Consider the following 288,358-nt stretch of genomic DNA (forward strand, 5'->3'; position numbering starts at 1 on the left):
CATTAAGTAATCCCCTTCAAATTTGTTAATAGATTTGGGGTCTCAAATGCAATCTACATAGACATTTGCTACAATCTTGGAAATATATTCACTAATGTACACCATGGTCTGATATACCATATATCCCTCCACCATAGAACCCTCTGGACGTGCTTTTTGTCAAACCAAGCCCTTCATAAATTTCAAGTGCCTCTCAACCATCCACATTGACCTAGTTTGTATAGGTCCACACAATTCAATCTCCTCAACTTGATGTATGAGGTAGTGATCTTGAGCATTGAAAAAAGTTAAAGGTAAACACTTTTGCATTTCACACATAAGTTGAGAAATTTTTCTCTTCTAATATTTTATGTCTTTTTTTTATCAATTTCTTTAGATGATAACCACCTAAAAGAGATTGAACAGGATAGAACATATATATGAGATTTTAGAAAAAATGTATACAATAAGTTACATAAAAAGTAAAACAATTCTTAAATATAATATCTATACAACAAATCTAAGAAATAACACTTCTAACCTCATGTATTTTCTAAGATTATATATAACTTGTTTAACACTATTGTCAAATTGGTGTGGGACAGATAGAGGTGCAATGTACTACAATAATTAAAAAATAATATTTTAAATATATTATAAAATAATACAATTAAAAATACATGCAATTTTACAAATATATTGTAAATAAAGAAGAATGTGACTTACCTTGATGAAGGTATGCCAATCATGTGTTTTCAACCTTGGCCCAAAATCACCTTTCTTTGATATGAGACTACTTACATTTGTAACAAATCTTATGTCAAACTTTTTTTTAATGACTTCTTTTAATGCATCACTTTGTTGCTTCGTTAATAACCAAGGAAGGGCACTTGTATTTATGTGGTCTCCATTGCTATTTGATTCAATGCATGATTGGATTCATGAATGCCATTACAAATGTTGAAAAATTTTCTTTGTCACGCCTTCCATCCAATATTTTTCAGTATCTCTGTTACATTCTTTCCAATATGCATAGCATCAAATTAATGCATGATTGGGAGATCTTTGTAGTACAACAACCTACTCAATTGACTAGGATAACTTTTTATTTCTCTAAGAAGTTGGTCATTGATACCTTTATGACCTTCATGAGAATAAATTACATCATTAAAAAGGCAATATCAAAATATAAATTTTAAATAAAAATCATCAGATGGAATGACATTACCTCGATGATTTACTCTATTGTATTCCAACTTTCATAGACGAGGTATCATTCTTCATGGCCTTGATATTGTCTCTTCTTTCCCATTCAAAATATATTTTTTCAATAATTCCATGCTTATGATTATTGTGGAGAAAGTGCATAAACTTATTGAACATCTACTTTCCTAAACTTCTTGAATGACGAGATTTCATCTTTGAACCACAAACTGGACATGCAAATTTTTCCTTTGTCTAAAGACCTAAAAGATCGTGTATAATTGGGTTAAATATGTTAATTTTGATATTTACAATTATCATGCACAACTTAAACATACAACAATAATGTGTAAGCACTATAACATACCAAAAAATATGTGACCTTAACAACTTAACATACCGCAAAAATGAGTTAGCTCAGGGGCATCATGTATTGTCCATACAAGCATTACATAGAATTTAAATTTTTTTTGTCCTATTAGTTTAGAGATGTCACACATAGTTACCCCATTCCATAACTGCAACAACTCATCAATAAGGGGCTCAATACACACATTAATATCTTCAACTTGGTACTTACCTAGTTGAAAGAACATAAACATTATATAATTATTATGAGCATTTTGATGTGGTGTTTATAAATTATTTTAGATAACTATTAAATGAAAAAATACTTGGTACAATCATTGACAACATTATGTGCTCCCTCTTTATGGACATTGAAGGAGGAATGTTATTTTTAATAACAAAAACAAGCCATACGAAGTAAACATATCTCATATTTCGAAATTGATTAACACCATCTACTGCAAATGAAAGCTTGAGATTATGATGTTATTCTTTAAAGTGTGGCCAAATTTTTTTCTTTGTATTTAAATGCAAAATCATCCACAAACATTCACATAATGTCATCTTGACTTCTATTGTGTGCATGGTAATTCATAAATTGTGCCAAGCTAGTACACCTGAATAGTTGTTCAAAACATGGAATAATGAGAATATATCAAAGAACCTTGTGAGGCACCTTTTTTTTTATTTGATTTGACTGATATCTACTAATATGAAAATTAAGGCATCTTGTTGCAAATTTATGTTGTTTATGATATAAAATGTGATTATTGGGACATGCATGTATTGTCTGATACAAAAACTCACCTATCCACCTACAACAACAAATATGATTTGTTCATATAATGAATAGTAATGGTATGCTAACATTGAAGATGACAAAAATGACATACCTTAGCATACATGACATTATTGCATTGGATAAACCATTCATAACTTTCAAGTTCACTAATAACACTATAGCAGAGAGAAGAGTTGTTTGGGAGCCTTGGGATAGGGGCATGTATGCCTTCTCAAGTATAGGTATATCAAGACTATCTTCATCATCATTATCAAATGCACTAGTACCATCATCATGATCATCTTGATTAGTTACACCAACTTTGCATGCATAGATGGTTGACTCTTTCAACCTTAAAAGCTAATAGATTGTTATCTTTGTATGGATGCAAAAAATCAATTTGCTTTGTTGTCAAAGAACGCAGGGTGGGATAACATGCACATTAACCACCCGCAAAAACTATAGAGTTGACTCGCATGGAATAAATCTAATTTGCCCAAAAATTGGTGGACCGTCAATGTAGATCTTCCTTTTGAAATGAACAGCCTAGATGTTGCAAGAATCTCCCCAACAAAAGATTAAAACACAATCATTGATAAAGAACCCTATGAAATATGACAGTTGGCACAATCCCCAATGCATAAGGGAAGATGCAACATACAATTTCATGATGTTACGAGCTGCCAAAAATGACCCTTGTAAATGGAAAAAATGGGATAACATGCAATTTATCCACTGCCACATGACACAAACTCATTTTTCACAAACTGATTTTGCTATTTCACAAGGCAAGAAATGAAGCCTTCCAAAATAGTGAATTTTACTATTTCGGAAAGGGCATGAAAATCACTTTCCAAAATAGTGAAAATGGATAACAAGAAATGTTAACCACAACCAAAAGTGTGTGTTAACCCAAAACAAAGAATTCAACCCATTGAAGATCTCTCATATTGGTTATTGATGATGGGTTGAATGGGGGGTAAAAATGGCCAACAGTTGCTAAAAAGTTGCACGAGAAACTTGTTGGATACAATTGATTAGTTGTGTGTTGTCTTTGATGTTACACAAATGTCATATCAGTTGACAGTCAGTGCATGTCGAGCTCACTTGGTTAGTGAAGACAATTTTTCTAGTCTATTGAGTGTTCTTGAGTTTACTCTATACAGAAGGCAGTATCTACCGAGCTCACTTAGGTGACAAAGGAAGTTATGTAGAAAAGAGTGTTAACTGAGCTCACTCAGTTAACAAAGGGAAAGTTGAATAGATTTAGTGTTAACCGAGTTAATTCGGTTACCAAAAGAATTTTGTAAGTTCACAGTGTTAATCGAGCTTTTTTTGGTTAACACAAGAAATTGCTTCAGAATCAGTTTCTATCGAGCTAGGTCAACTACTAAAGGATTTTATTATTTTGGCATGTAAAGCTTAATTAATTAACCTATTGATTCTTGTTGACTGGGGTGATGAATATAGGTTATTCTAATTTTTATTTGAGCCAACTTGACAATCTGAAAGGTATAAGTAAAAGGGCAAGCTGTAATTTCAAAGTGTGTGAGATGCAAGTTGAATAAGTTGAAAGATATAAGAATAAGAAGCAAACTTGAAGGATAAGTAGATATCCTTGTGGAGAAAAAAAGTATTATTTGATCAGGAAGGATCATGTATGAACCGAAGTAGAGATATGTAATCAGCAATTCAATTGCATCACAATCAGGTCATTTCATTGTTACTCTCTAACCATTGTAGTAGTGAACTAAAATCTCTTAATAGAGTTGGTTTAACAACCAATTGTAAATCCTCTAATAAGGTGGCAATTCCATTGAATTGTTTCAAGACCTTTTGCAAGGCCACTCCTAATAGGGTGATTGAATCCTTTAACAGGGTCACACCTAACAATGTGTTTTGTAACCTTTAACAGGGTTGGCTCCTAATAGGGCTCACTTCAGAAGAGTGAAAAACAATAACTAGTTACATTGGTGGTTTCCACATTAAATCCTGGTGTCTCATGTGTTCATGTTATTTCTTTCATGCTTGCAAGTAATTACTGATAACATCTTAAGATCTGCTAAAGTAATTCACACTCTGCAGTAATCAGTTTTATTAGTCTGAATTTTATAGGTGACATCTAAGGGATCTAGGAAATATTTTAGTGGTAACTGATTCACCCCTCCTCTCAGTTACTCCTCTTATATTTCCAACAATTGGTATCAGAGCTTTTGGTTCTTGTAGAAAAGGTTTTAAGGACCTACGCTAAAGATCAAGATGTCTTACAAGAGAGAGATTCCAAAGTTGAACAGAGACAACTTTGTAGCATGGAAAGGACTTATGTGGCTTCACCTGGCTACCATTAGTGATTCAAGATGTAAATATATTGGTGAAGAATATAAAACTCCCACTGGAACATTATCAATTGAAGATATTGTTGAGAAAAAGAACCATAACATCATGATGATTGACATTGTATCTGCTCTTAGTTATGCTGAATTTAATGAGGTCAAAGACTGTAAAACTGATTTTGATATGTGGAAAAGAATGAAAGAAATCTATGGAGGAGATGGCAATGTAAGAAGATCCAAAGCAAAAATCCTTAGAGGATAATTTGATCAAATGAGGATGAGCGAAGATGAAAATGTTGCAAACTATGTGGAAAGGATCAAGGCTAGTGTTAGTGCAATCAGAGCATCTGGAGGAGAAATCAAAGAAGAAACTGTTGTAAGTAAAATTCTTAGAACTTTGCTTTCCATCTATGCAATTAGAGTATCTTCTATTCAAGAAAAGAGATGTCTCCAAATAACAAGATAGGCTTGGATACCCTAGTAGGAAGGTTGACAACTTTTAAACTAGACAACTTTGACAACTATGTTCCTGCTTTCGAGAATATTGAGTTTGCATTTGAAGCTAAACTCTCACTCAAAGAAAAAGACAAGAAAATAAAAGATAATCAATTAGAAAGTGAGGAAGAAACTGAAGAAAGTTTTGATAGTGATCTTGAAATTGTTGAAGCTCTACTGACAAAGAAATATTCCAGGAGCAAAGGAAAGTACAAAGGTAAAATCCCTCTAATCTATTTTTCTTGTGAAGAAATTGGTCATATTCTTGCTAGGTGTCCAAACAAAGAAGGCACAGAAGAAAAGAAAAGCCACAAGTACAAAGACAAGAAGGAATTCAAAGGTCACAAATCCTACAAAGACAAAGGTAAGAAAACTTGTTTTATGGCTAAAGATTCTAATAACGGTGAAGATGAAATAGTATATATTGTTGTAAAAGATGAATTTGATGATGAAGGAGATAAGATGACACTTGTCTCTCATGTTACTAAAAATGACACATGGATCATAGATAGTGGATGTTCTCGCTATATGACTAGAGACAAAACTAAGTTTGAACATTTTGAACACTATGATGGAGGTAGTGTAAGGTTTGGAAACAATGAAGCTTGTTGTATAAAAGGGAAAGGCTGAATCTCATTAACCAATGAACTTGCATGTAACAATGCCTATTGGGTTGAAGGACTAAAATATAATTTACTAAGTGTGGCACAACTGAACAACATTGGATTCAAGGTAGAATTCATGAATGGCAAGGTGAGATTGCTGGACAACCAAGTAAAAGAAAGTTGCCTATTGTTGATTGTTCATGATTTATTGCTCAAGTAGAAGAAAGTTGGCTATGGCACAAAAGACTATGTCTTGTAAACTTTGATAATATGGTCAAGATTAGAAAACTCAGAAGAGTAAGAGGTCTTCTAGTTTGAAGAAACCTGGTGTTGGATTATGCAAGAATTGTGAAATTGGTAAAATAGGAAAGGCTAGTTTTAAAAGAAAAAACTATCAGTCAAAAGATGTCCTGGAAATTGTGCATACTGATTTATGTGGACCCATTGGAATAGAAACTTATAGTGGAGAAAAGTTTTTCATTCTTTTTGTTGATGATTATTCTAGAATGATGACTGTTATGTATTTGAAAGAAAAATTAGAAGCTTTTGAAAAATTCAAATGGTATCTAGCTAGAGTGGAAAAAGAAACTGGAAAAAGATTGAAATGCTTAAGATTAGATAGAGTGGTGAATTCATCTCAAATGAATTCAACAATTTTTGCATTGAAAGAAGAATCAAAAGACAAGTATCAACCCCTGGTACTCCTGAGCAGAATGGAATAGCTGAAAGAAGAAATAGATCCATTATGGATTGTGCAAGGACACTAATGATTGAAAAGAATGTTGCTATCAAATACTGGAAGGAAGCTATCAGTACTATAGTTCATACTTTGAATTGAGTTCAGTTGAAGAAGGACTCAAACAAAACTCCCTATGAACTATGGTATGGCTACAAACCTAATGTAAGTTACTTGAAAGTATTTGTCAGCAAATCTTATATCTTGAAAGAATCTAGAAAAGGAAAATTTGATATAAAAGGTGATGAAGTAATATTTCTAGGATATTCCTGTAGAAGTAAAGTATACAAATGTCTGAATTTGTTCACTCACAAAATCATAGAAAGTGCACATGTAAGAATTGATGAATTTGCAGAAAAGATTGAAGAAGAAAGCAAAAAGGAGTCAGAAGATTACAAAAGATTTGTCTATTATGAACTTGATAAATAGCCAAACACATTTGACAAAAAAGAAACTTCATCTCCCAAGCTCTCCAAATCTCCATTAGTTATCGAGTTGCAGGAAGTGCAAACTAAGTCACAAGGACCTGAGTCACATTTAGAGGCTACCACGTTAGTGCATATCGAGTCTAAAAAACCCAAGCCATAGATAGAAGGACCCGAGCCAGAAGTTGAAATTCAAAATAAAGACAGTGCAATTCATTCAAAAGTCAAAGAGAAGGCATCATGCACCTGATCAGATCATTGGAGACAAATCAAATGGAACAATGACAAGAAGCAAACTAAAAGATACATGTTTACTTGCTGAATTTGATCCTAGAGGTGTTAAAGATGTATTAGAAAATGAAAGTTGGATTGAGGCTATGAATGAAGAAATATAACAAATAGAAAAAGAATAAAACTTGGACTCTTGTACCTAGGCCCAAAGATTAAAATGTGATTGGTACAAAATGGGTATTTAGAAATAAGCTGAATGAATGAAGATGGAAAAGTGTCAAGAAACAAAGAAAGATTGGTATATAAAGGCTATTCTCAAGAAGAAGGTATTGATTATGGTGAAACTTTTGCCCCTGTTGCAAGATTAGAAGGTGTTAGGACTTTACTAGCTTATGCAACTCATAGAGGATTCACAGTATATCAGATGGATGTTAAATCTACATTCTTGAATGAAATTCTTGATGAGGAAGTCTACATTAAACCATTTTGAAGGTTTTTTTGATCTAGACAAAAGGGACATGGTTTGCAAATTACACAAAGCCCTATATGGTCTTAAACAAGCTCCTAGAGCCTGGTATGAAAGACTGCATAACTATTTGATACATATTAGTTTTCAAATAACAAATGATAACAACAACCTTTATATCAAGGAGGGATCAGATAAGAAGATTGTATTGGCAGAAATATTTTTGGATGATACTCTATTCAAAGGAAATGATAACTTATGCAAAGCATTTTTAGAACAAATAAATAAAGAATTTGAAATGTCCATGTTTGGTGAAATAAAATTCTTTGTTGGGTTGCAGATACAGTAGAACAAAAATGGCATCTATATAACTCAATCTAAGTATGTCAAAGAGATACTCAAGAAATTTGAAATGGAGGATTCAAAACTAGTTGGAACCCCCATGTGTACCATGCTTAAGCTTACAAAAGATGATGACTCCAAAGAAGCAGATCAGACCTTATATAGATCAATGATTGGAAAATTACAGTATGTGGTACATACAAGGTCTAATATTGCCTTAGTAGTTGGGATAGTAGCAAGATTCTCAGCTAAACCCAGAGAAAACCACATGATGGCAATAAAAAGAATCTTAAGATATCTGAAATGTACTAAAGACTATGGCTTATGGTACAAACTTGGAGGCAACTTTCACCTAAAAGTATTTACTAATGCTTATTGGGCAGGAAATCTTGATGATAGAAAAAACACTAGTGGTGGAGCATTTTTTCTTGGTAAAAGGTTAGTATCTTGGACAAGCAAGAAGCAAAACTGCACATCTTAATCCACAACAGAAGCATAATATGTAGCAGTAGCAGTGAATTGTTCTAACATTGTTTGGTTCAAACAGTTGTTGGAAGGAATGAAGGTTGAAATCAAAGAGCCAATAGTGATGTATTATGATAACACCAATGCAATCAACATATCAAAGAATCTAGTGATGCACTCCAAAACAAAACATATTGCTATAAAATGTCACTTTGTAAGAGAATTAGTATAGGACAAAGAAATCAGATTGGAATATGTGCATACAAAAGAACAAATTGCAGATATATTCACCAAGCCATTACCTAAGGATGCATTTTTGTATCTAAGAGGTAAGCTAGGGGTAATTCCCCTATCTAAAGGTCACTACATAAAGTTTAGTGATGCATCAACAAGAACCAAGTTGAAGATCAATTAGTTGATGCAGTATTGACAAGGACATATTGTAGATGAATCTGTACTCAACGTACATTGGCACTATTCAAAATTGTCTTTGGCATGTGTTGTCAAAGAGGGAGAAGTTTACTGTCATATCTTTTTGAAATTTCGCAGAGGGAGAAATTAAGAAGTCCCTTTACAGAGGGAGAATACTATAAGAGAAGTTTTCTATATAAAATCAAAGAGGGAGAAACTTTTTGACACAAGAAGTCTTGTTCTCAAAATTTTATTATGCTATGACATGTTGTGTTGCCATTAATGCCAAAGAGGGAGATTGTTGGATACAATTGATTAGTTGTGTGTTGTCTTTAATGTTACACAAATGTCATATCAGTTGACAATTAGTTCATGCCGAGCTCACTTGGTCAGTGAAGACAGTTTTCCAAGTCTACCGAGCATTCCTAAGTTTACTCTGTACAGAAGACAGTATCTACCAAGCTCACTCGGGTGACGAAGAAAGTTATGCAGAAAAGAGTGTTAATCAAGCTCACTTGATTAACAAAAAGAAAGTTGAACAGAGTTAGTGTTAATCAAGTTAAATCAATTACCAAAGGAATTTCGTAAGTTTGCATTGTTAACTGAGCTTCTGTTGGTTAACATAGGAAATCGCTTCAGAATCAGTTTCTACCGAGCTGAGTCGGCTACCAAAGGATTTTCTTATTTTAGCATGTAAAGCTTAATTAATTTACCTATTGATTCTAGCCGACTGAGGTGATGAATATAGGTTATTCTAATTTGTATTCGAGTCAACTTGACAATCGGGAAGGTATAAGTAAAAGGTCAAGTTGTGATTTCAAAGTGTGTGAGATGCAAGTTGAATGAGTTGAAAGAGATAAGAAGAAGAAGCAAACTTGAAGGATAAGTAGATATCCTTGTGGAGCAGAAAAGTATTATTCGATCAGGAAGGATTAAGTATTAACCAAAGAAGAGATCTGTAATCAACAATTCAGTTGCATCACAATCAGGTCATTTCATTATTACTCTCTAACCATTGTAGCAGTGAACTAAAATCTCTTAATAGAGTTGGTTTAAAAGCCATTTGTAAATCCTCTAATAAGGTGGCAATTCCATTGAATTGTTTCAAGACCTTTTGCAAGGCCACTCCTAATAGGGTGATTAAATCCTTTAATAGGGTCACACCTAACAATGTGTTTTGTAACCTTTAATAGGGTTGGCTCCTAATAGGGCTCAACTCAGAAGAGTGAAAAATAGTAATTAGTTACATTGGTGGTTTTTTCCAAATTGGGTTTCCATGTTAAATCCTAGTGTCCCACATGTTTATGTTATTTCTTTCATACTTGCAAATAATTACTGATAACATCTTAAGATTTGCTAAAGTAATTTACACTCTACATTTACCGAGTTACAACAATTTCTGTATGCTTATCGAGTATCAACAATAATCAGTTTTATCAGTCTAAATTTTATAGTTGAAACCTAAGGGATCTAGGAAATATTTTACTGGTAACTGATTCACCCCCCCCCCCCGCCCACCTCACTTACTCCTCTTATATTTCCAACACAACTTTTGCAAGAAAAATTGCATATTTTGAAATTGGGGGCATAACCACCTCCCCAATGATTAAAACCACTTAAATTTTGGTTAAGAATGTTAGGATGGTGTTAAATATACATTTTTTACATCAACTCCTTGAAGTTGATGATTAAAGTGAAGATTTGGTAATGAACAGAGCAACTTTACTAATTTTTCCTACATTTTCATCACTTCTTTGTCTTGGTATGCACATATGGTTGTAGATACATTGAAATATTATTTAAATTTTTATAGAGCAGAGAATCCCCTTTTATTTGCTTTAGGTTGGAGGTCTTGAAGTGATATATTGAAGGAGAAAACTCAAACCCTCTCTGGACTGCCGAAAAATCAACAACTGTGAGGCTTTCAAGCAATTTTAGCCCTAACTCAAGATTCCACCAATGAATTAAGCACAAATTATGGGGAATGAGAGTTAGGGAAATGTATTTCGATATTTCAAAAAATGAGGCCAAGAAGATTATTTTTTCTAATTTTACCAGCGAGCCCCAGGCCAAGCATCTCTATGTGCTTGGTTCAACAAATGATCATTAATGTGCATAGTAGGACTTTGGGAGTGGAAACCCACAAACCCATTGTGGATTTGGTGTAAAGGAACCCAATGATTTTTTTTGGAAGTGTTGGCAAGGTAGGAGGAAATGAGTAGTGAAGACTTCCTTGGTTATAGAGATCTAATAAGGCCTAATTGGCTTAAGGAAGTAACAAGGGCAAGTTGACCCAACAATGGGCCTAGGATACCTAGAACTCATGTTTGATGGTGTGCAGGTCATTTATGACCTAAAATAAATTTAATAAGTCTTAGAAATTTATTAATGTTATTGTTGTGTCAATATTGTCATTTTATTGCAAAATTATCAATTTGACAAAATGTTGTCAAATTTGGTTTTTTGATTGGAACAAAATGATGTAATAATGTAGTGAATGACTCTAGGTGGATGTATTAGTTGTTTTATGTCATCATTGATTTAATGAACTAAATGTAAGGCCTTTTGTGCTAGTGGATTTTTTTAAAGGTCATTGTGTCAAAAGTTAAAAAATTGAAATTGAAATTCTAATGACTAGTTGGTTTTGGATGGTTTGGCCAGTTTGGGATGCCAAAGGAGTTTAAAAATACATCATCTACACTCACTTGGGGTTTTTGAAGGTGGGAAATGGTTGGAATGTAAGGAAGACCAGTTTCATGAATATAGATACATGGTTTTACAAATTTGTATGTAATATTGAGTAGTTTTGTTTCACCTTTCATTTGGAACTTTATATGTTTGATTAGAAAATGCACATTTGATGAAGCTTTAATGACTAAACAATTATTTTTAGATATTTTTAAGAGTGTTCAATTTTTTTTGGATCCATTTATTGTTACTATTCCTTGATAGTGTTGTAGGTGATTGTTTTACTTTCATTTTGTGAGCCAATGGATGCATAGGGATCATCACTATTTATGTATTTTTTGTTTCTTTAGGAATGAGGCTCGAACATGTAAAATGACATGACCTATTAACAAAAATGTAGAGAGACAATTGATAGGTTGGTGATCACCAAGTTTGAGGGCAAGAATGTTGATGAAAATACATGAAAGTTGAGGGATGGGTATTTGATATGAGGGTCTATCCAAATGAGGGCATGCTTTTATGATGGATTATGTTTGTATATGAACAATTCATGGTGAAAAAACTCTATTTCAAGTTTGGAAGTGTTTGAAGATTGTTTTGTGAATGTGTTGCTTTGACGGTTCATTGGTTGGACGACTACTAAGTATAGAGAGATGTTGCTAGTTATTGCATATCAATCAAATTTTACTAAGTGGGCACAAAATTTATATCTTTTAACTGATTGAAAAATTAAATCATCAACAACAGAAATAACAAATAATGTGAATTGAGAGGAATACTATTTGTATATCAACAACAATGATGGTCATGGAACCTTAATAGGCAACCAACATTGATGTTCACTATGAATAAATAGAAGCAACAATGATGGCTGTGGAACCTTAGTTGCGTGAATGGACAAGAACCAAATCGAGCTATGAAAGAACCTACAGGAAAATGATAAGGCAAATGATTGAATGTTCTCAATGCTCTCATGAAAATCAATGGACTTCGAAATTAGACTCACCTCAACTAGCTCCCATGTGTATAGAACTCCAAACCTCTCACCTAGAATTCCGAAATAGTGAAATGATATGCAACCTTTTTCTTTTTTGTTTATGAACCCGATTTGGTCACAATTTTGACCAAATCAGGCCCATAAACATAAAAAGCTAGATTTTGGTCAAAATTTTGACCAAATCGGGCTGATAAACAAAAAAATTGAATTTAACAAGCCAAAAAAGGCCTTGGTCAAAATTAAAGGTCGAAATTCAACCTCAAATGTACTAGTGAACATAAACCTATAAAATGAGATATAATAAATAAATGTCTTACTTGATTTTTACATTCTTGATTCAATTAGCTCATGTGTACTTAAGCACGGGTCGGGGGGGGGGGGGAAATAGAGATGAAAATGTTGCACTTCTCACAGTTTTCTCCCATTTAGCATTCATGTCTAGCATCTTTATTTCACTACCTTTAACATTATCACACTAGATGCAAACATCTAACCTATTCACTACCTTTGACATTATCACACTTTTAGTCCTCTCTTTATGACATGTTTGTGCATGATCACATTTGTAATGAATAAAAGCTATTTATTTAAATTCTACTGCTTTCTTTTTCAAATTAATTTGTAGGTATACCTTCTTTCATGTCTAGATGTCATAAATGTTCCCTTCTTCTTAGCAACTCTCTCTCTCTCGTACCATCTTATTGACCATTCAAGGGGGTTTGGAATAAACATACTAGTAATTATAATGAACATAAAGCAACAAATTACAATATCAAACAACACTTCAAAGAATCCATCAATACATAGAAAACTTAACATACAATCCTCATCACTTGTGTGAATTTTTCAATATATATATTTGTTAGTGACATATTGACTACTATTTATTTTACACATTTCAAAAGACATCTAATTTATCATCTTGTTTAATCATTTATGGATTTGACTACCAATGAAGAGGTTTTGTAATTTTTTTTTCCTAAACACATGTTCCCCAAGATGTGTGAAACAATCCATTTCCAAATATTTACTTTTTATTATTTATCATAAATATAAGTTATAATTTTATTGAAGATATTGTCGCACTTATACACAACATTAACATGATATAATGCTAGTTTAATGTCTATATGAACACAACTCTACTAATCATACCAAGAATACACATACATTAGTCCAATTAACATAGGACTTAACATTAGAAAAGTCAATAAACTAGTATAGATATCTTAAATGAATCTATCTAAAGAAATGTCCATAGATATCTATTATAAGCATGATTAAAATTTAATTTACTACATCTAAAAAATATTTTTATTTCCATTTTTTTTTGCACTTTCTTAATTTTTTAAATATTGTCTCTTTTTTGCACGTACTTAAGTTTTTTTTAAATGATTATTATATCTCTTAATTTATATTTTTTTCAAATATTTTATGAACCATTTATTAAAATTTTAAAAAATAATACCATATTTTTAATAAATATTAAGATCTTGACATATAGATGGTTGTCAAATTTAACCTAAAAAGTAAATGTTAACATTAACACACTCACAACTTCGCACTCCACCCATTCTGCCATTGTAAAATGTGTATCTACATTAATAAACAAAAATAAAGTCCCAACGACTCCTTTCTTCTAATCTATAATAAATATCACCACTATATTAAAAGCCAAACTTTTCCTCTAGTTTCTTTTAACTTCCATAAACATCTATTTTCGTCAAAATTTTGGGCTTGAACCGTACTTAGTGTACTTATAAATATTTCCATATATATTAGATAGATTTTGAAAAAGAATAGACACTTTAATTATAAATATATATAACAAATAACACACTGACTATTGCAACTTCCCACCCAAATTTTCATTGATAGGAGAGCTCCCAAAAAGATTCGTATCATTCCGAGATTTAAAAAAAAAAATCCGCTACCACACTCATTTTTAACTTTTTTGTATTCTCACAAAGCATTGCAAAAAATAATGTAAGAGTCTCAAAATAAATGAACGACTTGAATGTTATCTACAAATATTATATTACAGCTTTTGTGGGGTTCTCGCTTCGTTTTAGAGGAGGATTTAACTATGAGACAGCAAGTAGAAAGAAGGATGGAAATGGAAAAAATCAGAACAGCTAGAAATGAAGGCAAAAGAGCTTGGATGTTCAAGGGAAAAGCAGTTATTGCTCATTTTGGCCACCGCTACAATGAAGGGCAGCAAGAAGGCAACAAAGGTGCAACAACAAACACCTTAACAGGCAGCGATACAACAAGATCCATAATCACACCTAGCGATAATAACTCAACTTTGAGTCTTTCGCATCAAAATAAATAGCAATCAAGCTTAACCCAGGCGTCCTTAAGTTTAGTTTGTTGGAATTGCAGAGGTTATCCGTGGAGACGTGGGCCTGGGTTAGGGCCTATTGCGGAAGGCAAAGACATTATTTGTCTCATAGAGACACATGAGCATGAGGGATGTAAGACCCCATTGTTTGAAGGCTACTGGAAGATGGCAGTGTGGAATGAGGCAGCGGGAAATGGTAAAGGTTATGGAGGTATAATGGTTCTAGTAAAAGAAAAAGAAGGTCGTGTCATTCAGCTGGAAAAGACTGATTCTAATAAACAATTTATATGGCTCAAAATCGTGGAAAATAACACTCTTCTCAGGATTGCAGCTTGTTACTTTGCTCCACAAGTATCTAAAATTTATAAAAAGTGTGGTTTAGATCACAATGACCCTTATGCTACGTTAAAGAAAGATGTTGCTATTTTTTCACAACGTGGGGATGTCCTTCTCGTTGGAGATTTCAATGCTAGGACAGCAAATTGGCAAGCAAGTATTTTCAGCTCCGAAGTAAATGATAACCCTATTTGGCTCACAGAAGAGAGAAATCATCCATGGGATAGAATATCCGAAGATGCTAAAGGCTGCAATCATTTTGGGGAAGAATTGATCACTTTGTGTGGCACATTTGATCTAATAATCTGTAATGGTTTGGCTAGATGGGCTAAGTCGGGCAATTTCACTTGCAACACATACAACGGGGCAAGTGTGGTAGACTATGTAATTTGTTCGCAACATTTGTATAACAATATTGAAGAAGTTGAAATTGGAGAGCACATTTGGGATCTCAAATCAGATCATAGACCACTGTATGTAAATTTGTATTGGGCAAAGGATAGACGGATTGGGGCAAAAATCCAAGGCCCTCAACACCCACCTTCTCAGGGCAGAATTTTGTTAACTTCAGAAAATAGTAACACTTTCAGGGCTGCTCTTGAGGAACTTTGTTTGGGACACCCTATGTATAAGCATGGTGTTAATAGTCATGATTTATCAAATCTGATTCACAAGGCTCTTTCAAAATGCAAGAGAGCAAAAAATAGAAAATCTGAAACTAATTGTTTTCCAGCCAATGCATGGTTTGATAAGGAATGCAAGAGGGCTAGGAGAAATCTAAGGGAGTCAAATAAAACTAACCTTGACATTAAGATCTACAAACAGATCCTAAAGAAGAAAAAAATCGATTTTATGTCCACAAGGAGAGAGGAGCTAATTTTCTTGGGCAGAAATAACCCCAAATGTTTTTGGAAAGAACTCCAACCAAGGAGGAAGCAAACTGAAAATAATATTACTGCCACCCAATGGTTTGATTATGCTAAGAAACTTTATGAACAAGAGGGTGGAGTGGGACAGCCACCTTTGGTCAATGATACCACAAATATTTTTACTGTGCAAGAGATAGAGACAGGGATTAAGAAGTTGGGTGGAGGCAAAGCAAAAGACCTTGTTGCGCTTCAAGCTGAATATTTGAAGTGGGGTATGAAAACTCTTGCACCGCACATCACTGAAATCTTCAACAAAATCTGCCAGGAAGGGTTTCCGAAAGATTGGACAATCAGCCTTGCAATACCACTTTTTAAGAGTGGTGATGTTAACAATCCCTCCAACTACAGGACTATAATGATCAATCCCCTCTTTGCTAAACTTTTTGGCAGTATGATAGAAACTAGGATCAGCAAATGGGCAGAAGAAAATCATAAACGTGCTAAAGGGCAAGCTGATTTTAGGCCAAAGCACTCGACAGTGGATCACTGTGTCACTCTGAGACACATTATTGAAAAAGAGTGGGAGAAAAAAGAAGAGGTTTTTTGTTGCTTTGTTGACTTCAAAAAGGCTTTTGATACCGTTCCGAGAGACAAGCTTTGGTTGAGGATGGAAGAATTGGGGATTCCTAGGCATCTCAGAGCTGCTGCTCATAGAATGTACGAAGAGGTGAAAGTCAAAATCAGAACTTCAGATGGCATTTCAGAATGTTTTAGGAGCGATATCGGGGTCAAACAGGGCTGCCCTTTATCCCCTACTTTGTTTGGTTTATATATTGACAAACTGGAAGAGTGGTTAAACACGCAAGAGCGTGAAGGCATTCAGCTAGGGGAATTTTTTATAAAGCTACTCCTATATGCGGACGACCTCATTTTAATTGCCAAATCTGCTTGTGTTTTGCAAGACCATCTATCTTCACTTGAGCGCTTTTGTAGAATGGTGGGGATGCAAGTCAATATCAACAAAACCAAGGTTATGATTTTCTCTAATAATAAAAAACAGCATCAACATGAATTTTATTACAATGGAAGTGTTCTCGAAGAAGTTGCGGAATATAAATACCTTGGCATCGATTTCAACAAAAAACTAAGCTGGTCTAGCTGCAGGTATAAAAGGACATTAGGTGGATGGAAGGCTTTCTACGCTCTTCAGAATAGGTGCCGTGAAGCGGAGTTGTGGGATTGGAAAACTATTCAAACCTTGTTTGGTCTTCTTGTGCTGCCAGTTGTTCTTTATGGGTGTGAATTATGGGCCAGCAGCACTACTATAGCACAATGGAAACAAATCGAAGGAATCCAAAAGCGCTTGATTACAAGCAAGTTTAAAATTAAAAGCACTGTTCCATATGACATCATGCTAAGTGAAATGGGGGCTGCGCCTATTGAGGCACTTGCTATGGTTCGCCTTTTAAGCTATCTAAAAAGAATCGAAAAAATGGAAGAGGATAGATGGCCGAAAGTTGTCTTTAGTGACACACTATGTAAGCGAAAAAGGACATGGATGCAACAAAACATCAAGTGGATGAGTAAATGGAATATTCATTTCAATATGTGCCCCACAAGTAATAAAGAAATAAAGGTCTTTGTTATGGAGAAATTCTACAAGAGAAATTGGGGAAGCGAGATTGGGAGGAAGAAACTATATTATATAAATGAGTTCAACCCCACTTGTGATCAACTCGAAAAAGTGTACATAGGAGCCAACATTTCTTGGAGAGCTAAAATTCTTATTGCTCAGCTGAGAACCAACTCTCACCAACTTCGTTGTGAGACCGGGCGTTGGAAGAGGCCAAAGGAGGCTTGGGAAGAGAGAATTTGCAGATTTTGCAATTCTGGGAAAGTGGAAACTGAACAGCACTTTATTCTAGAATGTGAGGCCTACAAGGATAGCAGAGATAAGTTTGCGGATACTATATGTGACAGTTCTTGGCATAACCTGTTCAACGAAGAGTACATTGAGCAATTGGGGGGGCTCATCATTAGTCTACACAAGAGGCGAACAGCGCTACTTAAGTCTGCTTGAGTTGTCTTGCTGTCCCATAGGCTATTTTTGGCCTCGTGGACGTTAAAATTTTATCTTATCTATCTTATCTTATTATCGAAAATGAGAAAAATTCGTTTGCCTACAAATATCCTCCAATAAAAACTTTCCCAAATATACCTAAATAAAGAATATCTATTTTTTTTATATCATTTTCATTTATATTCAAAACGGCTGAAAATGATTTACAAAACCGACTTGATTCCTAAAATGCTTTGAAGCGCGCGTTTGACTGGAATAGCTTTACGATGCCTTTTTTCTCCTGAAAAGGGATTTTTCTCTGCCTGCCTTTTACAAAGTCGTTCTGCTGCTTTTATGAATGGTAAGAAGTAATGATAAATGTAGCACGTTTCTCCTCTTTAATTTTTAGTATCGTTTCTTTTTAGTTAGAATGCAATCTGATTGATACTTGTTTCTGATATCTCTTCTATTGTTGAATTTCCTAAGCTTTATAAATCCAGTGGCAGCATTAGAGTTTAAGCCAGAATCTATTCAAATTTCTTGACTCGATGATATTGGAAATTGAAACAAAGTGGAATCTGGGAAAACGCCACAAATCTGTACCAGACATATTTATTTAGAAATACTGAATATATATATTATACTGATGAAAGTTGAAGGGAAAACTGATTTCTAATGACAATCTCGCTATTCTCACTACCGAATCAAGACAAAAATATAAAATTTGATTCCGATTGATAAGTCTCTGGCATCTCTCACCGTTGAATACTGCTAAAATGTCGCAATTGTTTCTAATGAATTATTTACTCGCTCTGATTACCTCTGGTGATTAGAAGAGTGCAAACATTGCAAAAACTGCCAAATCTCAATCAATACTGGCTTCTTAAAATTATTTTATCTATTTGTGTTTATCCCCATTCTATTTGCTAGAGCAGATGAATGCTTAATTCTCATCCTATCGGCTGGTTTACACATTTTCCTATCCTTCTCACTAATACACAATTGGCCTCTTTATGGCTTGTCCTTCCTCAATTGCTTTGTTCCCGGCCAATTTAACTATTGAAGGATGCTAGATTATGGCAGGTATCTTGCAAGAGTCTGAACTGAAGATCTTACCTCATACCCAATATTCCACTTTAGGTTTTTATCCTATTTAGAAGCCATTTATTTTCACAACTCAACTAAATTAGCTTTCAGCTTATCAAATTGCGTAAAACAAAATGCTAGTAAGTCCTCACTCACCTATCATTACTATAAATTTCAATGTTTTAGTAGATCTGTTCCAACGATCACATGAACTCTTTGCACAATTTAACTGCTGATTTCATATGGATGTTCTTTGTTAAGTTGCTTACGTAAATTCTGAAATGCCTTCATTTGTTTACACTCACTAGTATAAGTACTTGATGATACAATCCTTAGTATCAAGTGCATAATGATTCTGGCGATCCCAACCCATAGATTCAATTCCCTAATAGATAGCCTAAGGTTCCTTCCCGATCTCCATTCTTTGATTTCCATTCCAACTTTGGTACCTTCATACCATTGATTCATTTACCTCTAATGCTGGTAGTCCAAGATCCCAGAGATTCCTACATCACAGCAGTCAACTCGCCAAGGTGACAATATTAGCGCGAAGGAAAACTTTGAAGATCGCATTCTGGGGGAGATCCCCTTTTATTCCGAGAATGAAGTGAGCCTCTTAGTCTGGTCTATTCTCAGAAGGTGATGGGTTCCCGTTCTTTGATATTTACAATGCAGGCTTAACTGTCGACCTATATTACAACAATCAAGCTTACCTTTTGGCAAATCAAGATTTGCAGCAACCTCGTTGTAATGTTGGGTTTCTAATTGCTGCAGAATTGGAAAAAGAATCACGCAATTTTCATTTGGAAATAAATAAACCAAAGGGACTCAAACCTTCATGGTCCACAAAACCAACAAACTATCTTTCCGAGCTTCAAATTGTATGCAGATGTGTCCCATGAAATATGATCACCCATAACACCTCTCCCACTTGATGTATACTTGATATACTTGATTTATTCTATTACATGAGATTTGGGCTACTTCGCTTCCTGGCGAGGGACAGCTAACTATAGTCATCTTTTCAAAACCAAAAAGAAAACACACTTGATTGCACATTTTCTGCAATTGCATTCATCCCAACCATTAGGGGATGCTTCAAATTCAGCATTTCACAGCTGCCATCTTCAGCATATGAGTTTCCCGCAAGACTGAATGTGCTCACACAAGGATCTTTGATCCTGTCTGTAAAATATACCCTTGTGTGTACTGTATATAGCTGCTACAATTGTTTGGGGTGATTTCGTTCAGTTCATCCAAATTAAAAGAATTCCAGAGAAAATCTGACCTGGACATAATATTCTTCATTCAAGGAGAATTATGTAGAATTGCTGCTGTTTTGTTGAAAAACTTTTTCATGGACAGTGGCTTCATTGTCTTGAATCAAGTGTGTTGGAGTAGGAGATTATAGCAAATTACAAAGTAAGGCCCTGTTTTGGATCTACTCTGTTTACTTGATAGCCTTTCAGTTCTATGTAGATTATGATGAGAAGCAACAGATCTTCTGTTCATGTTGAGCAGTAGTGCATGAGTTATGGTGCCCGCCTTAAATCCATTCCTGTACTGTCCATGCTCTGTGCCAGAGGTTCAAACCTTTCTTTAATAACTAATCATAGGGGGATTTAACATTTTTTCATGTTTCAAAAATTTCAAGTTGATTTTCTGTTTTCTTGAAAGATTTGGCCAAGATTCACACGTTTCAGCAGCTTTGTGAGTTCAGCTGTCAGATTTGGCCGAGTCTGTGAGTCTTGACTGTAGACTTCTTGAGGCTGGCAGGGCCTCAAAGTTTTGCTAACGAGTCTCAATTTGGTGAATGAAATGCTGCTCTGATTCTTGCTCGTACTCAGCATAGCTCAAGCTGTTAGGCAAGCCGCTTCCAGTTGTCAAGATAACCAATCTTCAGTTTATCAAGGGTTGGATGAAACAGATGACACAATATCAAAAAACAGTAACTCCTTGTTACATTAGTCATGCCATACTTAATAGACTAGGAACCTTTCACAAAAATAGAACAATATCATAAAACAGTAATCTCTTTGTTACATTAGTTATGCTTTACTTAATGGACTAGGAACCCTTTCCAAAAATAACTCTGTCCTTTCTTATCTCTCCAAAACAGACTTCATACTTTATTCTTCTGAAATAATCTCTCCTTTTCATGGCTTTTTTACTGTATCCTATATATCTAGATTAGAATTTTGCTTTATTCTCCTCCTACTTTTTCTCGAATGGCTTTATTCTTTATTTTCATCCTTGGAATATCTTTATCTTTATTGTCAGCCTATTCCCTAGAATCAACTCAGGTAGAGGTCTCATTGACGTCCCTACTGCTATTATTCTGCATTAGGTGGTACCATGCAGCTGCATAATTGTAAGAATTGCAAAAGAAAATATTCTTGCTCTAAAAATTGAATCATTAGTCTTTGAAGGGATTTTTTAAAGATGGCTGGTAGGGTTAGGGCACTAATACTCTGTGGCAGCTTCAGAGAATTTATTGTTAAACATGAGTATAAATGGCATAACTATTTTTCGTTTAATCTTTATTTTTAAAATAAATTTCTCACTGTTTAGTGCTAATTGTTTTAACAGTCACTGTTACTTCAAACTGTAGACTCACAGGGAACATTTAGTGCTTAATTATTTTTATCTCAATGGTACCTACAACTCAAAATTCAGGGCGACCCTACAATAGATTCATTATGTTATATGTTATCCTATTTCTGTATGGGAATAGGGCTCAGAGAGTCTCATACACTTGATTTGTCCCTCTTGTATAAGGATTTTAGGCTGAGACTCCTATATTGGTTTATTTCACTTTGATACTTATTATCAGAATAAAGAGTAAGAAGATGATGATTTCAAGTTGAAGCAAACTTGGCTATATTACGCTTATTTTTTTAAACACTTGAATTGCCTTGAAATAGGAGTGTAGTCCAGTACTAAGTTTATAGCATTATAGAGTCATGGACTGTTATGATGCATTTGGTTGACAAGGGGCCATATGGTACATTCATATTAGAGAATGTAGTAGATACAGATAGGGAAACTATTAAATGCTTAAACATGCTACTTTTATATCTTGCAGATGACTATTACAATTCTACAACCTGATAGATTTGTTATGAGTTCTATGCATAATGCGAAACTCCCCCACTTGAATGTCCCACGGAGATGTGACAATGCAAGGTTGAATGACTTAGGAAAGTATTTACCTGTATTGCCAATACACCAAAAGAAGATCTCTACCAAACAAAGGTGACAGCTAGCTTATCATCTTTTAGTCATTCTACAGTTTCTGCACCCTTCAGTGTAATCTTGAACAATTTGATGTGTATAGAAAATTGCTTGCAGGAAGCTCCATGGAACTTTTCCAGGTTCAAATAATTGTAGACTTATTGTATCAGCTAATGGGGTATGAAATGATATCTCACCTTTTCTCTGATTCTATTTTAGTTTAATACTTATGATAGATGGAATATATTTTCTGCTCTTTTGAATCTTTGATTGGTGATTTTTTACTAGGAACTACTAAAATTGTGCTACAGGGTGGTTCTAAAGAAGGTATTACAGAGAGTGAGACTATGAAAACTGCATTAGAAGAAGCCAATGCAAGAGCAGAAGCTGCAGAACGGGACAAGAAGAAAGCAATTGATGAATTAGGTCGAGCTGAAGCCAAACTCCAGGAATATGCTACTAATCTGATTCGCAATACTGAGTTAGCAGTATCTGAACTTAATGCTGCTAAGGGTGCTTTTCACCAGCAACTTCAGAATCTAGTTGATGAGAAACTCGCTTTAGAATCTGAGGTGGTACTTGCAAAGCAGGATGCAATTGATTTGGCCGTACAAGTTGAGAGGTTTGCAGATATTGCAATCGCGGAAGCCACTGCCCATATTGTTGACGAAGCCAAATTAAGGGTGTCTGCTGCAGAAACTTCTGTTGCAGAAGTAACTCAACAGGTTGAAGAAAAACTACGAAATGCTGCTGATGGAGTTGTTTCAACTGTGCTAACAGAATCAAAGGGTGCGATTGACAAGTCTTTAGCCATTGCTGAGGTGGCAAGGGAGAAGGCAAACCAAGCTCAGGCAGCCCTTGCCGAGAGGTCAAATGTGCTGGATAAACTATTTAACTCTGAATCTTCTAATATAAGTTTGCAAACTACTGTCTATGATCTGGGAAGGCAGTTGAAGCTATCCCAAACTAAAGCTGAAAAATTGGAGGCTGAGTTAAAGGTAGTTGAAGCTCATCTCAATGCTGCAGAAGCCAGGGCTGCTGCATCAGATAAGGCGTTATTGGAATTTCAAGAGTCTGTCAATAGGACATCCTCTGCACAGGAGGAGGCTGCAAAGAATGCATTATATGTATTTAAAAAAGCAGCAGCAGAAAGGGAAGAGGCACTCACGAGGACTTATAAGCTTGAAATGGCAAGTATGACAGCTGCACTTGATGCTGCAAAGAAAGCAGAAAGCATAAAAGAGACAGCATATCTCAGAAGGTTTCAAGCCCTTGAAAGAGCTCTAAATGTTGCCGAAGCTTCTGCAAAAGCTTGGAAAGAGAGATCACAGACGGCAGAGTTGCTTTTGCATAAGGTTAAGGAAGGTGAAGGTGAGAGCCAAGAAACAGAGTATGTGCTAAATGGAGGAAGAATGGAGTTCTTGATAAGAGATGATAAAAAAAGGTGGAACCTTTTGGCACATGGTCCTAGAAGAGAAACACCAGAATGGATGGCTCGGAGGATGGTTGGTGTTTGTCCGAACTTTCCTCCCATTAAGATTAATGTCCCCGAACATGTGATTGAGGCCGCCATACCTTTGGAACTGCCCAAAGTGGAAGAAGTATGGTCAATTGCTAAAGAAAGACCAAAAGAAGACGACACATTTACTAAACGAGCTGTTGAACAAGAGGTAATAAAAAAGAAACGCAAAACTCTGGAACGTGCATTGCAGCGAAAGACCATTCATAGACCAAAAATACCTGAAGAAACAAAATTAGGTTGGAATTTACTTTCCACTTTTCTATGTTTCAAATGTTATAGATGTTCTTGGAAGCTGGAGCCCATTGTCTTTCCATGTTATTTCATGAAACAAAGATCTATATGCTCTTTATAGTGATTACTTTTTGATTAACAATTTTAATTTTGTGGGTTGGTGGTTTCCTCTGCAGAACCTGGTACAGGAACTGGGCGAGAAATAGTGGTATGTGATCTAGATATGTTAGACTATTGTATGTAGTTTTCTGTAACATTCCTTTGGAATTCATTTAAGTTTCAAATGTTTTGGTATCTTTGTACCTTGTTATCATGTGCATGCCACTATAATTTCCTTTGCAATTTGAAGGGTAACTTGAAACCTATTGCAGTTGATCAGATTGAGATCACTCCTTCCTGTTACTTCTATCATCTATGTTATGAATTCAGAGACCTGGCAAGAATTTGCTCAGAATTCATTCCATAGTGAACTTCAATTCCGCAGAAGTCTTATTGGAATGCGTATTTTACAGTCAGGTCCAGCTCTCAAACTTAGCATCATTTTAATATGAAGAGAAGACCTAAAACCTGCCAAAAGTGAACAATATATTGGCATTAAACATTGACTTGGAACTCTATAACCTATCTAATTATGCATATCTCAATACTAACAGAAAATAAAATTTGGATCAAAGCTATCAAAGGTTTGCATAATTAGATTCTATTTGGATCATGTGGAGTCTATTTGTAGCCCACATCCCGCTCTTCTAGGATTCCCTTTAGCAGATCCATCAAAATTAGCTTTCAACCAACCCAAAGGAGGAGATTTCCATTTCACGTATTGTCTTTGGTCTTCCTTTTTAGTATCAGTTCCAATACCATTCATAGGATTTCTAATTTGGGCTTCATCACTATTTTTGTTCTGAGATCTAAAATTCTCTTTAATGGCTCTGATGATACTTTGGTCCACAACCCACTCAGGAGTTTCTTTATTTCTGAAAATTCTATGGTTCCTTTCTTTCCAAATACCCCAACAAAGATGGGTATGTAATATATATATATATATATATATATATATATATATATATAGAAAAGGAATATTTATCTAATGATGTGTTTACCATCAATAATGAAACTCATGATTATATCAATCTGACTGTAACTACAAACTTAACACTCCCTCTTACTTAGGAAGGATTGATATAGAACATTTATGTTCTTGAGTATAAGAAGAGATATTATCTCAGTATGATATTCCTAGAATGACATATTTAAGGATATCAACATAAATCTATCAACACACACCTATATAATAACATATATTACATATGGATTTTGCTTTGATTCACAATGAGGCTAAATTTCTCAACACTTCTTCTTTAGCAAAGAGGGAATTGAAGCAAATTCTATAACTTAAATATAAGTTTAAACACCACCTTAAGTGTGGTCTAAAATAAATTTATGTTATGGCGTTCGGCAAGATCTAGCCCGAAGAACCATAACAATTTAATCTCATGGTGTCTAACAAAATTTGGCTCAAAGAACCATGATAACACTCGCTCCAACACATTTTGGCGTTAGGAGATAGGTTTACTATTGATAAGATCGTCATCTTACAATAGTTACCTTCTATATGTTAGCATAACTTCTGGCACACCAGGACGACAACTTAATGTAGTTTGTTATTATAACAGGTCCAACTATTGATAAGATCATCACCTTTCAATAGCTCCCCTCTAAATATATACATCAATGAAAGATTGTCACCTTTCTTGACATAATCACAGCAACATTATGTACTAACTCACATGATATCCACCATGAACCAAGTCAAAGGGTGGGCCCACCATAACTGCTACTAGAGGGTGGAACAAAGGGTTTTCACCTCATACGTCTCTCTCATAGAGGACAGTGCATTACAAAGAATTTTTCTTAGAACTTCTCATAGAGAAGATATCATCCACTAAGGATTGCATCTCAAAATTTCTCCCTTTGAACATCGATCCTAGGAAGTCAAGTCCTCTAGTTACTTTCTTAGAAACTCTCTTCACCCAAGGATGCCTGTCGAACTCACTCTGAATCTGGTATTAATTTTTTGGTGATAAGTCATCATTTCCTCATGATATGCATAGGAGTAGGCCCATCAACATCATGTAGTCACCCACATGTATTTCTAGATTCCCTTTGAGTATCAATCTTCTAAGCTCCTGCGTTGCCTTCGAAGAAGTGTCATACTCCTTCTTAATGTAGAAGAATCTTATAATCTCAATCATCAAAGATGAGAGTCTCATTTTATCCATCTTGATCATTAAGGTCTTTGGAGCTACTATCGTTAGGTTGAGCCTGCACAATATCTGGTAGCATGTGTAAAATACCAACTTTCTTTCAGATTCAAGATGGTATTATTTTTTGCCGTACTTATCTCTATCAGCGCTGGAATCATGCCTTACGGTTTTGTTTAGGCTCTTTCAGAGTTGGCTCTCACTGCCTCAGCACTCGAACCGATCACCATATGGATCGGGTCGATCAGATATGTTAGCAATGTACTCTAGTAGAGGTTGAGACTAAGATCCACTTCATTTTTCAATGTCCTCTTTACTATTAGATCAGAGGGAGATTTTACTACTTTTTCAGGGACTGTTCTTCCTTGTTGGTGTTCTTTACCTATATTGATCAGTGGTGTCTTGCACTTTTTCTTCAGAAGGCCACCCACCTTCGGGAGATTACCTTGAAGTCTTTTATACCTTAGCGGCGTACTTCAAATCAGCTCATTACTGCCTTTTTCTCTCCCTTGTTTCCTTTACGGGGTTTGAAAAGGCCTTCCAGTATTTCTCATTCCAGATCGGTTATACATTGCACTAGTCTCTCTAGGCAGCGAGAGTCCTACAGTGGTTCTACATGGAATTCTAATACTTTGGATTGTTCACGGGTTTACCCCTCTATTACTGATTTCTTTGTGACAAGAAAGGACCCTTAGTCCTTATCTTGTCTTCTCTCTTATTTTGTTTCTTCTCAGTTATTGTTTGGTGCTTCTGCTTTGGCCAACTCTTCTGTTTGTATGCTCAGTCCCATAAACCTTTTTGATTTTTCATGGACATTAATTTTATTATCTTATCTTATCTTATCTTTCCTGTAAGAACATTCTCAAACATAAAGGAAAAGATCAAGGCAAATAACTCTTATAGTATTTGTAAAATTACAAATAAGAGAGAGACTTCAATAAGCGAGTAAATATAATACTCAAGGATAATAAATACTTATCTGCACATTAATGTTCTTGATATTAATTTCTCTAGTGAAGGTTCATAAGCATCACATCAAAAAGTATCTTTACTGGGAATGAAACATTGGTTAAGGTAATTATTCCCCCCACAATGTAAAATTCCCACATACTTCATTTTATAGAGTTTTCAATTTATTCAAGCCATCAACTGAAACATCACTTCCACTTCTAGAAGAATGTTCACAAATATATTCCTATTTAGTCCTCTTGAAACACTCATTGTGTTCCTGATTTGGTTCTATACCATAATCCATATCCTTGTCATCTGATAATTCTTCTCTATTTTCATAACTGTCTATAATACCAATCTTCCGTTCAAAGGTACATAGTTAACCATTGAAATTTGACCTTATAGTAGGCCCAATCTTGGACTTCCACCACCAACTCGCTATACTGAAAGGCTCTCATTCAACTCTTCCTTTGGCATCTCTCACTCTAAAAGGATTCTCATCATGTATCTCCACACCTTTATTCTCCTACTGCCACATTACTTTTGACTAGCTTGACCTTCCATAGTGAACAAGTAAAATCCTTGTAAAGCCTCTGCCACTTGCTTGTAACACCTATTGGAAAATCTTTGAATTATCTACAAGACTATCTCTAACAGAATAGCCAAACCTAGTGGATGTTGTTGAGGTTAAACAATTGTATCCTCCTCCTTGAGAATCCTTGTTCACCTCACTTAGACTCCTATTCGATCCTATTTGATAAATTATGCTTTTAACACATAGTTTGAAAGGTTCTTACGATTCATATTGAAGAAGGTGATTCTTTGCGTGTTCTCCTATCTCCATATTGTCATGAATTTTGCATGCATAAAGCAATGCTTTTTTCAATATGCATGTTGTTTACAATGTTTTCATTTTAGCATATTTGTCTAGAACGACATGTAAAGTTGATCATACAAGCAAATTGGTTAGCTTTACTAAATGAATAGGTTCTCTTATCATTAATTCATAATAAAGGAATCCATCATTCACTAGTCTTTCATGGTCCCATATTGATGAGATAACTTTCGAAACTTAAACCTTATTCAGTACATAATTTCCTAATTCAAAAAATGACGCCAAGAAATAAAGATTCTTGCAAAGATAAATTATGCATTAATGTATGGATGATTAGCTATCACAACAGTTTGACCTTAATTGAAATCTCTATTGACAAATGCTTCTTTCAAAGTGAAGTAATACTCATGTGTCTCCCAATAATTTTCACATAGATTTTCCTGATCATGTCACACTCTTCCACAACTCTTTTATTAGCATGCCTAGAGGACCCCAATCCACGCTACAAGTGCTCAGTTCCATCTCCCTATCTCTAGTTGTTACACACATAGAAAAATGTCCAGATTGATAGAAATGTTCCCCCACCTTTTCGATTTCAATCTTTTCTACAAACAATTTATGTGAGTGATGAGTATAATAATTCGTAGTCTAAAAATCTTGTAGACATTTTGCTCTATGTAGAAGATCTCCTTAATTAAGGAGCTTCACATTGCGTCTTTGGAAAATTGAGTGTAGAATCATTTCCAATATGCTCTATTTTGAGCCAATTGATGTCTTATTAGACAAAGAATTTGCCGCAACTTGTACTAGAGAACGGTCCAAGATGTGTTGTTGGATGTCTTCGGACAGTTGGTGACTATCCATGGTGTGCTGGTGGCAATCCACCGTATTTTGGTGACTACCAAATGTGGTACCCAAATCATCATTTGTAGCTGTTTAGGACCCAAAGAACATCGAGGACCAAAAGAACATCATTAGTTAGGACCCAAAATAATTATATTATTAATATTCTAACCAATGATGTTCTTTGGGTCCTAATATGGTGAAATGGGCAGGGTCCCCATTGTCAAAGAAAAGGGAAATACAGGGGGGGTAGGGGGAGGGTGTGAAGGAGGGCAAAGGGCGGGGGCAAGAGGAGTGAGAAGCTAAGGAGGGCATGGTCAACTAAGGGGAGATGCCAAGTCTACTTTTTTAAATGGAGAGTTTGAAGAGGAAGTTAATCTTGAGCAACTTGATGGCTTTCAATTATTAGATGATTTGGTTATGGTTAGTAGACTTTGAAAGGTAGTGAGGGGAGTTGTGGGAATGGTGTGATGGGGGAAGAGAGGAAAGAGGCCTCTTAAATTGGAGACGAGAGGTGACAAAACAAGTTTGAGGTGCACATGAGGATGAAGGAGTCTTCGGGGAGCAGATGTCTGAGGTGGTGGGTGAAAAGGTCAGGGTCCTCATCATCAAAGAAAAGGAAAATATAGGGGTGGTAGGGAGAGGGTGTGAAGGGGGAAAAGGGTGGGGGCAAGAGGAGTGAGAAGCTAAGGAGAGCATGGTCAACCAAGGGAAGCTGTCAAATCTACTTTTTTAAATGGAGAGTTTGAAGAGGAAGTTAATCTTGAGCAGCTTGATGGATTTCAATTATTAGATGATTTGGATATGGTTTGTAGACTTCTAAAGGTAGTTTATGGATTCACGTAAGCTCCTAGGGTATGGTATGCTAGGTTGGACAAGTAGCTACTACAACAAAAGCTCAAAAAAGGTATGGAAGATAGCAATCTATATTTTAAAGTTGAAGATGATAAAATAGTGATAGTGGTGATATATGTTGATGACATCAAATTTGGAGGTGATGATGATGTTAATAAGGAATTTGTTGAGAAAATGCAAGAGTTTGAAATATCTATGTTTGGTGAGTTAACTTTCTTTCTTGGTTTTTGAGTTTCTCAACTGAAAAATCTATTTTTATTTCTTAGTATATCAAGGAGATATTAAAAAAGTTTGGTATAGAGGACTATAAACTAGTTGGAACCCATTTGGCATTTGGCAGTTACTTAAATATTGATTAGTTCAAGGCTAGACATTTGCATACAATCTTCTTAGTTGCAAGATATCAAGCTAGTCCTATGCAATCATATGAGAAAGCAATAAAAATAAAGTTTAGGTATTTGAAAGGGACTCCAGACTATGCATTATGGTACACGAGAGATAATGACTTTGCTTTGAAAGATTTGACTAAATTTGATTGGGTAGGATGTGCAGTTAACAGAGCAAAAGAAGGGTTTAGTTCCATTTTCTACTGCAAAGACAAAGTATATTGTAGAAATATCTTTCTGCACACAAGTGTTATGGATGAAATAGACCAGCATGAGGTTGTACAAGATCAGGTAGTCTCAATTATGTGTGATAATACAAGTGCTATCAAGATTTTAAAGAATCCGAAAATGCATTCAAGGACAAAACACATTTTTTTCTGATATCACTTCTTAAGGGAGAAAGAGGTCGGGTTGGAGTATGTTGCTACACAAGATTAGATTTAAAATACCTTCACTAGGGCATGTCAAAGAATTCTTTTGAGTATCTTTGACATAAGTTAGCAGTTATTGCCCCTCATATTGGATGATACATAAGAGTGTCACATCTGCCCTAGGGAGACTCAATGTCTATCTTTTATCTCTTGAATTGGTGCAGTTGTTGCTCTGTGGGGGAGTAGTGAAGGATGCAACTCCTTGGTTGCAAGAAGATTTTTTTGAAATGAATTGTATGTGACAGGGGGAATGGAGTTGTTGACAAAGTTGTGCTTGAAAGATGGAGAGACGTAGTTAGAAGATCTTTTAGTATTGCTCCCTTTGCCATTGATGTTAAAGGGGGGAGAGGTACAAACAATGGGTCATTAGGTGGTTGTTTTTTTGTTGCCACCAATGACAAAGGGGGAGATTGTTGGCATCGTAAGCTCAATGTTGTCTTTGATGTTGAACTATTGTGTTCATTGATGTCAACCCGATGAAGAACTGCATGAATTTAATACTGTACCGGATATTGTGCATAGATGTTTGTAAAAGGGGGAGATACATAGTCAGAAGATCTTTTAGTGTTGATCCCTTTGTCATTAATATCGAAGGAGGAGGAAGTGAAAACAATGGGTCATTAGGTTGTTTTGTTGTTGATATTGCCTTTAATGACAAAGGGGGAGATTGTTAGCATTATGAGTTTAGTGTTGTCATAGATAATTATGTACTGTGTGAATTGATGTTAACCTGATGAAGAATTGTATGAGTTCAATATTGTGCCCTGATGATGTTTGTCTCTAATAGTGGAAGTGGTGTTGTTGATAGAGTTGTGTTCAAAAGGGGTGAGATATTTTGCAAAAAAAAAAATACAGTGCAAATATGTTTCTGAAAGGGAGAGAGACATTGTTGGAAGATCTTTTAGTATCGCTTCCTTCGTTATTGACATCGATGGAGGTGGAAGTACAGACAATAGACCATTAAGTTGTTTTCTCGTTATTGTTGTCATCAATGTTAAAGGGGCAGATTGTTAGCATTATGAGTTTAATATTGTCACTGATGTTAACCTATCACATGCATTGATGTCATCCTAATGAAGAAGTGTATGAGCTCAATACTGCACCCAATGTAGAGAAGTATGAGAGATGTTCAAAACTATTATGTGCTTGGTTATGGGAAGAAAATATATGCAGGAAAGAGTATTTGAAGTATGGTATTGGTTGTTTTGATGATGAGAAGTCAATATATGTATATTTGGAAAGTGAAAAGTATGGGAAGATGGTATATGTAGGAAAGAGTATCTGAAGTCCTAATGTGAGAATGCTTTACATTGCTTCGCATAAGAAATTGGTGACTTGCAGTTTCGATGATATCATGCATGGTTTATGGATGTTACACTATACTACTTTTAGGTCCATGGAAGTTCAGAAGTTGGAGTTTTGTTTTGTTGTTTGCTGATAATAAGGCTTGTTGTTGCGAATGCTCAAGATGGGTCCAGAGAATGCTTTGCATTTGACTAATGACTTATTTCTTTGGATATGCTTTGGAGAAGGAGTTAAAAGGTTAATATTTATCTTGTTTTGGTGTGTTGTTCTCCACATAAATTTATGTGTATAGGAGATTGTTTTTGGGCTGACTGGTTAATGTATTCCTATGCTTTCTACATGTTATTTTTGGTGCCGATTTTGGAGTGTTGCAGTGCTTGTTTTTTGATTAAATCATTTTTGGTAAGCATGTTGTGATGTATTTAAGTCCCCTTTATCTCTTGTGCTGGATCAAATTAAATATATGTGTTTGTGGTGGCCAACTCTATGTAAATAATGCCCACTTCTGCCCTTGATGACTTAGTTCCAATTTTGGTTGATCAATTTGATTTATAGATATGTGGATGGATGTGTTGAAGTGTAGATTGATTTGGATTGTTTTGGGATCGAATCTGAAGTTAGTTTGATGCAAATGTGAAAGAGCAAAGGTTTGAAAGTGCAAGCTTGATAGACTTGCTGCAGTGGTTGATCATGTGATCTTACATCTTTTTTAGTTCATCAATTTCTTTTGCCTATACACGATCGTATCTCAGACCTGATTTTCACTCATGAGATAGAGCCTGACAGTATGGGTATCCAACACCTCTCCAAGGATTGTCATGGTCCTCTTTTATGCTACAATCGCCACCTTCTTCAGTTTTGCAAGTCCTTCAACTTGACAATCCTGAACAATCTTGTTTCCTACCCTGACTCTGAGCGTTTTACTTGCTGGCCTCACCGTGGAGGGGCAAGTTTTGTGGATTATGTCTTGGTGTCCACCTCCTTTATCTCCTCCATTAGCCACTTCACCATCACTCGCCTCCTATTGGTCGATCATGCCCTCTACACCATCTCTATTTGCTTTTCCTCCTAGGCTACAACCCCTCCTCCTTAGCTTTCATCAGCAGTTCCTAGCCCCTGTACCTTTTTCCAGTATCCTGAGAGTGATCAGACCCTCTTTATCCTCCATCTTAGACATCTCTTGCGATGACCCTTATTAGGGTCTTACTTGATTTCTCATTAAATTCTTAGTTAGGGTTTATATTATATTTGTTTTGTACTTAGAGAACTTTAAGTCTCTATAATTTAATACTATTAGTAATTAAAGATATCATCCATAGTCCCCAATGAATCAAATCTTGTAATGGATGGTAGATTTACATCTACTCGAGTTTGGACACATTCTATGTGGGTTCCTATATTGGGATTCTCTTGCCCCAATCTGAACGATTTAGTCCTCCCCCTGTGCACGCTCCCTATCCACTACATATTGTTACCAGGGTTCTTAGAGATTTATCCAAAATTTATTAATAGCATTAGTTATGATTATACCAGAGTCAAAATAATGTTTTAGAAGGTAGACTCTATAATAAGAAAATCAATCCGATTCTTGAGATCAATTCTATATATGTTTGAACTCAACAATATTAGAGGTTATATCTCAAAATAACATTAGGAATTATTATTATAAATTCATGTATAATACTTGTTTATTATAAATTCATGTATAATACTTGTTTATTATAAATTCATGTATAATACTTGTTTATTAATTCAATCTATAAGTTACATATCTCATTAGCGACAATTCTAAAAGTTATTGTTAGTAATTGTTATATATATTTATAATATTAACTATCTATATTCTTACATCCCTAACATATGACATCACCATTTAATGTCAATATATAATATCATGTGGTAATGGACAACCACTTTACAGCATTATATGATATCCATCTGTGTGGAGGTACTCTCAGAGGTGGTTACCTTTATAATGTATTTGTTACTATGACCACGTAATTATAATGGCACCGTCACCACCTTCAAAGGCCACTTGTGACCATAAATCAGTAATTTCACATAGTAGTGGATTGAATGGTGGATAAGGTCGCGTGTAATCGGAAAACCTTAGTTCTACATGTAATTGTAATTCATTCCACATCATAATGGATTGAAATGGTTATTAATATTTGTTCCTTTTTGCTTGTTGATGGTTGGGATATAATATTTCAAATTGGTCTTTAATAATCGTGGAAAATGGCAATCAATCCCTTGTTAATAAATTTTTATTTTTACAAGCCATTCCTCAATGTATAATGGACTAACCAATGAGATGTAATTGTTTAAAAAAAAATTCTTTTCATGTATATTTTTTAGTGTTTTTGCCCCTCAGCCGAGTGGGGATCTTCTTTCTCTTGATTTTCATGTTATTTATAGTACCTATATCCTCTTAAATGGGTTACGTCCCTTGTCAAATGACGTGCTCGAGGTGACCATTTTACTGCTTGGTGATTTACCCATTTAATACTTTGTTTTTGTTATCTACTGAATGATTGGATTGAGATAAGAATGTATAGACGATGATTATGGAAGGGGTGAATCATAATTGTAATTTAAAAATTTGGTAATTTACTATTCATCTATAATTATTATTTATTATAAATGTATATTCGTCATGTATTTAATAATCTTTACTTATTACTTATCTATTTATACTTTATTATTGTTATTTTAATAATAGATAGTTATATTATATTTATAATAATGACAGTCTTTGTCTATCATTTAGTCTATTGCGTTGGGTGGATATTTTACAACCGATAGTTTGTTCAAATCCAATTGCTAAATAGATAGACCAGCCAAAACACATGCGACAAACTCTCTCCTACCTTAAAGGGAAGGCTCCCCTTTTTCATCATTCCTTGGATCAACTCAAAGTAATCAAGAAGTTGAGAGATTTTTGTAAGGGGTGTTAACAATATTCTTTCCTCTTAGCTTTCAGACAAGAATCCACTTACCCGTGGAGCGAGTAATGGGCAAAATTAAATCTCTCAACTACACTTCTATCTATTAGTTGGAAACGGTGATACTGATAAACCAACACCAACTCAAAGGCTGATTGAAAGTGTACTGATTTGGCTCTAAGTCTTGTTTGTCTAATTAATAGGAAAAATCACGACCATTAGGGCGCAAAGATGTCCATAAGTAGATGATGTCTATTCTATAACTTATTTTTTAGTTTTAATCTATTCTATAAGAAAAACCTCTATCATTGGGGCGCAAAGACTTCCAAAAGTAGGGAAATTCTAACTATTTTTTGTTAATTTGAGATGGTAATACAAGCTACAGTCAAAGCTTCTAGTCTATGTATTACCACAATCACTCCCAGTTAAAGCTTCGGCTCCGATTGCTTCTTAACTCACTATGCTCTATTATTGAATACACAATAATAACATAAATCAAAGACAATAGGCATAAATAATAATCAAAGCTTCTAATTTGTTCTATCACAATTTCTTCCAGTCAAAGCTTCGAATCCAGTTACTTCTTTTATTCACTTTTCTCCCAAATTCATGCTATAAAATCAAAGTTATGCTTGCACAAGTTTGGTAGAGCTTTCTTGCATACAACAAAATATGACTTTTATAATGAGGGGGGCACTTATAGGAAAAGAAGTGAGAAAAAAGAGGAAAAATATAAAAACCCCAACTTGGCTTCCAATTTGCACTACTTAATGTTTTTTGCAATTCTTTTAAAAGTTTCATAATTTTCTGTATTTTTCCCTTTGTAGATATAAATCAACAACTTCAAGAAATTTAAATTGAAAATATAGGAAATCAGACTGTGATGGAAAAGATATACTTGCATTTTATTTGAACAAACATCAATCAAAGAACAAATTATTTTTAATGGCACCTGAAAATGCAAGTGTTTTGGCTAGCTGTCCTATCAACTTGCGCTCTTTATTATCACACTGGTCTTTCATTACCAAATGGCAACCACAGATTATGGTTGCTCTCCAACAATGAATTTCACACCTTCCTTCAGACCCAATTCAGCACTCGTAATGGAATTTCAGGCCCGTCATGAATACTGGTGCTCTATGTGATTGCGTGGCCACTTGAAGTGCAGCCGTAGTTAACAAATCTACTTGTAGCAGCTAGAGGAATGGATGTAGGTCTGCAATTAAAATGTTTGTAGTTCCCAGTACGTAATGCTGCCCCCTAAACACAATACTGATTACACAAATCATTGACAAACCAATATGCCATCCTTAGAACAAATAGCTCACCACAAACAGAATTCATAAATACCAATCAACTCTAATTACCACAGCTGGAGACATCCTCAGCTATCTCTCCTTAGCCACAGGGGTATAGTAGGAGACTCAGCAAATTGTATACAACAACACCATTTGCCAATGAAATTACCAGAACAAATTCCAAGACTCGGAATTCTCACAATTATAAATCCAATCTCCTAGTCACAGAAATCATAGTTAGGAGATTTAACCAATGAAACCACTATATATCAGCAGTGACTTCAAACAATCTCCAGAACCTCAGAGACCCTTATACTTCAGCAAAGGCTCACAATTCAGAACTAAGAAAAAAAAAATATTCAAGCGTGCTTTTTCCAATGAAATGAGCTCTTATTTATAATCCTTCATTGGCCAAAGTTTCCTAAAAAACTCCACTTTAGAAATTGTGGAAGTTTCCCAAAAGAATTCAACACTAGAAATTTTCCAACACACTTTTTAGAAATGTCACTATTATAATAATATAAACATTATTATAATAATGCAACTTAATTAATGAATAAATAAGAGCTCATGCAATTATTAACTTTATTTATTGCAGGTGATGACCAACTGCTGAAGCCACCCACTGCATTGCCAAAAATAGCAACTGCCAAAATTAATCTACTAAAAAAAGTAGATCCACAGTTGGGACCCCCAAAACACTCTGTCAGCTCACGAGGGTCGTTATGATGAGCTAACTCCATTAATTGCACAGACTTGCCAAAAACAGGCATACTACAAAAAAGTGGGAGCAACTCAACCACTTTGACCCTGTCTAACTAAGAAAGAAGAATTAGTGGATTACATGAGATTGCATTATATGCATTTGAGTTACATGCGATTGGATTAGATGCAATCCATCTTTTGCATCTACAAAGCTAGAAAACACTTGAAGAAAATGTTGAAACTATTGATTCTGAATGAATCAATCTTGTAGACTATTGGCAAAAGCTTTGTACTTCATGATGATTGTGGGATAAGGGATTCCTGAATTCTACACCATTGCACTCTCTTTGAGGAGTTTCTAGTTGTCATTTGAAATCTTGATGTGATCAAGCTTTATCTCGTTCGAGTTGTCATGCATGCTCCTTTGTAGATTGGAAGATTTTGGAGTCTTTGACACTTTGAAAACCTTCTCGATGGTGTCTGGATGTAACCTTGAAACAACTTTCCATCAACACCTTTAACTCTTTTTTTTAAAGCTAAGTGCTTGGCGCATTCCCATATGAACTCAGGTTCTCGGACAACCATTGGGAAAATGGAGACCAAATGAACGACCGCTTCTTTTGATTTGATTGCACTCCTTTTTCACTAGATGTCTTCATTCTTTGAAGAAGTTCTGACATATCTTGAAAAGTGCGCCGTAACACGAAGATGAAAACATCTTTCAATAAGATTGGATTCATGAAAACTTTGGGACTTTGAGTGTGGATGATGGGTCTATGAATGAACAAGGTGTTCAAAGTATTGATTAGATACTCATGGAATACATGTGATGGCTAGAAATGAACTAGAAAGTATATGTGTTTGAATGGAAAGGGCCAAAGTCGGACTTAAAAGGATAAATTGCATGTGGACAATGATGGGTTTTCATTTGTATGAACAAGAATGCAAGCTAGGTGTATAGGGATGTGTGTAAATGATGAGTTTGTTATTTAAAAGAGTGACCTTTTACCAAAATTAGATTCCCTAGAGGTATGTAGTAATTACTTGAGGTACACATGTAATCGGGTTTGGGGGATGTAATTGCATGTGTAGGAAAATGGACATAATATGCATCGACATGGAAGGATGAAAGGTGAGAGGACGTAGATGCACTTGCATTCTCAGGTAGAACTTCACAACTTCTTCCAAAAAGGAACACAAAACAAGCAAACAAGAAAACAAAAACATACCTCTTGCCATTGACTCGGATATGACAAACTTCAAGATGTTTTTCTACATACAAACTCGTTTTTGGAGTGTACACGGATTGTAAAGCATTTGCTATGAGAACATTTCAATTTATTTAAAGAAAAATTGCAGAAGATATGGCATGCTTTTGAACAAATGGACAAAAAAAGCCAAAAAATGCAAAATAATAGCAAAGCAAACAAGAAATATAAGGAAAATTGAAATCTTCTATTTGGAGCTCAATGAGCCAAAAGTGGAGGAAAGAGAAGTTGAAATGAACAAGTCTTCTCCCAAATCGGGTTCTCCAAGTGCAAATACATGCAACAACTAAGAGCCTTTGAGAAGTTCAAACCTTCAATGCAAGACCAAGATGTTTGTTGCAGTCTTCTTTGTTCCCATGTTTTTGGTGCAAATTGGATTTAGGAAGCCCAATAATATGGGCGTTTTGACTCGCAATCTGCAAAATGTGGTCTCCAAAGTTACTTACATGCAAAATGTTTTTGCAAAATACATGTATGTGGGTGTTTTGATGCAAAAATGTGCCTTAGAAATGCAATAACTGGAGGCGGTTTTGCTTTCTTTGGTGAAAAAGTTGGATTGCAAATGCATTTACAGTCATTCAAACTCCAAAATGCCTCATCCAAATGCAAATGCATGGGCTAGAAATGCAATTTTCTGGGCGTTTTTGGTCAAAATGTGGCTTTGAAATGCATATTTATTGGTTGTTTTTCGACTTGTGAATGCAAAAACGTCTTCCCCAAAATCCTAAAACATGGATCCAAATGCAAAAATGTGGCTCTCTAATGCAAAAACGTGGCCAAAAAATGGAAGTATTTGAGCTGTTTTTGACTAAGGAAAGCAAAAATGGGTTCCTTAAATGTATTTGCATGAGTTGGAATGGTGAAATTGGACCCTATAGATACTTTTACATGTAAATAATGCATTCATATGATGGCTAGAAGTGCAAATCGCACTCTCATGCAAACATTGCATGTAATGTTTGGAAAGCAATGCATGTGCTAGGTGCAAATCACACTCTTCTATCCCTTTTACATATTTTAAATATGCATAAAATGATATGCCTTAGGCGTTTTTGGCTCTGGAGTGTAAAAACATGGTCTTGGAGAGTGATTACATGAGTTTTGAATGCAAAATTAGATTCTCCAAGACACATTACATATAAAATTCATTGGTTGGAAGTGCATTTACATGTATTAAAGTGCAACATCACACTTTCCATAAGGCATTACATGTAACATGTTTGGCTGGAAGTATATTTACATGCAAATCGTGGTCTTGAAAGCTCATTGCATATTTAAAAATACATTTTTTTATTTGCCCAAGTCCATAACTTGGCTTCCTAGAGAAAATCACACTCTCCAAGTGCTTTTACATGTGACATATTTTGCATGTACAGGGAAGTTTTCATGTAAATCAGACTCTTGGAAGTCTATTACATATTTAAAATGACTTGCCTTAGCATTCTTTTCCATTCAAGTGCAAAATCACAACCTATTGATGCAATTGCATAGATTTTGTTTTGCTTCAAGTGCAAATCGCACTGCTCAAGTGCATTTGCATGTGTTGAAAATATGCTTTGACTTTACATACATTTGGGTTGGACAAGGCAAATCTCATTCTCTAGATGCATTTGCATATTTTAGTCATTTGTATTTGCATGCAAGAGGTAAATCTCATTCTCTAGATGCAATTGCATGTGACACATTTAAAAAAAAACATGTTATTGAGTTGTAGAATTTAAGTGATCTATTTATCACATGTCTAATTGATTATTGAGCAAATATCACTTGAAGGGGTCAAATATAATACTTACATTATATATTTTAAATATCATGTGCAAATATTATCTAAAAAATAATATTTAACTTAGATGTTTTAAAATAAAACATAAAGTAAAACTCAACATTAAATTAGAACTACATAGTGATAAAATCACTTAAATGAAAACTTAAAAAGCAACTCAACATGAAAATATAACTAAAGCGCACTATAGTTTAGTGATAAAGTAACTTAAAAACATAACATAAAGTCATTTTAAGTTATATTTTTCAAAAAGTGATGTCGACGTTAAAATATAACATTGATATTTTAAATATGCGATTGTGCCTGGAGAGTCTACTTTTTAGGCGCTTAAATGGTCACATCTTTTGAGTACTAAGTCCGATTGTGCCCTAAGATATATTGAATCAAAGGGAAAATTGAAAGCAAGAGATTGGACAAAACAAAAAGACTAAAAGCAACTAAACACACAATCAAAAATGCAAGAAAGGACATTGAAGGCTTCAAAAATCAAGCCTTGGCATTAATAAAATAAAAAATGAAAAGGACTTGACGAAAGCCTTCTATAAAAGGATTCATTATACGAATTGGGGTAGATTGGTTGATCAATGTTGGTCAATTAAATAATAAATCATCTCAGAGAATTGCAAAACTAAGTTGAAAAAGTTTCATACTATTACAAATGTAGGACAAAATATTGATCAACTATTATATTATTTATTTATTTCTTGATTTGATAGAATTATTTATTATCAAACTCTAGGATGGGGATATTATAGTTCCCCCCCCCTTGATCACCGTCTCTGATACTAGCCCGGTTTCTTCTATATTTGAGTTATTAGCTTCTTCGATTTGGGAGTCCGCTCTCCTTTCCATCCTTCATTGCACCTCTCCTTCCCCTCTTAGCCCGATGCGCAGGAAGACCTGTCCTATGAACCAATGGTTTAACAATGACTGCAAGGGCTTCAACGGCTCCCTTCGTTCGGCTTTTGCTGCTTACTCTCCCTCATACTCCTAGTTGTGGCTTTTGTATCACTGCTTTCTTTGCCATAAGAAGCGGCTTTACATTGCTTCCTAGTACAGGTCCCTCCGTGACATACTTCTTTATTGGACGAAGTTGTCCTGGTGCACTCTGTTCCCTCGACACCCTATTCGTCCTCCACCCTTGACCTTCATGTTCGTGCCTGTCATTGTTCCACTCACTACAACATTCCTCAATAGCTCTCCTTTCATTCCACCCCCTTGCCCACTGCCACTTATTTACTCCCTCCAGCATTTATGAGGCCATCAGATCTTTGAGATGTAGTAGAGTGTGTAATATCCCTCTTTATAATCACTTAAGTTTTGAACAAATTTCTTAGTTCTGTATGAAAAAATGGAAAAAACTAATTCTCTCAATCAATAGCTTGCATATCAATGTTTAATATCCATTCAATGAACTAGACTCTCTATATATATTTTATAACTGATATGAGATCACAATGAATCTCTCCTTTGTAACTTCTTTTCTTTTCATTAATGATGAGTCAGAAAGCATCATGTTGTGTTATGCTGCTCCGTGTTGGCTTGTGTATATCTCTATTTTCTGACTGCTTGTTCCTAGCTGCTGATTGGATAAAACAATGATATATGGATCTTACCAACTTCTTAATCACTTCCCAAATACTTATGTGAATGCCTGTCAATGTTTTGCGATAACATGTCTTCTTGTATGAAGATAATAATTGATGAAGGTGCTATTCTGATAACTGGCTTTGAAGGACTGTGTGTTCATGTATGTCGATTGAGATTTCCTAAAATATGCAAATGCATTCCATTCTCTTCCTGCTGTGATTTGTTCTTCTAATATTATCTATTTGTCCTCTCCGATGATATTTCTCATTTGAAGATTCTCCAAAAAAAATATAATATATGAAATCACTTATATGTTTGTATAAATTACCATCTCCACTCGCTTCCTAATTGCTAGTGTATACTCTTCCGAGTCTAACGTTGATTTCAAATATTAAGCTTGTTGAGTTCTGATGTTTCCATTTCTTCACTTGGTTTCCATCCGTCTTCTATATAAAAAGTGATATTCTGAATTCTCAGAGTTCTTTCCATGACCCATTTCACTGTCAATATGTTCGTAAGCAATCTGATGGCTAAGGTAATGTTATGTCCTGATTTGATGATAATTTCTGCCCTCATGAATTTCCAACAAATATCATAATTTCTTTGCATATTGTTTTTTTGATATGATCTATCCTTATATCTGCTGGATTGGATGCTGACTCTGCTTCTATCTTTGAAATTACCAATTGTGTATTCTCCATTTTTGTATGCTCTCCCATCTTTTTTATATCTTTTCTCCTCCCCCTATTATTGTTGGATAGGATTCCCAATTCAATGATCCCTGGTCTATTCCGTCTTCTTCTGCATATGCTTCTCTGTATATAATTATTCAGTTCCAAAATATACCTCCTTCGTACTTGATAATAGCCTCCCCCCTATTTTGTGTAATCTTCCTCTCTAATATATAAGTCTGGGCTAAAAGTTGTGACTATTCATAAGTCTACATTTAGCATATTGGTTTTGTTTATATTAAAATGTTTGGTTAGTATATATTTATATTTTAGTTATAATATATATTTAAGATAGGCTAATAAGATTTATTACTAAATGTATATGTTATGCATTATATTACATACTAATATGTTTATAATAATCAGATTATAATAATAATAGATTTATTATTATGAAAAATATATTTATTTAGGAATTCTTCTATATTGTTTTGCTAATACAATTAGTTATGTTTTATTAGACTATTTTCATAGTACCATTATATATCAATTGATATAATATTATTTTATATCAATTTGATAAATATATTTAATAATAAATTACAATATTTGTGTATTTATTGATTATTATTTTAATTGGTATTATTTATTAAGTTCAACCTTAGAAATAGAGGACATTATAGAGTGGCTGACGAGGAAGGGTTCCGGGCAGAGCTCTTCAAGCTTGGTATTTTGGTTCTGGGATCTTATCTTCTTGTGTTCTTTTATAGAGTTGTGTGCACTAGTTTCACTACTCTTTGCTGAGACACATGATTTATCCCATTCATAAATTTGGGTCGGTTTCAGACCCTAGTAATTATAGGACCATCATGATCGGGCATACCTTTTCTAAAGTCTACATCACTAAGTTGAATGCCATTCTTATTGGTGTACTTGATAGAGGACATTGTAGAGTGAGAGGTCAGTAGGGTTTCATGCTTAGTTGCCAATTCATGAGATGAATCCGATATGGGCATGTGAATCAAATCCATGGATTCAGGATTTTTTTTTTCAATTATGATTTGTGGAGGATTCGTGTATATATATAAATATATATAAAATATATATGCATTTATATATACTAAAAATAAGAGAAATATACATAATTCTAAAACAAGATCATGCCATAGTATGAATCTATGAATCTAGTATACTTGATAATTGATCTATTTTCACAATTATAAAGAAAATCAATACATTCATTTTGAATTACTGAAAGTGAAAAAGTTTGTAACGTTTTAAATATGGATCATTAAACTTAAAGTCTGTAACATGATTCATTGATAAAAGAGTCAAGAGTCAAGACTAAAGTTTTTGATTTCAATTATCAAATGGATTTTCAAGAAAATCCACATTAGAGGGTTACAAATGAGCTGCAAGTGCCATATCTGCATCACTAGAGGAACCCAAACCAACTCCACTAGCAGTAGAGGGGATTGTGAACTCATAATCCCCCTCATCATCTGCATCATCCAAAGTGGATCTAGCAAGATCCCGGATGGTCATATCTAAATCAGGAGTCTTAGTGCTACATCCCAAAGCTTTTTGGGCCCCTTCTTGTACTTAAGATCCTTTTGTGACAACAGGCGCAAATTGTTGTGAATGAATACAAGGTTATCTTTTTTTGTAGCCAACCGGTTGCATTTGACTGAGTGGATAAAGGAGTAAGTACTCCAATTCCGCTTAGCTGTAGAAGACATGGGAACCTAAAGAGATATTAAAAGAATATCAATACAGCAATCAAGATAAATTCAAGGAATTGAGAATGTTAACTTTAAGCTTAAGAAATTAACTTTAGGTGTTAAATTTTACAAACTTACTTTGGATAGGATCTTTATGGCAAGAGGTTGGAGGTATGTGAAGTCTTGCCCATGAAGGTACCACCATTTAATGGCATCTACCCTGATTTGGTCAGCTATAGCAAGAGGGTGGAAATCTTTTCTTGAGATAAAGACAACAAATTCATTCCTCACAATTGCCCCGATTTCTGGATCTTGGACTATTTTGGTTAGAGCCCTCTTATACCCATTTGCAACCTCTGCATCTCTAAATGGTGGCACTCTACCTGGAAGGTGAAATATATCTCCACTATAGTACCTGGGCATAATGTAATACAATTGAACATTATCAAATATCAATAGCACAAACATTGGATAACATAAGCACAAGCATCTGATAAGCACTACAGTACCTCGAGATAGAGCATATGCAAGGAGGTGCAAAGGTGTGGTCATCTTGTTCCATCAATGATGAACAATTACTTCCACCTTTTGGTAAATGGTGTCTTGAGGATCATTCTCCCTCCTCTGTATGACCTTGGATATGAGATATGAATAATAATTATAATTAGTGATTATGTCATTTTAAACTTTAAAATCTAGATATCTCTCAAATAAACAATTGTAAAAGAATGTAGAACTTACCATTTTAATCTTTTCCAACATAGTGTCCATGGAATCATAAACATCCCCAAGGCATGACTCATCACTGTTTGCAAACCGAAGCATTGCCATAATTGGATTGGTGAATTCCAACATAGAAGTCACAAGACCCCAACAATCCTCATCTAGTATCATTCTTCTGACATTTAAGGCCCTTGCCGTATTGGAATTCTTCCAAATGCCCCATTGGGGACTAATAACCATTTGTTTCAATGCTTCCTTTACCTTCACAAATTGTCTCAAAACAATTGTGTGAGAGGCAAAGTGGGTTTCAGCAACCTAAGAATACGTTAAACTCAAGTTAGTAATACATTAAAAACATGTTAATGTAAGCAACAAAAAATTTATTATGGAATCTAATAATATATAATCAAATTTTAAATTTACAAATTTACCTTCAATAATTTCAAGTCCGAGAAACTCCTAAGATTTGCTTGTGACATGTGTGGTGATTTATCACAAACATTTGAATCTCTTCAACCTCCTTATATATCTTTTTCACCCAGTCTATTTGGGTGCCAATTGATTTCACCACCAAATTGAGAGAGTGGACGGTGCATGGTGTCCAAAAGATATGATCATATCTAGACTCTACAATTATCCTTGCAACCTTGCAAACTTTCACATTGTCATGATCGCTTCGACAACATTATCAGAACCCATTGACTCTATGACATCAATGAAAATGCTGGTAATAAATTATGTATCTTTCACCTACCCTTCACAATCAATTGCCTTCAAGAACATTGCCCCCTCAAGGCATACAATAATAACATTGATCAATGGATGGTTTGTACAATCTTTCCATCCATCCGAAATAATAGACACCCAATTGAACCCAAGAATCTCTTATTGATTGAAGTTTAACCTCTACATTTTTCCTCTCAACATGTAATATGGTAGTGCACAACTTTTCATAACCAGGTGCTTTGTAACCATAGGGTGCTTCATTTATTGTTTGCACCATCTCCCTAAAATATGGTGATCTCGCTGAATTGAATGAAACACCATTTGAAATTAAACAACGCCCAACCTTGTGATCAACAATGTCTCTCAATACATTTTGGAATGCCCTATCTAGTGGGCCTCTCCTGGGGGTGAGTGGAGATGAGTCTACAACTTCATCATTTGTAGATGGCATAGGCAAAAAATGATGTTTGTTGTGCTTGTTTGATTGGATGGTGGTGTTGGTGTATTTGTTCTTTTGGAAGCACTATGTTTTCCTTTTGCAATTGCTCTATCAACATCTTCTTGCTCTTCTACTAATCCTGCTATTTGTACAATTGGCAATCCCTTGTTATCTCCCTTAGTACTCTCACACATGTTAATTCCTTCACCCACAGGGCCCAAAAAATGTAATTTTACTCGAGAATAGGAGCTTCTATATTATACATTGCAAAAATTACATTTCCATATATATGACCCACCCCTAGGACATTGTGTTATTCTTGTTAGACCCCTTATCAATTTTGAATGTTGTGATCCAGACCCACCCACTAAGCCTTGACTACTCATTGTTCTATTCTTGCAATCTAGAAAAATAATGAAATAAAACCATGCTTCAACACTTATATAAAAACTTGAAAATTTGTAAAACTAGAAATAAATCAATAATCTATGAAAGAACTAAAGAAAATGATTGAAATGCATACCTTAAACGCTTCTTCCAAGGTATTTGCAGCTTCACAAGTGATCTCCTTCGAATCCAAGCACTTTACTTCAAACTAGCAACTATGAGAGAGCAAATGAACTTGCATAATGAATTAAAGAGGCATTTTCAGGGTTTAGACAAGAAAATGTAAAAAACTTAAGTTGGGCCCACTTTTTTAAATCTTTGTTGCTTAATTAGCTACGTATTCGTGCGGATCCGTCTTGGATCCTCACGTTCCAGCGTAGGTCCTCGAGGATCCAGGCAGAATCCTCGATCCTGCATGTGGATCCACAGGCCGTAGATATTGACAGATCCACAGGCATGATTGAGGGGCAAAATCCTCGATCCTGGCCGAATCCTCACGGATCTAGATCTGGATCGGATCTGAATCTAGATTTGACCCTTGAGCCACTAATCCGGCAACTAGGCTTTCAGGCGGATTTTTAGACCATGGACCATATCTTGACGTGGACTATTATTGAGAAGATTCATCACCGTTTGACATAAGTCTATGATTTCTTTGTGGACATTCGCAAGGTGTTTGATTTTGTCCTCCGGTGGTACTTTTTCAGAGACTCAGAGACATTGGGGTTTTAGAGACTCTTTTGATGGTGATCATGAGGGTCTATGAGACTGTTGTGGGTAGATTCAAGACTCCCAAGGGCTTTTTGAACTTGATCTAGAGCACTATTGGGTTAAGCAAGGATGCCCTCTCTCCCCCACTTTGTTTGGCATTTATATAGATGAGATTAAGACTTTCCTCCAGGATTTCTTGCTCCTTGGTGATGACTGCTATTTACACCAGATCATGATCTTTTTTCTCCTCTTTGCTGATGATGTGATTCTTCTAGCATTTTTTGTTGAGGGGCTTCAAAGGCTTCTTGATATGCTTGCCCCTCTTTGTGACCAATATTAGCTCATTGTAAACTTAAGTAAGACTCGAGTTATGGTCTTCAACTGTCTGAAGACTTCACACCTCCATTTTTTTTATAGGACCAAGAGATAGAGATTGTTTCTTCCTACACTTACCTCGGGGTGAAGTTCTCTGGCCCCCATTTCAGCTTGAGACCCATCGTTTAGCCTAGGATTAATAAAGGGATGGGCTCCCTTGCCATGTTAGAGAGATAGTGCTTTAGATAGCATTTGGGGACACTTCTTCCAAATTGCCCTTCCTGGACTCTTTGGTCAAACCCATAGTTTTGTATGATTTGGTGGTTTGGGGTCCCTCTCTCTTGGATTGTGACTAGTATTCGGTTGAGCAGGTTCAGACGCTTTTCCTTAGGCGTATCATCAGATGTCACTGTTCCACTCCTCATAATGTTATTTCTGGCAGAGTTTGGGGCTCACCCCTTTATACTTGCAGCCATCTTCTATTTGATTTGGTTTCTTCACCATCTCTAGGGCTTTGCGGATTCAACTGACAACTGACACAAATATTCCTACCTGGCTATTGCTCTTCAATCACTCTTGTTGGTTTTGATCCGCTCACTAGAGCTCGCTATTGGTATGCTCAGGTCAACACTCTATTGGGTTTGACCAGGATCGAGATTGATCATCTCCCTCCCTATTAGTTTTCTTTGGATGCTCTCGCTCATCTCCTCACCTCTCATTAGGAGCTGAATGGGCATGTGAGGCTTAACATTTATAGAGAGTACATTAGGATGACTTGGATCAACCCTCTAGGAGGGTTGCATTTGTAGATGGCCTTTTATGCCGAGCACTTCTTAGATATCCGTGATGGGATTATCATTCGTCTTGCATATTTGATTCGATGTTGGTGTCATGCCCTTTCTATCTCTTCATTCCTTTAGAGTTAGATCCCACCGGCTTAGATACTAGACTGACCATCACATTGATAGAGAGGACCGTATTTGCCATTTGTGTACCTTGCGGAAACAAAAACAAAGATTCACTTTATCTTTTGTTGCCTCATCTACTATGAGACCAGAGTAGGTTTCACTATCTTTTTTGAGCTTGCAGGTCCTTATCGCCTTTTTTTAGTTACATTGACCAGCATTGCCTGACGCTTTATCTTTAGGAGGCCAATTAGCTTCAAGATTGTACTTCACAGCTTCTTTTTCCTCAACACCAGGCTTTGGATCAACATATCACCGATTTTTATGCACCCATGTCGCCTGCTAGGGGCATGAAGCAGCAACTTTGCACTTCGGCTCCCAGCCACATCAGATCAGTGAGACCTTGTTCTGGACTCACTAGATAATGGCACTTATCATTTGACTGTACTCATAAATGTTTCGGGACCTTTGTTTGCCTTATCCTTCGGTGCTAGACTTTTCCTGCTAAGGAAGGACCCCTAGTCCTTTTCGTTGGAGTTTTCCTTTTCTTATTTGTTGCTTTGTTGTTTTGTTCTTTCATGAGCACCGTTTGGTGTCCATGCTGTGGGTGGTTTCTCTTGTTTGTAAACTTTCAGCCCCTTAGACCCTTGTTGGTCTCTTGTTGGACATTAATAAATTTATTTTATCTTATCTTATTTGTCTACTAGAAGATAGTGCCTCTTTTGGCAGCTTGTGCAAATCTATATCTTTTCTTCAAGGAATTGCTCCTTATGATATTTTTAAAGAGGGGTAAACGCTTTGACCTGGAGCTATGAACCAGTGAGGCCACAAACGGGGGACCTCATCCCCATGAGATTTGAACCTTGATGGCAAGGATAACAACACAACAATTGAACCATCACAACATGCCACTATTGGCAATAATATAATAAGAATTGCTCCTTATGATAATTTGCAAGTCCTTTTTGTATTAAATTTAAGGTTGGTGCCTCAACTTGGGGTTGGTTCCTCAACCTTTCAAGTGTGATGTACTCCTTGGCCTATGGCCCTAAAGCATTTGTAATCAGTGATATGTCGTGTGTGTCATGTCCCCTCTATAGCTTTGTCTAGCAGTGACATGAGAGTTAGCCTATTATGGGGTCTCGTAGGCTAGCAGTGGTGATCAGGGACTCAGTCAAGGTTTTTAGTGTCCAGATTGGGTATTTCAGGTAGTAGTAGATCAGTTGAGCAGTTCCTTGATTTTAAGAGGAGATTCCTACCTTTGAGGAGGTTGTGACATTTTCTAGAGTTGAGGTTCTATGAGATCACCCTTGATCTCAAAAACTGGAGATTTGGGTGTGTTTCCAATTTTTTAAGAGTATCCCTAGATTTGAGGGTGAGACTACCATTGGCCCAGGTTCTCTGGCATTAGTCGCAGGCAGGTGACAAACTCAATTTCATGTTTTGGAAGTGTTTGCGTTTTTCCTTGGCTACTTGGGAAATATTTTAATATATTTAAATATTCTCCTGAGTTAGCATTTTAATAATTTAAATAAGGCTAAGTGTTTAGCCATTTTGGGGTAATAAGGAGTTTTCAGGCTCCATTTGGATTGATGTGCCTATGTGTGATAGCTCGTTGGAAAGAGCTCAGTCTCTACTATTTGATTATCACTTGCTAGGACTTATCTAATGCTTGGAGCTATTTGTCATAAATAAAGTAATGATCTCTCTATTTGGATGCCTTATTTGGGAAATAACATTTATCCCGCCCCTACTAGACTATAGATGTGGGGGGTCGGCCGAGCGCTTAAAGGCCGAGGCTAAGGCGCCTCGCATATGGGAAGCAAGGGGGCTCTTATCCCGGGCCTAGCCCTGCGACCCCTATCAAAATAATGGCCATAGAAAATATTGGGGGGGGGGGGGGGGGGTCGGGGCATGAGCTTTCTGCACCGGCTGCATCTGAACCAGGCCTCCATGCGCAGCGAGTAGAAGTGGGCCCTATAGTTGATAGTAGGGCTCGCCATTTACTTGATTGATGATCTCATTCGGTATGTTCAAATAAAATCCACTTTAGGGTTCTTTTAGGGTTCAATTTTCCTTGGAGAGGGGATATAAGGAGATAGTAACCTAAAAGTTAGTATCTTTTATCATTTTATCATTCCATTTTGGACGCCATTGCTCTGGAAGAGCATTGCTCACCCGGGACGCAAACGCTAGTGCTGAGAGCAGATTTGTTGGGACGTAGCCCTCAACAAGATCAGATTTGAAGGCTTCTAAGCATACAATTTGATCAAGGTAGTGGATCGGTTTCTAGTATTGTAGTTACACTTTGTAGGTAGTGGATTCTTAGGGAAGGTGGCCACTTTGGTTCAGCCTTGCGTTTATTACAGTAGCTCACCTGGATCCCATTTTCAACTGGCATCCATCTTGTTTGAAGCACATTTGCATTTGTACTGTTCTGGAATAAATCAGACCCTATTGTTATGGTTTTAGAATCATTTCCTAATTAGTATGTATTGCTGCATATTATTTCTATCACTTCTATTTATCAGTTGTTATTTATTCATTGTAATACCTATATTTTTAAAATACAAAAAGAAACAACATTCTTCTACAACTTCTGTCTAGCTCTATAAGATTAAAGAAAAATCTACAGGAAAATATAATTTATATAATTAAATATTATAGCAGCAGCAGAGCAAATATCCATTTGGGATATTTCAGTTTGTGTATTTCTCACTGTGGTTTTTCCCACATTGGATTTCCACATAAAAATTGGGTGTTTATGTTTATCATTGTAATAACTATGAAGTTTTAGTTGGATAAAGATAGTTAATAAGTATGTGTGACAAAAAAAGATTTAAGATCTGGTCAAGACTGGTTCTAGCCATCACCCTCTACCCTCTCTTAGACTTGCTGTGTTAGCATCGTTATCTTTCTCTAATATTTTCCGTGACGAAACTTCAATATCAACTGTAGGATTTTGATGGGCAGCTAGAACTTCTGTAAAATTATCCTCTATTAGTGCTTTTGACAACTAATGTAGTCATTTTTGTTCTTTGTTACAGTATTGCCGTACTCTTTTACTAGCATTCATAGAGAAAAACCTACATGATACAGTTAAGTATATAGGCTAGCAAGATGACTAGCTCCAATACCACTGTAAGAAACACCCCGAATTGAATTGAATTTATTTTTGAAATCTTTTCCAACTAAAAATGATAGAAAATGCAATGTCCTTTCCACTTTCTCATCACTCAATTCCCAAGATGGGCAATGTGGGAGCATATGTTGTTTATGACCACATAAGTAACTAGAATGCAAGAACTTGAAAGTAAATGTACCCGACAAGAAGCCAACCAATCTCACTTTTTCAGTTGAGTGCTATGCAACTGAAAGTAAAGAATACTTCACGTTTATTCACTAAAATGCAATTACAAAGCTTCCACTTGTTCAGTGGCGGGAGCAATAAAAATCCTTTTCACTTATTGAGTGATTAAGAAAAATAAATGTCCAAGCCCATAGGCGGTACTACCATCCAGTGTTTTACAATCATATATCAAATGGAATAGAACTTACATAACTGCTGGAGCACTCCATGGTAAGTTGATTCAATATGGAAAATCAATATAACCAAGTTCTCACAAGTGGAATATCTCAAATAAATTTGAATATAGTATTATAGAGTGAGGTAGATCTATGGGTCTGATCATGTCTGAGTTAACTGCAATCATCAACTAACACACCAAAATGCTGATCGACTCCTTCCAAACAGAACACCCACTGAAATGATCATTTAACAGCAGTATTATGACAAATAATCACATCCAGCAACAATATCAATTACCAAAGTGTCTGGTGAGACCAGATCAGCACTGTATGACCTCTTGAGCATCACCAAACAGCTCAACATCATGAACCTAGAAATTCCAATGCCCAGGTGATAGCTAAGTGTTTTGGTCGTGAAGGCATCGGCCGACAGCCTGAAAAACATCAAAACTAGGCAACCCTTTAACAAGAAACCTGCATGCCAACCTTTTGCCAGGTATATGGCTTGCTTGAGAAATGGTAGGACACCTTTAGATAGAACTAATGTGCTAATTGAAACTGTAAGACTTGAAAAGTCATCTAGAGCTCATCTAAAAAGGAAACAATGAATATCTGTAATGTCCAGCCCTGTTGTGTTTTTTTTTCTTGTTGATAGAAAGAGATAGAGAAGAGAGAAGTAAAGAAATATATATTGCAAGAATGCAAATTTACAACAGCAGATAATAATGAAAATAACTTGCAGATTTCAAAGCTCAAGTCAACTATAATCTGAAAGTATAATGCAGATATGAAACTGGAGATATCTAGATGTTCAAAACTGATGACAAACTTTAATTGAACATTACCCACTTTTTGGAATGAGTAATAATATACTGCAGTAATATTGACCACCACATCCAATGCCTGGAAATCCTAGGCATCTCTCCAAAAATACATCCAAAGGGTATGCCTAGCTGTAGCAGATCTAAACAGCAAGGAAAGAGCTCGAAAATGCAGGTTTTAATTTTAATCCTTCAAACCCCAATTGTTTACCCTAGCAGCCTCATGCCAAGCCCAAGAAGAGGTATGGCTGGTAGAAAATGGTCTGGTTCAGCCAAGGAATTGTATGACCAGCTTCTACACACTCCCAATCAGAAAACTCACTCTGCAAACTTCCTTAATCAACCCTTCCTGACCAAAATAAACGATGCCAAATCCAACAAAGTCTGTAAACGAATTAACAAATAACAAATTGTTAATTGATGCTCGATGATATTTCATATTTGGAAGTTGTTAGATGAAAGGCTTGGTAATATAGATTGAGTTCTTTTTTGGTTAGTAAGAAAGACAACTAATAAGAGGAGAAAAATGTAGAAAATGGAGAAAGGGTTCCTATGTAATTCTTCATTCAGTCAGAAAATTAAATGGATAAATAGAGAAACTGAGAGAGATGACCAATTGAATGCTAATTAATCATTAAGTACAAGGTTGTCATATACAGCCTCCATTATTACTTTGTTTAAAAAGCACAATGTTGTGCTTTAATGTAGTAGATATTTCATTTGTCAAGGTAGTTTTAGAATATATGTAGTATGTACATATGCTTTGCATTAGGACCATTATATTAACCATTCTAAAGGTGACAATGAAAAAATGGATGATTTATAAATTAGATACATAGTTGATTGAATATTGAGGAATATAGATTTTAGTTTTGTTCTTGTTTGGAAAATATTCAAATTGGCTGCACATTTTGGGATTTACATTCTTATTCATCATTGTTTTTATCAAATGAAAAGTTTCAAGGCTTCAATTGGGAAAGCTATAGAAGGAAATGGTACCTGGACCTGGCTCCTAAAGCTGCAGATTTGTCTCAGAGTGGGATAACAGCTGTATGGCTTCCCCCACCAACAGAATCAGTTGCTCCCCAAGGTTTGTTTCACTTGTTAATTTTCTTCAATAAGAGCACTGTGGAAGAATAAATTAAATATTCTTCCATCTGCAAATGCCTTTTATATAGGTCTGGTAATGAAGTGTGGAAACTCTTCAATTGTGTAGGTTATATGCCTTTGGATTACTACAATCTAAATTCTGCCTATGGTACTCAAGAGGAGCTCAAGCACTGCATAGAGGAAATGCACAATCATGACCTGCTGGTTTGTGCTGAAGAGCAAACCATTTGTTCTGATTTGAATTTTTCAATTACACATTGACTCTGCCTTGGGAAATTCTTAAATTATATTTAGTTCATGATAGTGTCTGTATTCGTTGGTGGTCCTTAGGAATTTGAAATATGAAATAATAAACCAAGCTGTTATAATACAAAAATATAATGGTGTAGGTGTAGCAAAGAATATGTTTGACACGAAATCTGAGATGACTTCTTACTATGTTATTTTGTTGCCTTCCATGTTGTAATTCATTTGATTGATTGTTTCCCATATTGCTAATTGATTTGAGATAATTTATTGTAGTTATGCAGGTTCTTAATTTGAGTTCCTGTCACAGATCACAAGTTTTAAGTCCTGCATTGTGAATCTTCTTGTTTTTGGCTGTGGTCAAGTTCTTTGTTGTGCTTTCATGGTGTTCTAGCTCAATAAATTGGAGTGAAACCCAAAGAATTTTCACTTTGTTCTTACTTTATGTTCTCTTTGCAATTGATCATCTGTGACTTCTATGTGATTCATCCTATTTATTCAAAGACTTGGTAGTGGCCTATATACAAAAGTCCATTGACTTGGCAGGTTAAGTGTCCATATGCTGATCTACTGAATTCGTCCATGTAATTGGAAAATTGTGCTTCAAGCTTGATATTCTTGGTAGAGTTTGACGATGTGTCTATTTTTTATTGGGCCAGTGGAACAACCAGTTTGCATTAGGAATCATTTGGCAAATAATGATTGATTCTATTATATCAGTAGATTATAAGACCTAGTGTCTTGCTCGTTTGCAACAACTACTTATTTGGTGGGCATTTGCTGTGACAAGTTTAGGTCACTGATTTTGTAATGTCCCCTTTTTGGTGTGACAATGATAGAGGATGGATTTAGCCTATTACTGGGTCCTTGTAGGCTAATACTAGTGATTAGAGGATCTTGTTGAGGGTTATGGCTTTGTTTGGTGAAATTTACTCTTTATAGTAAGTCAATGGATGGTTCTAATGAGCTCAAATGAGTTAGAGGAGTTGAATGATGCTCTCAATTTTAATTTTTGGCTTTTGTTTGGGCTTCAAGAATCTTGGATGGAGCATCTATTTTTAGTAAGTCACCTCGTCAGGTTCATTCATCGTCTTTTGTCATCAGGGTCATTCATGATGCTTATGTTTTGCTTGTTTCTTCATAAAGTGGGAGAGCTCAAGGGTTTTTACATGGAGTTTGGAGAAATTGATGATTTCTCAAGTCTGTTTTGCTTGAGTTGCCCCACATTGCCAATGATTTGTGTGTATCTTGCTAATCTGTGTTTCTATTTGAAGATTGAGGGTTTTGTTGTGAATCAATTACTCATTACTCCTGCGATTTGAAGACAAGAGGAAGGGCTTCTTCGGTGTCTTGATTCTCTGTGAGCTTCCACAAGAATTATTGTTGTTTGGAGTCAATATATGGTCCTGCGATTTAGATTCTTGTAGCAGCATTTACAATCTTTACATCTGCAATTAGATTATAGAGGTGCTGCAAGACACTAGGTAATGAAAACATTCAATAATGGTTGGTTGCATTTCATATATAGCAACGTCTCATTCTAATCACAAGCAGCAATATCATACTAAGTGCTGCAATCTGTATAGAGTTGGGTGTGGATTACATACAAACTTCTGCAATTGAAATCCATTGTCATCCAACTTACTAGGTTCTTAAAATAAATTAAATTATTGCATATATGAATGTGCATTTGTGAGCACTCGTAATTTGATCAATAGCAAATAATTGGCACCCTTTCATGACTTCCTTGATAGCATCCCTTTCGGCTGAAAGGAGTGATTAAGGGATAGTTTGTGACTTACCTTGTGGATAGTGGTGCTATGCACAATTTCATAGACGAGGTATTAGTTTCTAGGCATGGGTTATAGGAAGAAGACTTCTTTGGTTTTAGTGTGATAGTTCTTGATGGTTTCACTATGTGGTGCACCAAGAGAGTCTTGCAACTTAGCATATAGAGGAGTGACTACACCTTGACCAATGACTCCTATGTTGTAGGTCTTGGTGAGATAGATACCGTATTGGGCTCCAGCGGTTACAACCACTTGGTAGGTACGTGCAAGATTTTAAGAGGATGGAGTTAGAGTTCATGGTTAGTAGGTTGTGCTAAAGGCTCTTTTTGATGGTGGGCCTATGATGGCTTTAACATGTAGGATGGAATCCATATACTAGCACAAAGATGTTTCTTGGACGGTGTTGACACAAAAGTTTGCACCCTTGCCTGAGGAACTACTTCTCAAGCAACTAGGCAACCTTGTGTAACATGGAAACGACCTCCAAGTGTGGGACTTGCGCTTTGAGGTCGAATCTTGGGAGAAGGTCGCCTTCCTTACTATCAGGGTGCACCTAAAGTACTTCTTGAGAGGAAAAGGGAGAAAGAGAACATAAATTAAAATGCTGAAAGGGAAAGGGGGGTGATGCACCAAGATAGAAATATGGTTACAACCTTGCCTGTAACTGCACTACACATCAATGAAAGCACCAGAATACACTAGTCTTGGCTCTACTCTATCTCCAAGAAACCACATGTAGGTTTGGAATTGGTTGAAGTGCTGAAAGGAAAGGAACTTCACTATACAACAACTGCTAACAGACTTAACACAACATATGAATCAAGAAAATGAAAGAGAAGCATTCACGACAAGGCAGATACATGCATTACTCAATAGAATGGCAAGAAAAGGTAAGGAACAAAGATTTCATTAATGGAAGGCAAAAGTTGCAGAGCATAATGTTGCTGCAAAAATACAAACAGAGAAGAACTTGGAAAAAGTATTTACAACTGCTTTTTAAAGAGTTTAGGCATAACTCAAATCTAACTTGAAGTTCAAACCCAACCAAAGGTGTCGTCAAGTTGTAGAGAGCAACAATAATGAATATTAGAACTAAATCTGATCATGAAATACAATTTGCTGTAGAAGTGCCAGGAAGGGCAAAACCAAATGCATCTAGCCGTGAGAAATCAAATTCCACGAGATTTGATCATTACAATCATTAATGAGGCATGGAGATGCATAGATTTCGTGCAAACAAGGCCAAAGAATGTCATTCAACATTAAAGAATAGTCCTTGTTATGTGCCATGGCCACAACAAATAAATCTGCACTGCCATAAAAAAATGCCAGATGGGATAACACGCAAGTTAACCCGCCGTGAAAATTCAGAGTTGACCTGTGTGGAATAAATCTAATTTGCCCCAACAAGATGGGCCGTTGATGTAGATCCTCATTTTGGAATGAATGGCTCAGATGCTGCAAAATATCACCAACCGATGAATAAAACACAATCGTAGATCCAAGATCTCCACCTAACCACATAGACAACTGAGATGCACTCAAAATATCCAAAGAAGCCCCAAAATCTAATGGCCATCATATCTTCGCAAAGGCCCAGGCAATGATGCGAAAATACGACCACCAACCGATTAGAAGCAGCCCAACAAAAGAAGGATCTGCCACTTGGAAGAAATCAGTTGTTCGGCACATTTTTCGAATGTTCGATTGAAGATACAACATCGATTTTGCGATTTCGAAAAGAGCAGAAAAGTCATTCTCCAAAATGGCAAAATTGGTTAATGCGAAATGTTAACCCCAGTAGAAAACGCATGTTAATCTGCAACTCGACACATGAAGGAAATTGAGCCAACTCGGTCAATGAACAAACTGAACTAGCTCGACACATGAAGAGACCGAGTTAACAAGAGATGTTAACCCAACCAAAAAGCGTGTTAACCCACAACAAAGAATCCAGCCCATTGAAGATCTCTCATATCGGTTATCAGTGATGGGCTGAATGGGGGGCAAAAATGGCCAACATTCTTGGTGACTCAAAGGGGATGCTTTCCTGCTAAGTATAGACTAGTGGCCTTAAGCAATTCATTGGGCATAGAGTCACTGCCAAGAATTGATGCGTTATCCCACCTGCAACTTCACAAAATTCTGCAACCAACAAAAAACAAAATCTCTAGGGAGCTTCGAAAAGCTTAGAACGACTCTAGAAAAAGGAGCAACTGTGCTCGTGCACTTCTTGGAAAGCAAAAGACACCACCTCTACTATGTACAAGTATTTACAATGCGAAAAATCAAATAAAGCCATTGATTGGCTTGTTGAAGTAGTTGCCCTTCCTTACAAGTTGATTTTTTTTTTTCCATGTGCGTGGGCAGCTGAAAAAACCAACAAGCATGACAAACATACTGCTACATGGAATACCTCCTTCCCAATGCTGAAAACAATGAAGCTTTCCAGCATTGGGACGCCTTGTTGAGCAAGACTTACTTGTTCCTCTTTGTGATCTTCACCCTCATGCTCAAGTGTAAGCATGACCAGGGGCAACTTGCTGATTTGTTGCAGAGCTAGATGTTTGATGGGGCATCCTCTAGATGCTTTCGGGTGTGGGCAATCAACCTTGACCATGTTGTGCTTTGTAATTGTAGCATCCAATTGGTTTGGAAGTGGCTCAACCTCCTATGAAGAAATAATCTCCACCTCTTTCTCATGATGCTCATGAGCCACCTCCTTTGGAGCTACTAATATGGTTTCAAGCCTTGAGCAAAAGTCTGTTATGATGCTGGAAAAATCATCCTCCAGATCCTAACCTGCATTTATCTTTTCTTCTTCCTCCTGCTCATGCTTGTCTTTTTGCTACAACTGATGATTTTTCCCTTTTCCTTGTAGCAGGTGTGATCTTTCTTCCCCAACTGAAGCTTGATCAGCTATCTTTGGCTCCTCAAGGGCAGGAACCACCTCATCCTTTTCTATCTTCTTCCTCTCCATAACCAACTGCTCAACATTAAGCTGAGGAAGTGCATGCTCTTGATGATTGCAGCAAGAAATGGAAATATGGGGAGGCTCACTCCTTTTGAAGCTAGCAAACTTGTGTTTGGGTGGCTCTTCTTCAGATGGATTTGGCAATGTTTCTTGTGAGTGGACCTTTGGCTTTTGTGTGTTGTTTTGCAGAATAGGAGGGCTGTTCTGCATGAAGTAAGCAAGTTTCCACCTCGGGGGCTCTTGTGCTTCAGTTGCTTGCACTTGAGCAAGCTTGAGCCTTGTCTCTTCTTTTGCAACAACCCTCAACCTGGGCTCTTCTCAACTCCCACTCTAGAGAGTGAAAAAGGGCTAGATTATCTGGTTCTTGTTGTTGAGGAGAGGCCTGACAAGAAATTTCTTGTTTATATTGCCCCTATTGGATCTCCATTCGCTATTGCAAATCAAACTCATGTTGTCGATTGAAATTCAACGCCCTATCCATTAGAGTCTGCGCGCTTGCCATCATTTCTCTAATTTCATTGCATGTTAACATTGGAATTAATGGACCAAGGGGAAGAGGAGGATAAGGATATTGAATTTGTTGGCCATATGTTGTTGAAAATGAGTTTTGGGCATAATCAGCTTGCGGCTAATATTGATAGAAAGAGGGTTGAGGAATAGCATTCTCATGGTATGGGGGAAAATAATAAGGATTTCCATGAAATGGGTCCATGTTTAGGCATTCAAATAAAAAATCTCATAGAAAACCTTGAAATCATAGAAGATCAGAGATGATCTTTGCATACCAGCACTGGGTCTGTATGAAACTAGTAGATTTGCACTTAGAGCCACCATGGTGTTTGATGAAATGCCTCCAAAGGCTGATTTAACTGAGAATAACACCCAAATTCTCAATTAATGGACTTCAAGATGGCTTCCAACGGACTTGTGCAGCTGAAAATGATTGTCCCACTGGGCATGCCAAAAAATGTTGATACAAAAGTCTGCACCCTTGCCTGAGGAACTATTTCTTAGGTGACCTTGTGTAACATGGAAACGACTTCCAAGTGTGGGACTTGTGCTCTGAGGTCGAATCTCTGGAGAAGGCCGGCTTCCTTACTATCAAGGTGCACCTAAACTACTTCTTGAGAGGAAAAGGGAGAAGGAGAACATAAATTAAAATGCTGAAAGGGAAAGTGGGATGATGCACCAAGATAGAAATATGGTTACAACCATGCGTGTAACTGCACTACACATCAATGAGAGCACCAGAATACACTAGTCTTGGCTCTATTCTATTTCCAAGAAACCACATGCAGTTTTGGAATTGGTTGAAGTGCTGAAAGGAAAGGAACTTCACTATACAACAACTGCTAATAGACTTAACACAACATATGAATCAAGAAAATGAAAAATACATGCACTAGTCAATAGAATGGCAAGAAAAGCTAAGGAACAAAAATTTCATTAATGGAAGGCAAAAGTTGCAGAGCATAATGCTGCTGCAAAAATACAAACAGAGAAGAACTTGGAAAAAGTATTTACAACTGCCCTTCAAAGAGCTCAGGCGTAACTCAAATCTAACTTGAAGTTTAAACCCAACCAAAGGTGGAGTCAAGTTGCAAAGAGCAGCAATAAACGAATATCATAACTAAATCTGATCATGAAATACAATCTGCTGTAGAAGTGACAGGAAGGGCAAAGACAATTGCATCTAGCCGTAAGAAATCAAATCCCATGAGATTTGATCATTATAATCATTAATGAGGCATGGAGGTGCATAGATGTCATGCAAACAAGGCCAAAGAATGTCATTCAACATTAAAGAATAGTCCTTGTAACATGCCATGGTCGCAACAAATAAATCTGTATCGTCGTCAAAAAACATAGGATGGGATAACATGCAAGTTAACCCGCCCCAAAAATTCAGAGTTGATTTGTGTGGAATAAATCTAATTTGCCCCAATAAGATGAGCCATTGATGTAGATCTTCATTTTGGAATGAATGGCTCAGATGCTGCAAAATATCCCCAACCGATGAATAAACCACAACCGTAGATCCAAGATCTCCACCTAACCACACAGACGACTGAGATGCACTCAAAATATCCAAAGAAGCCCCAAAATCTAATGGCCATCATATCTCGCAAGAGGCCCAAGCAATGATGCGAAAATACGACCACGATCCGATTAGAAGCAACCCAACAAATTAACGATTTGCTACATGGAAGAAATCGGTTGGTCAACACATTTCTCGAATGTTCGGTTGAAGAGACAGCAACGATTTCATGATTCCGGAAAGAGCATAAAAGTCATTCTCCAAAATGGCAAAAATGGTTAATGCAAAATGTTAACCCTGGCAGAAAATGCATGTTAACTTGCAACTCAGCACATGAAGGAAATTGAGCTAGCTCGGTCAATGAACAAACTGCACTAGCTCAACACATGAAGAGAATGAGTTAGCATGAGATGTTAAACCCAATCAAAAAGCATGATAACCCACATCAAAGAATCCTGCCCTTTGAAGATCTCTCAAATCGGTTATCAGTGATGGGCTGAATGGGGGGCAAAAATGGCCAAGAGGTGGCATAGTCTTTTGTATTGTCCAAGTCACCTTCTTCATAGGATGAGCACCATTCCTCATTGATGTCCAAAAAGTGTGTTGGGAAAGCATGGAGTTGCATTGGCAATGTTCCTCTCAGTAGACCTCTTGATCGTGGATTTAAGCATGTGATTGGTATTGATGGGGTCAAGGAGAAAAATAATGTTGTTGCTGGTGCACTTTCTTGGAGGCCTACAATTGCTACACTTTGTTCTCTTAGTGAGATTTCACCAAATTGGAAGTGTCAACTTTTAGTTGAGTATTCTTAGAATCATTTACCATGCAAGATTATGGATGGTCAGATTTACAATGATAGATACACGATACTTGATAATGTTATCTATATTAAGAACAAGATTTGTTAGTCCATGGATCGAAATTGAAGGATATGGTCTTATATGCCATCCATGACACAACTTTGGTAGGACATCCTAGGTATTTCAAGACATACATGCAGGTTAGATAGAGATTCACATGGAAGGGTCTCAAGGATGATGTCTTGTGCCATGTTTGTGTGTGACTTGTTAGCAAAGCAAGAGCATATTTTCTCAGTAGGTCATCTACAACCATTGCCTATTCTAGAGAAGAAGTGGGAGAGTATATCAATACTACTCTTTTGTGAGTTAGTGGGAAGGATTGCATCTGTGGTTATGGATAAGTTGCTGAAGTTTGCACACTTGTCTATTGTAGCTAACTTTACAACACCTCAAGTGGCAGAGTTATTCTTTCATGAGGTGTTTAGACTCCATGGACTCCCCATGACCATTATTAGTGACTGAGATTGTAGGTATATGAGCATCTTTTGGCATGAGATATTCTCGTCATCATGTATAGAGTTGACCCTAGCACCAATTACCACCCTCAGACGGATGGAGAAACGTAGAACGGGTTGAAGGTTATTTGCCCAACTATGTTTTGATTTTGTAGAAGGCATGATTGCAATGGGTATTTAGGGGGGTATTGTTATAAATTATAATACTATGTACCACGTTTATTGCTATGACTTCCTTTTGAGCTTTGTATGGATATGATGCTTTATCTTTTGTGGAGTTGGCATTAGGTGATATTAGAGTGCCAAGAGCTTGTTATTGATTACAAGACAGTCAAGTATCCTTGAGGAACTTAAGGACAATATTCAACATGCACAAAGTTTTTAGAAGATGTATGCAGATTGACATTGGGTTGGGAGGACATTTGAGGTAAAAGATATGGTTTTCTTGAATCTACAACCTTACAACAAACATATTACACTTAGGATGATTGGGGCGGGGAAACTCAAGCCTCAGTGTTATGGTCAATATTGAGAATTAAGGGGGATTGGGAAAGTAGTGTATGAGCGTGAGTTACCTTCTGAGAGTAAGATACAAAATGTCTTTCATGTTTGCTTCTTGAAGAAAGCTTTCAAACATGTGAATCACCTTATTTGCCTCATTGGATGGGGAGGGCTGATTGGTTTTTATAATGTCCCCAATTTTATGAGCGTTAACTTTTAGAGGATTAGCCTATTTCCCGACCCTCATAGGCTAATGGAGTTGTTTAGACGGTCCATTTACCAGAGCTAGAGGTCAATTTCCACTTGAATGGTTAAGGATGTTAAGGATTTCCCTTCATCTAAGTTAGGTCGACATGCTTACTAAGTTACCATTTCACAAAAGTCAGGGTTACTATTTTGAGTAGGGAACCTGAACATATGGTAGCAACATGGAGTTGTTGGAACATCGATAGAGCTTCTAGTTTGGGACTCACTATTTATCCTAAGTCAGTTTATGGTCAATACTATATCTAGCAAGGGCACCTAGACCTATGATATGCACAGTAATTGACTCATTCATTAGTTGACTTAGTTTTAGGGACTTACAACTTATAGTAAGTCAATGATGCCCATTTTGCTATTTTTAGCAGTGCACCTGAACTCGGTATTAGTAGAGTTCATCAGTTGATTAAGTGGAATAAGTTCATTGGATCAAGTTTAACGTGTTAATTAATAATATAAAGTATTCCTTAAAAGTGGCTAATTAATTTAAATGAGTGCATTGAATGAACATTATAGTAAATGGAGTGAATCTCTTTATTATTTCCCTAAGTCAACATGGGGTGTAAAAGTAAATATATCAAATGTTTTAAAAGCACAATAGAAAATGCATCAAAAGCAAATATATTTGAAAGTTACGTGAAATGTATTGGATAAGATAGTTGATTGTTTTCTCCTTGAAATTTTCTTTAAAAGCCAAAGAAGTGGAAATCGACTCATTCTATTGTGTATTTGATAGTTTGTGAAATTGAAGAAATGGAGACAATGGTTTGAGTTTCAGACATGGAGAATTTGTCAAATTCTTCTGATTTTTCAACACTTTGAGGTGGTTAAATGCCTATTGAATTTTTCCAAGCGTTAGCTTCATCCAGAGGCCAAGGTTGATATAACTGGTTGCAGAATTTAGTGGGAAGAAGCTTCATTTTATTCCAGACTTTAGAGCAAGATCAAGGGTTGATATTATTGGAAGATCGCAGCTCATACTTGCATGTGAAGTCTTGAGGTAGCTACACTTCTTTGTGTGGTCAAGTGACAGCTAAATGAAGTGATGTTAGGGTTTGAGAGGCATATTTGAATATTTGGTGCCTTAACTACATAATTCCAGCCTTGGCATCTAATGATATTGGCTTCCTCTTGAGCAGTGCCTAAATTCTAATGTTCACGATTAACCACAATCAGATTTCCAGTTTTCTTTCATTTCATTTGAGTAATACGAAATTGCATGTTATCATCATTGTAATTATTTCAATTTGGAGATTAGCATGTAATGAACCCTTTTTGGGGGTCATTAATTATTTACGACTTTTTCTTTTATTTGTAACTTTTTTGCCATATTTTCTCTGATAATTACTTTGACAGATGCTAAGCTTCAACACTCACACCATTGAAACTAAGAAACAAAGCTGCTCAATTTGCCATGGGCTGCTGTAATGACCCGTTTAGGGCATTTTCCAGTTATCAATCATAATTAAGGTTTAGTTAATATCATGCTTCCTCCAAACTCAAGTAGGATCACTGACCATCACATATAGTCTTCTACTGTACCTTACCTGTCACTTTAATCCTCATTATTAATTCTGAATATAGATTATGGTAAGGCAAGTGTTATTCTTCCTCGATGATGATATAGACAATGTGTTCACACCTCCTCGTGATCAGCGACATAAACATAATCGATAAAGCCTAATTACTGTCACAATAATACTTGTGATTAATACAATAGTCAAACCTTCGATATTCTTGATTATCACTTTAAGGGTAGTAATCTCTTAAGTTGATATTCATAGGATTGATCGATAACGATATTATTGATAATAATATTAATTTTGTTTGGATTAGCAAATCACTCCTTTCATGATTACTTGTTACTCCCATCATTGTCTATAGTCTCTGTTCTGAAGTAGAATTGTATTCACCCTCTAGCACGTCCTCATCCTTAATTGGTGTGTCAATTATATGTTCGACATATTACAGTGACTTACACTGTTTCATAATCAATAATCTGACTTGATACGTGTCTTCTACAACCTTTGTATGTATTATTTAGCATGTAACAATATCCCTTGATATGACAAAACAAAGATTGATATGTCCTTCTCTACTGTCACGAGTATGTGGTAGAGCATGTACAACACTTATAGCATTACCTCTGCAATACCCCATTAATAATTTGTATTCTACTTTCCTCAGGAAGTCTTAAGAATTGTTTGATTCGTGTATGAAAGTGCATATAAGAGTTATGACTGTTAGTATTTCTCTGTTTTATGATTGCTTCTGCTGTAGGTGTGATTGTTTCTGATGTATGGTTGCCTCTGCTATAGGGTTGATTGTCTCTGCTGTAGGATTAATTATCTCTGCTATCTGTGTATTTCCCTCTGCTTGTGTTTGATAGTCCAGACATTGTCTTAAGTCTGCCTCGAATCTGTATAAAGCAACCTTTTAGATTGCTCTCATTTTAGCTTATAGATCTGCTACAAATCACATTAAGTCTTCTCATACCCTTCCTTAAGATTTGGTCACGTGCCTTCTTAATCCCACAGAATCTGATTTTTCATAATCTCAGATTTTCTTTATAAGTCTGCTCCTGAAAAAGAGATATCGCAATAAAAAGATGCCCAAATGAGTCTCAACATACCTCTCTTTAGACCTTCCAAGAGGCAACTCTTCACCAAGCAATACAACTTATCCAATCAAGTTAGGCCGTACATATCATATTTAATTTTGCATTTAAATACGTCGCCAAGGGTCACAACCAGGTCAGTCAGCAATATGAACAAATGTTTATTGCATTTTATCCTCGAGATAGGGCACCCATCTCTAGCAAGGTTGGCCCTCTATAGAAAATGTAATTTTCTATCTATTTCAACTAATTGAATGCACCATCATATGGAGAGGGGTCACCTATCATGATAGGATTTATATTCTCCATAAGGTGCCAGCCAAAATAATAGCAATTAGCATTATTTAATTTTGTTTTACGGCTCTTTGAAGTTGCCCCCCATAACCATAGTCAGCCCTCCTTAGAAATAATAATTAATGCCGTTAAATGAGGATTGCAATTTGAGGGAGAGATTGACCCTAGTGATGGTCTCCTAATATGGTGGGGACATAACAATCACCTGTGTTCAAGCATGGGAATCCTAGTATGAAAACCCTAGTGATCTTAGAGGACAATATCATACAGAGATCATATTTGAGCTTCATTGAACACAGATTACAATCACATTGCATTAATCCATTTTATAACACGATATGATATTATTATATAATTAGAATGTAATATTACTTTATAAAAATATTATTATTTTAATATCATTATTAATGTTACTTTATATAAAATATTTATTTATTATTTAAATTATATACAAATATGGGGACATCAGATAGCAATAAAATGTGATGTTTGTGCATAGTTGCAAGATTTTTTTATTTTTTATTTTTTAACGTAAGTGCTATTGCTATGGGATAGTGCCCTTTATTTATATGTAATGTTCCTAAGTACGGAGAGCTGGATAATGGACAGAGATGAGCTTAGGAAACCCATACGGTGTGGAAAGATCAGCCATATAGTCCAATGAGGGGGTTCATACGGTGGAGAAAGGAAGGGAAGTACAGATTGCTGTCCAAGATGGTCGTACGGTGCTAGAGCAAGGGCACGGGAAAGGTCGTAAGGTGTCAACAGAAAGGCCGTATGGTAAAAGGGCAGTACACAAGAGTTGTACGGTGGGTGTGTCAGGGTGTCTCCCATATTGTGGAGACAAATGGAAGGATGATGGTATGGTAGGCCAGGTAGTTGTACAGCAAGGTATGTCATCAGGCCGTATGGTGGAGTTAGCAGGCCGTACAACACATGGAAGTGCAATATGGTATGTTTGAAAAGGAAATCATTAGTAAGCACTTGAGTCAGAAGTGTTACAACCACAACTATGAAGATAATCTCGCTCATACATAATCACAATAAGTTTGGATGAATTCTTGACACAATAATAGAGACTTGAATACGAATAATCCTTCAATTAATATATGCCGGAAGATGATGCTCCGATTTGCCAAATTCAAGTGAAGTGTTACAGACGATGGAATAGGGTGAGGGTTAAATCCCACCAAAATTGGATAAACCAAATAGGGAAGGTCTTTCACTTCCGAAATGGTCAATAACAGGGAACTCCAACAGGAATTCGTAGTATAGAGAAGATGATATAAATTGCATACCTAATGACTACCTACAAGCCATACTTAAATATCCGACGGGGAAATTGTTCGAGGGTGTACAAAGATAGCCAACAACAACGCAAACTACGGAAACAAAATAAAAATGGGTCTGGGATATATTAAATCAATCGGCCCAATTACAATAGCTTAATTAAAATCTATTTTATAATGAGAACATTACAGTCCTTCCGTCTCAAATTTTTCTTTTCCTCAAGTAAATGCAATGCCGAATGCTGTAGAATGTGTTCGCCCTTCCACGTTGTGTCATCCAACGTTAAGTGTTTCCAATGTGCCAAATATTCCTTCACCGTGCGGTTTCGTAGGGTCTTCTCACGTACTTCAATGATCTCGGTTGGTTCCAATATGAGCTCTCCTTCTTCATTGAGCGGTGGAAGGTCTGCCACTACCGTGATATTCTCTCCCACAACTTTCTTAAGGCAGGAGACATGAAAAACATTATGAATACAACTCCCCTCTGGAAGTTCCAACTCAGGCAACTTTATTGATGCAGCGAACTACTCGATAAGGACCATAAAATCGTGGCTTCAATTTTCTTTCCCCTTTTCCTTCAATGACGATTGCTGATATGGTTGAAGTCTGAGATAGACCAAGTCTCCCACTTTGAAAGTTCTCTCAGTTCGATGTATGTCAGCATAGGTTTTCTGTTGATTTTGTGCCTATTGTAAGTTTTCCTTCAAGCATCTCAGTATGTCTTGTCCCTCTTGAAGCCAGTCTCTCGCCCTTGGTGTGCGACTGTCACCCAGAACTGTGTCGATAAAGGAAAGGGGTTCATGCCCGTATAGTGCTTTGAACAGTGCCATCTCGATGGACATATAGTAAGTGGTATTGTAACAATATTCCTCTAGTTGCATCTATTTGATCCATGCTCATTGCTGTGCCTAAACATAATTTCGAAAGTAACCTTCTAGCCACTTGTTCACAATCTTTGTCTACCCGTTTGTCTAAGGGTGATAATTAGTACTTGGCGACAATTCTGTTCCTACCAGTCGAAACAATTCTGTCCAGAAGATACTAATAAATCGTTCATCCCAATCACTGACAATGTTTTGGGGTAACTCGTGCAGATGAAAGACTTCTTTAAAAAATAGATCGGCTACCTGTGTGGCCCAAAAGTTCGAAGAGATGGTGAAGAAATGTGCGTACTTTGTCAGTTTGTCAAGCACCATGTAAATACAATCCTTTCTATTCAGCTTGGGAAGTATAGTAATGAAATCCATCAAAATACTTTCCCACTTTTGTTCTGGAATTGGCAGAGGTTGTAGTAACCAGGCGGGTAGAGTATGTTCGGATTTGTTTTGTTGGCAGACTGCACACTCTCTTACATACTACAATACATCTCCTTTAAGACCCTTCCAGGAAAACCTCTCCCTAAGATGTCTGTAAGATTTGAGGAAGCCTGGGTGTCCTGCTAAGGTTGAGTTGTGGACTTCAAGATTTTAGGCTTTAATTTGGATTCCGGCACTAAAAATATCCAATTCTTATAGTAAATGATGTCATCCACTACTTTGTACTGATCATCCTGGGTGTTGCCATCTATTAGCTCACAGGCAAATGTGTTTTTCGAATATTTTGCCAACAAATGTGCTTTCCAGTCAGCTGAAATTTGGGTTAGTAAGCAAATAGCAGGTTTTCCGGACAAAACATCTGCAACCACATTGTTCTTTCCTTTCACATATTCAATGTGAAAATCAAAAGCCTTAACCTTGCTTACCCATTTTTGTTGTCTCTTGTTCGAGTCCTGTTGCTCTAGAAAAAATATCAGACTATTGTGATTCGTACGAACAACAAACTTGGCACCCACCAGATACTGCCGGAACTTGAAGTGCATGTACGATGGCCAACATCTCTTTGTCATAAATGGAATATAAGCGTTCTGTTTGGGTAAGCTTCCTACTCTCATAAGTGATGGGGTGTCTATCTTGAATCAGTATCGCGCCAATGCTTTCTCTAGATGTGTCGCACTCCGGAATGAAAGGTGAGGCAAAATTAGGCAATGCAAGTATAGGACAAGTGCTCATTGCTTCTTTCAGCGTATCAAAAGTGAGTTGTGCTTTTTCATTCCATTGGAAGGAACCCTTTCTTGTCAAATCTGTTAATGGGGCGCTGGGCTGAGAGAATCCTTTTACAAACCTCTGGTAATAACTGCACAGTCCAAAAAATCCTCACAACTCCGTGAGTGATTTCGGGGGAGGCCAATCAAGGATAACCTGAATCTTCTCCTGATGAACTTGAATGCCATATTTACTGACATGTCCCAGGTACAATATTTCTGTCATATCGAATTCACACTTGGATTGCTTGGTGAACAAAGACTGATTCTTCATGATCCTTACGACTTCATCCAAGTGCTTTAGGTGCTCTTCCCATGTCCTGCTATAAATAAGAATATCGTCAAAAAATATCAGTATCTACTTACGCAATTGTTTGTTGAAGATGCGATTCATACATGATTGGAATGTAGCAGGTGCATTTGTTAATCCAAATGACATGACCAAGAACTCATAATGCCCGTAGTGACAACGAAAGGCCGTCTTTTCGACATCTTCTTCCCTCATGTGGATCTGGTGGTATCTAGAACGAAGATCTATTTTTGAAAAATAGACTGCGCCATGTAATTCATCTCGCAACTCATCTATCCTTGGAATGGGATATCTATTCTTTATTGTTTGTTCAACGCATGGTAGTCCACACGTGTATCGTCCCGTCCTTTTTTTTTTTTGACCAATACCATTAATGATGCAAAGGGGCTAGAACTGAGACAGATCCATCCTTTCTCCAGCAATTCTCGAATAGTCTTTTTGATCTCATCTTTGAATTTCTTGGGATGGCGGTAGGGTGTGGTTATGATTGGCTTGGCTCCAGCTTTTAACTCGATGGTATGTTCAAACCCTCAATGAGGCGGTATGCTAGGAGGAATGTCAATAAAATATTAAAAACTTTATCATGTTCACTCAAAATATTCTGGAGATCATCAGCTTGGGGGTGTGTTTGTTGCCCTTTTATAGGTTCTGCCAAGACAAAATAGTGTGCAGCCCAAGCAACATCATTATGCCAAAAAATTGCCTCTATTTGATGTGCAGAAACTTCCTTCGGACCTTCATTTACTATTCTGCAGAGAACAACCTTCTTTCCATCGACAACAAAAGTGAAGTCCATCCATTTGAAGCTCTGAGTGTATTCATCAACTGTCTCCATCCACCGTATACCTAGAATAACCTCCATTATCATCAAGGTCCACTATGAAGAAATCCTCGTCACAGTGTGATTCGCCATTGTGATACTTAGCTGAGGAACAAGGTGTGTGCAGGGAGGAGGGTCCCTTCGGCAACCTTGACCTGAAATCCTACGTGCGTCTCCGTAGGTAGACCTCTTCGTTTCACCAGAGAGGAGTTTATGAAGTTTAGAGTAGCTCCGTTATTGAGCATCACCATAACCCTTTGTCCTTGAAGGGTTCCTCGTACAAGAAACACTGTGCGTTTTAGGCTACCAGCTAGGGCAATAGATCCTCTACGCCGTACCAATGCTGTAATTCTTCTGTACGGTTCAAACTAACTATTTTGGTGTCCTCGTGGGGTTGGCTATCTTCTGTGGGTATATCTTCCTATTTGTCCTCATCATCGGACATGACCTCAATGTAGTGGATCTTTCCTTTCCTGAGGCATCTGTGTCCAGGTTTCCATGGTCCTTTGCAGTTGAAACATAGTTTCTTCCTTTGGAGTTCTTGTCTAGTAGCTTTGTCCAATAACAACTTCCTCGGCGGAGGTTTATTATCTTTTTCCCTCAGAATCATCGACGGTTTGGAATGTAACCCCGAGAGGATGATGCGGATGATGATGCCATACCTTGTGCTCTCTTAATAGCCTCCGACAGGGTGGCAGGATTGGATCCCTTTACCTAACCCTTTAGTGTATCTGTTAGTCCGTCCATGAAGAGCGCTATCCGTCTTCTTTCAGAAATGTTTGTGACCAAAACAAAGAGTTTTTGAAATTCTGCAATGTGTTGGTTCTCAAAACCATAGATTAGAATCCTACGAGCCTTGCCTGCTCGATGCTGGAATATCTAATTGGTTGTGGCCAACTTGACAGTATCAATCAATTCGATCTGGATCCTCTTTGCTTTTGATTTTACAAAACCAAGGCCGGTGCACTTGATCCTGGACAACAAACTTGGATCCAAGACGTTTGCTGAAATAAGATTAAAAGTGAATTATTAAATCAAATAGATATCAAACCCTTAAAAGAAAAAGATTAGAATATTGCCAGCATACAGATTGAGAATTATGAGCGAGTTAATGATTAGTGCTGAAAATAAAAAGGGCGATAGAGTCAAAACTATATGTTTTCATGTAGAACTATGATATTATGTATATTAAATCTATAAACAATTCGATTATCAAGATGCGTCAAATTATTTTGTTCTTATGCGTATTTAAACTGGTCTATAATATTTTAACCCTTATAGAGACAAAATAGATACAAATAAAGAAACAATTATAATTTCACAATATTTGTATTTATCGGGTTTAAATAGGGACGAACGATTTGATCCACTTATCCTAATAACAAATTATTAATAGAAAATAAAGATTATCATAAAAGGACAAACTATACAGTAATTTAACTCTAAAGCAAATAAAAATCTTACTGATTGTATTGTAGGAAAAATCATATTGAAGACACTCAGATGCTGATGCTTCACTCAACACAATTTTATCTCACACAAAATTGAAATGTACGCCCAATAATTCAATATCCAATAGCTTGTTTCAAACTTCAATCTCTTCCAAGAAAGGAATTTTAATAACATATATGCTTTAGGAATGCAGAGAGTTTGTAAGAAATAATGAACGGTGGTTTGTTTGATTTTTTCATTACATATTTATAGAGGATCAAAAGGTATCAGTTACCTTTCCAAACCTTGCACCTCTTCATTAAAACTAACTAATATTTAATTTAATACAATTGTAATTATATTGAATTATAACCAGTGGTTTGATGAGCAAAGCGCCTTCTTCTCAATGATCATTATTGCAAGGCTCCTCCAAACGTATAAATGCCTCAAATCTCCATAACCTTAATTCACGCAAAATCCTTCTAACGCATTTATTCATAATTCCTGCAATGAAACAAAAAGGAAATGTTAGATATGAATCACTGGGCAATGATTGGTAAGAAACAACGTGTTAACGACTCTTCTCCAACAAAACCTGTCCATACTATATCGGGCTCTGAATATTTCTCAGAAATCCACGAATCTTGCTATTCGAGCGGTTGCTGTGCCTTCTTCAAACATCTCTGTTGCTGTCTTTACCAATGAATACTATGGGCGACTGTCCAACCTTTCTATTTCATTTTATGCATCATATCCCTACACGATACTTAGCAAGAAGATAATACTTCCAAGAAATGTTCGATTTTGTTCCTCCATCAAATATCACTGCATCAATCTTTAATCGCAACTATGCAAGGACTTGCAGAGATGGCACAAATTGTTTCGCTCTTTACTTTTAACTCCACAAATATTCATGTCAGGTGAGAAAATTGATATTCATATGTCTTTACTAACATTGGCATTGGGCTTCAATCATTCTCGATTGTATGCTCCCATAATATGGACCATGATTTTGTTTACCAGATTTTCCTCGTCTTGGCTCGTTATGTTCTATTCTCTTTTCCACGCAGCTGACCTCACTTTATGATTCTTCTGTCATATCGATCAAGTCTGAAGCTTCTTGCACTATGTCACCCAGTGAGCCTGGTTATTGCTTTGTACTCCATTTGTGACAGCACAGAACTTTATTTCTTACACGATGAACATTTGCCTCAGTTTAGTACACAGGTGCGTATATAAAAACATCTACTCTGTTTTGATTTTCAATCCCCTCAATCTCTACCTTAGATGATACCCACATTCAGTTTTAAAATTCTTATCTTGATGCTGGTAGAATTGAACTCGGTTTCATCTCTGTTACTTTACAACATTCTAATTGCAGATATTTCCATCAGACACAAATATTTGACTAGAATGTTGAGTAATCACATAGAATTCTGGAACTTTCAGTATGCTTGTTACTCCTTTATCAGATATGATCATCATAACAATCTTCTACAGGTAATTGCTCAATATCAGATATGTACAGGATGGTGCTGTATGATGCTTTGGCTTATTCATAGTTACAGTGATATTTTCTATTGTGACAAATCTGGAAATCAGAATCGTTTACATCCTCATAAATACGAATGATGAAATATTGAAGTATATACATGCTGCTCAAGTGTTTGCCTCCTTTGATATCACTGAATGTTATATTTCAACCTTTATACATCAATCCTTATCATAAAAGGATGTGGCAGAGATATTTGGTGTTCTTCATTTGCTTATTCTGATCATCAAACTTCTGTATATCTGCATAGGATGACTCACAGTAGTCACTTAGTTATACCTGTCAGTAGCAAGTGTATTGCAGATAGGAGTTTGTGATTTCCATTGGATTTTAAACATGGCCAACAGCAACGTGGTACATTGCTCTTGAAAAAGAGTACAGAATGCTTATACCCTGTCATGATCAGTTCAATGATTGCTAGCTTTTGTTTTCAAATAAACACCTTCAACATGCTGACATTTCATGTTCTCTATTTTATTTATGCCATTAATTTTGCCTTTAAATTTCAAATCTTACACAAATGGAACCTAGAATTTCGGGCTCCATCACAATGTATTGGTCAACTAATCCAGTTTGCCTTAGTTGTGCCAAATTTTTGAAATTGAGTTCCGGATCTTTACCATCAAATCAATCTATCAATCTCTCAGTGAATTCCGCATAGGTATTTATTTGATCATGCCTCAGTGTGATGGTGCCGTGATGCCACCATTCATGCGCAATTCTCTCCAAGTGTAAGGCCGCAAATTTAATTGCTTCTTCTAGAATGGGGTTAAGCTGGAAGTAAGTATCTTCATTATCCATGCTTGCGCAGATATTGATCTAGATCCGTCAAATGGTGACATTTACTTTACTCAACTTCCTCCTGAGATCATCATTAAAATATCCTTTGTTTCTACCTCCCAGACATCTCATTCTCAGATTTGCATAATCTTTGTAGGATATATCTGCCTCAAAATTCGCATTCTTCCAGTCTTCTCTCAACTGTTCTTGCATTTCTTCAAAGGTCGGCTACTTCCCTCCGAGCGATGTCTCTGTCCGTGGGGGAAAAGACGGCATGGAAGGTCGACAACATGCTGGATGAGGGCTTGCTTTACCCCACACTGTAATGTTCCCATTATAAAATAAATCATTCATCAAATTATTATAACAGGCCGATTGATTTTATGTATCTCAGATCCATTATTATTTTTGTTTCTGTAGTTTGTGTTGCCATCGGCTATCTTTGTACACCCTCGGAAAGTTTTCCCCGATGGGTATTTAAGCACGGCTTAGAGGTAGTCTTTAGGTATGCAATTTGGATTATTTTCTTTGTATTGCGAATTCCTGTTGGGATTCTCTGTTGTTTGCCATTTTGGAAGTGAAAGATCTTCCCTATTTGGTCATCTCGGTTTCGGTGGGATTCAACCCTCACTCTCTTCCATCGCTTGTAATACTTCGCTTGGATTTGGCAAATCAGAGCATCATCTTTCGGCACATATTTTCTCGAAGGAATTATCTGTATTCAAGTCTTTATTATCGCAATTGGCTTCCATAAAAATGTTTGTGTTTGGGTTCGAACAAGAGTGTTGTCACCGTGGGCTCAAATATCTGTCCGTATCACTTCCTTTCTCTCCCAAATTGCTTCTTCCTTGGCTATACGACCTTCTCCCTCCACCTACATTCCTGCACATCCATCTTGTCTTCCATCCTCACTTCGTATGGCCTACCGTATGGCCCTCACAACCTCATGCCATACACCCTCCTTTCCACCACATCGTACTCCACTCACCGTACAGCAAGCTACTTCACCGTACAACCACTGTACGGCCTGGAAACTAGGTCATCATATTGCCACATAACATCCCCACCATACGGTCTTTTTGGAGACATTGTACGACCCTCCCTGTGCATTGTCCTAGTATTGTACGAACATCTTGGACGCCTAAATCTGTACTTCCCCTCCACTATGCGGATCCTTCCATTTGCACTGTAAGAGTTTATCTATGCCATACTTTCAGCCCTTCCGTACTTGGGAACATTGCAATGGTGTTAGAGCGCTTCAATCCTGCTAGCCTGTGGACAGTGAATGAAAGTTTATAGCCGGAAGAGAAGGACACATTCCGTTGATCGAGTGGCTGTCGAATCGGAACTAGCAGCTGCCGAACTAGTGGCACTACTGAGGGAACTTGCCAAGAATAAGGCACAGATCACTGATACTCGGCGACTCATGGAAGAGACTGTGAAGAAGGTGGTGGACAATAAAATATCCGGAGAACAAAATGGTCACAGTGCGGACTCAGTGTCGGGTACATCAAACCGTCATCCAGCACGCTCTCGGCCTTCTATGCTATCTTTTCCCCCATGGACAGAGGCACCAGCTGGAGGGAAACAACCAACCTTTGAAGAGATGCAAGAACAATTGAGAGAAGACTCGAAGAATGCAAATCTTGAGGAAGATATATCCTATAAAGATTATGCAGATCTAGGAATGAGATATTCGAGAGGTGGGAACAGAGGATATTTTAGCGATGATCTTAGAAGAAAGTTGAGTAAAGTAAATCTGTCTCCATTTGACGGATCCGGTTCTATATCTGCGCAAGTGTGGGTAATGAAGGCCGATACTTTCAACTGAATCCTATGCTAGAAGAAGCAATCAAATTTGCGGTATTGCACTTGGAGGGAGTTGCGCATGAATGGTGGCATCACAACACCATCACTTTATGGCATTATCAAATAAAAACTTATGCGGAATCCATAGAGAGATTGATAGAGCGATTTGATGGTAAAGATCCAAAACTCAATTTCAAAGATTTGGCACAATTGAGACAAATTGGATCGATCGATTAGTTCATTGTAGAATTTTAGAAACTCTCTGTTTTGGTCACGGACATTTCCGAAAGAAGACGGGTAGTGCTCTTCATGGACGGACTGACAAAACCTCTGAAAGGTTGGGTAAAGGGGTTCAATCCTGCCACCCTGTTGGAGGCAATCAATAAAGCACAGAGTATGGCATCGTCATCGGCGTCATCCTCTCAAAGGTACTCACATTCCAAACTGCTGACATTTTCGAGGGACAAACCTCTACCCAGGAAGCCGTCGTTGGACAAAGCTACTAGACAGGAACTCCGGAGGAAGAAACTATGTTTTAATTGCAAGGGACCTTGGGAGCCTGGCCACAGGTGCCTCGGAAAAGGGAAGATCCATTACATCGAGGTACGAACAGGAAGAAATGCCGGTCAAAGACAACCAATCTCACAATGACACCAACATGGTCAGTTTCAACCATACAGAGAGAATTGTAGCTTTGGTATGATGCAGAAGAACTATTGCCTTAGCCGAAAGCCCGAGGTGCACATTTTTTCGTGTTCGGAGAACCCTTCAAGGACAAAGGGTTATGGTGATGCTGGATAGCGGAGCCACTCTAAACTTCATTAACTCATCTTTGGTGAAGCGAAGAGGTCTACCTACGAAGACGCACGCAGGCTTTCAGGTCAAGGTTGTCAGAGGGACTCTTCTGCCCTGCACGCACCTTGTTTCTCAGCTAAGTATCACAATGGTGAATCACGCGGTGACTGAGGATTTCTTCATAGTGGACCTTGATGACATGGAGGTTATTCTAGGCATACAATGGATGGAGACACTTGATGAATACACTTAGAGTTTCAAACAGATGGAAATGTTGTTGATGGAAAGAAGGTTGTCCTCCGCGGAATGGCAAATGAAGGTCCGAAGGAAGTTTCTGTGCATCAGATGAAGGCAATTTTCTGGCGTGATGACGTTGCATGGGAGGCACATTGTTTTATCTCGGTGGGATCTATAAAAGGACAACAGACACCTCCACAAGATGATGAACTCCAGGATATTTTAAGTAAACATGATAAAGTTTTCATGGACATTCCTCTTGGCATACCGCCTCATCGAGGGTTTGAACATACTATCGAGTTGGAAGTAGAGCCAAGCCGGTCATAACTACACCGTACCACCATCCCAAGAAATTCAAAGATGAGATCGAAAAGACGATTCAGAAATTTCTAGAGAAAGGATGGATCCGTCCCAATTCTAACCCTTTAGCGTCATCTATTGTATTGGTCAAAAAGGATGGGACGATGCGCATGTGTGTGGACTACCACGCGTTGAACAAAAAAAAATAAAGAATAGATATCCCATTCCAAGGATAGATGAGTTGTTGGATGAATTGCATGGTGCGGTCTATTTTTCAAAAATAGATCTCCGTTCCAGATACCATCAGATCCGCATGAGGGAGGAAGATGCAGAGAAGACGGTCTTCCGTTGTCACTATGGACATTATGAGTTTCTGGTCATGCCATTCGGATTGATCAATGCATCTGCTACATTCCAATCATGCATGAATCACATCTTCAACAAACAATTGCGTAAGTACTTATTAGTATTTTTTGATGATCTTATTTATAGTAGGACATGGGAGGAGCACCTGAAGCATCTAAATGAAGTCCTAAGTATCATGGAGGAATAGTCTTTATTTGCCAAGCAATCCAAGTGTGAATTCGGTATGACAAAAATATTGTACTTGGGGCATGTTGTCAGTAAGTATAGAGTTCAATTGCATTAGGAGAAGATTCAGGCTATCCTTGATTGGCTTCCCCCAAAATCACTCACGGATTTGGGAGGATTTTTCAGAGTGTGCAGTTATTATCGAAGGTTTGTTAAAGGATTCTCTCAGCTCAGCGCACCCTTAACAGATCTGACAAGGAAGGGGTCTTTCTAGTGGAATGAAAAGGCACAACTCACTTTTGATAAGCTGAAAGAGGCAATGAGCACTTGTCCCATACTTGCATTACCTGATTTCACTCGATCGTTCATTTTGGAGTGTGACGCGTTCGGAGAAGGCATTGGTGCGGTATGTATGCAAGATAGACTCTCCATAGCTTATAACAGTAGGAAGCTTACGTAGACAAAATGCCTATATTCCATCTATGACAAAGAGATGTTGGCCATCGTACATGCACTAACCAAGTTTTGGCAGTATTTGGTAGGTGCCAAGTTTGTCGTCCGTATGGATCACAACAGTTTGAAATATTTTTTGGAGCAATAGGACTTGAATGAGAGGCAACAAAAATGGGTAAGCAAAGTTCAAGCTTTTGATTTTGACATTGAATATGTGAAAGGGAAGAACAATGTGGTTGCAGATGCCTTGTCTCAGAAACCCCCCATTTGTTCACTAAACCAGATTTCAGCTGACTGGAAGGCACATCTGTTAGTTGAATACTCCAATAACACATTTGCCTGTGAGCTAATGGATGGCCACATCCAGGATGATTGGTACAGAGTGGTGGATGACATCATCTACTATAAAAATTAGATATTTTTGGTGTCAAAATCCAAATTGAAGCAGAAAATTTTGAAGGAAGTACATGACTCACCCCTGGTAGGACACCCGGGTTTTCTCGAAACTTACAGAAGTCTTTAGGAGAGGTTTTCATGGAAAGGACTTAAAGGGGACATGTTGCAGTATGCAAGAGAGTACGATCCGCTAGCAGAACAAGTCCGAACATACTCTACTTGTCGGGCTGATACAACCTCTGCTAATTCTAGAACATAAGAGAGAAAGTATATCGATGGATTTCATAATAGGGCTTCCCAAGGTGAACGGAAAGGATTGTATTTTTGTGGTGGTTGACAGATTGACAAAGTATGCACATTTCTTCACCATCCCCTTTGACCTTTAGGCTGCACAAGTTGCCGATCTATTTTTTAGAGAAGTCTTTCATTTGCACGGGTTACCCCAAAACATCGCCAGTGATCAAGATGGGCGATTCATTAGTATCTTTTGGATAGAACTGTTTTAGATGGTAGGGACAGAATTATCGCCAAGTACTAGTTACCACCCGCAGACAGACGGACAAATGGAGATTGTGAACAAATGGCTCGAAGGTTACCTTCAAAACTATGTCTCGACACAACAATGAGCATGAGTCAAATGGTTACATCTAGTGGAATATTGCTACAATATCACGCACCACATGTCCATCGGAATGACACCATTCAAAGTTTTGTATGAGTACGAACCCCTTTCATTCATCGACATAGTTTTGGGTGATAGCTACGCACCAAGGGCGAGGGATTGGCTTCAAGAGGGATAGGACATACTGAGATGCTTTAAGGAAAACCTACAATGGCCACAAAATCAACAGAAGATGTACGTTGAAAGACACAGAATGGAGAGGAGTTTCGAAGTAGGGGATTTGGTCTATCTTCGGCTCTAGCCATATCAAAAATCTTCATTGAAGGAAAAGGGAAAGGAAAAATTGAAGCCATGATTTTATGGCTCCTATCATATAGTTCGTCATGTTGGTGAAGTCGCATACAAATTGGAACTTCCAGAAGGAAGCCAAATTCATAACGTTTTCCATGTTTCATGCTTGAAGAAGGCTGTAGGGAAGAACATCGCGGTAGCCACAAACCTTCCACTGTTCAATGAAGAAGGAAAGCTCATATTGGAACTAGCCAAGATCATCGAAGTACGTGAGAAGACTGCGAAACTGCACGGTGAAGGAATATTTGGTGCATTGAAAACACTTGCCATTGGACGATGCGACGTGGGAAGGCAAGCACATTCTCCAGCACCTAGCATTACATTTGCTTGAGGACAAGCAAAATTTGGGATGGGAGGACTGTAATATTCCCGTTATAATATAAATCATTCATCAAACTATTGTAACGGGTCGATTGATTTTATGAATTTCGGACCCATTCTTATTTTTGTTTTCGTAGTTTGTGTCGCCGTCAACTATCTTTATACACCCTCAAAAAGTTTTCCTTGATAGGTATTTAAGCATGGCTTAGAGGTAGTTTTTAGGTATGCAATTTGGATTATTTTCTCTGTACTGTGAATTCCTGTTGGGACTCTCTGTTGTTTACCATTTTGGAAGTGAAAGATCTTCCCTATTTGGTCATCTTGGTTTCGGTGGGATTCAACCCTCACCCTATTTTGTTGCCTGTAATACTTTGCTCAGATCTGGCAAATCGGAGCATCCTCTTTTGGCACATATATTTTCTTGAAGGAATTATTTGTATTCGAGTCTCTATTATTAGATTTGGCTTCCATAAAAATCTTTGTGTTTGGGTTTGAACAAGAGTGTTGTCACCATGGACTCAAATATCTGTTCATACCACTTCCTTTATCTCCTGAACTGCTTCTTCCTTGGCCTTACGGCCTTCTCCCTCCACCTACATTCCTGCACATCCATCTTGTCTTCCATCCTCACTTCGTACTGCCTATCGTATGACCCTCACAACCTCACGCCATACACCCTCCTTTCCACCACACCGTACTCCTCCACCCACTGTACAACAAGCTACTTCATCGTACCGCCACCGTACGGCTTGGAAACTAAATCACTGTATTGCCACATAACATCTCCACTGTACTACCTTTTTGGAGACACCGTACGGCCCTCCCTGTGCATTGTCCTAGCACCGTATGGACATCTTGGATGCCTAAATCTGTACTTCCCCTCCATCGTACGGATCCCTCCATTTGCACTGTAAGAGTTTATCTTCGCCATACTTTCAGCCCTTTCGTACTTGGGAGCATTACAGACACCGAGTCCACACTGTGACCATTTTGTTCTCTAGATATTTTATTGTCTGCCAATTTCTTGAGAGTCTCTTCCATGAGTCGCTGAGTATGATCGATCTGTTTGTGATTCCTTGCAAGTTCTCTTAGTAGTGCCACGAGTTTGACAACTTTGGGTTCTGGTTCGACAACTATTATATCAACAAAATGGGTTCTTCTCTTCCGGCTATAAACTCTCATTTATTGTCCATAGGCTAGCAGGATCGAATCTCTAATACCACTGTAATGTTCCTAAGTAAGGTGGGTTGGATAATGAATGGATATGAGCTCAGGAAACCTGTATAGTTTGGAAAGATCAGCCACATAGTGCAATGAGGGGGTCTGTACGGTGGAGAAAGGAGAGGAAGTACAAATTGCTGTCCAAGATGGTCGTATGGTGCCAGAGCAAGGGCACAAGAAAGGCCGTACGGTGAAAAGGCAGTACATAAGAGTTGTACGGTGAGTGTGTTAGGGTGTCTCGTACGGTGGAGACAAATGGAAAGATGATGGTACAATAGGCCAGGTGGTTGTATGACAAGGTATGTCTTCAGGCCGTACGGTGGAGTTAGTAGGCCGTACGACACTTGTAAGTGCAATACGATATGTTTGAAAAGGAAATCGTTAGTAAGCACTTGAGTCTAAAGTGTTACAACCACAACTATGAAGGCAATCTCGCTCATACATAATCACAATAAGTTTAGATGAACTCCAGACACAATAATAGAGACTTGAATACAAATAATTCTTCAATTAATATATGCCGTAAGGTGATGCTCCAATTTGCCAGATCTGAGTGAAGTGTTACAGACGACAGAATAGGGTGAGGGTTAAATCCCACCAAAACTAGATAAACCAAATAGGGAAGGTCTTTCACTTTTGAAATGGTGAACGGTAGGGAACTTCAATAGGAATTCACAGTACAAAGAAGATATTATAAATTGCATACCTAATGACTACCTGCAAGCCGTACTTAAATGTCCGACGAGGAAAACTGTCCGAGGGTGTACAAAGATAGCTGACGACAACACAAACTACGGAAACAAAATAAAAATGGATCCGGGATATATTAAATTAACTGGCCCAATTACACTAGCTTAATTAGAATTTATTTTATAACGGGAACATTACATTATATGTTTAAGTGTGCAAAAATTACATTTGAAGATTGAAATGGAGTATAGCTACGACATGTTCAGTCAAGGTATCCTCCTCTTACATCCAAAATGAGGCACATGAAGGTAATCATGTAAGAACTAAAGAAAGCAAAGACCGTACAATTGAGAGAAGAAACAAAGTAGTGGAAACTCTAATGTAGGAGCGAGAAAGTAAACCTAGTTATCACGTATGTGGTGGAATATCTGAGTGCAATACTCTGCACAGTTGGTGAGGGTTTCAGTCATAGTTCCAAAAATCGCCATGAAATCGCTGAAATCGTGATAAGATTCATGGCTCCCGATTTTTTTGGAATCGGAAATCACTGGTGGCGATTTTTTCCTGTGAATCGCCTGAATCGCCAAAATCGGCGATTCATGGCAAAAATCGCCAAAATCGCCATCGTGAATCTCCAGAAATCGGCCGCGGCAGCAAGGATAGAAAGTTCAATTTAAAAAAAAAAACACATGTTTTATTTGCTTTCTAAGTTGACTTTCGTCTTTGTTATAACCCTAAAGAGCCTTCTATTTGCTTAGTATGAGTAGAAGAGAGGAAGAGTGAGAGAGAAGAAGAGAAAAGAGAATCCATAGGTTTCCAACCGGCAAGAAGGAAGAGCACCAAAGAGATCAGAAGTCCATCTAGGGAGGCCATAAATTGCATTGGGAGCATTAAGGAGTCAATATCAACACTCCTCAACTCATTTGCAAGAGGGTAAGTGTTGGTTTTTTTTTTGCATGTTAGTGTAGTATGCATTTTTTGTTAAATTTTTTTAGTGTTCATTTGCAAATCTTGAATTTTTTTATTTTTACTAAATTGCAAACTAGGGTTTGTTGTTTTGTAGTTTTTGTTTATTAGTTGCAAACTTTGATTTTTTACATGAATTTTTTTATTGCAGCAGCCCATTGCTTTCATTTTCCAATTTCCACAATGGGTAAAAAAGATGAATGCTGGAAATATAATGAAGAGTTTCCTGGGAGAACCAAATATCAAACAAAATGTATATTTTGCAAAGAAAAAATAAATTCGGGAGGTATCTATAGATTGAAATACCACATTGCTGGCATACCTGGCCATGATGTCACAGTTTGCACTCATCAAACCGCTGAGGCAAAACGTACTTGTTTAGTGGCATTAGAAAAAATTGAACAAGACAAGTTGACTAAGAAAATGCAACTTGAAGGGTTAAGAGGTATTGGCTCCCGTGCTCCCACATCCGCAACCGCATCTACATCTGCAAGTGCATCTGCATCAGCTTCCGCATCCGTAGGTTGTGTTGGAGAGGGTTCTTCTAGGCCTCCTTTTCATCCTAGTGCTAGTGCTCATGTGAGTGTTAGTGGTAGTCGGTCTCATACTGAGACAGAGTCCAACACCAACCTATTGCGGCCTAGAGTGCGGAAAAACAGAATGGATAGTTACTTTGTGCCCCGCACTACTCCTGGCTCCCAACCCACGCTTGAGTGCATGGGTTTGAACAAGGAGATTCATGATGCTGCCAGAAAAGAGATTTGCAAATTCTGGTACTTTTGCAACATTCCATTTATTGCAGCCAGGTAATTGATTCTTTTTTCTTTGTTATCTTCAAAGTTAAAGTTAAAAGTAAAAGTAAAACTTTAATTATATCTACTTGTTTTATGATTTTAGTTTTTGACATCTAAATTTCTAATCAATATCATTATCTATTTGTGACAGGACTCCTTATTGGCAGAACATGATAGATGTAGTTACCATTTGTGGTCCGGGGTTTAAAGCCCCAACTGAGGCTGAGTTGAGTGGATACCTCTTGGAGAAAATGGTTGAGGCCATGAGGCATGAGCTTGAGGACAACCGAAAGGAGTGGATCGAAAAGGGTTGCACCATCATGACTGATGGTTGGACAGATAGGAGGGGAAGAACACTCCTCAATTTTCTTGTATCCTGTGGAGGTGATTGATCATTCTACTTTCCTACATACATAATTTTGAATCGTGATTGACTATTTCAAATTTTGATTTGTTGATTGCTAATAGTAATTATAATTCGTTGTTTTGTTACTTGTAGGATATACCATGTTCCTCAAATCCATTGATGCTTCTGCTCATGTAAAAAACGCCACATACTTATGTGAGGTTATTGAGGAAGTTATAGCAGAGGTGGGGGAACATGTGGTGCAAGTGGTGACGGATAATTCAGCAAGTTATGTTGCTGCAGGTAAACTTTTAACTTTTTAAGTTTTGAAAATAAATTTATTTGAATTTTGAACTTTTTCTAATTCTAACTTAGAATTTCTAAGTTTCCTAAGTTCTAACATGTTTGAAATTTGAATTTCTAATTATCTTAAAATTGTTGTAGGCAAACTTTTGATGGAGAGGCACCCCACCATATTTTGGTCCCCTTGTGCAGCACACTGCCTTGACCTCATGTTGGAGGAAATTGGCAAACTTGAGTGGGTCAAGTCATGTGTGGAAAGGGCAAAAAACATATGCAAGTTTATTTATAATCATTCATTTGTCCTTAGCACAATGAGGAAGTACACAGGAGACAAAGACTTAGCTCGTCCAATGATCACGAGGTTTGCCTCGAATTTCATCACCTTGCAGTCCTTGTTGACATCAAGGGATGATTTGAGGAGCATGTTTGTTGGGCGGGAGTGGATTTCATCTTCCTATGCTACGACCACTGCAGGGATAGATGTGGTGGATTGCATATTTGATGATGATGGTTTTTGGAAACCTGCTAGAGAAATCCTTAAGGTAATTTTATTGCAATTTAACATTTAATATTTTACAGTTTACTATGCTAATTGTTTAATGATTTAGTTTTATCTTAAGTTATATTATTGAATTATTCTATGTTTAAGTTTTGACTCAAATTTTTGTTTTACTTTATATGTAGGCCACTAAGCCCCTTGTATCTCTCCTACGAACTGCTGATGGGGAGAAGCCCTCTATGGGCTACATATATGAGGGCATGGATAGGGCCAAGGAGGCCATTAGAGCTCAGTATGCAGGAGTGCAGGAGAAGTATGCCCCTATTTGGGACATCATTGATAGGAGATGGCAGAATCAGCTCCACAGACCCATCCATGCAGCAGCTTACTTTTTGAATTCGGCATTTCGTTTCTGTCCTGACTTCAAGGCGGATGAGGAGGTTCTCATCGGATTATATACAATGATCCAGAGGTTGAGTATTGATGAGGATAGCAATGCTGCAATTATTGAGCTTGATAAGTTCAATAATAAAGAAGGGCCACTTTTCTCTAGCAGGGTAGCCATAGATGCTCGGGAAACAATACAGCTAGGTAAAAATTAAATAATATATTCAATGTTCATGAATCTAGATTCTAAACTTAAAGTTGATTATGTAATTTTAGAGTTAACTTGTAATTTGTAATTTGTAAATGAGACTAATTATTTCTATTTTCCCTTATTTCAGATAGATGGTGGCAAATGTTTGGGGCCACAACCCCAAAACTTCAAAAAATTGCCATTCGTATTCTGAGTCAGCCAAGCAGCGCTTCTGGATGTGAGCGCAGTTGGTCCATGTTCGAGCACATCCACTCGAAGAGGAGAAACAGGTTGACAGTGCAGAGGTTGAATGATCTTGTCTTCGTTCATTACAACTTCCGTCTTAGGATTAGACAGATTTTGGGCACTGATTCCTCTCCGATCATTCTGGAGGAGATTGATCCAGAATCAGAGTGGCTCACAGAGGTTGTAGATCCAGTCTTCACTGAGGAAGACCGTGCGTGGATTGACCAGGTGGATATAGAGGCTGAGGCAGCTAGAGCACGCTCTTCAGGCATTGGTAGACGCACACGTGCACGCACAGACACAGGCCCTAGCGACGTTCGTGAGCCCATCTTATATGCGGGAGATATGGCTCGACAGTCCTCTAGGACCTACATTAGACGCCTTGCTACTAGGCAGATTGGATACTCAGAGGCTGAGGCTGAGGTTGTAGCCGAGCTTGAGGATGATGATGACTATGAGCCTGAGGCTTGAGCTGGAGCCTTGTTTTTATATTTTGTTTACAGATATTGATACTGAATCATTGATAGACATATGTTTCAAACTTTCATGGATCTTCATCTTAGATTCTTACATACATTTATGATTTGATGTCTTATGGATCATCTTACATACATTCTATGATTTAAATCATTATGATCATTTGATTTCTATTTACTTCAGCTAGCCTACAATTTACATTTTAGATAACATAGTTACATATGTGATGGATTTTATGTTCCATGTTTATGTATGTTAAGTTTTAACTTCTATTTGATGATGTTATAGTGTGCTTAAGTTATATTCAATAAAGGGTGCATGAAATAAGTTTTAAATTGTTAAAATCTTTAAATTTAAAGGGTTTTTTCAAATTTGCCGATTCATCGCCGATTCATTGCCGATTCACGATTCGATTGGGCCTTGCCGATTCCGATCCGATTCCGATTCACGTTTCTTTGGTTTTAGTAGAGGATTTTGAGAGCCACCAATCATTTGAAGTTCAGAGACTGATAGAGATAACCTTGCAGAATGCTATTCCTGTATTTCTTCCATGCTTTTTTGCGGTGTAGGTCTATTTCTTTAATCTCCTCTACCACTCGGTCATCTTCACTATCCTCCGAAGAGTCTTCATCATCATCAGAGTTGTGGTTGGAGAAGAAGCCATCTAGAAGGGGGTAGTAAGATCAAAATGGATTGGCAAAAAAGTGTTTCTCTTGCCAAGTGAGAGATATAGGATTGTCTCCACTATAGTGTTGTCCTTGACTGCTTTGATGAAACTGTAGAGGAGTTCGATGCATCTCTCTCTAGAGCCAAGGATATTGACCAATGAGGTAAGAATAACTCCATAGACGGAGCCATCACACCAATGCCTGTTCAAAGAAAGGGAGATATCCACCATGCCTATGATTCCTTCGTAAATGTCATCAACAGTTTAAAGGATCCAAAACTTGCCCTGCTAAAGAGTTCTTGCAATTCATATAGTTGAGTCCATAAAAGGGTCCCATGGTTGATTGAAAGCAAAGAAGGAACTCAGATAGGATATAAAGAAGAGGAAAGGATTTTGGAAACATCCTAAGTTCTAGATTTCATCATATCCTGAGAAGTTAAAGATAGAGACCTTATTAAATCAAGAATGTATTGTGGATAGCTTTGACTGAGTCTTTGATAGCCGTGAAAGTGGGATCTAGTGCCATCTCAACCTAAAAGTACCAAATTGTCTTTGCATATATCTATGAGATGACAGTGGTAGATGAGAACCCATTCCGTTCCTTCTTTAAGTATGAGAGACAAGTCACGCTCTACAATATCGAGAATGACAAAGATATCTAGAGAAAGATTTGAAATGACTGTTCAATCAGAATTTGAAGATACCCCAAGATTTTCCAAGGTGTCAACTGCATGGTTGTCCTCTCTGTATGTGTGCTGGAGTTTGTAATGTTGCAGGTGTTTATGAACGGGGATCCATCTCTGTAATTTCCAGTTTTGAGATTCTGATGCATGATGCATTTGGGTAATCACCTTTGATGCTCACTCTTAGATGATTATACAATGTGATAGACCTTCCTCCAAGGCTCAAATTTCAGCCTCATTGTTATTAGAAATATCAATATGTCTGTGGATTGTAGAGATGAGTTTTCCATGTTCATCTTTGATAATGGCTTCAAAGCATGCTATCCCTAGGTTGCCCTTGCTGGCCCTTTTGAAGTTAAGTTTAACCTAGTCCAAAGGAGGAGCAATCTAGCGGGTGTTGATCCTATTTTTATTTTTCTTTGGAGAAAGAGTTGTGTTTTGAAGGACCATTTTTATTCTATTGCTCTGTCCTACTCATTGTAGTAGCTGACTTTTAACTTTGATTTATTATCGATAACTGCTTCTCTAGCCATTTTTATTTTGGGAACGAGCGATTCCACATGTAGAGATTCTTCATTGAAGATTCTTCTATTTCTTTCTTTCCAAATATGTCACATGATCATTGAGAGTCCAACTAACCAAAACAGATCCCACTTTCTTTTTGTCTTATTTGGCCAGGCAAGGAGAAAGTCTTAAGAGTTTTTCATTTCTAACTATATGAAGGTTCATTGAATCGCAGAGCCAATCCCAACAACTACTGACATTGGGATAGTGTAACAAAAGATGGCTTGGAGTTGACTCATTTTGCTTGCACAAGAAGCACCAATTGGGTCCTACAATGCCAATAGTCTTAAGTCTTTTACCTGTGAGTAGTCTCACATGCAGAGCGATCCAAACGAAGGCCCCGACTTTGGGAAGTATAGCTTTATTCCAGCGTAGTTGGCTGGGCCAAGAGGTATTTAGGCAATGTTGGCTCCGTACCTCATATCCTATTTTGGAACTATAAACCTCCAATTTTGCTGCACACCAAATTATATAGTCTTTTGTCCTGGAGTAGAATATATTTCTGAATTTAAAATACATTGCAGCTGTTTGTAGTTTGTGAATTCTTCAATGGAGAATGTTTTCCAATTCCATCTTTCTCCAGGAAAAGGGGAGCCATCCAAGTAGTGAGATACTTTATCTCCATAGTTGCGTTCCATGTATTGAAGCTGGGCTTGGTCAATACGAGTTCACAAATTGGCTTTTCTCCTTCCCAAGAATCTCTCCAAAATTTGGCTTTGTTACCATTACAAATAGACCATGTGATATGCTCAGTTATGATGTGCCTGCTTTCCCAAAGAAAATGCTATGAACCTGATCCTGTAGGAGCATTTGCTACAGTTAGTATTCTGATTGCGACTTCTAAATCCATATATTTGGCTGTGAATAACTTACACCATAATTATCTGGTTGAGAATACATTTTCCAAACTAACTTGCCACCTAAAGCTCTGTTTTGAAGGTTCAGTTTCCTTAACCCTGCTCCACCTTCCATTTTGAGGAGACAAGCCATATCCTAGTTGATGAGAAATTTTTCTCTATTGTCTTTGGCTCCTTCCTAGGTAAACCTTTTGAGGAGGCTATCAAGTTTTGTTACAGCTGAATGGCTTATGCTGAAGCAAGACATACTGTAAATTGGGATGGTTGAGAGGGCTGTCTTGATCCTTAGGATTCTTCTATCTTGAGAAAGCCATTTATTCTTCCACTGATCTGATTCGGAGTGACATTTATTGATAACATCTTCCCAAATTTGATTTTGCCTAGATCCAGCACCTATATTAATGCGAAGGTAAGAGATGGGCAGTGAACCAATTTTGAAGCCAAGGATAGAGGATTCCCTTGTGTATATTTGCTGGTGTTGAAGAAAAAGATTTGGGATTTGTCCTTGTTCATGATCTGACCTGATGCATTAAAGTAGAAGTCTAAAACTTGGTTGATAAGAATGGAAGAAGCATCTTCGAAAAGTAACTGCAAACTGGGAATGGGTAGTTGGATCAGTATTGGGATGAACAATGATTCCTTTCCAAGCTCCTCTCCTGCAGTGATGATTAATAATACAGCCTAGAACTTCTACCATTAATACAAATAGAGAAGAGGAAAGAGGATCACCTTGCCTCAGTCTATTATGAGTACTGAAAAAACCACATACATTCCCGTTGATTCGTAAAGAAAAGCTGACAGATGAGATGCAAAATAAAATATTTTCGATCCAGCTAGGATTGAATTTAAGTGTTTGAAGGGTATGGGCAAGAAATGACCAAATAAAGAAATACCTTTGAAACATCAATTTTGATAACCTTACCCTTTATTTTCTCCTTGTACATTGTGTATAAGACTTCTAAGATGAAGATAGTGCTGTCTGAGATTTCTCTGCCAGGTGTGAATCCATTTTGGTGCTTCAAAATTAAAGTTGGAAGAATCTTTTAAAGCCTATCAGAAACGACTTTAGAGATAATCTTATAGAGGATGTTGCAGGGACCAATAGGACAAAAATCACTCATAGAATCACATGATTGTTTTTTTGGGATAAGGACAACAAGTGTGTGATCAATTTCTTTGACAAAAATTTGATGCTTCCTGAAATCCTCTACAATTTCATGGATTTCTTTGCCCATGAAATCTCAACAGTTCTGAAACAACTCTGTTGTCATGCCATCTGGCCCTGGAGCTTTGTTTGGTTGGAATGAGAAGGTGGCTGCTTTGACTTCCTTGAGCACAAAAGGCTGCATTAAGATAAAATTGTCTGCTTGGGTGACTCGAGAATCCAAGAACTCTGAAAGATTGATGTTGGAGGAATGTTGGTTGGGGTTGCCAAGTAGAGAGACAAAATAATCTATTGCTATTTGAGAGATAGCAGATTCAGAATTTTTCATAATTCTTGATCACTGTGATCTCTTTATGCTTTTATTTGGTCTAGGAGCAATAATTTTGAAAGCTACATTGTTGGTACTTGTTTGGTTTTCATCCTCCTAATGACTTCTCTCCTCATACCTTTGATGTATTTTTTTTCTGCATCCCTCGTAATTTTATTCAACACATAGATCTTGGAAAATCATAGTGTCTTGCAAGAATGAGGATGATGATCAACTAGTGTGTTCACTTAATTAGCTGTTATTAGGTTGTCTCAAATTGTTGCTTGGGATACCCATTTCCTTATAACTTCTTTGTAGATGCATTCTTTTACATATATTTTGTGTTGATACATAAGATTGTTGTGAGGTGATCCTCTACTAGATCCTACATTTTCTTTCATTTATATGGCCATTTTCATAGACTAACATTGATCTTATTAGTTCTTCGAATACTTATGCTTTCATTACATCCAATTTTTCCATTTGTTTAACCAATCATAGCACATAATTCAAAAAATTGAAAAAAATAAATCTTCTGTCTATATTAATGTTTTATTGTAAATACTTACAAAAAATTCTTTTGTCTATATTTAATTTCTTGAATGAATAATGATCAAATTATGGCATAACATGGCGTCAGGAGCAAAATTGTTTTGAAAACATTATAAGGAAGCAGATCTCAAATGAGTCAGAATTATCAAAGGTTAGTATCTTACAAACTTGTTGGGTCTAGATATAATCAGAATATCTGATTTCCATCGGGGGTCATGCACATGGAATTTTATTCCCAATGCAGTGATATTATATTAAGTGAGCTTTCTTGGAATATTAGAGATGAAAAGAAAGCTCTATTCTGGTTGATAGGATTCTTGTGGAGGTTATCCAATCACTGAAAAACAAATAAGATCAGATAGAATCAAACACAAATGTGAGAAGCCTGGGGTAGCCTTATTAATGATTATATTATCGTAGACCCCAAGGTCTCTTATGAATGAAAGTGGAGAGAACTTGAAGAGTTAAAATCTGCCATCACAAGATATTACTGTTACTAAAATTTTGCACACATGTAATGTTATGTCCCCTAATTTCTTATAATAGAATTTAATAAATAAATTAATAAAATAATATAAGTAATATTATATAATAATAAATAAATAATAAATAGTATAACATAATCTATTATTTCTAATCAAATAGATATAATGTAATATCAATTTATATATTATGGTAATACAATATAAGATGAACTCTACAATAAATATATAATTAAATAATAAATCTATTATTATTACAAATATATTTTTATTATAAAAATATTGGTTCTAATTTATAATACCATTATTGCATTACTCAATATTATAAGTAATAAATTAATTAAATGATTTAAATAATAATGAATTTATTATAAAATATACTACATATAAACGGTAATAAATATCATTGAAAATATAATCAATAGTCATATAAACTTGATAATACAGTATAGTATATCCAGGATCAGAAATAACCCACACAGGAGACCATTGATTGAGACGATGTTTTTACAACCATTAGGGCAGGTGCGTCTCCTCGACACACGACGTAGAATGCTCGGCAAGAGGTATAAGATGGAATTCCCTTCTAACATGGAGGGGGCATGCAGGATTCAAATCTCTATGAGAAGTTCACTTTCCATTGTGACAGACCACTATATCAGACATCAACACCCATCACAAGCATACATTACAAACGGAAGAAGTGATTTACACTCCATCACGGCAGACAATTCAGCAACATAGTTGGGGAGGACTATCTATTACAAATTATTTTGATTAGAGAGCATCGACACACAATATTTTAATATTCTCTTATACCCAGAATAAGATACAAAATAGAGAATACACGATGACTGTGAAGGGAAGAATGGAATCAGCATATCCAACGTTTTTATATATGAATATCTCTATATTCTATATCAGGAAGACATCTACGGAGAATCAGAACAGTAATAACAGTTAACTTCCAGCCAATGAGAAAAAACAATCGGAAATATTTGCGCAAACACATCAGCATTGATATGAATATCAGACAGAGGAAAACCAATATTATTAATAAAACAATCTACCATAATGGTGAGAATATTCAGGAATGGCTCCGATATCTACAGATGTATGAACACAATAATCTAAAACAACATTCGAGGGTCATGGGACAATATGTTTTATAATTACAGAAGTGAAGTCAATCTTAAAACATTCGTAGCCTTAGAGCCATGTTTAGGCTAAGAAGTCATTATTGGTGAGAGTTATATATGGGAGGGAAAACATATATGTAATCAGAACTTGTATAGTCAATAGACACTTGAATCTATTACCTATCAAAAATAATTTCTGCATATCCAATGATTGATAAGAACTGTCACAACTGTGGGAAATATTCATTTATTAAACATTAAATAAGGAGAATCATCAGATGCAGTATCTCTTCATTCCATCCATATCTATTTGCAATTAGAAACAACGGAGAAGATTTATTATGGAGGAGGAAACTCTTGCAACAAAGATCTACGTTATTTGGACCAAAGATCATTACAAACATATGCATATCTATTATTGCTCAAGTGTAATTACTCCACCTTTCTCGGGAAATCAAATAATTGAACAAGAGTAATATTACAAAAGAAAGCATTGAACTGAGTGAAGTTGCAAATCCTTAAAGGTCTCAAGTAGGGACATTACAGTATTGTTATGTTCCCTAATTTCTTATAGTAGAATTTAATGAATAAATTGATAAAATAATATAAGTAATATTATATAATAATAAATAAATAATAAATATTATATAATAATAAATAAATAATAAATATTATAACATAATCTGTTATTTTTATCAAATAGATATAATATAATATCAATTTATATTGTATTGGTAATACAATATAAATTGATATTATATTATATCTATTTGATAAAAATAACAGATTATGTTATAATATTTATTATTTATTTATTATTATATAATATTACTTATATTATTTTATCAATTTATTCATTAAATTCTACTATAGGAAATTAGGGGACATGACAGTGCACTTCTTTCATTTGTAATGTATGCTTGTGATGGATGTTGATGTTTGATATAGTGGTTTGTCACAATTGAAAGTGAACTTATCATATAGATTCGAATCCTCCATGCCCCTTCCATGTTAGAAGGGAATTCCATCTTATACCTCTTGCTGAGCATGCTACGTTGTGTGTCAAGGAGACTTGCCTGCCCTAATGGTTGTAAAAACATCGTCTCAATCAATGGTCTCCCGCGTGGGCTATTTCTGGTCTTGGATATACTATACTGTATTATCAAGTTTATATGACTTGATTATATTTTCAATGATATTTATTACCGTTTATATGTAGTATATTTTATAATAGATTCATTATTATTTCAATTATTTAATTAATTTATTACTTATAACATTGAGTAATACAATAATGGTATTATCAATTAGAACCAATATTTTTACAATAAAAATATATTTGTAATAATAATAGATTTATTATTTAATTATATATTTATTGTAGAGTTCATCTTATATTGTATTACCATAATATATAAATTGATATTATATTATATCTATTTGATAAAAATAATAGATTATGTTATAATATTTATTATTATATAATATTTGTTTACTGTATGGGGTAAATAGTTTAATGCATACAGACAACAAACAAGAACATGTACACAACAGTACTCCTTTTATTATTCACATATATGCCGAAGAGATTACATAGTGCTTTCAATGATGATTACAACAATCATCCAAAGTCCATTCTGGACCAGTGTACATATACCATTCCGAAGGAGTGACTCAACCGTCACGTGTCCTTTTGGATGCTAATCTACCGGTTGGCTATTTTATAACTTTACTGACAACGCTATTCCCCCCAAAAAAGTAAAGTCGTCTCCGGACGACCATGTAACAAAACTTAAAAATTGAAAATTGCACAACTAATTACATTAATACATAGATACTAGGTAGGGGGATGGGTCCCTGGCGTGGTAGGTGTCCGTGCGCTCAGTTCACTCAGCTCAACACATAGCTTGTAGACTTGTTACTTTCAAACTTTCAATTTGGCTTTCGCTTCCATCTGAAGCTCTAGAGCTAACTGCATCATCCCAACAATCTTTTCCAATTCCTTTTCTTTCTCATCTGCTAGCTTTTCTTTCTCTATTGCCAATTGCTGTAACTGACTCTGTTTTTCTAGCAAGGGTGCCCTCTCGGATTCCCAGGTTGTAGTATAGTGGTGAGCATTCCCGCTTGTCACACGGGTGACCCGGGTTCGATCCCCGGCAACGGTGCCAAATGTTTACCGTATGGGGTAAATAGTTTAATGCATACAGACAATAGACAAGAACATGTACACAACAATACTTCTTTTATTATTCGCATATATGCCGAAGAGATTACATAGTGCTTCCAATGATGATTACAACAATCATCCAAAGTCCATTCTGGACGGTGTACATATATCATTCCGAAGGGGTGACTCAACCGTCACGCGTCCTTTCGGATGCTACTCTATCCATTGGCTATTTTATAACTTTACCGACAACAATATTACTTATATTATTTTATCAATTTATTTATTAAATTCTACTATAAGAAATTAGGGGACATGACATGTAAAATTTAAGTATGAAGACAAAGAAAGTGCACGAATACCATTCATTTCACACAAAAATGTCCTTGTATTATTCATCAAGATAGATACAACTGATATTTGCAAATGATGAAATGCTGAAAGTAAAAGCCTCTCACACAATTGGCTGTGAGAGTAGGCTACTGATACTAATGTTTCCTATCTATGCAAATGCCAAGACATGAGAGGAAAAAGCAAACAAAGATGTAGCGAGTCAAGGGGAACCAGCCATTGCCTAATGTAATGACTGGTTATCTTCTTTTTTAAATTCAGATCTCTTGCCGCTACATTGAGTTGATTCGTTAGCCGTGTCCTGCAAGCATGTAGAATGGGTTAGATTTAAAAACTCTAGGCAATGGAGGTAACCTCATCTCATACATTATTGTCTACTTTACTATCATATCATTACACTTGCATAGAAAAGAAAAATGAAATATATCAGTCATTGCATTATGCCCAAGTACAAAGAATTAAACAGAGCTTCAAGTTCATGAATGTATTACTGAATGACAGCAGCAATATGTTCACAAAATATGCTGAAATAACAAAAACAGTGAACTATTGTTAATAGAACAGCATGGTCACACTGGCAACAAAAAAGGAATCATAGGGCTTGAAGCTATGAACTAGACAGAAGTAGATCAAGTCTGCAAGAAAAGGTGTTTAATATGCAAACAAAAAGATTTAGAATGAGAACAAGAGTATGTTAACATCACTCCTCCATATAACCAGTGAGAAGCATCCACATTCAAGTATCAAGTTACAATAACAAGGTGTAGAAGTGAACAATATAAGAGCGTGATATTGCCTTATAAATGATACATGTGCCACATTGTTGCAATATTAGTCAAACAAAAAGGGAGGCACTATCACAAGCCAATCAAATCAATTGGAGCATACAGACAACAACATATGTGCTAGAGTCATACATTGTGTCGGAAGAAAATAATTGCTTTAGCAAACATGGATCAGTATTATAATTTCAAATGACGTCAAAGTATCAAGCAATCAAGTATGAAAAGATCAAACCCAGAAGTAAAAGAGTATGAGATTCTTCAGTCAGAACAACAGCAGCAAATTCTGAAGAAAAGAATAAACAAATAAATTCATGTATTTTTGTGCACCTAGAAAGCAATAATGAAAAAAAGGCAAATTCTCATCATCCAAAAACATCTATTGGAGGGAAACTCAACAAGAATCGAGTGCATAAAGCTCACATTAAAGTAGAAAATGGAGAATTTTTCAGAGAATAACTTTGGCAGTCCCATCAAGTGAAAGGAGCAAAAATCTCCATATCTAGCTACAGCAACATATCAGCCGCAACATAGAGAAAATTGCCAAGACTCATGGCTTCAGTAGTAGCAAATAATGGCGTCCAAATGCAACAAACAAACCACATTTTGCTCAACCGTAAAGACCCAGTCGCAGTTGTAGGATAGGCTCCAAAAATGATTAAACTTGCCTTATCACAACTCCAGGTTTAGTACCAAGAAAGTGGCATAGTTATGTATCAGCAAAAAAATCCAACAATGGTGAGCTCAGAAAATTTTCGAACCAAACCCTAGTAGGAAATATGACTAGAATGTAGACCTGTGAGGGCAGAAATCACAGAATATACAGTTGAATAAATAAAGTCACTTGTTTTTAAAGTAAATATTCCAAGAAACTTCAAATCTCAAATGACCTCATGAAGGAATATGTACTATGCCTATAAAATATGAGATTACAGTCTTCAACTGATCCAACCAAAAATGGCGGCTATAAAAATAAAATAAAATCAGAAAACCCTTGCCGTGGATGCTTTCTTCTTTGTTCTTTTCTCTTCCAGAAGGATCGAATGAAGAAAAATGATGAAGTTTAGGTCATTAAAAGGGTGGACTCCAAAGTTTTATTAGTACCTCTTCATGAATCCGAAAATGAGAGGCAATTTGATTTAAATAATGAATAATGTTGTTATCAACCAAAATTCTATACATTATTTAAGTTAGAAGGGTCTTCATTTTATTAAAGTAAATATTGCAATTATTCGCAAAATGTAATTTAATATTACTTGAATGATATTGTTATAAATCACCTTGTGATGTTAAAAGTCTTAGATGCAATATGGAGTCAAGAGAAGAGGTGGCGAGTTTTATGCCAAATGAAGGTATTTTGGATTAGGTCTTGTTGACAAGGGTTAATGACATTTATTATGAGTTAAAGTTGTTCAAGAAGGATAGTGGTGGCAGATCTTTATTGTTAAATTTGAGTTTAAGGGGGAAAGGGTCTTTAGTACTTTTTTTGATGACTTGTTCATAGAAGTTGAGTTGGTTTGAGACATAAGGAGGGTATATAGGCTTTTAGAGAGAGTTTAGGAAGAACTCGAATTAGGAGTTTATCATGATTGTTGAAGGGGTCCTATGAGCTTTCTAGGCATTTTTAGTGTATTTTAAGCCAAGTATTGAGTTCCCTATGGGTTGGAACAACTTTTTCAAATCAAATATCCTACTTTCATAGCTTCTAGACCCCATTTTTAGAGCCTTTTTTCTAGCATTCGACCACTAGAGGTGGAGTTGGAGTTTGTACTTAAAGATGTTGATGGCTCATTTATAAAGGAGTTCTCTCTTATGCAATTTTTGGGCTCTTAGTGATTTTCTTGGTCCTTTGAGCAGAATCTTTGTATAATTTTTGTAACCTAGCCTTGGAGACTATTTTTGGCATATTTTTTAAAATCTTCTTGTCATTTGCAAAGTTGTGTTCGTGTGGTTTGATCAAGCTGTTAGTGAAAGCCTTATTTTCCTTTTAGTTTTGTCTCACTTTTGTTCCTTTTTTGTGAAAGATTAATTTTCGTTTACTGAGCAAATATTTGTTCCAACCTTTTTGCAAAATATTTATGTGCTTGCATGTGTTAGTCAAGTTGTAATTGTTTCATGGTTTTCAAATGTAAAAGTTCTCTAAATATCATAGATTTGAATTTTAGGTGCATCACCATAGGTTTAGTTTTTAGTTTCATTTTCCATTTTCTTTCTATCCCTTTCCCTCATAAGTTTTCATGTTTTAAGTGAAGCATCTGATAGGAACTGGCCTAGAAACCGGAGGTCTCACTTCATTTGCATGCCCCACATAGAAGTGTTTCCCATGTTATACCAAAATTATTGAACTCATTCAGTTCAGTATCGGGTGTAAATTCTGATACTTAACAATTACCTAAATTAGAAATATTCTGAGAGATAGTTTTATCACCCTCAAACAAGGACATCATAAAATCATATGGATTGGATCTAAGACAAGGAATTATAATGACAAAGATGATTATAATTTTTGTTCATCTATGCTGGAACAATCTTGCATGCCAAAGGCAAGATTTTTTTTCCTGGGAAGCTTTTCTAGGAAAGATTCTAACAAAAAATTGGTTGTAAAAGTTGGGCTTTCATGGGCCATCAATATGCTTTTTATTTGGAAATAATGAAGAGACGATCAATCACCTGTTCCTCAATTGCCGCTTTGCACAAAAATGTTAATAATGCCTATACGCTAAACTGGGATGGGTTAAATCACTACCGAATGACATTATGACACTTTTTCAAACATGGCGAAGGATGAATAATCATAGTTTGTTTGATAATCTATGGATTGTTTTACCTTGTTTATTGTTATGGGAAATATGGAAGGAAAGAAGCTAAAGAATTTTCCAAGGGAAAAGTATATGGAACTTTATTTCCAAGGCAGTGATATTATATTAAGTCAACTTTCTTGGAATATTAGAGATGGAAAGAAAGCTCTATTCTAGTTGGTAGGATTCTTGTGGTCACACATGGAATTTTATTTCCAATATAGTGATATTATATTAAGTCAACTTTCTTGGAATATTGGAGATGGAAAGAAAGCTCTATTATGGTTGGTAGGATTCTTATGGATGTTATCCAGTCATTGAAAAACAAATAAGATCAGATAGAATCAAACACAAATGTGACAAGCCTGGGGTAGCCTTATTAGTGATAATAATATCGTAGACCCCAAGGTCCCTCAAAAATGGAAGTGGAGAGAACTTGAAGAGTTAAACCTGCCATCACAAGATATTACCTAAATTAGAAATATCTTGAGAGATAGATTTATCACCCTTAAACAAGGACATGATAAAATCATATGGAATGGATCTAAGACAAGAAATTATAATGCCAAAGATGGTTATAAGATGATTTCACAACAGCAAGGAATGATTTTTTTTTTTCTTCTAGTTCATCTATGCTGGAACAATCTTGCATGCCAAAGGCTTTTCATGGGCAGCTTTGCTAGGAAAGATTCTAACAACAGACTGGTTGTAAAAGTTGGGTTTTCATGGACCATCGATATGCTTTTTATGTGGAAATAATGAAGAGATGATCAATCACCTGTTTCTCAATTGTCTCTTTGCACAAAAATGTGAATAATGCTTTTGTGCTATATTGGGATGGGTTACATCACTACCAAATGACATTATGACTCTTTTCCAAACATGGTGAAGGATGAATAATCATAGTTTTTTTGATAATCTATGGATTATTTCACCTTGTTTAGTGTTATGGGAAATATGGAAGGAAAGAAGTTGAAGAATTTTCCAAGGGAAAAGTTGAAATTTTATTTCCAATGCAGTGATATTATATTAACTTTCATGGAATATTGGAGATGGAAAGAAAGTTCTATTCTGGTTGGTAGGATTCTTGTGGAGGTTATCCGATTGCTGAAAAACAAATAAGATCACATAGAATCAAACACAAATGTGACAAGCCTGGGGTAGCCTTATTAGTGATTATATTATCATAGACCCCAAGGTCCCTCACAAATGGAAGTGGAGAGAACTTGAAGAGTTAAACCTGCCATCACAAGGTATTACCTAAATTAGAAATATCTGAGAGATAGATTTATCCCCCTCAAACAAGGACATGATAAAATCATATGGAATGGATCTAAGACAAGGAATTATAATGCCAAAGATGGTTATAAGATGACTTCACAACAGCAAGGAACAATTTAAAAAAAAATTCTAGTTCATCTATGCTGGAACAATCTTGCATGCCAAAGGAAATAATTTTTTTCATGGGCAGCTTTGCTAGGAAATATTGTAACAACAGAGTGCTTTAAAAAGTTGGGCTTTCATGGGCCATCAATATGCTTTTTATGTGGAAATAACGAAGTAATGATCAATCACCTATTCCTCAATCGTCCCTTTGCACAAAAATGTTAATAATGCCTATTTGCTAAATTGGGATGGGTTACATCGCTAACAAATGACACTATGACTCTTTTCCAAACATGGCTAAGGATGAATAATCATAGTTTGTTTGATAATCTATGGATCGATAAGTAGGATATATTTTCCATAGCAAGTCAAATTGTGATATTGCAATCAGGATTCAACTGTGTAGTTTTTGAGTCAAACTCATTGAACCATATTTCATGAGTGGTGATTCACATGAATCCATCTCTCATGAGAATAACTGGAACACTTAGCACTCATTGGATCTAGGTGATGCTCATAGAGGTGAAGCAATGAAACTTCGTGGAGGTCACTCATCCCAGTACTACTCTAGCTTGATTTGCAAGACCAGAAAAGGTTTGCAAGACTAGAAAACAAGTATAAGAGATGGTTAGGGATAAATTTTTCGGATATCCTTACTCATAGGGCATGGCTAAATTGTGCGATCAGTTGTTTTCCCTCTTGATTTAATTGTTGTTTTCATATTTGTAGGAACACCCTCCTTCGCCTAGTAAGACTAGAAGTGTAGTAAAGTTAGCCTCTTTAGTTAATTGGCCAAAACCAACTGCAGTTAGATCATTAATCCCTCTTGATTGTCAAACCTGACATTTTTTCCTTAGGATTAGCTTTCAGTGTGACGCTTCTTGAATTATAGAGTTGTTTTAGCCCCAACCAAATAAAATAGGCGGAACAATTTTCTCTATTCATACAAAAGTCAATGTGCACCAATCATAGATACCAAGAATATTAGAGAGAGCTCCTTAACCTACTCGTATACTATAATACTATGTTCCAATGCTGGTCCAAGAGATTTGTTGGTTGGACAAACAATCTGCCATTAACTCAAACGGTAGTGACCTTGACTAAACAAAAAGGGATGATCATGCCTTTCAAACTTACAAATAACATGAAACATAATGCTAGTTTTCTTACTAAGTTAAAAATGCTCTCTAGGTTTTATCTTTTGCATCTGGTAACATACTGTTGAATAAATTACTCTCTCATCTAATGAGTGTCCTACTGTTTTATCATCATAAATTTTATTTTTCTATGTAAAAAAGATAATATAATATTAATTTAGCTACTAACAAATTATGGACATGTTTTTCTCATAGTAAGGTGATTTTAAAGTGGAGGTTTTAGCTTTGACTAATCTAAATTTATTTTTGTGAATATTGTTTTCAGGCTTTAGGCGATGTTGTTTTAAACCATCGTTGTGCTCAGAAGCAGGTATGCTTGTGGAAAATGTTCTAGATGCAATTTAAAGCTGGATTCTCCTATCACAAAAATATGTATTCCACTGTATATATTTGATGCAGTGAATGCTTTTTATGTAAAAGCTTTATATTTCTTTGTGGACACTTTTGTCTTGTTGATTTTAGATACTAGCAGCATTTGATTAAACTTTTTCTCTTCCTTGAGAATATTTTTTTCAAAAATTATACATAGATATAAAAGTCGAGTCCTTTCATCAATACGTAACTAACTAGTGCGGTAGATTTTGCAAACAATTTTCATGGAAGCTATAAAAATAAGCCTCAAGTTAGAAAAGGGATATACAATTAAAATGTTTAGGTCTTTGACCAATTAACTGTGTTATCAAACCTTTTAAAATAGAAAAAATTCTATTTCCAAGGATTTCTGGATTATATAGAATGTAGATGGTGTTTACTATTATATGTCTGATCTAGAGTTTTGTTTGGTATTGGCAGTATTGGCTATAGTTTTATCATTTATGAGCCATCATAGGCCGCAACACAGTGATTGTGGTTGAATGATTGCATGTATTGTTTCTTTTATATCAGAGTCCAAATGGTGTATGGAACATTTTTGGGGGAAAGATTTCTTGGGGTCCTGAGGCCATTGTTTGTGATGATCCCAACTTTCAAGGTCGTGGCCATCCTTCAAGTGGTATGTTATATACACCATAATAAAATTCAATAGGTAGTGTCTGCTGAAAATATGTATTCCACTGTATATATTTGATGCAGTGAATGCTTTTTATGTAAAAGCTTTATATTTCTTTGTGGACACTTTTGTCTTGTTGATTTTAGATACTAGCAGCATTTGATTAAACTTTTTCTCTTCCTTGAGAATATTTTTTTCAAAAATTATACATAGATATAAAAGTCGAGTCCTTTCATCAATACGTAACTAACTAGTGCGGTAGATTTTGCAAACAATTTTCATGGAAGCTATAAAAATAAGCCTTAAGTTAGAAAAGGGATATACAATTAAAATGTTTAGGTCTTTGACCAATTAACTGTGTTATCAAACCTTTTAAAATAGAAAAAATTCTATTTCCAAGGATTTCTGGATTATATAGGATGTAGATGGTGTTTACTATTATATGTCTGATCTAGAGTTTTGTTTGGTATTGGCAGTATTGGCTATAGTTTTATCATTTATGAGCTATCATAAGCCGCAACACAGTGATTGTGGTTGAATGATTGCATGTATTGTTTCTTTTCTATCAGAGTCCAAATGGTGTATGGAACATTTTTGGGGGAAAGATTTCTTGGGGTCCTGAGGCCATTGTTTGTGATGATCCCAACTTTCAAGGTCGTGGCCATCCTTCAAGTGGTATGTTATATACACCATAATAAAATTCAATAGGTAGTGGCCATCCTTTACATCCTTTAATAAAAGAAATATTTTATGTATTAGAAATCCCAAGTATAGTGAAGGGGCTGAACCTAGTTAGTGGGGATGATGGAATTTTCACCATCCACCAAAGTTAAAAAACCCATGGATGTGATTAGTCCTGGTTTATTCCTTGTTGACTTTGATGAAATGGACCCCCCTGCTTGTGGCATCTTAGCTCAAGGAAGCTTGTGGTACAGGTTTTTGCATGCTCAGCATGTTGTAATCTGCTCGAGAGTGTAACCTGGTTGATTCTATTGGAAATACAATACATAAAAGTACAAAAACAAATGATTAACCTAACAACCTTGTGATGATAGGTTAAAGAGATACATTGCTATGCTATCATAATATAAGAAGAAATTGATTAACCTACCCCGTCCAAAAAATAAGAGAATTACCTATATTTTACATGTCCCAAATTAAACTTCTATTTCCCAAGTCATGACTTGTTCTGACTTTTTTTGGCAATAGTAAGAATTGCTTTAGTCTTTTAGGGGAAAAATTTGCTCTACTTTTTGTTTTTAGTGGGAAGATATTTTGAATCTATTGTCATTTGTTTTCTGTGATGGAGTTCTTTATTGATAATTTTGGTGCATCCTTTTTTCCTAGGTTCAAAAATAAGTATGTCATTGTACAATGTTATTTCAACTACCTAAATTGATGAGGGATTGGCGGTTAAAAGAAGAGTGAGAACTAAAAGATGAGGATTTTGAAGGATTGGATGTTAATGTTGTTGATGGATTCATTATCCCATACACCAAAGTGATCCAACAACTCACATAATCATGGAAGATCATAAATAATGTGACGATTTATGCGTTGTGGCTTTAGGAGAGATTAACATGGTTGTGGTATACAATTTTGTACTTCCTTGGTGAGTTTTCGTAGAACTATAAAGCCATGGAGCTCAAGCTTAAATATGAAAGTTAAAATGTGGTGCTTAGAGGAATTTTTATTGGAAAACTATGGGTGGTCTCAGCTAAAATAATGGAGAGCACATTCCACAAGGGATGAGTTGCTTGGATGTAATGTCCCCACTTCTTAAGACAAGGTTTTACCTATATAAATAATTAGCATCTTAGAATATTAAATTCATTTTTAATGACTGATATCTAGGAATGTCATTATCACTACACATCCTTAAGGATTCCTTCAATAAGGCTTCCTAACCCTCTGGGAGGATCCCCTATCTTCTATAGAACAGCCTTCGATTATTTAGTCTAACTCCTTGAAACTACCTTTCAAGTTAGGTTTCATAATCCTTTGTGAAGACTCCCTGTGTTCTGCAAAATGACCCTTGACCAGTTAGAGATTTGTCTATTAAATCCCCTGCGTGTCTCATATAGAACTACATTAATTTGTACCTTAGATATCTTTATACAACTCATCTTTCAATAACTACTATGAGATTATTCCTTTTATTATTAATTATCTTTATTATTGTTAATTCCTGATAACTTGACAATATAAATATTCTGATTTATTAGATCAGCCTGAACCAGATGCATGAATAACCTTATAATATGGACCTAGAATCATTTTACTTCCTCTAGGAATAATCGGAAATTTCCTATGGCTCTTATTAGACCTATTATTGATTAATGTGGTTAGTTAACCACTAACTATTAGTCAAAATAGAATGGGTGCTGATTTTGAGGAAGGGACATGATTTGGAAAAGGCCGACCTAGAAAGGGTTGTTGAAAGGTCAAGACCCTTTGGTTATGTATAAGATAGGGGTGTGTTTGTAGATAGAAGGAACACAATTATTACACAAGTCTTCTCCTTCTAGCATTCAGGCCTAGGTGATCTACTTGCAGAATTAATAACAAATTCAGAACTTACTCTCAGGATCGATTATATTCAGTCCATAATATCTAAAGGTTGGTCTCAACAAATTATAAGTACTTCATCAGCACTCTAATTATTAGAATTTGCAAAAGCTTTACATGGTATCAGAGCTCCGGTAGTTGAACCTTGGCTCTGCAAATTGATAATCAGATCTAAAACATATCTAGCAACATCCTTCTACCTACAATGGCCAATGCAATCAGACTCGAAGACAGGTTTGATAGAAAAGATCACTCCATTGCATTGAAATTCAGAATTATGATGATTTTTGAAGAAATGATGTAACATAGTTTGTTGATAAGGAATCCAAGCAATTTGATGCTGATCCTTATGAAACTAACTGGATCAAAGGAAATAGGAAAGCCATGAAAATCATATTAGATGGAGTTAAAAATGAAATAGTACCTATGCTAATGAAACATCAGACAACATTCAATATGATGAGTGCATTAATAAATGCATATGAGGTTAATAACGCAACTAGAACCCTTTCACTAAAAACAACAACTAAATCATATAAAAATAAGGAAGGGAGAATCTATGAATTCATACTCCTAAGGGTGGCTAGTCTAAGAGATGAACTGATAAGCATTGGGTACATAATTGATGATGAAGAACTAACATTAATGGCAATAGATGGATTACTAGATTCATGGGAAACATTCTCACAAGGAGTAAGTGCTAGAGACAAACTTCCAAACTTCAATAGACTTAAAGGAGATTGCTTTCAAGAAGAATCTAGGCAACTCAAGAAAGGAAGGAAATTGAAAACTGAAGATGAAGAACTTCATGTTCTCAACACAAATTCCTACAAAGGTAAGAAGAAGTACTTCAAGAAGAAGAAGGCTCATCAAAGAAATGACAAACCTAAGAGAGATTTATCCAAAGTAAAATGCTTTAAATGTCAGAAATTTGGACACTATAAAGAAAATTGCCTAGAGAATACAAAGCAGCAAGTAAATTGTACAAACGTTACTAAGATAGAGCAAAATTATGATCCTAAGAAACGTGTATTGTATTTAGTGCTATCAAATGAAGTATCAAGAAAAGAATGGGTAATTGATAGTGGATCATCTCGACACATTACATGATACAAAGAAGTACTAGACTCAATATCAGAAGAAGTTAATGACGAAATTACCATAGGTGATAATTCCACTCATCCTATCTAAGGAATTGGGAACTGCAACTTGAAACTGAAGTTAGGTAAATTTGTTCATCTCAAAAAAGTACTCTATGTACTAGGAATCAAGAGGAATCTAATCTCTGTTACAACACTTGAAGGTGATGGACATAAGGTTGCATTCATGGATGGTAAAGTAATGACCCAGTCTAAGAACTCTTCATTTAAGAAATCAAAGTTGATTGGTCAAACAAAGGGATACTTGTATGAATTAAATATAGAACCTATTCAAGCCTTAATCCATGAAGCTGCTGATATAAATGAAGTGTGGCATAGAAGTTCAAGGCATCTAAATTTCAAAGCCTTATCGACTAGGGAGAAGATAATAACTGGTTTACCTAAATTAAATAAAGATCATTCTAGCATATGCAAAGGATGTGCACTAGGTAAGAACACCAAAAGTCCATTTCAAATTAGCACTAGAAAATCTTACAATGTTTTAGAATCAGTCCACTCAGATTTATGTGGACCTATGTCTGTTCTTTCTCTTGGAGGATTTTTGTACTATATACTTTTTATAGATGATTTCTCTAAGAAAACATGGATTCACATCTTAAAATGTAAAGAATCGGAAGAAATCCTTAAGAGATTTAAAGAATTCAAAACCTTAACTGAAAACCTATTAGGACATAAAATTAAAACTCTTAAGTCTGATAATAGAGGGGAGTATACTTTATATTTGTTTAAAATTTTTTGTAAAGAAGTAGGAATTAAGAGGGAGTATATTGTTCCTTATAATCCACAACAAAATGGGGTAGCAGAAAGGGAGAATAGGACAATTATAGAAGTGACAAGAGCTATGATACTTGATCAAAACTTAGAATTTTATCTTTGGGCAGAAGCCTCATGTATTGCTATCTATATTCAAAATAGAAGTCCTGACTCACACCTTAAAGATAAAACTCTTGAAGAAGTCTTTTCTAAGGTTAAACCAAATATAAGTCATCTTAGGATATTTGGGTGCCTTGAATACATAAATGATCCAAAAGAAAAGAGAACTAAGTTAGAACCCTTCGGAAGGAAAGGTATTTTTGTCGAGTATAGTGAAACCTTTAAAGCATATAAAATTTACATGCCTGGTCAGAAGAACATTGAACTTAGTAGAGATGTTATCTTTGAAGAAGAGCTTGCATTCAATAGAGCCCTAAGTTCTGAAGACCCCTCTCATACACTTAGTTCACAAGAAAATCATATCCTGAGTTTCAAAGGAAGAACATTGAAGAAATTGAAGGTGAGATTCAAAAACTTAATCTTGAGGAAACTCAAAATTCTAAGAAAAGGCCACTTTGGGCTATTAAGACTATAGAGGAAGCACAAGACTTTGCTGCACCATCTGGAACCTTTAGAGAGAGCAAAAGACCCAAAAGATTCTCTAGCTATGCAACAAACATGAGTGACTTATCTAAATTAGAGACAACAAATGTTTCATATGCAATCAAACATACAGCTTGGAAGGATGCCATGATAGAAGAACAACAATCCATTATTAAGAATGGTGCTTTGGAAATTGTTCCAAGGCTTGAGGGAAAATTTGTTGTTTCTTCTAAGTGGATATGTAAGATCAAGCATGCTGGTGATGGTAGCATTGAAAAATGTACAACTAGATTCATAGCCAGAGGATTCTCTTAGAAGGAGGGAATTGATAATGAAGAAACCTTTGTTCCAGTTGCCAGATACATCTCTGTAAGAGTAGTCCTAACTATTGCAGCATCGAAGAGATGGAAAGTACATCAGATGGATGTTAAAACAAAATTTCTGAATGAAAAGATTACAAAAGAGGTATATTTGGAACAACTTGAAGGATTTGAAATTCATAATCCTAAAGTCTTTGTTTGCAGGCTCAAGAAAGCTCTCTATGGGCTTAAACATTACTTTCAATAATTATCAGATAAGTACTTGTACATAAGTTTTGTTTTAGGACATTGGTTCTTTTGTCGCCTGACTATATTGCCCAATGGAGTGGATGAAGGCACTTAGAGAACTGGATTCTATGTCACATATTGTTTTCAAGAACGTACGAGTAATATTCCCCAGACAGAGCTAGTTGTTGTCTTGCATTTTGTCACCACAAAATGTAGGGAATAGTACGAAACTTTTTCAAACTAGTTTTGTATTTCTCTAAGTTGAGTTTGTTATTCAATTGGTTAATGTTGATCAATCAATCAAATCCAATTCACCTAAAAAATTCTTTTAGTGAAGGTTGTCGTCAAGTCTTTCATTTTTCTGTTTGTTGAGCCTATGCTTAATTTTTGAAGCCTTCAATGTCCTTATCCTCATTTTTTGAGTGTGTTAGATTTTGGTCTTTTGGTTTTGTTCAGAACATTGCTTTCAGTTTTCCCTTTGATTTGGACTATCTTAGACCTTAATTGGAGTTTGTAGTCAAAAGATATGATTGCTTTAGTGCCCAAAAGGTGGACTCTCCAGGTACAACTGCACGATTTAAAAATTCATGTTATATTTTGAAGTTGACATTCACTTTCTGAAAAATATAACTTAAATACACTTTATGTTATATTTCAAAGTTACTTTATTATTTAATTTTCCACTTAAAGTAACTATAGAGCACTTTATATTATGTTTTTGAAGTTGAGTTACTTTTTGATTTTTCACTTAAGTGACTATATAAACTATATAGTTTAATTTAATTTTTGCATTATACTTTAAAATAACCTAGAAAATATTACTTTTTAAATAATATTTGCATACTATATGATAAAACATAGTGTAAATATTATATATGGCCTAGTAAGTAATATTTCATCAAAAATTAAATAAACAAATGCTTATTTAAATCAAAGTTGTGCAATTTTAACTTTAGACTCATTTGCATATTCTAAAATAGACAGATGCATTTAAAGAGTGAGCTTTTGGTTTAAAAGCATGTAAATTCCTTTGATTTAAAACATGCAATGACCTCCCAAGAATGAGTCAAGCATAATGCATATTTCCAAAACATGCAATCAATCTCCTAGAGTGTGTTCAACAAATGTTAGCTCACAAAGCATATTTTAAAACATGCACATGCATCTTGAGAACCCGTTTTTGACCAAAATGCATATTTTTAAAACATGTTAATGCATTCCAAGAGTGCATTTGGGCTTGGAGAAGCCAAAGACATGATTATAAAACATGTAATAGCACTCCAAGAGTGTGTTTGGGCATTCTTTACATTTTTTTGCTTGTTGAGAACTCGTTTTTGCTTCCAAGGCCAAAAATGACCTGTGCACATGCTCTCCAAGTCCATGTTTTTGCATGTAAACACCAGATCTCTCCATTCCATGGCATGAAATCCATTCCAAAAAGGGGCATTTTGGCATTTCTATTTCTTTCCATGCTTGAAATGTTTGAATCCTTTTGCAAAAGCATTGTTTTCATTGCATTTCAAGGGCACGTTTTAGTGAAAAACGCCCAGATTTTGGTGTTTCCAGCTTGTATTATCCATTAATGGAGGGTCTTTTCCAAGTTTGGAGGCATTATATGGTTATTGGAAGTCATGTTTTTGCTTTCTTAAGCCAAAAATGCTGCATTGAGTGCCATTGTGAAACTACGTTTTTATAAAAAACAGGTTCTACAAATGCATTTTGCCAAAAACCCTATATGCTTTGGAGGTTGTTGACTACGTTTTGGGATTGGGCATGAAAAATGCCTCTTTTGCAGCTCATTAATTATTTCTCATCAAAAGTTGGAAGAAATCAAAGTTTGTTTTGGAATTTTTCAAAGATAGAGCTTCTTCCTTCATTTTTGGATCGTTAACAACATGTAAGTGGACATTTCCAATTTTGTTCATTAATTCATACTTATCTTGCTATTTTCTTGCACATTTTAGCTTGATGTATCACACTTGTTGATAGAGATGCCATGAAAAGTGTATTTTTCCTTTAAATATGATGTACACTCTCATTTTCACACTTTTGGATTTTCCCAAACTCCAAATTCGAAATTGCATTTAAAACCACTTGTCTCTGGATATGTTTGAGTGTCAAACCGAATGTATGTGTTTGTTTTGTGCCTGTTTTCTTTACATTTTTGTGTGCCCTTTTGTTTTTCTTCATTTTGAAGAAATTGCAAGTTCTTTCCCAAGAGCTTGAACATCTCATTTCACAACCATCATTACATATCATAACGCTTTGCATCTCACTCTTCACATGTGATTACATGCATTTCCATCCATCATCTGCATACATGTAATCTCATTCTCCCATCCCACTTTCATGCATCTCACTCTCTGCACCCAATCGCATGTCACGATTACATGAAAATTCCTTTACATGTAATTACATCTTGAGAACCGATTTTTGACTGAAAGTTACTTTTAAAGAGTCAAAAAAATGTCACGTGCACGCATTCCTATGTACTTGGACTTCACCTTTCCTTAGAGATATCTATAAGAGCTCACTTTGCCTCATTTTCTCATCACCACAAGTCGCATTGCAGCCTTTGCATATACCTTTTAATATCATTGTACAAGAGTCTTTTGAGTATTTAATCCATAATCCACACATTTTGTCTTCTATTAAAGACCTTTGTTGCTGATCACAAATCAGCATTTTTATGAAAGCAATACCTTATGATGATTTGTACATGTTATGGGATTTTCATATTGCAGTACAAGCACAAGAAATGCCCTCATTTGCAAAGACAAAAGGAAAGATAAAATATTCATATGATAAAGAGTTGGCTCATGCAACTCCATCTCAGGTCACTTCTATTCTTGATAGTGTGTCAGATATAGAGATTGGGCATGTAGACATGGCAAATTTCTTGCAGAGAATACAAACTCCTACCACTCATAAAATGAAATGGATCAAAAGGAGTGATATTCATTTGGTGTCCACATTTCCTATGGCTGCCTTAGAAATGGAATTCATTCTAGGATGTACAAAGCATTTTAGTCTGAAGTCTAAAACGATCAAAGATGCAGATGGTAATGTCATTCGTCGTCTTGATCCTGAAGTTATTGAACAGGTGCCTTCAATTGCAGAATTTGTAGATTTGACAAAAGAGTCATCTCAAGTGATATGGAATGAGAATAAGGTGAGCTATCAGAGGTATGTTAATTCGTGTTGGTTGGACTCCAAGAGGCACAACTTCTCAAGGTGGCCTAAAACTATTCACAAATTCAGTTTCAAACTAGAGTATAAAGATTTGATTACTCTTCTCAGTAGAATATGTGGCCTCAAAGACTCTGGAGATTTTGAACCATGGATGTATAAATTTATTTTCCAAATTATTGATAATAAAGAACCAATCTTTTGAGGATAACTTATTAGTACTGCACTTTCTCAATAGTTACTCAACGTAGGAACTTCATGATCATTCTATATGAATTCCTATCTTGTTTACATTGTTGCTGCTATGGGGTATTTTTCAGGACTTTCAACCAAAGGAGATGGTCTTTAGGTGCCAGTTTGGGATTATTATGATCAAATAACACTTGTCACTAACAAACAACAAATACCATTATAGGAGAGTCCAAGATGCATTTTTTGGATACTTATGGTGTTTATTTGATAAACAATTGTCTGTCAAAAGAGTGTTTGATAAGGCTTGCAATAAGGTTAATCAATATGGCTGCATATTCCTTCAATTTCCACTCTTTACCTATTCGAGAGTTGGATATTTTAAAGGAGAACCTTATACTTTACCTAGGTATGCCACTGACAGAATCATTCTAATGGAGTTGGCCAAGCAGCTCATGGAGGTACAATGTGATCAAAGCATTCTACATAGGCCAGGTTTTGGTATCAACTTTGCTAAGCCTTTGGCAATCGGTCATTATACAATGAATTCAGTTTACAAAGCTAAGGCTATGGAAACAGAACTTCAGCTGATCACATTGTAGAAGTTCAAGGCTAGATATGATTTTGATTATCGTGGAATGAATTCAAGAATTAAGAGGGCATTCAGTCATGTTGATAGCATAGAGGACATTTGGATTAATATGCAAACAAAGTTGGATATTAGGAAGATCGACTTTTGTAGGCTAACTTTGCAGTAGGTTATTGATTTGAATATTCCTTGAAATTCCATCTAATTTTCAAATTGAAGATGATGGTAATGTTCTTGATCCATAATATCATCGCACTAGTTTTAACAAACAATGTCCTTTTCCTATACAATGGAAACAAAAGAAACTTCTATCCTTGATCGATTTCAATACATTTTGGCAAACAAAAAAAAGTTGAAGATCAAAGGTCTCAAAAGGGTAAATCCCAAGATGGGGGAAGATTGTCGGAGTTTTGGTCTGCTTGGGAGAAAGTCGCAATTAGAAGTTGTGGGTAAAGATGGTGCATCCTCCTCTGATGTGAAGAAATACCTCAAGTTCAAATTGAAAGATGGGAAGTATTTAAAACATCTCAAAAACCTACGCAAGCTCAAGAATTAGAAGAGGAATCCGATGAAGAATCTGATAAAGAAGATGAAGAAGGAGAAACCATGATCATATCTTCTCTACAACCTACTCGTATCCTTCGGGGGACTTCTTTCTTGGGTATAATTGATAATGATCTGTGTTCATTCTCTATGGTCTTCACACCTCCTATTCCATCATTATAAGTAAATACATTTGCACTTCCTATATCTTCGGCAGTGCCCTCCATCCTAACAGCCCAACAATGTGAAAATATCGAAAATGCATTTGAGGATTTTCCAATCTTAACAAAAAGGCAAGTTTCCCTACTTGACACTTCCATGATTGGCTTTGAGTTGTTAATGGCGGAATCTTCTTATCATGCACCCATGAGTTCAGCTTTGCAAACTGAGTCATGCTCAGTTACAACAAAGATACAATCAGGATCAATGTCAATGGTTGCCACTGTACCCGCTTCCACCAATGAAAGTTTCAGCTTGCTTGCATGGTTGAGTAAGATTACAATGAAAAAAAGAAAGGTTGTGGTACCCCTAGATAACCTTCTTGTAAACAAAACTAAGTCTAAATATTTGAAAGATAAGATTGTTTCTAGAATCATAGTTGATTCTGAAAAGACTAAGTTTGTAGAAGTTGTTGAACCATTAGTAGACAAGCCAGTTGAGCAACTTAATCTTTCTAATTACAAGTTCACCACAGTAGAAATTAGAAAGCAGTCACTAATGGGTTGTTTACAAGATGCTCAAGACACACTTGCCAATGTGTCAAAAAGTAACCATTAATTATGGGAAAAGAAAAATCAAATTAAGTAGGAGTTTGCTCTCTTAAACAAGGTTATTCGACAACAGTCCTCACAACGTGCAATTGTTGTATCCTAGACACCTAAGGAGAAAATCATAGTAGAAGCTGCTAAGGCTTGGATAGGAGAAGTCATTTCTGAAGGAGTACAAGCCATTATAGATATGACCAAAGTTCTTGGACGTATCAAAAATGTTGAAGAAATGATACATGATTTGTTTGTATCTTTGGCTCAAGAGGCTAATACTTTGAACGAAATTCTGAATGATTGGGATAAGATCACTAAATTTGGTCTAGATGCCATGGTTATGTATGACGTTCTTCCATCTTGTGAATTGTTCTACAGATTTCAAGGACTCATGGGTTACAAGGAAGAGACATTGAGAAAGCTTGTAATGAAGTTGCAGGCTAGTTTAGGAGATTATCAGGCAATAGAAGTTGGGATCATTTGTGACTTAGAAAAAATGAGATGCCAAATTCTTGATGAACATGGTAATTTTGTTGCAGTTGAAGGGATAAATTCAGAATATACAATCAGGATCATTGCTGATTTAGATTCTAAAGATTTTTGTTCTCATACAATGAACAAGTTTGCCTTGTATAAATCTTTGGCAAAGCACTTGCAAGATTCTCTGGCGATAAATTCCAAGGTTGTGAAATCAGGATATGTCGATGTAGTTAGAATAGAAGCCATATAAAAAACAATGGAGATTTTTGATCTTCCTATAGTGCATGATGTTATCATCAAATTCAAGGCACTAATGAATAATTTTTATGATTGTTATTTTGTTTTTATGTTTGTAGATCTAGAAGGATGTATTGCATGAAATTATGCAATTACATGTAATATGAGTTGCATGTGTAATGACATGTAATCAATAATTTCTCTTTCAATTAGACTTGGTCAAAGTTGGTTTAGTTGCTCCCACTTTTTCCTTCATCTTTTTCTCAACTCCTTTGCCTATATAAAGGAGTGTTCTCTTATCGTAAAATCTATCTTTTATTTGTATGCAAGAGAGCTCTGGAGAAATTGTGTAAGCATAACATTGATTGTGTAGTGCCATTTTGAAAGAAAGTGAATTCAAATAATCAATTGAGACTTAACTATAATTGAGTGAGATTATTAATTGTGCAAGTTAGAAGCTTTGATTGTGATTTGCATTTGTTGTCTTTGATTCACATGTTTTGCATTCTTGATAATTGAGTTTAAAAAGAGTTAGAAAGCAACTGGATTTGAAGTGTTGACTAGGACCGGTTGTAGAGATATATAGACTAGAAGCTTTGTCTATAGCTTATATCTCTTTCTTGATTCACAAAATAATTAGGATATCTTTACTTGTAGAAGTCTTTGTGCCCCAATAGTAAAGCTTATTTATATAGAATTAGGACCGGACTTAGAGCCAAATTAGTACACTTTCAGCTAGCGTTTGAGTTGGTGTTAGTTTATTGGTATCACTGTTTCTAACTATTAGATAGAAGTGTGCTTATAGATTTCATCTTGCCCGTTACTCGTTCCTCAGGTAAGTGGATTCTTTCTTGAAAGTTAAGAGGAAAGAATATTGGTAACACCCCTTTTACAAAATCTTTCAACTTCTTGCTTACCTTGAGTTTATCCAAGGAACGGTGAGAAGGGATAGCCTTCCCTTTAAGGTAGGAGAGACTCTGTCACACACGCTGTGGCTGGTCATCCTATTTTACGATTGGATTTTATCCAAAGCTGTAGGTTCCAAAATATCCACCCAATACAGAGCAAGTCAAATTGTGATATTGCTATTAGTATTTAACTGTGCAGTTTTTAAGTCAAACTCATTAACCCATTCTTCATGAGTAGTGATTCAACACGAGTCGATCTCTCTTGAGAATAAATGGAAGACTACTCAACATTTATTCTTATGAGAGATGGATTCGTGTTGAATCACTACTCATGAAGCATGGGTCAATGAGTTTGACTTAAAAACTGTTGTCCTGCATTTTGTCATCAGGTAACAGTACAAAACTCTTTCAAATTAGTTTCACATCTCTCTAAGTTGAATTTGATATTCAATTTCTTAATGTTGATCGATCAATCAACTCCAATTCGTCTATTAGATTGTTTTACTGAAGACTTTCTTTAGTCTTTTTTGTTTTTCTTTCTGTCAAGCCTATGCTTGATTTTAAAGGTTTTCATCATCCTTTTCTTTGCTTTTGAGTGTGCGTTTGTTGGTTTTTAGTCCTTTGGTTTTGCTTAAGTCATGGCTTTTGGTTTCCTCTTCGATTTGATCTAACCTAGAACGTAATTGGAGTTGTCAGTCAAGAGATATGGCCATTTTAGTGCCCAAAAAGTGGACCTTTTTGATGCAAAAACACAAATTAAAAATATCATGTTACAATTTTAATTTGACATTCACTTTTTGAAAAATATAATTTAAATTCACTTTATGTTATGTTTTAAAGTTACTTTATCATTTAAATTTTCACTTAAAGTAACTATAGTGCACTTTATGTTATATTTTTAAGTTTGAGTTTACTTTTTGATTTTTCACTTAAGTAACTATATTAACTATATAGTTCAATTTAATTTTTAGCATTTAAATCAAATGCTCTAGTAAATATTACTTTTTAAATGATATTTACATGTTATATTATTAATATGATATGTAAATATAATTTGTTACATTTAAGTAATATTTTAATGAATTTAAATTGACATGTGCTTATTAAATCACTTAAATTCATCAAAAGTGAACATTTTATATGCTATTATATGTAAAATCCATCAATAGTGGACCTTTTATATGTCATTGCATATAAAATTCAACTTAGAAACATAAATCTATCAACAATGGACCTTTTTGATACCATTGCATATAACTCATTTGAAATGTGCAATGACATAAAAAAGGTGAGTTTTATAGCTTAAATATGCTATTGCATCTAAAATGTGAGTTTTCACTTAAAATATGCAATCGCCCCAAAAAGATGAGTTTTTAAGCTAAAAACATATTTTAAAATATGCATGCGCTCCCAAAAGGTGTGTTTTGCACTATGGAGGGATTTTTAAAACATGCAATGACCATGAAAAGGTGTGATTTGCATCTTAGCATGTTTTTAATATATGTTATGGACACCGAAAGGTGCATTTTGCACTAAAAGTTCATAGTTTTGCTCTCAAGAAACCCGTTTTTGGAACAACACATGCAAAGAGACTCTAAGAACCCATTTTTGAAGATTGTCGGAGATTTGCTTCATCCTTTTTTACGAAATCTTCTCTACTAGGGTCCTTTTTGCTAAGCCATGGGTTTTCAAGCAATGGAAATCGATTTATCTTGCTAAACAACATTTTTTCAAAATCCTTCCAAGGGCACGTTTTTGGAAAAATCTTCAAGAAACACCATTTTTGGCCCAAAGAGGAATCAATTTGGCTTTTTAAGTGTTTTACATTGCATTGTGAATATGTTTTGGTGTTTAAGAGCCAAAATGTTTTTGTTACAAGCCTTGGAGAAATACGTTTTTGGTCAAAAACCTCCCACATGTGCAACCAAAAATGTTGGGATTTAGAGCAAAGATAGAGAACTTTTTGGCATCTACCATTAAAAATGCCTCATTTGCTGCCTTCTCCTTTTCAAAATTGCAAAGTTTGAAAGAGTCCAAGTGTTTTTGAAAAGATTTTCAACTTTGGAGCATCTTTTTCCATCATTTTTGACACTTAATCTTCATGTAAGTGGACTTATTCTTTCTTGCTATTTAATTTGTGCTTATCTTGCTGATTTTATGCGCATTATTGCTTGGTGATTGTCACTTGTTGAAATTGATACCATGGAAAGTGCATTTTTCTTTTAAAAATGATGAAATTGTTCATTTTCATGTTTTTGGTTTTTCCCCAAACTCAAAATTCGAATTTGCATGTTGAAATGCTTTGCTTGTTGACATGTTTGAGTCATTTTCCAAAGGTACGTTTTTCTTTTGAAGTTTTTTGTGTTTTGTGTGCTTGATTTCCGGTTTTCTCCACTTTGGAGAAGTTACAAGTTCTTTCCCAAGAACTTGTTCTTATTTCATTTCACGTGAAAGCATCATCACATTCTATTTCCATCTTCCATGTCACAACACTTCGCATGTCATTTGTCAAATGCTATTATATGTATTTCATCCCATCCATCATTCACACGTACATGTAATCTCATTTTCCATTTCCATTTCCACTCATCTCACTTTTTGCATCCAATCGCAGGATACGATTACATGAAAAGTCTTACATGTAATTGCATCTCCAAAACCCGTTTTTGACTAAAAGTCACTTTTAAAAGGTCCAAAAATGTCATATGCATGTTTTCCCATGTATTTCGACTTCACTTTTTCACCAAGACGACTATAAAGTTCATTTCTCCTCAAGCTACATTTCATTTTCATCTCTCCATATGCATTCACACCTCTATGAGCAAATACATGTTTTTCCACTTTCTGTGTCATTCCACATTCCACATCCTATCCGTTATCAACAATTAAAATTTAAAGCTCATCCTCCATCTGCATTTGCATCTTATCTCACTTTCCATCCCTTATTACATGTTGTACATACATGTAATCCATTTTCCATGCAATAACATCTTGAAAACCTAAGTCACGTTTTTTAGAATCAACATTCTTCATTTGCATGCATTCCCATGTGCCAAGTGCGTTACTTTAAAGAAAAAGAGTTAAAGGTGTTGATGGAAAGTTATTCCGAGTTTACATCCGGACATCGTCAAGAAGGTTTTGAAAGAGTTAAGAGAATCCAAAATGTGCCAATCTACAAAGGAGAATTCACGACAACTTGAATGAGAAAAAGTTTGATCACGTCAAGATTTCAAATGACAACAGACAATTCATCAAAAAGAATTAGTGGTTATCAAAAAACACAACACCATGGTTATCAAGGTGAATGCAATGACACAAAATATAGGAACTCCCAATCCTGTTATCATCTAGGATTGCATTGCCAAGTACAACGCTCTTCAGAACAATCTCTAGGATTGTTTCAATTCTCTTCCATCTTTCCTCTTCTTCTTTCATGTTTGTAATTGAAAATGATGTATTCATGAAAATGTATAATTAAATGTAGTGCGAGTTACATGTGTAGTTACATGTAACCCAATAATTTCTCTCATTAGTTAGACCAGGTCAAAGTTGGTTGAGTTGCTCCCACTTGTTCCTCCATCTTTTTCTCAACTCTTGTGCCTATATAAATGAGTGGCCCCTCATTGTAATAATCATCTTTTGTTGTATGCAAGAAAGCTTTGCCACATTTGTGCAAGCATAACTTTGATTGTGTAGTACTAATTTGGGGGAAAAGTTAATAAAAGAAGCAATTGGATTCGAAGCTTTGATTGGAAGCAAGTGTGATAGAGCAAATTAAAAGCTTTGATTGTAATTTGTGCCAATTGTCTTTGATTCATGTTATTATTGTGCGTTCAATAATAGAGTATAGTGATTTAAGAAGCAATTAGAGCCGAAGCTTTGACTGGGAGTGATTGTGGCAATACATAGTCTAGGAGCTTTGACTGTAGCTTTAATTACCATTTCAAATTCACAAAAAATAATAGTTAGAATTCTCTACTTCTGGAAGGCTTTGTGCCCCAATGGTAGAGGTTATTCTTATAGAATAGGTTAAAACAAGACTTAGAGCCAAATTAGTGCACTTTCAGCTAGCCTTTGAGTTAGTGTTAGTTTATCAGTATCACCATTTCCAGCTACTAAATAGAAGTGTAGTTAGAGATTTCATCTTACCTGTTACTCGCTTCACGGGTAAGTCGATTCTTTCCTAAGAGTTAAGAGGAAAGAATAATGGTAACACCCCTTACAAAATCTCTCAACTTCTTGCTTACCTTGAGTTGATCCAAGGAATGATGAGAATGGGGAACCTTCCCTTTAATGTAGGAGACTTTTTTTCACACGTTGTGGCTGGTCATCCTATTTTGTGACTAGATTTTACCCAAAATTGTTGGTTGCAAAACATCCACCCAACAAAAACTACACAGTTAAAATCCTGATAGCAATATCACAAGAAAACTCATCATATTTAATTGATGTAAATATGTAATTGGGTTTGTAGAATGTGATTACATATGTAGGAATGTAGAGTTTGGATGCATTTGGATGATGGTTTGAACATGGAAGTTGAAAGCATGAAAATGCACTTGCATTCTTGAGGGGAGATCTCCAACTTTTCTTAATAAACAAGCCAAAAACAAGCAACAAAATATGTACAAAAACTAAAAATGAAAAGAAAAATATACCTCTTATTTTGACTAAGACTTTGATAAACTCCAAAACTTCTCTTTGCATAAAATTTCAATTTTGAAATGGAAGACCTTTTGCATTTGCAAAAAATGCAAAAAACTAGGGTTGCATTTGAACAAATGGAAGATAAAGGGCCAAAGAATGCAAACAAAATGGAATTGTCACACTTATTTGAAGAGCAATGAGAAAACTTTGGAAGAAGAAGAATTTTGAATGAACTTGTTCTCTCCAAAATTGGGTTTAGCAAGTATGTCTGCATCTAATGACCAAATGCCTTTGAAAGATTTAAACCTTAACTTCAAATTGGGATTTGTAGATGCAAATGCATGTGCAAGAAGTTGCAAATGCATTCCTAAGTGCAGATCGCACCTCTTGGAGTGATTTGCATGTTTGAAATATTCCTCCTCAATGCAAATGGTGATCTAGAAGTTGCATTAAATGTGCATGAAATGGCTAAGAGATTTGTTGTAAATACCTTTCCATGCAAGCTGCTAGGTAAAAACATGGTTTAGATGCCCTTATGGACATTTTTGCCTTGGAAGAGCAAAACCGGGGTTAAGGAGCCCAAATGCATGTTTCATATGTGTAATGCAAACACTTTTGAGCCAAAATCAGGCTTAGCAAGGCAGATTACGTGTGACGTTTTATATCTTGAAGACCAAAATCGGGTTTAGAGAGTTGGATTGCATATTTAAAATATACATTGTCAATGCATAAGTCCCAAAATTTTTCCTCCAAGATTATAATCAGGGTTAGTAAGCCCGTTCGCATGTAATGTTTTTTCTCATAAACCAAAATCAAGGTCTCTAAACTCAAATGCATATTTCAAAATATGTAATGGAAATGCATGTAAGTCAGTTGGAGACCGAAATGAGGTTTTCTAGAAGAGATTACATGTAGTAATTTTGCATGCAAGACTCAAATCACTGTTACAAAGAGCTTTTACATGTAATGGAAATGCATACGTTTGACCAAAACATCATTCCTTTGGAAAATTGGGGTTATAGGAAGCGATTGCATGTTTAAATTATGCAATGCATTTGCATGCCCAAGCCAAAATCCGGTTTAGCAAGAGCCTTTGCATATTTTTGTGACTTGGATTTACATGTATTTGAAAACTTTTGGCAAATTGTGGTTGCAAGATGCCATTACATGTAATGCATTTACATGCAAAGAGGAAAATTGGGGTTTGAGGGTCCATTTACATGTTCTAAAATGCGAGTGAAACCATCCAGCAAGTTGTTTTGTTGAGAAACTAGTAATTTGCAAGCCAAAAATGTGGTTTAAAGGAGCAATTACATGTATTCCGAAAAAATAAACATGTAATGGATTTGCATCACTTAAATTTTCTAATTAGCACATGTCTATTTGATTTTCTTAAGCAAATCTCACTTAAAGGGTCAAATACATATTTACACTATATTTTACATATTATGAGTAAATATGTTCAAAAAGTGATATTTCACTTAAATGTTTGAAATTAAAACATTAAAGTAAATTGCAACATCAAATTAGACTATAAAGTGATAAAGTTACTTAAGTGATTAATTAAAAAGTAATTCAACATCAAAATATAACATAAAGTGCACTATAATGACTTAAATCACTTAAGTGATATATTAAAAGTCAGAAAGTAACTTTAAAACATAATATAAAGTCATTTAAGTTATATTTTTCAAAAAGTGCAACTCAACATTAAAATATAAGGTCAATATTTAAATATGCAATTGAAGTTGCAAATCCCACTTTTTGGGCACTTAATCCTTAATATCTTATGACTAACAACTCCAATTAAGCCCCAAGATATCTTGAATTGAAGGTATGACCAAAAGCAAGAGATTGAAAGAAACAAAAAGCTAAAAACAAACAAAACAAACACTTGAAAATGCAAAAGGGACTTTGAAGATTTCAAAAATCAAGTATAGGCTAACAAAATGTAAAAACAAAAAAGACAAATATGAGAATCTGTTGTCCTACATTTTGTCACCACAAAATGTTGGTAACAACACGAAACTTTTTCAGGCCAGTTTCGCATTTCTTTAAGCTTGAATTTGATATTAAATTGCTTAATGTTGATCAATCAATCCATTTCAATTTGAATAATCAAATTGTTTTACTGAAGGTCTTCGTCAAGTTGTTTTTGTTTTGCTTTTTGTTGAGCCTTTGCTTGATTTTTGAAGCCTTCACAGTTCGTTCTTTGCTTTTGAGTTTTTGCTTGCTTGTTTTTGGTCCTTTGGATTTGCTCATGTCATGCCCTTCAATTTCCTCTTCGATTCAATCTAACCTAGGGGTCAATCGGAGTTGTCAGTCAAGAGATATGGTCATTTTAGTGCCTCAAAAGTGGACATTTTAGGTGCAACAGTATGAATTAAAAAAAATGATGTTATATTTTCATTTTGACATTCACTTTTTCAAAAATATAGCTTTTATTCACTTTTTGTTATGTATTGAAGTTACTTTTGATTTAAATTTATAACTTAAAGTGACTATAGTGCACTTTATGTTATAATTTTAAGTTGAGTTACTTTTTAATTTTTCACTTAAAGTGACTATAGAACTATATAGTTACTATTTAAATTTTTGATTTTTAAATCAAATACTTATATAAATGTCACTTGAACTTAATGTTTATGAATTATATTGATTAATATGATGCATAAATGTTATTTTTGACCCATATTGTTGACATTTTTATAAAAATAAGTGAAATCCATAACTTAAAATCCTCAAAGTGGACAATTTATGTGCATATGCATGTAAAAAAACTATGGAAAGAGGAAACTTTTCATGCTATTGCACATAAAAACTCACTTTGAGGACATTTTTCATGCCATTACATCAAAAGCTTGTTGAAGTGGACCTTTTGATGCAATGACATGAAAAGTTGAGTTTTTATGCTTGTGCATAAAAAATGTGAGACATGTTTATAAAATATATAAGTGACTCCAAAAAGTGAGATTTTAGAGTCTTACACATTTTAAAATATGCAATGAGTCTCAAAAAGTGAGATTATGTCTTAGAACATTTTTTAAAACATGCAATGGACTCTAAAAGGTCCGATTTTGCCTTTCAACATGTTTTAAAATATGTAATGAATATAAAAATGTCCTATTGTGTGAAGAAAACATGTTCTTGCTCCGAAAACCTCCAATTTTGATCATAACTTTTGATTTTCTCCATGGATTTGGATGAAATCACTTGCATTCAAAACATTTTGGAGTGATGATCATTTTGCCCTCATCATAAATCAGTTTATTGCACCCAAAAACGTGTTTGAAACTCCCAATCTAGGGCACGAGTTTGCATAAAACTCCATAAATCTGCAAATTTTGATCACGTTTTTGTATGGAACCAAATCGTTTTGGGCCTATTTGCTGATTACATTGCTTGAAGATCATTATTTTGGTGTTAAAACTTAAAATTGACTTGCTTGGAACATCACGTTTTTTGCTTGTTTTGGTAAAAGCGTCTCAAGAACATGCAATCTTCAAAACGTTGGAAGTTAGAGAAGATTTAGGGCATGTTTTGGCATCTTGCAAACTAATCTCCTTGTTTGCTGCCCTTCATCATTCGAATTTACAAGATTTGAAAAGTTCTCACCATTTTTGAAGAAGATTTCAAACAAAGAGCATCTTTTCCTTCATTTTTGGCACATATTTTTCATGTAAGTAGACCTCTTCTTTTTTACAAATTAATTCATGCTTATCTTTGCTGATTTTATGCATGAAATCGTTGAATGGTTGCCATTTGTAAAAATCTTTGCCTTAGAATGTGCATTTTTTTTTAAAATATGAATTTCTCCTTCATTTTGATGTTTTAAGTTCTTCCTCAAGTTCCAAATTCGAATTTCATCTTTGGAGTGCATTGCATCTTGGTATGTTTTGAGTTGTTTTCAAAGGTATGTTTTTTTTTCTTTTGTTTTGGTTTTGTGTGCTTATTTGCTGATTTTTCTCCATTTGGAGAAGTTGCAAGTTTTTTCCCAAAAACTTGTTTTTCCTTCATTGCATGCGAAAGCATTATCATTTTTCACATTCCGTTTCCATGTCATTACATCCCACATCTCATCCGACAAATGCGATTACATGTTTTTCACCTCATTCGCCATCCACACGCGCACGTAATCCCATTTTCCATTTCCATTTTCATCCATCTCATTTTTCATTTCCATTCGCACGAAACGATTACACGAAATGTCTTACGTGTAATTACACCCAAAAGGTCCAATTTTGATCAAAAGTCATATTTTGAAAAGATAAAAAGATGTCATTTTCGCTTTCCATGTATTTTGACTTATTTCTTCCTCCAAAAGTGACTATATAACTCATTACCTTACCTCCATTTTTCATTTCCATCTTCATATATGCATTCGCGCTTACATGAATAAGTACATGTTTCCACCTTATAACATGATTTACATGTTACCCTTCATCTGCATATACACGTAAAGTGTACCTTTCATTTGCACTTACATCTCATTTCACTTTCCACTTTCCGTTACATGTTGCATTTTCATATATGCATGTTTCATTCAATAAAGCCTTGAAAACTTTAAGTCACTTTTGAAGTCACCAACTTTCACTTTGCACGCATTTCCATGCATTTCACCTTCACACATTTTCATTCCATTCCATTTCATTTCATTTCCCATATTTACATTTTCATATCATTTCATTCCACATTCCATTCATTCCATTTCACTTTTCATTCCATTGCATATGCATATGCTTTCTCTTCAAAAGTCATTCCTTTTTGAATCTTCATTGCTGCTCTAGATTTCACTTGTATGGAGATTCCTTTTAATGATGTATTTGTGTTTTGGGATTTTTGTGTTGCAGTACAAGCACAAGAAATGTCCTCGCCTTCCAAATCCAAGGGCAAGATGAAATACCAATATGACAAAGAATTGGCTCATGCAGTTCCTTCTTCAGTTACGTTTGTTCTTGATAACGTTCTAGACACCAAGATTCGTCACGTAGATGTAGTTGATTTTCTACAAAAGATTGAAGCTCCAGCTACACATGAGATGAAACGTATTAAAATAAGCAACATCCATTTGGTTTCTACATTTCCCATGGCAGCCATAGAACATGATTTTGTTTATGGATGTGCTCGGCGCTTCACTCCAAAGACAAGGAATATTAAAGACGCTGACGGAAAGGTTATCATTAGCCTTGATCTTGAAGTGATTGAACAAATCTTCAAAGTTCCTCGAAAATCAGAATGTGTTGATTTGACCAAAGAATCATCATTAGCTTGCTGAAATGAACAAAAAAGCAATTGTCAGAAGTATGTCAACCTTTAATGGTTAGATAACAAAAGAAGCAATTTTTCAAATGGCCAAAGACTCTTCATCGGTCCAATTTTAAATAGGAATACAAGGATCTCATCATCCTTCTCAGCAGGATCTGTGGTCTTAAGGATTCTTCTGATTTTGAGCCATGGATGTATAAATTTATGTTTCAAATCATAGAAAACAAAGAACACATCTTTTGGGGAGAGCTTATCAGTACTGTGCTCTATCAGCAAATATGCAATGTAAGAACATCAATACCTTTTTACATGAATTCATATCTAGTTTACATTGCTGCTGCTATGGGATCTTTTTCGGGTCTTTCCACCAAAGGTGATTGTCTTCAATTACCTATTTGGGAATACTATGACCAAATCACTTTGGCTAATAGTAAATACTATTATGGAAGAGTCCAAGATGCCTTCTTTGGACATTACAGGTGTTTGTTCGACAAACAGTTGTGTATCAAAAGAGTATTTGATGCAGCATGGAAAAAGGTAGTTGGATATTTCAAAGGAGAGCCGTATACCTTACCTAGGTATGCTATAGATCGAATCATTTTAATGGAGTTAGCTAGACAACTCATGGATGTGCAGAATGATCAACATGCATCACATAGGCCCGGATTTGGCATCACCTCAGCTAGACCTTTAACTATTGGCAATTATTCAATTGTTTCTGTACCTAAAGCGAAGAATATGGAAGCAGAGTTGCAATTGATTACATTGAAGCGGTTCAAGGCTAGATTTGATTTTGATTATCGAGAGATGAACTCTCAGATAAAGAGGGCTTATACTCATGTTCATCGCATTGAAGATATTTGGATTGACATGAGAACAGAGCTTGATATTATGAAGATGGGTTATTGCAGGTTAACCTTGCAACAAATAATCGATCTTAATATGTTGGAAATCCCTCCAGATTTCTAAGTTGAAGATGATGGTAACATCCTTGATCCAGAATTTCATCAAGCCGGTTTTGATAAAATGTGCCCTTTTCCTATTCAATGGCAACAAAAAGAAGGTACATCTATTATGGATAGGTTTCAAACCATCTTAGCAAACACTAACAAGTGGTTGAAAAGTAAAGGCCTATAAAGAGTAAATCCTAAGATGGGTCTGGATTGTAGAAGTTTTGGTCCTCCTAGCAGGAAGTCACAACTGAAAATTATAGGGAAAGATGGTGCTTCATCTTCAAATATCAAGAGTACTCTCAAATTCAAATTATAGGGCAGGAAAAGAACTAAATCATCCCAAGTTCCTGAACCAATTCAAGAATCAGTAACAGAATCAGAAGAAGAATTGGAAACAGAATCCGAGAAAGAAAATTCAGATGAAGAAGGAGAAATTAGGATCACATCTCCTCCAAAGCCTGCACGAGCTTGCACTTCTCCGCATGAAGAGCCCTTTTTGCATGAGGTTAATGATGATGTAGATTCATTTTCTACTGTTTTCACTCACTCCATTCCAGTCTTGGAGGTTAACACCATGGCTCTTCCGATTTCATCTACTGCTCCTCGTGTTCCTGCACATGATCAATTTGAACACTTAGCAAATATGTTTGAAGATTTTCCGACTCTTACTAGTGGTCAAGTTTCCCAGCTTGATACATCTTTGACAGGATTTGAACTTTTCATGACAAAATCTTCACAACATGTTCCTATGCCTACAACAGTGCAAACTGAATCCTGTTCAGTGACTACAGATATACAATCTGGATCAATGCCAATGGTCTCCACTGTGCCTGCTTCTACAAATGAAAGTTTCAGCCTACCTGCATGGTTGAGTAGAATAACAACAAAAAGAAGGAAAGTGGTTGTTCCTCCTGACAATCTTCCTGTGAAGAAGACTAAATCCAAGTCTTTGAAAGACAAGATTGTTTCTAGAATTTTGGTTAATTCTGACAAAACCAAGTATGTTGAGGTTGTTGAGCCCTTAGTGAATAAACCTGTTGAAGAACTTACTAGTTCTGATTATAAATTTACTAAGATTGAAGTTGGAAAGCAATCTCGTTTGAGTTCTTTACAAGATGCTCATGATGCATTAGCAAATGTATCAAAAAGCAGTCATGAGCTTTGGGAAAAGAAGAATCAGTTGAAACAGGAAATAGCTCGTTTGAATGAGGTCATTCAGAAGCAATCTTCTCAAAATGTTATTGTTACATCACAAACATCTAAAGAGAGAAGGTTGATTGAAGTTGCTAAATCCTGGATACAGGAAATCATTGATGAAGGAGTTCGAGCTATCACAAAGACACTTGCAGTTCTAAGGCGTGTCAAAGAGATGAATGAAATGGAACTAAGTTTAATTTCTTCTTTGACTCAAGAAGCAAATAACTTGAAGGAAATCCTTGACGATTGGGATGAAATGATTAAGTTTGATCTGGATGCTATGTTCTCATGTGACATTCGTCCGTCATGTGAAATGTTTTTTAGATTTCAAGGACTCATTGGTTACAAGGAAGAGACCTTAAGAAAGTTGATCACAAAATTGCAAGTGGCTCTTGAAGATTGTCAAGCATTGGAACAAGCCTTACTTGTGATTTGGAGCAATTGGGATGCCATGTTATTGATAATCTTGGTAATCTTTTGGCAACAGAGAGAGTGAATCAGAATATACAATCAGGATCAATGCTGATGTAGATTCCGAAGATTTTGGTTCACACACAATGAACAAGTTTGTTTTGTACAAATCCTTGACAAAACACTTGTTAGATAATACAACAACAAATTCCAAAGTTGTGCACTCAGCTTATGAAAATGCAGTGAGAATTGAAGCCATATCAAAGACCATGGAGATTGTTGATCTTCCCACAGTGCATGACTTCATTGTAAAATTCAAGGCATCAAGAAGCAATCTTTAAGATTATTGTATAGTTTCTATTTCATAGTATTTTAGAATGCATTACATGAAAAAGTGTAATTGCATGTAATGCGAATTGCATGTATGCAAAAGATGTAATGCAAGTTGCATGTAACTCTTTAGTTTCTGTAGTTAGACTAAGTCAAAGTTGGTTGAGTTGCTCCCACTTTTTCCTCCACCTTTTTCTCAACTTCTTTGCCTATATAAAGGAGTGCCTCCCTCATTGTAAAATCATCATTATCTTTACCCAAGAGAGCTTTGGAGAAATTGTGCCAACAGAACTTTGTTTGTGTTAGCATTATTTTGAGAGAAAGTGAATACAAAGGAGCATTTGAGACTTAACTTTGATTAAGTGAAATTGTTGCTTGTATGAATTGTAAGCTTTGTCTATAATTCATTCAAGTTATCTTTGATTCATACTATCTTTTGTTATTGATATTGTATCTTGTGATTGATAGAACAGAGTTGAGAAACAATTGAAGCTTGAGTTTTGACCAGGAGCAATTGTGAAAATCCATAGTTAGAAGCTTTGTCTGTAGCTCGTAGTTTCGTCTTGATTCACAAAATAGTTAGATTGTTCTTACTTTTAGGAGTCTTTGTGCCCTAATTGTAGAGATTTTACCATATATAAGTACAACAAGACTTAGAGCCAAACTGGTACATTTTGGCTAGCCTTTGAGTTAGTTAAAATTTATCAGTATCACTGTTTCTAGCTCATGATAGAAGTGTAATTAGAGATTCACCTTGCCCATTATTCGCCTTAGGAATAAGTGGATCCTTTCTTGAAAGTTCAAAAGAAAGGATAATAGTAACACCTTGTTCATAAATCTCTGAATTTCTTGCTTACCTTGAGTTGATCCAAGGAACAGTGAGAAGGGGGAGCCTTCCCTTTAAGGTAGGAGAGACTCTGTCTCACACGCTGTGGCTGGTCATCCTATTTTGTGATTGAATTTTTACCCAAAACTGTTGGTTGCAAAATATCCACCCAACATAACCTTTTGTAAACATTTCATTATATGGAATGGTGGCAATCATTTGATCAATTTTTGCCAATCAAATAATGAGTTCTCTTAGAGAAATGGAAAACACAATTGGAAAAGTTTCGTATTTTTACCTCCATTTTGAGGACAATAGACATTGTTCGATATTTACAATGGTTAATACCTGTTACCATTTTTTGCCTCCTGCCAGGATTTGAACTTTAAATGCTTGCCCCACCTAACGGCTATTCCCCATCTTTTATATTATTTTAGTGCCCCGGAAATACGAAAATTAAAAGCATTTAAAATTTATGGTATTTCCTATCTTGTTTCGCCGGCTTGCAACTTTCCACGCCGTCAGATCTTGCCCAGATCCATGATAGGCGCTTTCCCGCATTTCCCAAATGCATGACCTTTACGTAATGCGGGGAAGTCCCTTTGCGACACGTGGCAGGTGGGTCCGTCTCCTTTGGGGCTGTAGGGTGGACAAGGTGGTACTGTGAGCTGGCATTTTGATTGGCACCTGCTTTCCCACATTTTGTCTTCTATCAGACCTCCTAACAATGTGGGCAAGCGCCTTGGTGACACACGTTCAGATGATGTCACGGCGGATATTCGTAGAGGTTTAAAAGGCACGGATTCTAAGCACCGTAGATTCAAATTAGATCACCAGCTGGCGCATGCTTGCAAGATATTTAAGTTTGATACTTTGACAATAAAAGTTTTTAAGGCATTTGGTTGAGATATTGAGGAGCGGATGAATGGCATGACATCAAGGGAAATTCTGAAAGTCCGCAACTTTGATAGAACATAGAAAACACCCATAGACCTATAAATTTAACAGCCTTAAGCAGTTTTTTTACTTGAACATTGTGTCTAGAGGTCCATGCTTTTACACAAACAACAAGATGAAAACCCATACAAAATTTCTTAGATCTGTTATAAAATAAGGGTAAAAGTAAGCCTAAGTGGACAACAAATAAAGACTGAATGAATTTTTCTTGACACTACAAGATGGAATCTCAATGCATCCTGAAATTGTTTGGAAGTGCAGATCTACAGCTAACTGCATAAGAAAAACTTGCTTTTCATCTTCAAAATTTTGTTCATACAAAAGAAAACTTGTACAAGGCCAAGTGGTGTACTTTTGATTTTTATAGCTTATTGTGATTGATGGTTAAGTTTCAGAAATGAAAATTGCCAGATTTGGTGACTGTAATCAAACATGTTAGGTACCTTGGTCATGAGTCCACGGGCATCATTTGGATTTATCTGGTTTGAGACTTTCTGAATCCTATAAAAATGGAACTTATACACATTAAATAATACTATTTTTTACTGTTTAGGCCTTGAATATCTTTACAACCTCCAGCTGTGATTATCTTTTGGTATCCACTGAGAACTCTCAGTCTTAGTGTTTGTTCTGATATCCCATATCTAATTGTAAGAAAGAACATTCTTAACTATAAAATAGATTCTTATTGTGGATCGCAGTGACATGATGATATTTGTTAAAAGCATAAAGTAGTGATCCTAATCAGCAAGATAATAATGTAAATGAGTGTTAATTGGCAGACAATTTATGACAATTGTCAAGCTATAGGCCTTGTATCTGGTGTTCTATGGGACCTTTTGTGTATCTTTAAGCAAATGCTTGAGTAGAATGTACTGCACATTAAGTCCATGCAAGTATGTGTTTCTATATTTTTGGTGTTTTCCACAATATGTGTTTCTAGGTGCAAGGAATGTAGTCTGTAACAAACATGCTTCAGAACCTGCATGAATTTACCAAAATCTGTACAAGACATTCCTCCTGTTCCATTATTTTTGGGTTTATTCCTTTATCCCCAAATAATGGGGCCATCACAGTTCTGATGACACAAACAAAGAAAAAAGAGATGGCTCCTTGTTTCATCATGTTAAGGAAACAGTTGGAACATTTATTGTCTTGCGAGCTCACTGCTGAACAATCTCTTGTCTACTATAGAAACATTTAACAAGTATAAGAGATGGGATAGCCCATTGCTCATCTTGTTGATTTATACATATAATGCTCTTGATGAGGCCTACTATGTGTTGGGATCATTTGTGTGTTATCTTTTAATTCTGTACTTCTGTGGAGAAGTCATTTAAGATGATATGCTTGTCAATTTAAATTTGCACCTACTTGGCTAGATCGGGGCATTAACTTAAAGATAATAGTGGAGAGGATAACCTGAATCTACGAGGTATCTTTCGCTTTCCTGGTTTTAGGTTTTGGCTAAGATTGACTAGCATTATCTTACTGACCCGCAGGTGCATTTTCTTTGTAGATATCAACATCATTTTCCATTAAAAGCATTTTATTTACATTTTTTCACGTTTCATCATCTAATATACAAATTTTGCAAGACATGTTGTAATGCAATTTTCACCTTTTTCCACTTCAAATAGTAACAGTTCTGGTTGGACAGGTGTCAAGCATATAAATTTCCTCCTGTGATCACTGTTTATCCCAATTTCTAATAATTTGTTATACAAATGCAAAAAAATTAGTTCAATGGACTAGTAAAAAGCTAATGTTCTAAGTAGCTTCTTGGCAAATTTCATGACATATTGCTAATTCACATGTCCTTTAAAATTTTTGTCAGTTATCTATCAAGTGTCTGCAATTAAAGTCTTAAATGCATATTACAGGTGAATTTTTTCACGCAGCACCAAATATTGACCACTCTCAGGATTTTGTACGGAAAGATATCAAAGAATGGTTAAATTGGCTGCGCACTGATATTGGTTTTGATGGTTGGCGTCTTGATTTTGCCAGGTATTTCTTATCTGAAGTTTCACATATTTTACCTGGAACCCAGAAAATATCACTGGATGTGATTTATTCACCTTCTAGTATAGTTGACTTGGTACCATACTTTTTGCAAAGGACATACCTTAGTGCACTTCTCTACAACAGATGCATCCACTGTAAATGAAATATTTTCTAAAGCTAAAGATTTTCTTAGAATTGCACAAATGTCAAATCCCTTTCATTGCTAATTCTTTTGGGTTCGAAGTCCTTATCTCAAGATTTTCTTTATTAAATACTACTATATATACTCTCGCAAAAGAAAACTGTCTCTAAGCTAGTTCTTATGAAAAAAAAAATCACATTTTTGGCAGAGGTTTTTGGGGTGGCTATGTGAAAGAATACATTGAGGCATCAAATCCTGCTTTTTCTATTGGTGAATATTGGGACAGTTTGGCATACGAAGGTGGAAATTTGTGTTACAATCAAGGTATGGCAACTTACAAAGAGGAAATTGATACAAACTAAGTTTTTCTTTTTGCTACTTGCATCTGGAAGCGTAGGTTTGTGCATTTTGAGGTGCAATAAAGATCACTGGAAAGGTCTGTCCATTCATAATATTGGGAAAAACTCCTGTTTGAATTTTTAATTATATGATAAATACAAGTGTGCAAACTGAATAATATATTGAGTGTGGCATAGCAGATACAAAATGTTGTTCCATGGATGCAATGCCCATGCAGTAAGATATTATTTTCTGGATCAAATCCTGAGCCAGTCTACATTCAATACATGTCTTATGGTACCAGCCTTTTCTTTGTATCTTGATTTTCTTACAAAACTGTCAAGACAACAGAAGAACTCATATCCCACCCAAGGAGACAACACAACCCTCTTGTAATAATTGTCTTTCCCTTTCTAGGGTCATGTTGTTCATCTCTAAGTTGACATCCTATTGCAGCTCTTTGAACAGATCATCTTCATTTGTTGGAGTGATTTCATTTACTCCATCTCAATAATTTTCTGTTATACTCATATAGAAATGCTCTAATTTAGATGCACAAACAAGTGTATCATCTGAAAGAAATTATTTGCAGGCTAACTGTCTCACATCATCCATTTCATCACTTGAGGATGGCCCTAACATAATCACCCTATCCTGAAGGATTAAGGCTTGTTTTTGAAAGCTGATCAAAATGAGGATAGCCTTCTATTTGTCTAGCGACACTTTCAAATTCAGAGGTGGGTTGTGGTGATAAGTGCAGAGAGACAATACAATTTTATCCTTGTTTTTTGAATATCTTTCCATTTTGGCCCTTGAGACATTCTAAAAACATAGGATGATCTCTTCATGTATATGAGAATTTTTTTCATTTGCTCATGCAAAAGGGTCCTTAGTGTCTAAAAAATCAGTCAAATATGGTAGGTTGTGACTTTTCTTCCATTCTTCAGCGTTTGTGACTCTATCATATGCTTCCATCTTCTTAATAGTCAATTGCTCATCTGGGCTCCTTATAATGTCATCATATTCATGACATTACTCATAGTCTAATCTTGCAAAAGATTGTAATGAGCCAATATAGATTCAATAAGATTATATCCTTTAGAGTTGGTCATAGTAAACTCCCCAAAGCAATGTTCTAGGAAAAAGAGTTTCTGTTTTCCATATGAACCAAGATGCACAAAAATTGAGGCAGCCAATAACCTCACAATTTCCAAATAGGAAAATTCTATTGGGAACTGTTTCGGGAAGGATGAAAGGAGCATCTTCAAATCCGTAGATTCAAATATGAGTATATTCCCTTAGGGTATCGATCCCCCTAGTTATGATTCACTATTTGTCTTTCATGATAAGCTTGTAATATGAGGAACCTTTAATTTCTTGTGCAAGTGTGTAATCACATGAATGGCCCAAGAGCTTACCCAACGTCTTCACAAAATACTCCCCAAAATATGTGTTGATTCCCAAAACCACAGATTGGAAATCCAAGAGCCTGCCACTTCTTTGATAGGATTCTGCAATCAGTTCTGGCCAACGAACAAGAATACTTCTCAATTCCCCTGCACTTCAGGCTCTGCTACACCCAGGTGGGTAAACCTTCACCTCAAATGCTGATTGTCTGGTTCAAGGCTTTTGTATAGCGAATTTAAACTTCAGGAGTTCTTCGGTTGGCAAGGTCCTCGAACTCAATTAAAATGAAAACTGGATGTTGGATAATGGTTGGATGTTTTGTATAACATTTGTAAATAATGGATTTGATGCTTGTAGAAGGAATATATATAGATTTTCTGACTTTAATAATAAAAGACTAGTGCCTCTGTTCATTCGGGCAATAGAGTCCACTTCAATGAATTTTCATGTACAACTTTATAAAGTTCTTAAGCACTTATACTGCCAACAATTAAATAATCAAGACACAACAGATCAAATATTTATGCAATTTTAAATTAGTCCAGATTGAGCTTTAACTCCTCTGGTAGGGAGATAAGGTAGATACAAATACGGAAATGATTTAATATTTCACAATAGCTGTAATGATCAAATTCAAAATGCTAAATGACCGTGTCCACTTATCCAATACTTAAATTGTATACAAAATTCTAGAAAATAATTACAAAGGACGATTCGCCTACAGTTTATATCTCCACGCCTTTAATAATAAACAAAGAACATTTATTTTTTTTAATAAAAATAAAATAATAGAATTTATATTACAAAGTCATAATGAGCTCCTTATTCCTCCATACAATAAATAAATATAAAATACTCCTTCAGAGTGTATGAATGTGGATATTGAATCTTGTTCTTCTAATTTTTTATCAATCATTATTTATATCTCTATATTTTAAGGTGTGACTTTTTGAATGAAAAACCATTCCCTTTGAAAAATTAAACTGCACCTTTTCATAAATTTAATCGCTTGTTTTGATATCGTCTTGTATTTTTTTAATACTATTTCTTTTGATGACATTAGATTTCCAAGGAAACTTATTGTGCTAGTTTCTCCGTGTATTATCAATACTTTGTTTCTTCCAAGCCTACATGATGGATGATGGTCAGAGCCTTCCTTTCATGACAGTATGCTAATAGAGCCTTCCTTCATTAATGTCATCACTAAAGGTATATGATGTGGCATGTACTGAGGAAATCTCATGTATCCACAACATGCAAACCCAGGAAGACTGTCGTCTATTTCATTGATGATAAACCTTTTCCGTGTAATGTTTTAATGCTTGATATTGTCGAATCAATGTCTCTATCCGCAAAGTCATTGACATTGGCTTGGAACCCCCGATGGCTTCTCCATGTAAGCATCTCGTGTTTATGTATTTTCCTAAACCACCACCTTTTAAGTTGGTATCTCCTGGCTATATGTTGAACATCCCATACATGAGCAGAGTCATTTTTAAGTTGCTTCTCGCACAATGCCATGCTATTCAAGGCCACCGCTCAGCCATGATATTTGCATATACTCACAGCAACAGGTTTCCGCCCAAAACCTTGGGTATTATCAGGTTTTTGTGTTTGCCGTCTCATCCTCATGTGTATTGGTTTATATAAGTTTGTCTTCAATGTGCTGTCAGGATGCCCATTGCTCTGTATCCGTTTACTCATGTTGTTGTTACGATTATAAAATGGCTTCTAGTTCTTTGACTTCATCCATATATGCAAGGCATGTAGACCAATGTCCATTTGGAGCAAATGATTCCCATCAATATATGCATCGCTCATTATTCTGAACTACATCCATACGTGATGGTTAATAAAAGTCTCTTAGGTAAATATCTTGTATTTTCATTAATCCCATGATACTTCTCATGAATTTGGAGCTTGACTTGAATCTATGTTCTATATCTTTTTCATGCCCTGCGTCCTTATTCTGAATTATAAGACTCATTCTCTTTGATTGTTGTCATCACTCATGTGGATTTGTGTTATGGGTACTAGAATATCCATTATCGAGGATGGGAGATGAATCAGAGATCATGTCAAAATACTAAGCTCTTTAGGAAAATCATTTCCAGCATTTAGGAATCCTATTTTTGCCACAACATCCCACACATCCATAACAACTGCAACTGACATCCTCAAGATGGTTGGGAACTTGGGACGAGTCTGTAAGAGAGTATCATACATGTCATAAGACTTGTATTTGTGCTTACTGTTATAGAGCCTGAGACATTTTCAACAGATTTATTTTGTTCTTTAGTTGTAATATTTTCCCTTAATTTGATGAGAATACTTCTCTTGGTTGCATTAATCATCCTGTTGCAGGTCTTCCATTTTGCTTTCCCTCAATAACTCCAACTTTAGCATCACTGTATAATATCAGTTTGGATATGTGTGTCTCTCAACTCCTATCAATAAACAAAACACTCTTCTTGGACTTGCTTTATAAGAACATATTATATCTTCTCATTGTGAAGGATGCATAATGAAAAATCTTTTAGATCATTAGTATTAATTTGCAACATGTTTGCTCAAATGGAGGCGACAGAATTTTGAGCTACATCAACATGGATGTAGAACATGGGTATCTATTGTCCCATAGAATTGTCCAGTTTTGTACTGGTTTCTAAGTTCCATGTTTACTATATTCCATAACCCTCAATTCCTTTGCCCACAAATCCATCTCCTGACTCACATGTAAAAATATGTGCAGAAGCAAAGAATAATGTTCAAAATAAATATTATTTGGGATTGTTTTTTATCATCTCCAAACTATTAATTTTGTCTGCAACATATAAAGTATAATCAAAAGGACACGTGTTATTTGTGTGAATATCTAATGTTAACATGATTGGTACAATTTCCAGAAGAGGATTAGCATCAATACCCAAGACTCTATTTCTGCTTCCTCGATTTCACTTATCTCTCATTATCTCCTAGTTCCTATTTGTGGTTGGTCGTAGAGACTTATCAAGGAGGATTGGTATGTTGTCCATGTGAGAGACTTTGATGCTTTGCTCAATTTCACATATCTCTCATTATCTCTGTTGGATGGATATCTTGCAACTGGCAATTTATGCAAGTTAAGTCGCAAAATAGGTAGACTAGCACAACGTGTGAGGCAAAGTCTCTCCTATCTTTAAGGGAAGGCTCCCACTTCTCACCATTCCTTAGATCAACTCAAGGTAAGAAAGAAGTGAAGAGATTTGTTATACGGTGTTACCAATATTCTTTCCTCTTTATTTCAGGAAAGAATCCACTCACTTGCGGAGCGGGTAATGGGCAAGTTGAATCTCTTACACCACACTTCTATCGAAAAGATGGAAATAGTGATACCTAACCAAAAACCAATTCAGAGGCTGATTGAGAGTGTACCGGCTTAAACCTTTGTCTAGTTTTATCTTCTATGCGAAAAATCTCTACCATTGGGGCGCACAAACTTCCAGAAGTAAATATTTTCAACTATTTGCGTGAATTTGAGACAGTAATATAAGCTACAGTCACAACTTCTAGTCTATATATTACCACAATTGCTCTCAGTCACAACTTTGGCTCCAATTGTTTCTTATATTCACTATATTAAACACACAATAATGACATGAATGAAAGATAATAGAAACAAATCACAATCACAACTTCCAATTTGTTCTATTGCAATTGTTTCTAGTCACAACTTAGAATCCAAATGCTTCTTTCTATTCACGTTTCTTTCAAATTTGCACTACACAATCTTAGTTATGCTTACACAAGTTTGGTAGAGCTCTCTTGCGTATAATAAAAGAATTTTTTCACAATGAGGGGGACACTCCTTATGTAGGAAAAAGGAGTGAGAGAAAGGAGAAAGAGGTGGGAGACCCTCAACCACCTCGACTCAGTCAAACTAGAAAAGAATATGTCATGTCCCCATTTTTTGGTGACAGTTCGATTTAATTAATTTAATTAATCTGGTTGTCCAAAATAATGAATATTTTATAAGGACGACTAATTAATTATTTTAATTAAATAAATAAGTGATATTAAGTTAATTATTTATAAAGTTATCAAATAAATAAATATTAAAAGATAACTTTATATTTAATTAATTTAATAAAGTGACTTGGATTATAAAAATATTTAATAAAGTCACTTAATAGATAAAATAAAAAATGTTCTAGAAGTCTCTGGAGAAGGTGGAGGGAAAAGAATAAATAGGCACCCCGGGGGCTCCATTCGAATCAAGCAGTTGTTTATTTCTCTCTTGTTATCAGATTGTGATTCAATCACATGTGCATTGTGGAACCTAGGGTTTTCGCAATTGTCACAGTTGGCCATTGAGAACGATAACTCTCAATCGGTATGCAATTTTGAGTGTGTGAAATATCATCCGAATTATTGCAGATTGGAGGTGACATTCAGTCATTTCATCAGGGCGATTATTTGTGGCTTAAGACCAATTTGTGGTTCTTGCATCACTATCCTTTGAAGGATTCAATTCAAACAATCAGGTCAAGGGCAGAATTGAGGAGTTTGGTATTGGGGATGAGTTTCAGAAGGAGTTCGATTGCAGATTAAGAAGAGTAAGGGACATCTTCCGCATTCTATATAGATGCCAGCAGTGAGAATCGACCAAGGGCAGGAGAGCGAATTCCAGAATTATTTTTTCCGTCTAGCAGCGTTGCCGTATACCATTGAGGTCATTTTGTGGAGTATGGGAAATTAGATAAAAATTCGCGGGTCACAATCTAGCACTTCCGTATATTGATCAAGCCGAAGTCTGGGCCAGATTTCATTCACCTTGGACAGTCGGTGATCTCCATTTTGGTTAATACCGTGAGCTGTCTAGTGACTAAGGCGATTTTGTCTTCAAGTAAACATATCGCAAAATCTGTCATCAACGTGGGAAAAAGAAGACGGAGGTGACTGGGCGGAATGAAGATGAGGGTTAACGCATGTTCATACACGGGTCTTGCCTAAGATTGCAGTAGCTTGGCTTTCCGACCCGGAATTGATAAGACAACAAATAAGGCACGGGGAGTTTTTCCGTCTCGTGCTTGAGACAGTTGGATAAAGTATCTACCCAGTCTGCGGATGAAGTGTCGACCCAAACTGCTGAGTTATAATCGGGAGGACGGCATTACCTGTTTGTGCGCAAATTTGTGGCTAGACGTACCTGTTTGTGCGTAAATTTGTGGCTAGACGTCTTGCTCCATGTACCCGCAATCTCCATAATAATTAATGCGTGGGGGAGTTGCATTAAAAACTTTCTATTGTAGGTGCTGGACAGGGTCGCTTGGTGCTATGTCAGAAGCCAGTCCATTAGCTCGCCCATCAGCGTATTATTATCCGGGTCTCAAATCTCTCAGTATGTAGTAAGTTAGCAGGCAATCTCAGGTTTAATTTCTTCTACAGTTTAGGTCTATGGTTTGATAATTGGATTATGGTTAAGCATTGTAACATTTGATTGTAATAAGAATTCCTCCCTGAACATTGAAGGTATGATTATATATTGCATTTGATACGTCTATAGTAATTGGTGAATTATTTGAGGAATTACTCTTTTCATGACAAATCTCATAGTGTATCAGTACAAATCTGACTACAAGAATAGAATTTGACATCAATTCATCACTGGTTCTTAACAACCTTGCTTGCTAATTGTTTGACGAAATGTCTAACCACTGAAGTATAAAGATTTTTGGTGTTGGAAGAAGTTATCACCTATTGGGGTTATTTTAGAATATTTATTGGATCACATGACTGAAGGTCGCGTGATCGGATTACATACACATGGATTACATGCAATCTATCTTCTGCAACTACAACAATATGAAGAAAATGTTAGAACTGTTGAATCAATCCTGTAGATTGTCAGCAAAAGCCTTTGTACTTTGTGATGTAATTGTGGATGATTGCTAGATCAAGAGTCTATATTCCGCACCATTGTGTACACTGATGAATTGTGAATTGTCTTTTGAAAAGTCGATGTGATTAAGTTGTGAATTATACTTTGTCAGATTTACACATTCTAGAACTTCCGACACTTTGAGATCCTTTTCAATGTTGCTGAGATGTAAACCTAGAACAACTTTTCCATCAACATCTTCAATTGATTTCCCCCTCTCTCTCTCTCTATTTGATCAAAGTGCTTTGGCGCATTTCCACGAACTCTAGCTCTAGGGAAGCCATTGGAAAAGTGGAGACCAAATGAATGTTGCTTCTTTGGATTCAAAGCATATCTTCTTGACAGGATGCTCTATTCTTTGAGGAAACTCCAACATATCTTGAAGAGTGTGCCACAAGGATGAAAACATCTTCCAATGAGGTTGAATCCTTGAAACTTTGGGATTTGAGTTATAATGATAGATCCATGAGGGGTGGGTGTTCGAAGTATGGATTAGATACTTATTGAACACTTTGAAAGGTTGCACATGTTTAGAACAACTTGTATTTTGGGCAAAAATGACCAATATCGGGTTTAGAATGGTGGACTACATGTGGGAAAAATAGGGCATTTGTTTTGGATGGTCAAGAATGCGAGTTGGAAACATCTAGATGTGCGTAAAATGAGAGTTTTGGCATTTAAAAATGTGAGTTATTATCAAGATTGGGTTTAGAAGATGCAATTACATGTGGTAAAAAACTCATCACTTTTACCTGGTGTAAATATGTAATTGGGTTTGTAGAATGCAATTACATATTTAGAAATATGAAGTTTGGATGTATCTGGATGATGGATTGACATGAAAGATGAAAGCATCGGTATTTACTTGCATTCTTGGGTGAAAATCTGCAACTTTTCTCAAAAAACAAACCAAAACAAACAATAAAACATATACAAAAACTAAAAACAAAAGAAAAATATACCTCTTTCTTTGACTTAAACTTTGACAAACTTCAAAACTTCACTTTGTATGCAATATCATTTTTGAGGTTGAAGAGCTTTTGCATTTGCAACAAAATGAAGGTTTCAAACTTATTAAATAACTTGATGCAAAAAACTAGGGCTGCATTCAAATGGAAAATAAAGAGCTAAACAATGCAGCAAATTAACAAAACAAAAGAAATGCAAGCAAAATTGAATCCTCACACTTACTTGGAGAGCAATGAGCAAAGTTTGGAAGAAGAAGAACTTAGGGTGCACTTGTTCTCTCCAAAATCGGGTTCTCCTAATGTGTTTGCATACAATGATCAAAAGCCTTTGAAAGATTCAAACCTTGGCGTCAAATTGGGTTTATGTAATATCCTCCCCTGATTTGAACTTTGACTTGTAGAAATTTAACTTAAGGAATATTGTCAAACACTTTGTATGCAAACTCGTAAAGCTGATTTCCTCAATAAATTGCTTTCCAATGAGTAGATTTACGAACAACTATGAAGTGATATTAAATGCATAATACACATCATAACATTTTCACAAACACTTGGCACACATTCAACAATATATGAAAAATCTGGAAACTCTTTCAATCTGCTGATAAAGGGTGATTTTTAAATGTAGATGTGCACTTACAGCTGCCTTAAAGGCTGCAACAACTATTCAGACTTGTATTCAACAATTATTATGCAAAGTATCAAAATTTGACAAAAGAAACCTGGAATTAGTTGCCGTAGTATTTTGCAGATGTAGTCGGCAGCCTTCCAAACTTCTAATCAGCCGAAAAAACAAGTAAACTTGATACCAACACTGTTCACGCCGTACTGTAGCAAAATACTGTTCATGCCGACTGTAGCAAAATACTGTTCATGCGGCACTATAGCAATAACTAACTTCAGATCTGCACCTCAAACCCTTGTAAATTTTTTTATGTGAACGCCCCAAATGAAACCCAGTGTGTTTCCTGAAGTGAAAACACCATTGATCCTCCTGACTGTGTCTTCCAACAACGAAGAGAATGCTAGCAAAGAGGGATTCCGTCCTCCAAGCCCGATAATCAGATATCCAGCAACGTAACATTAATCTTCATCCAAGCATACAAAAAAAAGCTCTTCCATTTCTTTTATAGTGTTCTCACAAGAGCTCAATCCTTCGTTTTCTCAATGTGGGATAAAACATAACTCCCTTTATGTACCTTATGTCTCCAATGTGTTATAAAAATAAAGGGAACTCTTTTAATTTAAATATTTCCCACAAACTATAGTCTATGCATTAATAAAGTTAAATATTTAAATTTAACTTTATAAAATGGCTTTATCAATGCATAACAAATCTTATCAATGATAAATAAGTTTTCCTGTCGATTTTAAACAATTACCATCGACATACCACTGTGACTGAATGTCGGGCCATGTCGAAGATGACTTACTATAAATAGTAAGTATGCCCAAAGTTGCCTCAGAACCCCTCAGAAAGACCTGCAACTGAAACTGTCTAGGCTAAATGGCCTCTAAGCCCCTTTAATGTCCTAGTTAGCCTACGGGACTGTGGGGAAATAGGCTAACGGCAACATCATGCTATGAATGCTAGAAAGGGGACATTACAGTCCGCCCTTCCCAAAATTGCTTGTCCTCAAGCAATTTCAGCTCTGGATGCTGCAATATCTGCTCATTTTCCCAAGTAGCATCCTCGACAGGTAGGTTCCTCCATTTCACTAGATACTCCCTGATAGTCCTCCTGCGAAGCACCCTCTCCCTGGAGTCAAGTATGGCCTCGAGAACCAAGATAAGCTTTCCCTCATCATCAAGAGGTGGCAATACTACTGAAGGCACCACATTGTGACCCAATGCCTTCTTAAGGCGTGACACATGGAACACATTATGCACTTTACTGTCTGCAGGCAACTCCAACTCATAAGCTACTTCGCCCACTCTCCTGATTACTTTGAACGGTCCATAGTAGCGTGGTTTCAATTTCTCTGCTCCACTCTTCTTGAGAGAGGACTGTCTATACGGCTGTAACATGAGGTACACCATATCTCCCACCTCAAAAGACCTCTCAACCCTGTGCTGATCAGCATATTGCTTCTGCTGATTTTGTGCTTTTTGCAAATTTTCCTTCAAGGATCGCATAATGTCCTGACACTCCTGCAAAGTATCCTTGGCCTTAGGCACCCTGCTGTCCCCAAATAACAAATCCAAAAAATTAGGAGCATCATACCCGTACAGTGCCATAAAAGGGGACATTTGAATTGACATATGGAAAGAGGTATTATAGCAGTACTCCCCTAGATGTAGCCACTTCACCCAAGCCTTCTGCTCTCCTGCAATGTAGTTTCGAAGGTACCCCTCAACCCATTTATTCACTATCTCTGTCTGCCCATCAGTTTGGGGGTGGTAGCTGGTACTTGGAGTGAGCTCTGTTCCACATAACCTGAACAACTCCTGCCAAAAGTGGCTCATAAATCTGCTGTCTCTGTCACTGACTATGCTCCGTGGTATCCCATGTAGTCTGAATACCTCTCGAAAAAATAGTTCTGCTGTTTGTGCTGCTGAATATGTAGACGAAATTGCAAAGAAATGTGCAAATTTCGTCAATCTGTCTACCACAACAAAGATACAATCCCGACCCTGTGCCTTGGGGAGGCCTGTGATAAAATCCATGGAAATGCTATCCCACTTCTTCTCTGGTATGGGTAGGGGCTGTAGTAAACCACCCGGAAAAGAATGTTCCTGTTTGTTCTGCTAACACACAGGGCATTCCCTAACAAACTAAAGCACCTCTGATTTGAGTCCTTTCCAAGTGAAGCGCTCTCTCACTTGTCGATATGTCTTAAAGAATCCAGGATGTCCTGCCATTGGTGAATTATGAAATGCCCTCAAAATCTTCTGCTTCATAGCAGACCCGGGTACTAAATAAATCCTTTCCTTGTAGATGATTAGATCATTTACGACAGTGTATCGACTATCTTGAATAGCTCCCTCAATAATGCTAGATGCCCAACTATCCTTAGCATATTCTACTAAGATCATCTCTCTCCAATCATCCATGACTATCCCAACAGCAAGCAAATGAGGCCTTCTAGATAAAGCATCTGCAACAATATTTTTCTTCCCTTTGACATAGGCTATGTCGAAATCATAGGCCTGTAATTTACTCACCCATTTCTGTTGCCTGTCATTAAGGTCCTTCTGTCCAAGGAAATGTTTCAAGCTATTATGATCTGTTTTTACTGTGAACCGGCTTCCCACTAAGTACTGCCTAAACTTAGCTAGCGCGTGCATGATTGCTAGCATCTCTTTGTCATAGATGCTGTAGGTTCTCTCCACACCTCGTAATTTTCTACTCTCATATGTGATGGGATGTTTTTCTTGCATGAGAACAGCTCCTATGCCCTCTCAGGAGGCATCACACTGCAGCTCAAAGGGCCTGGTGAAATCTGGAATGGCTAAAACAGGACATGTACTCATCAACTCCTTAAACCTGTCAAAACAATCCTAAGCCCTCTCTGACCACTTGAAACTATCTTTCTGTGTCAAATCTGTAAGTGGTGCTGCTATCTGTGAAAATCCCTTCACAAATCTGCGGTAGAACCCACAAAGCCCGAGAAATCCCTTGAGTTGTGAAGTGTTCCTCGGTGGTGGCCAATCCAGAATGGCCCTGATCTTGTCTGGGTCAACCCGAACACTTCCTGCACTAATAATATGCCCTAGATAGAGCAACTCTGTCATCCCAAACTCACATTTACTCATCTTGGCATATAATGACTCCCTCTCTAGAATACTGAGCACTGTATCAATATGCTTCAAATGTTCCTCCCAAGTACGGCTGTATATCAGTATATCATCAAAAAATATCAACACAAACTTCCTCAACTGATCTCTGAACACTCTATTCATACAGGACTGGAAAGTGGCAGGGGCATTTGTCAACCCAAAGGGCATGACTAAGAACTCAAAATGTCCATAGTGGCATCTAAAAGCTGTCTTCTCCACATCCACCTCTCTAACCCGTATCTGATGGTAGCCGAATCTCAAATCAATCTTGGAGAAGTAGCATGCACCATGCAATTCATCAATAAGCTCATCGATGTGCGGGATAGGGTATTGGTTCTTGATTGTCTTCTTGTTTAGCTCCCTATAATCAATGCACATCCTCATTGTACCATCCTTCTTCTTCACCAATACTACTGAAGAAGCGAAAGGACTTTTGCTTGGCCGTATGTGCCCCATGTCAATCAACTCCTTAATTGCCTTTTCTATTTCATCCTTACATCTCTTCGGATGGCGGTAAGGTGTGATGATAACTGGCTTAGCCCCTTCCTCTAATTCAATAACATGCTCGATTCCCCTATCCGGGGGTCTCCCTGGAGGTATCTCACCAAACACCTTAGTATGTTTGGTTATTATTTTTTGTACATCAGGTGGATACTCTTGTTTATGCTGCTCTGTCATCTCAGGCATTACTCTAAACTCTGCTGCCCACTGCACCTGATCATGTCTAAAGAAACTCTGCATCCGCTTGAGTGACACCACTCAAAGTCTCCCATCTGACAAACCTCTGAGCACTATCTTCTTACCATTTGCCTCAAACCTCATTTCCATTTTCTCAAGGTTAAATGTAAACTCTACCAGAGACTTCATCCAGTTCATCCCAAGCACCATATCTTGATCACCAATGTTGACCACAAAGAAATCTCCTGTCGTGTCATAATCTCCCAAATGAAGCTGCAAGTTGGAGATTTTCTTGGTATATTCAATTTTGAAGCCATCGGCAACGATCACCTTAAATCCCCTATGCTCCTCTGTATGTAGCCCTCTGCGTGTCACAAACTTCTCATCAATGAAGTTATGTGTCGCCCCTGTATCAATGAGTGCCACAACTCTCTGTCCATCCAAGGTTCCCCTAACTCTGAAAGTGACGGCCTCCTGTATACTTGACAACTGAGCTATCGTGCTATCACCGCGTGCTTCCTCCTGTGAAGAACTATCATCATCTCCATCTAATTCGGATGACTGCTCTGAATCTCCATCTACTGACTCTTCGGCTGAAAAGTACTCCATCTGCTTAGCTTTTGCTTTCAATGGACACTTATGTGACAAATCCCAAGGCTCCCTGCAATGAAAACAAAGCTTCTTCTTCCTGAGATCATTAAGTGTATCATTGTCCAACCTCTTACTTTCCTCCTTAGCCGGCTGAACCTCTTTATGAAAAGGTTTCCTGTCCTTATCTTTCCTTGAAGGGAAACTCTTTGCCTGGAATTTATTTTTTGAAGATGAAGAGGAATCCATGTCACGAGCTTTCTTAATGGCTTCCTGCAAAGTGGGAGGGTTGAGAGCTTTAATCCACCCTCTCAACGGATCAGCTAACCCATCCATAAATAGAACTAGTATTCTCCGTTCAGATACATCTGTTACTAACACTGCAAGTTTCTGAAACTCTGAAATGTATGTTTCCAGTGATCCCCACTGTTTAAGCTGAGCTAACTCCTTGAAATGGAGTTCTGGATCCTTCCTTTCAAAACGTTCAATCAGCCTCTCTGTAAACTCCACATATGAGGTAATGTGTGCATGTCCCATAGTGACCATACCATGATGCCACCACTCGTGTGCTAACCCATCCAGATGAATTGCTGCGTACTTAATAGCTTCTTCCTCGGGCATAGGGTTCAATTGAAAGTATGTGTCAAGCTTTTGAACCCAAGCTCTTGCTGTAGACTTTCCTGAGCCATCATAATATGGTAACTCAAGTCTCCCTACTTTCTTCCGTAGCTCATAGCTCTGGTTCCTGTCATGTCCACGTGGCATATGTTTCATCCGCACATCCATATACTCCCTAAAAGTAATTGCAGCAGTAAAATCTGGTCCTCCGGCTTCCCAATCTCTCCTCAACTTGTCCTGTATATCAGTAATTTGGGGCTCTGGTATGAGCTGCTCTGGAGCTCTAGGAGGAAATGTAGGAATCATGGGCCTTGAACTCACTGTCCTAGCTCGCTGGGGTGCATGACCGAAATTGTTCCCAACTTGTTCATCTCCATTATGTGTCCCATCCTGACCATTTCCATTCTGATTGTTACCAGTCTGATTATTTCCTCCACCCATGTTAGCATTCAACCCCATTTGACGAGCCATCATCTGCATCATAAGATCCAATCTCTGATTCTGTTCCTGTGCCCTTTGTTCTGCTACTCGCTGACCCTGTACCAAGGTCTCTAATAACTGTAAGAATCTTTCCTCTCCAGGCTCTGGACCGGCATTCCTGCCTCCACCTAATCTTGTATTCCTGTCATCTCGGTCACCCATATTGCTGTCTTGATCAAAGAATACCTCCGCTGTGTCTGTATGATTGGATTCTATACCCCCCTGTACGGATGAACTAGACTGTTTGCTTTGCAGGTCTGAACTCCTATTTTGTCTTGCTTTGGTATTGCGGAAATTATAAGGCCCCTGTCGCATGCTCAAACATAAATGCTCTGATTTTAGTGTTTTGACATTTCATCAAACACTTTCCCCTCTATCCGCCAGTTCCAAATTTCCTATAAGACCTCCACAGGATGGCAGGACTTATAGCTCTGATACCACTGTAATATCCTCCCCTGATTTGAACTTTGACTTGTAGAAATTTAACTTAAGGAATATTGTCAAACACTTTGTATGCAAACTCGTAAAGCTGATTTCCTCAATAAATTGCTTTCCAATGAGTAGATTTACGAACAACTATGAAGTGATATTAAATGCATAATACACATCATAACATTTTCAGAAACACTTGGCACACATTCAACAATATATGAAAAATCTGGAAACTCTTTCAATCTGCTGATAAAGGGTGATTTTTAAATGTAGATGTGCACTTACAGCTGCCTTAAAGGCTGCAACAACTATTCAGACTTGTATTCAACAATTATTATGCAAAGTATCAAAATTTGACAGAAGAAACCTGGAATTAGTTGCCGTAGTATTTTGCAGATGTAGTCGGCAGCCTTCCAAACTTCTAATCAGCCGAAAAAACAAGTAAACTTGATACCAACACTGTTCACGCCGTACTGTAGCAAAATACTATTCATGTCGATTGTAGCAAAATACTGTTCATGCGGCACTATAGCAATAACTAACTTCAGATCTGCACCTCAAACCCTTGTAAATTTCTTTATGCGAACGCCCCAAATGAAACCCAGTGTGTTTCCTGAAGTGAAAACACCATTGACCCTCCTAACTGTGTCTTCCAACAGTGAAGAGAATGCTAGCAAAGAGGGATTCCGTCCTTCAAGCCTGATAATCAGATATCCAACAACGTAACATTAATCTTCATCCAAGCATACAAAAAAAAGCTCTTCCATTTCTTTTATAATGTTCTCACAAGAGCTCAATCCTTCGTTTTCTCAATGTGGGATAAAACATAACTCCCTTTATGTACCTTATGTCTCCAATGTGTTATAAAAATAAAGGGAACTCTTTTAATTTAAATATTTCCCACAAACTATAGTCTATGCATTAATAAAGTTAAATATTTAAATTTAACTTTATAAAATGGCTTTATCAATGCATAACAAATCTTATCAATGATAAATAAGTTTTCCTGTCGATTTTAAACAATTACCATCGACATACCACTGTGACTGAATGTCCGGCCATGTCGAAGATGACTTACTATAAATAGTAAGTATGCCCAAAGTTGCCTCAGAACCCCTCAGAAAGACCTGCAACTGAAACTGTCTAGGCTAAATGGCCTCTAAGCCCCTTTAATGTCCTAGTTAGCCTACGGGACTGTGGGGAAATAGGCTAACGGCAACATCATGCTATGAATGCTAGAAAGGAGACATTACAATTTAGAAGATGCAAATACATGTGCGAGATGTTGCCAGTGAACTTGTAAATGCAATCCTAAGTGCAGATCACACTTGTTGAAGGATTTCAATGTTTGAAAAAAGTCTCTTTTTGGAAAATTGAGGTCTCCAACCTGCATTGCATGTGAATGTGGTTGATGCAAATGCTTCAAGAATCCCTTTTCTTCCAATGTTTATATGCAAAATTGGGTTTAGAATGCTCTATTACATGTTTGTTTTGCCTTGGAATGCCCAAAATTGGGTTTATAATACCCAAACTATGTTTTAAATGGGCAAGATAAATGCATATAACCAAAATCAGGTTCTCAAAGGTCAAATGCTTGTCACATTTTGATGCAAACACATCCCTTCAAGTTAAGTCGGGTTGGTGAGAGGCTTTTGTATGTTTAAAATGGTCTATAAGTCCAAGCATTTTTCCTCAAGGAGCAAAATCAGGTTCTTGAGAAGCTTTTGCATGTCACTTGTTTGGAGTTCAGAGCAAAAACGGGTTCTCCCAGCCCAAATGCATGTGTAAAATGGAGATGCAAATGCATGTCTTTGACTTGGAAGTCAAAATTGGGTCTCTGCATGTCATTGCATATGATGTTTTTAGATGCAAAGGCAAAATCAAGTTTAGAAACCTCAAATGCAAGTTTAAAATGTGCAAGGCAAATGCATATAACTCATCTAAAACCAAAATTGGGGTTAGAAGAGCCCATTACATGTCACATTTTTATGCCTTGCATTTACATGTTATGTACTTACATGCATTTTGACCAAAAACTCCACCTCCAAGCGAAAATCAAGTTCTCTAGATGTGATTGCATGTTTTAAATATGCAATGCATTTACATATGCAAGACAAAATTGGCTTCTCTAGATGCATTTATATATAACTCATTTAAAAAAAGAACATGTAATAAAGTTGCATCACTTAAGTTTCCTATTTAGCATATGTCTAATTGATTTATTGAGCAAATATCACTTAAAGGGGTCAAATATCATATTTACACTCATATTTTACATATTATGTGCAAATATGTTCAAAAAGTATCATTTTACTTAAAAAAATAAAACATTAAAGTAAATCTCAACATTAAATTATAACATAACGTGCACTATAATGACTTAAATCACTTAAAGTGATAAATCTAAAGTGATAAAGTAACTTAAAAACATAACATAAAGTCATTTTAAGTTACATTTTTCAAAAAGTGCAACTCAGCAGTAGAATATAAGGTCAATATTCAAAATATGCAATTGAATTTGGAGAGCCCACTTTTTGAGCACTTAAACCTTGATATCTTTTGACTGAAAACTATGATTAAGTCCCAAGATATCTCAAATCGGAGGGAAAACCGAAAGCAAGAGATTGAAGGAAACAAGAGGACTAAAACAATCTAAACAAACACTAAAAAATGTAAAAGGGACTTTGAAGGGCCTCAAAATGTAAGTATAGTCTGTAAAAAGCCCAAGTGGCTATATCTACTTAACAACAACTTCTTCCCACTAATTTATGAGTTTGACATTTCATCAAACACTTGGCATGAAAGCTATTATATTGAATAGGAACAGTTAAGATATGACATTACATCGAAGTTTATGGCATTACAATTAAATACTCATTATTGCTTGCAAACTCTAGGATAATACTGATATGAATTTAGCCAAGAAATTTGACTAAATATAAATTCCTTTAACAATTCCACAGTTTGATATAAATGATCACCTACAGCAGTACCTGGAAAGATAACACAAGTATGATGGAGCCCTTAAATGGATAACAACTCTCAGAAGTTGAATATAACTTGCTGCCAATGAATGTAATCATGGAACATAGACACTTCCAGGTCAAAACAAGCCTCTTTGCTCCCTAACTCTGCCCTCTAAATCAATGTCGTTGGCCTCTAGATAGCCCACAGCTCTCGGTAAATACCAACCATGGTTTATATAATGGTTGCGATTTGGTTATGATTTTCAGAACTCATGCCAGTTGACTTGTACAACTGATCTCTTGGTACAGGCCTGAAACGAAATGTTTGATAAACTGGATCAAGCCTGGTGATGTGATTTAGCTTCCCTCTGCTCCACATTAATGGCCAAAGGCCCTAACAGCAAATCACAGATGTTCTGTACTGAAACCCGATCTGCCCTTCAATTCATTACAAACTGCAGGTCTTTCCTTCTTGCTGAATGTTATACTGGAACTGCACACATGGGTAATAGATAGCTTTCCACACTGCTGACAGATAATGCAGACCCTGCTAAGAATTGCCGCCCAGCTCTGCAAGGAGTGTATATTAATTTGGACCTAACTAAAACCCGAAGCTGATGACAGGTAACTCTATGTGGATGTCGTTACCAACACCCAATCTGCTATGCAATTTTCCACAGGAAGCGATCACAGTATCCTTAGGAGTAGTCGGCCAGCTCTAAGTTGATTGCAGAATGCAATGTGAATGCCCAACCTCAACTGTTGGAAATTACGGCAGCTCCCCTAATCAAATTCGATCAATTTCCCAAACCAGCTTCCTCAATAAATTTAATTCTCCAAGCTACAGTGTAAACAATAGGAGAATATGCAAACGTTACACCTCAGCAACGAATTGCAGTCAACCTTCAAGTTAAACTTCAGAATGATAATACCAATCTCCCAGACATAGACAATCACAGATAGGAGATTAACCAATGAAATCGCTATACATCAGCAGTGACTCCAGACAATCCTCAGAAACCCTTATACTTCAGCAAGGGCATATAGTTAAGAACCCAGGAAAAGCCACAAAGGCACAATAAGAAAATATGTAATCAAGCGCGTCTTTCCCAATGAGATGAGCTCAATTTTATAATGCCTTTGTTGACAAAAGTTTCCAAAAGAACTCAACTTCTGAAATTGTGAAAGTTTCCCAAAGAACTCAACTCTTGAAACTTTCCAACTTAACTCTTTTGGCAAGATTCCAATGATAACTCAATCTTCAGCTGAAATTATAAAGTTAAATTATAATTTTATAAATAGCCATTTAATTATTTAATAATAATTTGGCTGCTAAAAAGATAATAACTCCCAAATACTCATTATTTAAATATGTCGTCTAAAATAGGAGTCATACCTATTATTTCTTCATGTGACCAAATGCACTTTCCAAAAATAGAAAGGGTCCATCTCAATCAACACCAACTTATCACAAATAGTAAGTACACAAAACTAAGCCCAAACGAAGTCTGATCTGAGCCAAACAAAGACCAACTTGTAGCTTACTGAGATGTGGAGAAGATAAGACCCTCCTAAGCCAAACCACTGCCACAAAAGACCCTCTATCTACAATAATTAGCCTACTAGGATCACAATAATAGGCTAATCCTTGAAACTTTGATGTCCACAAAATGGGGACATTACATAGTCTAACAAACTGAAAAAACTGGAAAAGACTTGATGAGAGCCTTCAGTAAAAGGATTCATTAAATGAATTGGCAACAATTGTTTGATCAATTTTTGCCAACCAAATAGTGGATTATCTCAGAGAAACACAAAGCTCTATTGGAAAAGTTTCATATTGATACCTTGATTTTGTCATCACAAAATGGAGGACAACAATCTCCTAGTTCCTATTGGTGGCTGATCTAGAGAGTTATTGATATCATGTTGATTTATGCCTTGGTTAGTAGTTGACCTACCACAGGAAACTTTTCTCGAATTAGTTTTCTTTTTATTGTGACCTATTACTTTGTTGTACTCTTTGTGTAGTTTGGGTGAGTTTGATATCTCTTCAGTAAATATATTTTTTATTGATAACACTATAAAGTGTCTTGTTGGTTGATGACTATATTTTTATGTGACTTTGTTTTTCATGAGACACCCTTTGGCTATCTTCAGTTATTCGCTGTCTCTCCAATAAAACTATTTTGTCAATGAGAGTTTTTTGTTTTCTCCCCGATTATACTATTTGTCATAACCTTTGTTCTTCAAAGGGATATATGGTAGTCCTCCATGATAATTCATTTGGACTATCAGCCATCATTGTAACTTTTTAATTTCCCCTCAATCACTTAGAAGTTATTTTATAAGGTCCATCATATTTTTGATGAGATGTGCGTTCTCGGTGAGATGTCTTTCACCTTTGTTAGGTGTTCAATGTCATGTCGATGCTAGTATGTTCACTTATATTTTGAAGAGGCTCTCCATATGTTTCCTCATTTTTTATTATTGGTGTGATGTCATTTTTGGTGACACCCCTTTTGCATTTTATCGGCCTTTTGGTGTTTCATCGATACAACCTCCATTTCTATGTGATCAGGAAGATGATCCAAAGGTGGTGGTGAAAAAGCTGCCAATGTTATAAAATGGAAAATTTTTCATATTTTTGGTTTGTAGAGACATGGTGATGTCTACTCAGTATATTGAAATGGATAATTTTGAATTCAATTTTCTTGCCATATCTGAGATATTTTATTTTTGTGCACTTTCAAGGATTTCTCACTATCTCAAATGCTTGACATAAGAAATATATTGAATTGTAAACTGAGAAAAAGATATTTGGGGAAGTACTAGCATGTAGGGTCAAGGATCTATATAAACACTAGGGGGAAAATTATAAGATTTATATGGACAGTCATGGAAAATTATAAGATTTGTATGAACAATAGTGGTAAAAATTGTAGGATATGAGAAGCAATGTGAGAAAACACTCTCATTTTATGAGGTACTAACACACCCTCTAATGCTCTGACATCATACTCCTTAGAGAAAAGATTCAAGTCCACTTGAATAGAGGTATGCAATTGTCATCCCAAGCATGAGTTCTTCATTTGTGTTTTCTCTTTGAATGTTTTCCCTTGAATGGTGTTTGCATTTGTATGACCACCTTTGTTTCCATTAGGCGAGTTCTTCATTTTGTCCATTGCTATCTTTGTTAGGAAGTTGGTGCCTCTGCCCCCTCTAGGTGAAGGTATCGTTCAACATATACCGATGGATTTTTGACATGTTCTTAACCACCTCCTGTGGATCCTTGTCTCTGGCTGTTGTGACATTCATTGACAACTTGAGCTTTTGGTGTAATGACAACGGTGGTTCCAACAATCTTCATCCCTTTTCCTTCTTGAAGTTCATTCCTTATCACCATATTTGCTTCATATGAGATTTTCTTCATCTATAATTTTGTTGTCTTCATTGCTTTGTCATCCTCCTCTCGGGTTCTTGCATATCTTGATGTGTAATGTGTCATACTTCCCCTCTTTCACTTTTACCTTCTCCATAACTTCATTTTGCTGCCTCTGTATGACCTACTTCATCATTCTTCTTCATGCCATGAGAATGAATCAACTAATGCCTGCTTTCATTGTTCTTGTGAAGCAAACATTTTGCTCCACTTTTGCTTTCAAATTTTTTTTTTTGGATTCTCCTCGTTGATCATCATAACATACCACAAACGAATACTCACACAAATTCTTAGTTTCAAAAAGACAAGATTTGCTTGTCTCTTTGGATGCTTCTAGCATCATCCCTTTCAACATATCTTGCAACTAATCCATTCTTGTTGTCATCATGACAACTCTGGGTCTGATCATCATTGTACCACCTATAGTTTCCTCTTGCACTATCTTCAAGAACTCCTCGCTCATCACACTTGATCCCACTTGATCCCTCTTGGTCTTTGTCTTCATCCTTCAAGGGTATGAGAGTATGGGGGACTCCATCTTTCTCTATCACATAAGTACTCTTCCTACTATCATACTTGGCAGATCTATCATATTGCCATGATCTGCTAAGAAACATATGGCATACATCCATTGGAATTATGTCACATAAGATGTTATCATTGTATCCACCTATTTGAAGCTCAATCAAACACTCCTCATTCACCAACACTTGTTGTCCTGTGTTTAGCCGTAAAACCTTATAAGGTGTAGCACATGAAAACCTCTTTAATTTTATATTTTGAACCATTTCAACAGCATCTAAATCATCTTTACTACCTGAATCAATGAAAAACTTGCAGCAGTTACCTTAACATTTGCATGTGTTATGAATAGAGACTTCTTTTGAGGTGGCTCCTTCTCAATGGGTACTTTGATCAAAGTCCTCCTCATTAACAAAGACTCTCCAACTTCTAGTTCTGCCATTTTTGGTGAAGAATTCACACTTTCAGCATCATCATCAGCATCATCACCTTGTGCAATTTGGCTCCTTTCACTCCTTAAAGAAGTAGATGATTGTTGATGCAGTCAAGGTAGGATATGTCCGATCTTGTAGCCAGAAACACCACAGAAGAAATAACAACAAAAAGCAATAATAACACCAGCCAATAAGGAAAAGGGACTTCAATTGTCATTAAGTTGGCCTGTAAATGCAGATTACAAATTTAGGACATAAACCTTCTTACATTCCAGGCAAATAGGCTCGATCATTTACACTATTCAATGCTAGTTTACCAGGTATCTTCTATTTACAAGCACACTCCTCTTCCTAAAGCAGGGACTACTACTCTACTTATATACAAGATTACCAGCCACAAGTTGGCTTATCCGATCAGCAATCTCGAAGATAAAGGAAATGTATTACAAGCAAATAGGTCAGGACCAAATTCACCAAGAACACCCTTGAATAGATACATCATGTCATGTGAATACACAAGAGCATCGGCCATACATATAACAACATAGAACAATGCACCAATTAGCATCGCATGTCATAAAACTCTATGGCAAGTTGAATCTCGCTAGCTTGTCCATTAGAACAAGAAAGCAAACTAAGGACTGAACTGATCATAAGATAACTTCATCCAGAAACCTCGGAACAAGTTGCAAAGCTAGATAGGATCTTTTTGATGCCTAGACTATGTCATAAGGATATAATATAATGATTAAACTGGGGTGATCACTACCAAAAACAACATAAAATTGTTCTAGTGGAACAATAAATAGAAAAAATAAAAGGAAATCTTTTTTGGGTAATGCAAGATTGGCAATGACCCAAGGATGCTCTTGCATCATTGTTCTTTAGGACATTGCCATGCTTGGTGACCTACAAATTTATTCAATTTGTAACACTTTCCAATGAAGCCACTTGTTTCCCCTCTACTCCCCAATCTTCCCCTGAAATTGGATCTTCTTTCTTCAAAATCTCCTCTTAAATTTACTGCTTGTTCTTTTGAGGTAGTTGATTCATCTTGACTTCTTTGTGATTGTCATATATTAAAAGAGGTCCATCTTCCACTTAATGTCCTTACTCTGCTTCTATTTTGTTTCTCTTGCTTCCTTTGTAGCTTTGTTTCAACCTTCAAGGTTTATTAATAACATTCTTCAACTATTCTTGGACTTGTGAGGCTTACTTCATCTTGTAGGCTATACTTTAGCCCATTTAAATATTACTTGCAACTTTATCATCATCTTCTTTCATGTGGCATTATCTAATGCTCAGTTCAGAAAATCTTTTGCGTATGTCTTCACATCCATATCTTTTTGTTTCATGTTTTGCAACCTTCTATACAACTGAATGGCATAATCACTAGGTAGGAATTTACCCTTCAATTTTGCAACCATTCCATCATAAGATGTGATCTTTTCTTTGCCTTTCTTCTTTCTCTATTGTTGTACATAATCCCACTATAGGGATGCATGTTCTTTTAGTTTTGTTCTTGTCAATTTCACTTGTTGCTCCTCAGGTATCTCCTCATATTCAAAATACTTGTTTGATTTTCCTATCCAATCAAAGATTTGTTTCATTTTTCTTGTGGTGTATTTTCTTGGTATTTTCTTAGTGACCCCACTGTGGGCTCATTAGATAGTGGCACTCCACCACCAGTGGTTCCCAAAGACAGTTCGGGACTCTTGGTCATCCTAGACCTTATCTTTAGGTGTTGGATTTCTTTTCGCTGAGGAAAGACCTCTAGTCTTTTCCTAGTCTTTTCTTTCTAGCTTCATTTGTTGCTTTCTTGTTTTCTCTTTCTCGGATACTATTTGGTGCTCTTGTTGGGGTTGGTTTCCTTGTTTGTATGTTTCTAGTCCCTTAAACTCTTTTGTTGGTCTCTTGTTGGACATTAATAAATTTATCTTATCTTATCTATCTCCATTCAGACTTCATGAATACACTAGGAGTTCCATCTTCATCTTGGAACCATCAGTTCTCATTGCCTTTAGTGTTCTCTTAAACCTTGTCTCTTCAACATCTCTTTGTTCTTCATGTTTTTTTGGTGGTGTACTTTCTTCATCCACTTCTTCTTCTTGGTCACTCAAATCTTTTGCGACCACTCCTCTTCTTTGGTTGGTTTGGACTATTGTAAGTCTTGCATCAAGGCCTCCCCTCATTGCTCTCAACTCTTGGGCAAGAGAGTTTGTCACCTCTTTGACTATTCTTTCAACTTTTACCCTTGGAAGCATCTTGACTTGTCTTCAATTCTACTTGTTTTTTTATCTTCCTATTTTCTCTAACTGATCTTCCTTTCTTTGATACCAATTTGATGCAGAAAGAGCACCTTCTTTATATGCCCAACACAAAGTGATAAAGTGTTTCTCACACATCACCATAGATGTGACTAGGAACACTTCTCTAGACTCGTGGCATTGGAATCCTTTAGGACCATGGACCATCATAACTTTGGTCAGTGCAAATATCATGGGTAGACCTGTCATGGGGTTTAAAAGATTATAACTCCTCCTTTGTGAGGAGTGTTAATAAAGAAACATACTCATGGGGTTTACAACTCTTGTTTTGTACAACTAGGAATTACAATCTCAAAGGGTTTAGCCAAAAAAAGGCATGGGTTATTTGAAACCCTCAACTCTGACTTGGAGACCTTCTCAGAACATATCAAAGGTGATTCCATTGAATGTTCAATACCATGACACTCACAAAAATTCTGATTTGTTCAATACATAGATTCATATTTGAACTAGCAACATATCACTATAAGTGATATTATTGTCATCTACATTGCATATATTTAAAGATTGAAATCAGAGATAGCAATTGCATTGCTATATGTGATATCAGGAACATTCGCAACTTTATAAAGTTAGATCAGATATAGCATTCAACGCTATCAACAATGGAAGTTAATATAGCACTCTTCATTTTCAAATCAAAGAAGGCCAATATCTTTAGTATGGATTATCTAGATCAACTTGCATAATTATTGTCTCTTTTATCAATGATCAATATCCTATCTACATATAATATTATCATTATTCATATATCTATCTTATCAATTGCATAATTTTAACATTCATAAGTAGTAATTCATAGTAATAATTGAAGCCTTGAAGGAATGTCTCTTTCTATTTAGATTGCAAGGTAATTGTCCCTATTTCTTGAGTTAGCCAAAAAGGAAACATTAAAGCCTAACTGGTAAATCGTGCCAAAAACAACAAATTGAAATTCCCATGACATGTTGTGCATGACAACTTTCCAAAGCACTAATTCATTCACTCATATAGGCATCTTGCCATATGCACTACACCTACTACATAGAAACTGCCAAATCCAATTTAGGCATGCTCCTTGACTCAACACCTTGTCAAAAGTAAACTCTGCCATAAATTTCAACTGCTAAAATACAACTCTGGTCCATAATAGAAATTGCAAACCAAGACTCTTTAGTCAACATAGGAAATTGCCAAGTCAATTTCCACTCCAAATGGAAAATATGTCAATTTTACAAAAAATATAGCATCTATTAGGTGGGCACCAACTTCGGATAAATCAATAATGCAGTAATATTCAATTAATTAAAAACAAATCAACAATGATAGGACTCCAATGGTGGGACACCTTTTTCCAAAAATAGGTTTTTTTTGCATTGTCCAATTACAACTCTATTGTTCTTCTCACTTTGCATGCCCTTATAGAGCTTTGATAATAAAATTCTTTTTGGCAGTACAACAAGGGAAAAATAAGTATGATCATTTGCCACCTTTTACTTCTAGAGCCCAGAATATCAAAAGAAACTTCTTAGCTCTTCCCTTCATGTCAATTCTAAATGTCATGAGAATTAAGTTTGAATTGATCACTTGCTCGCTTACACATGGTAAGGATTTGATATCTAACACTAATCATGAATTACTGTGATGTTCATCTATATTAGGTATCAAACTGGACACTTATTATTTAGTGGTTACTTAATGTTTGTCTAAAACTTAGCATCCTTGCTACATTTGAAAATCTTTCCACGAGTTTCAAATGGATACAAACAACCAAAATATTATATAGAGTACTGAGCACTCCACCAAGTTGTGGTCACAGCCCCTAGCTTGATGGATATCTTAAAATTAAATTAATGGCAGTTCTAGTAAAACCTTGGTATAATCTATGAAAAGCAATAACACAATGCATTTATTGTACAAAAGGAAATATTGTAAAACATATTTAAGTTTTTATTTATTGATTACCCACTTATTTTAATTGCTAAAACCAACTGATAATGCAAAATGTCAAGTCGCTACCATTAAATGTGATCATTACATATTGCTTTTATTATATATTTCTAACATAATTGGTTTCAAGGCATTGTTGTTATGGTTTCAGATATATTTTTGGAGTAATGCAATGAACTAGTGATAGAGGGCATATACATATATGGGAGACATTGCATTACATTTGCAAATTCTTTTTTGTTAATTGTGAAGTGTCTCTAATCCTAAACAGTTACTTCTTATACAAAGTTAGGCACTTTTATTCAACATGACCATTTAAAATTTATATCCATAACATGTGTGTCATAGTTTATGTACTGTATTAGTAAATCCAGATGCACAATTAGTTGATATAAAGTAAAACATGTTTCGAGAATTTGGAAATATGCCAGAACTTGTGAAAGGTGAAGTGCCAAGTCATTATCATTGGAAAAGTTATCACTGAAATTTAACATATATAAATATCATCTTCTTCTGGTTGGTGAGTTCCTCATATATGTTTGGAATCTTCATGGTGTTTATAATCTTCCTGGTTACACTAATGTGATAGTGATATTCCGTAATAAGTAATGCATCTTATATTATTTCAGGGAGTTATGAATCTATACTATCTTTGCCTCAAAGGTATATGGGTTAACAATAGGGTTATTAGGAAAACCTCTCCCTATGCATGGAAGGAAAGAAAGCACTCAGAACACAAACCAATAAGAAGTGAATCGGTATCTATACGGATCCATCCATCTTGAGAATTAACATGCATGGTCAATGTTTGCCTGAATGCCCTCAATTTTCCTACGCTGATAGGACCATCATCCTCCTTAAAAAGTTCATATCACATAGCTGAATAGTATATGGTACTGTTTCATGATTGTCCGGGGCCCTGATCATCCAAGAATTGCTTAACTTTTTTATTACAAAATCAAAGAAAAACACTTTTCAACACGTCTATGAAATGATTGAATAGCTGCCTAAATGCAATTATTCTGTGGAAGCAAGGTGAGTAGTATAACCTACATGTTGGTTTTCAATTGTTGTTTCACATGCCAGTACAAAATAGTTTGGTATTTTAGCACATTCTCATTGGCTCATAATGACTAGTGATTCTTCTTTTTCCCTCATGTAGATTCTCATCGTCAACGCATTATTAATTGGATAAATGCTACACAAGGTACTTCATCAGCATTTGATGTAACTACAAAGGTATTTCAATTTTAATCTAGTCTCATTATCCTGATATCAACTCTTTACATCATTCGTGTTGGAGATGAGGATTTTTTTTAAAACTTAGCATTAATATAAGTATTGGGAGGTATGGTTCACATGAGAAATGTTTTACTTTGATGACGGGTCATGGACTATCATCCAAAATGTTGATGGGGAAAAATGTTTTCATAGTCAATCCAGAAATATACAAGTGAAAATATCTACCTGCAAAAATGTTTTCTGTAAGGACATTAGATTGAATAGTTATAGCAATGACCCTCTATTGTTAAATAAAAAGTAAGCTGGTAACTAAAAAAAGCTGGAAAAGGATAACAAATAACCAACAGATTCCAAGAGAAAATAGGAGGGAATGGATGGAGGAAGTTGACTGAGCATGAGAAATGTAGTTGCCATAGACATCTTAAAAATAGGATATAACTTGTGATTCATACCTGAAATCTGCTTGTTGGTAATGCCATTGACTGCAGATGTTTCAGTCTGAGCAAGGATGTAGCTTTTAAATATGAAAGGAAGATGGTTATTAAAATATTAAAAAATGCATGAATGGCCAAAGTCGTAGAAAATATTAGATAAGTCCATTTCTATTGATAGACAGATAAAGGAACTTAAATCTTTGTGTGGAAGAGGTTAAATATCTTGGTTGGTTTCTTTTTTCCAGAAGTGGTGTTTTGAGAATAATAGTTGATTGAAAGCTATCAGTATCTTCTGATTAATGTGAATATGTTGGACTATTTTCATTTTATTCTTGACCACATATGTTAGTGATTCACATCTGTATTATATTTTTGTTTTTGTTCCTTCTCTTTTAGGGCCTTTCTATGATTTTCTCTTCCTTGAAATTTCTATTGTGTACTGATATGCTTTTAAATCCCATTGACGTACTTTTTGTCTCTTATAGAAATTAATATAATCACTTGTTTTTATTTTTCTCTTTGATGAATATTGCGATCACCTCCAAACCTATATCAACTTTGGATCTTTTCTACATTGTACCCGTCCCAAACTTTTATATGGTTATTAAATTCCCTTTTTTCTGTATCATGTTCTTTATTAAAATGGAACAGAAAGTATAGATTTAGTTGTAAGAATCTTTAACATTTTCATTGATTTCACACCTGTTTTATGTCTCTTTAAAACTGGTATAGATGATGTATTGATTAGTCTTCTTTTGTTGAGTTCTTTACTTATTCCTCTCTCATGCTTCATACCATGGTACAAGGCTTCACAACATTCTAAAGATCCATAATCTTGATTGAAATGAAATCTCTCCACAGGCATCCAATCCATAGACATGATTAAATATTTAAGGATGGGCCAACTTGTCATTTTTAATCTGTAATACACCATTAGTAATTTTCTCAAATGCAGAAGTAGGGAGTTACTTGACAAAGAAATGAGGAAAACTAATACTATGTTGTTTCTGTTTACAATCTCAGGGAATTTTACACTCTGCATTGCATAACCAATACTGGAGGTTGATTGATCCTCAAGGAAAGCCAACTGGTGTGATGGGATGGTGGCCTTCACGGGCCGTTACATTTTTAGAGAACCATGACACAGGTTCAACACAGGTCTCTTTCTCTCATGGATCAATTTCCACCTTTATTTTGTTTCAGAACTAGCAAGAATTTACTTTTAGGTTTCTCAGATTCTCACATTATGTTCCCAGATGCATGCGATAAAAAAATCAGTTGCCTGAAAAACGCCACACACTTAGCCATTATTTCATTGTTTTCCTTTCATCTTATTTTATCAAGGAATAATGGTTTTATTATTCATGTTATTATTATTGCTTTTTAAACTATGAGTTTCAGTTTTGTTGTGTCCCTTTGCATTCTATCACATTTTTATAAGAATGAAACTGTTTTATAGAATAGTCCCTTTGTAAAATATTTGGGGCTAAATAATGGAATGTTTCTAATGGTACTGCTTTATCCCCATCTGACACTGAAATGTCTGAGAACTTCTTACTCTAATTTTTTGAAATTGAAACTTCAGAGCTCTAAACATTTCAATTTGCACTTTCAAGGTCAGCTTTCATCCTTTGATGATAGAAAGCTTCACATTACTTTTCCATTTGATATCACTAGTTATGTACCCTTTTAATAAAGCATTAACATTTATTGATATTTATGCCTATGGATGCATTAGCGCATACACTTCAAAATTGTTCTGCATTGAGCTGGCTGATCTCTTTGTAAAAGATCACCTTATATTCATATTTAGCTCTCTTCTCTGAGTATCTGAAGTGTTGGAGGTTGGTCTGTTATTGTAGAGCACTAATCACATGCTCTGGTTCTACGAAAAAACAGTTGTTGACTGTTATTTTCGAGTAAGTATAATGTAAAGGAAAGTACACTGCTTCTGAAAATGTTTGAATGTATAGAAGTGTTCCTTCGAGCATCAAAACACCATTTGAGAAAAGCTACGTATTTTGCATAGCCACCTTATGGGTTGGACTGTATATACATCATCTCATACAGACATCCTCTCATACAGAGGTATATCCTCAAATATCTGCTTCGATTGCCAGTGGCTAGATTTTGGGCTCTTAATATCCAATCTCAGACTCTGTTTTTCAATTTCATATTGCTGGCCTTGTAATCAGCTACTTGTCAGATGATTGCAAATTAAGGGAAAGGAAGGGAAAAAGTTACATACCAGGATGATTGCAGCCTTCTACCTATTGTCTATAGATATTCCGCAACTGACTTAGAGGCTGCTTCCATACAACTGACGAACCATAAACTATGGTACACCTCCATTAGCTCACCAATTATGAATGTTAGAGAACAGAAGACTTGATTGAATTTAATAGCAAGAGATATCAGGAAAAGTAAGGAAAACAGAGAGAATGATGATCGACGCCAATATACCATCAAGAAACTCCCTTTGGATGAAAGCTTTTGTAAAATGTGAGTATATCTCACTTAGAAGTCACTCCAAGGGCACTTTCAATCTGGTCGGAGCCTCCTGATGTTGAGGAAAAAACATGAAACAACTGGTTGCAGCTTCCATACCTCCAACAATTTCTTTACTAAAATGCTTACAACAGTCACTAGAAACTCAGAAACTTTCACAACTTTCTACTCTTAATGTGCCAAATGTTGTCCTCCATACTGAATTCAAGATTGCTTATAAAGTGTTACAATTCTGCTGGAAGTCAACTCATTTAAAGAAATTAGAAAAAAATTGAAACTGGAATGACATAGTGTAAGAGGCTACTCTATGCTGACCCCTAGTTTGCATTACAAAGTCACACACATGGCAAAGATAATATGAAATAATCTTTTATATCGCAGAAACATTAGTCAAACAACTGGATGAAGCTAAATTGTTAGTTGTCTTTAGCTGTAATTTTGACAAATTGAAATACTTAGCTTGCTACCTGAAATCCTTTGTTCCCTGCATTGAACTTATGGATGCTCGTTTCAAAATAGAGGCATTAACATTTTGCTCTTTATGGTTTTCAATTGTATACACATTCAAGATGTCTGTGCTGCTGCTACAGACTTACAGAAAAATAGACTTGCATTGCACAGATTGCAAAATAAGAATTATAACTGATAAGACATCATAGCTATTCAATATGGAATTATCGCTCCATACTAAACTATGTAAATTTCAATAGAAATGTGCAGAGATTGTGAATATGAAATTCATGCACTAGAAGATGGTTGACTGCTTATTCATCCATACTGAAAACTCTTCACAACCTCACCCAACTTCAGTGCTGACATAAACAGAATAACTGTCTCTTATTCTGTGTGAATACCAATAGACACACAATGCATAAATAAGTCCCATCAACTACATATATAGTCGTTCTGGGCTCAGTAATGGATAGACAGCTCTAATCTTCAGATAATTCTCCCACAACAAACATAATTTCTCCAGAGCCTATGATGGTACAGTTTGCTATTTGATGAGGATTGAGGATTGATCCTTGTTGAGGCCCACTACTGAGATATATTCCTGCCACTGCTATTAATGCACTGGTTCCAACTAACATCTCAGAATATCCATTCCTTAAATTTTCATGACAATGACATCACATGCGAGAAGCAAATACTGGAGCTACTGCTTCTGATAAAATGGCAATGCCTATTTCTTGTGATGACTCAGATGCAGGGCAAATATCTGCTACTCACTATCTTGTTCAGAAATTCAGCTTGAGCCCAAAACTCTCGCTTTCAGGAGTCCCTTTATTTGGCAATGAAATATGAATTATTAAATTTAAATATCCGAAGGAAATTTTTGTAGTGGCTCAGGAGAGATGGCAAATTTATAGAGTTGCCGGAAACTGCTATGTCCCTCCTTGGGCGCATGTATCCGGAAACTGCTATGTCCCTCCTTGGGTGCATGTATCCCCGTATCCAATTTGGAAACGTATCTGATACTGCCCGGATACATGTTGAATATTGTACCTTTGTCTGCCTAGGAAAACTTGATTTTTCAACTGTGCCAAATACCATGGGATTTGATCTATTTAAAGATTTGACATAAATCTTCCCAAATTAAATTTTTTAAAAACTTTATTAAAGCAAAAAAAATTTAAATAGTATAAACAAAACCTGCACCAAATGAGAAAGACAAATAAAATGATTTTCTATTTCAGCAACCCGTTTTTTGGGTTATCTTGTAATGCAACTCTACTATGTTCACAAATTGTAAAGTGTTAAATTAACTTACAAAATATTTATGTAGCATTTGTGTCAATATTACTTTTGATGTAATGAAAATCTCCTATAATAACTTAGAAAACTGTGTTAAATATATGTATATGTATTATTTATTAATGTCGTGTCCAAACATATCCAAATTGGGGGTCTTAAAAAATAGTCGTATCCGTACCCAACACCGTATCTGTATTTGTATCCATATCTGTATGCATGCAACTTTGCAAATTTATTATCAGCACCCAAATGGATATTTATGGCACATAATATCAAACATGGAATTGAATATTGAAGCTCCAACAAAATTAATGCTTTACCTCCAAGATATTACTTGCACCATAGAATATTTTAGCGCATATAGAGATGTTCGATATTCCCAATCTGAAGTGTCTATGGCACATTAAAATCACTTATAATCTGGTTTTAGCCGCAGGACACATACAAATGGTTCATGATTTTGAACGACCCAAACACACCAAATTATGAAGTAGACTTTGCAAATATAAGGACCACAAAAATTGACGTGATCAATTTATATTATAAACCTCCAACTTTGTAATATTTTTTGTTGAGATTATTATTTGTTAAGTTCGAGTAGACTCGAGCCCAAGACCTCCTGGATGAGAGGCTCACAGCTTACCATTGTGTTACAGGTTGTAGCCTGTGATATCACAAACTATTATACTAGAATCAAACCAATTTATTTTCCATTTCAAATACACTGAAAACACCTTATTCAGAAATTTTGCTTTCAAGAAGGCTTCACACATTAGCACCAATGTGAACTCTTTCGCGAATCCACTCCCAAGAAGAAGAAGAACCAAGTTTCTGTCCAATTCTCCTGTCAAATCTCTAAAGGTTTGTCTCCAGAAATTTCAGTTGATGTATCAAAACCCATAAACCTGAACATGATCTGAATAATCCTCTCCTTCAACTCTTATATTATTCTTTAGGAAACTCTTGACCTTTCATCAGCTTGTCTCAACCTTTCATTTCTTTACCTGTAATTTGAAATAAAGTAAAACATTTTTTAGTAATTATGGTTGGCATAAAAAATTTGTTTAATTGCTCTATTAAATAATTAATTTAAGTTTCCATTATATTTCGACAACTTAAATCTTTAATTTTTTAATTGATTTCTAATGTCCCAAAAGAGGGACATTACAGTCCTCCCTCCTTAGAGATTGCCCGACTTCAAGCAATCAGAGTTTGGTATGCCAATACTAGGATCTTGTGTCAACCTGAAAAACACTGTTCCACCAATCTGTCACAACACACTGAAATAACAACCCTATGTGTTGAGTTGCAAAGCAACTCATGATGATTCGCACCTATCCACCTAATGATCGTAAATCCTTAATGTATTTTTTCAATACTTCAAAGCCTATCCAAATGAGGATTGCTAACATCTTGAGGTTTCAAATTGGGTCTCTCCTGCTGCTTTGTTTAGGCATTCCTATTGTTGTTGCTAGTAAACCTAGGCTATTTTGGCAAGACATGCTTGATAATTTTCATTGGAAGGTAAACAAATGGAATCATCAACAACTTTCTAGTCTTTCTCTAGTGACCCTTCTTCTATAAATGATTTAAGCACTTCTTATTTACAAAAGTTTGGTTTAGGCAACTCCTATGTATAGTCTTAAGGAATTGATGCCCTCTTGTGCTAATTTATTTGAGGTGTTAATTTGCAGAATTCTAAATGGAGCCTAATAAAGTAGAATATATGTCAGCCTAACGAGGGGAGTCTTGGCCTTTGTTCTTCTATTTTGAATGCACAGGCTCTTGCAACCAAATTATACTGATGTAAATTTACCAATCAAAATCTACTTGCATCCTCACGCATAAATTGTATTTACAAGGATTTGACTGTAATGTTTTGTTTCCTTTCCGACACGTTCCAATGGTGAAATGGCTATCAATCGTTTGCCAGATGTGCAATGAAAAGACCGTATAGTGGTGTCTAATAGGCAGTGAACACAATGGAGGTCGTACGGTGGTATTGGGATGCAATTAGGAGCCGTGCGAAGCTTCTAAAATGACCGTACGGTATTACGGAGATGTTGTATGGATTGTGTCCGTCCAATGTTGATCTAGAGCCATGGTGAAGGTGGAGTGCAATGTCGTATGGTATGGCTGTACGGTATGTGGAGTGGAAACTGCGATACAGGAGGAATGAATAGGCTGTATGGTATAACTGTACGGTAGGTGTTATTTAGATCAAGGAACTGGTAATGGGCTGTACGGTGTGTGAGATTGAGCTACTCTAGATACTAGAGCAATATATTCACCAACTACACTAATTAATGCCAAAGCAATTGATTCAATCTGATTCCAGAGATGTAGATATGAATCTATAACAAAGATGGTGCTCCGATTTGCCAAATCTGAGCAAAGTAATACACAGGCGGAATAGGGTGAGGGTTGAATCCCACCAAAATAGCCAAGGGAAGATCTTTCACTTCTGAAATGGCGAACAATACTGAACTCCAATAGGAATTCGCATTCAAAGAGAATAATCAAAATTGCATACCAACTACTTCCTACATGTTGTGCTTAAATACTCTTCGGAGAAACTTCCTAAGGGTTTACAAAGATAGCTGACAGCCACTCATATGGAAACAATTAAATAAAAAGTGGGTTCCAGATATACTAAATCAATCGGCCTATAAACAAGGTTTGATTAATTAATTATTTTATGACAGGAACATTACAATCCTCCCGTCCCAAAATTTGCTTGTCTTTAAGCAAATGCAATGCCAGATGCTATAGAATGTGTTCACCTTCCCAAGTCGCATTGTCCAACGGCAAGTGTTTCCAACGTACCAAGTAGTCCCTTAGGGTACAGTTCCGCAAAGTCTTCTCAAGTACATTGATGATCTCGGCCAGTTCCAATACGAGCTACCCTTCTTCATTGAGTAGTGGAAGATTTGTAGTTACTGTGATTTTCTGTCCACAAATTTCTTCAAGCAAGAGACATGGAAGATCTAATGGATGCGGATCCCTTCTGGAAGTTCCAGTTTATATGCAACTTCACTGATGTGGCGAGCTCCACGATAAGGACCATAAAAACGTGACTTCAATTTTTCTTTCCTTTTGGGTTCAATGAGGATTGCCTGTACGGCTGGAGTCTAAGATAGACCAAGTCTCCCACTTTGAAACTTCTCTCGATCCGGTGTCTGTCAACATGCATTTTTTGTTGATTCTACACCCTTTGTAAGTTCTCCTTCAAGAATCTTAGGATGTCTTGTTCTTCTTGAAGCCAGTCACTTGCCTGAGGTGTGCAACTGTCACCTAGCACCATGTCGATAAATGATAGGGGTTCATACCCATATAGTGCTTTGAAGGGTGCCATCCCAATGGACATGTGATAAGTGGTATTGTAACAATATTCCCCTAGATGCATCCATTGACCCATGCCCACTAATGTGTCAAAATGTAATTTCGGAGGTAGCCTTCTAGGCACTTGTTCACAATCTCTGTTTGTCTGTTTGTCTGCGGGTGGTAGCTAGTACTTGGTGACAATTTTTGTTCCTGCCAACCTAATCAATTACTGTCGAGAAAATATTGATGAATTGACCGTACTTGTCACTAACAATGTTTTGGGGTAACCTGTCTAGACGAAAAACTTATCTAAAAAGTAAGTCTGCCACTTGTGGTACCTGAAAGTCTGAGGGGATGGCGAAGAAGTGTGCAATGATAAGACTTACAATCATCATTGAACCATTGGTTCATAGGGCATGTATTACAACGCTTGGAGCAATGAAAAGGACGATGGGGGATGGAAAGGAGGGCAGACTCCCATATCGTAGCTATCATCAAGTCAAACATAGCGATAGCTTGGTCGGTCTTGGAGAAGCTGTCGGGGGGAAGAAGTCACCTAAGATGGAAGGTGAAGAGGGGAGGGTTGCTCTCGAGGAAAAACATGGTATTCTAATTTTGACAATGTATGGGTGGAAAATGGAAGCAAGTCAATCACACATTTATGGAGGGGTAAGACTAAGATCCACCCCTTGGGTTAGGTTTGATTGATATAAAAGGAAGCAGTGATAGATCTAAGATGAAGCAATGTAAATATATGGAATTTGGAATGTAATCAAGTTTATAGATGTAATAGTTGGGATTCAACTTCAAAGACCTTATAAAGGACATCAAAGTGAAACCAAAACCTTTATGAATGAAAATGCTTGAAATTTGCCTTGTAGACAAATGTAGATCTTGAAACGATGGATGTAGAAGATGCAACAATGGATCTTGAATGTTGAAAATGCAATAGAAGCTCTAGCATAAACTCCCTCAATAGCTTGAATGTATAAATCCTTGATCTTCAATGGTGAAATAACTTGGATGCCTTGCCTTCGTCAAATCTCAGGGTAAGAATTAACCTTGAATTAAAATAAAGATAGAATGCTAGTAGGTAGTAGTGATAGCTTTAACATGAAGCAATGTAAATCTATGGATATGCTATTGAAATTGGAATGTAATCAAGTATATAGATGTAATAGCTTTGACTAAATTTCAAAAACCTTTATGTGTATGAAATCTGCCTTGTAGATGAATGTAGATTTTGAAAGGATGGATGTAGAAGGTGAAACAAAGGATCTTGAATGTATGAAGGGAGATCTTGAATGTTGAAAGCATAATAGAAGATCTAGCATGAAATCTTTCAATAGCTTGAATGCATCAATCCTTGATCTTCAATGGAGAAATAACTTGGATGCATTGGATGCTTGAGGAATGCTTGAGATCTTGAGAGCTTGAGCGTACAAATCCTTGAACACTTGATGATGAGATATGACAATGGAGCAAATGAAAGAGTTTATATAAACCTTGGAATTAACTCTCTCTCGCAGGTCGACCTGCCTAAGAATCAATATCGTGAAGGTATCTGGACACGAGACCCAAAATAGGGCCAATCAGGGGAGCACTACACCCCTGACAACTGGGGCTCAGAACCTCTGTGATCCTTTGGAAATCCAAAATAGGTCTCAGATTTTAGAAATCAGACACAAATTCTAAGATATAGTTGTTTCGGAGTGGAGTGCAGATTCCAAGTGGATGGATGGAGAGATGGGAGGACTTGAGAGGATAGATCCTACCTTGAACTTAACACCATGAAAATAGGAGATTTCAAGAGGATATATTAGGTTTTACCCCAATTCTAACTAGGAGAAGGGACAAGAAAGGGAAGAAGGAAGGAGAAGTGCAAGGGGATTGATGATCTCACATTAAATATGTGCTAAACCTTCATTAAACTAGAGTGTGTCTAGTTTAAGACGATACATTTAGCCCCCACTCTGAGAGTGAATTAACTCACACTTTTGGTAAAGTATAGAGAAGAAGCGAAAAATCCAACGACTTGCAATGAGATAGAACATCACTTAATCAAAAGGGAATAAGCCCTCGAGACCAAGGGTCTTAATTCCACATCCATGCACGAGGGTGTAAAGAAAAACAAAAGCAAAAAAAAAAAAAGGACATGACATAGTGGTTAGTGTTAAAAGCAAACCCAAATTAACCAGTTAGAGAGATGTCAGTTGAAGAAACATCTCACCCACCAATATCATATTTGGAAAGCCATTACAAGAGCATAAATGATAACATAAGAAATGCAAGAGCAACGTCATTAATCAACATAACTTCTGGATATATCTCTACTAACATGAAAGCAAAGAGAGAGAAGGGAGAGAAAAGTGATAACCTCGCCTAGTAGAGTGCCCATCTTACTGTGGATCACCAAGAGAGCTACTACAAAAGATGGAGTTGTATGGTCTAACAGGGTGGTAACTCGTTAATCAACCCACCAAAGTTCCATGCATAGATCAACATCTATTGTATTATCGGGCGTGTGTAAAAGTGTGTTACCTGTGTATGAGACTTAGCATGTTGTATTTGATGTGTTACCTATATTGGGACTTAGTAAGTTGTTATGTAGTACCCAAATATAAGATTTAACATGTGTCTGGATGCATTGCCCATGAATGAGATTTAGCGAGTTTATTTGCGTTATTCATTATGAGATTTAGCATGTGTTTGTGTGTGCAAAAGAGAGATGAAGTAACAATGCATATATTTGAGAATGACTTAGAAAGCATATCTAGCATCTAGGGCTAAAGTACTCTAAGCCATGCTCAAAATTTGTATTTGCTACCCAATGTGAGTAGAAATTGTGTATAAGGAGGGTGTATATATGCCCTCCTCCTTGTCATGTCTAGATATTAGACATGAGAAGGAAGAAAAAAGAGGATACCTACTTTACGCAACGAGGATATATCCTGAAAGCAACAATGTAGACTACATTCATAGTGTAGAGCCTTCTCTTGCAATCTAAGAATATAGACATACTGGGAAAATGATATATTGCTTATAGAAAGAGGGTCCTCAAAAAGGGAGGAATCTTAATAACAAGACATCCACCTAAGATGAGTGCTCTCTCTCTCTCTCTCTATATATATATATATATATATCTATATATATATATATATATATATATATATATATCCAAGCAAGGGAAAGTGTATTTAATGGGCATAGCTTTACTTGATAAAGAAAAGGTGATGACCTAAGACATGCACCTCTTGCAAAAGAGAGAATCCACAGCCAAAACACAATTCTTCATAAAGAAAGAATAATATGTCACATAATATACAAGTTCCACTTAAGGCCGAGGAAGGCAAATCCTTATAAAAAGTGATAAAGAATATACAAAGCGTCTTGCTCCCCAAGTGTGAAACAAGAAAATGAAATCTAGGGTGGATTATATAACAAAATCTTGAAGAAGATAAAGATGAGTCATATGCAAAAAACCAATAGCCATGCACAAAATGCAAACACCTGATATCCAACAAGAAACATATAATGTTTTAGATTAAGGTAAAAACAGGTTTTGAAGGGCCCTGAAACCCTTTACATTAAAAAGAAAGATATACCATGAAGCACTACCAAGTTTTAAAAGGACCTGAAACCAGCTGAACATCTAAACCAGGTTTTACAGGGACCTGAAACCAATAGATGTATCTAGAAAAAGCAAACAGAAAATACACTAGAACTTGGAAAGTAAACAGACTGGAAGGCAAGGCAACCAGTAAAACCTCCCAGACCAGTAACTAGCGAGCCAGAGCCACAACCCACTCACCATCACAAAAAAACCAGTCAGAACAGGGGAACTTAAGATTTTCCTTTTGATTTGAAGTTTCTCTTACGCGATCGAAGGCTCATATCTAAAGGGGGAGCAGAAGGCTTAGTTCGCTTACTCTTTACCGCTATCCACCCATCCTCAATCTTTGCAGCCTCAGCAACCCAAGCCTTAGAGGAAATAGAACAGTGGAACCCAGGGGGCGCTGAAGCCGTAACAATCTCCCTATGAGAATCAGTGGACAACTAGCCCTTAGGAAGAGCATCCGAAACAGGAGAAGAGACCAAAGAGGGGACACCCTCCTCTTTCGTCGGCTCCAAATGATTGCTAGGAGAGACCTCAGCCATAGAATCTACAGGAGCATCCAAGGATTGTTTCACCATATAGTGCTCAGAAGAGACCCCTGACCACCATGAAGGTGGTCGCCTTGATTTAGACTTCCCAGCAACACACTGAGCAACAATATGACCAGTCAAGTGGAAATTCTTGCAACAAAAAGGGATACCTTCGAAATCCAGCATTTGTGTCCAAGAACCCCTTGAGGAATCCAGGTTAATCGCCTCAGGGGGGCCCTTAGAAACATCCAACTCAACAAGAAAGTGCGCATAGGTCGAGTGGAAAATATCAGACGTGTCAAAATCCACATATAAGAAAACACCAATAGCATTCCCAATAGTTTCAAAAACTGAATCATGCCAAAGATGTATCGGGAGATTTGGAAGCCAGACCCAGATAGGGAACTTGTTAAAGGACTCCGAAAGTTCATATCTAAAGGGGGAACAAAAGGCTTAGTTCGCTTACTCGACCGAAGGTCCATATCTAAAGGGGGAGCATAAGGCTTAGTTCGCTTACTCTTTACCGCTATCCACCCGTCCTCAATCTTCGCAGCCTCAGCAACCCAAGCCTTAGAGGAAATAGAATAGTGGAACCTAGGGTGCGCTGAAGTCGTAACAATCTCCCTATGAGAATCAATTGACAACTAGCCCTTAGGAAGAGCATTTGAAACAGGGGAAGAGACCAAAGAGGGGACACCCTCCTCTTCCGTCGGCTCCAAATGATCGCTAGGAGAGACCTTAGCCACAAAATCTACAGGAGCATCCAAGGATTGTTTCACCATATAGTGCTCAGAAGAGACCCCTGACCACCACGAAGGTGGTCGCCTTGATTTAGACTTACCAGCAACACACTGAGCAGCAATGTGACCAGTTAAGTGGAAATTCTTGCAACGAAAAGGGATACCTTCGAAATCCAGCATTTGTGTCCAAGAAGCCCTCGGGGAATCCAGGCAAATCGCCTCAAGGAGGCCCTTAGAAACATCCAACTCAACAAGAAAGCGTGCACAGGTCGAGTGGAAAATATCAGACGTGTCAAAATCCACATATAAGAAAACACCAATAGCATTCCCAATAGTTTCAAAAACTGAATCATGCCAAAGATGTATCGGGAGATTCGAAAGCCAGACCTAGATATGGAACTTGTTAAAGGACTCCGAAAGTGGATCGCAATCCATATGCCACGGTTTGGCCATAAGTGGATATCTTCCCTGCCAGGAAAAACTATTGTGACACAAATTAATCTTCCTGTCATTAGTGCTTTCAAATTTAGCTATAAAGAAGCCTTTTGCACATGGAAAGATATGGACATTATTGTCTATAAGTGGCACCCAGTTCTTGGAGATCCAGTCATGTAGATGAGCAAGAGAGGGCCAATAACCCCGGAAACGAAAAATGGTAGCAAAAGAGGAAAGTTCTTCTGCCGTATGAAATATATCTTCAATTGATTCTAGGTCAAGAGAAACCTTAATAGGCTTTAAAGCACTTACAGGGGTCACATGAGAGGGCCCAGATGAAACAACATGAGGGAGAGCTCCATGAAAATTGGCTTCGAAGGCAGCCACGTCTGCAAAAGTCCTTCCCCTCGAACCAAGAAACCCTGAACAAGGAGGAGACCCTGGAGCCGAACAAGGGGCAGAAGAAGCCCTAACCCCACACGCAGAAGAAGCTGAATGAAGGGCCAACGAAGCCCTATACCATCCGCAGACCGCCCACAAAAATCATCTCCACCACCCGAACGACCGGCAAAGACCACAACGTTACCGAATGCTGAAGAAGCAAGAGTGCCATGAGTGGGAGATCCAAATTTTTGAGCGGGAACGGGAGCCATAGCAAGCATTCAGGGAATGATCTCAATTGAAGTGTAAGAAACATATAATGTTACGCCATAGAGGGGATAAAAGAAAGAAAACACCATAAGATGATCAGTTCCAAGCAATGTAAAATGCTAGAAAAGAATATCATAGATAAGGTAAGACATTTTATATGAGAAGCATATGAAAAGACACTTTGCTAGGAAAAAACATTTAAAGAACATCTTATAATCAACATAGTGAATAAACAAACATGAGATGTAACATATAAAGAAAATGCATTCACATAAGAAAAGAAAAAACATCATGCAACGAGGAAATACTATCAAGAACACCAAATTGTGAGAAGACAAGAGAAGAAGAGAACACAAGTCCTAAGAGAGGAAATGAATTCAAGAAGGGATATGAAAGAAAGGATAACAAATTATTTTCCCCACATACCTATGTATAGGAAGAAGAAGAGATCCGTAGAAGATAAGATAAGAAAGATAAAATAATTTATTAATGTCCAACAAGATACCACAAATGGGTCTAAGGGACTAAGAATACAAGTAGGGGCTAGAAGGTAGGAAGACCACCAAATAGTGTTCAAAACAACAAAACAAAGTGGAGACAAGCAGAGCAAAAAGAGAAGAAGAGGACTAACCAACAAAAAGGGGGTTACAAAACTGCAAAACTAGTGGTTTGCAACCGTGGAAAAGTAGCTCAAGATGGAGGGATAACTAGTTGTGCGCCAAGAAGTCTAAACCCAATGCTAGAGAGAGGAGGTAAATTGTTGATGGTGGTGGTGCATGTGGTCTCTGCATGGTCTCTTTGGTCTGGTGTGAGTATCTGTGGACAAGCACTGAGGCCACTTGGTTCCCCTAGGAGAGGTAACCAGAGTGAAAAAAGAGGTGATAAGTGGGTGAGGATCCACAAACCTAGGGGCAGAAAGCTCCCGAAGGGTGAGATCCTGAAGACGAAAAACCTCCTGTAGATAAAGAGCAAGGCACCGCCGATCATCATACCTGAAAAAGGAGGACAAGGCCCTGCACTCTCTGAATAAGCAATGAAACCTCCCTCTAATCTCATGATATATGGGACAATAGAATATAAAATTTATCTCATTCTCGACTGCATCCATGTCACAATACTGATAAATCCTCTCGACTTTGCTAGTCTGATGATCTGTCTGAATACGGAGTCGGTGAGAACCCGCTCTAAAAGAACCCACCTGGATACGTAAGGCATGGGGCCATCGTCAAGAGTAGTAAGGATGAACAATGACACCATCTTGGATGTCCATAAAGTGATCCGCATATAATGCCATACGAGGATGGAAACCCCCCGGAGGATCGACCCAAGTCATCTAGATATACCTCCTAGCGATTTCGTTCAACTCCAACCAAGAAGGAAGGAGATGAGCGAGAGCGGCCAAGGAATACTAAAAAGGGGGAAGATGATCAATATCAATACCAACAGTTTTGAGGAGCCTAGAAACTTGAGCATACTAGCAACGAGCACGACTAGTCGGATCTGAGGCAACAATCAAAGCTGAGGAACAATATGCTAGGTAAGAATATCGATATCTGCCATCCATAGAATCTGCAAAACCCCTGAGTCTGTGAAGTAATCAAAGTAGATCAAATATTGTGCAAAGTCTGAAGGGATGAACATTGAACTCGGCTAAGATAATATTGGTTGGAGTAGTCGGTTGACAACGGATGAGGCACCACAGAAGGAGAGTTTGAACTCTCTCCACCGAGGCCCAATTGGTGGTCAAGTGGGAGGGCCCCCAGATGGTCGAACCATAAAGGACAGTAGGTCTAACTAGGGAGTCTAAGATAGACATAGTATCCTGAAAGTGGTGTCTGAAGCACTATCACTCAAGAAAGGCCAATGAACTCAACCCCTTATTCACCAATGACGTCATGACTAGTCTCAAGCTGAAACGTGATCCTCAAAACAAAATGCCCAAATAAGTGTAAGTGGAGGTCCTCTCGATCTCGGTGACCTCCCAGTGCTTCACCCCTATGAGCATCACCTAGATCCAATGAGTGCTAAGTGCTCCATTTATTCTCATGATAGATGGATTCATGTTGAAACACTACTCGTGAAACATGGGTCAATGAGTTTGACAAAAAAAACACACAGTTAAATCCTGATAGCAATATCATAATTCGACATGCTGTGGAAATTATCTCCTACTTATCAATTGACAAGCTTAAGGGGATTTCTAATGAATAGTTCATAAGGCACAACACTTGGTGAAGGTTTTGCAAATGGGGTTGCAAGTTTTGGGTTTAACCATGGAGGAAACTCCATAGTTAAGCGCACTCAGGCTAGAGTAGTACTGGGATGGGTGACCTCCCGAGAAGTCTCGATGCTTCGCCCCTGCGAGCATCACCTAGATCCAATGAGTGCTAAGTGTTCCATTTATTCTCTTGAGAGATGGATTCATGTTAAATCACTGCTCATGAAACATGGGTCAATGAGTTTGACTCAAAAATCAAACAGTTAAATCCTTGTAGCAATATCATAATTTGACTTGCTGTTTTTTAACATTTGGATGCATTCAATTTTTTTAATATTTTATTTTAAAAAGAAAAGTTATATTAATAATTTAAATAACTGTTATTTAAATATCTTAATTAAAAGTAAGATAAGACACAATTTAGTAATGTGTTAAGATTATAGCTTCTTTAATATAAATATTTATATCAAAATAATAAAAGTGAATAAGTTATAATAACATTTCTATATTTTTATTTTCCAAATTACAAATCAAAATAACATGGTCTAATTAATCATTACACATTACTCTAGCTTATCTATTGTACACCAAGTTGCAATTGCTAGTAGTATATATCAAAAAATATGTGGTTTGAAAATGTAAATTAGTACACAAATCTTGAGAATGATGATTTCTTATAATAGAAATTTCGTACTTATGCTAAAGGATATCTATATTTTTACAAATTTATGGATGCGTCTATAGTTCTTGATTCTCAAATTTATAAGAATCTACTTAATTTTGTTTCATTGAGTCAAAAGAGATTTTATGCTAGTAGGACAATTATTTATAATTCAACTATAAATAAATGTTATATGTAATTATTCTCATTGAAATATATGCTATATGTGATCATCCTAGTTGAATTGTAGGTGAGCTATGTTAGAGTAATTATTTGTTTTCACTTATTAATTAGATCGATTTGATTTAATTAATTAAATTGTCTATTGCTCTAGTTTTCTTAAGCTATCTCTTAAGTGCATATAATTAATATTTTATATTAATTATAATGTGCAACCTAGCTTTTTTAGCGTTTAGGGATTTCGTTCGCTTTTAAGGTTGAACTCTTATAATTCTTTTTTAATATCATCTTGGAATACATTTTCCCTCTTATTCTGTCTAGAGATCTTGAAACTGTAATTCAAATACGAAAATCCCAGCTTTTTATGGTTATTATTCTTCAATCTAGAGGAGGCACTTTTTTCTAGTGCACTTTGAGAAAAAATGCATGCCATGTGGTAGTCTTTTTTTGTAGTGATTTTTTGCAGTGACTTGTTGATGTCAGCATTGCATCAACTCTCCTACATGCCCTTCAAGTCCTTTTTTGACCTACTATCACTTTTTTGGCCATAACTTGACCATACAGAGGTCTTTTTTCGTTATGAAAGAAGCGCTAGAAAGTTGGTTTTGAGATGTAGATAGTGGTGTAAGAGTTTTTTGATTTTGATGTAGTTTGGTTGCCTATTTTGGTAGTGAAAGCCAGATGTTCTATTTTTCACTCCGGAGGGCATATCTTGAACGTCCCATCTCCGTTTTTCAAAAACAATATATTTTTCAAAAATTGTAGTAACTCAACAGGTAAAGTATGTTTGGATTTGTTTTTTTGATAGACTGCACATTCCTATAAATATTGCAATACATCTCCTTTAAGCCTCTTCCATGAAAACCTCTCATTGAGCTTTCTATAGGTTTTGAGAAACCCTAGGTGTCTGACGAACGATGAGTCATGTATTTCCTTCAGGATTTTTTGTTTCAGTTTGGATTCAGGCACCAAGTATATCTGGTCCTTGTAGTAAATGATGTCGTCCACCACCTTGTAATAGTCATCTTGAGTGTCGTCGTCCATTAGCTTACATGCAAATGTGTTTTTGGAATATTCTACCAATAAGTGTGCTTTCCAGTCAACTGAGATCTAAGATAGTAAACAAATAGTAGGTTTTCTTGATAGGGCATTTGCAACCACATTGTTCTTCCCCTTCACATATTCAATGTTGAAATCAAAAGCCTAAATTATACTTACCCATTTTTGTTGCCTTTCGTTTAGATCTCGTTGCTCCAAAAAATATCTCAAACCATTATGATCAGTATGAACGAAAAACTTGGCACCTACCAAATACTATCAGAATTTGGTTAGAGCATGCATGATGGCCAACATCTTTGTCATAAATGGAATATAGACGCTCCGTTTGTGTAAGCTTTCGACTTTCATAGGCTAAAGGGTGTCTATCTTGCATTAATACCACGCTAATTCCCTCTTTGGATGCATCACTCTAGAATGAATGGTTGTGTGAAATCGGGTAAGATGAGAACCAGACAAGTGCTCATTGCTTCTTTTAACTTATCAAAAGTGCGTTCCACTCTTTCATTTTATTGGAAGGAGCCTTTTTTAGTTAGATCTATTAATGGTGCACTGAGTTGAGAGAAACCATTTACAAACCTCCGGTAGTAATTGCACAGTCCTAAGAACCCTCACAACTTAGAGAACGATTTTGGTGTGGGCCAATCCAGGATAGCTGGAATCTTCTCTTGGTGGACCTGTACTCCATTTATTGACAATGTGCCCTAGGTATAATATTTTTGTCATTCTTAATTCACACTTGGATTGCTTGGAGAACAGTGACTGGGCCTTCATGATCCCTAGGACTTTATTTAAGTGTTTCATGTGTTCTTCCCAAGTTTTACTGTAAAAAAGGATGTCATCAAAGAATATCAGCAGGTACTTACGCAGTTGTTTGTTGAAGATGCGATTCATGCAAGATTGAAAAGTAGTTGGTGCATTCGTTACTCCGAACGGCATGACCAGGAACTCATAATGCCCGTAGTGACATCGGAAGGCCGTCTTCTCCACATCTTCTTCCTACATGCGGATCTGATGGTATCCGAACGAAGGTCTATTTTAGAAAAATAAACCGCACCATGCAGCTCATCCAACAATTCATCGTTCCTAGGAATGGGATATTTATTTTTTATCGTCTTCTTATTTAGCACATGGTAGCCCACACACATGTGCATCGTCCTATCCTTCGTTTTTACCCATACCGCTGATGATGCAAAAGAGCTAGAGTTGGGATGGATCCATCCTTTCTCGAGCAATTCCTAAATCGTCTTCTCAATCTCATCTTTGAATTTTTTGGGATGATGGTATGGTGTGGTGATAACTAGTTTCATGCTAGCTTCCAACTCAATGGTATGTTCAAGCTTGTGATGGGGGGGTATGCCAGGAGGAATGTCTATAAAACCTTCATTATAGGTACTCAAGATATTTTGAAGATCATTATTCCAATGGGGTGTCTATTGTCCTTTTATAGGTTCCACCGAAATGAAACAATGTGCAGCCCATGCAATGTCATCATGCCGAAAGATTGCCTCCATCCAATGTACCAAAACTTCCTTCGGTCCCTCATTGGCCATCCCACAGAGAATAACCTTTTTCCCATCGACAACAAAAGTGAAGTCCATCCGTTTGAAGCTTTGAGTGTCTCCATCCATTGTATGCCCAAAATAACCACCATATCATATAGGTCCACTATAAAGAAATCCTCCATCACAACGTGGTTAGCCATGGTGATACTTAGTTGGGGAACAAGGTGCATGCAAGGCAAAAGTGACCCTTTGGAGACCTTGACCTGAAATCCTGCATGTGTCTCAATAGGTAGACCTCTTCTTTTCGCTAAAGACGAGTTTATGAAGTTTAGAGTGGCTCCACTATTGAGCATCACAATGACCTTTTGTCCTTGAAGGGTCCCATGAACATGAAATACCATACATCTTGGGCTCCCAGCTAAGGCAATGGTTCCTCCATGCCATACCAATGCAGTGATTCTCTTCGTATGGTTTAGATCAACCATTTTGGAGTCCCCACGGGGGTGGTCGTCCTCATCATTAGATACAACTTCAATGTAGTGTATTTTTCCTTTACTGAGACATCTGTGCCTAGGTTCCCACGGTCCCTTGCAATTGAAACCTAATTTCTTCCTTTGGAGCTCCTATCTGGTAGCTTCGTCCAACGAAGGCTTCTTCGACAGGTTTATTATCTCTGTCCCTTGGAAATACTGGCGGTTTGGAGTGTAAGTACCTTGAGAGGATGATGTCAATGATGATGCCATGCTTCACGCCTTTTTAATAGCCTCTAAAAGGGTGGTAGGATTGAAACCTTTTACCCAACCCCTTAGACGTACTGTCAGTCAGTCCATGAAGAACACTATCCGTCTCCTTTCGGAAATGTTCGTGAACAACACAAAGTTTTTGAAATTTTGTGATGTACTAGCCCACCGATCTAGTTTGCCTCAGTTGTGCCAACTCTTTGAAATTAAGTTCTGAACCTTTGCCATCAGATCAATCTATCAATCTTTCAATGAGTTTCGCATAAGTACTTACTTGGTCATGCCCCAGTGTGATAGTGCCATGATGCCACCATTCATGCGCCACTCCCTCCAAGTGAAGTGCTGCAAGTTTAATTGCTTTTTCTTTTGGCATTGGATTAAGTTGGAAGTAAGTATTGGCCTTCATCACCCATGCTTGGGCAGATATGGATCCGGATCCGTCAAATGGTGACAAATCTACCTTACTCAACTTTCTTCTAAGATCATCATTAAAATATCGTCAGTTTTCACCTCCGGAATATCTTATTCTCAATTCTGTGTAATCTTTGTAGCATATATCCTCCAAATTTGCATTCTTCCAGTCTTCTCTCAAGTGTCTTGGACTTCCTCAAAGTTTGTTTGCTTTCCTCCATGTGGTACCTCCATTCGTGGAGGAAAAGACGACATAGAAGGTCGAGAGCATGTTGGATGAGGATTTGCCTTACTTGATAGCAAGTTGGCGTTGTGACCATTTTGTTCACCAGATATTTTATTGTTTGCCAATTTCTTGAGAGTTTTTTCCATAAGTCACTGAGTATTATTGATCTGAGCCTGATTTCTTGAAAGATCCCTTAGTATTGCCATGATTTTGGCAAGAGTGGGTACTTGATCTGCCATTCTATCAACTGAATGGGATCTTCTTCTCTTCCGTCTATAAACTTTCATTCATTGTTCATAGGATGGTAGGATCGTTTGTTCTAATACCACTGTATGGCAATGAGAAGACCGTATGGCGGTGTCTTACAGGAAGTGAACACAATAGAGGTCATACAGTGGTATTGGGATGCAATTGTGAGCCGTACGAAGCTTCTGAAATGACCGTATGGTATTAGGGAGATGTTGTACGAACTATGTCTGTACGGTGTTGATCTGGAGCCGCGGGGGAGGTGGAGTGCAATGTCGTATGGTATAGCCGTACAGTATGTGGAGTGGAAACTGTGAGATAGGAGGAATGAATAGATTGTACGGTGGAGCAGTAGCTGATTAAGCCATATGGTATAACCATACAATAGGTGTTGTTTAGATCAAGGAGCTGGTAATAGGCTGTATAGTGTGTGAGGTTGAGCTACACTAGATACCAGAGCAATATATTCACCAACTACGCTAATCAATGCCAAAACAATTGATTCAATCCGAATCCAGAGATGTAGATATGAATCTGTAACAAAGATGGTGCTCTAATTTTCCAGATTTGAGCAAAGTAATACATAGATAGAATAGGTGGTTGAATCTCACCGAAACCAAAATAGCCAAGTAAGATCTTTCACTTTTGAAATGGCAAACAATATTGAACTCCAACAGGAATTTACATTGAAAGAGAATAATAAAAATCGCATACCAACTACTTCCTACATGTCGTGCTTAAATACCCTTCGGAGAAACTTTGCAAGGGTTTACAAAGATATCCGATGGCCACTCCTACGGAAATAATGAAATAAAAAATGGGTCCAAGATATACTAAATCAATCAGCCCAAAAACAAAAGTTTGAATTATTTATTTTATGACGGGAACATTACATTAACTATTTGGATCTTTATCGATATCCTTTGGAGGGCAGTGATTCTATGGTTTGGTATATATTGAAAGCTGGGGCTCAATTGGTTAAGGGTCTTTTTTGGATCTACAACACAGGCTCTAAGGCTCTCTTTTAGATGGATTAGTGGGGCTTTTAGGGCTCCTCGATGTGTGTCTTGTGTTGTAATAGGAGGAGTTTGTTTCTCATCTTCTCTTTTAATGTTCCTTTGCTAATGAGATCCAACACTTTTGGTGGGGTGTTTGGGGTTAGATCTACAAGCATTTGTTCTCTTTGTCTGAGTTTTGGGCTCATTTAGATAAAACCCTTGCCAAAATTTATTTTCGTCAAGTTGCCTGTGATCTTGATCCTTCTTTTATTAGTTGGCACATTTTGTTGGGGAGGTATTGAAGGATTTTTCTAGGATGCAAGGATGGGTACATCCGTGGAGGACTATTCATTCTCCTTGTGAGACTGTTACGGTTGTGTGATTCGACTATAGTTGTAGGTCTTGGCGATGTTATTTGCAATTGTCTTATTTTTCCTCTTCAAGGAGGTACTCCAGTGTATTTTAGTAAGAGTAGGATTAGTAGAAGCAGACATTATTTACAATGGATCAAATTGAGAGAGTTTGTGGACATACCTGCACAAAGTTTTAAAAATTACCACTAATGGCTCATTCCAGTGGAATCTTGGGCATGCTGGGATTGATGTTGGCCGAGATAGTTCTAGTGATGTTCAGTTTATTTTTTGTTTGTGTATAAGGGCTTTCATACAAATAATTTAATGGAGGCTCTTTCCATTTTGCATGTTGTTTGAGGATAGATCTGCACTTGGTTGTGCAGGATTATTTGTGAGTTTAACTTTCACATGGTGGTGACTTTTTTAACTAGGCAAGAGCTTGGGGATGTTAGTTGGCACTTAGCATTGGCTATCATACAAATTTTCCAATTGTGCAACTCCTTGGATTTCGTTGCATTCACAAACATTCCGAGAGAATGGAATGGTGTTGTGGATTGTTTGGCTAAATAAGCTTTGGGCCAAATCCAAGATTGAAATATAATGGCTAATGAGCAAGTGCCTCCTGATATGTCTCATATGTTTGATTGGTTAATGGATAGTGACAGGATTTTGTAGTGTTCTTTTTGTTGGGCACTCTTATTGTTTTATATCTCTTTGTGTTTGAATAAATTTTTACCCCTCTTTTAGTTAAGCTTTGCTTCCATCTAAGTAAATATTATAAAATGGGTGTTTATGGCAATCAAGGTTTGATTGGTAAGATTCTAAACTGTTGATGTTTTGGTACCTTTAGTAGGATAAACCTATCAGATCAAAGAGAAATTAATATAATTGCAATGATTCATACACACACACAACTATTATTAAGTTTGCCATTATATTAATTACATTAATGAAGGAACATCTCTCTTCTCGGTTTATTCCTTGTACAAATCCAAAGCTTGCTTTCTTGGCTTCATCGAATCTGTTCCAAAGCTGCTTTCTTTGAATTATATAGTCTGCTAATTGATGTGTGAAGCGTACAATATGACAACAATCACAACCTGGGCCTTAAACGGGCCTGTAGCATTACTTTTTGTGCTTTTTATTTGCAATAGAAGAATGATGATATAAAATTGTTCATTGTAAAATAGTTCAGAATTTAGGCTTGGTCTTTGGTTATAGATGGAAGGATTCTTCTGATTGACTACAGGGTGGTTTAGAGAGCTATTGGAAGGAGTTGGCTTTGCCTTCTCACAAGTGCAATTCCTTGGTGAGACTGAATGTCCTAGCCTAGGGCAATGATTCATCTAGTAAATACTCTATTTCTTTAGGTTACTTGGAGGTCCAAAGGCACTTGTTTGGAGGTATTGAGGTCCCTTGGTGGAAACAATTTTGGAATAAATTTTCCTATCCTAAATGCAAATTTTTCATGTGACTATCGGTTCATATTCAATGTCTTACATGGGATAATTCATGCAAGTGGGACTTTTAGGGCTCCTCGATGTGTGTCTTGTGTTGAAATAGTGAGGAGTTTGTTTCTCATTGTTGCAGTGGCAGAGAAGAGAAATGCTATAGGAGGCAACATTGTTGAAAATGTAATAGGAAATTTAATGTTATGTTTTAAATGCTTTTAGTTTTTGAAGTTTGTAATAACGTCCTACATGTGGTGGCATACCTAGAGTAGCAGTTCGATAAGCTCTCCAGATATAGCCACCTAGGACCAGGTGTGTGGATCTTAAATTAGAATATTTTTTTTAGTTTGTAGGTGGAGTGTTTAATGATTTTTAGAATCCAATAATAGGTAGTAGGCAGTTTTTGGAATATTCTTGATTTAGACTATCTAATATTGGTAGGAAAAGAACGTTTCGGATTCTTATCCTTTTCTTGGATAGAAGACGAAAAAAAATGTGGATATTTAAAATGTGGCCTACTGCATGATTGTCAGATTCCAATAATAGGTAGTAGGCAGTTTCGGATTCTTATCCTTTTCTTGGATAGTAGACGAAAAAAACGTTTCTCATCCTTTTATTAGAAAAGGAGAGTCAGTTTTAAATAAGCCGGTTGGCTATCTAAGAGAGGCATTCAAATTTGGGTAATAGAGAAAGTTTCAGTTTTTGCCTTGTTACTCTCTCATCTTGTAAATCGGTATCAAAAAGAAAAAAAAATCAAAGTGGAAAAGTTTTGGAGATGATTTTCTTTATGCGAGTTCGATCCCGGCTGATTGATGTCATGCCCCTTGAAGTAACTCAGTTGAGTGACTGATTCCTCCTGAGTTTTCCAAGGTGTGGCTCTGCATCATTTTTGCTATCAGAGCTCAGCAAAAGGTTTGGGAAAAAGTAGTTGTGTATATGTTTGTGTGATTGTGAAAGATTGAGAGAAATAGTCTGAGAAGAAGTCCAGGAGACTAGATAAGAAGAAAATAACCTACCTGAGGAATGATGGGACAAGAAGAAGCAGTTGTATTGTATCTTTTTAGAAGGTATCGACAGAGAAAGGATTCTAAACAGAAGGAGATAGAGGAAAAGAAGAAAAGAGAGAAAGAAGAAAGGAGAAAACAAAGAGAAGAGCTAAGCAAGATAGAAGAGGAGATAAACAATTTGAGAAGGAGACTTGAGGAGAATGATGCTAAGTTGAAAGAGAATAAAGCTAAGTTGAAAGAAGTGCAGCAAGAACACAAAGTGCAGCAACAAGAAGTGCAACAAGTATCTCTTGACGAGAGCAGTAACAAGACAAGCCCTATTGGATTTGAATGCAAACAATCTGTGGTTGGAACAGTAACATGTCCTTTGAAAATAGAGAAGAGTACAATGCTGGAAGGTACTTCTACGGAAAAGATTTTGGAGGCAACTGATTAAGCCTTAAATATGCATAATGAAGAAAAATGTCAAGAGGAATGGCATGAAGATGAAGCTAAGGAATGTGTAACAGCAAGTTCTAAAGAAGAATCTGATTTATGGAAAAAATTTGCAGCCATTGTGGGAGAATGAAAAAGGCATGGCGGTAGTACGGAAACTCAGCTTCAAGAAGAAAGGAAAGAGTGCAATACTGTTATTGTTCTTGAGCAAAGTTGTAATAAGAAAGAGATATTTGAAAGTGAGATTACTACAGAAGATCAAGATGATGATAAATGTTTAATAAAGGAAGAAGAGATAAATACGATTCTTAAGATTCAAGATGTGAAATTGGTTGATAGTCAAGAAGCAAATAAGTTTATGGTTACTATTGATGAAGATAGATATGATGCACATTACATGGTGTATAAGGAAGCTCATATTCAAAAAGAGAACTCAAATAATCTTAATGCTGATGATATGTTTTCTTCTAATAATGTTTATGCAGGGATGCAGATTTCATGTATAGTGAATCATGCTGGAGAATTTTCTGTGACATTTACAGCATTAAAGAATCAAAGCTACAATGTGGAGAAGTTGGATATTATCTTTGTTTTTCTTGTAGATATGCTCATCCTAGTTCAAAGAAATTGGAAAGTTCGAAAGAAGAATGAGATTCATTTCTACAACACATCATCTCAAGAGGACTTGAGATTCATTCTATAGGGGAGTATGTTGCAGTGGCAGAGAAGAGAAATGCTATAGGAGGCAACATTGTTGAAAATGTAATAGGAAATTTAATGTTATGTTTTAAATGCTTTTAGTTTTTGAAATTTGAAGTTTGTAATAACGTCCTACATGTGGTGGCATACCTAGAGTAGCAGTTCGATAAGCTCTCCAGATATAGCCACCTAGGACCAGGTGTGTGGATCTTAAATTAGAATAGTTTTTTTTAGTTTGTAGGTGGAGTGTTTAATGATTTTTAGAATCCAATAATAGGTAGTAGGCAGTTTTTGGAATATTCCTGATTTAGACTATCTAATATTGGTAGGAAAAGAACGTTTCGGATTCTTATCCTTTTCTTGGATAGAAGACGAAAAAAAATGTGGATATTTAAAATGTGGCCTACTGCATGATTGTCAGATTCCAATAATAGGTAGTAGGCAGTTTCAGATTCTTATCCTTTTCTTGGATAGAAGACGAAAAAAACGTTTCTCATCCTTTTATTAGAAAAGGAGAGTCAGTTTTAAATAAGCCGGTTGGCTATGTAAGAGAGTCATTCGAATTTGGGTAATAGAGAAAGTTTCAGTTTTTGCCTTGTTACTCTCTCATCTTGTAAATCGATATCAAAAAGAAAAAAAAATCGAAGTGGAAAAGTTTTGGAGATGATTTTCTTTATGCGAGTTCGATCCCGGCTGATTGATGTCGTGCCCCTTGAAGTAACTCAGTTGAGTGACTAATTCCTCCTGAGTTTTCCAAGGTGTGGCTCTGCATCACTCATCTTCTCAATCAATGTTCCTTTGCCAAGGAGATCCACCACTTTTGGTGGGTTGTTTGGGGTCAGACCTACAAGCATGTCTTCTCTTTGTCTAAGTTTTCGGCTTGTGGGATAAACACTCTACCAGAATTTATTTTCTTCAAGTTGCTTGTGATCTTGATCCTTCTTTTATCATTTGGCATGTTTGGCTGGAGAGGAATAGGAGGGGTTTTCAGGATGCAAGGATGGGTGATATACACTTGTAGAGAATTATTCATTCTCTTCACAAGTCTCTTATGGCTGTATGATTTAACTGTAGGTGTAGGTCTTGGGGATGTTATGTGCAATCATCTTGTTTTTCCTCTTGGAGGAGGTACTCTACTGTATGTTGGTCAGAGTGCTATTAGTAGAAGCAAACATCCTTTCCGATGGATAAATTGAGAGGGTTGTAGGACACCCCCTCCTCGCAAAGTTTTGAAAGTTACCACTAATCGCTCATTCCAGGTTGTTCTCATTAGTGTTGGCTGAGATAGTTCTAGTGATGTTTAGTTTATTTATTTTTTTGTTTATAAGGGCTTTCATACAAATAATTAAATGGAGGCTCTTGCCATTTTGTATGTTGTTGAGGGTAGTTGTGCTCTTGATGGTGCAGGATTATTTGTGAGGTTGACTCTCACGTGGTGGTGACTTTGTTAGCTAGGCAAGAGCTTGAATCTTTTAGTTGGCACTTAGCATTGATTATCAGACAAATTCTCCAATTGTGTAACTCCTTGGAATATGCTGCCTACACAAATATTCCTAGACAATAGACTGGTGTTGCAAATTGTTTGGCCAAATGGGCTTCGGATCAAATGCAAGAATGCAATATAGTGGATAACAAGCAAGTGTCTCCTGATATGTCTTATATGTTTGACTAGTTAATGGATAGTGACAGTATTCTATAGTGCTCTCTTTGTTGGGCACTCTGATTGTTTTGTATCTCTTTTGTGTTATAATTAAATTTTGCCCCTCTTTTAGGTAAGTTCTACTTTTGTCCAGGGAAACATTCCAAAATAGGTGTTTACGGCAATCAATGTCTGGTTGGTAAGGTTCTAAACATTTTTATGTTTCCATATCCAATTTATTGAACTGGTTAAATTTAAAGCTGTTAATTTTGTTTCGAAATGATGAAGTGAATACACCTCATCAAACCATAAGCATAAGCTAATCTTTGAAAATTCCATGTACACTAGCCTAATGGAAGCCTTGGTAAGTTCTAAGACAAACAAAGATTTCATGCAAAAATTATACAATTTGCTTCTAGTTCTCAAACACATGGTGCATGTAATATGAAAATGTTCTCACATTGCTATTAAGAAGGTTATTTCAGAAGTCGGTTACAATTGTTGCTTCATCTTTGGATTAATTTTCATCATTAATGATTCAGATTATGTTTTGAACGTTGCTTTGGCAGTAGTTTCAACATGTCTTTGATATTTCGTCAATAAAATTCTATTCCAGGATATTGAATTCTTACAATGACAATGTGGAGTACGTACTTGTATATGTAAAATGGGGTTAGAACTTAGAACGCATGAATGTACCCTGATACGTGTTCAATTTGTTAATAAAGCTCATTTGAAGACTTCTGAGCTACCAGGTTTGCTCTTGGACCTGGGAATCCCTCGTTTGATTCTCTCAAACGTCTGGTCCTCGGAAAATTCTGTCGAAGCCTTCCAAATAGACTGAATTTGGCTGGGAACTTCTGGGCAATTTTGGTTTCCAGCAAAGGAACTCTGACATAATTTCGGAGAATTTTGAGAGAATTTGGTTGAAAAACACCTATTGTTGACTTTTCAAAAAAATAAAAAAAATCCAAATTAGACTCAAGCACATGATGAGACTCAAACTACTTATCATATTTAATTTAAATTAATTATTAAATGCTACTTGAGAAGAAGAATCGAGATGTATAAAAGTGGTGTGCATCTCTTATGGGATGTATGTATTATGTAATGCACCATAATTCGTGCATATAGCCTAACATGTATTAAAAACCATCGATTGAACAAAATCTAAAGAGATCTTTACTGTGGACAATTCTGGATCCAAAGCCCGCTTTGTTGGCTTCATCCAATCTGATACAAAGATGTTTTCTTTGAATCATCTAGTCTGCTAATTAATATGTGAAGCTTACAATATGACAACAATCACAACCTTGGCCTTAAATGGGCCTGTAGCATTTCTTTTTGCACTTCTAATTTGCTACAGCAGAATGATGATGATTTGCTTGATGGTTTTTGATGATATTTGATCAGTGATGGCTGATTATTAATGTTGACATTATTGTTTTTGAATTGAAACGTTGATATGGTGGTGTATTTATCCATGTTGTTAGCATAGTGGTGTATGAACTTATTTTCTTCTGCTTATATACATATAATAAAAAACATATATTCTTGTACAGACGAACCTAAAATGAATTTGAACCCAATCAAAAAACAATTGAACAAATTTCGAACCCAAATCCATACCTGAATCCGAACTGGCAACTTAGTCAAATTCTTATAATGACAATCTGGAATATTGCTACTTTTATATGTGAAATCATAAATGTGCTTATAAACAATGAATATACCAAGATAGAAAAAATTATTTGTGATTACCTCAAATGCCACTGTTTTCAGCATTAAATGTACAGATGAAATGCACATGCTGTGTCTACTGTTGGTACTATATTAGAGATTCATTTTCTTCAGAAGCTTCAAGTTTGTACATGTTGTATAAGCAGTATCCAAATTGATATCTTTCAGGGACATTGGCCATTTCCTCGTGATAAGCTTATGCAGGGGTATGCATACATTCTCACACATCCAGGAACTGTAAGTCACATTTTCCTTAACTTCATCACTTGGGATAATTTTGTTTACCTTGAAAGCAGCTGGGAGCTTACAATGCATGTTTTCACCACAATTTATTTCAGTTCAATTCTTATTTTTTGTGGTTTTACTTTATTGAAAAGGCTAACATTTTTTGATATAACGTTAACATGCAGCCAGTTATTTTCTATGATCATTTCTACGATTTTGGTCTGCACGATCCAATTACAGAGTTAATTGATGCCCGCACTCGTGCTGGAATTCATTGCCGTAGTCCAGTGAAAATCTTCCATGCCAACACTGAAGGATATGTTGCACAAATTGGGGAAAACTTGGTAATGAAGTTGGGACAATTTGATTGGAATCCTTCCAAGCAAGATATTTTATCTGGAAACTGGCAGAAGTTTTTGGATAAGGGTGCAGACTATACAATATGGCTAAGAAAATAAGTTCCTCCAAACACAAATTCTGCAGAAGATATTTCCAGTTCACTGGAGTGGTGGTCTCAACGAAAAAGGAACTGCTGCTTAGTAAGAAATATTCATGTACACAAGCAGTTGACAAGTCTAATGTGAATTGCTTGTGTACATTGAACCTGCTCATCCAGGCTTGTCAATATTTAAGTTTTACAACAGTGATCTCTCCATTGATCCGAACTGTAGAAGAAAAGAACTTGGGAAATGGTACATTTATTTGGAATACTGGGAGTCTTTTCCTCTGAAAATTAAAATTTCTTTTCAATAAGGTAAAACCATTTGAGTTTTGGACAAGAGAGATTCCTAATGGAATATTCTTCTTCCATGACAAACAATTCTCTGATGTCCAATTGTGAAATAAAATTTAGATTTGAAAAAATACTCGTTGAAAGGAAATGAGAATTATGAAGCATTCGAGTAACAAAATTCAAACATACATCTTGGTATTCAAGCTTCTAGAGCTGGAAGATTTCCAGAAGCATAAAGTTATTTCAGTTTTAAATAAGTCAAATATCCACACAGCTGAGGAATCCCCCTATCAATGCCATCAAACTACAATAGCATGATAACCAGGAAGTTTGTCATAAAAAATAGTATCAGAATTCAATAAAACCAATTTATAACATTATTGAGTCCTTGTGTTGAACTTTCCAGTGCATATCATTTTCAAAAGAGGTTTGGGGTGCACTGCCTTCATCTCTTCAATTTCTAAGTTTGTCAGTAGGAAGCTGCAGATCTGACAGTTTCCTTTCAGTCTTTGGGTGGATCCACATGCTAGTTGGTTCACCTCAGCGTTTGATGTTTCACATCATATAAATGAATTGACCGAGCAGTCCATGGGATCCAAAGATGAGAACAACACAATGACTGTTATTTTCTGACAGTTCATGAGAGATCAAGCAGCCTATAGAATACAGTGGCCATTAAAGAACCATTGGACAAAACTCAGAAGCAACCATAGAGCAACCATTAATCTTTTGTTAATCAAGTTTCTTCTGTTGTGAATTTTAACCAGTGATCTGCCATCTTTAGAATCTGTTCCTCTAACAAAGTATTCAGAAAATGAATTTTTAAAATATCCACGTTTGGAATTATATTTGTACTAAAAAATTGAAAAAGATACAAACAGATTATTTATCATTTTTATATTTATGTATAGAATATTATATTTGTAGCTTTACTTTTCGGGAAATGGTAATATTATTGACATAATAAACATAGCTAATAGACAGAGATATAATTCAAATTTCTCAATAAATTTCAGTGTTTTTCAACTTTAAAATAAATATCAAATGGCATTAAATGAATTAGATTGACTAGCCTATTTAGAAGAATAAAATTGGTAACTTGTGTGTGATCTAATTGCTGTAATTTTTAAAAAGGTTTGACGAGTGGAAGAAAAATCAATGTCTTCTTAAGTTCCTTTGAGGTGCAGGAACTATAGCGAAGGTTTTACATCTAACAGTGATTAAACTCTCATATCTCAGCCAATCAAATTGCGAGAAACCCTTTGCATAGCTTTATATTTTGCTATTTGAGATTAAAACAGGCTCAAGGATTAATGGAAGAGAAACTTGGTGGCCTAATATTGACAGTTACAGAATGGCAGGAAAAAAATATAGGTTCTCGATGCAAGAGAAGACATGACATACTATTTATCTGTTAGTGCTTTGCAGATAGCATTATTATTATTATTATGATGTTTTACACAATGAAAGTGTAGGTTTCAAGTTCAGAACATGCTCACATGGCTAATGAAGATGATGTATGATGACATCTGTGCTAACAAATGCAGAAACCAACATCCCACCTCCAAATGGCAGTGAGATTTATTTAAGATGTGATGGTAACTGGTACATGATAAAGATGCAACTATGATAGAGGAGAGAGTCCTGGCTGAAGGGATTCTGGTCTCCACAATAGGAAAGATGTTGTCTCTCTTTCTGATAATGATTCAATTGCACAATGAATACCTAAATTGGCATGTTCATGATTATGAAATTATGCTCTTAGGATGTAATTTTTTCCTGTGACTAAAAATGCAATTTAATGTATATTCTAGAAGAGGATTGTTTGACTACTCTGCTTTGGAATGGAGGTGGAGTACATCTCATGTCACACTTTGGTCCCTAGGCTCCACCAAGGAACTTTGCTGCATAATTGTTTGTATGTTCTTAAATATCTGTTTGCTTGAAGGGACTTTTTTTGTTGTAAATCCATACATTGGGCATTTTGGAATGGCAGGAATTCAATGGTTGGAGGTTAAGGGAAAGCTCAAGAAGTTCACACAAATTGGCATCTAGATTGAGAAGTTGATCATCTCTAACCTCTCTCACACATGAAAAGCAAAGACAACTAAGGAGCTAAATGATAGCCTCGGTTTCTTCATGTCCATTGTTACCTGTAAGCCACTAGTTTTTAGTGGCTCTAATTCTGCTAATTTATGAATTGCAAAAGGGTAAAAGTGAAACCTTGATCTAAACTTTTGGAATCCATAGGTCATTATGAGAAGTTTATTAGGGTATCCTTGATTGCCCTACTAAGATGGGATCAATTCATAAAGAGGGTGAGCAAGAATTATTAAGTAGCCTGGGAGGCTGTTGGAACATACAATTTAGCTAAAGCAAATATGCTTCAAGAATTGAAAGATATATTCAAGGACAAATGTCAAAAGGTTATCTTCTAGTTCTATCATCTTGTTTATTTTATCCCCTGCAAGCCATATGGTAATTATTCCCTTTTCATTGATATGTTTCCAATTTAAAACTTTTTCCATATCTAAAAGATACATGTTAAAAGTTACATTGCATGAATCAGCCTAGATTGCATTCAATGAGGGTGATTCAGTTCTTGATAAGGCTACATGGGTAATAGAGAACAAGGCACTTGGAAAAGCATTTCCTCCCTCCAAAATTGGGATAAATGACATTTCTCTTCCTGCCACTTGGAAAAGCATTTCCTCCCTCCAAAATTGGGATAAATGACATATCTCTTCCTGCCGTGCTCCTATGGTAGAAGTGGACTGCACATTTCCAAACTTCATATCCACTTGGTACTATCAATTTTTTCTAGATGTGTATTCTACTATCCAAAGAAAGCACTTCCCTAGCTCCCCATTGTGAGACTTAGCTCCGCTGTTGTAGAATTTTATCAAATTTCTTGAATTTAGGTCAATGTATTGTTTTTTATGCAGTACTTTTAATCTCTATATGAATATGTAGCAGATTAAACAATAAGGTCCCCAAGTACTATTACCACTTCTTTTAAGTCCAAGACCATATAGTGTTTCAAACGTTTTAATCAATCTCTAACCACACACATCATTCTTCTTTTTTGTACATCTAATGACAATCACGTTTCTTTTAACTGTGCACAACCTTGTGTGCCACATAACATAGATTCATATAGATGACATTGAATAGGACCTAGATCTTAAACAAGTTTTAATTAGAACGTGGGTGCTTAGGATTGTAGGTTATGCTCTTTCATGATAACTTCAAAAAGAAAATGATAATCTTAGAACAAATTGATTACATTGTTAGTCTATTGTATTTCATACTCTATTAGAATTAACTAGATTTCTTCTTAGAATTTGGTTTTCGTAAAAAATGAAACATTCTAAAGAGAAAGCTACATAGTGTCACTTGGCCTTGATGGTTGTCAAAAACTCATCTCTTTATGAACAAGTATTATAGAACAACAAAAAAATGATTTTGTTTTTGTCTTCTTTCATCAAGACTATGAAGAATCATTGGTATACATTGAAAAGGGCTTGAACAAATAAACATGAGAATAAAGTGTAGCTTAATTATACTTGTCAATGGGAAGACAAAATTGAAGATAGGTATTCACTACCTGAAAATGGAAATAACTCTCCAACAAACAACTTTGTTTCTTATTTGAAAAATTATGATAAGACATCCATTTGTAGGGGCTTAAGAATCTCCTCATTGAAGAAATTGCAACCTTAAGAAAAGAAGGAAATTCTATTTTGAAGAGAAAAAGAGGCCCAAGATGCACTTTTTAAATATGAGACAAGGCTAATTGAAAAAATTTGAATGAAAGAAGATCCATTTCAGAGTAGCAATTATAGAAGGAAAATAGATTTCTATGCCAAATTTCCAATCAACTATTATGCCACAAATCTCAATTTGGCCAAAATTTGTTAAAGTTGTTTCTCCATTTGAATTGTTGTTTTATCTTCAACCAAATACTAGTTTGGAGACAAGTTTCGTCTTTAAACCTGTTGGTGCATTTTAAAGAGGATTACATAGAAACAAAGCCTTCATAGAAACATCGACTGCTGTGCATAGAAAAATTGACCAATTAGCATCAAAAAATGAATAAAATTTTAGTAGTCTAAGATAAGAAACCCTAAAAAGCAACCATTTAATAATTAATACAATTAGTAAATGTTACTAATGCATAAAGTGTTATCTTAAGAGATAAGTAAAGGTGACTTTATCATCAAGTTAGGATGACTTAATAATTAAGTTATTTAATTATACTAAGATCTTCATGGCTTTATTATTATTCCCTTTCCTTTGGGTTTTTTAAGTCCCATTATCTAGTATTGTCAAACAATCTTCTACATATGAATCTAATTTTGAGTTTAGATTGATTATTTATTCATTTATCCCTATATAATTTGGTTCATTCTTATCATAGTTGATTTATAATGAAGATACTTTGATTAGTTCAATTTCAAATTCAAAAAGAATTTTGTCTTTCTTACCCAATTTCGTAACTTTCTTTTAGAGAAAAGTAGAAAGATACATTTAAATGGAAAGGGAATGGGACATTATTATATACAAGTTTGTTAGAGCAATTTTCTAGATGAAGGGTCACAATTGGAATAAATTATAATAGCTAGTTGCAAATGGGAAAGGACTGCAAGATGCCCCCCTAACTAACCAATAGTCAAGCAATTACTTGACAATGGGGAACCCACTGGACATTGCAAAAAACCTTACTAAAACATTTTGAATAAGTTTGACTTCCCTTTCTGATGTAGAGGGACTAGAGCTCTAACACTTAACCACTCCTAATTAAGGGTCTAATCCTTGAACCATCCAATGGTTCTTGTTTTCTTGTTCTCTTCACCAATCTTGGCCTCCAAGACTCTTACCCTAACTTGCCTCCTAGGTATAGTTGGATTGGTGTAGACTTAATCTTCCTTATCAAGGCACTAGTCCTACTAGCCCTTCCTACCTTTAGAACCCTAACCCTTGCTTAGGATCTTAGTCTCACCTTTCCTTTCCTTTCACTGATCTTTTGGATACCTTTCATATCCCTCTTGAACATATCTAACACCCTTGGTCATGTCAACAATCACCAAAAAGTCACTATCCTCAAATAGGGCTAATTAGGCTTATTTGCATTAGGTCTAGTAACATTGTTTTATTCCATTTCTCCAATTCCTTGCACATAACCACATGAAAAACCCTATGATTCATAAATCTATCATCTAGCACTTTTAGAATCCAAATTCATAGAGTCTCAAAACACCCACAGCCCTATTCACCCTCAAGCCCTAGTTTCTAGGCTATCTTTTAGGCCTCTGGACCAAGTTTCATTAAAAGACCTATAGAACTCTTCAAACATATCTACAACCTCCACAACCACTTGATTCATAAAGGTAACATCATAAGGCTTCTAACCATGCCATTAGGTTAGCCATGTTAAATCATGGGTGTGTTATGCAACAAGTTCTTCTTATTATCTTGGTTCACCTACTCCTAACAGTCAGCCTAGGGCATCACTCCATAGCTTGCAAACTAGTCAGAAAATTGCAACATAAAACAAAAACCATATGTACAGAATCTAACCTATCATCCCACAAGATTTCATACATTTTCCATCATGGATGATTAGGTTAGAGCCATTAATGTGACAACCCTGTGAATAGGAGTCATAGACCAGTCACCAAGAAAACTGCCACAATTCACCAACCTTACAACTTTAGACTAAGTTTTAGTATGAAAAAGAAAGAAAGATGAAACACTACACTACAAAATCTAGAAGTAAGATCATTTTTCTCAATCTGTACACAGTCGTACTAGGGCATAAAAGCTCTGCAAAAACAATGATAATCAAAGGAACAATTCATACAGTTTGCTCACACGTGTGGGATATGACTGGAAATCATTCTAACCTTTCGAAATATGCATCCCATGCTCAAATAACTGATCATGAGTGGTTACAATTGCGCAAACTATCATTTGTAACTTTTTGCAAAAATTGCAAAAGCTGCTCAAGCAACTTTACAACTTTTGAGCAATTTTTGCTCTTTACATCTTTTGATCAAATGGGTACATCTAGCATATTAGGACCCTAGTTAGGATTCCTAGGACCTAATAACTAACCAAATACCTTAGTTTCTCATCCCTAGAAACTTTTAACCCATTGAGCAACTTTTGACAACTCTAAGACCTAATGAGCCATTTTGGCTCTTTTACAAACACATTGGGACCAGTTGGATTCCAAGGACCATTGGGAACTTATTAAACACACACAACCTCTTAAATAACCCTAATCAACTCCTAAAACTAAAAATAGGGGAGGTTCCCTACACCACTTTTGAGTCAGCTTCTTTCAAGCCAAATTCTCTAACAAACAAAAGCATTGGGAATATGACCTAATGTTAGGTTAGAGGAGATGAAAAGAAATTTTTTCATCTTTTGTTAATGGAATGTTTCCATGGCATCCCCTACCTAGTTATTCCAAGATTATTTTTAGTACTAAGCCTTACCTTTATATATTGAAAAAATGCAAATTACAATAGAAAGAATAGTAGTTCGAAGGGAACTTGCAATAAAATAGAGAATGATTATACAACACATAATACAAATAACTTCATAATATAGTAGCAAATGAAATGAATCATACATAAATCCATAGATATAATAGGTCATATAGGTAATGGTTGTACATGCACATAACAGACAAATTACAAACCACAACCACTTTTATACAAAATTTGGACAAAAGGATGAAGTCCATGAAGCACACCAAAATTTTGATTAAATGATTTATGATCTTGTTGTTCATGTTTAAAGTTTGTCTTCTCTATTATACATCTAAACATTCATCATATATTGTTATTACAAACATATAGCGAATCTCAAACAAAAAAACAATACATTACATTTGCAAACTTTATCACTATTTATTTTCAAAACCATTATCTTGACTCAAATTCAAATTTCTTACAAATATTAAATTATATTTTTAAAAAACTCAAATTCATCGCAACCTAGCGGTGAAGTGGGGAAGCCTCCATCTTGGAGGTCTTAAGTTCAAAACTCGCATTGTTAGAATATTAAAAAATATATATATTAAATTATAATTTTAAAAAATGGCATACAAATCATACTCACTACATATACTACATTGAGATTATAAAAAAAAATCAACCTTGGGTTACTACTAGCAAAGAAACCAGACATAATTAAATGACAAAATATTTCAATACCCTAAGCATAGAGAAGGTACAGTGAACAAGGGTTGATAAACCTGATAAAATCCTCAAACAACCTATCAATCAGCTGAGCTTCCAAAACTACCATCCATACAAGTAGTTGTTACCCAACCCCTTCCTGGTAGCATTATAGATTTTGGCCCAGTAACCTATAGATAGCTCACTTCAACCTATAAGATGAGGCATGGTCAAAGCACTTGTCTAGAATAAAATCATTCACGTAATAACACAATGTGGCTATCTAATTCTAGACATAATCAACTCATAAATTTTTTAAATTTAAACCTTTTTTTGAAATGTATATTTGTGAGACAAACTACTATATCTTTTTTATGTTATGCAAGGTCCTTTCGTTGTAGATACAACTACTCTTTTGCATTGAGTCTTTGGTAATAATGTCTTGCTAGTGCACTTTGAAGAGTGACTTCTATTTGAACAACAAGAGGCTAATGAAAGAGTTTGAAACAACTAGAGGTTAATGAAAGAGTTTGAAACAACTGGAGGCACTTAGATATGGGTCTATTAACCTCTAGTTGTTTAGATAGAAGGCACTATCAGTTTGATTCATGATCTTCTTGTGCATGTTTAAAGTTTGTCTTCTATTTTATGCTTCTAAACATTCATCATATATTGTTATTACAAACATATAGTGAATCTAAAACATAAAATAATACATTACATTTACAAAGTTTACCACTATTTTTTTCAAAAACCATTGTCATGACTCAATTTCAAATTTCTTATAAATATTAAATTATAATTTAAAAAAAATGATATACCCAGGCTCTCACAAATTTTGTTGAACCTCTTGGAAATGCAGTTCTAAATATTTCATGAGAGGACTCAAATATCTCCTTGGATGTCTTGTAGTACTGAAACTCCTCTAGTAAAGAAGTCTACATTAAGATATTGTAGTTGACCATTTCTAGTGTCTCCTCTCCTGATAGAGGATCCCTACCTACAAAAATAAACCCACCTAATATCAACTCACCATAATCCTTACTAAAACATATTATATATTTTTGGACTATATGTGACACTACTTTTGTAAGAGAAGAGCCAAGGGTACTCACCATTTACACTGAGTGAGAACTTGTTGGGATAAATTGTTTTGAATTCTTAAATGTGAGTCTTATGTGAAAGCTCCATCTCCCATGCTTTCATTAGGTTCTATACAGTTTCTTCTAGGGAACCTTTGGACCATACCTACACAAATGATGAAATCCTTGATAAACATCAGTTGATTTTGATGCTTAATTATGGAGGTAAATGTTACTAATCCTCTTATCGAAGCCAAAAAGGATATACATGATGCAACACACTCTTGATAGATCTATCATAATTATGAAAACAATTTCTTAGATCTAACAGATGAGATAATTTGAATTGTGACAAAGTTGAACACATCTTATACCATCAAAAAGATCTAAAAAGAACACTTGATAGATCTAACATATAAGTTAATTTGAATTTAGACTAGCTTGAAAAAATCATATAAATTTGAATTTAGACTAGCTTGAAAACATCATATACCATTATAACCATCTAAAAAGAAAACACAAAAGATCTAACATACAAGTGAAATCACACTGACTCCTCAATAGTAGGAAATTATTCCATGAGGATCTCAATTTCTTTCCTACAAGAATCACACTAAATCCTTAACTTCTATAACTCAATTTCCATATGCGATGGAGAATTTATGTCAAGAACCTGCAATCTTGCTTTGATATTCATACCATCAAATGAAGTTAAATCAAATGTAACATTTGGGTATTACAATTATCATTCACCTTATCAAATAATCAAAACAAAATATACAACTCCACTAACTTTAGTTCCTATTAATAATAATAACACTTTGCAACTTTGAGTACCAGGTGCTAAACATGATTGCATGCTTATAATTATGTTAGCTCAAAATACAACTCCTATGCAACATTAAAAGTTGGGTTTATGATATATCAGTGCATAAACTACAAAAAATTACCTTCTTGTAGAATCTCTTGAAAACCTTGAATGCAATTTCTCTTTCCTTTAGAGTTGAGTGGCTTCCCTAGCCTTGAAGATAACTATGAAAATATACTTGCAAAACTTATGGGTGGCCTGCAAATGGCAGTTACCTAAACATTAAGGTATTCATGATAGAAAATGAACTTTTTGATAATAAAAAAAGGATATGCTTTTGAACTTATTTTTTTAATATTTTGTTTATTTTCATGTGCACATAGTAGTTACATCCATGTTTCTTTGAAGAGATCCCTAAGCCACCTTTTACCATCTTGAAGCTCAAGAAGAAAGTCCTCAATATAAAGACATAAAAAATGTGCCAATTCTAGGATAATGTTTGATTCAATATAACAAAGGTGAAAATAAGTTTAGGAATATGAAGATATGGAAAGCATACTTCACAATGAAATAATTATACAAGTTCATTTTTTTTTCTCTCTTCATCTAGTTGCATCTTCCATTAAAAAATACATACAGTACAAAAATCAAAATAAATATCTAGAAAGCTCCCTAATTATGTCTAACAAATTATATTGTTCCACCTTGAATTGAGCATTTTCTTCTCGAAGTTTTGTAGCTGCAACTCAATTTTCTCCACCTCTCTTAAACTGATTGTCTGCAATCAAAGTGAAAATATTAGCTACATTGGCATACTTGGTGTTACTAAGAAACTTTGAGAGGGCAATGTCTAAAAGTCATACATTAAGAGTAGAGCTTGCAATTTAATGCTTAACAAATTATAAAGAAGTACAACCCTATTAGACTCTACATTATATTTTACCAATAAGATAGTTAAGATGTTTCTATATTAATACTGCTAGAAGAGCTATCATAAAAATTAACGGAAACCCAAATGAAAAAATATGCAAAGTATAGGTTCAACGAACCTCTCCTTTGCCTCTGAAAGATGCTTTTTGATAGCTAGGAATAATTTCATGGTGGGTTGATGCATTCAATTCTTTAACAGGTGCAACATTTTGGTCACCTACATTAACAAGTGCAACACAAGGTTTTATGTCATTCACAATGGACATTATAGATAATATATAGAAATGTAGAAATGAGGATAGTCAACTATATTAAGGATGTGTTGAAAAGAGATTTTTTTTGAAGTGTAGAACCTACAACGGAACAAACATTATTTTTTCAATGATGTCAAACCTGCTACTTGTTGGTGAGACAATTGCTTTTTGGTTTGAATGCTATCATGTGGTTGATTGATAAAGAGGACTTGAAAAGAGGAGATAGCAAGAGAACCTAGAGAAAGGTTGAGTTATTTGGTGTATAAAAGGAGCACTAGGACCAAGTAAGACATTGATACTATACTACATTGTTTATCTACTTAAAGTTTGAAATGAAAGATTACTCAAGAAAAGACTAAAAGAAGATCAAGTAAGAAAAGTGTCTGCTAAGCCTTGCCGAGTAGATAGTATAACCTAAGAAGAAAATAGTAGAAGTTGAGTGAAAAATTAAAAGGTACTAAGCAAATATGACAACGGTGCAAGCCAATTGAAAGTTAGTATATGTCAAGTAAAGTTTAGTTGGTGCAGAGCATCAATAAACTTTAGTGTTGGTTGAGTGAGTTAGTGTTGTCTGAGTGATAGAATAATATAGATGCGGAGTGACAATAAATAGTGTTAAATCAAACATTTGATGAATCTGAGATGACTAATTTGATCTCTTGAATTATGTGAAGCATTTGGAAGATGACTATGATGAGCTAGTGGCACATAATTCAAGGTAAACCATTTTGAGGTGAATTCAAGGAAGATAGTAGAGGAAGTTTCTAGAGGGACTCAAATGGAAAAGTGGGTAGATTCATTGAATCTTACCTCACCCTAGAATGAAGGATTTTGGTTAAGCAACAAAATATATAAATTCTCTATTTATAGAGAGAGTTGGCCAGAAGAAAGGGTTGTCATGTGCGAGAACCTAATGAAAACAAGGAGTGTAGGGTGTTGCTTCATCTAATGATTGAAATAGAAGAGACTGCAATTGGCATACAAAGCAAGAAGGATTAAGAGGATGATTTCTTGAAGGGTGAACAAGCTATCAGAGTTAAAGAGTATGAATAACAAGCAAAAAGGAAGAGTGAACCAGAGATTTATAATTTTTTATCAAATCAAGTCCTACTATTACTTTCTAACAATTGTACTAGTATGGATAAAATCCTTTGGATTAAGGTTGACCTAACAGTCATTTGTAAATCCTTTAACTGGGAAACATTCTAATGGAATGTTATAAAGTCTTCTAACAAGGCTCACTCCTAATAGTGTGATTGAAGTCCTCTAACTAGGTCACATTTAACAGGGTTGGCCTTTCATAGGGCATTACTTTAGAAGAGTGAAATTGGGTAGCATGTTATTGGTGATTTTTTTCAAATTGAGTTTTCACATAAAATCCTTGTGTCAAATTGTGTGAATGTGCTTATGGTATTTCATGTTTACATTTCTGCAAAGTTATTTTGACCTAGGATAATAACCTACTAAGTGAAGGTATTGTATGATCTAATGGATGCATGCATGTTATGGTTTTATGGATATGAATCTGTTAAGCATTGAAATTTTTTATTTGTATATCTAGACCTTGGATAATAGATTCATCCCTCTCTCAGCTATTCTAAAGAATTCCAAAAATTGGTATCATAACAATTTGTTCTTGTGACAAATAGTTTGAAAGTACTAAGAGCTAAAGATCAAGATGTATAGAAAGGAGGTGCCCAAACTGAACAAGGAAAACTTTCCTGCATGGAAAATTTTGATGAAGCTACATCTAGGAGGTCTTGGAGACTATGCACATTTTATCATCACCACTGAGCATTCTAATCCTACTAGAGCCCTAACTACTGATGATCTAAAAAAGAAGAAAAAAAACAATCAGGCTATGTTAGATCTTTCTTCTGCCCTAAGCTACTTACAGTTTGATTGTATCAAATATTGTGACACTGCAATGAAGATGTGTCATGCTATTGAGATGATCTATGGAGGAGATAAGAATATTTTGAAGGCCAAAGCTAAAAGTCTTAGAGGGAAGTTCAATGAAATGAGACTGCAAGAAGGTGAGATCATTGTCCAATATTGCACAAGAATAAAAGATGTTGTGAATGCTATTAGAGGAGCTAATGGTATTATTGGAGATGAGATTGTAATCAACAAAGTATTGAGAACACTACTACCTATATATGATATTAGAGTCTTTGCAATATAAGAACTAAGGTGTGTTCCTGGTAGTAATCTTGCCCTTAAAGGACTGATGGGTAGACTCACTACCTTTGAACTCTCTAATTTTGATAATTTCAAAACTAAAAATATTGAATTTGATTTCAAAGCTAAATTGTCATTAAAGGAACCTAAAGAGAAAAAGAAAAAGGTCAAACATGTTTCTAGCGATGGTGATACAGATGAAGAGGATGTAGAAGAGCTTGAAGCATTGATGGCAAGGAGATTTCATAGAGGCAAAGGAAAATAAAAAGGTAAGCCACCTATCATGTGTTGTAATTGTAATTAGGTTGGTCATATTGCTACTAAATGTCCAGAGAAGAAGAACAATAAAATTGGAGAAAAATTCATAAGTAAAAGAGATGAGAATAAAAAGAATTATAAAGAAAAAGGAAAGAAGTATTTCTATATTGCTAAGAAAGAAACAAAAGATGAATTTGATGACCATGATGATGAAGTTGTGTATGCTGCTATGAAAGATGATTTTGATTCTGATGAGGCAAATACAATGGTATCTAATGTGAACAAGAGTGATAGATGGATCATTGACCGTAGATGTTCACATCACATGACTGGAGATAAAAGTAAGTTCATTACTCTTGATTATTAAAATGGTAATAGTGTAAGATTTGGTAATAATGCACCCTCTCTGATCAAAGGTGAAGGATCAATCAAACTAACAGAAAAGATTATGTGTGACAATGCTAATTATGTAGAAAGACTTAACTATAACTTGTTGAGTGTGTCACAACTGATTAGTTTAGGTTGCAAAGTTGAATTTGAGAACAAGAAAGAAAAGATATATGACACTAATTAGAAATGGAGATCAGACTAGAGGTAATCTATTTTTTCTTAACATGAATGATGCTACTTGTCTTGTTGTAGAATTTGATGATGTTTGGCTATGGTACAAGAGGTCATGTCATGTTAAATTTGATAGCTTAGTCAATATCAGTAACATGAAAAGAGTTTGAGGTTTTCCTAAACTGAAGAAACTTGATAATGTGATTTGCAATCAATGTCAGTTAGGCAAGATGACAAAATATAGTTTTAAAGTAAGACTCGCTCCTTCAAAGAAATTATGGAATTAGTTCATACTAATTTGTGTGGACCAATTAATATGAAAAGATACAAAGGTGACAAGTACATTATCCTATTTGTTGATGATTATTCCAAAATGATGACAATTATGTTTTTAAAATAAAAATTTGATGCATTTCAAATGGTTAAGTGGTACTTAGCAAGAGTTGAAAAAGAGACAGGAAAAAACTTGAACTGTCTAAGATATGACAAAGATGGATAATTTACATCATATGATTTTGAGATATTCTGTAATGATAGAGGAAACAAGAGCAAAACTTCTGCACCTAGGACCCCTCCACAAAATGGGATTGCTACAAGGAGTAACAAATTTGTAATGGACTATGCTAGAACACTCATGATGGAGAAGAATGTTGCTTTGAAATACTAGAGACAAGTTGTAAGTACAACTGTCTATACCCTGAAATGAGTACAAGTGAAGAAAGGTACTCATTCAACACCTTTTGAACTATGGTATGGATATTCACCCAATGTAAAATATTTTAAGGTATTTGGAAGCAAGTGCTACACTCTTAAATACAACATGAATGGTAAATTTGATGCTAAAAGTGAAGATATATACCTGGGCTATTCTACAAGAAGTAAAGCTTATAAGTGTTTGAATACTAACAATAAAAATATTGTGGAAAGTGCAAATGTGAAGTTTGATGAATAAATAGAGGCACATGAGGCTGAATCTATGAAGGAACCTAAAGAGTACAAGTATTTTGTATACTTTTATGAAGGAATGCCTATTGATGAAGGTGTTGTGAACCAAGTTGTAAATCAACAATAACAAGTATCAGTGATTGTTGAGTCATGTATGATGGATGTTGAGTTGTACTCAGGAATTGAGTTATATTCAGGAGCCGAGTTGCATATAGAAGCTAAGGTACATTCTGATTCTGAAGTTGACAGAAGTTGGTGTACATGAAAGAAATGTCAATCTAATTGATAGAGAGGTATATAGTGATTCTAAAGTTGATAGACCTATTAAAGAAAGAAGAGTAGAAGCAATATTGCTAAAGTATGTTAGAAGACATCACCCTACTGAACACATTATTGGAGATAAAGAAGTTAGACTAGTGAGAAGGAATGGGTTAAGAAGTGATACATGTTTTTTGAGCATGCTTGAGCTTAAGACAGTGAAAGATGCATTAGAAAATGAAGATTGGAGTAAAGCCATGAAAAAAGAAATTTATCATATTGAGAAGAACAAATTATGGAGTCTAGTACCGAGACCAAAAAACAAGAATGTGATTGGAACCAAGTGGGTGTACAAAAACAAGTTAGATGAGAATGGTGAAGTCACAAGTAATAAGGAAAGATTAGTTTTCACGGAGTATGCACAAGAAGAAAGAATTGACTATGGAGAAACATTTTCCCTAGTTGCAAGATTGGAAGGATTAAGAACTCTTCTTGCTTACTCTACATACAAAGGTTTCAAATTTTATCAGATGGATGTGAAGTCAACATTTCTAAATGGTATACGAGAAGAGGAGGTTTACATAGAATAGCTTGAAGGATTTTTTGATCCAAACAAAAAGAACATGGTATGTAGATTACACAAAGCTTTATATGGTTTAAAGCAAGCCCCACGAGCATGGTATGAAAAGATTGGTTTTGAAAAAATTGATGATAACAACAATCTATACTTAAAGATAGAAGCAGGTAAAGGTACTTTACTAGCTGAAATTTTTGTTAATGATATCATATTTGGATGTCAAAATGAATTATGTAAGACATTTGCAAATGAAATGAAGAAATAATTTGTGATGTCTATGCTTGGAGAGATCAAGTTCTTTGTTGGTTTGCAAGTATATCAAATGAAATATGGTACATACATCACTCAATCTATGTAAAGAAAATATTGAATTTTTTTGGTTTGGAGGATTCAAACCTAGTTAGCAGTCCTATGGTTACAAGACACAAACTATCAAAGACTGATGATTCAGGTAAAGTGAATCAAACATTGTACACGTCTATGATTGGCAAGTTGCAATATGTAGTACATAGCAGACCTGAAATTGCATTAGTTGTTGAGATTGTTGAAAGATTTTTTGCAACTCCTAAGGAGAATCATTTGATGGTTGTTCAGAGAATTATTCAAGATATCTAAAAGGAACAAAATATTATGGTTGGTGTGATGCAGGAGCATCCTGGGTTGATGTGTTATCCTACTCATTTGTGTTCATTTTGCCAGTTGTTACTGAGTTGCAACAATTGTTGAGTGCCAATATTTTGTAGTATAAGCCAAGTTGAAGTTATCACATGTCATGTTAACACTCGAGTTAGCGTGTTATCCCAGCTCACTCTATAGTTTGTGTCAAGTTCCACAATGTGTGTCGAGCTATTCTTTATGTATTGAGTGATCCTTCATGTGTCAAGTGATCCTTCATGTGCTGAGTTTTCTTGTTGATGCCAAGTGTTAGCATTTTGGACAATTTTCCTATGTTTTTGACATGAGTTGACTTGCAAGATTAATTCTGATCATGACATTTATGATAAGATCTTGTCTTGGGATGTGTCTAGACCATTGTTGGGTCTTTCTATTATGTAATCATCTAGAATGTTTTGTAAGCCATTTTGGCAAGTATAAATAGGGTGTTTAAGCTTAGAGTTAGAGAAGATTTTGGAGAGTTTAGAAGAGAACTAGAAGGTTTGAAATTTTTGTTCTCTCTCTCTCTCTTTCTCTCTATGGTGTTGTTCTCTTTGTGTGTTTTCTTCTGTTGTGTTAACTTTGCAAGGTTAGTCTAGATTTTTGGGTATGCCTTTGACCCTAGTTCATCTTTCCCTCCTTGTGTCAGGTGGTACTAGAGCTTGAGATTCATCCTTGTGAAGATTGGATGATGTAGAACCTTGATTTGAATTTGGCTGTAGGGTTGCAAATTTGTAGATTTGACCTATAACTTGCACAAGGTTATGATCTTGCAGGAACCTAATTTATAAAGATGGTTTATGGCAAAGGAAATGTTGATAATGCCATATTGGATAGATTAAGATAAATTGTAGCCAGATTAGATGATGTGGAGATAGCCCAAAGGAGAGGAGTGCATCTTGAGGATGTGAGTGATGATAAAGCGGTAACCCCAAACCCTAATCCAAAACTTGAGGAAGATCAAGATGAGGAAAGATTGCTAAGAGTATTGTCTAGGGCACATTCAAAGCCTAGTGTAGAATTTGTTCCTTATGATGAAAAGTTGGATACAAATGTTGCATTGGATTAGATCTTTGATATGGAGAAGTTCTTTGAGTATGAAAACAATCCTAATAATAGGAAGGTGAAACTTTTAGTTACTAGGCTAAAAGGTCATGCTTCACTATGGTGGGAGCATTTGCAAACTAATAGACAAAGGAGAGGAAAGGAGAAGATTAGAACTTGTGTGAAAATGGAAAACAAGGTAAAGAACAAATTCCTTTCTGTTGATTACCGCTTGTTGAGAAAGATGCAAAATTTGAGACATAAAGACATGATTGTGAAATAGTATACTGAGGAATTCTATAGGTTGGACATCAAATTTGGACATGTGGATGATGATGTTGAGAAAATTGCAAGATATCTAAATGGATTGAGATCTAGAATTCAAGATGAAATAAGTTTTATGAAGTTGGCAAGTGTAAAAGAAGCATATCAATATGCCTTGAAAGCTAAGGAGATCTTGACAAAGAAGCATAGACAAAGAAAAAGAGGTAGAGGTGGTAGATTCCAAAGAGGTAGAGGTAGATCTTATGGTGAAGGTGGAAGATCTGACAATTTTGTGCAGGATAAAGGAAAATTTGAGTGGAAGAATGATGAAAAAGACAAGACCAAGTGGAAAGATGGTGAAATATCCCCGACAGGTATTTGCTCCTTTTTACACCCAAAACTTAAAACTTCAAAGGTTTGACATTTCGTCAAACAGTTAGCCAACAAAGGTTATTTGACGAACAGGTTACAAGCTGATGTCAAATTCTATTCTCATAATCAGAATTGTACAATACCCTATGAGATTTGTCATGAGTACATGGTTCACCAAGACATATCAAATGCAATATATAATCATACCTTCAATGTTCAAGGAGAAATTCTTATTTCAATCAAATGTTACAATGCTTGACCAAAATCCAATTATCAAACCACAGACCTGACTGTATAGGAATAACTCCTGAGATTGCCGGCTCCGCAAATCATTATGGAAGTTTTTTGATTTTATACCAAATCTACCTAATTGATACCGCAGTCCTCTGCCCACCAAAGCTTAATCTCCTGAATCTTGATGCCAATCAAACTCCTTTCAAGAATCGGATAAAAAGGTCAGATGTAACAGTCACATCCTTTTTACTTAACAGCTGTTCTTTGTTGTGTTTGATTACAGCTCGTGCAAAGATTTACTGCGCCCTGAGTAGGCTGACTCCAGATATTTACTCTCCCATTAAAATTAGCAATCAGCAAAGCACGAGGGCACGATATTGGAGACCACTCAATGAACTGTACAAAATCACATGGAGCATCTGCAGTTACATTAAAAACTGTGTGTTCGGTGGGACGCTCTGGATTCACAAGATGAACAGGTATCCAGAATGGTGGTTGCACATTGGAGCTTGGATGTCTTGCACATGCATGCTATTACATTTAACCTTCCACACCATGCAACTGCACTGGCACACTCTTCAAATTATGAATGCAATTACGTAATTATGCATTGCCACCGACGGAATATGAGACCCACAAATCAAAGGTAATGGCAAACAACTGTGTGAAAGTCCCTATTTCACTCCTGCGTTAAGAGATGACTCCGGCCCTTTGGAATTCCATACATCAGTACACACCAAACTTCGATACTGAGAAAGAATCAAGAACGAAGCCCGTGCAAAGCTGTAACTCAATTAAAACTTCGCAGTGAAAAGCGTTCCGCAGAGGACGGCGGACACAGAGAAATTTCCACGGATCGCTGTTTCTCTACAGTCGGTTGTCTGGACAATTTTTCGCCAAAATTTAAAACCACGAAGAAGAGCCAATACGCACAGAAGGCCGTACAAATGCTGTGCAAACCTCTTCCAATGCCTCGATTCAGACAAGATCACACAGACAGTCCGTCAGGTATTCGAACCACTTGTCCTGACTGTATAAAAAATGAAACGGTGACTGTCCACGCGTGACAAACAAATCCTCAGAACATCCTTTCCAATGTCACTAGCACATAATTCAAATACTAAGAGTCCATCTGTCTTCAAATCTCCTCTGTAATGACCCTATAACATGATCTCTTCGGCCCTAACAGTATACGGGAATGCTAGCTGGAAGGGAAAACTTAGAAACTCGTTCATGCCTCCAATCTGCTCATACCGCGTCTTCCTCTATAGAAGGCTGAAGATATCGCCTTACTCCTCTTGCCACCTGAAATTATAATGGATTTCAAACCTTACGAAAGCTTAAATCTACAAATAGCAATTCTCAAAATGATCCTCCGGATTTGGCCTTAGGCCACAAATTCTGCCCCGATGAAATGACTGTATTGTCACCTCCAATCTGCAATAATTCAGATGATATTTCAAACCCTCAAAATTGCGTACCAATTGAGAGTTATCGTTCTCAATGGCCAACTGTGACAATTGTAGAAACCCTAGGTTTCACAATGCACCCGTGATGGAATCACAATCTGAAACACAAAGAGAGATAATCAACCGCCTGATTCGAATGGAGCCCCGGGGTGCCTATTTATTCTTTTCCCTCCATCCTCTCCAGAGACTTCTAGAACCTTTTTGATCTTATCCCTCCAGTGACTTTATTAAATATTTTCCAAGTCACTTTATTAAATACAAGGTCATCTTTTAATATTATTTATTTAATTAAAATAACTAATTAGTCATCCTTGGACAACCATTAATTAAATTAATTAAATCGAACTGTCACCAGAAAATTTGGGGACATGACAGTCCGCCCTTCCTGAAATTGCTTGTCCCCAAGCAATGGTTGAACCAAGAACCAATCAGTCTTCCTGGATCCCAAATGTAAATCTGTGTATCATCCCAATCCTCATCATACTCTCATGGAGAAATCATCGATACCAGTATCTGAGAAACTGTACTCAACATCCAAACAACTGACAATTCTGATGAAATCATCTGAAAACCAACTGTAGATGTCAGTAGAAGAACCCATTCTGCGGAACTCAAGCCAACTGAAACATCAACTCTATCAAAACTCAAGCCCCTGTCAAAAAGACACCTGCACCCAACTGCATTGTAGATATGACAACAGCCATAGGTACCTGAATCACTGCCATCAAATCCAATCCCTGAAAAACTACCCCAGGTGTGTCGATGCGGCAAGCCGAGTAACTTGCTACTACCAGTTTTATCTTCAAAAGATGGTGCCAATCTATCCCCTAATGGATGGTAAGAAACTGGAGCCAATCTACATCTGCGTGAAATAAAATCTTCTATCTCTGTGTCAAAAGAAAAGTGATGAGCGTACCCTACCATATAATGCCGGTAAAAACCTCCAAATTCTGCTGCTAGCTCATCATCACTGAACTGGTAATCAACATATGGCTCCAATCTCTGACTCCGAGTGACTGTAGGTCGGATAGGTCCCTGTGCATTCTGCTCAACAAACCCCTCCTCGAGACCCCTGTGAGGTAGCATAGTAGAAAGCACCCCTATAATCTTCTCAACCAATCTGCAAATAACACTAGTATCATGGATGAGAACACCTTCTGTCACTTTATACGGGTCCAAATGAACACATGCATTATTCAGCAAATACTTCATGAAGGGTTCAGTGCAGTAAAAATTATATGAGGAAACATTTACATACTCCCCTTTACACCACAACTGGTCCTCCTGTAAGGATGGCATACTCAACTGTGCCACTCTATCAACTATCTGAGAAGAATCACTCTGGAAACTTGACTCTACCGGTATCCCAAACTCATTAAGACCAACTTCCTCCAAACCCTGAACATGTGTGTCAGTCTCAACAATAAGCTCCTCAAAAACAACTGTAGGAGTGTACTTACCGTCATCTACCTCAATAGACAAATGAACTGGGTCTGGGGCTAGTTTTGACCGCAAATGCTCCAACTCCACGGTCACCTCCTTCAACTGAAACTGCGACTTCTGTAGATCTCGCTGTGTGTCCTCTAATGCTTCAGTAGTCGCTATGAGCTCTTGGGAAAGCTCACTCACCTCCTCTTCACGATCCAAGAGTGCCTCATATGCTGTACTCCCCCACTCAACCAAGTGATCACGGTCGGCTACCAATCGTAAATAATCCTGCTTCAAAATCCGAACAGCTTCATGCAAGGCATGAATCTCTTCCAAAGAAAAGTAACCACCGCTGGACTCATCTGTCATAGAAGTACCCCAACCAGTAACATCCAACAACTGGCGAGCAGTATCAAAATGCTCACAAGCGATAGCAATGTCTCGCTCACTAACTTTCAATTGGCTAATCACATGATGGCTCTGGCTAGACCGTCTTCTATAAATTTCCTCTGGCACATTGTCTAAAGGAGTATCTTCAAAGATACTGGTCTCTGGATTATTATCATCCATATTTTTTGAATCAACTTCAAAACTCATATCAACATCCAGAGTGTCAAAATCTGTAGTCCTGCTATCAAGCTCTTCTGTACCTAAAGAAACTGTCAAGGAAGCTGAATCTTCAAAACTGTTCACTTCATTCTCCCGGATGTCATCAAGGTCAAAACGATCCTGGGACTCATCTGTACATGCTTCCAAATATGAAAAACCTTCAAAACCTTTCAACAAGGATGGTCGACTGGAAATATGAACCAAACCCAACAACGGTGCATAAAAACTAATACCAACATCGAATGTTCTGCTGGCACAAGGAAAGATAACACCGTATATTCTGCTAATCAAATCCATGATAGTACTCAAACAATCATGGCTATCATAAAGTGCTAAAGATCTTCGGTTGACTGAATCCCAAATGCTGCTGAAACATTCTCGAATCCATATGCAAGAAACAACTGGTAACTCAAGCAAACTACTTACCTGAGTAATGTGACCAATACCAGCTAACTTCACATACCTGTCTGCCATTGTCCTTGTATCCTGGATGTGAATGCAAGATGAACTCGTAGCATTATCAGCAACCTCACATGATCCCTCTTCTGTCAAAAACTGAGTGCAAGATGAACTTAAGCTCAGCTCCATGTCGTGCTCATTCCCATGTCTCTTCCAGTCCTGTAATGCCAAAGTTGCTCGAGTGTCCTCAAGCTCACAAGAAAGCTTGACAACTTCCTCCTCCTTCCTCCTCAAGGCATCTGAATAGTCTTTGGCAAGGCTTAGAAGATGGTCACAGTCTGATAGAAGATGTAAATAGCTCAACTTCGTCGTTCCCATTCCTTCACCAATTGCATGTAAGTCACAGCAGGAAGAATTTGCCTGAACTCCCTTATGTCTTCCTTGTAACTGAATCATCTGGATGTGTTCTTCTAACATCTCCCGCATTCTGTCATGATGAGATAAAGAAGCCACAATACTATCTTTTCTTACCTTCAGCTGGCTAGACAAATCATGTGAAGTACCGCCAATTTCATCCTCATGTGACGAAGCTTCTAACTGAGCCTGGTACTCTCTGTTAGCAAAATCATAAATGCTCGATGTCTGCTCATTTTCACTAGGTATCTCATCACCATGCACAATGACATCATCATCATCTGAACTCACCTTACTGTAATCATTGCTTGTCGAAACCAAACTACCTTGAGTATCTGAGACATCACCCTTGGAAAGCTCGTATTCAACTGTCTCAACTTGAGTGTCAGGTTGATAGTTACTATCCATCAGAGTAATGTCCTTCACCGCTTCTTCCTGTGACCGAACTGAAGCCTCTGACTGGTTGCACACTTGTTTCTCGAACTCCTCATTAAGGTTCCTCGTAACATCTCTCATTGTATCTGTCAACTCTTCGTGAGAAGATTTGCCAAAATGAAATCCGGTTGATTTACTCACCTTAGCTGGGACGGACAACCTGTCAAGCATACGGTGGTGTTTAACCAACAGTTCAGACATGTTATGTTTGATCTTCCTGAGCTCATCCTGAATGCCTGAATAGTCCTCCTTTCCACAATTCTGACTCTGAATACTGCGTCTATTACTTGTCCGAGATTGTGTCCTTGGAGACTTTGTGCTGTACCTGTCCATCTTGTTTGAAGTAAAGCATTGATCACCCATGTAATTCGGTTCTCACCCCACAGGATGGCAAGAAAACCGCTCTGATACCACTGAAATATCCCTGGCAGGTATTTGCTCCTTTTTACACCCAAAACTTAAAACTTCAAAGGTTTGACACTGTAACTCAATTAAAACTTCGCAGTGAAAAGCGTTCCGCAGAGGACGGCGGACACAGAGAAATTTCCACGGATCGCTATTTCTCTACAGTCGGTTGTCTGGACAATTTTTCGCCAAAATTTAAAACCACGAAGAAGAGCCAATACGCACGGAAGGCCATACAAATGCTGTGCAAACCTCTTCCAATGCCTCAATTCAGACAAGATCACACAGACAGTCCGCCAGGTATTCGAACCACTTGTCCTGACTGTATAAAAAATGAAACGGTGACTGTCCACGCGCGACAAACAAATCCTCAGAACATCCTTTCCAATGTCACTAGCACATAATTCAAATACTAAGAGCCCATCTGTCTTCAAATCTCCTCTGTAATGACCCTATAACATGATCTCTTCGGCCCTAACAGTATACGGGAATGCTAGCTGGAAGGGAAAACTTAGAAACTCGTTCATGCCTCCAATCTGCTCATACCGCGTCTTCCTCTATAGAAGGCTGAAGATATCGCCTTACTCCTCTTGCCACCTGAAATTATAATGGATTTCAAACCTTACGAAAGCTTAAATCTAAAAATAGCAATTCTCAAAATGATCCTCCGGATTTGGCCTTAGGCCACAAATTCTGCCCCAATGAAATGACTGTATTGTCACCTCCAATTTGCAATAATTCAGATGATATTTCACACCCTCAAAATTGCGTACCAATTGAGAGTTATCGTTCTCAATGGCCAACTGTGACAATTGTAGAAACCCTAGGTTTCACAATGCACCCGTGATGGAATCACAATCTGAAACACAAAGAGAGATAATCAACTGCCTGATTCGAATGGAGCCCCGGGGTGCCTATTTATTCTTTTCCCTGCATCCTCTCCAGAGACTTCTAGAACCTTTTTGATCTTATCCCTCCAGTGACTTTATTAAATATTTTCCAAGTCACTTTATTAAATACAAGGTCATCTTTTAATATTATTTATTTAATTAAAATAACTAATTAGTCGTCCTTGGACAACCATTAATTAAATTAATTAAATTGAACTGTCACCAAAAAATTTGGGGACATGACAGATGGTAGTTCATACTGAGGAGGTACTGGTTCTTATCGAGGAAGAGATAATTCTTATTCTAGAGGTGATTTTCATGGTGATTGTTTTAGATGTAGTAAAGAAAGGAATAGATCTTTTGAATGTAGATCCTCTGAAAATGGGCAAGGTAATAGAAATGTTGTGATTCAAGAAGACACTGAGATTTCACCAAGTGGACCTGAGGCTAGAGAAAATCTGATGGTGAGAAGAACCTTATGTAATAAGGGAAGTGATGAGGAACTTATCATTAGAAGAAGCCTTTTCAAGACCAGATGTAAGATGGTTGGAAAATTTTGCAAGGTGATCATTGATAGTGAAAGTTCAACAAATTTGGCATCAAAAGAGCTAGTTAAAAAGTTGTAGTTGCAAAGGCTGAAACATCCCAAACCCTATCATGTTTCATGGATCACAAATGAGCATAAGATTTTGGTAAGTGAGCAATGTGTTGTGAAGTTCAAGATTGGACATTACTTTGATGAAGTGGTGTGTGATATAATGCTTATGGATTGTTGTCATATTTTTTAGGGTGGACCTTAGAAATATGATAGATATGTTGTGCATGATGGAAACTTGAATCAATATACTCTTTGGGTGAATGGGAAGAAGCAAATATTAATGCCTTTAATTGAAAGTCTAGATGAGGTTAATTGTACTATAATAAAAGTTTTCATGGTTAATGGAAAGCAATTTGAAGAAGTGAAGAAGAATCAATTTTTTTTTCTATAGTTCCTAAAGGACCGAGTGTTCGTAATAATGACTGAGCAACAGAAGCTGGTATCAACCGAGTGACAATAGAAACTAGTGATAATGACAAAGTACCAGAATAAATTATAGAATTGTTGAACGAGTATAAGGATATTGTAGTTGAGGATATTCCTTATGGTTTACTACTAGTAAGAAGTATAACTCATTGCATGGATCTGATTCTTGGAGCTAGTTTATCGAAATAAGCACCATATAGATTGACACCTATAGAGAATGAAGAACTTAATAGGAAAGTGCATGAGTTTCTACAAAAGGGATTAATCAAAGAAAGTTTGAGTCCATGTGTTGTACGTATTATATTACCACCTAACAAGAATGAAGAATTGAGGATGTGTTCTGATTCCAGAGCTATTAACAAGATCACTATGAAATATAGGTTTCCTATGTCAAGGATGGATGGCATAACAGATTGTTTGAGTGGAGCGAAGTACTTTACCAAGATTGATTTGAAGAGTGGCTATCATTAGATCAGAATTAGAGAATGTGATAAATGGAAGACTTCTTTCAAGACAAAAGATGATTTGTATGAATGGTTGGTTATGCCTTTTGGTTTGACTAATGCACTTAGTATGTTCATGAGGTTGATGAATGAAGTTCTGAAAAGATTTTTGGGTAAGTTTGTGATTGTTTATTTGGATGATATTCTAATATTCATTAAGACTAAGGAAGAACATCTTGAGCATGTTAGACAAGTTTTGCAGAGGTTGAAAGAGAAGAAGTTGATGATTAATCTGAAAAAGTGTTCTTTTATGCAAGACAAGATTGTGTATTTTGGACTTGGGATTTTAGTTGATGGTTTGAGAATGGATTCTGAGAAGGTTAAAGCAATTTTGGAATGGCCTACACTTGAGAATGTGAGTGAGATAAAATCATTTCATGGTTTGGCTAGTTTTTATAGGAAGTTTATAAAGAATTTTAGTGTTGTTTGTAATGCTATGACTGAGACAAAGAGAGGAGATAAAAAGGAATTCAAGTGGACACACAAAGTTGGTAAGAGTTTTGAGACTTTGAAACAAAAGGTTGTTGAGTTACCTGTATTGGCTTTGCTTGATTTTAATAAGGTATTTCAAGTTGAATGATGCTAAAAGGAAGTATTATGCGTATGATCAAGAGTTGTATGCTATTGTTCAAGCATTGAAAAAGTGAAGACATTATTTGATTTCTAAGGAGTTTGTGTTGTATACTGATCATAAAGCTTTACAATACTTGGGAAGTCAACATAAACTGAATCAGAGACATATGAAGTGGGTTGAGTATTTGCAAACTTTTACATTTGTGATTAAGCATAAGAGTGGACTTACTAATAGAGTTGTTGATGCATTGAGTAGAAGACGTTCTTTTTTGACTGAGATGAAGGCTAAAGTTCTTGGTTTTGATGAAATGAAAGAGTTTTATGATATTGATCCTAATTTTTCTGAGGTGTGGAGAGAGTACAGAGCACCAAATCTAATAGATCGCACTAGTAAGTATGATGAATATTTTATTCAAGAAAGTATGTTGTTCAAAGGTATTCAGTTATGTATTCCTATAAGTTCTATGAGGTCAAATCTTATTAATGAAAAGCATAGTGGTGGATTGGCTAGACATTTTGGAATTGATAAGACATTGAGTTTGCTAAAGGAGAATTATTATTGGCCACATATGTATAAGGATGTTCAAAAATTTGTGAAGAGTTGTGGAGTTTGTCAAGTTGCAAAAGGAGTAAGTCAAAATACTAGATTGTATACACCTATTTTTATTCTTGAGAAACCTTGGAGTGAGATCAATATGGATTTTGTTCTTGGATTGCCTAAAATAGCAAAGGGGTATGATTCTATATTTCTTGTTGTAGATAGATTTTCTAAAATGGCTCATTTCATACCATGTAAGAAGACATCAGATGTTGAGCATGTTGCTAAACTTTTCTTCAAAGAGAGTTTTATATTGCATGGATTACCAAGAAGTATTATTATTGACAGAGACAATAAGTTTTTTGGTTACTTTTGGAGAACTTTGTGGAAGAAGATGGGTACTGAATTGAAGTTTAGTTCCACATTCCATCCATAGATTAATGGATAGATAGAGGTTGTGAATAGAAGCTTGCAAAATTTTTTGAGATGCTTAGTTGGAGATGAAACACATAAGTGGAAGATGGTATTAGCACAGGTTGAGTTTGCATCTAATAATTCTATGAATAGGAGTATAGGGAAGGCACCTTTTGAGATTGTTATTGGAATGCAGCCTAGAGGAGTATCAGATTTAAGTGATGTTACTAGTGAAGAGAAGAGAAGTGCTAGAGGAGAAGAATTTTTTGATTTTATGGAGTCTTTGCATAACAGAGTGAGGCTAAAGTTGTAACAAAGTAATTAGGAGTACAAGGAGAATGTTGATAAGTCTAGAAGATATCATATTTTTGAAGTTGGTAAGGAGGTGATGGTTCATTTCAAGAAAGGAAGATGTCTGGTTGGGATATAGAGTAAGCTGAAGATGAAAAAGTTTGATAGTGGAAATGGTTATGAAGTTGAGTTACCTAATGACATGGATATATCTCATATATTCAATGTTGGCAATCTGTATAAGTATCATGAGTCAAATAATGAAGTTGTTGTACCTAATGATTATCCTAAGAAGTAGATTGAAGAGGTTGAACAGATATTGGATCAAAGAGTTGGTAAAAGCACAAGAGCAAAAGAGTGCTATGAATATTTGGTGAAGTGGAAGAACATACCAGTTGAAGACGCTATATGGATTTCTCGATGTAAGTTGGATTCAACTCAGGTTGTGACACTTGCATGATTCAAGAGAATCATTTCCTTCTACCCTTGTTGTTTGATGCGAGAGAATCTTGGGTTGATGTGTTATCCTACTCATTTGGGTTCCTTCTTCCAGTTGTTACTGAGTTGCAACAATTGTTGAGTACTAGTAATTTTGCAATATTAGTCGATTTGAAGTTATCCCATGTCATGTTAACACTCAGGCTAGCATGTTATGCCATCTCACTTTGTAGTATGTGCCAAGTTTCACAATGTATGATGAGCCATTCTTCATGTGCCGAGTGATCATTCATGTGTTGAGTTTTCTTGTTGATGCCTAGTGTTAGTATTTTGGATAAGTTTTCTACATTTTTGACGTGAGCTGACTTATAGGATTAATTTTGATCATGATATTTATGATAATATCTTGTTTCGGGATGTGTCCAGACCATTTTTGGGTCAACCTTTCTATTATGTAATGATCTAGAATGTTCTGTAAGTCATTTTGGCAAGTATAAATAGGGTGTTTAGGCTTAAAGTTAGAGTAGATTTTGGAGAGTTTAGAAGAGAACTTGAAGGTTTAGAGATTTTGTGGCATATGCATCTAGAAAGTGTGAATTTGAAGTTGGATCTTAGATCTTGAATGTATTTTGTATCTAGCTGTAACCTAGAAGGCCTTACAACTGGGCATGTATGTTGATATTTTATAGAATCAAATAAAGTTTTGTTCTCTCTCTATATATGTGGTGTTGTTCTCTTTGTGTGTTTGCTTTCATTGTATTAATTCTACAAGGTTGGTCTAGATTGTTGGGTGTGACTTTAGTCCTAGTTCTTCTTGCCCTCCTTGCACACTATACTACAAGAAAAATGACAAATTTGAGTTAAGAGCCTATATAGATGTTGATTGGGCTGGCAACATTAATGACAAAAAAAGTACAAGTGATGAAGCATTTTTTTTAGAAAAGAGATTGGTCACCTGGACCAGTAAGAAACAAAAATGTGTATCTCAATATACTGCTAAACCTAAATATGTGGTTGTTGCAGTAAATTGTACAAATGTGGTATGGATCAAACATCTACTGAAAGACATGAAAGAGGAAATTACTAAACTTGTGGTACTTTATTGTGATAATACAAGTGCTATAAACATATCAAAGAACCCTATGATGCACACAAAGACTAAGCACATCAATCAAGTATCATTACTTGAGGGAGTTGGTTCAAGACAAAGACAAAAGAATAGATTTTTGATATAGTCACAAAAGATTTACCTAAGGATGCACATGAATATCTTAGAGGTAAACTAGGGGTGATACCCCTATCCAAAGCTAGTTAAGAAGCATGAGTAGTGCCCTACATCAATTGAGTTGAATGTTCTATCTTGCAACTTGATGTAGTGGGTCTCACTTTAGGAGCTGCCTAAAGTAATGAAGGAGCTGAATTAGAAGATTTGTAGTCACATGCAAGGTGATAGAGGGAGAACCTGAATTGATTATATCTGCATAAAATGATGACAAGTCTTTGAAATTGTTGTCAAAGAGGGAGATATAAGAAAGAGAGGGGTATAGAGAGAGAGATACACAAGAGAGGGAGCTAAGTATCTAATAAGGGAGATATTATTTTCCTTTTTCTATTGTTGTTGGTATTGGTTTTCCATCAATGCCAAAGAGGGAGATTGTTGAAAAGAGATTATTTTGAAGTGTAGAACTTGCAACAGAACAATCATTATTTTGTTAATGATGTCAAACCTACTACTTGTTGGTCAGACAATTGCTTTTTGGTCTGAATGCTATCATGTGGTTGATTGATAAAGAGGATTTGAAAAGAGGAGCTAATAAGAGAACTTAGAGAAAGGTTGAGTTATTTGGTGTATAAAAGGATCACTAAGACCAAGTAAGACATTGATATTATTGTAGACACCTAAATTTGATTACACTGCTTTGGTAATCTAATTTAGCCATCTCTAAAGGCATCATTAATTAAAATCTTATTTAATTAATCCTTTGCCATCCCTGGTTGATTAATTTAATTAATCATCTATAGTCCTAATTGATAAATCAAATAATCTATTATTTATCAATTAAATATTTTTCTCCTATCTAATTCCAAAAATCTTTATTTATTAAATAAATCTATTTGATAAATGAAATCCTCAAATTCAAAAACCCCTAACCTATCTCTAATCCTCCATTTAGCCTAATCCACCCCATCCACCCATACTAACCAAGCTTAGCCACTAACTCACCCACCCTCATTAATGCCATCCACTTGCACATCTCTAACATCCCTAATCTAATCCTAAACCCAAGCCTAATCCATCCCCTAATGTTGTCACATTCCTTAAACAAGTTTAAGACTTTCCTAATCCAAACCAAAGTCTCCCCTCAAAAAAGCCCAACCACTAAGTCATGAGTGCTCTTACAAAACATAAAAGACTCTTACAAGCCCACTCATGACTCTTACACCCATCTTCCACACTCTTCCCTCTTCCACACTCATTCCTCTTACATCCCTCTTACATACTCAACCCCACTCATCATGCCTTTAACCAACCCTTTACCCTACCCTCTCACACTCATCCTCCTTGTGACAAGTGTCACCTTCCCATTGGTGCTAAACAAGCACAATCCATGTGCTCCCCTTTGAGTGCATCTTAGCCCTCCTTAAGCCTTCATCCATCCTTGCATCTAAGCCCTCCATCCCTCTACCCCTTAGCCTATAAATTGAATCCCATCCCAAGCCATTTCATCAACAATCTTTGAGCTAAAGTTACCATGCTATTTTGAGAACCAAAGCCATCAATCTTACCCTTATAATGCCAAATTGAGAGCTCACAAAGCTATCAATTTTCCATTACCCATCTCCATTGAAGCAACTTTTGAGCATCTTGAACATACATCCACAGCAAAAGGACACATCTACAGAATCTAGAAAGCATGGAGTGTTTTCTCTTGTGAGGTTTGCACTTCTTGTTTGCTTTCTTTGTCTAAGCATATATGTGAATTTAGTTTTTGGTTTGTGAATGTTTACTTTATTTGTTAATGTTCTTTGCATACTAAATCTTGTTCTACATTTTGGCACGCCCGGTGGGACCCCACTATGGGTCATTTAACCATCTATTTTCATCTATATGTCATTTTTTCTAACCATCTAATATTTTTTTGTTGTTTGAGTGTGTTGTGAGGGTGTTTTTCTTGTTTTTGCAGGTTAAAGAATGCACTTAGGAAGAAGAAATACCATCTAAAAAAAAAAATTCACGTTTTTCAACTTTTTTCGTGCAGTTTTGGCGTCTACAACCTGTTCTGTCTGCGAAAATCCGCGTCTGCGCAAATCGACGTCTGCGAAAATCCGCGTCTGCGCAAATCGACGTCTCTACCACCGCCAATCCAAATCATCGTCTGCGAAAATCCGCATCTGCGCAAATCAGCGTCTCTGCTTGTCAGCTGTTTTCTGTGCCGCAAATCTGTTCTATCGTCTCCGAATACTAGCATCTCTGTATTTTCGTGTCTTCATATTTTGGCATCTCCACTTGATAGACTGCCGTCTTTGACTGATAGACTGTCATCTAGACCATTTTAAGCATTTTTACGCGTAGAAAAAACAACAAAAAAAGTTTAAAATTTTTTTCCCATAGTTAAGCTCTCATTTTTGAAGATTTTGGCTAACTAACTAAATTGCTTTTTTTTTGTCTCATTGCAGGTTGGAGCACATATGGAACCACTAAGCATGTTTCTTGCAGGTTTTCATGTTGCTAAAAAATGAACTTGAATGCTTAACCATTTGTCTTTGAATGCATGTTGCTAAAAAATGAACTTGAATGGTTAAACACATTTTCCATTGAATGAATGTTGCTCAAAAAACACTCTTGAATGCCATAGATTAAAATCAACTTTCTTTGGAATGCATGCTTAAAAAAAAAAATCCAATCTTGAATGCCAAGGATCAATTAACCATTGCAATATCAAACACTTCATTTGGAGCTTCTAAAATTGAACAAAACAAATCTCTTTTCCACATGCAATCTAGGTAAAGTTTGATTTTTGGACATTTAAGAAACTTTGTTAAGTTAAAATACAAATTTACAAAAATCAATTTGAGTAGTTCCTTGGACTCACCTCTTTTCTAATCACCCATCAAATATTAACCATTGGTTGCAATCTCAGCGCCATTTATGGGGATGGGTCTACTTGAAAAAGGTGTTAAATGTTCCACAATCTAACTCACTCACTTGGTCTTTGAACGTTTGCTTTAACTTTATCAAAATTCTTAAATGGCCAAAACTCTAGATTAAATTGATCACACTTCAAGTTTGGGCACTAAAATTGAACAACAACTGACGTGGAGAGCCTCCGAGCGCGCGCTTGAAATCGAATCTCACACACTTTTGTTTTGAGCTTAAAACAAACTCACACTCAATCTTGAATGCCTTAAAGAAAATTAATCGATACTTGACATGGAGAGCCTCCAGGCGCACGAGTTTTCTTTTGTTGACCCTAACTCTTCTTATTGTTTGCATTCTTTGATCGATTTACTTTTGTTGGTGCTTCAAGTTGGAATTGAACATTGTCTCTTAAACATGAGTGCTTGCAAAGTCTAGATTAGCACACATAAGAGTCAGTTGGTAAAAGAACAAGTGTGTTTTTTAGCCCAAGGTCATCCAAGTCTTCTCTCCCCTTGTCGTCTTTCGAGGCCATCTTGGGTGCATAAGATTAGGATCCAAAACCTTGTTTCTTTTTAGGAGGCCTGCTTGGGGATTTCATCACCCCTTGGACGACCTCAACTCCAGCGTTCCGGCGGAGTATAAGAATTGGGAGGTGAATCGAAAGACACCTCTCTTGGGATCAAGATTTTTTCATTTGGGCTAAGCCTCAAGGAACTTTATACCCTTGAGAAGTGAAAGAGGAGAAGTGGGTTACCGCTCCTCTCGGCTGTGTGACATCCTTTTGGTCTCATCTATGGATTTGGGCCTCACGTACCTTGCGTATATCGAGGACTCCATAGCTAAACCAACTGTCAGCCTTGCAAAAAACCATCTAGGATGTTAATGTGTTTGGAGTGACTGATCGAAACATTTGTAGAACATACACACTCCTCGGCACAAGTATCACATTCTGAGAACCACAAACTTCTATCTGGGTGTTCCTATCTATTGCTTGTTTTTATTTATTGAATGAATGTTTGCCAAACTTGGTCAATCCTAGCTTAGGGCACACTTAGCGTAGTCACTGCCTATTTTGGAAGTTGAACAAGTTGAAGCAAAACAACTGAGATTTTTCCCAAAGCCAAGAAAATTCAGGAATTTATGTCGGAACAACCCAAACCCAAACAGAAGTTTCACAAGGTCAAACTCAAGCCATCTCTAGCATACCAAGAACTTTCAGCCAAGAGAAAAGAAATAACACCAAGCCCACGAATTGCCAAACTCCACAAAGCAGAGGAAAAAGCTACCGACGAAGCACTTCAAGAGGCCTAGTTAGAGCGCACCATCAAATTTAGCCAACATCCAGGAGTTAATCCTGCTTATGCCTTACCAACTAGGCATGATTTCTATGATTAGACACCCTTGTTTCTCCACATCTTCTTGGATAAGATTCACTTTAGGGTCATCTTTGTAGAAAAGCCAACCATCTTAGGTTATCCCCTTAAGCATTATTAGCTCATCCATCTCATTTAGAATCATACCATCTAGCCAGTAATCAAAAATCTGCACATCTAAGCTTTCAAAATTGTTGTCACCTTGCTAAAAGTTTGCCATTCCTAAAATCTTCCAGATCCACCAATCTCACCAAGGTTATCCCTTTGACAGAGCTTTATCTAGGGTAATCTAGCTTTGTCACTTGTTATCCCTCATCACCTTTAGCTAAAGGTTGGGATCCACAAGTGGTCAATCTCGTGTTCTTCCTAAAGGATCATCAGTCTATCCTTAAGTTGACACAATCACCACCAAGCTTGCACATAGGAAAGCGGACCTTTTGTGCTTTGACAACATATCTTTGAAGTTAGAATCCCCAACCCAATCCTCCTTAGGTTTTGTCATATAGCTTTGCCTCAACCTAGGAAATCATTTGCATAAAAAAGCCTTCCCCCTTTTGCATCCATCAGCATTATTGTATCTCATCCCTAGGAGCATTTTTCATGCCACCCGTCACTCGCTTAGCCAAGAAGAAAGAAACAATGGAGCCCTATCATTTGGATCAAACAGCCTCACCCCCCTTGAGCACTCAGCCATCCTTCAGCCCAGAGCAAGCTATGCCATCACCTACTGACATTGAAGCTTTCATGAACCAACCAGGAAATGCAGTATTGGTAAACGCCATTATAGACAAAAACAAAGAGACAATCATGGCTAATTTTCGAAGGGACAATGTAGGAACCTTTGACTTTGGAAGACCCCCTCCATTATCAGATCCATCTCACCCGTTGTTTGGGCAGCTTCCACCACCCATAGGCTCTTATGATCCAAATTATCCTCAATATATTCCAAAAGAAGAGCCTCCAGCCAATCCATATGACCCAATAGACCCAAACATACCATCATCCACCCAAGTTGAAATCTCCATGCCGCAAGCCAACCCAGCCACCACCACTCCATCCTTGGTTCATACCTCTCCGCTCCAAACCCCCTTTACCCAAAACAGCTCACCATTCACCCCCTTCACTATTGCTGCTACTGCTCCCCAACCCAGCCTTCCAAATCCACCCATCTCCCAAATCAGTGCTAGCATCTTTGGCCAACCTCAACAATATACAATAGGGATGTCACCCATGGGGCGAAGTAATCAACCTTTCATCACCCCCAGCTTGTTCACTGTAGCCCAGAACACAATCCCATCATTTCCATTAGGTCTTGGGAGCTCAATACCATTAGCCACAAATCTACAAGCTACTACCCTCACTCCACAAAGCTATCAAATCCCACAAGCTACTACCAATTTTCTACCAAGCTCCCAAATGACCCCAGCTCCCGCCACCACTCTACCAAGCTTCCAAATCCAGCCAACAAGCTATCAAACCTCATCAGTTCCATTCCCAAGCTTTCAATTCCCACCACCTCCACCACCAACTAATCCATTACCTCCAATTACCAACTACTTTTCAATGCCACTTCTAGGAGGTAATCCACCACCCCAGCCAACCACCAATTATTTGTAGATACCATCCCAAATGCGGGCACAACCCACATATATTGGTCAAACCCCACAAGCCCTCCAATCCTTTCCCCAAGCCTCACAACCATCTTATACCTTACCTCCACAAAGCAATCCATTTATCCCAGAGCCAGCTTATGTTCCTCAATCCCAACCTCAAATCCCATATCAACAGCAAGCCTCGCAGCACATGCAACAATATGCGCCACCTCCCCCTCAACAACCCGTCATCCACCATGCAGCTGCCCAAACAATGTACAATCCCTATCAACAAATCCCTCATAACCATCCATATTCAATGGCCCCATCCAGCACATACCTACCTCAAGGCACTCCTACATTGGGGGCACCCCAGCCATCACCTATCAATTCAGAATGGGAGCAAATGAAGACAGCTCTGAAAGCCATCCAAGAACGGAATGATCCAAAGACATTCAAGTTTGAGAATGTGTGTCCTTACCCATTTGACAGAGCCATTACCATGGCACCATTTCCCAAACACTTTGAGGTACCTAAATTTGACAAATTCAGAGGAAAAGGAGACCCTATCACACATATCAAAGAATTTTACATGCATTGCCAGGACATGGCATACAATGATGTCTTCCTCTTGCGCCTTTTTCCCAAAAGCTTGGCTGGACCAGCTCTTGAATGGTTTTATAGAATCCCCTATGGCACAATTAAAAACTTTGCTGAATTATCTGAGGCATTTGTAGCCCAATATGCCCATCTTGTTGAAACAGAGCTATCAATAGTTGATCTTGTCCACACCAAGAAAAAAGGTGGAGAAAGCCTTGCCGAATACCTGCAAAGATGGCAAACCCTTACCACCCGCATATCCTGTACCTTGCCAGAACGCCATGTGGTGAAAATGTTTATTGATAATGCACATCCCAGCTTGGCTCACCACATGACCATGAACTGTTTGCAGACCTATAAGGATATCAAAGAGAAAGGAATGATCCTTGAGCAAGGACTCATCAAAGATGGTGTGGTAAAGATTTACAAAGAGGCCAACCAAAATCAATCACATTCCAATGACAAGTCTAGGTATTGGAACAAAAACAAGCATGTTGCAACAGATGGGGTTACTGACACCAAACATGTGAATATCGTTGGTCCTTCTCAAAACCAGTCTAACCCACCATATCAAACAAACAACCAACAAGCTATCAATTACCAACAACGAAATAACCAAAGCTATCAAAACCACAATACAAGACCCAACTTTCAAGGGTCTAACAATCAAGCTAATGCCATCAATGTAGCTGCAGGGCAAAAGCCCAGATTCCAACCTGCACCTAGAAACTATACACCCCTTGGTGAGCCATTGGATTTTATTTTTGAGAAATTGGCTAAGGAAAACCTCATCAAATTTCCTCCTACCCAGCAAATTGATCCAAGCCAATCCAAAGCTGCATGGTACAAGGACAATGAGTATTGCAAGTTCCATAGGGTAAACGGTCACACCACCCTCAGATGCATGAAACTGAAAGACTATGTGCAGGACCTCATTGATCGGAAGGAAATCACTGTTAGTGCCCAAACCTCTCCCAATGCAGGCTTACAGATTTATCAAAATGCTTTTCCTCCACACAACAACCAAAATCTTGGAAAAGCACCTATCCAAAACAACACCAACAACCGCCAGCCAAACCAACAGCATGGGAAGAACAATGACCACACTTCATCCTATATAGAGTATGGTAGCCTTATAGGTTGTATATCTGAGAAAGACCCTTCTATCAATTTTATCAATATCCGAGGACCAGACAATGAGTGTGCGGTCACCACTCGAAGAGCACGATTTAACATCGCAGGCCCACCAGTTTCATCAGCACCATCAGCTCCATCAAAAAGCCGGTACAATATCTTGGAACACCTTGGGAACATGCCAGCCCAAATATCCATTTTAGACCTTCTCCGCACTAGTCCTGTGTACAAAGACATCCTTGACAGTGCTCTCATAGAATCCCGTGTCCCTTCTGATATCAATGCTACTAATTTTCGTAATCTTGTTGGACACCTTTCATCCTCATGTGCCCACCGACATACCCACGGTTGAGCCAAATCACACCCTTCCACTTCGCATAGCCATCATGGTATCCAATTTTTTTGTAAAAAGAGTAATGATAGATAATGGATCAGCCTTGAACATTTGCACCCTAAAATTCATAAAACAAGCTGGGTATACTGAGGCAGATATGATCAGTGAGGTTATCACCATCAAAGCTTATGACAACTTGGAAAGGACCACAGAAGGGACTATTTTGCTACCAATCAAGGTTGGGCCGATCATCCAAGAGACAATTTGCCATGTTGTTGATCTAAACCTACCATTTAACATCCTCCTCGGTCGCCCGAGGATTCATGCTATGAAGGCCGTTCCATCCACCTACCATCAGTGCATCAAATTTCTGCATTAAGGCACTGAGGTAACCATCCATGCCGATCCAGAACCCTTTGCTTACTGCAATGCGGTTGAAGCTTCATATACAAACCATTGCCCTGGAATAGACATCGGCACAGCCATCGCCAACTCATCCCACACTTATAATGATGCAGAAGCCATCCTCGCCTCCACCCTATCTACTATAAAGATCAACAACAAAGGCTGTGGAGAATATAGTCTATCAGATGCATTTGCTGTCGGAGCAATCCCACTTGATCCACATACCCATGGACGGCCAACATATCACAAAGCTAAGGAGATTCCACCTCCTTGATACAAATGGTTTGGCCCAACCACCTTTGTGTCCTCAAAAATGCCTCTTCATGAGGAGCTTACTCCAGATATCAACAATTGGTTACATAAGGATGCACCTCCAAGAAATCAAGCACGCCTTGATCACTTCAGCCAGAAGTATCCCCAACAACATAAGCTCATCACTGAAAAATGGAACTATCAAGGAGGTGGACTAGGACCAGAAGAAAGGGGCATGCAATGTCCCATCGAAGCACATAATTGGGAAACAAAGTCAGGTCTTGGCTTTGGCATACCCACAACTGGGGGCACCAACGAGAACGGTCACGCTTTTTCGAACATTCACCGCGACCTTGTCGAAATCGAAGACATTCTTGAGGAAGTTGAAAAGAGAGCCTACGACGATATCCCAGACCAAATCTTCCTAGGAGACTCTGTTCTCCAAGAACTATCCATCCATCTCATTGACCTACCACTCGCTCATCCACAACTCATAGATTGGGACCAACCAAGTGTCATACATATTGATGAGTTCGCATTAGAGGAAGCGCTTCTAAGATTCATGGGAGCCGAAACTCCCCATAAGAAGACAAAGCCAGATTCTGCCTACATCTACAAGTTAGATCCCAAAGGGTATTTTGGAGAAAATCCCCAACCTAGTTTCGATACACCCAAAACTGAAACTAAGGTAAATCTGGGACTAGCTAAGGAAGCGAAGAGAACCCCTCAGCAAGAAAATCCAGAGCCACAAGCAGAACATGAGGATTTAGTATTGCCTCCTCAAGATAATCGACCAAAGGTGTCTTCTATTCTAATAGAGGATACTAGAGAAGTCAACATCGGTTCTTCAGAGATCCCTAGAATTGTTCACATGCCCTAGAATTGTTCACATTGCTACATCCCTATCACAAGACCAAGCTGACCTCCTCTTTGAGGTTTTACGAGAGAACATTGGCCGATTTGCATGGTCATATCAGGACATGCCAGGACTTGATCCAAAGCTTTTAGTTCATCATCTTGCAGTCAATCCAAAGATCAAGCCCGTCAGACAAAAGCTTAGAAAAATGCACCCCAAGGTGGCATTACTAGTCAAAGCTGAACTAGAAAGAATGTTAGCTGCTAAGGTTATCCAACCTATCGACTACTCAGAATGGATCTCCAACATGGTCCCTATCACTAAGCCTTCCGGTGACATCAGAATCTGCACTGATTTTAGAGATCTTAACAAAGCTTGTCCAAAGGATGATTTTCCCTTGCCCAACATAGATATGATTGTAGATCTTACAGCTGGACATGAAATTCTGTCCCTTATGGATGGATTTTTCGGGTATAATCAGATCAAGATTGCAGAAGAGGACCAGCATAAGACAACATTCACTACCCCTTGGGGAACCTTTTGCTACACCATGATGCCTTTTGGCCTAAAGAATGCTGGGGCTACCTATCAAAGAGCTATGATAGCCATTTTCCATGATCTTATCCATAGCATTTTGGAAGATTATGTGGACGATATCCTAGTCAAATCTCACACCTTCATGGATCATCTTGCTGACCTGGAAAAAGTTTTTGATAGGTTGGCCCAATATCATCTCATGCTAAATCCCAAGAAGTGTGTCTTTGGGGTCACATCTGGCAAGCTTCTAGGCTTCATAGTTTCTAAACGGGGTATAGAGATCGACCCCAAAAAGGTCAAGGCTATCTTAGACATGCCTCCTCCCCAGAAACTGCGACAGCTTCGCTCTCTTCAGGGAAAACTTCAATCTGTCCGGCGCTTCATCTCCCAACTTGCAGATAAGTGTACACCATTTTCACACTTGCTAAAGAAAAATGAGAACTTCAAGTGGGATCTTTTATGTCAGCACAGCTTTGATAAGCTTAAGCAGTATCTCACCAATCCCCCTATCTTGGTTCCACCAGTTCCTGGTCATCCCTTGATCTTGTATATATCAACAACACCTACTGCCCTAGGGGCACTTCTAGCACAACATGATGATTATAGCAGAGAGAGAGCCATCTACTATATTAGTAGAACCCTATTTGGTTATGAACTCAATTACACTCCTATGGAAAAAGCTTGTTTGGCAGTTGTTTTCTCAACTCAAAGGCTTCGCCACTACATGCTAAGTCATACCATCCAACTAGTCTCCAAGATTGACGCTCTCAAGTATATGCTCTCCAGAACAGCACTTACAGGCCGTTTGGCCAAATGGGTTATGCTACTAAGTGAGTTTGACATCCAGTACATGGACAGAAAGGCAATCAAAGGGCAAGCTATAGCAGATCACCTAGCTGATGCAACTCTAGTAGATGCATATCCTTTGCTCACAGAATTCCCAGATGAGCATATCTGCCTAATTGAAGAACAACCCTCATGGAAGCTTTATTTTGATGGCTCATACACATCTCATGGATCAGGGGAAGGAATATTATTAGTTACACCTCAAGGAGATTATATTCCAAAAGCCTTCAAGCTACAATTCCCCAGCACCAACAATATAGCAGAATATGAAGCTCTTGTAGCAGGGTTAAAGATAGCTACTGAATGGAATATCACTGAGTTAGAAATCTTTGGCGATTCCCAACTCATCATCAAACAATTCTTAAATGAATATCAAACCAAAGATGAAAAGCTATTACCCTACAAAGAGCTAGTTGATCAGTTGACCCAGCATTTTACAAAGCTTCAGTTTACACAAGTGCCTCGAATGCAGAACAAGGCAGCAGATGCCATGGCCACTATCGGCTCGCTCTTGGAAATTCCCCAAGAAGCTATGCAGTATGAGTTTTTAGTTGAGCAGCTCCTCACACCTGCCTATGTGAATGAGGATTCAAACCGTGTTTGTATCTTGGTTGGTCCCCAATCCCCTTGGTACCATGAAATTCACGCTTACCTTAACGATGGTATCATATCCCCTCACCTCACATGTACCCAACGCTAGAACCTCATCCAAAAATCATCCCGCTATGTTATCATAGCCAATACCCTATATCGTCGGGGTTATCACGATACTCTCTCTCGATGTTTAGATGAAAATGAGGCCGCGATGGCATTAAAAGAAGTACATTCTGGACTTTGCGGTGCCCACACAAGTGGTATTGTCCTAGCACGAAAAATCCTTAGAGCAGGCTACTATTGGCCTACCATTGAAGAAGACTCTTGTGACTTTGTCAGAAAGTGTTTCCCATGTCAACAACATGCAAATCTTGTGCACGCTCCAGCACAAGATCTACAGCCTATTGCACCACCTTGGCCTTTTTCTTGTTGGGGCCTTGATCTAGTTGGAACTATCACACCTCTCTCATCTGATGGACATAAATGGATAATAACAGCTACAGACTATTTCACTAAGTGGGTGGAAGCAGTCCCCCTAGTCTCAGCTACAGGAGTTCAAGTCTCCAAGTTCATCTTGTACCACATTGTTTGCCGCTTCGACATCCCATCCACCATCTTCACTGACCACGGAGGTAACTTTGAAAATCTCAACATGGAAGAATTATGCACTTCCCTCCGCATCCATCATCGCTTTTCTAGCCCATATTTCCCACAAGGTAACGGCCAGTCAGAGGCAACTAATAAAACCCTCCTCAAAATCCTAAAGAAAGTTGTCAATGATTCCGGCTGTGATTGGCACCTTCAAATAAATCTGGCTCTATGGGCCTATCGAACTTCCTTCCGTACATCCACAGGCACAACTCCATACTCCCTAGTCTATGGTGCCAAAGCGGTATTACCTATAGAAGTTGAACTTCCCTCACTATGCATATCTTTGCGAGGGAAAATCTCAGATGAAGAATACAGAGTAGCTCGACTCACCCAGCTAGATCTCTTAGACAAGAAGAGACAACAAGCCTATGACCATCTCACAGTCTACCAAACTCGTCTCAAAAGGAATTTCAACAAGAAGGTGCTCCCACAACACTTTCAGCTAGGTGATATGGTCCTCAAAGAAAATATGAAAGTCCAAGCAGATCGAGAAAAGAAAGGAAAGTTTGAACCTACATGGCTTGGTCCCTATGTGGTTACTGCCTCCTTTGGCTCTGGAGCCTATCAATTATCTACACCAGAAGGAGAACTCTTGAATGATCCCACTAACATCATTCATCTCAAGAATTTCTATGCTTGAAGATCCTTGGTATACCTAGCTTTTGAAAAAATACAAAAAAATAGTAAAGAGAAATAAGTGTCCAATGGTGAAAACTTGGCAATTCAAGCGCCTTGGATAGGTACCTTGGTAAAAACCTGGTAATTCAGGCGCCTTGTGTGCTAAAGACTAATCCATTATCTATCACTACCCTATCCCTCATTCATTCACCCACCATCCCATAAAACACCTGCTTGTTCCCTTGGTGTTCCAATCAAATATCCAAAATCTGATGGAGCTTGTCAATACCTCCTGTGCAGCTTGTAAATCTTGTACCAAAGCTTGTATTATACCTTGTAAATCTTGTACCATACCTTTTATATATTCGAATCTTGTCCAAAGCTTGTTCCATATTCCAGCTTGTAAATAATCTTGTATCCTACCCTGTATCCTATCACATGCACACACAGAATCCCATTTTCCTTAAGCTTTTCACAAACCATCTACCTATCCACCTATCAACTATTATAGACATCCCATCCTTCACAAACATTTCCATCTCACAAAAAGCCAAAACATGAACAAACTTGTACATTTGTAACATATCTTGGTCCGTCAGCTTGTACATCCTCTTTAGCTTAGTACGATTGTATCTATCCAGTGTTCGTGTTAGTTTGTCCTTGATCAACATCTTGCACACATCTCACACCTTGGTTAGCTATTCCAATACATCCTTTAGCTAGATCTCCTGTCACCAAAGTGTTATCCTTTTTAGTTCAGCTTGCCAGACGCATCACTCATCCCGATCCATCAGCTTAGGTGCTCTCTGATAGGTCATTGCAGGATATAGCTTTCCTCATGTCTGATCTTGGTCTGTTAGTACCTCGTCCTACCCATCTCGTTGGAAAACAGTTCTCTTTTAGATTTTCACTTTCTTTTGATTTGGAATCTTCCCTTTTGGGTCTTGAAGTATCTTTTCCAAGCAATCTCCTTGTTCCCTCCTCAAGGTTGCCACGATCTTCCATATCATGGTATGCTGCGAATGGAGCAATCAGAGCGTAAGGTCTTGATCAGGTCTTTTGCTTGTTTTCTTTTTCTGCCTGTGGGTTACCTAGTGTCGTTTCCACGCTGCTTACTCTGGGATTCATGTGTGATACTGGGGCAATCCTTGTGTGTTTGTTTCGAGTCAGTTCGTCAGTCCTCTGGACGGTTGGTGAAAAGGCCTTGATGTTCTTGGTAACCTTGGCAATTAACCAACAGTCCTATAGCAAATCTAGTGCTCAACTACATGGTGGTACTACTCTTTGAAGTATCCCCCCGCTCAAAAAGCTTCAATGGATTCCCTTCATCTCCATTATCCCCCATCCATATCCTACATCTGTCGCTCCTACCCCAGCTTATGCATCAGTATCTCTTTGAATCACTCCTCACGCTTAGCTTTAGGGATCCACAATCCTAGTCTTAGGAATCCACCAATCAAATCAATCCACTAAGCCTCATCTTTCGAGATCCACAATCCTAGTCCTAGGGATCTCCGAAACCCATCTTTCGCCAATCTGACTCTTTGAAATCCTGTTGCATCAGCTTTATCATTCTATCATCCATCTCCCTACCATGGATTCCTTTTATAGCGCTCCGCTCCTCCATCTCCCCCCCCCCAATCCTGGAAAGTCTTAAGCTTGCTTTACTATTGTGCCTCTGATTTCCCTTTATCATTCTCCCATAGTGAGAGTTTGAGCTAATTTAGCCCCTTCTCTTTGCCAACCTGCGTCTCAGCTTGTCTCAATTTCTTGTACTTTTCAAGAAGTCGTCGAGCCTCATTTCTCTCCCCGTCGCCTTCTTGAGGGGGCATCATCTAAGTCTAGTCGCTCCTCTTCTTATCCGAGACTGGGGCAACCTTGTTGCTAAAACATCTTCCTCGTGTCGTCTTCATTCGAACTTCTTTGAAATAGTGTTGTCTCAACACTATGTCAAAGAGGGGCAAAATGTAGACACCTAAATTTGATTAAACTGCTTTGGTAATCTAATTTAGCCATCTCTAAAGGCATCATTAATTAAAATCTTATTTAATTAATCCTTTGCCATCCCTAGTTGATTAATTTAATTAATCATCTATAGTCCTAATTGATAAATCAAATAATCTATTATTTATCAATTAAATCCTTTTCTCCTATCTAATTCCAAAAATCTCCATTTATTAAATAAATCTATTTGATAAATGAAATCCTCAAATTCAAAAACCCCTAACCTATCTCTAATCCTCCATTTAGCCTAATCCACCCCATCCACCCATACTAACCAAGCTTAGCCACTAACTCACCCACCCTCATTAATGCCATCCACTTGCACATCTCTAACATCCCTAATCTAATCCTAAACCCAAGCCTAATCCATCCCCTAATGTTGTCACATTCCTTAAACAAGTTTAAGACTTTCCTAATCCAAACCAAAGTCTCCCCTCAAAAAAGCCCAACCACTACGTCATGAGTGCTCTTACAAAACATAAAAGACTCTTACAAGCCCACTCATGACTCTTACACCCATCTTCCACACTCTTCCCTCTTCCACACTCATTCCTCTTACATCCCTCTTACATACTCAACCCCACTCATCATGCCTTTAACCAACCCTTTACCCTACCCTCTCACACTCATCCTCCTTGTGACAAGTGTCACCTCCCCATTGGTGCTAAACAAGCACAATCCATGTGCTCCCCTTTGAGTGCTTCTTAGCCCTCCTTAAGCCTTCATCCATCCTTGCATCTAAGACCTCCATCCCTCTATCCCTTAGCCTATAAATTGAATCCCATCCCAAGCCATTTCATCAACAATCTTTGAGCTAAAGTTACCATGCTATTTTGAGAACCAAAGCCATCAATCTTACCCTTATAATGCCAAATTGAGAGCTCACAAAGCTACCAATTTGCCATTACCCATCTCCATTGAAGCAGCTTTTGAGCATCTTGAGCATACATCCACAGCAAAAGGACACATCTATAGAATCCAGAAAGCATGGAGTGTTTTCTCTTGTGAGGTTTGTACTTCTTGTTTGCTTTCTTTGTCTAAGCATATATGTGAATTTAGTTTTTGGTTTGTGAATGTTTACTTTATTTGTTAATGTTCTTTGCATACTAAATCTTGTTCTACAATTATAGTGTATTATTTATCTACTTAAAGTCTGAAATGAAAGATTACTCAAGAAAATACTAAAGAAGATCAAGTAAGAAAAGTGTTTGCTAAGCCTTGCCAAGAAGATAGTGAAATTCAAGAAGAAAATAGTAGAAGCCAAGTGAAAAATCAAGAGGTGCCAAGTAAAGATGACAATTAGTGCAAGCTAAGTGAAAGTTAGTATATATCGAGTAAAGTTTAGTGTTTTCTGAGTGAGCTAGTGTTGGCCAAGTGGCAGAATAGTATAGATGTGGAGCGACATCAAACAATGTTAAATTGAAGATTTAATGAATCTAACTTGACTAATTTGATTTCTTGAAATATATGAAGTGTGTAGAAAATGAATATGATGAGTTAGTGGCACAAAATTCAAGGTAAACTATTTTGAGGCAAATTCAAGGAAGATTGTAGAGGAAGTTTCTAGAGGGACTCAAATGGAAAAGTGGGTAGATTCATTGAATCTTACCTAACCGTAGAATGGACAATTGTTGTTAAGTGGCAAAAGATCTGAATTCTCTATTTACAGAGATAGTTGGCTAGAAGCAAAGGTTTTCATGTGAGAGAACCTATGGAAGACAAGGAGTCTAGAGTGTTGCTTCATCTAGCAGCCGAATAGAAGAGACTATAGTTGGCATACAAAGAAAGAACGCTTAAGGGGATGAATACTTGAAGGGTGAACAAGCTATCAGAGCTAAAGAGTATGAATGCCAAGCAGAATGGAGGACTGAACTAGAGATTTATAAGTTTTTATCAAATCAAGTCCTACTATTGCTTTCTAACAATTGTACCAGTGTGGATAAAATCCTTTAGATTAAGGTTGACCTAATAGTCATTTGTAAATCCTTTAATTGGGTAACATTCTAATAGAATGTTCTAAAGTCCTCTAACAAGGCTCACTCCTACCAGTGTGATTGAAATCCTCTAACTGGGTCACATTTAACAGTGTGTATTATAACCTTTAACATGGTTGGCCTTTTATAGGGCATCACATTAGAAGAGTGAAATTGGGTAGCATGTTACTATTTTTTTTCCCAAATTGGGTTTCCACATAAAATTATTGTGTCAAACTGTGTGAGTATGCTTATGGTTTTTCATGTTTACATTTCTGCAAAGTTACATCTTCAACATCATCAACAATAAGAGAATATGAGCATGCCTTTATCTTCAATCTCAACTATATTTATATCAAATGCATGCATGATAATATCATGCATGCATTTGATATAGAAAATCATTGCTCTTTGTTGAACTGTCGCAACTCAAATACTCAAAAGCCTTATAATCAAATTAGTTGAGAAACATTAGAAAATTTTAAATTTCCTAGTTGTTTTGATTACAAGTATTCAAGGCTTTGTGCATGATCTCCAAAATGATGATAAAATGAACAACTCCAACTTTCAAAACTAAATGGCCAGGTGTTGATTGGTTTGGCTTTAGCTTCACTTGGTTTCAAGAATAATATTCTCTACTTAACAAGGGCAACCACATGAAGGTGGAAGCTCATTTGGCCCCCCTCCCTCCCTCCCCCCACCCCGCCCCCCATGATCACTCTAAATTCCCCATTAACATATAATTACATATTTTGTTCATTCATCCATCCATTTACAAGCTATAACATTCAAGCATTATAATCACATAACATTCATTAACATGACATAAAATTCATTAATACACAACATTTATCAATATTTCATTAACACATCAATCATTATAATCACCTAACATTCATTAACATGACATAAAATTCATTAATATGTAACATTCATCAATAATTCATTAACACATCAATCATCATAATCACATAACATTCATTAACATGACATAAAAATCATTAATACACAATATTCATCAACACATTCATTAAGACAACGTTCTTGCATTATTAAACAAGGTTTATAAAAATAATTTCTTTTTTGGTTTTTTCTTTTAATTTTTAAGGTAAATGCTAATTAGAACATGAATATCTTTGGCATTCTCCTCCTCTTATAGTTATGATCTTATGATGTGATGTTTTCTCATCATTTTTGGAGTATGAAGCTATCACGCCAAAGGGGGTCCACTGCAATAATAAATAAATGAGTTTAATTCACAATTTTTTATATATTAATGTTACAAGTACTTCATTAATCAAAATAATATAACATGGATTTTTATTTACCTGATAGTGCGACATCATCTACAATCACATTTTGTTCAACCCCAACCTCAACATGTTGAACACTAAGGTTACGCTCCACTTCATCACCATGATGTTCTGCATGTTCTAAAATATTCACAAAAATGTTAGACCAATTGCAATTTATGATAATAAATTGCATTAATAAATACATAATTAATTTCAATAGAAAATGAATACCTCCATCATTGTGATTCACATCATGGTCTTCATCATGTGCAGGTTTTGTGCCAGGATTAGAAGGCTGCAATGAAATGCCATGCACATTGTTATCATTGTTTTCTTTATAAAACAAAAATAGTCAATTTATGTTCAAATAACATCAAATAAGTTATTCCTCAAGTATTCAATTTGAATTATTTTTCATTAGGTCTATTTATCAATGTGTGAACTGGTGTACCAAAAGCTTCTCTTTGGTCATGGGATTCTATGTGGTGGCATGCAAACACAAGTTTATAGCCTTGCTTGAAGGAAATTTATTTGTCTTCTTCTATTGGTACAACATTAAATTCAAATCCCTTCATTTTTTTCTTAATATCATCAATATTACATGTATTGCTTGATTAAACAAAATTATTTTCAATTTTTTATAAAAAAATGATTCAAAATTTCATTTGCTACTACTTACAAGTCGCGTGTGAAGATTCATATATCCACTAGAGGCAAGATGGTGTTGGCCAACCTTATCTTTTCTATCCTGTGTAGCCTTTGATGTGTCATGTAATCTATATATGAAAAGTTTGAAAGACATTAGATTATATAAATATAAAGATAACTAATTAGTGCATAATTACATTAATACTATCACATACCTATTTTTTCCCTCTAGTGGTTGAATTCCTTTATGTTTAAGCCTTTTCTCTTTTGCATCTTCAATGATTTTATTTCACTCCATCTCTAGAACCATAGGAGGAGTCACATACTTTGGCTTGAGCTTTAGAGCCCTTATGTATTGGTCCCTCACACAGTTGAGATATTTGTAAGCTTCCTGAAGAATTTTGGCTTTGTCAAAAATATTTTTCCCAAAGATATTCTCTAAAGGTTTTATGAGCTAATATTTTAATTCAGGACCTTGGTCATTCCACGTTTTAATAAAAAACAAAATTGCTAGATACAAAAATTAGCTAAAGCACATACCTTTTATGTATGGTGGGCTCGAATAGCTTCAATGTTATTTCATAAAGAGTTTCATAAAAAACATTTTTTCCTAGAAAAATATCATGGGATCATCAGTCCAAAATGAGTTATGAATAAGTAAACTATAATTATACTATAAATAACAATTTTAAAGTATCTGGAAGCTCAGGTACTTTTAAGGGAATCATATATTTCTCGGCCAACAAAACTGACACTTGCAACAATCTCATACTATCAACACAGATTGATCTAGGAAATGATGGTAATTATCACTAGTACTAGTCTCTATCCTATCCTTAGGAGGTGTAAATGTCACTACACAAAGTTAATAAATGACTATGATCAAATGCACCTAAGAAAGTATAAATTAAATCATAACTTACACATAACAAAATATATATAAAAAAAAAAGATTTACCAACTCTAGTTAGAGTAGACGTGGATGTTTGCATGCTCCTTGTTGCCCACCCTACAATCGGCAATCTCATAGTGGTGGTCATCCTCAAAGGAGCCACTTGAACTTCATCATGAGCTAAATAATAATCATAACATAATGTCTTTTATTTTTTAAATATAGAGCTAATCAATATACACAATTGATTTTTCAATTTGATCACAAATGTTGTAGTCAAACACATAAACTATCATCCATACAATGCTTGTCCTTTTAAAAACATACAACTAATCATAGTATTAGTCAATCTCAAAAGGGTTGACTTAGAAGAAAATTGAAAGGTTCAAGAAACAATTGAATCAAAATAAACTTGTCTAAATGGACTTATATGTTACAAGGTTTTCCAAAAAATTGAGAACCAAATGAGAAAAGAAAATATTTGTTTCACATGTTAGAAGGCTTGGGCACTTGATCATATTTGTGGAATTAAAAAGATATATTGTATCCAAGTGGTAATGAGGGAAAAGATACAAATGAGAATGGTACCACGACTCATGCGGAGCAAGTTAAAACTATAATTTTGAATACACTTGTGACTAGACATGATGATTGTAAAATGAATAATAGTTTATAATCAACTAAGGTTGACGACGTGGAGAAATAGTCAGTTGCTATATGTGAGGGATATTCAAAAAAATTATTGGTGACTTGCAAATCATTATTGATAAAATATGCGAGGATAAAAAATTATGTGATGATTTCATATATGATCATAATTTTGTCCCATTAGTGCCATGTGAAGTGTGTATGCCATCATCTAACATGAAACGTGCATGACTTCATCTAGAGAGACAATTCAGTTTGATGGTCCATAATGAAATACCTTCAACCTTGTGACATTTTTTGAAGAAGAATCATTTGAGACACCACGAACTCTAATAACATGGGAAGGACATTAGATGAGTGCAAATTTGTTGATGTTTGTTTGATGTTTGAGAAGAAAAGAAAAGAGCCTAGTTTATTGCCAATTTGGTGATGCTTGGAAGCATATTTCTAGCCAATGGTATGGTCAAAAGCATACTTCTAGCTAGTTTGGTCATTGCTTACATTCATCTTGCACTTGTATTGGGATTTCAAATTAAATTCTATAACAATTTATATGAAAGAGCACATGCAGTTGGTAATGATAGAGCTATTCCTTTTAGATTTAGTCAATCTAATCCCTTTTTCAAATGAATACCAATAATAATAAGAAGCCAGTTACAAATTAGATTTGAAAAAAAAAAATATACTAGGTGAATTAGATACCATTTATGTCAAACAGAAAAAGGTAAAGGCCATATTAGTGATGGTTGAAAATGGAAATCACATACTTGAAGGAACTACGCTAGTACCCTCATCACATCGAGCAACGCTTTCAAGTCTCAAAAAATCTCGTAGGAACACATACATATTTTAGTTCATGATCCATGAAATAGTATAAAATATAAATCTTTATTGAACTTTTGTTATAGCTAAAGATTCATTGTTTCTTACTTCTAGAAAACATGTTGTCCGTATCAATTCATTTTTTGTTGCCTTTGTCTCCTCGATTGTATTTGGATCCATCACAATGGAAAGAATTTACAAATTAATTTTTTAAGGCTCTTTTTTACCATGCTTATGGGGTCAATGATGTATGTGATGTCATCATTGCATATTATTGTCGTCTCCATATTAGTAACTAATTTTCCTTTTGCAACTGGTGCTTTTCCCTTTCCATAAGCATCAAATTGTGATAGAAATATCAATAAAATGATTAAAATAATTCCAAAATCCTATTGAAAATAACATAATAATGTAACATTTTTTACAATTACAATTACACTATTTTTTACACAAAGTTTTACCTTTGCTAAAGAAGGGGTGGAAGGAACATCCCTACCTATGTCATCCTTAGACAAAGATTAATTATGAAAACATTAGCATAATGAAAGAAATATATGACTTAGCAAAAAACCTTATTAATTAAATGGTATATTGAATATTGGAGTTATTAATTAGAGGTAATTAGTTTAAATGTTATATATATATATATATATATATATATATATATATATATATATATATATATAAGTGCTTATTAGTCCCTTGATAGTAACTTATTTGTATCTATGTGATTCAAATTTGAATCTATTAGCAGCTCTTCCCTGCACTTATTGATTTTATTGTACATACAAAAATATGATTTGACTCACACACCTCAAAAAATTAATTGGGCCACTTATTAGTTGACCCAGGACACATACTATTCATAAAACTTGCAAGGTTCCCTACTACTTTTGTCCTTCTATCAATGTACATAGCAAGTCTTTTACTTTGATCATGTACTTTCCATTATAGATAATTTGTTGATAGTGTATAACTACACATATTTTTTATATATCAAACTATTTGCATCCAATTACTTTAATTGTAACAAGGTTCTACATACTCCATCAATTCAACAACTTTTTTATAACTAATATTTATGTCATCTATGGAAAATAAGCCCAAACCATGTAATGATGATAGATCTATGTGATATATCCTCTCATTAACAAAAAAAAAGTGTTAATTGGAGGTGATTCCTTGTGTACCCATTTTTTCTAAAGATGTGTGTACCTTAAGGAAACCTTGATGTTGCCTCTTGTCTCATCATCATAAGAACATGATTCCTCTTCAATAAGACAAAATTGCATGTAATGACCTGCTAAAGAACCCAAAAGAAATTAACCTAAAGTTTCACTAAGTTTGTCAAACAATTTTATAAAAAAAAAGATTATAACAACAAGAGATAATATAGCAGAAGTAATAACTAACATACATACAAACAATTCATAAACATATTACATCTTTTAAGGGTTCCATGACGTTGAATCACATACATAAGTTTTATTAATACTAAATCCAACACATAACAAATCCACAACATAGAATAACCATGAGTACGGATCCAATTAAATAATATACAATTACATAAGATGTCACTTGGCATAATTAGAATACATAATCATCCACTGTACAAGTTACATGGTATGAAAAGCTCAAATAATATACATCATGAATAAATACAACATTTCATAAGATCTCTAGATAATCAAGTATAGTAAATAGAATATAGCCATCCATGAAAACTCAAGATCAGAATAAAAGGAACAACTATACAAGTACATCAAGCAATGACATCCAACTATTGGATCTCAATGGTATAAGAGAAACTACCACTTGATCTCATAGAACCTAAATGGTGTACTCCCACCATGCCGAGGAGATAATCTTAAGTCTCATACAGATATCAATCCCAAAGGTCATAACCAACATCTAGGTCATGGAAAACCTAACAACAATCTATCTCAAAGGGTACCAAGAAACAATAACATCTAATCTTGGAGGCAACAAAGACACATAGGAAATCAACTATGTAAGTGGACAAGTGTCATCGCATGAGTCAACTCTAAGCTTACCCTATCAGCCTCTCTGGAATCTGGCCCCCTAGTGAATATATGTGGCATTAGTATCCTTTCATACAAACAAGGCATACTAACAAGGCAAGCTCGCAACCAAGCATCTTCTCTACTCTGATCCTAGTCTATGCTAGCATTCTAGGCATGGGTGAGGAAATCGACTAACTCTTTTTAATTCATTTTAAACCCATTTAATGAAGTGTTATCATTTATTAAAACAACCTATAATGGGTTACCTAGGCAACCTCTTTAAGGCTCTCGCCGCCATTGCAAGCCACTTCCCAATATACATAAAGTCAACCTACCCTAAGCTCATAGCATAAAATCTCATAAGGCCACAATGACCACATCAATTCTATACAAGCAACTAGAAAAGACCAAAATATAATTGATCGAAACCCATATATTTCACCAAGAAAATCATAATATAACCATTGATCTGTAACTCAGAAATCAAAACATATAACCATGACATCTCATATAACATCATAAAACATTAACTCCTAGGCCTCTAGTAAACATTCAAAATTGGTCAACATACTAAGTCAACCCAAACCCAACACAAAGTAAAACATACATCACAACAAGTGTAGTTTCATAATTTGTTTGGTTTAGAAAACATAAGATTTTGATTTTAAAAGGGTTCAAGTTTTCTTTTCTCAAATATCATATTTGCTAAAGTTTTCAAGTTCACAAGAATCTCGAAAGACTCAGCGATTCATAAAAAATCATCTAAATATAGAAATCCATATTTTTATTTTATATAAAAATGAACTGCTATTTAATAAAATCCAACTTCATTAAAAAAATAAAGTTATAATGTAACTTAATGACAACTATAAAACTAAATCTGTTTAATAATAATAATAATTATTAAATTATTAATAAGATAATAACAATGTTAACTCCAAGCTTGCAATCCTTTGCTCGAGTTTTAGCAGCTGTAAGAAGACTAAATAAGCACTATATTTAGGATTCAAGGAATATAAAATCCATTATCATTCGGGAGAACGAAGACACCCTTCAGACTCAGGCGGCTCATGGATGAGATATGTGTAATTACCCTTATCTTTGGGCTACAAGATCATTGTTATTTCAGTAATTCGTTGCACACAGTCCCACATAGCTCTGCATCCCTTGGACAAGTCTATCGAGTTTCGAGGTTTTTTAAGGTTTGCATAGTGTCACTTGAACATGCCTTCAACAATCTATCAATTTGAAAAGAAAACTTCGTGCCTATGCACAAAAGCCAAAGCCACCATTGCTTGTGATCATGGCTGACAGAAATCTTTGCATTGTAAAGTTCAGGCACAGGAGATTGTGTATCATTTAAACTTACTAATAAGGAAAAAATACTATGCTCCCAAGCAAACCCTTGACAAATTTGTTCGCAACAAATCAACCACCAAAACAAGCGAATGAAATCAACTATTTGTGCCTTTAATGTGACTGAAAGCATCTAAAGAGCCGATAGAATCATAATTACAAAAGAGTCAAAACAAAAAGGAATCTTTGCATTGCTGCGAGAGGCATTACATGATTTCTCTCAAAATCTCCATTTCAAAGATCCATGCGGCTGTATAAAGGCCTTGAATCTGATTTATTCTAGACTATATTTGATCAGCTTCAACCTCCAATTACATCCCAGGATATTCCCAAAGTTGAGATTTTCTTTGATAAATTTCTGATTTTTTTTCCGACAGTTAGCTAAGTTTTCTCTCCCCTTGAATTTCGATCGTCCTTTGGCTTTGTTTTGGGTTACAAATTATGAAATTGTTTCTTTTTATCTTTACACAGTAAAGTATTCAAAATTATTATTTGTGGAATTCGATAGGTTTCATGAGCTCTGTCATTTGATTTGTGGAAATTTATGGTTTTTATGTTTTATTACTACAAATTTATGCTTTATTAAAACTAAAAATTATTTAGAACTAAAAATAAAAAAATATTTTCCATGGTACCAAAGACAATGCGCTCATTTATGGCAAACAAAGTATGCTCTACCCTTTTATCAATCCATGAAACTGCTTCTGAAGAGAAATGAATCTGAGGAAGGATGGATAGAGGTCTGGTCCCATAAACCTAAGAAGGATATATCATATTACTTCGAAGGGGAAAAACTTAGAATTGTGGCCAGGTTCCATAAAAATAATGGAAGAGGGCATCCAAATCAATGTAATGCCTTCATCTCCCTTTAAAAGATTGATCCAATAGATTTTGATTCTCATCGGATCTGATCTTATAGTTCAAATAGAAGGAAGGACTCCCTAACTCAAGGACTACCAAAAACTTTGAATCACGTCAAGGAAGCAAATAAATTGGATCATGATGTGATCTACCTATTAGAACATGAGATTAATTATGTTCAAAGAAGATGCTATGATCGAGGAATTTTTGCATGATGGACAAGACCTAGTAAGGAGGTGTGTTCTATTGTTAAGTGGCTTAAAAATATTCTACAAAAACCTACCAACCTAACATTTATGGAAAATGAATTTATAAATATTTGGCTTGTGATTGTTTAGATCTAAGAAATAAGCTTCTATAGTAGAAACCCTAGTCGTGAAGGATTGCCCTATAAAATATCTAGAATGGAGCCCATTCTTTGATCCAAAAAAAAATGGTGAAATATGAAGTAGAAAAAGCAATCCTTCTTCCTAATCTCCTGATTGAACTTTTGGTTAAAGATACACTCAAAATAATAGGTCATAAATTAGGATCTTATGTAGGGTAGGTAGAACTCGATATTGCTTGCTCTAGCCCAATTATTATTGTTAAATTAGATGTTAATGTAGTTGAATTTGAAACCCTAGATATTAATGTAAATGGTAAAATTATCTCTATCAATCCAAGACTAGTAGAGGGACTTTTTAGAGTAGAACTAGTTTTTGTTTCTTTGCCTTGGGATGTCTGTCATCAAGATCTTTTGGGAAATTATCTAAACATTAAAATCTTCTTTCAATCCATTCAAGGGAGAAGATGGAGGAAGGAGAGATCAAGGACTACCCTCCCCACCTCAAATCAATAATTATAAGTTTAGGTAATGTTCAAGAAGAGTTCCCTTCACAGAAGACCACTCTTCAAATCACTCCTTCCAAGGAAGTAGTTGAATTTGGTCAGGAAATAGAGGAAGGGGAGTTTGTTTCCATAAATCCAATCCAAACAGAGCAAGATCCAAGTGAAACCAACCTCAAAACAAAAAGAAGCAGAAGTCAATATGTTAATCGAGGCTCTAAATAACATGGTAGTGGATGATCTAATGACTTAGTTTTTAGATGAGATTTGCGATGAGGAGGAGGTGAAATTGCATAAATCAATTTTAATTTCTAAAATTTTGGAATGTGACCTCAAGGAAGAAGAAATATCCTCTATTGATGATAAGGTAATAGGGGATTTAGAAATCATTGAGGAAATAAAGGAGGATAATTTGGGACCCTAAAGTTTAGGAATTTCCCTACTTAGAAAAGGAGCTTCAGATTGTACATAAGTGTTGAAAAAGTGTGGTAGGAAATCCTTGCAAGAGTTGAGATCTAGAGATGGGGTAGCTAAAAGCTAGGTTGAACTTATTGATATTCTTTATGTAGGGAAGGGGTATATCCTTCCCAAAGAACCATGAATATTATTACATGGAATGTTAGGGGCCTCAACGCCCCTAACAAGAAGTGACTCCTAAGGTACTCCATCTCTAACACTAACACTGGCATGATTCTTCTTTAAGAAACTAAACTAAATAGTGAAGAAATGGGTAAATTTAAGAGGTCTCTAGGTTGGAGGGCGGTAAGATACTCCCTAGTAGAAGGAGCTTCAGGTGAGAAATCTTTGATATGGGATCCAAGGAATTTCACTATCTCGTCCTTGGAATTTCATAGAAATTGGATTTATGGGTCAGTAAAAGGTATACAATCTAATTTTTAGTATAAGTATTTTAACATCTATGGTCCAATTAATAACATAGATAATTCAAGGCTACAAATGAAACTAGAAGAAAGTATCAATATAGAACAAGAGGGTCTATCCATTATTAGAGGAAATTTTAATACTATCCTATGTCCCTCAGAGAAAACAGGTGGAAGAAATTCTCTCTCTTTAGCATCAAAGGAGTTTTATGATTGGGTTAATAGGCTAGGTTTGATGGAAATAACATGTTCAAATAATACTTTTACCTAGAATAATAGAAGGAAAGGCTTTAACAATATTGCAGAAAGAGTTGATAGGTTTCTTGTTTATGAGGACTTATCTTCTATCCCTATTTCATTCCTCTGTGAAGTTAAACCAATATCAGGATCAAACCACTATCCTATGAAGATAAAGGTTATAAAGGATAAATTCCCTAATAATTCCCTTTCAAATTTGAGAAAATGTGTCTTAAAAATGAAAATATTCTTAAACAAATTAAACAATCATGGGAATAAATAGAGGTCTCAGGCTCCAAATTGTTTCAAGTAGTTAGTAAGTTTAAAGTAATCAAGCAAAAATTGAAGAAGTGGAACTCAAAATTATTTGGGAACATCTTTGAGGACAAGTTAACTTTGGAGGAAAAATTGGCATCTCTTAATAATGAAGTTATGGAGCATGGAAAAGGGAAACTAAGTACTTGGAAGAAAAAAGATTATGTAGCAATATGAGAAAGTTCTTGCCAAAGAAGATCTTTTTTGGAGGTAGAAATTGAGAGAGGTGTGGTTGGAGGCAGGGGATAACAATTCTAAGTTTTTCCATAATAGTTCCAAATAGAGAAGGACAATAAATCAAATTACATATATCAAAGGGAGGGATGGAAATATTAAGAATAATCCTAAGGAGCTAAGCTTGGAGGCAGTCTCCTACATCGAAGATATCTACAATGATTAGGTTAGTTATAATCTACTTGCCCAACAAAATGTTCTTTCAAACATCCCAAAAATAGTATCTAGAGAAAAAAAAAATCTTCTTCTATAGAAGATATTGAAGTCATAAGTTGAGTCATCTTGTCATGCCCAAAAATTAGGGCAAAAGTACATGAACAATTTTTTAAAAGTTAATTATTCCATTATGTTAATACAAACTATACTAAACAAGTTATGGAAATTGACAAAGGATTAAAAATGAGTTTTGATTATTCTCCAATAAGATGCAAAGTTGACATTTCAACCATACTGTACAGATTCAGAACACTTAGGTCAAGATGCCATTGGAACACTGAGTTCAGGTTGATTGAACCCTAATTGTTGACTATGTCAACCTTACTTTGACCATTTCATAAGGCACATTTTTAAAATCATAATTTTTCATAAGTTCTATTAGGTTATCAAGCTATTTCATGCTCATTTGGTGTGTCGGTTCAATCTTTAGGAGAATCTAATTTTGCATTTAGGGGTTAATCAATCATAATATACTAATACTTAATTTTGAGTATTATCATAAATTATTTAGAAATAATAAAGGACATTATTTATTTACCATTAAACTATTTTACAACATCTAACTTATCTTCTATCATATCCTTTCTTGTTTTATCAAGTTATCTAGTCAAGTCTAACTCGTAGCTCATCCTATCCTTTATAATAGACTTTCCACTAACAGCCTTTCAAGTAGAAATTCTAATTAAATTTAGGTGCATATATTCTAATACTAAATTCATCACATAAATAAATAAATATTCAAACTCCAAAACCAAACTACTAAATATTAAATTTATAATCAAATCATTTCATTCCTACCCATTACTTACTACTAAGACAATGCTATCCATTAACAAGTATAATTATCCCCCAACAAGAATTTTGGTTCCCTAACTACAAGTATAAATCTCACACATGATCCTTTCCATTATATCTTATACATATTTAATTTATAAATAAATTATAAACACCAAGGAGCACTAACCACTCATTATACTATAACAAGCTCACTAACCACTAAACTATAATAGTAATAAATAAAATTGAATAGACCAAAATTTATTTAAAACACATAAAAAATTAATTCTATTAATATGCACTATCATTACCTAATGATACTAATTATGAGTCAAATGATACTAATCATGAGTTGAGTCACCTTGTCATGCCCAAAAATCAGGGCAAAAATACATGAACAATTTTTTTAAAAGTTAATTATTCCATTATGTTAGTACAAACTATACTAAACAAGTTATTGAAACTGACAAAGGATTAAAAGTGAGTTTCGGTTATTCTCCAATAAGATGCAGAGTTGACATTTCAACCATACTATATAGATTCAGAACACTTAGGTCAAGATGCCATATGAACACTAAGTTCGGGTTGATTGAGCCCTAATTGTTGACTACGTCAACCTTACTTTGACCATTTTGCAAGGAAAATTTTTAAGATCATAAAATTTCATAAGTTCTATTAGGTTATCAAGTTTATTTCATATTCACTTAGTGTGTCGGTTCAATCTTGAGGAGAATTTGATTCTGCATTTAGGGGTTAATCAATCATAATATACTAATACTTAATTTTGAGTACTATCATAAATTATTTAGAAATAATAAACAACATTATTTATTTTCCATTAAGCTATTTGACAACATCTAAGTCATCTTCTATCATATCATGTCTCATCTTATCAAGTTATCTAGTCAAGTCTAACTTGTAGCTCATCCTATCCTTTATAATAGGCTTTCCACTAACAACCTTTTGAGTAGAAATTCTAATTAAATTTAGGTGCATATCTTCTAATACTAAATTCGTCACATAAATAAATAAATATTCAAACTCCAAAGCAAACTACTAAATATTAAATTTCTAATCAAATCATTTCATCCCTACCCATTACTTACTACTAAGACAATGCTATCCATTAACAAGTATAATTATCCCCCAACAAGAACTCTAGTTCCCTAACTACAAGCATAAATCTCACACATGACCCTTTCCATTATATCATATATATATTTAATTTATAAATAAATTCTAATCACCAAGGAGCACTAACTACTAATTATACTATAACAAAGAAGCTCACTAACTACTAAACTATAATAATAATAATTAAAGTCGAACAAACCAAACTTTATTTAAAACACATAAAAAATGAATTCTATTAATATGCACTACCATTACCTAATGATACTAATTATAAGTCTATACATCCCTAATTCCTTGTTTCTATTTATAAAATTTCCTAAATCATGTAATTTATAGTCACTTTATCAAATGTCATAAATATCCTATTTACTTAATCCAAAATAATTACAAATAGAGACTAACTACTAACTTGCTATTATTAACCTTATTAAAAACTAACATACTTTATTTATTTTAAAACTATCTACTAAGCTTATTTACAAATACTAACTACCCTTTAAACCTACACACCTAACCTCATCCTCAAGGACCAATCAAAACTAACCTCCCTTACTTAACTCCTCAACTCCACCCTGGCCACTTGGCCACTTGCCATTCCCTCTTCCCAAGGTCATGAGTGGCCTCCCAAGCCTTGCATGTTGCCCCAGGTTTGTTATTTTCTGCCTAAGGTAGCCCTTCCACAAAAAGATATGCAAGGATTATGATGGAAGTGATTTGTTTTAAGGAGCAAGGATTTAAAAGGTAAAGTGGTGAAAACCTACTATAATTTGTTTTTTCTAAACATAAAATTCCTCCCCCTAGTCAACATACCATACTACTTGGCCCTGCACGCATGGAAAAGGGGAGGACTATGATGTGAATGGTGACATCAATGTATGTGGGTGTGTGGGAAGAATGACTAAGGCAAGAGATTTAATGAAATAAATTTAAGTGGGTGGATTTATAGGTGGGTTCACTAGTAAATTTTGACCCATGTTGGTCGAATTTGAGACTACATGATGTGTCGCAAATTTTCTCATTGAAATTTTGATGAAACCTTGCATTGGTCAAAATTTTGACCAAATACTTGGTCGAAATGGATCACATTTGGTATGGCCATTATTGGTGGTCATTAGTCAAAATTTTCACCAATCTTGGTCAAAATTCTAGCCATGATTGGTCAAATTTTTGACAATCTTGGTTGAAATGCTAGCCAAGATTGGTTAAAAGTTTGACCGATCTTTGGTTGAAATGGACACCACAATGACAAGGATGCCATACTCATGACCAAAGAATTGGTCAAAATTGCAACCAATCTTGGTCGAAATGCTAGAGAAGGTTGGTCAAAATTTTGATCAATCTTGGTCGAAATGCCAGCCAAGATTAGTCAAAATGTCAACCAATCTTTGTTTTAAATGGACACCACAATGACAACAATTCTATACTCATGACCAAAGAATTGGTCAAAATTTTGACCAAGCTTGATCAAAATGCCAAAAAAGAAATCTGATTTATTTTTTTTAAAAATGTAGCAAACAATGCATGATGATGCATGCAAATGGATTGAAATAAATTGGTCCACCTCTATTTAGAATAGTAGGGCTTCTGCCCTACCATTTTATAGGTAGATGCACCACCCACCTATATAATGGTAGGCCCTCCCCCACCCTATCATAGATATGTCCTCTGCATGCTTGCACGACTGCATCGGAACAACTATCCACCCACATGAGCTATAGGGGGGAAAAAGGAAGGGTTCATCCCTACAATTCTATGGCGACCAAGGCTAGACCCCTTACAAAGTTATGGCTAGAACCCCAGTAAATCATAGGGCCCAACCGAGCCCCTACTATTCTAGAGGGGGTGGGATCCAATGGACCCTCTGATTAATGGTTCAAAATGAGTGATAATTGGTTATGTGTTTTAAAAAAATACAGTAGAGGTCCTAGGATAGAAACAAATTGAGGTATGAGAGAACAAATACTTGGAAAATAAAGTGCAAGTGAAAACCTCCAAAAATAACATAGAATAATTTAAAACATACCATTTCTTTCATCTTCAAAGTGAATTTCTTGGCATCATATCGATTCACCTTCATATCAGTAATGAGATGTGGGAATGATTTGGGGATTTTTTATCCTTCTAGAAGTGCTTCATTGTTTTCCTACAAGAGAAGTTGGTATATGTCTCTTCATATTCTCTACAAAATGCCACATGCTCTATGTTTAGATTCCAATAAGTGTAGAAGTTCTACGATAGAAACAAATTGATCATTCCTCATTACAGTTATGTGAATAGGGTTCTATATCCATGGAACTTCTTAGCACATCTTAAGCAGTAAGGGAACTTAGAAAAAAATTACCGATTCCAATGAACAAGATGACTGCCAAAAGCTAGTTAAGTGTCAATGGAGCTTCTTAGCACATCTTAAGCAGCAACAAGGGAGCACAAATAGTCATATAACCTATTGACTAAAACATTTAATATCATGAGCATTTTCATCTTAATATATTATTATTAAACCTAATCAAAGTAATCCATAAAGCACCTAGATCATGCAAATATATATATTTTATTAGTGATCTGTTTAAAGACCACACATTATGATTTTATTTTTTGTTGATTTGAAAACTATATTATCAAACAATGTTAAGATTGTTATCACTACACTTTATGTTTATCATTCAAGAAATAAAATTTATTGATGTGTACCTCATAGAAAAGGAGCTTTGCTTCCAATGAGACTCCTAGTATTAGCTTGGGTCATACTATTTGTATTCAATTCAATGAAAGTGGTCAAATCAAAGAAATCCATCCTTCCTACCTTAGTGATATACATTACATGTTTCATTATCAAGTACCTTATGCTTTGAGTTACTACTTGACATGTGTATTGTCATGCCTGACCACTACTTTGGTTATTTTCATATTAAGACTTTATTATTATAAGTTTTTTTTTTTGATGTTACGTTCTGTTATCTATTGAACTTGGTTTGTAATGTCTGAGGGACATGTATTTGTGGTTGAACTTATTATAGGAGTCAGAACTACTATGTTTAATTTCTCTGATTTTTACATTGTTATTGAGTATGCTTTTCAAAACAATTCTGTCAATAATATTATTGATGTGCTTTAAATAAGATTCTGATGTTTAAGGTAAATATTGACATGTTGCTAACTGCAGATCCAAAAAAAAAAAGTTTATTTACCTTAAGTATATTTGCTTAAGTTATTTCTATCATATTTGGGAATTGGACACCCTGATGATATTAATATACACTAATGTGTATTAAGAATGAGAATGATACCCACGACTTTTATAACACTTTCATGTTGTTATTTTATATGCAAAAGCTTTGGTAGTCGTATTAAGGATTTGTATTCCTAAAACCTAATGGTTTCGCATGCTCAAGAATTGAAGAATTTTGCATTGTTTTCAAACATGACAAAAATGTGGCGGAGGTAGTGGAACTACCGTATGCACGGCTCTGTTTTGAGGGAAAGATCATTGAATGCAGAGTAATGGGGTTTTATGGCACTGTTAGTATAGTCGGCCATTTCGTGTTGATAGTTTGGTTATCTGTTGAGAAAGGGCCAAAAATTTGGCTGCACTGCTCTGATTGAAGAACATTTGTAACCCCTGTTGCTGTGAAATCGAGTTCATGGAAGAATTTGTTGAAAAAGATCTCGAGTTTTTAAGGCCGAGCATTGTGGTGTTGCTCTCAGCCAGTTCTTTTGATAAACTTCTCTTGGTTTATGTTGTTGATCATCGTATCCACCGTTGCAAGCCAGTATTTGGGTCTCTACATTTTGGAAGTGTGGTATTTATTTTGGGCTTTGGCTTTCTCGACAAGTTGTTGAAGTTCTTGGAGCTGAGAAATTACCCTCTACTATCTCTCAAGTAGGGGCATTCTCTATCCCTTCTTTCTCTCATATTACTATATTTAATTTTAAAACAGGAATGTTAGGAGTATGATTTTATAATGTTCTGAAGGATATTTGCGTAATCCACTCTCGAGGCTGGAAGTAGGCAAGGTTCAGAGATGTTTTCTGGGCAATGTTTGTTCCCATACTCATGTGAAGTTATGAAAGTGTGCTTGGGAAACATGGATATGCTTGAGCTTTGTTGTTTGTTATCATATAGCTCACAGCTGTCAATTTTATATAGCCGAACTCTGTGTTTTTAACTTATCATCGAAATTAATTAGATTTTGAATGTAACTATCTTTTGGTTATGTCGTTTGCTTTTGGGTTTTTATTATATTGAATGAAATTTGGAGATCACTGTGTATGGTGTTATACGACTAGGGTTAAACATTTCGATCAATGGAATCAGGTTTGCTTTTATAATCATCGGTTCGCATTTGAATTAGGGCACAATTGTTTATCCTAATAACTTGTTCAAACCAGAGTATAGCTTATTAGCAAACAATGGTTTTAAACTTAGGTTGGTCATGATATTAGACAGACTGTTAAGTGTTTTACAAAAAAACCACAGTTAAGTTAAATTTCTTATGCAACTAGTGTCATCGGCATTTTGTCATACAGATCAGCTTTAAACAAGTGTAATAGTTTTGTGATGTGTTTAGCGGAGTTTAGGGTTTTATTTTGTGCACAAATAATTACGTTGTTCGCAATATGTATTTTGGATGTCGCAATTTTAGTACACAGTAATTATGTTTCCATCGGTAAAATGTGAGGATTTTGTCTCTGTAGTGTCGATTAGAAAGTATTGAGGGCATCGACATTTTGTCAAGCAATTGTCTTGTATTATAAATGAAATTTGATTTGCGTTGTAACAGCATAACTATAGTTATGTTAATGATCTTATTTGTGAGGTTTAAATTGAATAGTCAAAAATTCTTAAGAAGAAAGGTTTTTTTTTTGTGAATTTGGAATTCTGTAAAAGATGCTCGACACATTTTGTAAACAGTTGGTTATAATATCGATATAGAACTTTAGGTTGTATTTTGATTAGTGAGAACAGACGGCGAAAAATTTGTCAATAGTATTAGCCAATTTCTGATATACGTTTTCGAAGGAATTTGTGTTCTGATTGTGTTCAATTACTGTCAGAGAACGATTATGATATGGTTTCAAATTGTATCTTCGAAAGCTTAGTGCAGTTAGAACAGAGTAATGACATATTGTTAATGTTCAGTTGCATAGAATACTGCAATAACAGTTTTTATAAACTTAGAAATTTGACTATGATTAGAAAATAAGTCATATTGTTTTGATTGTATAGCCAAAAACATAATAACAACGTTGTTATTGGTCATCTGTTCAAACAATGATGGGATTTGAACTTGTAAGAAAACTGTCAATGGTATTAGAATGTTGTATTACAATTCAATCATAATGTTGAAACAAAAAGGAATTTAATTATATTAAAGGTTATACTCTGTTTTAATGAGAGTCAGAGCTGTTTTCCGGATTTTATTGAAATGGAAAGTTGACTTCATTTTAAGTTTCAATTATGAAATATGTTGATGGAATTCATTTTCAAAACAAAGGTATCTTTTGTACTTGATCTGACTATTTAGCTATTTCAAAGGATAAGTAAAGATTGTTATGACAACAGGGATGAATAGTATAGTACTAAAATCAGTAAATATCATTAAGTTAAGATGTTAATTTAATTGTATTTACGGGTTCTATTATTATAATATTTGTTTTTGTTGTTGTAGTAGTCTAAATTTATCTTGGAAATAGGCAATGTTAAGATATGTTCGAATACATTAAAGGATGTAGTATCATGTTGAATACTGAATTATATTGTAGCATGAACATTCTTAGAAAATCTATTTGATGTGTATTTTAAGAATAGCAGGGATGAACGTATATCGGGGTGGCTGAATTTGGTTTATCTTATTTAGTTAATTAATTCAGTGATAACTATAAAATGAATTGGGTGGGTTAATTACATATATAAAAGATAGTTGGCCTTACCTATGACTTAGACCTATATGGTTAAGTACGGAGAACATTAAGGCATATCTCTATTCTGTCATTGACAAGTATAATAGAGAAACCCGTTATGTGTTGACTATGAGCATACCATACAGGGATGCAGTATCTTAGTGCCATAACGATGACACCTCAGTATATATATGTTTCATTTACATGTTATTCTTAGTGCGAGTTTAATTTTGCAATAATGAGTAAAGGTTTACTTCTTGCATATTAATTTTGGAACTGCACTATGTTGTAGTGAAACGGATATCTGCATTATGGTTATGTATATGTTTGGTCTAACATGCATGCAGGTGGATTACACTTTTCAACTTAGTATGTACTGAGCCCTCTTTTGTTTTGTGTTGCATCTTGTGTGTTTCCAAGTGCTTCGAGTTTACAAGTAGCTAAAGATGCTTATTGAAGTTCTTCCTGAATCATTATTCATTTGCTTGTAGGGTCCATATTTTGGGACATAGGCATTTAAGGATGAGATTGTACTTCATTATTGTACTGAACTCAATATGTTTTAGAATCTTTATGGAATCATATTGGGATGATGTTTACTTGTTTTTTGAGGTTTTCAGATTGAGAATGGTTCAATCTGTGTACTTGTACTTGTATTAAGGGGAGTTAAATAAAATAAAAATATTGCATACCTTGTACTTGTTATTGGATTCTTATTTATTAGTATTATGAGTAGTAGTAGTGTTACATGTATTCGATGGTTAGAGTGCTTGAACTTTAACATGAGCTTCTATTTCTGAGGGTTTCTAATGACAAACCCTTTGGTAACTTTTTGAAGGTAGGATTTGTCTTTATATAGTGCTTGAGAATCTTCAAGATCTTTTTATTCCTTGTAGATTATTTTAGAATGAGCACAAATTTAATTCAATGGTAATATGATTCACTTAAAGAGATGAGCACATTCTTAAATTTCAAAACTGCAAGAAAATTCAAAATTGGGTGAAGAACCAAATTTTGTTTCATTGTTATTGTTGCAATCTAGATCTAATTTAAATTATAGGAACTTGAGTTAATTTAGATAAATAGATAGGAGATACTTTATCCTTTTTGAGACCAAAAAATTAAACTCTACTGGATGTAGAAAATAAGACCTTCACAGATTACTTATTCTATAAGGTACAAAGGAATACAACATCGTGCATTATGATTACTGTCTCATGATCGTGTTCAACAACTTAATGGTGATTATTTCAAATGCTTATTTTTCAGTGTTATATCTGATAAATTAAATACATGACATAATAATAAAGATGACAAAACACACTAGATATAGGAGTAAAATATGTCTTTATTCTATCATGAAATTATTATAGAGAAGAACAAAGATGGTTTCTCAAAGAGTATAGTTCATCCCACTACACCATGCTACCTTCCATGATAATACATGATATATTAAAAGACTTGGTAGTTTCCAAGAGGAACCCAACCTCCAATCAGCTGACACTTATAACTACTTGGAAGTGACAAACAAATTAACACAAACAATTAATACGTTGTTGGATAACCAATATTTTTTAATATAATTATAAATAATGTATGTTGACTAGACTTATGTTTTGAATATTAGTAGTATATTTATGGTATTTTCTGATGTACCTAAGATGAAACTTGCAACTACAATAGTTTTAGGCTACCTTATGAGTGCTATCACTCTAATTTAGTTTGAGCTTGTAGCTGCAATAATTGAAGCCTATCTTATGGTTGATATAACTCCCCTAATTTAAGTCTATCTTAATGGCTCCTCACACTATCCTCAATGTTGACTAATATTGTTAGCCAATGGAATCCAGCTCTCTAAACCAAGGAGGTCTAACAATTCCACAAAGCTATGTGGTTGTTGTTGATTTTATCTGGTTAATTCCTATTTTTTATTGGCAAAAATCTTCAGTTAGAATTAAGAAAGAAAAGCATATGTGAATGATGGTTCTATTATGCAAGATTTTTTACAATAATCTCATTTTTCATTGTAGATTTGTTAGAGGAATTATTAATTAACATTAACGAGTTTAGGAAAGACATGAAGCTTCCTATTCTAACCGAAAATGAAAATGCCACTTGTTTGGTAGAGCAGTTAGCAGATCAGTTCAAAGGCCAAGTATGTATATCTGATACCAAAGATGGAGTAGTTATTCAAGATTGTGTTCTTGGTTTATCTCCAAAGATATCATTTCATAATTATACAAATTCACAATATCTTCATATGTGAACGACACAAATTTTTTGTTATCTAGGGTTGCTTTTGAAGATAATTGGTTTGTGTTGGTTCTTGCTACTAATACAACTAGTGGCAATTTCCAAACTTATAGTAGAGGCATGATAAATTATGTTAATAAGTTGTTGTCCTTACTGCCAATCTTGGGGCATTTACTTCTAGTAGCTTGAAACTCCAATTGGTCGATTCCAATTATTTAAAACCCATTTACTTTGATATGGTCTAAACATCACATTCCATATCTTAAGAACAATCTCAATGCCCAAATCCACTAAGCCCAGAGTCCACATTTTAGTTGCTTTGGGAATTGTGGTCTATTCCACTTTTCCAAAATTTTATTGGGATGACACGAAAAATAATGAAATCTACATTACAAGACATTAACAATCTTTACTAGTTTTGCAGGTAAATTAGAAGACAAGCAAACCACCAAAATGCAATTTAGAAAGTTGGGTATCTAATAATTGATTTTTAAATATTGAGTGTTACAAACTTATTTTTCGTTGTATGAAAAAAATTAAGCTTACAAAACAAGTGAAATATATTCTATTTTATTTATGAGCATACTTTCTAAGAGTATGATATTGGCTAAGAAATTGAAGATTTCTAGAGCAAGTTTATGCAGTTAGAAACCTTGTGATCTTGTCCTAGCACATCCCTAAATATTAAATATGGGATCACGTTTGACTATAATTGAAAGAGTAGGGGCAATGAGAACATGACTAACGTAAGATACAACAATTACACAATTGACAACACACATAAAATAAATGAGTATATCGAAACCCCTGTGGGTGATAATATATTTAACTCCCATGTAAGCATGTTATAAATCCACCCTTAGGTTTGCTATAAATCACCTTTCAAATCTACTTCAAGTCTTCTATAAATCATGTTATAGCATGTGCATGGAGTGTGAAATTTTGAATCAAGTTATAGCAACATTACATTATCTTCCCTAATAGTGACTTAGAACCATCAACTGTGTCATATTGTCTCAACCCATATCCTCCCTCATTCTAGTTTAGACCACTTTGCAGTTCAACTGAATATCATTGAGGATTCACTCCCAAAACAATGTCCTTTCAAATTTGAAAAAATGTGGGTGAGGGATGAAAACCTAATGAATACAATAGAATAATAGTTGAAGGAAGTAGAGGTATCAGGATCAAAATATATTATATTGCTTGGTAACTAAGCTAAAGATGATCAAGAATAAATTGCTATTTGGTAACAGTTTTGAAGAAAAAGAAAGAATAGATTAGGAAATAATAGAAAGATATCCTTGGTATTTTAGTTTGAGCTTCACTTGGTTTTTAGAATACATTAATATTCTCTACTTAACAAGGCCAACCACGTGAAGGTGAAAGCTCATCTGGCCTCACCCCCTCCCCCTAACATCATGCTAAATTACCCATTATCATTTGATTACATACTTCATTCATGCATCCATACATCTATGAACTATAACATTCAATCAATACAATCACATAACATTCATTAATACACAATACTAATCAAGACTTCATTAACATATAACAATATTTATAAACGTAAAATAAAAATCAATATTAATACACAAAATTCATAGATAATTACTTAAAACAAAGTTCTTTCATTGTTCAACAAAGTTTATCAAACAAGGTTTATCAAAGAGCATTTCAAAAAAAATCATTTTTTTTTTTTTTCTTAGCTCCCTTAAGAAAAAGGTTGATAGGAGCATCAATATCTTCATCATTCTCTTCCTCTTGTGGCACATGTAATTTCAAATTATGATGCCTCCTCCTGTTTCAAGGAGCGGGAGGCTACTGCACTAAAGGGGGCTTTGTTGCAAGAACAAGTAAATGGTGTAAGGTCCCTCCTTGTATGTAATCATCAAATATGAATTCTTTGTTAAAACTGTTATAGGAGATTGAAATGGATATGAATTAATGTTTTATGTTGTGAATGCCCTAATGAAAATTGAGATCAATTGATACATCCATGTTTTAATGCTCAGTATTTTGAGAACTACTACATTATATCAACTGTTTAAACATTAAAATTTCACTAACGATGATACGAGGCATTTTCGCCTGATGATAAGGGTGTTGATTTTGGTACCTCGATGTTTAAGTTTTATGCTTTCAGATAGCTCGGTATTTCTTAACTGGTGATGTTTATGATGTTAGGTATATGCATGCCTAATGATGATTATTCTAGTATTTTAATTTGAATTAACAAATAAGTTATGTTATATTGATTATGTGATTTCTGATGATTAAATGTGAGTAGAAATGAATTAAACAGTTAATTATATGAGAGATTCATGTTTTAATTTATGTAACTATCCAGATAGGTTTGAATATATGCATGTGATTTTCTTGAGTTACTGATGTGTGCAATGAGTGTGCACGATATTTTAGCTGGAAAATCTGATGGAGAAATGGAACTGAACCCTATGTACCAATTGTGGAAACTAGGGTTGAGTCTAACGAAAGATGCAAACCTCGTTGTTCATATTTTATTTGTATCATGAATTGAAGTATCATTATGTAATCTTTACGTGTTAATATTTCGTAATAGTGATTTTTCAGTGTCGCTTGATACTCGTGAATTGTGTATGCATTCTAGTAAGATAGTTAGGATTAACTGAGTAACCTAAAGATTTAAGTTGGACTAGGTTAGTGATTTTTTTGCTAATCAATTTATAATTGAGATTAATTACCCCTAATCTAAATTAGTGTTTAATCTATTTTTTTGAAGGTTTTTAGAAAATCCTAAAATTTTCTAGCTTTTGATAGGTCCCTAATTAATCCTAAATGTCTAAAATCATGAAATCTAAGTACCTAAGGGGTATGGGAATGGGTTGGGGGCATTTTCCACTCCCCTAGCCCCTTTTGTTGACTTTTATGGTCACTCAAAAACCCCATTTTTGCTTTATTGCGAAAATTGATTGTTCCATCATGAGTTGGATAACTTTAACTCCACCTTGAGGTTTGCCTTAGGTCTAGTTGAGTTAGAAGCCTCTAAAACTTTACGCAAGTGGGGGAGTTATTACTTTTGGAGTGGTTGAGTTTAGGATCTTATTTAGAGGCATTTTTGAGAGGGTTTTGAGTGTTCACCCAACCTCTAGTTTTAGAGTGAAAATCAAGATTGAAGGAGAAGGAGAAAGAAGGGAATACTCATCTCAAACTTGTTCAATTGTCATAACCCAATTTTAAAGGTAGGAATACTTCACCTCATTTTGTTCATGTTGTGCTTCATGTTTCAGTGTTATTGCTTATGTATGTTCATATGTGTGTTGAGTATGGTGGGAGGGATTGAAATAGATTTTCTTAAATATTTTTTCTTTGAATTTTGAAGGGATTGTATGGGTGTATTGGCATTACTCAATCTCAGATAGCGTAGAAGTGGCCATGTATGGAGGAAGGTCTTTAGTTGAACTCCGATAGTGTAGAGTCTCTCCTCAGGAGGAGAAGAGGGAAAGAGGGTAAGGTGTTATGGGCCCCTATCCGTCAACACAAACCACATTTTGAGTTTTGGTATGTAGGAATGGAAGAACGAAAGTTCTTGAGTTTTAGATCCAAAAGGGCACTTGTTATGGTGTTGTGTTTGACATATCCTATTGAAAAAATCCACCTTCTCCCTAGTTTGGTTCAATGTCGAACCTGTTGTCGAAATCGGGATGGGAGTGAATGTTTGATTTTGTCTTCATGTTGTGATTGGTTGTCTCTCAATCAATTTTCATTCTCTCCATGATCACCGTGATGTATTGTAGAATTCATAATGGATCCCTTGTTAAGGACCAAGAAGGAAATTCAAAATGGTTATTGAAATTCAGTTATGTTGGGAGATTTCTCCTCGGGATTGAAATCCTGTGTAAAAATGTTATTTGTAACTTATTGTGGAAATGGCAACGATGTCACATTTTCTTCTTGGTTCTTTCCCAGCGGAGCCTTTGAATCAGGTGGTCAATAAAAAAAATGATTGAGTAATATCCTTGCTTATGATATTTCTAGTTTATTTTAGTTTATGCATGTGTGTATTGAAAAATAGATAAAATGGTGACATGCAATTATGCAATTTTAAGTTCAAATATGTTAAGGAAAAATTGATATGGTTGGAACTTCAATTCAATTTTGTGCTTATCAGGAGATAAAATAAATCTTACATTGTTGTTAAAATAAATTATTCAACCCCTTGGTTAACTAGGCATTTGGTAATTCCAATTAGAAAAGAAAAATGTAAACACCACGCCCCCCGCCCCCTCACCCCCCGCCCTTTGTTATAAAAATAAATTGTTTGGAAAATCTATACTTAGAAAGAAAAAAAAAAGAGCTTGAAAAAAGTTGTTCATCTTTTGAGAAAAATTGGATCTGTCTTTTGTATGGAGAAAGGTTTAATTCCTTCTTTTGAACAGAGAATCTTAAAAGATTTCCTAAATATCCGTTTAAAACATAATAAATATTACAACTTAAAGAGAAGAAAAAAAAACATATTTAAATAAGATCTTTTTCTAAATATCCTACTCTATCCTTTCAAACCAACCACTAAACTTTTTTTGAAATAACTACCCCCCTTTTAAATATGGTGCAGTCCTCAACTAAAAACAACTTATCATTTCGCTAGCCTCCCTCACTCTCTTTTCATTGGCTCTAGGAATCCACATGAATTTGATTTAGGTGCTTCATATTTGCTGACGTGATTAGTGTGTATGTGGGAAGAAACCTTGGGCAATGCATGGGTTTTGGGATGCATGTTAAGGTTTGAATGTAGTGAATGGGTGGAAGAGCAGTTGGCTAGTACGTAGGCTTCATAGTTGGTTTTGAGTGGAGAGGACGACTCTTTAAATAAGGGATTTGGGGTCTTGTTTAAAAGCTTCAAATTGACAAGGGTGATAAACCTTGGCCCAATTAAAAACTCTTGCCATTAATCCTAGAAATCTATGAATTCAGCCAGCAATGTTATGATTGCCTATGACCCACGTAACATGCCAAGTGGTGAAAGGAACAAACTTTAATTTGGTTGTGTTTAAATTTTCTAACTTTTTTTTGACAACACCCCATCTCCTTTATGATCTTTGTTAGGCATCCAAGGGAGGGTCAATGCTTGGATGGCCTTGGTCAGCGTGCCAACCTTTGGAGAGCGCATGGTACAGTTGGAAAAGCAAGTGGGAGGGATGATTATGGGTGTTGGGTAGATTGTTCAGGGGGGTTAAAGGTAGATAGGATTTGGAATTAGTTAGATGTAGGAAAGTAAGTTTAGGTTAGTTTAAGTTTTGTAGTTAGTTGATAGTTTAAATAGTATTAGTGAGTTTTAGAATTTAGCATTGTTTTTTTTGGTTTAAAATTATATATGTTAAATAAAGTTTTAATTTTTTTTGATAATCATGTTATGTAATTTACTTGAAACGTAGTACATGTTAGTATTTTGTTTTTATAATATAGTTAGTAATGATAAATTGGAAATGTAGTTTTAAATTAAGTGTTATTAGTATTTAAGAATTTTAGTTTTCAGTATTAAGTAAAGTTTTAAAATTAGTTAGTTTTATGTTTAGTAATTTAATTCATATGTTTTATATATAAATTAATTAGTATATATGCTAATATTAGGATTTATTTTAGTGTTTGTTATTTTGAATTTTAGAATTAATTAAAGTTAATAGATTTAATTAATGTTAGATGTTAATTTTTATTTTATGAAATTTTATATTTAGATTTAAATGTTAGAGTTTAATTAAAGTTTAAAACGGATAGAAAATAACTATATTAAATTATTATTGTTTTCAAATTTCAAGTGGAAGCTTCATTGATATAATCGACTGTTAGGTCTGAAATTAGTTTCTTTTTATAAATACAAATATAGCAAGAATTAAATTTGGTTTTCTTAATTGTTTTGCTACATGTTTAGGATATGATTGTTATTAGATTAAGTTTAGAGATTTAATGGCTATCATTTTGTTTTAGTTGTTTAAACCTATTTAATTAAGTAGTAAATGGTGTTTCATTTTGAATACTAAAGTACTAAATTTGAAAATATAAAAGTGGTTGGTTGAGAGTAGGAATTAATGTATTATGAAACAATTATCAAAATCGATTTAATAATGAATGTTCGAATATGGTTATTGTTAATAAACATTCTTAAGTAGTTAAGCGAAGGCGAAGATGGAAAAGGAATTAGTTGGTAATTTTATGTTAGTAACCTTTTTATTGGGTTTTAAACATTTTTATGACGATTATAGAAATTGGGTATTGAGTATTTTTCAACCTAGATGGGGATTCATAAATTAGGAAATGTTATAATTTAAGTTGACTAGGTAATGTATTGTGACAAGTTGGGTTATGATAGATAATGAGTTTAGGCTTTGTAAATATAGCTTAATGATAAAAGCCTTAATATTTTTAAGTGAGTTATGATAATATCTAGACCAAGTATTAGTATGTTATGGTAGATTAATTAACCTTAGGTGTGTTTTGCCTCGAATTTCGGACATGAAAAATGGGTTAAATTGGCATACTCTTTTTCTTTTTTTAACTGTTATAAGTATTTAATTAAGTAATACAACATAACATGAATTTTTCTTACTTGAAAATGCCACATCATGTACATTAACATTTTGATCTACTGCCAAATTAACATGCTGAACACTTAGAACATGCTCTACAACTTCACCATGATGTTCAACATGCTCTAAAATATTCAAAAAAAGTTTACACGTCAAATTGCAATTGAAGATGTTAAATTGCATTCATAATTATGTATTTAATTTCCAATAGAAAATTAATACCTCCACCACTATGATGCACATCATGGCCTTCATCATGCATAGGTACTATGATAGGATATGAAGATTGTAGTGAAATGTTATGTGCATTGTTATGCAGTCAATTTATGTTCAAAACTAACACCAAAAAAGAAATTTCTCTGCTATTCAATTTGATTTACTTTTCATCTAACTAATTTACATATTTCTCATTTGGTGCACCAGATTCTTGGTGTAGGCATGCAACCACGACTTTATAGCCTTCCTTCAAGGCAATTTTTTTATCTTCATTTATGAGCTCTAAATTGAAATTTGTGCCTTGTATTTTTTGCTTAATGTTGTAAATTTTTCATGTATGGTTTGATTAATTTTTTTTTTAATATTATATTAAAAAATATGAAATTCCATTACTGCTACTTACAAGTCAAGACTAAAGATTTATATAGCCACCAGAGCCAAGTTTGTGTTGGCCAACATTTTCTATTCTCATTTTTGTAGCCACTTATGTGTCCTGTAGTCTATGAATAGTTTGAAACATGTTAGATTATATAATTACAAAAATCACTAATTAGTGCATGATTACATTCTACTTAATATTATCATGACATACCTTCTTTTTCCTTGTTCTAGTTCATTTCCTTTATTATCACGTAGCTTTTTCTCTTTTGCATCTTCTACTATTTCATTCCACTCCATTAGTGGATTCATAGGAGGATGGCCGTACTTTGGGTTCTGCTTTAGACCCCTTCTATATTTGTTCCTCACAATCTTTATATGTCTTGATACTCTTTTGAGAAGTAGGACAGTGTCAAAAATGTTTTTTCCAAAAGGGTCCTCAAAAGATGTAATGAGCTGATTTTTTAGTTCAAGACCCTATTCATTCCACCTTTTCAAAAAATAAAAAAATGCTAGATCAATAACTTTAATATAGTACAATAAATGGAAGAAAAGAAAAATATTGTAGCAATAATATGAAAATATGTACTTTTATGTATGGTGGGTCCAAATAGCCTCAATGTCATATCAAAAATATGATCAAAGAAAACATTATTTCGTACAAAAATAGATTATCATTCCAAAAAAAATTATGTATAAGTAAACTAAAATTATACTTTAAATAATAACAATTTTAAAGCATCTGGAAGCTTTCATAATTTTAGTGGCAACATAGTTTTCTTGTTCAGCAACAATGTCCTTGCAAATGAACCAGTACTAGTTACATGGACTACTCCAAGAAATGGATCAGCTTCAATAGTACTAGTCTCTATTGCTCTATCAACTAAACGTATATCTATTAGTGCACAAAATAGCTACATGAGTATAAAATCCACCCAACAAAAAAAATGCATGATTAGCACATTACAAAATATAGCAAAACAAGGTTGTACCAATTGTACTTGGCACATATGAGGATGTTTGCATGCTCCTTGTTTTGATTAAGTAAAAATAGGTTTTAAGGACCCAAAACCATATTACAAAAGGACAGTCTCAGAAAAGGTAGAGCATAAAGGATCAAAAACAAAACAAACCTCCAAAAAGAAACACAAGAGGTCATAGATAGAACTGTTGAAAAAATAGCAAAGAAACAACACTAGGAAAGCAAAAGGACAGCACAAAAGACAGAAATGAACTAGCTATGAGGCCTTAATTAGGTTGAGAGCTTGATTAGCTAGCATCTGCATGTTTGCATGCTCCTTGTTACTGACAATGCATTTGGCAATATCAAAGTGATGACTGAAGGAAGCATCCACACTTCATCATGAGCTGAAGAATACAATATTGTTAGCAAAGACATTTGCAATGGATAAAGATTAAATGGGATACTAGTTAGAAGAATCTAAAAATAAAAGTTAAGTGTTATAATGTTGATGAAAATAAACAATGTTGCACTAGTTTCACTTTCAACATCAGATATCCTATTTCAACACTGAGTAATTGCCTTAAATAAAATCAACACTGTAATAATACTATATTTTTCAATAATGTTGTAAAGAGAAAGTGTTGCTTACATGAAGGTTGTGTCCTACAACCCTCACCATGTTCACCATGCAGTGTCATAGGTGTCATATATTGTTGTAGAAGAACACATAATATTTTAGATCATGATCCATATGATACTATAAAATATAAAATTCTATTGAACTTCTATTATTTCTTGAGATTAATTACTACTTACCTTCAAATATTTGACCCTATGGGCCAATTCTTCTTTCAGTGCCTCTTTCTCCTCACTTGTGTCACCCTCGATGATAATATTAACAATTTCATCACTCTATTTTTTTTGAGTTATTGGGCCATGAACATAGTGTTAGGAATAAGGTGTCTCAACCTTGTATAATTCCTATTCTTATTTTTTTTTTTGTAAAATGTATTTCTTGCAAATAATGTTGATGTGTCAACATCTTGAATTGTGTGTAAGGAGATCATGACTAAAATGGTTATGACAGATTCCTATGACACGTAAGAACTATGTTAGGAAGATTCAATGACATGTGAAGACATGTGGCAACTAAGATATTTGAGTACTGTACACTCTACCACAATAGTGGGGTTCAGGGCATCGCCTCAAAATTGTTTTGGGGGTTCCTATTTTCTCGGAGAATGGTAAAACCCTAATATGGTTTACCTTTTGGGAGTAGCCCTAAAAGTGAAGCGCATGTTATAAGCATTTTTAGGGTTGTGAAGAGATGCGATGCGAAAAAGGTGTATTGTTGGTACTGCGAGCAGCTACTGGAGTCTTCTGTTGTTGATGTTGAACTTGCATTGTAAGTGTATTGTAACCTCATGTTGAAGATAATACATTGTGAAGGTTCTGAAGGGGTGGGGTTGTTTTACCGAAAGGTTTTTTCCCACTGGAAAATCCTTGTGTTATGTGTTCCTTTCTCTGTCTATTTTCTGTATGCATGGTTGGCTGCAATATTGTTGTTTACATGATATTGAATCTGTAAGTGTAGAATATTTTAATAGGATTTGCATCATACTTTCCTTATGAGATTAGTGTAGGAAGTTGTTTCTGCACTTGAGTTTCCTTACACATAGGGTCAACACTAAAGGCAATGTCATGTAGAAATGACATATGTATTTCATATCACATTTGATCTGCTATCATTTTAGCTTTTTCCTATTATTTGTGAAATTATCAGTAAAATTGCATCAAAATAACTCCAGAGCCATAAAGAAAAGAACATAATAATACAACATTTGTTTCTTTATAATTTGAACAATTACAATAATTAAGGTTTACCTTCACTGAAGAAGGTGTGTGAGATGGTGCATCCCCACTTGTGGATGGTGGTCTATCCATGTCACCCTATGAAAAAGATTAGTAATTCTTAGCAATAAGCAGTGAAATGAAAGTATTTGACATGGTATACTTAATGTTTATATCTATACATATAGTTTTCAAAGAAAAAAATGGTGTAACTAATGTGTATATCTATAAAAATATTGGACATGTTGTACTTAATGTTTATATCTACACATATGGTTTTGAAAGAAAAAGTTGGTGTAGTTAATGTGTATATCTACAAAAATATTGGACATGTTCTACTTAATTTTTATATCTACGCATATGGTTTTGAAAGAAAAAGTTGGTGTAATTAATGTGTATATCTACAAAAATATTGGACATGTTGTACTCAATGTTTATATTTGCACATATGTTTGTGAAAGAAAAATTTGGTCACCTCACTTAAATTCCAGTAAAATTCCATCAAAGTAATTCCAAAGCCCTAAAGAAAAAAACATAATAATACGACATTTGTTTCTATATGATTTTAAAAATTACAATAATTAAGGTTTACCTTCATTAAAGAAGGTGTGTGAGATGGTGCATCCCCGCTTGTGGGTGGTAGTCTATCCATGTTGCCCTATGAAAAAGATTGTCAGTTCTTAGCAATCAGTAGAAAAATGAAAGTAATAGACTTACCAAAAAAAAATTAATAATAATAAAATAGATTTATATTAGAGTCAATATAAATTTGAGGTAATTGGTTCAAATGTTATACTTACCAGTCCCATTATAGGGAATTTTTTTGTATCTACACGATTCAAATTGTAATCTATCAAAAGATCTTCTCCTACACTTATTGATTTTATCGCACATACAAAAACATGATTTCCTTCGTTGCCTCAAATATACAATTCACCAACTTATTAGTTGACACGAGTTGAGAACTATTTATAAATCCTGCAATATTCCTTATTGCTTTTGGACTTCCATCAATATAAATGGTGAATGTTTCATTTCTTTACATTGTATATAATTTTTTGACAATGCATACCTACAAATATTATTTTTATATTGCATAATCTGCATCCAATTGTTATAATTGTAACAAGGTCCTACACACTCCATCAATTCAACAACTTTATTGTAATAGACCTTTATGCCATCAATGGAAAATAGGCCCAAACTATGTAATGAAGATGGAGCTTACAATATATCCTTTCATTAACAAAAAAATCAGTGTTAACTAGAGTATTTCCTTGGGTACCTATTCTTTTTGAAGATGTGTGTGCCTTAAGGGAACCTTCCTATCACCTTCACTCTCATTATCATAAGAACATCACCCACCCCCCAGCAAGAAAAAAATTGCATTCATTTGTTGAATTTTCTTCTAATCTTTTAGCCTCTAGTTGATCTCCCTATTTTAGACCTACTAGATGTCTCACTTTTGTCTTCTATTCCCACATTTTCCTCACTCAAGGAAGACATATTAGACAAATACCTTGTAATCTATAAAATGAGAGACACACTAGGACAAAAGTTGATGTTGATGGTAAAGAGAAGATATACAAATAAAAATTTGTATCTATAGGGTCTATTGACATATACCTATCAATCCATATGACTATGCAAGATCTTGGTCAAAGGTGTTGAATAACCTACATATGCAAATCATTTATCTTAAGTTAGCCAAAAATTTGGTCTAATTAATGTGTCTATCTAAAAAAATATTGGATATGTTGTACTTAATGTTTATATCTGCACATATGATTTTGAAAGAAAAATTTGGTCACCTCACTTATCAAATTCACCCATATTGTAATGAATGAAAAGTTGTCCGCTTACAATAATCTATAAACTACAAATTATGTAGAAGACAAAAATTACATGATGCATTCATTGAAATCAAAAAAAATTCTATAAATAAAAATCATGACCCCATCATACTTTACATTGACTGTACCTTGACAAACATTTCATATATCATGTCATTGATCATCATCTTCATCATTGTCATCATCAACGCCATCATTGTACTCTTCACTTGGATCATCATCATCACCACCACCATCTTCATCATCTTCATCTTTATCACTATTATCATTACCATCATCACCATGATCATCACCATCTTCATTAGCATGATCATGATCGTCATCATCATCATCATCACCATTATCGTCAACATGACCAAAATCATCATCTTCATCTTCTTCATCATTGTGTAACAATTGTTCATGATCATCATTTACTTCGTCTTTTGATTCTTCAGTATCTTCTTCTTCCATCACATTATACTATACCAGCCTTCCTCTTGGATCATCTCTAACAAAAATGACCAACCCGATTTGCGTGGGATGCCAAAGTAAAATACTTGCTCGCATTGGCTTGGAAGAACATAGGTCTCATCCACAACTGGCTCAAATGACCTTGTACTAATCATTGCAAATCCACTATCATGTTCAATAATAATCCTATCAGGATCATTCCAATTCAGTCATAGCCTTTTTATTTGACAACAAATAGCAGTAATTTGAATGAATTAAAATCACACTCAAGTATATCATCCAAAATGCCATAGTATAGATTTTCAGATTATTAAGGATGTATGTCATTTCTAGATAAAATATTGGTGACTATGAAGATTGCACTTATCCTAGAATCACAAGTTTTCTTTGTTTTATCTGATTTTTAATGCAAAATTTACGACTATGGTAGTACATAGATTTGTAGTGTTCAATCTACAATTATTCAAACATGTCAAGATTATTTGCATCAATCTATGAGTTTGTATTAAACTTATGGCTTATGATTAATAATCTTTTATGTACCTTTCTATCCTTAAGCCATATGCTAGATCAAGTACCGTTGGCATAACATTGAGATCTCTATTAAGATGAGCTTATTTAACCAATGATTCAACATTGTCCCATGTTAATGAGCAACCATTTTCTTGAGACTGTTAAATCTATACTATTATCCAATCAATATTTTTTGCAATATACAAATATAGTGCATTCCACTCATGACCAACTATAAAGAAAACAACTAGACCAGTTAGAAACAACTTATATTGATGATGGATAAGAATTAATTATCTACAATACAAAACTAATAATTACTTCTCACTCTCCTCAATCTACCTTTCCTTTTCAGGTATTCCCCTTCAAATTTGTTAATAGAGTTGGGTTCCCAAATGTGATCTACATGGATATTTGTTGCAAACTTTGAAAGATATTCACTAATATGCATTGTGATCTAGTATACCATATATCCCTCTACCATAGAACCCTTAAGACGTGCTCTTTGTCAAACCAAGCCCTTCATAAATTTTAAGTGTCTCTCAACCATCCACATTGGCCTAGTTTGGATAGGTCCACACAATTTGATCTCCTCAACTTAATGTATGAGGTAGTGTTCTTGAGCATTAAGAAAGGCTGAAGTAGACACTTTTTCATTCCACACATAAACTATGGAATCTTTCTCTTCCAATATATTATATCTTTTTTATCAATTTATTTAGATGATAACCACCTAAAAGAGATTCAACATGCAAGAACATATAAACAAGATTTCAGATAAAATTATTCAATAGATTACATAAAAAGTAAAAGCAAGCCATAAATATAATATGTGTGCAACAAATCTAAGAAATAACATTTCTAACCTCATGTATTTCCAAGATCATATATAACTTGTTTAATACTATTGTCAAATTGGTGTGGGAGGGATAGAGATAGGAGATACTGCAATCATTAAAAAATGATCATTTTAATATATTATTAAATAATGCAATAGGTAGTAAATTAAATTTTATAAATATATTGTAAATAGAGAACATGACTTACCTTGATGAAGGTATGCCCATCATGTGTTTTCAACCCTAACCCAAAATCACCTTTCTTTGATACAAGAGCGCTTATGTTTGTAGAAAATTTTGTGGAATTTTTTTTTTTTAATGCATCCCTTTGTTTCTCTATTAATAACCAAGGAAGGACACTCATATTTATGTAGTCTCCATTGCTATTTGATTCAATGAAATCTTTCAATACATGATTGGATTCATGAATCTCAGTACAAATTTTAGCAATTTCTTTATCACACCTTCCATCCAATATTTTTCATAGTATCTCTATTATATTCTTTCCAATATGCATAGCATCAAACAAATGCACGATTGGAAGATCTTTTTAGTATGGTAACCTACTAAATTAAGTAGGATAAATTTTTATTCCTCTAGGAAGCTGGTCATTGATTCCATGATAACCTTCACGAGCATCAATTACATAATTACTAAATATAAGATAATATCAAAATATAAATTTCAAACTTTAGACCACACACTGGACATTACCTCAGCTATTTAGTCGATTATATTCCAATTTTCATTGATGAGGTGTCATTCTTTGTGGCCTTGATGTTGTCTCTTCTTTCTCATTAAAAAGATGTTTTTTAGTAATTTGATACTTATGATTATTGTGGATAAAGTTTCTAAACTCATTGAATACCTTCTTTCTTAAACTTCTTGAATAATGATATTTCATCTTCGGACCACAAACTGGACATGCAAATTTTTCTTTTGTCTGAATATCTAAAAGATCATGTACAATAATCATGTGCAACTTAAGCAAACAATAATAATGTGTAAGCACTATAACAAACTAAAAATATGTGACCTTAACAATATAACATATCATAAAAATGAGTTAGCCCAAGGGCATCATGTATTATCCATACAAGTATTGCATTGAATTAAAATTGTCTTTGTATTATTGGTCTACAAATGTCATACATAGTGATAACATTCCATAACTTCAACAACTCATCAATTAGGACCTCAATATACACGTTCATATCTTTAACTTGGTACTTACCTAGTAATTAAATGAACAAAAATATTACATAATTATTATAACCATTTTTATGCACTATTTATAAATTAATTTAGATAACTATTAAATGAAAAAATACCTAGCACAATCATTGACAACATTATGTGCTCTCTCTTTATGGACATCCAAGGAGGAATGCTATTTTTAATGACAAAAATAGGTCACATTGAGTAAATAGATCTCATATCTTCAAATGGATTAACATTGTTCACTACCAATGAAAGCTTGAGATTATGAGGTTCTTCTTTAAAGTGCATCCATGTTTCTTCTATCTCTTTAAATGTAGAACCATATGTAGTCATTCTCATAATGTCATCTTGACTTCTATTGCATGCATGGTAATCTATAAATTATGCCAAGCTAGTGCACCTAAATAATTGTTGAAGACGTGGAATAATGGAAATGTACTAAAGAACCTTGTGAGGCACCTTTTTTGTTATTTGATCTGATTGATATCTACTAATATGAAAATCAAGGCTTTATGTTGCAAATTCATGTTTTTTATGATATAGAATGTGATCATTGGGATATGCATGTATAGTTTGATACTTCATTCCAATTTGATTCATAATGGTAGATAATTCTTGATACAAACGAGGTAGAATGTTTGATGGTGGTAACAAAAACTCACCTATCAACCTACAACAACAAATATGAATTGTAAATATAATGAATAATAATGGTATGCTAACATTGAAGATGACAAAAATGGCATACCTTAGCATATGTGACATTGTTATATTGGATAAACTATTCATAACCTTCAAGTTCACCAACAACATTGTAGCAACGAGAAGAGTTTTTTGGGAGCCTTTATATAGGGGCTCATGTGCCTTTTCAAGTATAGGTATATCAAGACCATCTTCATTATCATTATTAGATACGCTAGTACCATCATTGTAAGAATTTTCATCACTTGCACCAATACCATCTTCTTCAATCATGTCCTCTGACACATTATTATCTTCTTTCATGGGAGTGCTCTCCTCAACTTGGATATACACACCTCTATGTTCCTCTAGTAGGAAATCCACATTCAACAAATGACACAAATTGTGGCCCCCTTCAATATGACCATGTTTCCTACAATGACTCTGGGCTGTTGTGATTAGAATTATTTGATTCTTTAAGCCCTTACACTTTTTGCAAGGACAATTACATTTATTATCTTTTCTTCAAAACTGAGATCATAATGTAGCCATTGTCTCATTATTTTGTTTTGGATTCATATTGTTACGAGTGATCTTCCTTCACATGAAAATATATCTACAAAAATATTGGACATGTTGTACTTAATGTTTATATCTGCACATATGGTTTTGAAAGAAAAATTTGGTGTAACTAATGTGTATATTTGCAAATTTTTTGGACATGTTATACTTAATGTTTATATCCACACATATGGTTTTGAAATAAAAATTTGGTTACCTCATTCAAATTAACCCATATTATAATATCAACAAAGTTCATTGACATAAATTCAACAACTTTCCTTGAGCCTTTTCATTACTCCTTGTTTGTCATGAGTTGGGATTGTTTAATAGTGCAAGTTTGCATGCAGTACAAAGTATGCACATATCAAAGTTGTGAGTGTTTATTTTAGTAGTCTGGTATGATTAATTCATTCTAGTAGTTGTTTTGATTTCCTTGTGTACATGTATACTCGAATTTTGGAAGTTTTAGAATTTTTTGTTTTGTTTCACATCTACATATTTATCAATTATCACAATCTCTTGGGCTGAGATACCTTGATCTTTTCTTCTCATTTCCTCATTCAAAAAAGTATTTGTAACAAAATCAGACTAGAACATACCTTCCTTTAATATTATATTTTAGAGCTACTAGTTTTAATCACCACTACTTTCTAACTATCAGGAAGGGAGCACAAAAACAAGATGGCCCTGATTTCTTCTTCAAAATTACTAGCATGGTAGCTTCCTACAACTTCCTACTCATCACCATTGTACCCCAATATTGTATTCATGTATTATATTTATAAATAAGAAATTTCATTACTTTCAATGTCACAAGAAGAAAAATTCTAAAAGCATTTCAATCTATAAAAAAAATTAAATTGATTTATGATTTGATTGAGGGACAATCAAGGGGAAGCCATAGTTGTTTTGTGGAGCTCAAAAATTTCTTTGATACAGTTCCTAGATACAAGCTATGGAACAAAATAGAAGAATTAGTATCCTAAACATGTATAGGGTGGTAGTGTATAGACTATATGTGAGTTTTAGAGTCAAAACTAGTACTGGTGATATTGGCATCAAGTAGGGATGCCCTTTATCCCTTTCATTGTTTGGGTTGTACATTGATAAATTAGGAACTTGCTTAAACAAAATAGATGGAGAAAGGGTCCAACTAATACAATATGCAGCAAAGCTACTTTTAAATGATGACGATTTGATCTTAATATTAAAAATGACTCATGGATCAATAGAGATCATTTAAGGGCTTTACAACACTTTTGTTAACTATTGTTGCAAGTAGAACAATGAATCAACATTCTTGATTAAAATGTGATAGAGCCTTGGTTATTATTGCATGTGTGTTTGAAGGTTGGTATACATTCACGAGATGTTTAATATTCTCTTGGAAGAATGGAATAGATGAGACAATGGAGTTTGTGAGACAATCACCATGATCAATAGTGAAAATGAAAGATTTTCCTCCTATTTTTATTGAGTTTTCATAGAAAGAGGGAAATTATTAAGTTTTAAAGCTTAAACCAACCATCCTAACATTTTGAAAATCATATTTTAGGAATGTTATCTTTAAATTTCATAGAGTTTACAATCTTAATTGGTTTCTTTATGATTTATGAAGGTTAAAATGCTTAAAATTCATCAACATAATCTAAATAGAAGTGTAACTTCCATTCATTAAATGTTTTTGTAGCCTCAACTGTCACTAGCTACAAGCTTAATACAAGTACTATGTTTGCACAAAGAAATAATGGAGCTGCAGTGAGGAAATAACAAGTTAAGGAGGTTCTTAAAGATTTATATCCTGAATCCTAAATGGTATCTAAATGGAAGGATGTCGAAGACACAAATCTCAAATGGTTCAACATTTTTTAGTATAGGAAAAGACTATTTGGTACACCTGGTAGAATGCTTTCATTCACAATGAACGAACATTGTCAAGTGTGGACTTCATCAAATTGTGGGCTTTCCACTAGTAGTTCAATGCAATGAGTTGATATTGAATGTGCTAAGAGGTATGATTTACAAACAAGATCCATCAAGACCATTAATGGAATAACCTTGGCCCACCTCACTGAAGATTCCATTGGGGGGTGTTTGAAATCCCTAACTACAAAAACATGTTGAATATAAAGAAGAATCACAAGTTATTTTTGATCAAGAACAAAGCACCTATATGGAGATAATCAACACTAGTTGGATCAAGGCACAAGGGCCCCAAAAGTATTAAGGAAAACAACACCATACACAAAGGTCTAGTGGTTCAGAAATCTTCAATATATATGATCACTAAATTTTTATTGTTTACCATGGACATCTTCTTCTTCATGTACAAACTCATTCTCACCTTCTTTGGATTACTTGTGCTCTAACTTCCTAGTTACCAAAAAAATTGACTCTCATGTCTACATAATCATCCATAAGCCAAAGAGGATTTATTGTACATTAGCTATTTAGATGCACCTCCTGATATAGACAGGCCCACTATAATCTTATCAAAAATATGATGCTTCTACTTTCTCAAGTTTTTTATGTGTAGTTTAGAAACAAAGCTTCCAAGAGATCCTTCAACTAAAGAAAAAAAATGATAGATATGACACTCCCATACATAATATTGAAGAAGAATGTGAAGAATTTGTTGCCTTCTACAATTATGCAAGCAATGTCCACAACTTATGATATGTGCATCAGAATGATTTTAAGAAAGTTAGCTCTAAATAATTTCCAAAGGAGAGAACTAAATCTGCATCACAAATCACTACTCTTTGGTTGCCTTGTGGAATTCCATCTTTCCATTCACACCTTAGACAATCATGCCACATCTATATTTCCCCTTTCTTTACACTAGGTAAAATTAGATTAGAACAAAGTTGTTGAACATATACTTCAAGCTTTCCCTATTGATGGGTAAAATAATAAGTATGTGTAATTGGAAGTTGATCACATCCATGACATGGAAAATCTAGTCATCTAATCTATTCTTCATAAACCTTTCAAAAGGTTTGTCACAACCTCCATAGTAGTTGATACGAGAGACACAATTATATTCACATATGACCCCTTTCAAATTATAGTGGTTCAAGAATGAACCCATAATACTCTGATGATAAGAAAAATAAGTTGTCTAGCCTTCTTTAGAGAATCCTCCGTCATTCTTTGATTGTACTTTATCAAGTGATTCATTAGAAATATTTTATATCAAAAAATGTGAATGTGTCAGTCATAATGCAATTAGTAGATTCTGAATCCTTCAGGCCCAAATTAGAAATAATTGTAGCATATCAGATTTTATCAATGAGAAATATTTTTCAAAAGCCCACTTTAAGGAAGCTATTAAACCAGGCACTAAAGAAGAGGGAGAAATAGGTGACAAAAAAAGTCATGATTTTATTAAATCAAAATATGGTTTGCAAGCATGGGCACTGAGAAACTTCAAAATTTTATATTGAATTGGATTAGCCTCTCAATTAGTGTAGATGCTCCAATAAATTTGTATGTGACCACCCTGCCGTGCTTTGTGCAATCCTTGTGGAACCTCATTAATGGATATGTTTAGGAGTCCTTTTCTTCAAATACATAGTCTTTAACAATCAGAGGATAATATATGGATCTTTAGTATTTTAATGAAAATTAGGGATCCATCTGTATGTATCTTCTTGGTTGAAAGTTTTTGGTTTCACCAGATGTTATTAACGTGATATCTATGTGAGAAAATCTATATAATTTTGACTTAGGAGATGGTTTTTATGGTACTATATGTAATTTGGTACCATAGTTTACTGTGATTTATTTGTAATGATGTGGATTCACTATTAATAGAAATGTGCTAGGATTTGAAAGTTATGAAAATACCTTCACACAAAAACTAAATATGATAAATAGAGACATAATTACTTGCCCTAAAAATGATTAGTGGAAAATTTTCCTTTTTACTCAAGATTATTGACACACAATAACCTATTGTGAGTTCACAGATGAACTCATCACAGGATCTAACAAAAAAATATTTTGATTGTTAATTTAGGGAACTCACATTAATAAGGCAACCCAACATCACTTAAGGACAACTTGTAAAGAGCCCAACTAATATGACACCCCAACCTTACTCTCGAACCCCAAGTGCTCCTAGGGATTCCCTAGATCATTCACCAAACCAATTAAGGCTTCTACTCACCCTATGCTTCCTAGGAGCTTGCTCAAGAGGTCCTATTCCTTCAGTTGGTGGCACAACAACAAAGTAACATCATATTGTTTACTAACCTACTCCATTCTATAACTAATCCTCAAATCTATATCTGACCTCCAAGGGTACCAATCAATCACCTAGGGTTTCAATAGATCCCTCATAATATCAAAGACCCTAACCAATGCTATGATCATGGGTACATTCCTTCCACAAGTGTTCAAACACCAAAATGCAACAAAATGGGCTACTAAGATTAGCCCTCCAAATGACTCAAAATTGAGATATAATGAAAATCTCCTTAACAAACCCATAAAAAAATTGGCATTACAGATACCCTTGTCAAAGTACATAGAGATTTTATGATTTTCCAATTCCCAACCTATCCATACAACCAAAGCACTGTTTTAGGTTTAAAATGAGGGTTTCAAGGGTTTAGTGGTTGTTGTCTTCAAAAACCACCTTAGAGAGCTTGAAAAAACATGTCCTATGTAATGGAGTTAGTTTAGACCTCCTTCTTACCTGCTATGTGCTTGGATTGAAGTTTTTACACTCTCAATCCTCTCTACTGCTTGTTTTTTGAACTATGAACACTAGCCAAGTTGCATCTGCTTACCTAGGGCATCACTTTATAAATTTTTGCTGGTACTTCCAAGGGCCCTCCTTCTTCATAAATAGTGTACATGTACCTTAGTTCAAACTCCCAAAATAATAGAGGAATCCAATGGTAGGAAGTGACCCTAAGATCCCATATTTTAAATGTTGTCTTATTTAGACCAGTAGTCTAGCAAAAACAAAAATAATTTCAAAACTACTACAACCTGATTGAAATAAGAAAAATAACAATACAAAAATATCCAAAACAAGATTATAGAGCTTTACCAACACCAAATTCAAATCATCCAATCCAACTCTATTCAAATGTTTTCAAAAACATCAAGACTAGCAACCAAAACGTTATGCACAGTCCGTACAATACTTTCTCCAAATTTTCCAACCCATTGAAAAGTTTTTCCTCACACTTTTAAAGGTTCCCTAAAAATTTTCATAACTATTCCAAATAGTTAGAGCATTGCAAACACGAATTTGTAAAATCTTGCAAAAAGTTGCTCTTAGGAAGAAAATGTTGTCATTACAACATGACAACATTTTAGTGACTTTTCCCAAATTGGAGTTAGACCTCCAAACTTGTTTCAAAGACAAAGTGGGAATATAATATGTATCAAAGGACTCAAATAACATATCCAAGGCCATGAGAACCTTAGTAGACCATTTTACCCTTTCTAGAACCTAAGTCACCTAGCTGACAACATTTTACACTTTCTAGCAACTTGGCCATTTAGGGTCTTGCCAACTCTCCTAAACACACCTAAGGACCAAATAGGACCTCCTATTAGACTAGTTATTTGGCTAATAATCACTACAAGCCAATAAACAAGGAAGCCCTAAGTTTCATACTAGCCTACCAAGGTGCTCTTGCACCACCAACTAGCTCACGAGAGTGTAGATATCTTGGATGCTTAAAAATTGCAGCTTCCATGCTTCTTGTAGTTCCAAAATTAGATATACAGATTTAATGTAAGAAAATATATTATACCACAATAGAGTTAGTTACCAAGATATGATGAATTCATTGATTGTAATTATATGCAATACATTAGAATCTGACAATCATTATAAGATTCTAACCATATGCTATGATTCAACTACTAAATGCTCAAGAAATTATACTGCTAAATATAGGGAACCTAGTAATTTAGTTGCTTACACTAGATCACTTATGTGTGAACCTTTCTTAGTCTAGAGTTGGGACTGTTTGGTTGATAGCAGTCACTCTTTGCATTTGAACATGTCTAGTTTGCTCTTGAACTACATACTTCATGCCTAGCACCATATACAACTTGATTAGAAGTATACGTTGCTCCAAAGATATTACCCAAACACCTCTAATGAGCTGCAAAATTCATGCCCAAGAGGAAATTAAGCTCATACCAAATGTAAGTGTAGCATGTGCTAGTAACATCAAGAATTGAAACTCCATGCTGCCCAAACTTCAACTTGTAAAATGACCAGATTACAAGGAAATTTTGGCACTAAAATGTAGGGAAAAAATACAGATAGAGTATACCATACTATGTAAGATTAGAAAACTTACAATATAACAATTGATTGGAATTGGAACAACATAATTTTATGGATTCAACATCACCTTTGAAAGTGTTCTAATGACAAAGTGATTGCACAAAGGGTTGGATGCACTTACTCTTTTCAATGACCCCCCTATATGAGCACATTGATTCAAGAGGTAATAGTATCTAAGAACCTTGCTTAATCTAAACAAGAGGTCTACTGGTGATATGTAACGCATGTGGAATCTCAGCATGGAAGCATTTTTCTTCACACTCCATAACCAATATAAGAAGATATTTAATCTAACCCCGTTGAACTCTATAAGCCATTTCTTGTTCTCTTTTTGGAAAGTGCATTTCAATTTGTACTTTGCGAGTTTCTTATTCATAGCAAGGTTTATATGATACTTTAAAATTTAAATAAACCTACTTGTACTTAAATTTTTCCATAAACATATTCTCATACTCCATATTAGTAATTATTTCAAGTGATCTTCCTGAAAATCCCCTTGTGACAAATACATACAAACTATTGTCAAGAAGTTCTTGACCAAAATGTAAGGACTTTTCTATAGAATTTGAAACTTTTGATGCTATCTTCTTCATAACTCCCCACAACATTATTGTATCTTCATTCTTTCTTATTACAGTCTACTATAGATTTAAGTACAAAAATTGATATAAATAAACAAATCACAATAGTTCAAGTGTGCATTAGATTTTGATATATGTATGCAGTCCTAAGAACTATATAGAAATTTGAATTGATATCACAAGAGTAAATCACTACCATTTGGCAAGGATGGTTAGACTCTTTCAAAACTAAAAGCTATAATTTTATTTATAGAGAGAAATTGAGAAGGTCAAGTTCAACTAATTGAATTTTTCATAGTAGGCTCCATAAAAGGGGCTTGCACTCTTTCTTTAACCATAAGAACAGTACTACAGAAATGAAAAATACAAGTTACTGAAGTAAAATAGATCTATATCTATTCAATGGGAGCTCCTCATATATAAATATTAGCTTCAAGTTGTTCTTGGGGTATTCAAAGTTTCTCCACTAGTTTAGGGAATTTTGTGTTTGTGTGGCAATTTGCAAACAAATTGATTTTTAAATTTATAATCTTTGAAGAAAAAAAGATACTATCTATTTTGATATAATTTCCATAATTTCTGACATATACTCAAGCGAATTCTGCTTAATTTATTTCCACATTATTGGTCTGCACAGTGTATGGGTGATAGTGTTGAAAGATACAACTTGTGAATTCCCAAAAGAATAGATATGCAGAGAAAAACAAGAATATAAATTGAATAACTTCATGCATGAAGAGGATCAATATTATGAATAGACCATTTTAAATATCCTGCAACAAATCTATAAAAAAAAATTGAGCTTATTGTGCAAAGAAGAAAGGGGAAACTAATGCAATGCTTAAAAGAAAATGCATAGGATAGCTTGGAAAATATGATTAAAAAGTAATAAAGGGGTCTATTATCTTGCATAACCTAAATAATAAAATAGAGTAAAGGATAAAGGATTATCCAAATTTTGTACTTACCTGATAAAGATTCAATGCAATACCAACCAATAGAGATCCAATGCAACATGAACCAGGACAAATAGGCCCTTAAGACCAAAAAGTGATTCTACGGCAATAGAAAGAAATTAAAAGTAGTGAGAGAAGACATTAAAATAAGGGTTTTTTATTTTGTATAACCTATAATAGAGAAAGGGATAAATTATTGTTGAAATTTTTTACTTACCCACATTATAAAACCAAATTATAAGATATCAACACTCAAATATTTAGATTGGGAAACATATTACCTGTTTGCACTGCAGATACCCTATAGAAAATCCAAAATCTAGAATATAATGTTTGTGGCACATATACCCCATAGAAAATCCAAAATATAATGTCTATGCAACATAAACATCCTTGAGATCCAAAAACCCAACTGAACCAATCCTACGATCGATAACTGCAATTCCATGATTTCTTGATTGTTGATGGCTAGTTCAATTAGAGTAAATCACTTTTTAAGCATAACACAATGCTGTCATATCAAAAAAATTTGGCATAGTATTATTTATTTACTATTGCTATTTCTTTGCAAGAATTGTAATTGCTTTATAATGGGATCCGGAATTGCTTATAAGGAAATCTGGTAGGATGCTAAAACTCCTTGACTCTCAACTTGAAGAAGTCAAATAGCTTAATTTCTAATAACTACAAGTGAACTATTTTCTTGAGCTCTCTCACACCATCTAATCGAATCCAAATATGTTCAATCAACACTTATGCACCATGTGAATTTCATGTCTTTACAAGTAGAAGCATAGTTTATTTTTTATTTTTTATTTGAACTAGTCCTTTGTGAGGCCTCGCCCCAACACATCGTAGCATAGTTGATACATTATTATTTTGATACTCATGACTTGATATGTTGAGACACTATCAGATACACTGAACATATTATGTTATTTCATGTTGTGTGATGTTTACTTTTAGATATTTGATTTTGTCATTTAATGTTTTATGAACATGTATTTTGATGAAGTAAGTGAATACAGAATTAATACTTTGATTATGCAATTTTAATGATTGAGAATATGAGTAGAACAAGATTAACAACTAATTATTTGAAAGATGAATGTTTTAATTTATGATATTTCCTTGATACATTATATACATATGTGCATGTGATTTTTTTGAGCTACTGATGTGTGCAATGAGTGTGCAGGATATTTTAGTCGAGAAACCTAACAGAGAAATGAAATTGAACCCTATGTACCATTTGTGGAAACCTCGTTGTTTATATTTTATTTGTATTGTGAGATGTGTGAATGAATCATTCTATAATTAGTAAATGTTAATGTTTCGTAACAGTAATTTATAGTGTTGCTTGACACTCGTGAATTGTATATGCATTCCAGCATGATAGTTAGGGTTAATCGTAACCTAAAGATCTAAGTCAGACTAGGTTAGTGACCCTATTGCTAATTAGTTTATTATCAAGATTAATTAGCCCTAATCTAGATTAGTGTTTAATCTACATTTTTAAGGTTGTTAGATAGTCCTAAAATTTCCTAGTTTTTGATAGGTCCCTAATTATCCTAGAGGCCTAAAATAATGAAATCTAAGTACCCAAGGGGTATGGGTATGGGTTGGGGGCATTTTCCACCCCCCTAGCACCTTTTGTTGACTTTTATGGTCACTCAAAAACCCATTCTTATTTTATTGCAAAAATTGATAGTTTTCATCATGAGTTGAATGACTTTAACTCCACCTTGAGGTTAGCCTTAGGTCTAGTTGTGTTAGAAGCCTCTAGAAATTTTGGGCAAGTGGGGTAGTTATTGCTTTTAGAGGTGGTTGAGTTTAGGATCTTATTTAGAGGCAATTTTGAGAGGGTTTTGAGTGTTCACCCAACCTCTAGTTTTAGAGTGGATTTCAAAATTGAAGGAGAAGGAGAGGAAAGAAAACTCATCTCAAACTTGTTCAATTGCCATAACTTGATTTTTAAAGGTAGGAATACTTCACCTCATTTTGTTCATGTTGTGTTTCATGTTTCACTTTTATTGCATATGTATGTGTGTGTGTGTGTGTGTGTGATGAGTATGTTTGGGAGGGATGGGAAACTGGTTTTCTTAGGTGTCTTTCTTTTGTGTTTTGTTTTGAATTTTTCAAGGGATTGTATGCGTTTATTGGCATTACTCACCCTCGGATAGGGTAGAAGTGGCCATGTACGGAGGAAGGTCTTCAGTTGGACTCCAACAATGTAGAGTCTCTTCTCAGGATGAGAAGAGGGAGAGAGGGTAGGGTGTTATGGGCCCCTACTCATCAGCACAAACCACTTATGAGTTTTGGAATGTAAGAATGGAAGAACGGAAGTTCTTGAATTTTAGCCTTGATAGGGAACCTGTTTTGGTGTTGTGTCTAACATCTCTTGTTGGAAAAATCCACCTTCTCCCTAGTTTGGTTCAATAATGAACCTGTTGTGTAAACCTGAAATGGGAGTGAATGTCTGATTTTGTCTTCATGATATGTGTTGGTTGTCTCTCGGTTAGTTTTCGTTCTCTCCATGATCACCATGATGTTTTGCAGAATTCAAAATGGATCCCTTGTTAAGGGCCAAGAAGAAAATTCAACTTGTTATTGAAATTCAGTTATGTTGAGGAGATTTCTCCTTGGGATTGAAATCTTGTGTAAAATGTATTTAAACTTATTGTTGAAGTGGCAACGATGTCGAGTTTTCTTCTTGGTTCTTTCCTACCAGAGCCTTTGAATCAGGTGGTCAGTAAAATAATGATTGAGTAATATCCTTGCTTATGAGATTTTCATATTTTTAGTTATATGCACATGTGTATTGAAAAGTAGATGAAATGGTGATGTTCAATTATGCAAATTTAAAGTTCAAATATGTTAAGGAAAAAGTGATATGGTTGGAACTTCAATTCAATTTCGTGCTTACTAGGAGATAAAATTAATCTTATATTATTGTGAAACACAAACTATTGAACTCTAAGCTATAAACCCATTTAGAAAAAAAAATATACCCCCTTGTTATAAAAATAAATTGATTGGAAAAAAATCAATACTTAGCAAAAATATGGGCTTAAAGAAAAGAAACCCTTTCTAGAGCAAAAATGCTCACTGCATTTTGTATGGGGAGAAAGATTTATTATTTTCCTTGCAATAGAGAATCTAAAAGATTCCCAAAATATCCTTTTTAGTCTTATTAAATATTATACTTAAAATAAAAAAAACTAAAAGAAACAATATATATGTATGTATGTATGTATGTATGTATGTATATATATACATACACATATATATATGTATGTGTATATATATGTGTATATATATGTGTGTGTGTGTGTGTGTATATATATATATATATATAAGGAGAAGCATGAGGGTCTTGGTATAGAATTGCATTGAAAGGGTGGATATTACCTTTTGTCCCTTTCCCCATGTGATTTAATCTACCCATGCGTCAATTTGGAATAAGGGAGCGGGTTGAGTTTTAAACTAAAGTCAAAGGTAATTAATGAAGACAAGCCCTACGCTATGGCAAGCTGGCTCAGCGCACCACCATTTTAAGTGCTCATTTTTGGGAAAGGGTGTGACTTGGGGTGATGGGATTGGTAGTTAGGTTAGTTGTAGGTTTGTTTTAATTAAGTTTCTTTTAAATTTTTAAGTTAGTTTAAGTTATTTAATAAGTGTAGCATTAGTTTTAAAAGTAATGAAAATTGTTAGTGAAGTTGTGTTTTAGCATGTTATTAGAGTTGAGTTAGGAAGATAGATGTTAGTAAGGATTCGGGTTAGTATATGTTTTAAATAAAGTTCTTAGATTAATTAGTTAGTTTAATTATTTTTTATGTAAGATAATTAGTATATTTTCTTTTAACTACAAGTTATGTAGAATAATTAGCTTTAGTTTAATTATGTTATAGTTAGTTTTAATTCTATGTGATTATGATGTCTAGTAGCTTAGTTATTTTTAAAAAATATTTTAAATTAGTAAAGTTAAAGTTTTAGACTTAATGTTAAAATTAATTAAATTAATTCATTAGATTATATTAAAGCTTAAGTTAGTGTTAGTGTAGGATAGTAATGAATTTTAGGATATTAATTAGTTTCAATTTAAATATTTAAGATTGAATTTAGTATAAATTACATAATGTTAAAATATTAGTTAGTAAGCTTTCGAATAATTAGATTTATAGTATTTAAATGATTATTCAAATCAATTAATTTTATAATTTAATTGATATTTTACTTAATTGAAGTTTTTTAATGATAAATATTATAGTACATCTTTTGGTTAATTGAAATTGGTTGCTTTTTTTAAATTATTTGTCTTAATAATGAAAGTTTAATTTAACGACGTGTTCAAAGATGATGTTATAAACTAAATGAAATGTCAAGACACTGTTAGGGGAACCGTGATGTTGCCTTGCAATGTACCTATGTCATAACTGGATTAAACATATCAACTTAGTGGAATTAACCTTTTTTTTAAAAAAAATTGTGTGTTTTTGCCCTTGTATTTTTGGGCATGACATCCTAAATATAATAAAAGGAGAACCAATATCATTTTTTGCACTTGGGGACTTTGGCAATGAGAAATGATGAGTGGGAGAGAATTGTTGGATCAAAATGCTTTATTATTTAATTTGTATGTGTTCTATGACAGTATGTGGTAAACAAATACTAGCTATTATAATGAATCAACTTCTCTTTTCTTGTTCTAAATACCAAATCCTTTTAATCTGAGCCAAAAAATAATTGGCATTCCTAATAGAGAAAAAGCTTAAGAAACCAAAAAATGTTTAAATTTAACATGTCATATAATGAGTCATTATTCTTCCCTTGTACAATTTAATTTCTAGTCATAATAGGTAAGTTGATCTTCTACTACTCATGTTGCTTTTCAAATAGAAGACATTTTTTAAGACTAGGTTTATATCATATAATTCTTACATATAATCTGATAATAGATATCATAGTAGGTGCAGCACATAAATTACATGGATAGGTGTACATATATTTTTAATGATTACTTGATGCCATCTTCCATTTGAACATTGATTAATAAGGTTAAAAGCAAGGAATCGTATAGTAGAGAGTTTGATTAATGTGTAGATTTATGTTGGATTAATTGATGAGATAATAGGAGTTGATTTTATGGAAAAACTATTGTCCTACTACAACTCTCTAAATTCAATATGATGAAAGAAAGAGAAACAATAAAACAAGTTTAGCTATCCTAAAAATTAGAATTTTTTGTCCTCAAATAGCTTTAGCTTTAGCTATCCTAACATGAAAGAACTAGATTCCTTTTAAACATGGAAGAACTAGATTCATATTTATCAAGAGTGGACTAGTCTAACTAGAGGTTTTTGAATTGGGATTTGTAGATCTTGATGGTTTCCTTGGTCCAAAAAAAGTAATGGAGTATCTTTATAAAGATGTGAGATTAATGACCACTTCTTGTCATAGTTAAATCACATGAATAACAACTCTTGTTGCACCTTATAATAGAAATATGTTGAAGAAGGTTATACAACTGATTATGAACAACATACGTGGACTACACAAAATCAAGGGCCCAACCTATAATAAAAGGGTGAAAGCCTTTAAGAGTATGTGATTCTTAAAGATGTATATATACATTCATTGCATGTATTGCAGTCTATATCATTAAACATGGTGTTCTTCCTTGTCTATTCTGATAAGAGTGAGATTAAATTTAATTCCTATTAACTAGGTAGAGTATTATATACACTATCAACCCATGTTAATGTAGAAGTCATAATAAAAAAAAGTAGAATTTTTTATACAAGGGAATTATCATCAAGCACCAACAAAGTTAAAGAATAGAGTTCAATATTTAGCATGAATTTTGGGTACTAATAATGCGCAAGTACATGAAAATCTTAAACATAATCATGTAAATCCATTTAGTATTCATTGTATAACACAAGCTCAGGAGAAGAGGTTCTAATAATAATCATACCTAAACAAGAGCATTAATTTTTCAAATCCTTTACATTGGTGTACCGTCAATTACTTAATTACAAACAAAAATAGAAGCACAAGTTTTTCTAAATTGTATAAAGTGATTTTTTATGCATTGTTTTCTATACTAAAGATGTTCAGATTTCATGAGAGGGAAGTGACATTTTAATCTATAACCAACATTATAAGTTTTTTCTTTTAACTTAACAACATGTGACCATAGCATTCTCTATCAATGAGTAATAAGAAATTTATAAAGTGACATCAACACTCTTGCCATAACGTACCACAAAGGTATCAATAGAAAAAAATAATTCATCTATTGCATTTTAAGGAGTCAAAGAGTCATAACTGGAATTCAAAGTATTTCCCATAATAAATATTTGAGTGACTGTGAGTTTAGTGACTAAATTTAGATTGAACCATTAGCAATATGTCACACACTATTATTTTGATTACGTAAAAATAGGTTTTAAAGGACCCAAAACCTTGAACAAAGTAATAAAGAAACAAGAGAAGATAAGCTCAGACAACACAAGCCAAAAATAATAGGCTAGAATAGAACCATGCATGAACAGATAGCAAAAGAAAAGTAAAAAGACAACCCCTAGATAGCTACAGAGTCTTCAAATGTCTATTGCTTGATCTGCCAGGATGTTCATATTTTTTGCAGATGCTTTCATGTCATCCAACCTTTTTGCTTTCACATCTTCATTCTTCTTAGAATTAGCCCTTGTGTGCTTTCTCAAAACTTGGTCCTCTTTCATAGGATTGGAGTCTTGTCCTTTACTCTATTCCATCTTGTTCAGTAGGGTGTTAAAGTTATAAGCCACGATCTTCAAAATAATGTAGTTCTAATGTTCCAATTTCTTGAAAGCTTTCTCCAAGTTACGCACTCTAGTATCTACACCATCCATTATTTTTTAAATATCTTCTCCCAACTGATCTAAATTTTTGTTTTTGGCTTTAAGTGGTGGCACACACTTCATCAAATTCTTTACCTCTTTTGCATTTCCAATAACCTCAGAGTGTCTGTCAATGTGTTGAACTAGTGTTCTCTCTCCCCTTACCATCTTTCTGAGCTGATAAAAATCCCTTGATATGTCCTACATTTTCTACTTTACGGTGCTAATATCCTTCATCATTATCCTTGGGTTACCAAAGATTCCCTTTAGAAAACCTTGGCCATTCTATTCTCTGCTAAGCTCAAACAAGTCCTCATGCTCCCCCTATTTTTTCCTATCCATCTCTCTCTCCTTAGGCTCTTTCCCAACATCCCCATCCTTAGCAAGCACATTTTTTATTTTTCTTTCCATCCTCTTAATTAAGATTTTATCATCAGAGGGGATAGAATCTCTTCAACATTCTTCCCCTTGTTTCTTGAAACCTTTCCCAAAGTTCCTCTCTTCTCAATACCCTTTTCTTGCTCGTACTCAAAATCACTATCTTGTTCTGAATCAATCTCCTTGTCCTTCCTTTTCTTCCTAGAAGAGCTCTCAGGATCACCTTTCTTCCTCTTCTTCATTTCAACCTCAATCATTTCATCCTCTTCTCCTTGTCACACACTCTATTGTTCATTATTGCCTTAGTTTATAATTTAATTCTTGGCAACTTATTGTGGACAGTATACATTCCATATGGTTTTTAACATTTTTATTCAGCCAACTAATGCAAAGAACTCAATAACTTGACCACATGTGCCAAAATATGAAAAATTGGCTCTACATTTCACACCATATATGATAGACACGAGTCCTCATATTATAAAAGAAATATTTAAGAGTGATTTTGTATTAATTCACATTGAAACAAGAGGAATTATTTAATAATTTTAATTGTATTCAATGATATAGACACCGTGAAGTAAAATAGCATTTACTTAAATCATTTTTAAGATAGCAATCAATATTGTAACAA

The 288,358-nt window shown here is 35.6% G+C and overlaps 2 protein-coding genes across 2 annotated transcripts; both read left to right on the plus strand.

The window, feature by feature from the left end:
• Positions 1–19,318: 19,318 nt before the first annotated feature.
• Positions 19,319–190,030, plus strand: LOC149567221 (uncharacterized). The gene is made up of 15 exons (XM_089820399.1): positions 19,319–19,339; positions 22,285–22,454; positions 22,551–22,611; positions 22,745–24,191; positions 24,363–24,394; positions 53,547–53,679; positions 53,806–53,903; positions 101,254–101,298; positions 101,874–101,979; positions 130,974–131,100; positions 131,448–131,563; positions 159,232–159,308; positions 160,769–160,903; positions 189,038–189,106; positions 189,280–190,030. Exons 1-15 carry the CDS (start codon positions 19,334–19,336, stop codon positions 189,550–189,552), a joined length of 2,895 nt encoding a protein of 964 aa, XP_089676525.1. The 5' UTR covers positions 19,319–19,333; the 3' UTR covers positions 189,553–190,030.
• On the plus strand, positions 83,580–86,084 carry LOC149567222 (uncharacterized). The gene is made up of 5 exons (XM_089820398.1): positions 83,580–83,867; positions 83,983–84,132; positions 84,274–84,674; positions 84,817–85,222; positions 85,357–86,084. The coding sequence occupies exons 1-5, from the start codon at positions 83,654–83,656 to the stop codon at positions 85,923–85,925; spliced, it is 1,740 nt and encodes a 579-aa protein (XP_089676524.1). The 5' UTR covers positions 83,580–83,653; the 3' UTR covers positions 85,926–86,084.
• Positions 190,031–288,358: the final 98,328 nt, after the last annotated feature.

Source organism: Cupressus sempervirens, chromosome 3 (genome assembly GCF_028749045.1).
Source record: "Cupressus sempervirens isolate cs-2001-9-10 chromosome 3, ASM2874904v1, whole genome shotgun sequence".
NCBI lineage: Eukaryota > Viridiplantae > Streptophyta > Pinopsida > Cupressales > Cupressaceae > Cupressus > Cupressus sempervirens.

Excerpts from the sequence above, each read along its gene's own strand:
- LOC149567222 (XM_089820398.1), top strand. The coding sequence starts at position 83,654 with ATGATAGATGTAGTTACCATTTGTGGTCCGGGGTTTAAAGCCCCAACT. Across the intron at positions 83,868-83,982 it reads TTTTCTTGTATCCTGTGGAG|GATATACCATGTTCCTCAAA; the intron begins GTGATTGATCAT and ends TGTTACTTGTAG. Across the intron at positions 84,133-84,273 it reads AGCAAGTTATGTTGCTGCAG|GCAAACTTTTGATGGAGAGG; the intron begins GTAAACTTTTAA and ends AAATTGTTGTAG.
- LOC149567221 (XM_089820399.1), top strand. Across the intron at positions 24,192-24,362 it reads ACCTGAAGAAACAAAATTAG|AACCTGGTACAGGAACTGGG; the intron begins GTTGGAATTTAC and ends TTTCCTCTGCAG. Across the intron at positions 189,107-189,279 it reads TTCTCACACATCCAGGAACT|CCAGTTATTTTCTATGATCA; the intron begins GTAAGTCACATT and ends GTTAACATGCAG.